The sequence below is a fragment of the Hippoglossus hippoglossus genome, chromosome 17 (genome assembly GCF_009819705.1).
Source record: "Hippoglossus hippoglossus isolate fHipHip1 chromosome 17, fHipHip1.pri, whole genome shotgun sequence".
NCBI classification, from domain to species: domain Eukaryota; kingdom Metazoa; phylum Chordata; class Actinopteri; order Pleuronectiformes; family Pleuronectidae; genus Hippoglossus; species Hippoglossus hippoglossus.
The window spans coordinates 2,624,435-2,875,793 of record NC_047167.1 but is presented as its reverse complement, the minus strand read 5'-3'; the positions used below and the strand labels follow the sequence as shown (position 1 = coordinate 2,875,793).

The 251,359-nt window shown below is 40.7% G+C and overlaps 4 protein-coding genes and 1 long non-coding RNA gene across 7 annotated transcripts; all 5 read right to left on the bottom strand.

The window, feature by feature from the left end:
- Positions 1-2,502: 2,502 nt before the first annotated feature.
- On the bottom strand, positions 2,503-6,580 carry ankrd45 (ankyrin repeat domain 45). Of its 2 annotated transcripts, XM_034613030.1 has the most exons (6): positions 6,295-6,580; positions 4,687-4,854; positions 4,504-4,589; positions 3,428-3,560; positions 3,061-3,118; positions 2,503-3,023 (listed from the first exon to the last, which is right to left on the bottom strand). In XM_034613030.1, exons 1-5 carry the CDS (start codon positions 6,527-6,529, stop codon positions 3,084-3,086), a joined length of 657 nt encoding a protein of 218 aa, XP_034468921.1. In that variant the 5' UTR covers positions 6,530-6,580; the 3' UTR covers positions 2,503-3,023; positions 3,061-3,083. The 2 variants fall into 2 exon arrangements, with proteins under 2 accessions (XP_034468921.1, XP_034468920.1); XM_034613029.1 differs by having other exon boundaries at positions 2,503-3,118; positions 6,295-6,579.
- A 985-nt stretch (positions 6,581-7,565) lies between these two features.
- tmem70 (transmembrane protein 70) lies at positions 7,566-9,452 on the bottom strand. Of its 2 annotated transcripts, XM_034613027.1 has the most exons (4): positions 9,184-9,452; positions 8,565-8,664; positions 7,768-8,227; positions 7,566-7,734 (listed from the first exon to the last, which is right to left on the bottom strand). In XM_034613027.1, exons 1-3 carry the CDS (start codon positions 9,358-9,360, stop codon positions 7,782-7,784), a joined length of 723 nt encoding a protein of 240 aa, XP_034468918.1. In that variant the 5' UTR covers positions 9,361-9,452; the 3' UTR covers positions 7,566-7,734; positions 7,768-7,781. The 2 variants fall into 2 exon arrangements, with proteins under 2 accessions (XP_034468918.1, XP_034468916.1); XM_034613025.1 differs by having other exon boundaries at positions 7,566-8,227; positions 9,184-9,451.
- A 9,501-nt stretch (positions 9,453-18,953) lies between these two features.
- LOC117777913 (cytochrome P450 7A1) lies at positions 18,954-24,461 on the bottom strand. Its single transcript, XM_034613013.1, has 8 exons — positions 24,379-24,461; positions 22,708-22,948; positions 22,406-22,615; positions 21,934-22,128; positions 21,545-21,744; positions 20,365-20,495; positions 19,982-20,160; positions 18,954-19,890 (listed from the first exon to the last, which is right to left on the bottom strand). The coding sequence occupies exons 1-8, from the start codon at positions 24,459-24,461 to the stop codon at positions 19,588-19,590; spliced, it is 1,542 nt and encodes a 513-aa protein (XP_034468904.1). The 3' UTR covers positions 18,954-19,587.
- A 48,017-nt stretch (positions 24,462-72,478) lies between these two features.
- On the bottom strand, positions 72,479-219,542 carry LOC117777906 (cadherin-18-like). The gene is made up of 12 exons (XM_034613002.1): positions 219,403-219,542; positions 190,950-192,388; positions 158,010-158,304; positions 149,603-149,722; positions 117,487-117,654; positions 114,326-114,513; positions 111,441-111,694; positions 107,967-108,103; positions 93,821-93,945; positions 90,008-90,122; positions 77,372-77,641; positions 72,479-73,524 (listed from the first exon to the last, which is right to left on the bottom strand). Exons 2-12 carry the CDS (start codon positions 191,865-191,867, stop codon positions 72,902-72,904), a joined length of 3,213 nt encoding a protein of 1,070 aa, XP_034468893.1. The 5' UTR covers positions 191,868-192,388; positions 219,403-219,542; the 3' UTR covers positions 72,479-72,901.
- Positions 219,543-233,178: 13,636 nt separating this feature from the next.
- On the bottom strand, positions 233,179-247,415 carry LOC117777934. The gene is made up of 3 exons (XR_004616701.1): positions 247,405-247,415; positions 244,340-244,349; positions 233,179-233,712 (listed from the first exon to the last, which is right to left on the bottom strand). It is a non-coding gene; the product is annotated as an uncharacterized LOC117777934 (long non-coding RNA).
- Positions 247,416-251,359: the final 3,944 nt, after the last annotated feature.

The following is a 251,359-nucleotide window of genomic DNA, read 5'->3' as shown; positions in this document are numbered from 1 at the left end:
TTCATGTCTATCATAGCAGAGGCGATGGATCCTTGTGTTGGTTTTTGTTCTTTTGTGTGTCACATTATCGTCTGCTCTTTCCTTCCACTGCTGCCTTGCTTAAGAGATGTAGGGAGCTGCTAGGCAAGAAAGACCACACAATACATATTGTGACGCCATTGTGTCACAATACTTTCAATTAAGTCAAATTTAGTTTTCCCATTACCGGTTATTGCCTTTTCAACTGAGGATGATTAAAGAAAGAAGATGACGATGGCAAAGTGTTTATTGAAGCCTTCTAGGGGTCTAATCAGTCAGAATAACTTAAAAACATCCAAGTTTTTCTTTGTTGTATTTTATCAAACCACCACCATAACATATCCTTTACAAACTGTTTGGTTCGGATGGACTCGTACATGTCTTACCTGTCCAGAGACTGGTCCTGTTCACTATGTACAATCTCAGTCAAGAAGAGACTTGTGAAATGTTCTGTTCATCATATTCCGTTGGAGTCTGGACTCTGCCCTGTGTTACAGTACATTGTGTACTTGCATGGTTGTGTTCACTTTACACAGCAGAAAAAAAGAAGTCACTGGCTTGATCAGTACTGTCTGCCCTGAGTGTGTCTGTGTTTTATACTGGCACTTGTACAGCAAATATTTCCATTGTGTTCCAAAACAAACTCAGACATAAAGTTGGTTGTGTTACTTTTGCCGTGAACCCATGTGAAATTTAAACTCGCCTCAATTTCTTGAAGATAGAAGTGACTTGTTTCATGTTCTGTTCTGTCGCAGCACCCTGTGTGTTGTTAAAAACCTTGTATAGATTCAAAACAAATGTGTCGAGGGTTAAGAGTTAAGTACTCAGAACATGTTCTGCCTGAAGATTATAATAGATGAGGAGGAGAAGAAGCTGTCAGAAAGATAAATACCTGTCTGGATGACGTGGCTCAATTCAAAGAAGCAAGCAGCTTCAGGGTCCCAGGTGGAGCTGTCGGAGTTTGTGTGCTGAGTTTCAGTTTGAAGATTTGAGTGCCTTTAATCTGCACAACACAACATTGTCGATGGAGGACGACGTTGGCCACGGCACTCAGCATGTGCTCTTTTAGATGTTGCTTTGATAACAATGAATGATAAACAATTAAACTGTTGTTACAGTGACATTTAAATAGCACGGTTATTGTTTGAATGGACATTTGAATACTTGGATTCTGCTACACATGTACTGCATGAAAGACATTTTGAAATATAAAAAGATTAAAGGGAACTTTCTGCTTATTTTAGACTTTGATGTCTGTCCACGGGTTTTTGGGGAAGGACTAAAAAAAAAAGTTGGACAAAAGCTTTCGTGGCTCCAGAGGGTAACGGCAAAGGCAAATATCTTCAAGTGATGTCATGTGACTAACAATATCATAGAAGTGCATCACAAAAGCTCACCCAGGGTTAAGGTGGGAGGCATAACTGCAGATTTTAAAAGAGAGCATGATGTGCTGTCCTCATTAAGGACATTAGGGACAATTGGGCAGATTGTTCAGCTCAGGGATTTGAATCAGCTGAAATGGAAACAAGTGGCCTCTTGGGTATGTATACATGTATACATTTATACATGTTTACACAGTTGTGTGGTTAAACTGACCCCTGTATCTGAATATACCACAGCATCATAATACTTCAAGGAGGATTTTTTCCCAGAAAACCTAAACCCAAACATTTCCATTTGTCAAAACAGCCACATTATTTAAGTACAAAAATACGGTGAGAACTAAATTTCAGCGGAACTCTTTTAATTTGCTATTGAAAATTGAGGCACTACGGGCAATGGAAGAAAACAAAAGCGAATGAATCAGCCTCATAATCAGGAGTGGTAAGATCTCAATTAAGAGATCTCCGTCTCCGATTTGAAAGAATGTATAAAACTATAAAAATATATAAAACTACGACTAAAATAAATGTCCTCGTTTATTTGAGCTGATTGTTTTTAAGAACATTAAGAATGTATTGAGCACATTAAGTTGATATTTAAGTACAAAAATATAAGCTATACCTATATATATATATATATATTTAAAAGAAATCTTGATTCAGTTTGGTATTGAGTTATAAACTGAGGCTGGTTTTACAATACTGATCCAAATGTGTGCAGAATATAAATAAAACAAAAACACATTAACTTAAAGGTGTGTGTAGAATCTAGTGGTGAAGTTGCATGTTGCAGATGAATACTCCTCACCTCACCGTCCCCTTCCTTACATGAAGGAGAACCTGTGGTAACCTTCAGTTGTATAAAAACTCAAAAGGTGTTTAGTTGGTCCAGTCTGGGCTACTGTAAAAAACATGGCGGACTCCGTAGAGAGGACAATAGATCCCTTTCACTTAAATCCTACACACTGAACCTTTAACAAACAGTTGAGTTAACGTAACAAAGGCCTGACCTTTCACACCCACACTATAACTTTCCCCCAATGAGCACTCATGTCTTCGTTTCAAGAGATGTGATAAGACAGCGCAGATTTTTTTTCTTATCATAGATTTATTTATATTTTTATGTTAAGTTTAAATTTTATGCACAAAACTTACACATTTTCGTTTCTCAACATGGTCCATCAACATTGATTCTAAACATGATGTCGATAAGTTTCAGGACTAGTGAACTATGAAGATAATGTCTAATAATGTTAATAGAGTTTAACAAATAAATTGATAGACAATATAATGACACTACACATCCCAAGGGACCATAATTTAACAATTAGTACTCAGAGAAGAGCTGTGTTAAAGTACTGATGGTGTTCTTTTGTTGAATATATACAGTTTGTGGAGTAAAACATTAGTCTCTCTGTTCCCTGAGTACTTCAACTGGTCTCATCCCTCTTCTTGAGAATAACAGCCACGAAAAAGTCAGGAGGAGAGTTCACGTCCTTTATTCATTCTATTATCATGACAAAACATGGGCCTCTTTTGGGTTGGGGACAGGTGGTTCCACATGGGGAACATGAGACAGCCATTAGGCGGATACAGGAAGTCCAAAAAAACGTTATTCAAAACACAGCGTTTATCTCCAGGTGAGATTCGGAGAAGAGGTGATGTCCTCACAACATCGCTGTTTTAAACCTTTAAAGATGGTTTATTAGGCATTTGTGCTGCGAAAAGAAATCACATGATTCTTAAGTATAATGAAATTACACACTTTAATCACACGGAGATGTAAAAAGAAAGTTAGCACAGAATTATAGTATATAGAATATAGTTTTGTGTACATATTGCAGTGGTACACATTTACAGTTATCATCATCCACCAGATAAGACAGCTGAATAAATTAACACATTCTGGTTGAGAACTTGCACAAATTCAGTTTAATCAGTTTAATAGGTGCTGCATTAGGGGAGGAAATGTGTTTGTGTGTTCAGAAACTGATTCTGTACATTACTGTACTAATACTTAAACTGACCGGACAACTTGCTGAGAACAGGTTGCAGAGTGTCCTCTATGTCTGTCCTCTGGGCGATGAAGTCTGACGCGGCTGGGTGTTGGACACTCTGAATCCAGTCGGACTTGGCAGAACATGCACGCGTACAGATGTTCTGTGCAGGAATTTAAAGAAGAGACACAATAAACTTAGAGGGGAAAAAAACAGACAATGAAACACTGACATTTCTGTTAATGTGTAAAAGTAGAAGTAAATAGTCGGAATAGGGCTTGGCTTGAATTGATGGCCACTAATGGAACTTTAGAGTACAGTTTTATCATTCACACATTCACCCAGTGCATCTACTTGCAGTAGTGTAGTGTAGTCTACACTGGGATCGAACTACTGACCCAGTTTAGTAGACAACCCGCTCTACCTCCCTACCCACTCACTAATACTGTACGTTTGCAGTGACATGACTACAGTATTTGTAATAACTGACCTCATGAATAAACAGACAGACAGACAGACAGGTTTTCTATTCAATTGTGGTTTCCCACACGATGGCAGTAATGCCACAAATATTATTGTGTTCAACACCAAAACAGAAAATTACTAGAACTAAGACATTAGTTAATACAAAATTTATGATATTTGGACTTTTGCTTAAAGAAAAAATTAAATTAACTTTGTTCTTATTTTGAGTGCCCACTCCTCTCTCACCACTGACTACTTGCATGGTGTAATGTGGAAGGACATTTAGTTTCCCTGTGTGTAGCTTTGTCAAGTGTATGATGACGATGAACCTGAGATATTTAATGAAGTCAGAAAAGAAAAGGAGCTACATTCTTCATTTATTTGGTCAGTGTGAGAAAGAGTGTTAGAGCCGACGGTTCAAGTTGAACTTGTGAGGTAGCATCACAGTGATCCTGCAGCGAGGCAGAGCTGAGCTTAGGCAGGGAGCCATTTGGATGTCAACAGGTACAAACTCAGAACTATGGCTTCGGGGGTAAACTCTAAAATGTGGATCCCATTTACAACTTATGAAATGTTAAAACGGCTAAACCAATAGATACTCTTTAATTTCAGTGTTGATCCCAATTAAAGAAATGTGTTACCTTCTCTTCCTTTGTGAGGCTCCTCTCTGAGTCTGAAATAATGTTCTTAACAAAGGCTAGATATGACATCAGGTCCTGTTTAGCTTCTGTGTGAAGATAAACATACATAGAAATGAACAGTTACATACATCTTTACAAATCAAAGGTTGCTGAAGATAACAGCAGAATGTCACCGGCCCATACCTGCCAGGGTGAGGCAGTCTACACAGTCTGTCTTGGAGTATCTCCGAGCCAGGTCTACAGGCCTCTCCCCCCTGAAGGTTGTGGCCTGCATGTCAGCTTCCTGTTCAAGCAGAGTCCTCACTGTTTCCACGTGACCCCAACAAGCCGCGAGGTGCAGGGATGAATAACCTGAGACACAAAGGCGATCGAACTAAGGCCAGTGCAGGTGGCTAAGGTAAATGGTATATATACTATATTTATATCACAGTTTTCCAGTCTTATCGACCCTCAAGGTGTTTTATACATTCACACACACTCATACTTTACATTCATAAATCTTCTTTTACACACACTGCTGGCACAGTCGCCAAGTGTTCAGTATCTTCTATCAAGGACAGTTTGGGAAGTGGACTGGAGGAGCCTGGGATTGAACCCCCAACCTTTATGCTTTTAAATAGAAAAAAAGATTTCTATCACAAAAATGTATCAAGTGCATGTAGCTGACAGGGTCACTGTCAGATCCTGTGGAGATAATGACTCTGGTTTTCCAGTGATCTGATTGGGCAGACTTCCAGGTCAGAGCAGTAACCATGATGATTAAGCCTGGTAGGAAGTGAACAAGCTTTGTAGGACTAAACAAAACAAACAGAGTTAAACGGGAAGTTTTGTTGATAACCACAAATCCTGCTCCATAGTACAGCCCCAGAATGTGGGACCATTGTTAACTGTGACATAAACTAAGTAACTGTTTGAATTGTAAAGTGAATGCATTGTAACCTGATTTACAGTCACATTTAACTCTACAGTGAGTGACATCCACCTGGTGCTGATGGATAAAATGGAAGCATGGCTGATACAGTGTGTGGAGAAGTGTATCACATCTGATCATAGCAGCTATGAGTATCCTGTACATCCTACTGAGAGAATGTTAGCGCAGAAATTAAATTGAACAGCCACTGTGACATGGGCATTGATTCTGTGTATTAATTTGTCCAGTATACACACAAATAGAGACGTATATATGAAACAGACATACACATATATTGTGTGTTCATACATACATGTGTGTTTGGATTCATTTCGAATGATCACATTAGCCAGAGATAGCTGGTGAACTTGAACTGCTATATTTAATCTCCAGTTAGCATTGCAGTTATAGTCTCACTTCCTCATTGGGGAACCAACTTTTGTCTCTTTATGTTAACAGACAGTCAACCTGATTAAGCCTGAGCAGTTATGAAGGACAAAGGAATGACACAAATCAACGTAGAAATACTTAAATGAATACATGTAGAAAACGTAAAATGAATATAGGTAGAAATATATGAACAAATGAATCGATGCATGTAAAAATTCATAAATAAATAAATAGAGGTAGAAATATATTTTTTAAATGTAATAATATACTGTATGTAGAACTGCTGAGTAAATGAATGTAGAGATACAGAAATAGATACATAGATGTAGAAATATATAAATAAATGAATGTATACATGTAGAAGAATACTGTAATAGTATTTGTCATTGTACATTTCAGATTTTATTTATAAATAAACGTTGTCCTTGATAAGCAGAAGCCTATTTCATATAATATATAATCTGATCTAAATAACTGTACCCAGGTCTCACCTCTCTCAGTCTGCTCGTTGACCTGAGCTCCTCCTCTCACCAGCTCCCGGACGATGGCGCTCTTTCCCAACATGGCGGCGGTTAACAGAGCACTTCTCCCAAACTCGTCCTTCTTACTGAAATAATCTTTTACCTGCGACTCGTCCGCGACACGCTCAGCTTGTAAATACTGCTTGATAGTGTCCAGGTCTCCGGACAGCACACATTTAAAGATTTCTTCCTGAACAGACGCCATGTTGTCACTCACTTATTTTAGCTGGGAGGCAGACAGGAAGCTGCTGTTGTCATGGTGACAGCGTCATCCACGCTCTAACCTGAGGTTTCTTTAGCTGTTTTACTTTAACATGATCCACTGGGACGGTTATTAGAGAACAAATGTCACAGCTTGGTTTTCCACAGTTTAATTGAGTTCTATAAATAAAATCTTTTACTGTAATAATCTTTCTCAGCAGTTGGAGCGTTGCATCCTCTCTGTCCCTCCTCAGTGAAACCATCAGATATGAACTTACTTCATTTATGACGGTGGTGTCTCCTCATGAACCTCTTCCCTGCAGCTTTACTGTAAAATTAGCTTTTTATTTTATAACGCTGCTGGGGCTCGTTTGTACCAGGATCTCTGCTTTGTCTCACCTGTCACAGCTGTAGTTTCTCTGTTTTTGTGCTCGACTCAGCCTCCGTATGAAATCATTGGGCTTAGTAGTAACAGGCATAAGTTATGTTATCAGAAAAAAAACGTTTTTTAAACTCAAAATGAACATGTGCTGTTTTGACAAAGTATTTACAGTAACTCAAATGACACAGTTTTCCATTATATTCATCCAGCTATCCATGATTCTAATGTAGGAACATTTCTGGATCAGATTAATTTAACATTGATTAAAAATGTATCTCAGAAAAAGTTTGAAATGATGATGTGCAGTTTGTAGAGAAAATTAAAGAAATAGCCATATGCTTCATATTCATCCTGTTTTTAATGCTAATGAAGAAAGTGAAAACTTGAGCCTGTAGAAAATAATGTTGAGATAAAATAGAATTATTGTTTGTATTATATTTATCCAGTTTAATGTTTCTTAAATGTTTCTGAGGAGGCTTTGTCGACTCAAACACTTCACCCACCCCTCCATCGGCATAGTGGTGAGGAGATAATGAGTGAACTTTCATTTTTGGGTGAACTATCCATTTAACATATGTACAAATCCTAATAAATTAGTAATAATGTTGAATTTTTATATTTTGGGTCGATAAAAGAAAACTGTGTTATCCCAAATAACAGGTCATGATAATCAAGTTATAATTTATTTTCATGAAACATCCATCAATATATTGACAAAAAATGAAATGAAATCAAGTTGAGAGATTACTTCAATTTTCCAGTCTTCAGTAGATGTTCCACCCTGGTAGAAACTGAGTGCGTGTATTGTGCAGTTCAGAGTTGGGGATGTAATTCATACGCTAACACCTCAGTCAACCTGTTTGCCTTCCGTCTCTCAGCTCTTATCGGGTCTGTCCATGTCATCTGTGTCGAAGCTGAAGGGTTTATCGTAGCCCATCAGGTGATTGTAGTTGTGTGGGATGGGGAACAGGTCTGGGTTTACCAGCATCCCCGTGTTGTTGACGTAGAAGGTGGTGAACATCTTGCTGACGTCCGGGATCTTGACCTGGCTCTGGTGAAACGTGTACTTTTTTTCTGTGAGGAAGACACTGTAGGTGATGGCAGTGTAGGTGTCTTTGTCTGGGTTGTGATAGAGACGGACCACGTAGCCCTTGGTGATGAAGTGGAGGAAGACGGGGGTGAGGAAGGTGAAGAAGCCGATCATGCCACAGAAAGCGGCCTGAAGGGCGAAGCTCTTTACGCCGAGTCCGGTCTTCAGGAGGATTTGGGGCATGACGAAGAGGCTGGCCCCGCTGGTGCTGTAGGAGAACATCTTCACCCCTGACAGAGAGAGAAGATTCAGAGAGTTGCTATAGATACACTTTATCCATCAGCACCAGGTGGATGTCACTCACTGTAGAGTTAAGTGTGACTGTAAATTAGGTTATAATGCATTAACTTTACATTTAAAACTTAATCAATCAGTCACTTAATTTATGTCCACTCTGTCTATTAAAAAACATGTACAAGTTTGTCAGGTTGTTGAGGAAACTTCTAAAACTTTAAGAAATGCGAAAAAGTTACTTTAAGACAGAGTTAAGACCTAATTACAACAATAAGCAGATAAAGGAAAAGAGAGACAACAAAGTGTTTTCTTTTTCTTTCAAATGTAACTTACCTCTCACAGCGGTGCCCAGGGTGCCAGTGTAAATGAGGTTCCCATCCCCGGAGTGTGTCTGCACAGAGAGAGAGCGGCTGGATGGACACAGAGACCGCACCTGCCACAAAGAAACAGAGGACACACATGAAAAAAAGCCGTCTTTGGCACCGACTGGCGTGTGACGTGCTGTGATGAGCAACCGCAACCGCGCCATCAATTACTGGCACTGATGAACAACTCCAAATAAATGCAGAAATATTCTTGCATGTTTACACGAGTAAATAACAGTTTCCTCAGTAAGTAACTCCTGCAGGTCATGTTGTTGTCCCACTATAACCTGCATAATGGTTAACTACAGGACGTGTATTCTTTGTGCAGAATGTCTGGTTATTTCACTGTCACATATCTGTAACGTGCACAGTCTGCAGTCACTGTTGAGGTGAGATAATCGAGCAGACGTCCCGTCAGGCATGAGCAGTCGATTCCAGTCAGACTGATCTGAGCCGCTGGTGCTAACTAAGCTAATCTAAGCAAGCGCTGTTTGCATTAGCCGTGTAAAGATGTCCGGTGACGCATTAGTTCAATGGGTGCACTGTGTGTCTGTGGAGAACCCCCGTATCCGTCCACAGTTAAATACCTGGTTGTTAAGGCTGAGGAACGACCTTCTGACAACATGTAGCTGTTTCCGGCTAACTCCTCCGATTAAAGAGCCGGGACACAGCGGCCCGTGCTGTCCGGCCGAGACCACAGTGTAACGGAGCGAGGCAGAGACGAGACCGGGTCGTAGCCTCCGCAGGACACTCGCAGAAAACATTATTCTTCAGTTCACGACCCAAACTGATCCATTGACTTTCTAAATCCACACACGCCGGAAAACACTTCTTTGTCGATATTACACACCAGCAAGAGAGGTGTGTGTCGCCACCTGCTGGACAGGAGGATCACGAAAAGGACAGAAGTGCAGGGGATGCTGCCCGTGTCAAGTTTCACGTTTTATTCGTCATGTGCAGTGAACACAGGGTCAACAGGACAATGGACGGTGTTGGACAAGCAGAAACCACTCAGCCCAGCAGTGCAGAAAACAGACGTGCAGAGGGTTGTTAGTCATGAGTTGACTGTTTAGGAAGGTTAGGAACCTGATGGTGTGATGAGAGAGTAGCAGAGCGCATCAACAAAATAACAATATTTACAACATTGATGAGAAAAGACAGATAGTACAGATAATGTATCAATGTTTAAAGTCAGTCATGTCAGCATCCATCCATTATTCACTGAGTGCAGAGAGGGCCTGTCAGGATGGTCTTGCTGTGTTACATGGGAGCAAAAAAGAAGTTAAAGTTGCATCCAATTACTGTAAATCAGGAAACATGGAGACAGTGAGTGTGATGTCAAATGTCAGATGCTGGTGTTTTTTTACAGAAACCTTATTTTCCTGAGCCCTAAGTCTTCAGACTCGCTGTTCTTATACAGTTTCTCCTCTTATACACTGAGTCACATCTACACCGTCAGGCAGGTTTATGATGGAGATCTAGAGCCTATTACTCCTCCAACAAAGAACAGGAGTGTGTGTCTTGGCTCGGTGACAAAGTGTACAACTTCATTTGCAGCTGATTGGATGTTTATTGTCTTAGTTTGATCCACAGCTCTGGGATCAGACTGACAGCTGCTTGAGTAAACTTTCAGTGTAATATAATAACATGTAAAAGGCCTCCTCAAGTGAGGGTGTTTAGTGGTAATAGCAGAAACATCCTATGATCCTGGGGTCCACTACAGCGACAACAGGGTCCTCAAATTTAGAGAAAGATAAACCTAAATCCAGAAAACTCTTTATCAAGAAAATGTACAGTGCAAAAAAAAAAAGTAAATACACACAAAGGCAGATTCAAAATCAAATGAGATCAAAAAGCTCCATAGCTAACTCTGACAGATAAACAACTGACACCTCAACATCTGCTGCTGGTCGGCCATTTATCATCAATACAGTGGAGGACCTTCCAACTTATGGGATATTCAACATCTTGTCCTAATTTCTTAAAGAAATAATACTCAAATAAAGTGATTCAATGTTAATTGATCATAAGATGACATGACAAGAATGAATGAATTATGAATATCTAAAGCTGCTGGTTGGGACCACAGCACAAGTGGGGATACAATTTATACTGTGTCTGTATCATTGCAGCTGACTTTAAACGTTATCACGTCAGTTATGGCAGTGGCTGTGACAGGTCCTTCTGTTAAATAAAAAGATCTTGGTTTGGCTACATCAGTGCTGGAACTGGGAGATAATGGGGCTGCAAAACCAAGTATTGACGACATACTGTGCTGCTACTTCAAGTTGTTCCATATCCACACAAGTGCAGCATCTCCACTCATCCAGCAGATGACAGCATGTTACTAAGATTTCTCTCAGAGTGGGTACTGACTCCGAAGTCTCATCAGGCTGCAAACCTTCAGATGCATAACAATCTATAGAAGTAGTCACTGCACTGTATATACTGTATGCTGCACGAGTGTGGTCTGCTGTTATGCCACAAACAACATGTAGTCATTTCAACCACCACTTTTCTTTGACATTTCAAACAGTCCATTTATCACCAGAGCTATACACAGTAACAGTCACTTTAACTGGTGAAGGACATTGAGACATTGAGACATCTATGTCGCCTATGTGCTGAGACTATATGATAAATGATAAGATATAATTGTGTGTTTTATGGGTGGCATTTGTCTGTTCATTTTTTTTTTATTGTCATCGGGTCTCTCAATCTCCTTTTACAGTGGCTTTATCAATGTATTATTCATTTGTGTGTCTCATATTAAAGACGTTGGGATAACTTCATAATTTTGTCAATCAATAAAATTCATCTGTGCTTAGCCATCAAAACGTAAACATTTGACTGTTCTAGCGCATATTGAATATGTAAGACTGCCTGCATCTGCCTGAGTGCATTTCTAGTTGATTGATTAAACAGTCTAATAAAAGTTTAATGGGTTGTAGCTCAACTTCAGATATATATAAAGTGAACAACAAATTTATATATTTATGTCTGATCATTTAACAGCAATGATCTGTATTGTCATTACTGTTAAATGATGAATTTTTCTCCAATAAAAGAAAATACCATAAAATAATAGAGTAACATCTCCTTTAGGGTGGTCCCTCCTCACTGCACCCCTATTAGTTCACAATATGAACAATGAACAATGAACAATGAAATTTCCATTCAGCTAGAGTACCGGGAGAAAACCCACACAGACATGCAAACTTCACACAGAAAGACCACAGCCAAATTGGGATTCAAACCAGGAACCTTCTTGCAAACTTAGATAGTCTAATTAAATTGATCAGAGTCATATAAGATTATGTGTCTTTATAGTCAATGGATCTCTGTTATCAACTTCAGAAGAACACACACACACGTTTCCATTGGAACTTTGGTGAGACCTTGAGAACCAGAAAATAAGCCACAATTCCTGAACCTGGTTCAACTGGTAAAACTGCAAACACTTGTCTGGTTGGTCTGCGTAACACCAATGACTCAAACGTTCTGTACTCAAACCCCAGCTTGTTTACAGTGCTCAGAGCATTGAAAGAGTCATTTGAACACTAGTAATGCAACGCTTCTGTGTCCGGTTTTGTATTCAGTTTCGATAAATGCTGCACGTGCTGTCAAACTGACGAAGCCTCTCTCTCACTATACACACCAATCATTCTTTTAGAGTGTGTACACTGCCTTACAGATATTTATAATCCTGTGTTTACATTTTGTTTAGGTCTAGACTTTTAAGACTCCCATAGCTCCAGGAAGCAGCTAAGTAGAGTTGGACCGGACGTCAACTGCAAAACCAACCAGTTAGTCCTCGGCCCTAGTTATTTACCCTGTAAAACAAAAAAATGTTTGCCTGTGTAATGTTGCTGCTCCATCTGTTTGTTGCCAAAAAACTAAAGAAACTGTGATGTACCTGTGGACCTATGGCCTTAGGAGGCAGTAATGAGCTAATTCAATTCAATTCAGCTCAATTGTATTTGTATAGTGGCAAATCAGCATCAGGAGGTAGAGAGGGTCGTCCACGAGAAGGTACTTAGTTCAATCGCCGGCTCCTCCATTCTGCATTCCTTGGTCAAGATACTGAACCCAGAGTTTCTGTGCCAGCAGTGTATGAATGGTGTGAGATAGAAAAGAAAGATATAAACTATAGAAGCTCTGTATGAATGCGAGTGAGAATATGCGAATTTGACTTGTACTGTAAAATGCTTTTAGTGGTCGATAAGACTGGAAAAACTATATAAATACAGACATTTAACATATAAATCACGTTTTCAAAAATATTTTATCGTTAAAATTTTAAGTTTATAATATAAAAGAAAATGTTTTAGGAATGAGGAGTAACAGGTTCATTATGCAACAGAAGGTTTCGATTTCTGTTGCCGGTAGACGTAGTGGGTTCTCTGGTGCAGTGGTATGCCCGTTTGGAAGAAGGTTCCCAGTTCAATGTCACTTATATTATATCATAAAAATGGGGAATAACTTTCTGATAAACATAAGCTTTAGATTGTCTCTCTATAATCAATGGTTGCATCTTGGAGAATGTGATTTTGGACCTTATTGTGTTGACCTCGACCTCTGATTAGCTCCTTAAGCTATTCACGTGTAGGTACAAGTAATACAAGTGTGCAATTCATTCACTGTACATATTCTCACACTGCACACATTTTCCTGTTTTTACACTGTATATATGAGTTTAATTCAAATCATATTTTCTAAATTTTCATATTCCTTACACTTAAGTATTGCATGGTACATATGACTTACTGATGCCTATTTTGACTTGCTGCTGTAATACTGCAAATTTCTCCATTGTGGAACTAATTAAGGATTATCTTATCTTATGCGATATTCCCACCAGGTTTGATGAAAGTACACACACACCCACACATCAGGCTGATGCTTATCTACACTTCACATCGTTTTTGGAGATATTGTGTGAACACCCACAATGCAGTTTAATATCAAGGGTAGCGTGGAAGTGGTCCAGAGTGTATTTGACCAGTAGGAACCTCTCAGCCAATGAAGCTGCAGAGGCTTTTCCAGTTCAGACAGATATTTCTCAATAACATGTTTGCTCCCACAATGTTTATACAGAGGTGATGTCAAAGGCATTTACATCAGCATGTCCAGCTGTCTGTCTTGCATGCTCACACACACACACACACACACACACACACACACACACTCACACACACACACACACACACACACACACACACACACACACACACACACACACACACACACACACACTCACACACACACACACACACACACACACAGCGGCACGAGTCAAAGGTTATACTTCATGTGTACACCTGTTGATATGGGAAAGTGCTTTATTAACCACTCCCATTCCACTGACACGTGACCTTGATGACGCAATAACATGTTTTGAATACACCGTTTATCAAGGTAACGCTCTTCCACGTGCACTACACGCCTGCTAGAATGACGCCTTTCCTTACCATTGTAGGACTCAACACACAGGCCACTGTGAGATAGTTGTGGAGCGCATCAAAGCCTCACCATGTATGTGCTTTAAGAAAAGTAAGTGAGCAAAGAAGCCACGTTCTGTGTCTCATAATACAAATAGACAGCAGGTGTCATGACAGTAGCTTAATATTATCAAACAGATACGATTAAAGAATTGTAATGGTTAATTCCACTGATCAATGTCTTACTGCTGTTTTGACTGTTTTCTGTGCACTTAGCGGATGCAACCTCAAAGTTCAGGCCCTTACTTGGTAATTTCACCTCCTGTTGACCTTTATCTGTGCAACTGGGTGCTAGGGTTGATTCCTCTTTCTGTAGAAGTGTTTATATGCTTGCGCAATTACAGGAAAGTACTTTTTTCTTTAAACAAAAATAGCAGCGGTTATCTATTGTGACCTCATCGCCGCATTGTTTGTTCTATCACGTTTGAAGGGCCCCGGGGCTGTGGTTTTTGTTAGCAGCACAAATATTTATGTTCAGATTTAACACACAAAGTGGACGTAATTATCGTATTATCAAGTTGTGGTGACCAACAATCCTAAGGCATGGCCACTGACAGGGATTTTGGGTCCCACAAACACAGGCCATGTCATTCCAAAAAAGCATAACACTGCATAACATAAAAAATGTGACTATGACCATCTGTAACAGTTAGGGTTAATTCATGGGAAATTCATTTGGCTTCTTCGGTTTCAATGTCCTGGTGTTGTTGACTCACACTGTTATGTCACGGTGACACACTTGAACTGAATAGACCATTGTTACTGTTATCAGTCAAATGTCTGCTGTAGAAATTGAAACCATCATTTTTGCATTAAACAAAAAATGAGGAACAACATTAGTGTCTCCGCAGTGGAATGAATGCAGTACATAGACATGTCTGTGCAGCTGGCCTTGGCTTGAAAACTGAGTTTGTTAGAACAGATAGCACCTTTGTTGCTTTCATAATTCAGTTTTGTGCCTTACTCTGCATGGTTCCTATTACTGTGGACTCAGCTGCACTGCAGAGGTTACTGCAGGGTAATGGGGTTATTTAGGGGTAAAGAGGCTGAACTGAGTTCACCTCTAATGGCCTAATACTTAATATTAATTTATGAATTCATTAATATTCTTATATTATATTTCATATCAATTATAAAAACAATCATAATTTGGTAAATACTTAAAAACAACGAATGCTGAGAAAACACATTTAATCCTCTATGCTGAGGCACAATTACCTCTTTAGTAGACACATGAAGTTTTAGGGATCATTTATCATTTAACCTCAAACAAAGGACTTTTGGAGGCAGCATTAAACAAACTGTGAATACGCACTAATTGACATTGATCAGCTACTACAAAAAAAATGTGTATATCCATGGCCTGATTATTTCCTTTATCAATGGGTCGTCACCCCTAAGTAATGTCACTCTACCTCAGACGTCACCCCGTGGTCTTCAATACTGTATCCTCCTTAAAAAATTTTTAGATGCCGTATCGAACTATCTTCATTCCAAGATCTCACAAGCAGCCTCTTCTCACCCTGGGAGTCGATTACGACTTGCCCTCAGGAGAGATAGACTTCAGGTTCTTGGGCAATTTAGAATCCCCTCACCGACTGCGCGCAGATTTATACTTGGTCTTGAAAGTGGTTTGAAGCGTGAATGAGTTAGGCATCCCGGACGAGCCCCCAAATTGTCGTGGCAATTTCTGCAATCACCACCTTAACAACGAGGAACGAGACACAATTCTCTTACAGTATTGTCACACTTTAATGCTCAGAGCATGGTGCATACGACAAAGGTTAGTTTGTAATATGCACACCGATGGGAAACAGTTTTTTGTCTTTATACATTTGGCTCATCCCTCCCACTGATGACATCAAGGCAACAATGCCTTAGTTAAAGCTTCATTCAGTTGTACAGGATACAGCATGATCAAGGTTACATTGTATGAGATTCAATCATGATCAATCAAAGGGGAAATGAACATGAACATATTGTGGTCAAAATGTTACATTTCCCTTACAAGTTGCATCCAAGCTAACTTAAACTATAAACAGGCAAATAAAGTTAAAGTAAACACATGAGCGTAACTTCAGAATTGTAGGAGTGGGGAAATGGTGTTTAATATGGCTTAAAACTGCACTACAGCCCCTGAATATGACCCCTGGGGGAGCTTCTAATGACAGAATCCTTATGCAGTTAATGGACTGGAGGTAATGTAGAGTTTCCATTTTTAGAAATGCGAGGGGGTTTTCTTTAAAGAACTTCCATAAAACACAACCTGAAAATAATCAATAACCACAGTTAGTTGTTGTCTTTGAACAAACTTCTAGAGAATACAGGTCTCGCCTATTTACTCAACAGTTCACACCACATTACACAGTGAAAATGATCTTTCACCACAGTGTTTGTTTGTTGAATATGTCAGAAACATAAATGTTTGCAACAGTTCCTGTACACATTTCAAAGTAAAGCACACCAGTGTTCCTGTTGACTGAATCCATTCTTTTTTTTTAACAAGGTTTTTATTGTTATCTGAAAACTGCAACATGCACGGCTTCATACCATAAGCTAGTGTCCTGGCATCAGTTGAGTACATAAGCCAACTTGTACAAATACAGTTGTCATACCAGATACCTCACGAAGCAGCCCATCAGACATGCTGCCAATGTGAACACAGACACACACAACTGTGACACAGAGCAGAACGGCAGTGCAGCCGTTCTGCATTGAGGCCGCAGCCAGTGTGGTTTGGGCACATCACCACAAATCCTTGTCGGTGTCTTCTACGGGTATGGCTCCCTTTTTTCACCGGAGACGCATTCTCTCTTTTAAAAATAACTTTTGCATCTATCGAGTGTTAGAAGCGTCATCAACCCCCCCCCACTTGTTTGCGGTGAATCCAGCGAACAGCGAACCCCTAAACCCTCAACTGTCTAACACGGACATTTGCATTCACACAAACTGCGGAGGATCTCCGGAGTCCGGTGCATGTCTGAGAGCAGCTTAATATAGTGTTTTGAGTTTTTGCTTGCTGTTGAAAATCAAGGCTGCAGTGAGAGTGCAGGGACATCTGTGGATCAGGAGCGTTCTGTTTCACCTGTAAGCACACAATCAGCTCAGTGAACTGCAGCATTGCAAAATCCATTGAAGGGTGAACATTGCACTGAACAGTGTGTGACAAGAGCATGCGACACGGGTTTCTCTCTATGTTATTATTGGTGTGTAAGCAGTGGCTTCCAGACTGCAGACTGTGCTTGACTGTGCATATGTGGACTTGTAACCCATTTGCCCCAACAGACTTTTTCAGGTCCCCAGGTGTTTGATACAGATTCTTGTGTAGCTGTAGAGTGGTTTACGATTTTCCCACTCCTTCCACTCCTTGGTTGAGTCCTTTCTACCCTTTCTGGGTTGTAGTCTTCCCAAGTGGCACTAGTATCTCAGAACATAAAATATTTGTTATCCCTCTTTAGCTTTGTAAAAGTTTACCAGTTTTATTTTGAGGTCTACTAATTGCCTTTTCCCCATTGTGTTAGTTCCTCTCAGCAAACTGGTGTAGACTGCTCCTGGAGAACCACTCTCAAACATAAACTTAAAGTGTAATTTAACATATATGGTGTCACTCATGAATTAAGAATAGATTTTACGTAAGCCCCCCCCATCACTCACTCGCTCACTTTGGGAACTGTTGGGTTTCTCTATGATATTGTAAGGTGACCTTACTATGTGCCTTGAGGTAATTTATGTTGTGATTTGGTGCAAAATACGTGAAACTGAATTGAATCGAATTGACTTTAATTGAATTTAACTCAATATGCGAATACATTATCTGTAAATAGAAGTCCTTGTCCTAATAGTCAGTTCCTGGAAGTCCTTGAAAGAGAAAACGTTTCTGTTTTACTTGCACTGGGTTGAATGGGTTGAAACATTGTCACATGGCAGCCGTGCAAATGTATTGATTTATCATCTATTTGTTCAACATAAACATGTCAAAACACACACACATGCACCAGCACATGTCGGTTAAACATGATCTCAGTAAAACACCTTCAGATTGTTATTGTCGTAGAACAGCTGATCATGGTTATAGTGGGGATCGGATCTCGCTTCCAGGTCCATCACAGCTACTCGATGGTAAACTGAATCAGTAGTTTTCATTTGAAAAACAGTAGTATTAATAAGCAAATAACCGTCTATGTCATTGAAGTTACATTATACCCTGTTTTAGCTGTTTGACTGGAAATTTGATGTTTTTCAAAGTGTGAAAGCTAAAGGCTTGGGTGACCACTCACAAATAGCTTGGTCAGAGTCAGCTGTGCATCATAAATGTCACATGGACGTGTTTTTCTGATGCACATGAATTAACTGTATCTAAATTCACAGTTTTGTGCTCCATGTCCTGGTACAGTGAACCAACAGAAATACACTATGCAAACGTATTTTGCACTTATTGAACAAACTAACATTATTTAGCTGCCATAGTGATACTGAGAGAGTGGATAAGATAAAACACTGGCAAACAATCAGACATGTTTTCAGTGTCTGTGAGTGTTACAGCAAGAGAGAGCAAAGTTCAAGGCTGATGGAAGCTCTTATCATCAACTTAAAGGTGAAGGTCAAGTATGATGACAGTCATGAACTCATAGAATAAAAAAGAACCAAACAATTGGTGATAGAACAGCATGGATGTATCATAGTGATTTGTATGTATTAAATACATTTTGACTGGGATGGTCAATGCTAGAATTGACACACTTTTATATGGAAGGGAGATTACATTCATTAGTAAAAAGGTACCCATGGCAATATGGAGAGGACATTTAGATTTTCCTCTTATTGTAAAACAGGTAAATGAATACATCATAACACCATTTTCCTTCAATGTTTTATTTTTATACTTTCAAGCATTCTGTGGCTCTCTTTGTGAAGTTCTCATGATTGTGGATTGATTTACAGTCTTTACTATATTACCATTAAAACAGTAATGTGGCTTGGTGATATCTGTTGAATCAAACGGCTGCCTGCCAGGTAGAAAAGCTACCTGTTGGCAGTAATGTAACAAAAGCAGATCTCCCTTTTATCAAACCACCACTGAAGTATGCACAACTCAACATGCCAGTAGCACATTCTACTACCTCAATACATCTGTACAGAAAGACAAAACATAAAAAAAAAAAAACACAATCAAATGATTCATATCACAGATACTGGGCCCCATTTACAAGCCTGTCTACCCATGTAACACAAACTATTACACATACAGGGCCACTTGCATATGTACAGGGACACATCCTTACCTAGATAATGCATTTCAGTCATTGGTGTGCGAGAGAAACAAAGCTCAATTGAAAGATAAAAAATGAATTCATGTTCTTCAGCAGCAAATTAAAACAACAGAAATGTATAATTCAATCTATTTACATATGCAGCAAAGCATCTTCATTAACACTGATAAATATATACTATGTACAATATGCACTTCAGCACTCTGACAAAAGACAGAGCCTAGTGTTTCGATTTCAGCTTGTACCTGAAGTCCACATCATAGGTAGGCTGAAGGATTCCCAGTCCAGCACGGGACTGGTCCAGAAGTGGGACTTTGACAGCGGGGTCCAACAGTTCCACATCAAAGTAGGCCAGCACGAGACTGAGGAACTGCTTGATCTCATACACAGCAAAAAACCTGCCTGGGCATTTGGTGACCCCGGAGCCGAAGGGCATGCAGTAGTAACGCAGCCGCCGTCCGTTGCGGAAAAATGAGGTTTTCTCCTGACCATTCCCATCCAGGAAACGGTCAAACTTGTATTCCTGTAGTGTGAAGAGGAGAGAGTGAGATGAGTTTTCAGTGGGGCATAACAAATTATAGTGAGTTCTTGAAAAAGGCAGTTTTCAGTCTTACATAGGGATCCTCGTAGATTTCTGGATCGTAGTGCAGCATGGGCGGATATAAAGCAAGGACATCATCCTTCCTTATACGGTAAGCTTCTTGGTTGTCAAGGTGAAGCAGAAAGTCTTCCTTGGCCATACGCACATTCATAGAAGCACTAGAAAGACGCATGGCTTCATTGATAATGCTGTCTACAGACAGAAGGGAATACAAATAATTTAGGTTAATAACATTACTTAACTGCCTTTAAAAGTACAAAACATGCCCATCTATTCTGTATGAAGACCCCCGCAGTGTGTCACGTATGCCATGTTAACAACACAGGATTTCAATTTAGCAATGGTGGTCGTGATACAAGTTACTTCTATATTCTAGTGATCCATTGGAAATCTTACCCAGAACAGGCATGTTGTCCAGCTGCTCCCTGGTAAGGCTCAGAGAGGGGTTACTTGGGTCAACTGTGAGACTGTAATCGTCCACAATTTTCTGCACCTCCTCACGAGCTGCTCTCAGAGCATCAGGGCTCCTGGACACAGGCACAGAAGCCTGTTAGGCACATCCACTGTCACTGTTGTTAGGGATGCACTATTGTAATACATACACACCCCATAGCTTATTAGAGAGTTTATTTTTTATTTTTGTATATACAACTCATCAAAAGACAACAGTTACTGTAGGTAAACTGTTGGGCAAAAGGGCAATTTCAGCAATTTAAATCAAATCTACAAAAGATTAAGGTGTGCATAAAGTAAAGGGGTCTGAATACTTTCTGAGACTACTGTTCATCAGATCAACGGTGCAGGAACTGTTGCCTTTATCATACAGACGACAGCCCCACAGTTTTATGGGAGAGAAAGTATTTGTTGCATAATGTTTTGCAGTTAATCACCGTCTTAACATACAGATATCCTCATGGTTCTATTTCCAATCCAATGTGCTGGACTACACAGAGAGTACCATGAAAAGCACATCAGTGACCTCAATGTTAATTGGCTATATAAATCATGCATTTTAGCCTGGCGATGCTGATAGGTCTGGTGCCCTACACACTTAGATTCTCACACTATTCTAACACTAATTATCTCTAGAGAGGAGATTGCCTCACACTCACAATGACAAATATATATCTATGAAAAAGACAAATGAGGTTTATCACGTATACTCCTTTCCTCAGCTCTTGGTCCAAGTGACAGTGAGGGCGGTGAGTCATTCTGTGTGGCGTGGCAGCACTGTTAGCTCGGTATCAAATTGAACATCTAAATTAGGCAATCAGCTCCTTACACGTAGCTACGTGTCAAAGCAAGCTGCTTTATCTTCTGTTAGATACCTGGTATCGAAATAATTTGGTTGGGTAGCCACTGTGTCCACAGGCTGTAACAGCACAGTGTTTTCATAGTAACAGTTAATAACACCTGAACTGACAACTGACTTAACTGACAGGATTAATTCTAGCATAGAAATTCTTTTTATTTTTATAGACAGAGCAGAATACCCCCACATTGATGAGTTGAGTCATTCGTTCTGGCTGCCGTCTGTTTTATTAACGATATGAAAAAGAAAATTTGTTCAGCATACCTGATCATATAAAAGAGACACCAGAAGGTAGCAGGCAGGGTGTTAGCCTGTGAGGCCCAGAGCAGAGCGACGTGAGTCCGTGCCTTGCTCAAGTCATTAAAGGTCGATAAGGCATCATTTAGGATTATCCTCATGGAGATCAGATCAGACACGTTCTCCCTCTTGGAAAGGTTTTCAGGATTCATGGTCTTTGCCAGGTTCTACAAATTTGAAAGGATGAGTACAAAAATAAATGTAAATATATGGGTTTCTTTTATGCAAGGTTTATACTGCTAAAATAATTAGAATAGTTAGAAATGGCAGCAAAGAAACATGAGATGTGATTTTAGAGCAAAATAGTTTATGTTTTCATTTTCTCCTTTGATAGTCTTAGGGGAAAGCCCACTCACCTCTCTGGCACTGTAGGCACTCTTGAAGACATGGATGGGCAGACCAGCCACCAAGGCAGGAAAGATCTTGTCAAATTCTTTGAAATTCTCCAGAGCGTTGAGCACCAAGGCTTTCTGGGCTGCCTGCCTAGCTTGACACTTATCTTCACCAAGCTCTTTACCAAACAGTGTCAAATAGCCAGCCTCAAACATCACCTGGGGATCAGCAGGCCAAAAAGGAAATGTGTTAGGATTGTTGGAACATGATACAGGCCATGGCTAATATGGAAATGTAAACTGAATATACAGGGGGTATTGTTAAAGAACTTTACATGACGCTTTGGAAGATAAAATTATAAAATGAATGTTGTCATCAATCTTATTCAGACTGTCCACTATGAATCGCAGACCCTTAGGACCTGAGGCAAACGACCTATTCCAGTATCTTTAATTTTCTAATTTTCTATAATTTTTCTATAGCCCAGTTACTGACCTTGTAACAGAAAGCAAAGATGCCGTCCACCTCCCAGTCCTCCTTCCTGGGACTCAGTGTGTCTGACTTCAGCATGACATCCTGCAGGTGACCCATCATAGTCTGTATCAGGGAGGGTAGAGCCTCACCCTGTAGGGTCTTCAGAAAGGTTTGGTGGAGGTTCTCTGTGGTGTGGCCATGGCGAGGGTCGAAGCTGTCATGGCCAAAGGCCTGGTGAGGGAAGGAAGAAGAGGTATAGGATGAAGAAATAATATTCTGACATAAGTAGAATAATGATAAAAGGAGACATCAAATAAATTTACCTTGACAGATGTATCAAAGTGGAACTTCCTCCAATCCAAGTGCCTCCCCTGTCTGATGACTGAGTGGTACGAGAAGGGGTCACACAGAAAATGGATGTACTGGCCTGCAATCTTGCAGGTGAAAATGTGGCCGTACTTCTTCTGGCGGCTGCGGAGGAATTGGAGAGGGTTGGCCCCGAACTGCAAAGCACAGCCCAGGTAAGGGATGAAGCCATTTTCAACTATAGGCTCCCCAGGTTGCCTATTTTGAGAAAGAGATTTCAGAGAATATTCAGTACACAACCAACACTAACCACCACTGATCAAACGTAAAATCCTTGTCTGTATTGTGGCTCAGTAGTTTATGGGGGATACAGAGGATTGTATTCATTGAAACTAATAATCACTGAGAGGAGTAAACGCTCATTTTGCTTCTCATTATGGCTGATAATAGGATTCAACTGTGTGAAAACCATGTACCCTCGAAATGTCATTTCTTTAAATGAAATCAGAAACAAAGTCTTGTTTTATGCTTTGTGAGTGCAAAACGAACAATAACATTTTGGATCATTCTAAGACAAAAGACAAAGGCATAACATCAATCATCAAATATAGCTATACATGGTTTGAACTGAACTACAGCCCCACAGACCAAATTATGTACAATGACTAAATTGTATTAATTAGGATTGGGTAAACCTGGTGGGATTCTATTTGTAATCTAAGGTAGTGACAATAGAGAGAGAGAGAGAGAGAGAGAGAGAGAGAGAGATATTGAAAGTAAATTAGAGAAAAATGGGTGATCCAACAAAGGTCTCCACCAGATGCAAACACCACCAGGGCACCCTGTGACCTAGAGTTTTAGGGTGCTGCCTATGCAGTTGCAACATCACTGGTCAATTCCAGACAATACCTTCTTGCCTTAACTTGCCCCCCTCCTTGTTCCTTCTCTTTTGTGTTACCACTCTACCTTTGATTCAAAAGGATAAAATACCTCCCAAAACAGTTAAAAAATGAATACTGCTACCACTTCATGCTGCTAGATACACCTTTTTTCCACTGACGATAGCTGATTATGCTTGTATTTGTTCAAATTAACATCATGGTCCTCCCAACGACTACACTTCAACAAAAACATTTCCAAAACATTACAAAGCAGTGTTGTTGTAGGTTCATACCAGCCTTCATGGCATTATGACACTCCTGCAAATAAGCTAAACATTTATATCATAAACTTAATTTGAAACCTTTCTCTGTTCAGTCTAACCACAGAGTCTTATAATTACTACAGGGAAAAACACTAGATCTGCGTCCTCTTCAATGTGAATACACATGACCAGTCATTACACAACCCTGACAACAGCAGCCAAACACTGACAGCACACTGGTGACAATGTGAAGCCTGCCAAACAAATTCCATCATCCCTACAAAAGCCTTTGTGTTAGTCCTGCTCATTTCATGCATACCCACAGTTTGTCACTCACACGATGGATAGCCAACATGAATCATGCACATGTGTTGTTGTTTGGCAGGACCTGTCACTTTTGATATGGGTGCAGTCCACTCAAAGTTAGTCTAGTTCAACAGAGTTCTACAATGTAGCATTGCAATTCTAGATGCATTGGCTGAATAAATACAGTACAGAATAACCAACAGGAATGCCTAATACATTGCACTATGTCCAGTCTTACCTGTGTCGTATCCCCACAGCGAGCCATAACAGGCAGCACAATGCCACAACTATTGCCCAGATCAGAGCAATGCTTAATATCATGATGATGATGATAACGATGATGATGAAGTTAGGAAGATCCAATACAGCAGGAGGCTCAGTAACAGCGACTAATGCTCACACAGATGGCAATGAGAGGAACGGTGCAATTCTAATTATGGAAGCAACCTGTGTGCATGTCTCAGTGAGCAGTGTCAGCTCAACTAAGTGTGATGACAGGCAGCATGTGGGAGGTTTTTATACCTGCTCTGTCTCAGGGTGGGACCTTGTTTTTTGTCTTCATCTTGTTGTGCAACAGAATGAGCATTATTACCCTATCTGCAGTGATGTTCTTACAGATAACCCTGTGTGTATTTCTGGATTGGGAAGGGTTTATAATTCTTTTCGGAATTTGTTGGTTTAAAAGAATCTTTGCATGTTCTGGCAGTGATTATTGTTCAAAACCTGAAGATTTGATGACTTTTTTAAAACAATCCTCAATATAAAAAATCTGATAATTTCACATCAGAAATCAGTTTGAAGTAGCCTGAGCTACATAGTTATCTGTAAATGCAACCGAAAGATTTATCTTGATTTCAGATCTTAAGATACGACGAGTGTAGCATATACTCCCTTTATCATCTAGTCTGTTATGTCACAGGGATTTCTCTAGGAAATTGGGTTCCATGTTGTTCTCTCTCTCTCTCTTTGTGTGTGTGTGTGTGTGTGTGTGTGTGTGTGTGTGTGTGTGTGTGTGTGTGTGTGTGTGTGTGTGTGTGTGTGTGTGTGTGTGTGTGAAAGAGAGAGATGGCCTTGACTGGAGTCCATGGACAGTGTTACCTGAGGGGGGAATTCAGGTTGGTAAACCGATTCAAGGTCTCTGCTGTACTCCCGTTGTGTGGTGGTAGCTGAACTAAATATTACCTTCGTGCCATATGTGACGTAAGTATGACCTGTTGAGACTTGCCATAACCAACAAGTGTGCAGACGAGGTAAAAATCTAGTTCACCAAGAAAGATACAATTGAAAGGATTAATTAATAAGGAAACAGCCAAACAGATTTTAGCGCATATAACCCATTTTCTCAACTTGCTATAATAATGGTAGATTGGCCAAGATAACTGATTTGTGTTCAAAGCCATTTTCTCTGCAGGTGTTTGATCTGACTGCAGTGCCAGATTAAAAGTTTGGGGAAATCAGAGGCAGTGTGTTCAAATGCAATGCAACCAATATGTAAGATAAATATTTTGATAAAGCAAATTGGTAGCCTGATGACATATCAAGACCCAGGCTGCATGGGAAAATGGCAAAAAGCTGAAATGCTGGCAAAGCACCAACCAATCACATTAACTTCATCTGGCTGTTTCTCTTGATTGACAGATAAAGACATCAAGTCTACATTAAACCCTTCTGCATAAGACATCAGCTGCTGTCTGAGTTCTCCTTTCACCAGCTTCCAGGAAACTTCCATAACAGCACCATACCTCTGTGATGAAAGAAGCTGCACTACATTACTACCAATGTTTTTGCATTAGACATAAAAAAGCTGTTCTCATGGTCTGTCTTTTTGTGTATAAACTATTGGCTCGGGCAGAGTTTAAGCACCTGAACGTTTTGAAAGGGTTAGGGTTGGTATCGCTTTAACACCGGTATTGGAAAACCCCCAAACAATACCCATCCCTACTCCTGTCATGCTTTGCGTCTTCTGTCCAGATGATGGGCAAAAGCGAATTTTGTGTGTGTTGATGCAGCATTTTCAAGATTTGTGCTGTGGAACCTGAGGTGCTGGGAGTTTTGCCCACACTAAGACATGACTTGTGTCTAATGCCACTTTAGTAGCCCCAGTCATAGTCTGCTCTGGCAAACAGACATTATTTAGATAGCTGGCTGGAACTCTAACATGGTGGCCAGGTAAGACAAGTTACATCATTTAAAGTATGTTCAAACAAAAACCGTTGCAAACATTTGTCTTTTCCAAAACTCAATAGCCAGTGGTATTAATGAGGTGCTGTCATGGTATTCAGAGCTTGTGTATCAACCTATAACAGACCTCTCCTTTGTTGTGCTTTAAATGTCTCTCCATCTATTACACTGTTCATGACACATTGATCAAGTCGGGTGTTATACTACAAGCATGATGCTTCAGTTGCCAGAGATCCTGCATCCAGCTCAGAAACATATATCTTGATTGCACCTTCTCTTGATTGGCTTACTGGTTTACAGCTGCTCTGAATGCACAGGGTGGCCATAAATGTGTAGACCTCCCATCCCATATGCCTCCCTACTCGCCAAATATGTCAGCCTATGAAAGTATTCTTATTTTCTACTCTTCCTTCTATTCTTTGTATATATATCTTTGGATGCATTTGCGGAATGATCATCAGCCGAGGGCCTCAACCTTCATGTGGTCCACCAGTGTGCTTCATGGGTAAAAAAAAAAGGCAGATGTTGGAGGGTTATGTACTGTAAATTTGACACTAATAAGAATAAATATAAAAATAAGTTGGTTCTATCATACAATATGCAGTTTAATCAAGGTCACTCCCTCAACGTTGTATTCAAATAGTCACCATGGATGTGTGAATTTGATGTAATACTTGCAGAGTCCTCCCATCAATTGCTGATAAAGATTGATATTTATTAACCTGTACAAATGCACAAAAAGCAAGGTCAAGGTTGAGCCGTGGTATTAGTTAGTATTCAGTTTCTTATCGGTTAATCATAGAGTGATCTTACCTTTGCACTCTGAGAGAACAGCTGCGTGTCAACCTTGAAGAAAGGCTTTGCATGCATAATTAGGGTTGAAAGGACAAGTGGTTATACCGAGAAAATAAAATCACAAAACCAAACTCTTTTGGGTATGTTAGAGCAGACAGACTAATGAATTGACAACTTTGATTTATATTTTGTCTCATGTTAGTCTGTTTAGTGACAGTGAGTGTAGGTTTCAGTCCTTGGCTTTGGTCATAGGCAGCTATGTTTTGCTACCCAGGTGTGGAAGATATCTTCACTTCCTTAATGTCAAGTAACAATAGTAATACTATGATGTAAAAGTTCTTCATATCCTTTTACAGAAAAATGTAAGTATTAGCAGCACAATATACTTTAACTATTGAAAATATAAGGACTTATGAATGCGCTAATTTTACTACTTTATTACCTGTTGGGTATTTACTGTATAAAAATGTAATATGTTATTTTTGACTTTTTGTTATGACAACTCAGTGTTCATAATGTAGATGTTTCCTAATGCAAAAACAGGAGTTCCAATGAAATGAATGAACTGGATATTTTGCCCTGCACCACTCAGTTCATATTAGTTCATACTACAGTAACCTGCAGCTTCCCCGCCCCTTTCAGGTCACTACTGGCTAAATAACATTGGATATCTCTCTCAGACACACACACACACACACACACACACACACACACACACACACACACACACACACACACCCCTTGTATGTAAGTGGGATTTCATGCATATTGATTTCTGCATACCCCAATATGTTTGCATAACTGTGCATCACGTGGCACACAAGCACATTTAGAAAACATGGTGGTGATTTCATTATGGGAACTATTGGGTCTTCATGAGATGAGACAATGTCTGTGGTTGTGACATGTCACACAATCTACTCATCCACACTGATGCTCTCAACCCCCACACATTATTGTGTTGTAACAAGCTGGAAATAAACTGGTGGTGACATTTCATCATCAGAAATTAGCCAGTATTAACTGCACCACTCAGTTCATATTAGTTCATGCTACAGTAACCTGCAGCTCGCACCCCAACCCCCCCCCCCCCTTCAGGTCACTACTGGGCAAATAACATCTCGTCACACACACACACACACGCACACGCACACACACACACACACACACACACAGGCTGTGACTTGAGCAGATCAATCCCGGACGCATGCCAAAGTGTCCATGGGTAGGATTCCTGATGACTGTGCGATAGAGAAAAGTGCTGCACATAGATGCACTATATAAATGTGGGTGTTGTCGTGGCAATTTCTGCAATCCCACTTTGACAACGAGGAACGAGACACAATTCTCTTACAGTATTGTCACACTTTAATGCTCAGAGCATGGTGCATAAGAGAAAGGTTAGTTTGTAATATGCACCCCGATGGGAGGCAGTTCTTTGTCTTTATACATTTGGTTCATCCCTCCCACTGATGACATCAAGGCAACAATGCCTTAGTTAAAGCTTCATTCAGTTGTACAGGATACAGCATGATCAAGGTTACATTGTATGAGATTCAACCATGATCAATCAAAGGGGAAATGAACATGAACATATTGTGGTCAAAATGTTACATTTCCCTTACAGTGTGAAAGGATGTTCTCTCTGGAGAGCTCATTCTTTTCCTCTCTCTGCTTCCTGGCCTTCTCTTAAGTAGAGACAACAAGACATCGGCTTCCTCGTCTCTCGAGGTTTTCTGCGATCCTTTGTCGATCTGTCTTCCTCAGGCAACATTGGTGGGTTTTGTTGACTCCTTCCTGTCCCACAGGAAGAGTAGGTTGGATGCCTGGGTGTCTGAAAGTGGCATCTGGGTGGACTCACTCTTATCTCAGACTCAGATCGATGGAAAGCTGCATGTTTCTGCAAGATATTTCCAGAAATCACTGAAGCACGTCTCACTCTCTCATGAGACAGAAGTGAATTAATACTTTTAACAGACACTGTCATTAAGTATGTTCAGTCCCTTTGAAGTCAATTGTTCAAAGAGGTTGTCATGGTGATGAAGCCAGCAGGTTACAATGCATGTAGCTTTATATTGATCCTAAGATAAATAAAGATACATTACATTTAATAGGACAATTTTTTTCTGTTATTAATCAATTCATTTTTCCTTTTCCTTTTTTTATTAGTTTTATCTATTTAATCTTTTATGAACAATTTGACACCAATCAACTTGTGGTACAAATTCAATTTAACAGTACATCAAACAGAACAAGCATTTTCTCTTTAGTTAACAAACAAATTGTTTATAATGAACTCAGCTATTTTAAGAAATGTTTGACAAATGATTAGTTACATGCTATAACATAGCTGTCACCATATCAAGTGATATACGATTACACATGAACAAATCCATTAAGTGGGATACAATTATTACCTGCTGATTCACATTGGCACATCATTTTCAGAGAGGTGAAAGATAATTTAAAACTTAAGAATGTCTGAGTTAAAGTTAACTTTTTACCTTCAAAGATTGTAAAGATTCTCCAAAACTCTCAGCCAAAGCTTATGGACTTCAAAAACAAACCAATCTGCTCTGTTGTTATTGCAGTGTTCATAAATAAATTCGACACAATAAAATGTAATATTTAACATTCATACGATACATACAAATCTATCTTATATGATTAGAACTGCGTAAACTTATATTGTCAGTTATTTACTTTGACTGGGAAGATGGGTCACGGGTGAAGAATAACCCCTTTAAATTTTGATGCAGAATCAGACAAAGGGCGGATGCAGGACACAGAGTTTTCTTTGTTGTTGACATTTTTACCAATTTTCGAGGTAATGATTCATGGATCTTAATGAAAAAAATCTGGCATTTTTAGGGGACTGATATCTATGAGTGTGTGGAATTTGGTGTGGCCTGACTGGATTCAGGGAGAATGTTGGGCCTGGGAGGAGGTAAGCACTTTATTGAGTGCAAAATGACATTTCAATCAGAGAACTCGGTGTTGTGTTATGCACATGGTTCGTGTGAACACACAAAGACTATGTAGCTGCGGCTACTAGCGTCGAACAGATGCAGGTGGTTTGGTTGCATTTCTATTCATCAGTAGAATCACTCTCTGATAGAGATGTGATCACAGAGTTTACAGTTTCAGAGACTTTCACATAGTCTTCTGACCCATTGTCAATTAGAGAAGAGTCTACTGCCATGCTTGTGAGGCTCTAAGCTACAGTAGTGTCAGTGATAACATCCCAATGCTAGACAAGTTCAATGTTTACCATCAAATGTTAGCAAGCTAACTTACCATTGCTGCCATCCCCACAGCCATGTCATAAATAAATGTAAATAATGTCTACAGTAGGTTTTAGGTTTTTAGGGAAATTAAATGGTTGTGGTTGAAACCAAACTTTTGGAGATACACACCAAAGAGCCTCATCTGTGTCTAATGTCGCTCGCTGCTGTACAGTTAAAAGCAATTTCTGCCACATCATGTTAAGTGACCTACACTTATTATTCAGCAGTTACACGTCCTGAGATACTGATATCAAATACAGGCTGTATGCCATGTGGGGATTGCTGATCCCAGTTCGATCCACTCCTGCGTTGGCATGGAACACTGGGCTGATATGGCTTTAACCTTGAGTTAACTTTAAGAGGTTGTAGATGAAGGCCAGCTGAACAGAAAGACAGCGAGACAGACAGAGGAAGAGAGATAAAAAGTTCAAGAGAGCAAAGAAACCGAATGATAATCACTAAGCTACACTAAACAAACACTTCCCAATAATTGATTGTTCAGCTTGCAGGACCTTGGAACTCCTGATAAACTGTAGCAACTCTAGGAATACAGTTACCACTGCAGTCACATGGAGTTCTGTTTGAAATTCTGAGAAAAGGTAAACACTAAGTGTCCATTTGGAAAAGGATTTATGCTCTTTCTGATACTTTTTGGTTGCTGCTGCACCTCCCGAAGAAGACAGAACTTGCCGAACGTTAATCTATAGAAATCAATATGTGGAGACTACGAGTTAGAAGTGTGCAGTGCACAATCTTCAACTTTAAACATTTGATTCTTACGTCAAATATACACTTTGAGGATTTTAAAGTACTACACAAGCCTTTTGTGTTACAACTGTAAAAGTCAACCAAAAATGGGCTCAGACATAAGCATTGAATGGTGCATTATCCTCATCGACAATTTAAATAATGTCTACTCAAACACTCACACAATGTTGACAAGAGACGAGAGTGGCAGAGATACTTGCACAATTTTTTAGAGAAATAGACAAGAAAAAGGTTCAAGATTCAATCCTTTATTACTGTATCAACAAAGTTGGTTGGAATTTGTCTTAGCAAGCTCACCAAAACACACACAAGACAAAATACCCACTCAAAACACATCACCAAGTATGAAAGACATAAATAAATGTGAATAAATACTTTTTTAGTTCTATATGAGTAGTTGAGCAACTTGTATGCTTCAGCTGAAAGCTCGCTGTCATGAGCCCTGCTTGTGCCTCTTGTGTTTTTTTCCTTCTTCCCTGTTGAGGAGGATGTCAGAGTGGCAGGGGAGTGAGGAGTGGAGGAGGCACACCTACCACGAATAGAAAGGTCCCCTGGAGAGATCAGTTATCCCTCTCTCTCTTCTCTCAGCCATCAGGGTTTGGTGTTTGACTTCTCATATAACATTTGTTGTTCGATAAATAAAGTTATTATTCTTAAAAACCCTCAAGATCTGTGTGGTCTCCCTCAATGTTTTGGCTTTTCCAAGTGTTGTTTGATTTGGCTGTGTAACACTATCAGATACATGATAAACGTAAATGATACAAAAGCTGTGAAATGTGTTGCAAAGCGCTAACTTCCTTGTGTGGGCCGACAACAGCCTCATTCTGAACTACACAAGATACATATTTCTGACCTTGACCTTATGTAACTTCTACTGCTCTTCCTCCTTATCTTATCCTGATACTGTTCAGTTCAGCACTGTGCACTGTTCTATGTTATGTGAATCCAGAATGATGTTCTGCAGTGGAACAACAAAATAAAAATCAGCTGATGCAACCATTTTTAAAACTCTGTAAATTAAGGAAGTAGGCCTTTTCGGGAAGGTTGAGAGGTATTGGGAAGTATTAAAAGTTGAATAGGTTCAATGTTTTTTTTTAATAGAACTAGGATGATCAGTGCAACGAAATAGGTGAGTTTCATTTGCATGTCGTTCTAAAGTGTGCAAACAATATTAACTTGTATCCTCTCTGAGTCTTTTAGCTTCAGTTTATATCTTATATGATTGTGAACAGCTGTTGTTTAAAGTGTGTGTGTGTGTGTGAAACAAATGATTTGGGTATGTTTCCTTCTTCATAAATCATTTGAAAGCCAAATCTAAAGTATTTAAAAGTATTTAAAGTATGTTATTATCTTTCAGAGTTCTTCTTCCTTGTACCATGCATGATACCTACAGTGTGTGGGTGATGTGCTATAGAGAAAGTGCTGTTCACAGATGCACTGTTTGAATGTGTGCGTGTGAATGATTAGATTTGTTGGCACATTTTAGCATCTAGGTGACTTACTGCCACCTGCAGGTCAGCAGAATATTGCAAGACCATTGGTAGGACAGTGCTTGGGTTGACATGCATTTACATGTAAAAAAACAAAAGATCTTCTGGGAAAACCTTAAACTGAAGCCTCACATTAACAGTCTCTGGTGCGTGTAGGTTCATGTGCTAAAAATGCAGGAGGAAGAAACTTTAATGAATGAACCCATCAATCTATCTAACCCTCTTTGTCTTCTCTCCTCTCGGTCCCATTTTCATCCTCTCATCTCAACCGGTCAAGGCAGATGTCCGCTAACACTGAGCCTGAGTGAGTGCTTGTTGTGGGAGCTGTTGAGTTTCTCCCGAATCTTGTGAGGTCCGTACTATGTACTGAGATAAAGTATGTTGTGAATTGGAGCCATACAAATAAAACTGAATTGGACTGAACTTCATCTGTGCAACTCTGAGACATTTGTAATTTGTAACATCTTGCACAGCTGGTATTTAAAAGGCCTTTTGATGTCTTGAATCTGCTTTCATAATAGTCACATTATAATGTCCTGGAGGTGCAGTGAAACACGTCAGGGTGGCATATTATGACGTGTTGTGGTTTTAGGTGTGTACACATACTAAATGTTACTTGCACGAAGGAGGTTGTTTGTTTGTTTATTCGTCTCTCAGGAGCGTGACTCAAAAACGACTAAACCGATTTCCATGACATTTTGTGAGGAGTGGGGCATGACCGAACGTTTTGGAGAGGATCTGGATAAGTGACATGATAAACCTATATATCTTAGTTCACATAAGTGACGCTGAGCATCCCTCCGCATACACTCACATGAAAACGTATTTTGGGCCTTGTTTTTCTCTTAGCATATGTGTTCCAGATCACATCTCATGAAACCCAGGAACTTAAAAATTTGGAGTACCCATCCATTGAAACACCCATCCTTTGTCATCTACAACACTAAAGTACTCAACTACAGGTTCCACAGAATGACAATCTTCTCCACCTTGAAATGGACTAACACATCCACAGCTATTCTCAAGAAAGTATACCAGAGACATCTTTTAAAGACAACAGAAGAAATGCGGCGTATCCAGGAGTGGTATGGCGTTGTCACATAAGGCAGCAGTGAGAGCACCCTTACCAATATAAAAATTGTGTGTCAACCAAAAATACTGTCTCCTGCCCCAAGTGGAAATCTATTAAGCTAGATTACAAAAGATGGCCGTAAAATATTAAGATTCTTCACACACAGCTAAAACTTTTTTAATTTTCTGTCTTTCTAGACTAAGAATCATTGTGACCATAATATCTAGGTTCCAGAATAGTACATATCCTAAAGCAGTCTGTCTTATTAACTTAAAAAAGCACAGCAGGCCACTCTATAGCTTTAAGAAAGCAATAAAGCAGATGTTTGTAATGCACTTGAAGCAGTTGATCAAGACGGTCGTTTGTTGATGCTGCATTTCCCCCTACACGTGGAAGGGTTTTGTCTATTGGGTTCATTTTATGTGTTTTATGCTTTTATGATTATTTTAAGGGTTAGGATGTTTTATACTTGTTTATTTATGAAGTATTTTATGAGTAACTGGTCTTAAAATGTATGGCTTTAATTGCATTTTCATTTTGCGCTGTCACAGCAAAATGTGTCTGTGCTCACAAATTTTGGCTGTATAGTGCCATCACTAAAGTGTTTGCACCTGGGCCAGTGCACAGGAAGTACGATGTTGCCGCTGACTGAGAGCCAATACAGTTAGAGCCAGTTTGGCAAGTTTGTGCGTGAATGAGTGAAGGTGACCTGTAATGTAAAACACTTTGGGTGGTTGTCAGGAATTGAAAAGCCATAAATGAATGTAATCTATTTACTTTTTACTTTTTACTATACTGTCCCATCACATTGTAATCTGAAGGGTTGAGAGAACACGAGCAGAAAAACAGGAGTGTTAAAAAAAAAACAAAAAAACTAGGTTACATATCACTTGATCAGCCAATCAGAGCACAATACAAAGATTTACAGAGTGATGTCAGAAGGAACACGTCTCTCTGGAGGGCTGTTGTGTGTGTGGTCTGATTTGATTGAAGGTCAACACACTATTAGGGATTACAGTGTGCTGAGCAGTCCATTTCAGTTGCAGTAGGTTTTGACATTGACAACGTAGACACTTTGGCAAGCAAGACTTCTATGTCCACGTGGGTTGTTGAGAAGTTACCTTTTCACTTTTACTCCTTCAAGCATTTTAGTCTGTTCATGAATAGTTGTGCAGGTGTGTTGGCAGGCTATGACAGTTTTAATTACATGTAAACTCAAAGTGCTTTATTTAAAAAAAAAAAAAAAAATCTAAAAATGTAGGCACAACAATTCAAAATAGGAAACATAGGTAGCATAAAGGTAACATAAATATAAGAAAATATTAGAACATGTAAAGTTACGTAAGTTAAGGTTACGTAATGCATGATTGGCATGCTTTACATAACCTAATAAGTATATATGTAATAAAAAGAGATAATGTCCAAAATAGCACCTTGATGTTTCAGTAAGTAAGAGGCAGATACAGAGATATCAGCTGTTGTGTTGACCTTGAACGTGAGGTCTAAGTGTAAGACACGCAATTACAAACCTTATCTCCTGCAGTCTGCCCAATAAAGAAGTCAGAAACTGAGTATTACACGTTTACCCCCTTATCAGCCACCTTACTCTGTTCATGAATGGACATCTGCCTTCATATTCCAGAAGTGAAGTGTCTGCAGGTTATCATCTGCTCCGTTGACCTTGAACATTAAGTCATTAAATGTTTGAGACACAATTATAAACCTTATCTGCCGCAGTCTACAGAGTGAAGTGAACACAGTCACTTTCTGGGGAGTTGTCTTCCTGCTTTAAGGTCAGGAGGTTACGTTTTAGTGAAGGTTAATGTATGGTTAGGGAGCTGGTGAGATTACAGCATCGTGGAGGGAAGTTTATATAAGTGGAGAAAAATATTTTGTGCGTGTTCTGGAATGGGGAAATCCCTTTTATATTTGTATTTAGTTCTGATGATAATATCTAGTTCTAAAGATGATGAGTTAACCAGGGGGATGAGACAATGGATTTGTCTTTAAAAAGGGGTGGGTAATTGGCAAGTCAATAAATGCTAGGCTATTTCTTAATGTCCTTCAGATTGTTAGCTGTAACCAGCTAGCCTACTTAATAACATTAGCAACATACTTTGACATTGATTTACATGCAGAATATGTTTTGCTATATGACAGTTTGCATTATTTTAATCAAATACGGGCAAATGAACTTTACATTGCTATTTAGTTCACGTTTACAGTGTCGAGCCTACGTCTCCATGAGCACCACTACTGTTGTGTGACATCAGACAACTGCTTCTCCGTTAGGTCCGGGTAGATGGTTTTGCTCCGAGTGCACAAGTCGGGACTTCAACTTTGAGTGGCGTTGCAATTTATGCTTTCCTCATAAGGCTGTACATTATACTAATCTTTTTGAGATGTTACATAAATCGAGTAAATACGGTTTATATTGAATTTTGAATAATTATAACCTTACTGTAGCTCCCTCATTCAACTTACATGAGAGTATAACGTCATTAACGTTAGAGCATATTCTTGTGCATTATGTGATGCCACACTATATGTGTTGTGTTCTGGCCTTGCACCTGTTGTGACACAAGGCTCAATGTGTGCATGTTTATCAATTAATGATAAAGTTTTTAACTTGTATGTAACCAAACTGTAATACAAGCAGTTATGGCATACTACTACTATATTATACACTGAGCTGAAATGTGTCAGAATTTGCTATATATGTATGCAGATTTTTCTTTATTTTAGTAAGTTACAATTTCTTACATTTACATGCTTATACTATGGAATGAAACTGAATTGTTACAAACTTAAACTGTTGACTACCATAGTGCTTTACAGTACAGTTTTACTTCCACCCTTCCCCAAACATTAATATGTAAATGTTTTTATGAGGGGTTCAGCCCAAGCAAACTTCGGAAGACTGGGATTTAAACCGCTGACCTTCTGGTTGGAGGACAATTGCTCTACCCCTGAGCCACAGCCGCCCTATAATCTCTCTGTTTCAAGATTCTCCGCGACAATCCCAAAATTCCAAATGCGAAAAAACCACGTTCCGGGCGCCACGGCTCACGAAAAGAGGTTCATGTTTTTAGTGGCAAATTATCGCAAACGTTTCCACCACAGTGTGTCCTCAGAGTCAGTGCAGACAGTGTGTGTCAAACTAAAGGTCAATATAGAGGCGACATCGTGTGATTAAGTGAAACGTTTCATCTATCATCCAAGAGGCTTCTTCACTTCGGTTCGACAGGTCTTGTGAGTAAAGAACGGATTCATATCTTGTTCCCAGATGTTATTATGTCGTGGTCCCGATATTTTTTTAATCAAATGTCACCAGGGGGCTCCCTAATTTACACATACACACAATTGGAGAGTTTTTACCAGTTGTTCTTCCTGCATTTAGCAGCTGTAACTGTGTTTCTTTTAGTCCGGACAATGTGTTTGTTCTCCTAGTAATTTTCTCATTTAAAAGTTTGATCCTCGCGGCTCTGCTCTCAGTTCACTTGTCCATGTCTGGGATTTGTCATATGCAGTAAACCCTTTCATTTGCACACGCTCAAATCTTGATGGGGAAAACCTGGCTTGACCTACCGAGTTGATAACCTGCTTCATGTGACCGCTTGGCCTAAATTGAGATTGTTAAGTTTACCAAGATATTGGAAAGATATCCTGGGTATGTTGAACCAGGTTTGTAGTACAGGTCCCTGGAGAATGTGATATGTGTACATTCATTACAGTTCGTTACATGAAGTAATATTTTTAAAATTCACTGTCAAATATTATTACAAATTGATAAATGTCCAATGCAAGAAGCCTTAAGTGCTTTGGCTGATGTTGTGGAGACTTCTCGCGTTGTTTCTTAGGATGCTCTGAAGTCAGAAAAGGTTCTCTTGAAAAACTCTGGTGGCTTACCGACATGGCATTGATGTTTTGTGCTGAGATGTTGTTGGAGGTGCGCTGGCTTCATGCAACTGCTAACTTTTCCCCCCGCAAAAAATGCACAATGCTTTGGCCGGATTGCAGCTCGTCGAAGTAAATCCCATTAAAGCATATTCTTCCTGATACTGGCAATATTTTGTTGGCCCTGTTTTCACTTTCTTTTTCACTTCTCTTTTCTTGTTTTCAGGTGAATCGCTGCTACTTTTTAACCACAAATCTTTTTTTGTTGATTTTGTTATTCAGAATTAAAACTGGCTTCCCATTCACAGTCAACAAACGTCATCATGAACGTGACTTGAGAAACGATAACATTGGAAATAGGAATATTGACTATAAAATGTGGTTTATTGAACTTACGTTTACATTTTTTACTGCAGTTCTGCAAAGTACCCATGTGTACTCTTGAGAATGACTGCTGCAGACCATAGAATCGGACAACTGACATAAATAAATGCAGTCAGTGCCACCAGCCCCAGAATCTAGAAAATGGCCACAGTCAATATTATGAATATGTTTATACTGTCCTTTAAATGCTGATCTGCCACTTGACCAGTTGATGGAAGAGATGCAGAGGAGAAGGGCAGAAAAAAAGTTGATTGAGTGTAAATAGTGTAAATGAGTGTAAATGAGTGTAAATAAGTATTCTTGGTGTATACAACAAGAAGCTACTGTGATCACCAGTCTTTCCATGGTGATGACTAACAATAATTCTCTTGTGGCCACTTCCATCACACATTAGCAAAGCATGACAATGACTTGTTATCTTGTTCTTATGGATTATGAATTTGTGGCCACAAATATCATGGGACAGGATCTTTATATTTCTTCTGACATAAAGAAAAATACTTTCCCCCCTTCCTCAAATAGTTCTTTATTGTATCTATCTTTTGGGATACAACTTCCTACCTGAGGAAAATTGCAATTCGTTGACCCAGATTTCGAATTGGATGCAGCCATCTGCTCCATGATTTGTTAAATTATATCGGACATTTGGTTGATAATTGCCAGATGCGCAGGTGGAATTACTCTTGGGCTTTTCCTTACTATTCTGAGATGGCATTACAACCGCAGTGCGATTGATATTTCTCAGAATATTTAATGATTTGTCATTTCAAAGCACACTGTCTGTCTCCCTGGTCTGAGGGCAGATACATGAAGTGGGAGAGAAACTCTTACAGCTGCCCTAAAGACCTCCCTTCATCTCTATTTGAGACAGAATAAAAGACAATGCACTCAGTCCAGTGTATTAACACAACATAAATTCAAATAAATAAATGCATTCCATTTTCATACACACATATTGCACATGGTCACCAAAAAGTCTCTGAAAGTACCCCAAACGTCTTAAGTGTCTTAAACTCATCTCGTCTCGTCTTTTAACATCAGTAAATACTTGAACCGGGTCAGGAGTTACTGCCAAATAAAAAAAAAAATGCAATCAGTCGACGGACTTTTTCCTCTGTTCCAAGAAATTTATCCTTGAAACAGCTTGATTAAAAATTCCTGATTCTCTGATGTAGCAATGTTTGAGGCCCCTCCCTCACTCTTCTCTCAGAACAAGCCAGCCGGTACCAGTCCAGCCTCCGAACACACAGATGTGCATGTTTAGTGTGTGTGTGGTAGTTTAAAAGTGTATGTAGGTAGCATCATAAAGGATACAGCAACTGTGGCTCTCATTTATCTTGCAAGAGATAAACTTATCAAGTCGTTCATAGTGGTTGTTAGAATAACAATAATCCCCCCCCCCCCGCTACAATAATCCTGTTCACAGATGTGTTAGACAGTAAAGCACATACAAGGCTGCTGTGTCTTTGTTTTGACTTTACAGTTTATAATGCGAAGTCCTTACCTGGTCCCATACATTTCTTTTTATCTGCAGGGGACATCACATCTGATCTCTTGTGAACCACCTCCAAGATGTCCACACACATGAAGAACATCCACTGAAACCAACAGTGGTTGTAGCCAGGTGTGTACTATATATGTTGCACAGTGCTCCAACTATATTTGTGTTCTATCAGTGTATTTTCAGGGATTGCAACTGTGTAACGTAGTGTTTACACACAGTAATGTGTGTCATCGGTTCTCTGTAACAGGCTAATAATACATAGAAAATAATTTTCTGTTCTTTTTTTTGTCTGAAAAAATCAGGTTCCAAATTACTTCAAAGGATCCTGAAGGATGTGAAGAAGTTGAGCCTGCACCACCAGACTTTGGATTCATTTCACAATGTTCGAGGGTGCTTGGGTTTGCCTCAAATAATGCCATCTTCCCTTTCATTGGAATGTTATGCAGGAAAGACATTTATAATGTATAGGATAGTTAATGTAATATTTACTAGACATATTTGTAAATCTATATTTTATGGGGGACATTCACAATGTAAGAAACATGTGACCACATTTATAAAGAATTTAATTCGGTAATAAATTAATTAATTGAAATCAATGGCTACCGAACACAGCTATTTACATGATGGGTGGTTTCAGCAGTGAACATTGAAAGTTCACATGTAATCATCAGGACCCCACAAGGTGCAAGATCCTTTTCTGTTTGTCATGAGTTGATTTGCTCTGCAAGGGCCCTTTGTTTGGTTGACCTGCTGTTTAAAGTCTCAGTTCGGTAATTTACACAGATTTCTTTGTTTTTCAGGTTGTACCTGTCTGCAATGCACATCAATGAAAATGCTGATCACCCTAAAGCAACCAGCTCTTCAGGGAAGCCGATCTATAAAATATCTGAAGGCAAAGAAGGGGCACTGCACAGCAAAGCCAGTGAGAACAGGCCCAACATACCGTAAGATACACTGAATGTTTTGATTACAAAAATGTATTTTTATTACAAAGTAAATACAATTTACATGAATAAAATATTTTACAAACATCACTCTACAAATGTTTTCCAGGTTACATCCAGGAACTGATGGAGGTCCTGTTTGACCAAGTCTCTAATGACTCTGCAGCGTACGTTGAGGAGGTCCTCTCAGTACGAGAGACTACCAAAAGAAGAGGTCATCGCTGGCTGTGTCAGTCGTTTCAGTCGAGGGGCGGTCCAAAGCCAACGCAACTGCTGCCATGTGAAGGACTTCACACGAGGGAATTACAAACCTCACCTTTCTCCCAAGATTGCCCCAGTTCAATGAACACGTTCATGCACAACACTGCAGGTGGACGAATTACTGTTGGCCACAACTGTTCGTATGCGGGCACACACACACACACACACACACACACACACACACACACACACACACACACACACACACACTGTATATGTAGAATGGCTTTAATTATGTGCCTTGTTCAGTCTCTTACGAGTTACAGGGACATCTGCTCATTGACAATGTAATCACCTTCAGCGGCATCTGAAAATCAAGGTATTAATATCAGATGAAAAGGATAACATCAACCTGCAATCTGTAAACTGAAGCATGTTAAACAGAGGACACAAATAACAATTTTAGACTTACCTCAGACAGGGTTATTTTAAATTATCCTTTTAAATCCACCTTTCCTTCCTGGCTGGTGTAGCTTCCCTCTGAACACTTGATGGCAGCATTCCCTCAAACATCATATCATGGTTGAGCTGCTTTTCAGATTGAAGGCAGCTGGATGTTTCATCAGTAAACTACGAATCAAACATTGCATTACCATCTGATTGGAGGTGTCAGCACACAGCACCATGCCTACCATGTATGCAGTTACACCATCACTAATTTGTAAATATCTTGCAACAACTCATTTTCTCCACCAAATCACACGCTGCACACGGCCTGCCCAGCATCAAACAGTACACAAAGGTACACTATGGAACCTTATCTTTAACCTGCTCCAGAGCAGGTTAAATGAAGATAAGAGATCAACCCGTACAAAACCACCGCCCACTGACCAATAACTTCCTTTGAAACATGACATCAGTGCTCTTAGAGGATCCAGTGGTACGCGGATTGTTGGGTCTCTGAGGAGGACAAGGGTCTGCAGAGACCAGCAAAATCATTTTGCCTACTCCGCCGAGTCTGTTTATGAAACATATAGATTGTGATTGGAGGGAATGATCAGCTGCTGGAGCCATATATGTGGACTATAGTGGCATCCGATCTTGATGGTGGATCATGATCTTGCTGGCTGCTGACCATAGACTTTGATTGCAGCAGGACTGCTCGATACATAGTATTTCTCCTCAGATCCTCGACCATTACTGACAATAATCCATCAATTCATTGACCTCCAGTTATGCTTCAAAATGTTTACCCTTATCAATGCTGCTAAAACCCTTATCTTTCTGATGTTCTCCATTACACTTGACATCTATTGCACTTCTGTCCGTCCTGGGAGAGGGATCCCTCACATGTGGCTCTCTCTGAGGTTTCTACCTTCTTTTTACCCTGTTAAAAGGGTTTTTAAGTAGTTTTTCCTTACTCTTGTTGAGGGTTAAGGGCAGAGGATGTCACACCTTGTTAAAGCCCTATGAGACAAACTGTGATTTGTGAATATGGGCTATACAAATAAAATTTGATTGATTGATTGATTGATTGATATCCAACCAGACATGAAGGAGCAATATGCTGACAGTACCACAGACTGTCTGCATCGCTCTACGTCCCTTGTTACCTGTACACTGTGGGTGATGCAGAGAATCTCAGCAGATACACTGAACACGATGACCATTTTACATTTTACTCATTAATTAATATCTTTTGTTTCAATATATATTGTTCTTTTTGTTCTCTACTTACTTTAATTTAGAATCAGACTTGTTTTACAAATCTCCTTGCACATTTGTATACTGATATCAATATACAGTAGAAATTAAACTAAAGTGCTGTACCTGTTGTATTCCAAAGATATGAAAACCAGCCCTCTTCCTTCCTGACAGTATATTTTTTTGTTTATTTTGTATTTACTCCCAGGTGAGCTTGAAACCACCAGGGTTGCAGTGAAAGAATAAGGCAAAAACTGGCATACACACAATGAAAATACATGTAAATAATGCATTACTGTTCATACTCAGATATTTTATGGAGGCCCCCAAACTTGTTTTTAAGGCCTGAGCACCAACCATTGCCAGGATCCTATTGTAATTTGTATTTGTATTTTTCTCCCATATAAAGCACATTTTTAGACTAAATATGCCTGAAAACCCACAACACCCACGGCACGTGTTTCAGTTGTGGTGGTGATTAATGTCTTGCGCATGGGCCGGGTTAAATGGCTTGACCACATCATTTAAAACACCAGCCACTGTGACACATTTTACCTTGATGCACGGACATATGGTACATGAGTCATACACAGAACAGAAAACGAAAACTTCTGGAGTCATAACCTCAACCCACAGTTGACCATTTTGAGGCATTTATTTAGTGATTACGTTAGTGGACGCTAACAAACAAAGTTGTTAAAATATAATACCATTCGAGAAGCAAACGAGACAAAGAGCTTGGACCATTGGCCATCTTTCCTGCTACTTTACACTGTGATTGCATGTTGTAGTATTAGCTTGTTGTAATACCTTGAGACATGCATGTTTTGTACTTTATTTTGGTAGCCTGTATTTTGGATTTTGGAGTACACGTGCATCAGCCCCCACTGATTTATACTCTCGTGTCCCCTTGCTTCCCCTCACTCATGTGAAGTGTTTTTCCTCAAGAACTTCTATCTCCCTCTCCTCCTCCTTTCTGCCGTAGCAGCCTGTAAGTGTGCTATTACACACAGCTCCCCTGCTGCGCTCCTTATAGCACCACTTATAACAAGCCCCCCCCCCCCCCACACCCCTGCCTCATCTCTCTTTTCCCCTTAGAATAACTTTAGAACCATACTGTAGATACTCATAACCATACATACAACAAAACAGTGTGCTGTGATAAATGTTTCATAAATATACGTTTATTACCAAACTAATTTATTAATTAGCAAAGCAAATAATTCAATAAGATTCAAAATGAAAATAGCTGCAGGCCAACACAGCCTCTCACATCCCTCTCTATTAGTTCCTAAGCTACAATTGATTTTACACCATTCAAAGATGTTCACAAAATAATTTACCTGTCACAACAAAACAAAAATGTATTAACACATTTCATTTTATTTACTCATCATACTGGCTTTAATTGTTTTATATATATATAGATAACCTTTGTTTTGCTTTAGATTCTTTGGTTTCTTTGTTGAGATTGATCCATAAATTGATCCCTTTCACTGTAATGCAATGTTCTATTAATTTGGTGCTAAATCTCATTTCTTTAAAGATCTCTGTTCCTTTAAGTTATAATTGCCTTATATGAAACCACCAGCCATAATGGGTTTCATGGATTCTCTATACTGATGATTCTGATCGCACTTTTTTGTACAATGAAACTGAATGAGTATGTTTTGCAAGCACTTGCCCAAACTTCACACCGTAGGTCAGATATGGAACATTATGTCAAATGCACAATGCTTTATTATCAATGAATCCTTTACTTTGTGTAACAGAGCTATATAGAGAGATATTTTCCCCTTTGTGTAATTCTTATGTGATTTCCAGTTCAAATTCTCACCTATATGAAACCTAAAAATGCAACGTGTCCCTCTTTTTTACTGGCAATGCATAATTCACTAGTCTGGATGGGATGGTACCTCTTAACCAGATCTTGTTATACAGCTTCCAGTGACATTTGTAATGTAGGTTTACTCCCTGCTGGCTGCCTGCAGAGAAAAGCAGCAAGGGAGAATTGCCAGTGTGCCATTCTAGTAAAGGTAAAAATGGGGATGGAGGGGGGGGTAATTGAAGTGATGCACATCTCAAGATCAAATTATTTGGACTGGTCTTGAATTCAACCCCCCACTGAGTGTTAGATATCATGCCTCCTGATTATTGTCGGATCGCTTCATACATGAAAGCGGTGTCCTAGTTCCATACACAATAGTTATTCTGGGTAAGACGTATTAGAAACTCAGTTTTGACAGGCTTCGACGTTTCCCAACTGGGTCATTCTTTTGCTAATGTTGTTTCTTCTCCATTTTTCAGAAGTTGTCTTAAGTCGTCTGACAAACTGAAGTAAGCTGCTGAACATGATTTTTGCTTCTGGAATGCTTTCATTCACATGCAGACATGGTTTTGATGGTGATACACAGTAATATAATGTGGTCTCCTTCCCTCGGACTGCTTTAGCAGGGCCTTGGATACCAAGTACATTTGAAGCACTGCTAAATGAAAAAAAGACAAACAGTGATTGATGTTATTAAAGTTGATTAGAGAGCCACTGACTGAGCTCAGGAGGTAGAGCCACAGATAGAGTGGGTTGTCCACTAACCAGAGGGTTGGCGGTTCAATCCCATTCCACGTGTCGAAGTATCCTTGTGCAATCCATCAAACACCAAAGTGCCCCTGACAGCTGTGCTGACGGTGTGTGATAGATAAAGTGCTGCACATTGACGCACTGTATGAATGTGTGTGGTGTGAAATAGGCTAATGGCAAAACTGTCATCACAACCTTGTCATGTGTTTCCGACTGGAATGGCTCTCACCAGATCTGGATTATTATGTGGATGGACATTGATTTGCACAAACAAAGAGGCCCCATTTAGACCTGGTATTAACTTGCATCTCAAGTGAGGCAATTACAAGGAGGACAGCTCTAAGTACATCAGATGTCCACGTGTCTCAAATGAACTTGGTCATATCATCATCAGTGCTGTTGCAGTACATCTACTTGTGAACAGCGAGGTGAGAGTTATAGGATCAGATGTAAATGAGTAGTTTAATAACAATATTTTTCTACATGAGTCACGCTCATCCTGCTCCACCTTCATCTGTTTTCAGGAATAAGAACATGAAGTAATTGTTCATTACCACACTCGACCCTAATTGCCCCGATCTGTTCATTATACAAATCATTCAATTGATTCAGTCATTCACTCTGGGAAGGTATAAATCAGTATCTGGTGACAAGGCTTGTGAAATTAATGATCAATTCCCATTCAAGTTTAGAAATGAATAACAAAGAGCGGGGCGCGACCTGATCCTTGCTTTTAATAAAGAAGGGGTAAAAGAAGTTGAGGTAAAATGGGCTAAAAACTGAGGACATATTAAGAGGAGGGAACTGTTCAATAGCAACAGGCTATTGGAAAATAAACATCCCACTTTCAATTGTACAGTAACCTCCTGAAAACCACAATTCAGTATCTTTATATTGCTACACTACAATGCTAAGTGTTATGGAAGTTTCCTGGAAGCTGGTGAGAGGAGAACTCAGGGCAGCAGCTGATGCAGAAGATTTTAATGTAGACTTGATGCATCAAGGAGACCAGAAGGTGAAACAATATACAAACGCTAACAGAGTAACATGAGCAATTGTCCCCCCCCAAGTCTGAAGATGTCTCCCACAGCATCCCAGTATATCTTCCTCTACTTGTGTCACCCATTCTAACAGCACATCCATGAATGGCTAGAATTGATGTCACTCTCTATGTTACATGTAGGTGTTTTCATCTTATTAGATAGTTAAGCCTAAAGTATGCCATTCAGAAATCACATTGTGTCCTTACGTCTTACCACTGGTGAAATACGCAAAAGAGTTGAAGTTGGTGCCTCTCTGTCTGGAGCATCTGAGTTAGATATGAAAGTCCTCGATGTAGACACTACAATGTTCTGTTGGTTGGTCCTTATCTATAACCTGACCTTGGGTACTGCTTAGTGAGAGAAGGGAGTATGTTTGGAACGAGGCAGGCCCCACTCTCTCAATGGTTGTACATATATAAAGTGTAATATACATTATATATATTATATATAGTGGCATATACAGTAATGTGTGAGGATGGTTAAAAAAATCCTCAACATTAGCAGGTGCCAGTATTTTTAGCGTTACAGATATGACTTATTATAGATCAAGCATGTGCATTTCAAGATGTTGCTTAAAAAAAAAGAAAAGGACATGACCAGATTTCAAAAGACTGTAATAGCAGTAAACAAGAGGACTGATTAAACCAGTTACATTTTGAAGACGTTAAAAGGGGACCGCTCAATTGTTTGTTTTTTCAGAGTTGTATTTGAATGGCTTAAAAACAAAAATATTAATCTTTCACAGTGAAAACAATTAAATCAGTGTTGTACTTGAGGGTGGTTGATGGTTTGAGTGGGAGGAATGGACCAGCATGCAGCTGTAAATTTTTTATGATTAAAAAGTTTTATTTGGATAATCCCCAAAAAGGAGCAAATATATTCATCATTTATAGGATCGTCTGCAGACAAATAGTGGGAAAACCTACACAGTAAACAGAACCCTGGCCCTCATTATCCTGGAGGTTGAAAGACTGATGGCGGAGGAGGCATAAACATGGGTAGTGAGGTTGATAAACAGATGAACATCTTACTTTGGAACAGATTTCATTACATAAGTGTGTGTATACATGTTGCAGATCAAAGTTGAACATCATGCAAGAGACGCACTGTATGTGTGAGAATTCCCTTATGGTGCGTTCACACCAAATAGAAAGCAAATTATTTTCACAATGAGATTACATACAAAGTTAATGCAACTTCTTTAGGCATAAAATAAAATATTATGTGATACCTTGAAACCTAGTGAGCATTGACAATGAAAGTCTCGGGAGACAGATCCTGTCCCCGACTTGAGCTAGCAGGTCAGGACACTGACCAGCCTCAGGTAGTGCTGGTAATTATTTAAGACAAAAATTTAAAAAAAAGTCTATCTAGTCTTTTAGCAATGAAAATGAGACTAAAAGAACAGTACAAGTAACCTGTGAAACAAATATATAAAGGATAATAAGAAGTCTTATTCAACAACCTGCATCTGTGGAATCATACTGTTGCTCCTGATCCATACTGTCAGGATAAGGAAAGCAGGACGACCCAAGTGCAAGAGCCTGGTTTAGGTAGAAAAAGCTACTTGCAGCAAAACAGGATTAAAAAAAACAAAGTCCAAAATTGCACATCCAGAAAAAGACTGCAAAAAGCTCAACTGAAAGGATCACGAGGAACAAGATGTCAAGACGAACTGACAAAGACAAAAGGAAGCACAGAGACTTATGTACACAAGGGGGCAGGGATGATCGATCACAGATGACACACATTAGGAACAGGTGCAGACGATCACAAGAGCAGGAAAACAGGACAAACGCAGGAAATAAAGGCACGGACACACAAGATTTCAAAATCAAAAAGGAACCAGAACCCAGGATTGAACTTTTAAACACAAGCCAAATCCAGACCAAGGGAAATGTCCATCATCAAAAGTGTCAAATCCAAAAGCTCTTCAGATACACAAGGCTCAGAGTCATGACACATAAACTGCTCATAATATCCTGTTAAGAATATGATCCATCTGCACTGCTGCTTGTGAGATTCACCTTTTAAAGATATGTGACCATCAGTGATGTAATCTGAGGTCATCTGTGAGTAAATTAATCCCAAATCCACTGAGAATTAAACAGAGGTAGAAAAAACAGACAGAAAACAGACACTTTGGAAAGAGCAGAGTGACATGGACACTTTGTGAGAGAAACCTGTAACCATGGTAACTGTTCATAAAGATGGCAACAGCGGTAGCCTCAAAATGTCATACAAATTATAATCATAGAATGAAAAGTTGACTAATTTGTCACGGACAAATAGAGAAAGGGCTGAACTCAAGTCACAAAGGAAGGGATGAACATGAGGAATGATAAAGCTTGAAATGGAAGTAGATGAATGAACCAGTCATCAGGGAAGTTGGACATACTAATAAGGCTTCCATTGAAAATCCCCCACTATGAGCAAGACTTAATAGTCTACAATCACTGTTACATTTACATCGAGTGAATTCAGCTGTATGTTGTTATAGTTTACATTTTGAGAATTAGACACGACTAATTGGCATTATCCTGAAAAAGCTGCTGTACTCCCATTTAAAAAGCAGACCTGCAACCGAGTCTGTTATCCATATTAAAACAGCTGCACGCACAAGAAGAAACATTACATGATAGGTGTAGATATAGATGTGATGCATGGGAAGCAATATTGGCAAGTTTATTCATGAGCTAGAGATAACGAGAGAAAAGCTTCAAAGATAGAAAGACATTTGCCCTTATTTGACAGTACAATAAATTGGATAATCATCTCGCAGAACCCAAACAACCTCAACATGTCAGTCACTTAGCTGATCACGAGATCATTTTAAAGTATTAAAAGACTCTGGAACATAGCATACGCACAACAGTGGCAGCTCTGGGAGCACTGCTGCTTGGAAGCAGTGTAGAGAAACATTACCTAGGACTCCAGACTTAGATTTATTAGGAAAATGGGAATGCTCAGGGTCTTTAGGGTCGGAAGCAGATATTGAGGCTAGCTGCCTGGAGTGTAGGCTGGAAAACTAGCTGGTGTAGCGAGGTGGGAAAGCGGGGATAGTGATAGGTTGCCACAACGCCACCTGGGGAATTTCACCTCCAGGAAATAACTCAACTATGTAAGTGCAGCAGCACAGGTTCGTTTTAAATCACGGGGCAAGAGACGTGTTTAACTAATAAACAAAGAACTTTAATATAACCAAATAAATGCATAAATCAACAAACAAAATGAAAACAACAGAACACCAATCAACAGGCAATACAACGCTTGACATGAGCAACACAGGGACAGGGCTGGACTTACCGCGGCGACGACAACCAAAGAAAAAGGGGAAGGATTAATAAACTCGCCACCCGTGACACAGCAAACCAACAAAACGGGTTGTGAAGAAAACCCCGCCACCAGGAATTGGGTCGCCGCCTCAGGCCCACAGCACCTGACCAACAATAAAAGAATAATTAAAACATGTCCGCGTGGAAACAACAAAACAAACAACAAAACAACGAAATACCAACCATATAAACAGTATTTAAAAGGTTGCTAAAAAACTAGGCCGTCCCTTTGTGGGTGATCACTCCACGCGCCGTGAAGGTGTAGCGTGGAGAGCCACAGTGCACGAGACAATACTCCAAGAACACACAGAATTGGTCCTGAGCCCGGGCAGTCTCCACTGTGGAGCCGTGCTCCTATCAGCTGCCACAGTTCATTAAAAGTGTGAGCTAGGATAGTGCAATTTCCGGTAAAGCCAAAACAGCAGGTCCGTCTGAGACGTGGTGGCCAATGACGGCCGACGAAGGAGCAGGGCCTCTAGGAGGGCGAAATAAACAAATTTAATAATTAATATGACAACAACTGAATTGGTGTGAATAATGGGCCATACGCACCACCCTGCAAGCCAAGGCACCGTCACAGCAACCCGGAGGGTGGGAGTCTCCCCCAGCCGTAGATGAGTCAGCTGTTGCATGACATAAACAGTCAGCTTGGGTAAGAGAAGCAAGAAAACGGCAGACAACGTTACTTACAAGCAGACCCGCAACTGCACCCCGAAGGTCCCCCGGCGGAGCGATCCCCGCCAGCAGTCAGTCACGCTGCGTACGAGGGGGGAAAATTAGAGGAGGCGCTGGCTGTTGCACAACCACGCCGCGGCTACAGAGGTAGCTCTTCCGCGCTATCCACGACCCACCGGAGAGGAGCGGAAAACGGAAGGAGTGCGAGCCAAACACGGCCGCCTCCTTAAATACGGGACGCCTGACGTCGCCTAATGACTGGTGCGCATTAGAACAGGTAGAGCGCCCCGCAGCGGCAGGGAGGGAGCGCCGCATCTGGCTACATTCTATCCCCCCCTTTTGCATCGTCGGCCCCGACGATGGACAGAAGGTCTGACTAACACCAAGGTCTAAAAATGGCCAACTGGGAGTTAGACACCGGGCCTGGAGGTCTATTGGCTAGCATGGGTCCTGGTGATCTGCGGGCCGAAGGAAGACGATGGACATTCGGATGGTGGCCTGCCGTGGAACGAGCAGATCTACACAGAGCCAGCTGCCTGGGACTTGGTTGTTCCGTTGGGGACCATGAAGGAGCTGGCGGCGAGGAACCTCTAAAAGCAGGAGGTGTTGCCAGAATGGGCCTGGTCTGCAATGGGATCATGACAGGAGGGATGTCAAGACACATGGTACTTGGAACCACTGCAGACTGTGGGAAAAAGGTTTCAGGAACCAAGACCCATAAGTCTCCGGCACTAGAGGAATCATCATCCCGTGCCACCAAAGACGGCGGGGAGGGCATCTTAGGTGGGGGATTGGTAGCCTCCTGCTGGACCACGGCCTTTAACATGTCCCGATGAACATTTCTGACCTTCTGCAGGTCGTTCACAGGGGCAACCGTGTAAACTGCTCCATCACTGCAGGGGGGCTTCACAACTTGGTAGACCACGGAATTCCAAAGGTCTTGGATTTTATGACGACCTCTAACACCGTGGTCCCTCAGGTACACTAATTTGCCTACTGTGAAAGGTAGATCTCGGACCCGCTGATCATACCGCTCTTTCCTTTTGTTAGCAGCAGCCAACAACCGTTCACGAGCACCCTCAAAAGCAACTCTGAGTCGAGCTTGATGTTCCACCACCCAGTCCTGCACCTCGCCAGGTACTGGATCCTGAACTCGACCCAGGAGGAAGTCCACAGGAAGCCGAGGTTCCTGTCCAAACATTAGAAAGAAGGGCGACTCACCAGTGCCCTGATGAGGTGTGGTGTTGTAACAAAACAGCACCTGGGACAGACAAGAGGCCCAATCCCGTTTCTGTGATACTGGCAGGGTACGAAGGAGGTTATGAAGAGTTCTATTAAACCGCTCGCATTGGCCATTACCCGCAGGGTGGTATGGGGTAGTACGGGATTTTGTGACACCGTACAACGAGCAGAGCTGGTGAATCAAAGAACTCTCGAAGTTCCTTCCTTGGTCCGAGTGAAGGCGGCCGGAACACCAAACTTATAAAACCACTCATGAACCAAGACCTGAGCCACAGTGGAGGCTCGTTGATCCCGTGTAGGGACAGCTACGGTAAACTTACTAAACACATCTGTCATTACCAGAACATTTTCAAACCCGTTCCGGGAAGGTTCCAACAGCGTGAAATCGATGGCCACGATCTCATTGGGTCGAGAGGCAAGCAGGTGGCCCATAAAACTGTGGCACGTGGCCCGAGTCCTTAGCGACCTGGCAGCGCTCACACTCTTGGACCCAAGTCTTTATGTCTGAAGACATTCCTGGCCAATAGCAGCGCTGTCGGACCAATTCTGTAGTCCGCTCGATGCCCTGGTGGCCGTGCTCTTGGTGAAGCTGGTTCAAGGTCTCCTGCTTGAGCACTGCAGGCAAGATTAACTGGAGAGACTCCTCTCCCCCGTCGGAGCGGAAGACTCGGCGGAGAAGAACCCCATCTTTCTCCACTAGGCGGTCCCATTGGCGCAAAATCGCCATGACTGGCTTGGACAATTGTTGCCTTTCAGCCAAGGTAGGCGGCGCTTTCCGTCGCCAAAACACAAACACATCTTTTAGAAAGGGATCATCCTGCTGCAAGGAATGAAGCTCAGATGTAGAGTGGGATGGAAGAGCTGAGACAAGGGACTGAGTTGCAGACATCACCGGATCTGGGTGTGGCCCTTGCTGAAAGCCTAGGGGGACTGAAGTGCCAGGCAAGACATGAGCAACTAAATGGGAGCCAGAAACATACTGCCGTGAGAGCGCATCAGCGTTCCTGTTGCTACGACCTGAACGATACTTGATGGCAAAGTCAAAGTCGGCCAACTGAGCAGCCCATCGTTGCTCTGTGGCCCCCAATTTAGCTGATTGGAGATAGCTCAACGGGTTGTTGTCGGTATAGACAAGGCACTTATGCCCCAACAAATACTCCCGGAACTTCTCCGTCATGGCCCACTTGAGTGCCAGGAATTCCAGCTTCATGGAACTATAGTTTGACATGTTGCGCTCGGTGGGCCGAAGGCCTCTGCTTGCATAGGCCACAGGTTTCACGCCATTGTCAGTCTGCTGTGAGAGGACAGCCCCAAGCCCACTATAGCTGGCGTCAATTTCTAAAATGAAAGGCCGCGAAAAGTCGGCATATATTAGCACTGGGGACGAGACCAACTTTGATTTCAAGGCCTCAAAGCTCGCCTCACACTGAGGTGTCCATGCAGCACCCAACGTTTGGCCTGGCCCCTTCTTGGACTTGGTAACTGCCAGCTCGGCCACTAGTTTATGCAGCGGGCCAGCCAGCTTTGCAAAACCCTCTACAAAGCGACGGTAGTAGCTGGCGAAACCCAAAAAGGAGCGCAGTTCCGATAGGTGACGGGGGCGCTGCCAATTAGCCACAGCCTCGATTTTCTTGGGGTCTGTGGAGACTCCCTGGCTTGTGATGACATGCCCCAAGTAACCAACCTCCCGTCGAAAAATGCACACTTTTCGAGCTTTGCTTTTAGGCCTTCCTTTTGGAGCCGACCAAGCACTATTTCCAGCCTCTGCAGATGTTGTTCAACAGAGGAGGAAAAGACAATAATATCATCCAGATAAAGTAGCAAGGACTGACCCTGCTCGTTACCAAACATCCTCTGCATCAGACGCTGGAAAGTGCTTGGGGCATTACACAAGCCAAAAGGCATGCGATTGAACTCGAAAAGGCCAAATGGTGTACAGAATGCAGTTTTGGGTCGGTCCTGTTCTGCCATAGGGACCTGGTTGTAACCACTGGCCAGATCGAGGGTGGAAAACCAGCAAGCCCCAGAGAGTGCATCCAAGCTCTCCTCGATGCGAGGCAGAGGAAATGCATCCTTTCTGGTCTTACTGTTAAGGAGGCGATAATCCACGCACAAGCGCAGGTTCCCATCCTTTTTCCTTACCAATACTATGGGTGATGCATATGGACTACTGCTCTCCCTAATGACCCGGGACTCCAGCAGCTGATTAATGTGAACCTTCACTGCTTCGTACTCTGAGGGAGGGATACGCCGGTACCTCTGCCGGACAGGGACATCATCGAGCAGAGGTATGTCATGGGAGAGGAGGTTGGTGCAGCCCAAGTCGCCTTCATGGGTTGAAAAGACGGATTGATACTTGCGTATTAGAGAGTTTACACTGGCTTGCTCATTCTCAGTCAATTCAGACAGATCTAGTGACTCTAACCTATCTGACACCGAGGGGGCAACTGTATGGGAGGAGACAGTTGCCAAGGTTGACCTCTCCTCAGTTACACCTGCAGGCAGGCTGACAACCTGGGCAGCATTCAAGACGCCCAGAGTAGTCCGTGGGTAAAGGAGAACCTCGGTGGTCCCAACATTGACCACTGGGACGTACACTGTACCCCGGACAACCTGTATAAGGCATGGTGAAACTAGCAACCCAGCTGGTAAACCTGACTCAGGGGGCTCAAACAGAGCACTTTGTCTAGTGAACTGTTCTGGACAGGTACTAGCAACCAGTTTCATCACCCCTCCAGGTATGCGCACCGCTCGCTTGCCTCGGACTCTCACAATGCCAGTGTGGCCCCCTGGAGCCTGGGCGGCAGACTGATGGCACTGCTGCAAGGCCGCAATAACGGGACCAGGCGCCTGCGACACCGAAGGTGAATCAAAAAGAGAGGGCCCGAATGCGCCGAAGAGCTCTCGATAGCATTTGCGTATCACGTTCATCCCCAAGATGCCAGGGACAGAAGACACAAAACCAGGGGGGTTTTTGACAACAAGAATCCCACAACGGGGCATCACCTTGCCACATAGTTCCACATCAAGCTCCAAGTAGCCTATATATGGAATTGCTAGACCATTCGCTGCTCGCAGCTGTAGCCAATGACAAGACCGAAGGCGATCGTGGCCCCAAGGTTCAAACTGCTCCAGAAAGAAGCTTTCAGTAACTGTGGACACCATGGAACCAGTGTCCACCAAGCATAAAGCAGTGACTCCTCCAATCAAGTCAGTAATGTTTGGACAAGCAGCAATTAAGTCAGCTGTTACACCTTCCTGTGAGCCTGTAGACTCCCCAACTGTGCTGTGACTCTGCAGCTCAGTGGGCTTCAGTTTTCCGATTGGCGGGAGGAATGGGACGGTACGGTGGTGCGTGGGTTCGACCCAGCTACTGAATTAGCAAGGCGTCGAAACGAAGCCCGCTCACCATCACACTCCCGAGCAAAATGTCCAGGCTGCTGGCACCTTCTACAGATTAAAGGACCACCACGAAAAGTCTGACCTTGGGAGCGAGGGGCCTGCAGAGAGGCTACTGTCTGGGTGAGCTGGTTAAGCTGCTCCTGTTGACACTTCATAAGGTCCATCAACTCACTCAAACCTGGCCCCGGTGGAGTAACATGAGGGGTGGGTTGAAAGCGACCCTGCACTCCATATTGGAGACCATAAGCTGATGGCAAGGAGGAGCTACGCCCCCTATCACCCCCTGGAAGACCTTCCCTCTCCCACCTAATTGCCTCACCACGAAGCTCCAACAAGGTGACAGTAGGCTGGCGTCTGACTAGTTGCTTGAGTTCCCGGCGAAGGGAGCTGTCAAGAACATGCTCAGTGAACTGATCCCTGAGGAGGACATCTGAATTAGGCATCCCATCAGGTGCACACTGCTTAACCCGTGCCATTGAAGCCATGAGAGCTAAGGAAAACTCTTGCAACGTCTCTCCTTCGAGTTGGCGCCGAGAAAAGAAAGCCTGCTGTAAGGTCACATACGACTGAGCACAACCATATAGCTCCTTTAAGATGGCAAGAACCTGGACTGGGTCTCGCCGCTCCGCACTAGGGCGAAACTTAATCTCCTCCTTTGCCTCTCCCTCCAAATGATCAAACATAAAAAGGGCCTGGTCCACAGCAAAAAGATGACGAGCACGCACACATGCCTGTATCTCCTCTATCCACTCAGCTATTCCTATGCCTGCCTTGCCATTAAACATGGGACACTTACGGTCTCTAGGAACCACAACCAGTCGCTCTGTGACAGCGGCGGCTACGCTTGCAGTCGGCGCCTGACTAGCTGCAGCAGAGGGAAAGAAAACAGCCCCACCGGGGTCCAACGGAGATGCAGCACGCGCCTGCCGAAGTTGTTCGTTATCTGCCTTAAGCTGTAACACAAGCTCTCTGAGCTGCTGAATCTCCTCCTCCATACTGACAAGGTGAAACGGCACCAAAGCCTGACAAAATGGTACGTGGGATTAAATCAGACTAAACACTGCTGTTCTGGCTTTATATATACACACACACACACACACACAACACTCAGACCACAGAGAAGACGCCCATCAATAAATAGTTCAACAAAATAACAGGATGAAAAAATAACTAAAACACGTCTCTGCCCCTTTAACTGTGATACCCTGCCAACAACGCCAGAATGTAGCGAGGTGGGAAAGCGGGGATAGTGATAGGTTGCCACAACGCCACCTGGGGAATTTCACCTCCAGGAAATAACTCAACTATTGTAAGTGCAGCAGCACAGGTTCGTTTAAATCACGGGGCAAGAGACGTGTTTAACTAATAAACAAAGAACTTTAATATAACCAAATAAATGCATAAATCAACAAACAAAATGAAAACAACAGAACACCAATCAACAGGCAATACAACGCTTGACATGAGCAACACAGGGACAGGGCTGGGACTTACCGCGGCGACGACAACCAAAGAAAAAGGGGAAGGATTAATAAACTCGCCACCCGTGACACAGCAAACCAACAAAACGGGTTGTGAAGAAAACCCCGCCACCAGGAATTGGGTCGCCGCCTCAGGCCCACAGCACCTGACCAACAATAAAAGAATAATTAAAACATGTCCGCGTGGAAACAACAAAACAAAACAACAAAACAACGAAATACCAACCAATATAAACAGTATTTAAAAGGTTGCTAAAAAACTAGGCGTCCCTTTGTGGTGATCACTCCACGCGCCGTGAAGGTGTAGCGTGGAGAGCCACAGTGCACGAGACAATACTCCAAGAACACACAGAATTGGTCCTGAGCCCGGGCAGTCTCCAACTGTGGAGCCGTGCTCCTATCAGCTGCCACAGTTCATTAAAAGTGTGAGCTAGGATAGTGCAATTTCCGGTAAAGCCAAAACAGCAGGTCCGTCTGAGACGTGGTGGCCAATGACGGCCGACGAAGGAGCAGGGCCTCTAGGAGGGCGAAATAAACAAATTTAATAATTAATATGACAACAACTGAATTGGGTGAATAATGGGGCCATACGCACCACCCTGCAAGCCAAGGCACCGTCACAGCAACCCGGAGGGTGGGAGTCTCCCCCAGCCGTAGATGAGTCCAGCTGTTGCATGACATAAACAGTCAGCTTGGGTAAGAGAAGCAAGAAACGGCAGACAACGTTACTTACAAAGCAGACCCGCAACTGCACCCCGAAGGTCCCCCGGCGGAGCGATCCCCCGCCAGCAGTCAGTCACGCTGCGTACGAGGGGGGAAAATTAGAGGAGGCGCTGGCTGTTGCACAACCACGCCGCGGCTACAGAGGTAGCTCTTCCGCGCTATCCACGACCCACCGGAGAGGAGCGGAAACGGAAGGAGTGCGAGCCAAACACGGCCGCCTCCTTAAATACGGGACGCCTGACGTCGCCTAATGACTGGTGCGCCATTAGAACAGGTAGAGCGCCCCGCAGCGGCAGGGAGGGAGCGCGCATCTGGCTACACTGGCTTGAGCCTCGTCAACTAGGTTTCAGGCTTGTGGCTAGAGGGCCAAGCTAGCTTTAATGTCTGAGAAGCAGAAGACTGGAGCTAGCTCTTGGCTATCACTGGCTGATGGGTAGCAGACTGGAAGTTAGGTGACTCAGGAGCAGACAGCAAGTTAGCAGACACTGGAATAAGCTGGAAGACTAGGCTAAAAATCTGTGGTTTTGACAAAGCCACTCTGGCAACAAACTCCTCTTAGGGTGCTTTCACGCCTTCCCTTTGCTCTGTAGATTTAGATTTTTTATATGAGTCCAAACCAAAATTAAAGGTGTGAAAGGTGCCTCGGACCAGTTCTGCTAAACAGACCAAAACTTAGTGCGTCCAAAAGAGGTTACCTATCTATCTATCTATCTATCTATCTATCTATCTATCTATCTATCTATCTATCTATCTATCTTGCTAACTAAACAATGGTTGGCTTTGTTTGCATTGTGAACACACTTTTTTGGATAGTTTGGACTTTCTGACCACTTGCAGGAAGTTTAAACAATAGAATAAGTTAAAGTGGAGTTGCCCAGGCTAACGGAATTGCTTGCAGTCTTCGCCTCTGATGATATCACCTACGACAATATGATGTTTGAATGATGAGGATGTTCATTTGGTGCATCCGAACTAGTGTCAAGTAGTGTGCCTGAAAATGGTGATGGTGGTAGTAATTCCATACTTATCTTACAGTGTTAACAAAAGTAACTAAATGAACTGGATTCATTCATCTTCTCCAGTCAAATGTACAGAGTATAATATTTTGCCAAGTTGCTGCCCAGAAATGGTTGGACTGACAATGTTGTGTTGTGAGACCTGCCACTCTTACAATAGTCATGATGAAACTCCATTTCCAAACCTCCCACTCTCCCCAGTCTCTCCTCAAATGGGTTTTTAGATTTACCAGTGAGCCAAACAATTGTTTTCCAAAAGGTTAGGCTCTTCGTCTGAGTCTGTTATGCTGCTCTGCTCGGGCCTTTCTCATGTTCCCCTTAGAGACATGTTCTTCTCTCTCTCTCTCTCTCTCTCTCTCTCTCTCTCTCTCTCTCTCTCTCTCTCTGTGTTGTCACTGTCTGTCTGTGGTGCACATGTGATCAAATGTACTTAGTTCCTTATGGAAGTTTATAATTGTTACCCCTGAGAGGGAGGATATTTATGTTGTTCACAGCATTTCAGATGTTGATGTAAGCAATCAGACTATTTTGGAATTGATATCTATACGTCCAATTGGGTGCAAATAAGAGCAAGACAGACACGTGGGATTGTTTTTGCCTTGGCGGAGGAATGCGCTCTACTGATTGCCATCTCTTTCATTTGTTTACCTGAAAAAAGAACTTTACCCAAGTTGTGCAGAAAACACAACCTGTTCTGCTGATCTTTCATGTCCTGTTTGTGTCTTTCTCAGAGTACACGCTGTCCAAATACCTGAGGACGTTAGTTAGATGTAAATCGTTTTCTGTAAATGCAGATAGTTTGATGTAGTTTGCTGTGTTCTGTTATATATATATATATATATATATATTATCAGATGTTCCACCAAACCTCTTGTTTTGACTCTTTATGAGCCCAAGGTTTACTTTTAAGAAGGTGAAAAGGACACTACAATGTCTGTATATGTCATGTAAGTGTCATCTTCAATTAGATCTAAGAGGTTATGTATGTTCAAGTCTTTGAGACGAGCAGATAAGTGTGTGACCTTGGATCCTTTTGGAGTCTCTAAATGGTCTATTTTGTAAAACACCAATGTTGACTTCAAGCTGTGGTCCTACTGTGTTATCCAGTGAATGAAAGTCCAGCAACAATTATCTACATGGATCTGTTTACAAAAAAAAGAAGAAAAGAAAACCTGCTATTTCAGTGTTTTCAAACTCTTATTGCTCAATGAGAAGAGTATTGAGTCTTTCATTGGGTCTTTTCTGGGATGACATTGAATACAGTCATACCAGTGCTGATAATGACTCTGAACTTAATAGGACACTGTGTCTGCTTTACTTTGCATATTCCACAGTAATGATATCACAACAGCTAACAACCCTCGTGCTGTTAAGAGACCTGGTGTTCCTTCCTTAATGTTAGAATCTGGGATATCAAAACGAATCACAGTATTTCCTCTCTTAGGCTCATCCATCATCCACCATCTTGCTTTGTTTGACTCGTTAATTACACAGCTTTTCTGCAATTATTGTGAGGACTTTAGGATTAAACCAATAGACAGGTGTCTAACACTACGTTCACAAAGCTGGCCCAAGTGGCCTGAATCAGATTCCCCCCCCACTATGTGACCCAGATCTGATTGTTTAATGACAAATGCCACTTTCACATGTGGTTTTAAATCAGATACAGATGTGATTTTTTCAAATGTAACCTCTGTCTGAACAGCCATGTGACCCGTATCCGAATTCAATGTGACTTTTACCTCACTCTACATCAACATTCCTCATAAACCTGTCCAGGCGAAGGGGCGGGCGGGAGTAGCCCAGTGAAAACAAACATGGAAGACAGCTGCAACAGAGGTAGTCAGTCAGGTTTTAGACTTCACTTGGGGTGAAATGTCTGTTCAAGCAAAACATGAGCGGTCGTATCGTAACCGGTCTGTGTTTGAACGCATATCAAGAGAAAAATGTAACCTTAAACGCCCACATCTATGGCCTCCTTGTCTACTTTCTTACACAGTGTGCTGCGTGTGAAGTCTTGTTCTTCTGCGCATGCAGGTCACATCAGGGCCATCACCAGTTCACACTGGAGTCTGATTCAGGTCACATTTTAAAGGATAATGTGAACAGCTACATAAAATCAAGGAAAAAATAAATAAATCAGAATTTAGCGCTAAGGCTTGCAGTGAGAGCGTAGTGTAATTTCAATTTTTTAAAACAATCTGGGGTGTGTTCAGCTGGAGCCGGATCTAAAGAGAATAGAGATGTAAAACTGGGGGCATAAAACATAATATCTGTGGATAGGATGTAGCATCAATGACTGGAAAGAAAACATGAACCAGAATTGAGGCAGTTGTTTTACAATATCCCTGAAGGGGCTGCAGCTCTGAGGTGAAAGTCAGCAAAGTCAACACTGACTTTGGCTGTCACAATCCCCAACAGGAAAGAAAGCAGCTCTGAATTCCTATACTTGGCCTATATATTGCTGCTGCAAGAAAATGAATTAGCATTTGAAATAACAACTGTACTGCAGTTGCTCTGTTGGAATAGCAGCCCTGATTTTTCCTGTGAGTGAAAATTTCTTAAAGGCTTGAAATAAAATGGCTTAACAAGCAAACACATATTACATGACTGATGATATCTGGATGAAATGGTCTCTACAAGTTGTGGGCTACTGGTATGTGTCAGTAAAAAGTGAGAATTATTTTTCAGAAAAAAATAAATGAGCTTAATGTGATTAAGCATGTTCTTAGTCTAAAATGAGTAAACAAAACTAGACATTTAAATTATCATGAGATAATACCGTGTGAACACGGAAATGTGCCACAGTCACAGATTTAAATATGTTTTACCTGTTAACCTGTTTGGCCACTCGGATTCTGCAAATAAAAGTTGTGAACAAAAAGTAAAATATCTGTATATCTAACAATGTCAAAGGGCCTATATTGTGTAAAATACATTTTCTGGGCTTTTACTATCTGTAATTACTTGAAGGGGGTCAGTAGGGACCCTCAAAGTATGAAAACAGTCACTCTGCAGACTTTTTCACTCAGTCCATTCGAAGAAATATGTTATCGAAAGGTCTTGTTTCGTACTTCCTCCCCCGGCTAACCACAGGGTAACCACAACAAACAACACTGAAGAAACACTGAAGCGTGGAGGGACACAAGTAAGATAATGTGTCCGTGCACATTCCTCCTAAGAACGTTATTGTCCGAGACCAGCGGTCACGCTTTATTTCTTCTGACGTGCCGCGTCGGTGTGCTCAGATTGAAACTCCGTTGTGAAACTCCGTTGTGAAACTCCATTGTGAAACTCCATTGTGAAACTCCGTACTGGTAACTCGGGACGATTACTCCTACATTGGCCGACTGTCCTGCTAAACTTGAACAAACATGAGGACGGTGTAACTTACCGTTCAACTTTTTGCTGAGCACTTTGAACCATTGATAAGAAAAGTGCTATTTGAATAAAGTTTATTATTATTTATATTATCATTGTTATTATTTTTTTATAAAATCATCACGTTGTTGTCTCATCTATATTGAGTAAACAAATTAACATCATCAATAAATACTGTTCTGTGTTCATATAGCACTTTTCTAGTCTTGATGACCACTCAAAGTACTCTACAGTACAGGTTTGCCATTCACACACACATTCATGCAGTTCCATCTATGAGCGGCACTTATCTTGCCCAAGGGACACTGCAGCAAGGACACTCTGGAATGAGACGGGTATCGAACGCCAAAGTTCTGGTAAATGGACCTGCTCTAACTCCTGAGACAAAGCCACCCGACCTTATACCACCTGGTATTCCCTGGCAGTCTCCTATCCAAGTACTAACAGGCCCAGCCCTGCTTAGCTTCCAAGAGCGGACGACTGATCGGGCGAGTTCAGGTTGGAATGCCTTAATCCCAAACCAATGTATCAATTATAAAGTCATGTTTCTGTCCACCCCAACGAAACTTAACCATGGTTCACTCTTTTTGTAGCTCTCCATTTGGTCTCAACCAACTCCTGAGGGAAAATATCTGGCTTTTTAGCTCAATCCTGAGATTTGAAAAGGGCACTCGCTGCTCAGGGTAACGTGTCCATGTGGTTTCCTCCTCAACCATTTGGCTATCAGGGCCGCCCCCACAGCAGATTTATGATCTTTGTCCACAGAAAACAGCCTCTTTGCTGTGGCAGGAAAAGACTTGACAAGACTGGAGAGGTGAGGTAGCAGTCTTAACCAGATTGTCCTTGTATCTATCTCTGTATACATTCTTCCATCCAGGGAAGGGTGGAGACCGTCTCGTTTAAAGAGCTGAGGCCTGTTAAATTGTCAACAAATGGACATCTCTGTTCAAGCAGAAAAAACCTTTCAGCCAGACCTGACGTTGGCATAAATGACAGAAATTCACATAACAAAACGAAGCGGGGGGAGCGAAGCAGAGATGATTACCTGCTTCCCAGTGTCCAGCAGGCTGTCTGTCAGGCGTATTAGAATCCTATTTGAGAAGCGTGTCTGCCTGCTGCCAACGACTACAGAGCCAGATATATGTTGTTCAGACAGTAACAGAGCAGTTGGTGCCATGTCCTCCACACAAGCACCTGGATAACAGAAAGTCTGGCCATCACATACCACCACTTGCCAGACCATAGAAGTGCCGACCACAAGCACCGAGGGCGGGCAGTGGGCCCGAGAAAGAACATCTGAGGACACAGGTTAGTTGGAGGCAGCTGCAGGGGGCGGGGGGGGGGGGACGGGCGGACGGACGGACCTCCTGCAGCTCAGGATGTTAAATGTGTTGGCCAGCTGCATGTCCAGGGCAGGAGGAGGGGTTGATGGGTGCTTTCCGCCATGTTTATCCTTGCAGGCATCAGACCACTGAGCTCACCGAAGTCTCCCTCTACTTCCACCGCTGAGTGAAACAAAGTTTAAAATGTGGAAAAAAACAGTGTCCGGAAAACTGAATAGGCAGTTCTGGAGGGAGGGAACTGAAGAGCCCGAAGAGGGAATTGTGACAGTCTGATACTGGGCAGCTTATCAGAATTTTTCACTGAGACCAGCAGGAGGTTGATGAGCACAATGAGACTTGGCCAACCAAAACAATGAACTGAAAAGACGCTAAAAAAACTGCTCAACTCCCTGGTAATTGTAATATAAAGGACATTGAATAGTAGAAATGTAATGACGCACTGTGATAAAAATGATTTCATTTTTTGTAAACTTTCCTTCTCAGATGTCCTCTCCTCTGTTTAGGGTATCTGCAGTCTCTGGGCCAATCCCAGGCACCGCTATCAGGAATATTGTTTCATCAGAGGAGGCTATAATAGTCTCTGATCACATCTCGCTCCCACCACCACAGCCGGGCCAGCCTTATCCTATCCCACGTTTCCCTCTGTAGATTGTAGGTAATTACCTTCCTGTCTGCTGTAGAGTGGCAGGGCTCCATCCTCTGCCCAGGTATAATCACAAGCCATGGTGCAGTTCATTATTTATAGCACATCTTGTTCTGGTATGAGCGCAGGAAAAGAGGGAGCCTTTACTCTGACACTTTCCGATCATGGGTTGAAGTGGTCTGACCTCCACCCAAATGGATACTCCACATAATGGAGCAGATGGAAGCAATGCATGCTGTCAAGTGGCCTTTCCACACATTTCAGGCTTAAACACAGTCACATGGTGTAAACTGTGCTGTGAGTACAGAAAAAGTAGCTCTGAATTTTAAATTGGATAAAAGATTCTTGCATGGGTGGCAAGGATTTAAAATGTCTATTTATTTTTAATTTTATTTTTTTTTTTCAGTGACACCTCATGGCAGCACAAATGTTGGACAAATAGCAGACAGTGTTACAGCTGAACAGATTTTCTTTCAAACTTTTCTCGGTAAATAAAGTATGAAGGCAAGAACAATTCTCTTTAGTCCTCCTACACGAACTGAGCAGAGACATTGAAACCAACAAAATATAAAAGCACAGCAAGGTTGAAAGAAACTAAACTATGACCAAATTGTCACGTATAAATTCCTCCTACTTTTTCACAAATGGATTAGGAGAGAGGCCCAATGAGAGAAGAAAGTTTCACGAGACACATTTAACACATCAGAGAATTATTTCAGAATAAATTGAAACGACATTAAGAATTGCATTATAGTTCTTGTGTTTCCATTTTAAAATAATGACCCACAGTCAAGTAGCCTACCTGTGTTAGAGGAAGTATGTCAAGTTTACAGTCAAAAGAAATAATAATAAAATGTAATTGTACTTGAACAGATCACCACCCTATCTCACCATGTTAAAAGAAACCACCTTTTTACCTCTACTCCAAAATTATAATAAGTTTTTTGGGTCAAGCCCCACCCCTCGTTAAACTTTCATGGAATCAATTGAGTAGTTTTTTAGAAATCCTGCACTCAGACCTAAAACAGGAATGAAACATACCTCCTTTGCAAAGGCAATGGAGCAAAGTACAGTACTTCCAACCCCAGATGACTTTGTAGTGTAACTGTGCTCTAAAGGGTGGCTTAGGGAAGGTAAAGTGGGTCGTCCATTAACTAGATGGCCGTGGTTCGATCCCTGGGTCCTCCATTGCGCGTGACAAATTGTCCTTGGGCAAGACACTAAACCCTAAGTTGCTTCTGACGGCTGTGCCAGCAGTGCAGGACTGGCGTATGATAGAGAAAGTGAGGCATAGATGTGAGGCTAGAAAAGTGCAGCATGAAAACAAATCATTTACCATTTAACTCAAAATACAAAAGGAATGTGAAGCCAGCGATGTTTTGTTTGTCATTCACAGCATCTTTGTTTAAAATATTTAACAACATCTCACTGATAAATATGTATCTGTGATGATATATGTGATGAAGTATAATCAACCTCAAATTCTTTGTTGGTGGGGTTAATATCAAAGAATGAATTCAGCAATGTCATGATTACATAATGCAGAGCTACATCATTGCAACATGCAAACATACTTCAAACTGTATAGAGAAACGTTTTTGTAAATGTTTGAATGAACCAGCGCCCTGTCAGTGCAGAACCCTGTAAGTGTAGGACCCCAATTGTTTATTTGTGGTGTCAGAAACGTGGATTATAGAAGTAGAGGCTTGAATCAAAATGTAATCTTACAAACACTTTTAAACCCACACAGGTTAATAAAGTCACATCTATGGTGTGAGGTGCCAAACGTAATTCTCTGATTCATTGAAGAAAGGCACCGTCCTGCCATTCTTAAATACATCTTTCACAAATGCATCAAATATATGTTTATATAATATAATAATACATATGAAATATAATGAAATTGCTCAAATTGAATGCAGGTCTACACCACACAGTACGTTTCATAAGTAGAGAGAGAGAGAGAAAATGTTGCTATTTGTTTGTTTTGAATATGTGATTCCTTTGATATTCATCATGTGCGGCCCACAGGGAGTGTATTATGTCAGTAATTGGGGGCATATTTAAATACCACAGCTCTCAGACAAACATGTTTACCTACCTCTATTAGCCTAAGTCTCTCCACTCCAGATCTGTGCCCTTCTAGCACCAGACACTGTGCTATGATCTGCCTTGGAGACTCTCAAGTTACCTTGAGCCCAGTGCGATGTAGGAGGCACTCAGATCCACTTCAATCACCTTTTGAATCACCTGCAAACATCCTAGAGGCTGCTGCTTCAGTCTTTTAATTCATTTGAATTGATTAGCATCAATATATGCCCACATATATTTTATTCAGTTGCTATTAGTCAGCTGCTTTTTATAACCAGTCCTTCCCTGAGAGACAGGTCTGGATTTAGTTTAAGTACGTGAAGCCTTGCTACACGTTTGACACATCTGATTGATTTTGAAGCAACGTCACATTTTTTAAACCACTTTTACTGGGAAAATAGATGCATTAAATAAAAGTGTGAGGGGATGGTATGTTCAGATCCAACAGGGTGCGATTTGGACATCAGTAGTCAGAGCTCACCTCCTCACAACCATACGTTAATGTCTGTTTATGCAAAAGAAGCGTGCAAGACAGTATGCGGTTTGTAAGCTTGTTGTTTTCTACGGATCACCCGTTTACCATTACATTAGCCTCACTGTGGTTCAAATCAGCTGTTCCTTTTAGCAGGACTAACTTTGTAAACCAGCAGCAATTCTCTGTGAAGCTCAACTCATCAATCTTTGATTTTCTTGAGTCTTCACAACACGGATAAAACGGAGGGAACTCTAACGCAATTTGTCCTCCTCTCTGTCGGAGTCACTTCTAATCCAGTTAGACAACAGGGACTAGAGGAGACAATAAAGCCTCACTAATGTATTTGGGACACTGACACTGCACGCAGTCACTGGAAGGAACAGTGAGAGGGAAAGAGGAAGATAAAATAACTGTGGAAGTCAGAAAGTGGGGACTGAGTAAATAAGAGGGATATCCACACAGCATACACGATTATAACATTAATATTTAAACTGCTTTGTTTCAACTTTATAAAGCATATAGACTTTATAAGGGATAGATCAATACATCCATAACTAATCGGCTGAAAATACGGACTTAATTTACCAGCTTGTACTGGGTGATGACAAATGAAGGAGAAGATCTTGCTCTAATGATGAGATGTGGTGATTCAAAGTGACTGTACTGTACAGCATTGTAATAGCAGATACAAGTCGTAATGATTCACTGATTCTAATTCATCAAACAGGCCCATGTGATAAATAACAGCTTAAAATCAGGGCTTTGTCTTATACAGTACTAAATTACAATATATTGATGCAATTACTTTGCATTATGTTCACACGTTTTGGTGGCAAAACATTAATTTACCTTGTTCATTGATGATTTTTCGCGACAGCAAAGGAGTTGGAGCAAAGAAAGCACCCAAAATGGTATAAGGGAGCATCATACATTAAACTATTTCAGGTTGGGGTTTTAGAACTGGCTGAATAATGTGGGACATAATGGCTAGTGGAAGCAATGAGATAAGTCATAATCAGACAATGCTCTGTAACATGTAAACAGAATATGAATGGAGTATTCTATCAGCAACTAATGCAAACTCCATAATCGAAATAATGTCTGATTCTTAATAAGGTCAATCGTCAAATTATTGGTGTCTATGTAAACATAGTCAGTGTCGCTGTCCCACCAGAGAGTCAAACTAGAACAGGCGTCCCATGGTCCCACCTGAGGGCCCACGATCCTTGTAGAATCCCATCCCTCATCCCTGTCCCTCTGCAAAGGTCAAAGTTCCAGCCCCCGTCTGGCCAGTCGGTTAACCAGCTGTCTTTGGAATTAACTTCTGTCAACAGTCTACTTGATGACCAGATCACAGAAAAATCCTGGAGTCGTTCATTGTTGCTCAGGATGTAGAGAGGGTTGCTCAGAAGGGTTGCTCAGAAGGTCGGTGGTGCGACCATCTTGGGTTCAATAATAAGCATGTGGTTAGGGTTGTGGAGCAGAGAATCAACATTCACTTCCAGGTTTCCCATGGGAAATTAACAGACGTGCCCCCTGTCAAAGTTCTCTGTTTTGTTGGACCAGCTCTGTTGACTCATCCTGCCGTAATTATTTAGGCCTTTATAGGTCGCCTTACTAATGAACATAACTATGGGTCATATAGTACAGCAGCCTGTACGGACACAGAAGACCTGGGGCTTTGTGTTGAAACAACCACAGTGTCCCAATATTATCATCTCCCGAAGATATTCAAATTTGAGTGTGATGTACTGCATCTTTTTCGAGGATCAATATCCTTACTGAAAGTGGTTTTTTTCACATAGTTAGACTGTCAGCAGTTTATCTTTGGTTATAGGGTACTGTATTGTTATTTATTATAGTAGTATTCCATACAGATACAGAAAAACCACAGCTGTGAAAAGCACAGCCTTACTAAAGAAGACCAATATGAGACTTTACATTTAATATTTGTACCTTTAACTTAAAAAAAAAAACTGTGAATTAGAAATATCTTCTTTTTTCCCCCCATTCCACTCTATCCAACATTGTTCTTGCCAACACAAGACTTTATACAACTTTTCTTTACACATAGTCATTCCCAAGACCTGTGTTAAATCAGCAGTTCTCCCTTAATATTTACAAATTTCTAATACTCTTTCTGTACCTTCCTATTCTCCTTTGTGCACTCATACTATATACACTAGAAATTAATATTTCTTTACAGCCTGACATTATTTCCCCAGGGGTTTCACCTTCTCTCATAATAAATGCTCTTGCTCTCTTGTGTGAAAGTGCTCACTGCTGAATAGGAAAATCCAGAGTTAATAGAGCCAGAACCAGAGACACATCCCAATTCCCTTAACTGCATTCGCACCCTTCTGACTTGTGTCGTTGTAATTTGATCTTGGTCCCTGCCACTAAAGGAGCGTGAAAAGACACAGGTAAAGATTAGAGGAAAGACAACAATATTATCCCAAAATAAAAGGAAATGACAGAATGAGACAGCTATGGCTCTGTTATGAATCTTAAATGAGAGACTTGAAACGGCGTTCTTGATTGACCCAAAACGACTTGTGGGTCAAGCGAGGATCGAGGAGCGATCACGAGTGGGATCTCTGGTGGCCCGGAGAGACTGGGACTAAGTTGAGTTTTGTGAAACAGGCTTAAACTAGAATGAACACACTGCGGTTGTATGCCTTCGCCAACCAGTGCAGTTTCTACATGCTTTTCTTTCCAGATTCATATAAGCTCAATTTGACCTTTGACCTTTGACCTTTGAACACTGAATTGTAACGACTTTATCTTTGAGTCCAATGGAATATTTGTACCACGTTAACCCGATCTTAAGATATCATGTTCAAGAAAAACATAAACATACTTTGTAAGGCCTCCATGACCTTGACCTTAGGCTACAAAAATGAGATTCAAATTCAAGTGAATGTTTGTGCCACATGTAATAGAATTGCCTCAAGGAGTTCCACAGATATCGCATTCACAAGCCAACACATTTGCTTTGTGAGGTCACAGTGACCTTTGACCTTTGGCCACAAAATGTGTCCATTTTTGCCTTTAGCAGGAGGTAGCTAGCTATGTCTCAGGCACACAGCAACTTTCTGATGCAGCGGCTGCTCGATTCTGATTGGCTTGAGCGGTGTGTGGTTTTTTTTTATTAAAAGATTGGCATTAGAAGAAAAAAAAGATTGGCATCCAGGGACACTTTCGATATGCAGTGATTAATAACATCTAGAAAACATATTTAATTTAATAATTTTATTTTTATTGTCACATTGTCCCCCCTTTTCCCTTACAGTTTCCCCACCCCCCCGGGAGCCCCCTGGTGACCCCCACTTTGAAAAGCAGTGGTCTAAGTGAATGTTTGTGCCACATGTAATGAAATTCCCTTCGGGCATTCCTGATATATTCTGTTCAATATAATGCAAGGTCATGTGAACTTGACCTTTTGGCCTTTGACCACCAAAATCTAATCAGGTTATCCTTGAGTCCAAGTGAATATTTGTACCAGATTTGAAGAAATTCCCTCAAGGCGAGAATGAGACAGACGGATGGACGGACAACCCCGAAAACATAAAGTCTCCGGCCACTGGCTGCTGCTGGTGCAGAGGCATTCAAAAACAGAAGAGCACAGAAACAAATGAATTCATGACTTCCATACAAACACACACTCACAAACTCACACTGGTAATTTGTAAGTTCAGGAAGTAATGGTGGGTGTTGTTTGTGCCTCTGGTAACAGAGTAAAATCTTAACTATATGAGATGCTCATGCTTATGGAAACTGTTGTTGAGAACATTAATGGCTTTGTTAAGTGTGCATCTGGCAGAGGAACAGTGGCATTGGAAATCCCATTAATCAGAGTGCTGGTTACAGTGCTGGAATTTGCAAGTTACCCTGTGCAGCCCTTTAAATGCTGTCTACACCCAGAAGCCCAATTACATTTCTCATGAATAATTCATACATTCAGCCCCGCTATTATACCAGCCACACTGACTGTGTGTCTGTGTGTGTTAAGGTCACTGTTGTTTTCAAAGACAAGTAAGTAAACCCCCAAATTACCACAAATAAGCAGCACAAGCAAGGGAAGGTGCTTAAACATTTAGTTGTGTGACGCCAGAGCTTTTTTTAGAATGATCTTTTGTTGAGAAACCTTTCCTTCTCATTTGCCTTTATCCAAGAAATTAGCAAACCTTTTAAAAATAGCAAACCTAAGCATCCTCTTCTGAAAATGAAATAAAAGCAGATGCGGCGTGAAGCTGAATTAAGAATCATAATTTTTTTATGCACCGCAATATAATGATTATCAGCATGTTAAAAAACTGCTGATTCTAAGTAACAAACCCATAATAGAGGCTGGTAATTATTGGGACAGCTTTACAAAAGACTTTAAGGGTGATTAATTGATGCCACTCATTGGGCCTCCAGGGAGGAGGCATGAAGGTTCACCAGTAGACAAGCTGTTACCTGCATATTTACAAATCCCCTGATAACTGTGAGAGCTGCACTCAGACCCATTTGAAGCCAGTGATTACATGTAGAATAATGCTGAGGCTCCAATTAAAAACTTTTCATGCCGTCTCTGTGAGGTGTTTATTTCTGTTAATCACTGGAAAATAAAGAAAGAGAAGCAAGAAGAGTGTTTTTTTTTTGGTTTTTTTACAGAAAGTGCAGTGTCAGTTGGCGCGTCGAGAAAAGACATATTCATCCCAGCACGTAATGAGAATCCCAGACCTATTCATAGAAAAATAAGTAAAAAAAATTGGCACTTTCAAAGTTTTGCACATACAGTGTGGATCAAAAACAAATTCATGCACATAATCAAACGGCTTTTTCTGAAACCACTGGTCTTTTTTATTCATCGATAAAAAATATACACCAGGGAAAATAGGCTTAATTTCTTCCATCTTCCTCATCATATTCCTCTGTTGCCGTATTTATTTATTTCCACTCAGAAAAGATACAGTCCTCTCACCGCCTTCAGTCCAGTGGAAAAAAAATGCATACTGAAATATAAATTTCCATATTTACAGATATCAGCAGGATTAGAGTGAGAAACAATTGAGGGGTGGGGAGTTAGTTCTAATCATGAACGTGTCACTCATCAGTGTTACCAAGGACTCCTCTTCAGTGTCACTCTCAATGTCCTTGTACCTACTTTCCACTTCTGTCTTGGTTACAGCTCAGAAGAATTTCTTGCAGCCCTTATCCACTGCAGCAACTTTAATAAAATGTCATGTGTAGCCATTATCATGAGCTCTGCTTCCTGTTCTCTGCCTGATTAGAGGCCGAGTGATGTGGGACAAAACAACATGAAACTGACTTCCAATGACTGTGGTTAGTTGGGCAGGTTTACTGTCAAGAGTGATGACAACAGAAACAACCATTATGGCAACTGTATCGACCCGGGAATAGAATTGTCCAGATCTGAAATTGATGCAAGAAAGCAAAGTGAAAACTGAACAAAATTTTGTACAATTTTCTTAAAAAAGAAAAAAGTGTGTAAAATACAAAGAAATGCTAGTAGCAAAGCTTCAATGCTGCCAGAAATATTTTGTCTGTAGTTTTGAATTAAAGTTGGAGACTGTCAATAGAATGTTTCGGAAAAGACAATTACAAAGTACAACAGTCTTGTCTAAACAATTCCTGCAATCAGATTAAACACATTGTTGACACATTGACAAACATGTTACCAAGAGATGGGAGACAATCTGTCACACTTGATCATGAGGTCAATTAAAAATATCCTATGTTTTTTGCTATCATTAAAATCAGTAACAGGTGGTAATTGAGAGCAAACCCAATGGGCTCATCAGGTTCTACTGACACCTTGTCAAGTATTTATAGCAAAGCTGTGATAATTGTTGTTATGTTGCCTGGTGATAATCGGCCAGTGGATGAATTGAAGGATTAAAACCAGTTAAAAACAGAAAGGTTTTAGAACGTGGGTAATTCAGAGATTGATGCCTTCAAAGTCCTCTTGACATATTGTGCTTTGTCAATATTTATTTCCTGTGTGTTATATATAGGTTTTTGTGCATGTAAAAGGTCGGCAGAGACAATATGAGTAAAGTGATGTGTTTTATGAACATGAGAACATGTAAAGTATTTCAAAATACAACCCAAATTTGAATTATGAACCTGAATATAAGCATAACATGTCTCCTTAAAATTGGGGGAAAACAATTAACATTTAGCATTTATGATAGCTTCGGATGAGTTAAGTTTGTGCAGTGGCTAGAGTTGGTTCTAGGTTTTGACTCAGATCATGATCATGAAACTGAAATGTGGATTAGCTAATTAGCATTACCCAGGAAGCTGATGCTTCAGGGTCCTATTCACACTATGTGCAGGTAAACATATTGGAGGAACTGAAATTCTAATTAAGTTTGACTTTAAAGAATTAGTTAATAATAATAATAATAATATAATAATAAAAAAACAATTATTAGGGGTAGGGCCTGTAACTTACTTTGAGTGCACCTGTCAGTAAGACCATCAGCTTTCTCTTTGTTTATAGACATCACATATATCCCAGCCAGCCTCATGATTGTTTTAATAATTTGCAAAACAAATCAATAAAACTTAATTTTCCCAATAAATCAACCAAGTGCAGACTCACACCCTGGGTCATCGTGCTCCAAACCAGTTTGCTGTGGCCAGTCGAGATGTGCAAGGTTTCTAAATGACTGGAGTGTCAGCCACAGCTAAGATAAAGAGCAGGATCCTTTGGGTTTAGGACTAGCTGTACTTTTCACACTCACCTAACAAGCAGAGCAGAGGGAGAAAAGTGTATGCAAATTGACTTTTCATTTTAAAACACTTGTCTTCTGTCGTTTAGCATTCTGTCCCTCATCGCAGCACTCAAGCAAGAGTATTATCCCGGTTTCCCCTCAGCCAGTGTGTGCTCTTCTCTGCTGTTGGATCGAAATGGCTTATCCACAGATTAAACACAATACCACAGTTCCTGATGGCCAGCCTTTTGCAGCAGTAATTTTGCGTCCTCGCACTTTAAATGGCACAAGTAAAAGTAATTTACTCCAAACAGTTAAAAAAAGAACTTTTGGATGATTTCTTCAGGATTCTGGGTTAGCTTGGCCTGCAGCCAGCTATTCTCCCGCTACTTGTTCCAGCGTTTCCCTCTCTGGGTTCCAGTCCTCAAAGTCGGCATAGTTTAGTTCGGGCACTCCCGCTGTCAGGCCCAAAGAGCTGACTGACCCGGCCAAGGAGCCAAGGCCTTCATAGGCGTATGTCTGAAGTGAATCATACGGTGGGCCCCGCGTGTTAGAGTCCGCTTCAGCCACCTTTTGCTGGAGGATCTGCTGAATTATGTCGTGACCATCCAGTAGAAGCGAAGGTGCTGATTGGCTGAGCTCTCGAGGAATGCAGTCAATGATAAACCAGGCATGTTCGGACTCTGGGCTGTAGTTCCCATAATCTACCTGCTGAGCTCTCCTCCTCCTCACCACCACAGACCCCTCCTCGTCATCCTCGACCTCGTCGTCCTCTCTGCATAGGCTTGGTCTTTGGCCGAGGTAGGCGTGGAACTTCCGGTGGGACTCAGAGACTTTGGGGTTTCGAAGGGCAGCAATGTCAAACGCCTCAGTGTCCTCCTCCCCGCCTCCTTCGTCGTCGTAGGTCACCACGTTTTCTCTGATGTCCTCTTCAGACAGAATCAAGGGTTCTTTGCTCGCCTTTTTATTTCGTAGCTGTGTGAACAGTATCACTATGGCTGGGGAAAAGGAAAAGGGAAAGGGAAAAAGAAAGGATAAAAGGAAAAAGTTGACATACAGAGAATATTAGAGAAAACCAGGGACATTCAATAACAGTATAATACAAATTAATGCAAAAATATTAGAGGATTAAGACGCACTTCATAATACTTGTGAATGAACCATGTGCTTCATTCCTTTTAAGGAGATTATTTAAGAGAATGTATCATAGTCTACCAAGTGTTCAGTCTAGGCCAGGCTGTGTAGAGAGCGAGAATAAGCTTTCATGTTTAGTGACAAAAATGTAGAAGAGAACAAGAACAGCTCCACTTTTAACATGAAAAGATTGATGACTACAAAATAGAACAATGAAGGTGGCTAGAAGGTAAAATGAAGTATTTTAACAAAAGCACTGAGTCAGATTTTTTGCTCTGTTTAGTAAAATATTAAATAATAATACCTCTTTGGGTCTTAAACAAAAATGACATGAAGCCACGTAAGAGGTTTATTCGATCTCTCTTCAGCCGTCATTTCAGCACCGTGAATATTCTACCACCTTCACCTCTGCACCATCTCAATTTCTCAACTGAATTCCAAAGTCTGGGGGCCACATCCTTCTCAGGTCGGAGGTCGAACTGAAATGAGATGGCCTGTTCTATGGAGGATTCCCTCTATGTGTCCCCAGCTGCCCTCTCAAACGCCAGAAGAAATGTAAAGTACTTCAAGCTCATGGATACAGCATCAACATCCCTGGATCGCAGATTTAGTCCTTCTGCAGTCAAACACATGTGTTGAGGCTTTTGTTTCCGGAATGAAGTCTGGTTGACCCTCCATCATGCTATGTGCACGGATGTAGCGAAACAATGAGGAGTCTGCCTTTGCGCCTTTTCAGGATGTAGTGGATTTTCTTAAAGACAACCAGGGAGAGCACTTGAGAACCATGTTGCCAGAGATCACCCAACAAACGAAACCCTCACTGTCCCTGTAACATCCTGCAGCTCTAAATGGTCATTTTCATTTTTTTTAAATAAAAAGGGAACCTGGATCCGATGGCAGATGAATTCATTAAGTGCACGGCTGAGTAACACTTTCCTGCTGAATGAAAAATTCTGTTTACTATTTAGCAGCTGTGTGTTGATGGTTAAATGGTAAATGATCTTTATTTATATAGAGCTTTTCTAGTCTTGAGAACCACTCAAAGTACTTGACAGTTCCATTCACCCATTCGTAAAGTGTATCTATGCACTTTTTTCTATGAGGGGCCATTCAGGGTTCAGCATCTTGCATGTAAATGGGGAAGAGTGGGATTAAACCACTGACCTTCTGGTTGGAGGACTAACGCTCTACCGCTCAACCAAGGTTAATTGACAATTTGACTGTCTACTTGTATGCTTTCGTTGCGTGTGTAATAACATAACTTGTTTGGCTTGTAGAATATAGCTAACTGTTATGTTGTTATTGTTGTTTGGCCTGTGGCCCACACTATTGTACTGTGTTTTTTTTTAAGTGTATTATAAGAGCGGAGAGCCACAGTGGTGTCAGATTGGTTTCCATCACTTGACCTATGATTTATGTTCATGTGAGCCTTTTTACTTGGCGGCATTGGTTATTTCCGTGTATTTCATGGTGTGTATCATTAGTTAAAGTCTAAACTTCAATAACTTCTGTTAGGTTTGGTAGTGATCAAATAATGAGTGGAGCTGTCCATTGTGCTGAAAGTTACATCATGATTTAGTGACTTCCAACACCTTCAGTTTCGATCTGTGGCGACTGTGGTGTCGTATTTGTGGTGCGCAGGTGGCCCATGATATATCTTCATGTGAATCTATTTTGGCAGCATTGCTTGTTACTTTGGGGGAGGCTGTGGCTCAGGGGTTAGAGTGGTCGTCCTCCAGTCTTGACTTGTCCGCATGCTGAAGTGTCCTTGGATACTGAACCCCAAATTGCCCCTTCTCATAGAGAAAGTGCTGCACATACAGTCGATGCACTGAATGAATGTGTGTGTGTGAATGGGTGAATGTAAAACTGTACTGTGAAGCACATTGAGTGGTTATCAAGACTGGAAAAGCTCTATATAAATACAGATTACTCATTCATTTCATTTACTTTAGTTAAACCTTGTTTAAACCCCGTAAACATTTTGTGTGTGTGTTCGTCGGCCCCCCTGTAATGTACTATTGTGCTGAAATGCGTAAGTTTGATAACTTTTTCAAAGACGAATAGCATCGAATTTTGTAGGCTATGGTTTTTGCAGAAGGGTTAAATCCTTGGGGCATTCAACTGTTTTGAGCATCCACCGGCAGAAACATATATCGGCGCCTATGGTTGCATTCTTCTTTAAGCTGCTTCACTTGCTGCAGCTTGGCTCTTTATCAGAAGCTCGCAACCCTGGGATATAGGTTGGCTGGAGAAGCATCCGCCCATAGGATCACTGATGATTCAGCAACGGAAGGAGGCATTTCTTTGCCGCATATGAAGGAGCCTCCTATCACACCCTCAGATCAGAAGCCTCTCATGAGAAGCCCCCATCTCATGCTCCGTTTCTTATCACTATCACCAGTGTCTGGGGTTGTTTCCTTACTATTCCAAGCAACTAATTCATAGTTCTACTTTCCACAGTGTTCTACTTCCTGTTGAGCTGTAAGGGCCAAGTAAGCATGGTACCTGAGGTAATATGTTTTTAAGCATGAAATGGAGAGTGGAAAATACAGTTTCCACCAGTACTTTTGGAAGTGTTTCATTGTATACATTGTGTATAACAAAAAAATATAATTTTTCAAAAAGTCACTTCACTGTCAAGTGGTTGTATATGTTGGAAGATGAAGGAAACCCTCCAGACAGGGACTATAATTGAATAATAATAATATAATTGAAGCCTTAACTATAAACATTTAACTTATGACTTTAAAAGAAAAGTGGTGAGAATTTCAAAATCTTCTCAAAGAGAGGAGGAGGGTAGCACAGCATATCTGTGGCACATTCCAAGCCAACTGGGGAATGAATGATGAGAATATCACACCAGTTTAAGACTTGAAAAGATGCAGGTAAAGCAAAACCAAACAACTGAATCATCCGAGTGGGGTTCCCTTTGGTAGATGGACTGAACATCTGACAAATCCTCAACTAACAAGGAGCCTGCACTTTCCAAGAACCATTCAACACATCAAGATCTCTCACACCCTCAAGACAGGAACCCCACTGAGATGCGTGAAGTCATCCTCATCATCACACATGAAACCTATAAGGGACATCAGTGAAAGAGCGAGGACCCTGGACCAGAAACTGGATCAACATTAGAAACAGACAACATGAATCTATGACCACCTAACCCAAACCACTCACAGCAGCCATTGATCAGGGGTCGAGCCATCAAACGGAAATCAGTGTTTTTTTGGAGAAAGGCCATTTATATCCAATGCAGTGGACTACAGAGACAGCAGGTACAAACTGCTGCCCCAAAACCTGTCCATCTGTTACATCACGGCTGAAGTTACATACATACACAGATCACACTATGAACCAACTCCTTGACCACAGATCAAAACACAATTGTGTTCATGCAGCTGAAAGACTTTTTTGTTACATACCTAATGAGGTGTTTAGTTTATATAGAAATGAAAGCTTCACTCTGTAGCTGGTTTATTGATCTTATCATCTATCATTTTTCCAGAACTTTTCTTTATAGTCAGTTATTGGACAAATTGTATTTACCCTCAGAACAGTGCTGCAAAGCTGGATACAAATAGATGGAACCACCAATACTTCCAGTTGTGGTAATGGACTAATGTTGTACTATTGGAACTGGAATCCATTGGCCATGTTGTGGGTGAGGCATGTGGTACATGACATATGCAACCACTAACTTACCTAATAATATGACGATACACAGCAGTATGGCAACAAAGGCCCCGGTGCTGAGACCAGCTGAGGACAGGAAGGCCTGGGCCTGACAGATGTTGTGGCTGTTGCGACCCCTGGTGTTCCCCTGACAAACACACACCCTGAGGGAGAGTGTAGTGGTGCTGCTTAGAGGAGGCTCGCCGCCATCGGCCACCACCACCAACAGGCTGAAGAACTCCGGGTCTCTGTCCTGGCTGAAACCTTCACGCCGACGAGACACTATACTGGCAGTGTTGTCTGTAGCAGGCAGGCGGGCAAGGAAAGAAGGTGTATGAAAGATGATGGTGAGATGGATGAAGGAAGAAAGATAAGAGAATGATAGAAGAGAGGTTGAATGATGTGAGAGAGAAGGGAGAAAGGTGGATTAAAAAAGAAACTTAGGCAAGTACATTAGTTGAATCAGAAAGCTGAGTAAAAATAGAAACCATAATCACGGACCACTCCACATGATTTTGTAGAGCACAGTAGGAGCAGGGCACATAATTGACTTTAATGACTAAAATGGGGTATTTCAGACATACAATTGAAGAAATGCAGCATACATCAAAATTCCTAAGTACAAAGGTGCTTATTATCAGTAACCATTTCAAATTATGAGCATTTAATACAATTGTAGTTATTTTTAGCCAAAGAAGATGAAAATGGTTAACTTAAAAATTTGACTAATAACAATATTAATAATTGATTATCTCTATCAAAGAATCAAGAGTAATTCGATACAATCTCTGACGACAGATGCAGTCGTCCTGGGAACAAATGCTAATCTTTGGAGAGATGTTCTGCCATCAGGGGTGTTTCTTTAATGCTGCTCTTTGCTGGAGGGCTTTTGTTGCTCTATACTGGGAAATTCCTCTCCTTTAACATCTCTTGTCACTGAAGGTCCTCTTCTCATTTTGTATCAGGGTAAACAAACCTGTTGTTGCTAGGTTTGGCCAGGTTTGCACCAGACATGCTCAATTATTTTGGCTGCATCTGAACCTAGTGTCCTAAGTGAAGTTTAATCTTACAGTTTGGTGCAGTTTTGTCCTCCTGGTGTCAGAATCACCTGAATGTCTGTTTTACGATGCAAAGTTGAATAAATGATGAATTACGTGGGATGTGCCTATGCCTCCTAACCACGGCTTCATGTGTGTTTCGGCTCATGTTCAGTTGCGTACTGATGCTCGTGTACTTCAATCTCTTTGAAGTTGCTCGGGCAGTTCCTCAATATGTGGAGTCATGGTGCATTAGACGCAGCCCAGGCCAAAGATGAAGTAACTGGCGTTATTTAAAAGTGGCTTGCCACAAATCCAGAACTGTGACCTAGCCTGGAATGAGCCCTTTGTGATGCCGTATAAATATATATAGGGCTAGAACTCATTGAAATCACTCATGTTCTATGTATGCAGATGATGTAAACAGAGGATACACAGCTTGAACAATGGTAGAGATGCAATTTATTTCAACCAGCAAATTTGTCAGCGCTGAAAAGGAACTGTAGCAACAGAGAACGCTATAGAAACAAGGAGTGTGTCAGAGCATCTGACGGAAAACCAAGGAAGTGTCCAAGATTTATACAGTATCTGACCAGACACCATTCGTCCAATGCCATTTAAATATCTAATTATATTTTTTGTAAATGTTGATCCCCCTACATCCCATTTATCTAAACTTTGGAGTCAGGATTTATTGAGAATTTTGATCAATGAGTCATATACAACCGGACATGTAAAGTATATATATATCTATATATCTATATCTATGTCTGTTCATGTCATTCTAAATGTCTTCAGGCCTGTTCCACTTGACATTCAATGCAGTGATGCTGGTCATCATGACAATGAATAAATTGAGGCAGTGGTTGAGAGAAGATACACACAACTGTAGAATATGTATTAAGAGTGTATCTTTACAAAGCATTGTACAGCCCAACTGCCCTGGGGAGCTCCCAGCTATGATCAAGCACGCCAGCTAGCAGACAGAGGCATGTGTATATATGTGTTTGCATTTGTGTGGGGAATTTGTAATGTATTCCGGCAGTGCCCGCTGGACTCTGCACATCTTTATATATTCATTTACATAGTGTGTCCTGTTGACTTGCATGGCGCCTCTGGGTGAACACACACACACACACACACACACACACACACACACACACACACACACACACACACACACACACACACACACACACACACACACACACACACACACACACACACACACACACGTAGGCATCTTAATTTATCAAAGGACTTAACTTTTGTCCTCAATTGGATAAGCTGTCCCCAATTCACTGGATTTTAGTCGGAAACAGAAGGATGGAAACACACGTTAAACTTTGATGACTTATGTTTATAACCCTACCCCAGCTGTTGTTTCTGCAGAACGCTGGTCACCTGTTTATTTGAAAGGTTCATTAATATTGAACGTATCCTATGTCTAAATCTCACAGAAATTCAACACTGCACTTCCTTAGGGCCTAACAAGCCCGAATCATAGCCAATAAAATGAACTGTTCTTGAGATATATGAGCCACACACAAACAGACATTTCTGGAAGATATATATTCATTAATGGGGCTTCAGTGTCATAACCAGGATTGTGTTTTTAAATAAAGTTTACGTCAACATTTTAAAGGTAGTCCAGTTACACCGGTAAAGCTCCACGCTATAACAGTCGGCTATGTTATCAATACTTTTCAGAGCAGCAGTCCAAGGATTCTGTGCTAACTTGCAGTTATGTATTTACTCAAACATTTGAACCGTGTTACCTATCAACAATGCAATTATTAAAACCTTAAAACTGCCTGTCATCTTGTTAGATTATCAAACAATTGCATTTGATGTCCCATACTGCAATATTCCACAGTCACATGAAAATAACTGAATTAAAGAAACTGTTGCTTGTATTTATATATCGCTGAAAAAACAACAGTTCAACAATCCTGCCTAAAACCAGTAGGTGTGATGTGGGTCTCTAGTTGTTTATTAATGAGGTAGATGAGACTTTTCATGAGGTGTCATAACTGGGGTCTTCAGGGCCCTGTACAACACTTGATGCTCTCACATGGCTTCTCTCTCTTGAATTCACACTTATTTTCAAACATTTTCTTTGTAATCATCCATATACTGTTCCAAAAAGATCTTTGTTCCTTTTACTATAAATTGCTCAGATAATAGTCCCCCCCGTGTCTCTGAAGTAAATGGTAGAAAAGCTCTGGTATAATTTAATCCGAAAAATGTTCTTCTAATGTAAAAGAAATGTTTTCAGAAAGGTAATTGCTGATCAGAGATGATGCTGAAGCTCCATATCCATTTTGAACCTTTATTGTTGTGATAATTCGTCGACATATGATCAGAACATAGAACAAGATGCAAGCTGTATCCCTCTGTGTCGGCCATGCTGTGAGTGTACAATGCAACAAGGGGTGTGGGAGGTCGGAGACGAGGACGCGCTGACACTCAGGAGAAGATTAAAGGACAAAAACTGAATTAGTAAACCACATATAATTGGCAGAAAGTGGAGCAGAGGTGCACTCTCTCAACAGCAGCATCGATCCTCTCCCGACTGAGAGGTGGTGGGAAGGGGAAGAGAAAGTGGTGATACACGAAGCACAAGTGTGATGACGGGAAACAACTGCAACAGCCCTGGAGAGAGGGGGAGGAGGAAATATGTTCAAATGACAGATGGAGGGAGAGTCAAGAGAGGGAGAAACTGAGGGAGGAGTAAGGGGGAGAGTAGTGTGTGTGTGTGTGTGAAAGAGAAGAATTAAAAAAATGAGTGAAAGGAGGGAAAGAGGAAAGGAGTGAGGCCATTTTAGAAAATGAGATTTGGAGCTAAAAAGCAGGAGAAAGTCGCTGGAGGTAAAATGAGGTTATAAAGCGACAGGATAATAGCAGTGCCCAGTAAACCCACAAAATGATCCATATGGCTTATTAACACGAGCCCTATAATTCGATTCAATTTGATTTATACTCCAGTCTCTGCACAAGAAAAACAGCAGGCGACAGACTGTAATATGTGTGTGTGTAATGGAGGTACAAGCAAAGCTGGTGTAAGCCCACATCACACCATAACAACTAGATAAGAGCTGCTTGTCTCCGTTTTTCATCCAGCGTCAGCTGTTGAGCTTGAAGTCCAGAACATTACAAACCTCATTCAACCGGGACCCTACAGCTTTCCTAAATACCATCAATTCTCAAGTAATGGCTGGCCGAGGATCCTGCCTGCTTCAAATAGCCCATAGCTGCAGATTTTATCAGCAGCCAGCTTGCAATTACCTCTGTTGAGACACATTTCTATAGATCTTTTCTATCCGCTCTGATGTCTGCCATTCGCGAGAGAAGAACATGTAAGTGAGATCAACTAGATCTTTAATTTGGCTTCATTAAGTTCCAGAGGTGACTGTGAAGAGGGCAGGGGTGGAAGGAGGGAAAGAATCGACTGGGACTCCATACATTATAGTTCGATAAATTAACAGCACACGTGTGCACACAGAGATAATGTGAAAAAAGAAGAATGGGACAAGGAGGATGGTGTAACTCATCTTTTGCTTGAACAGAGAATTAGCTTCTTGTCTTTTTACAGTTTTTAGATGTACTAAGCCACTCGTCATACAGTAACAATTATTGCGTTGTTTGCCCCTGGGTAAATGAAATACCATATAGACCTAAGTTAGCACCTTTGTTCGGTAATGCACCTTACTCGCATGTGCTTTAAATAAAACAGCAGATTGTGGCTGTTCACATTTTGGAATTTTAAAATGATCAGTTCAATATTGCAGCGTGTGATCCACAAGGAATCTTAGGGGGGATTGAACAACCATTAGGATTTCTAATGGTGCAATGATGAGAAATGTTTTATTATTAATAAATCAAACTTCACTGTCCAATCTTCAGTCGTATACATTTTGTGCGAGCCGCTCAGGCCTGGTCAGTGCATCTGATCTCCTGCAACGAGCAATTTGTGAAACGTCACTGATCTTGATTTGTGCAGAGGGCTTTTAATCACTTAGTTCACAAGCTCCTTCTTGTCAGAGGTTTCTGTTCTGCAACCTCTCTAATCCATCCAGTAGTTTTAGTGTATTCTTGCTTACAAACAAAATGTAATGTAAACCAAAATGAGGAGTGAAAACATAACCTCCCTGAGGGAAAAAATGCTGCTTGCTAAATGATTCAAAGTATTTCGAGTAAGTAAGTAAGTAAGTCAATAAAGTAGAGTTTAATCATAACAACTGTACTATTTGATCGCAGAACACCTCACAGAGGAACCATAACCTGTATCCTTCCAGCTAACGCTCTGATCTTCCCTGCAGCAGCAACTAACATGTTCAAATCAAAAGAGCCTCAAGGAGTGATAACTGTTGTTACTGTGTATGTTTTTCATCATGAATAAACTATCTTGATTATTTCCGTGACTTCTAAATCCGCTTGTGGGACAACAGAAACAGCTAATAGGACATCGTGACCACATACTAATCTGAGGAATACATCAGCTCTGTAATATTATAGACAGTAAAATGGTAAAATGAGTCAAATGTTCACTGATGACGTACTAAAATAACTGGTTAAGGTAAAGGTAAGATCATTATCTGGTCTATACAGAAATACAGTGACTTGACAAACCCCTGAGTGCCGACCACAAAAGGTAAATGGAATTTGACTCAATCATTCATTTATACATTACATTCTTTTTACACATAATTCAGCAACTGATTACCTTTGCCATCATAATGTAAAACAGCATAACAGGCTATGAAGTTAAGATTTAAGAGTTGTTTCACAGTGGCTATCAAACTCTGCAACAACAAGAGGCACAGGTCTGTCCTCCCCTCAGGTTGCTTTACTTTAAGGGATATATTTTATGGGTTGGTGATGCAAAAGCTTGAAACCGTGATAAACCGAGATCACAGGGCTTTTTCTCATTTTCAGAATTTTTTTTTTGTATGTACCATCACAGTACCGTGAGGAAACCCATGCATGCACAAGGAGAACTTGCAAACTCCTGACCAAACTATGGTTCAAACCCATATTGCTGTAAGGCAATAGTGCTGACCACTGCACCACCGTCCTCCTCACTGTCACATCTGTGACTGTTAAAACATCTGCCAAGAAATAAGGGCGAAGATTCTAATCATCAGTTGTCGATTGCCCAGTCAACTAAGATTCGAGGCGAACCTTTTGGGGTAAAATCCTTCCCCTACATTGCAGTCCTGCCCACTTGGTGAAGAACCGACACACACAGGCAGCTGTGGATGTGAGTATGAGTGAGAAGCAGGATACTGTCTATGAAATCTAGTGTCAGGGGAAAAAAAGGTTTCATTAACATAGTTAGCTTGCATTAGCTCAGAGCGTTAACTTGGCTTGTTTACTCTATTATTGTCTAATATTTTATATGTCTCACCAAACCCTCTTTGAAAATCTGGGAATTCTACATAGCGTTGATTTAATATCGATATAGAAAAAATATTTGCCATCCTCATCCACTTAGTTCTTAGTTTGGTATAGACCTAAGTATATAACTATACACAGCTTAATGGTTTGTATTTATATAGAACTTTTCTAGTCTTGATGACCACTCAAAGCACTTTACAGTAAAGTTTTGCCATTCACCCATTCACACACACATTCATACAGTGCATCTGTTAGCAGCACTTTCTATGAGGGGCAATTCGGGGGTTCAGCATCTTGCCCAGAGACACTTCGGCATGCAGATGGCGAAGACTGGGATCAAACTGCCGACCTTCTGGACGACCGCTCTACCCCTCAGCCACAGCCCAGCTGTGACCTGTGGGTGTCGCTGCACATTGGTACCAGACATATGTTTTTCCAAGTTGTGTCTTTTCAACAGTCTGTAGAGACACAGCAGCTGGACTGCTGTGTTGATTCACACAATGATTCAGGGTGTGTTCTACAAACAGTCTCTTAATTTGGAGACTTTTCCTTTTTTTCCCACTTAAGTTTAATTCTCACCGGTTTGCTGTTGGGCTCTTTCTGCTCCCCACATTAATGACATGCTACTCTGGCTGTACATATATAGTTTTCACACAGAGAAACCAAGAGAGCAAGTACCAGTGACAGTTCCAGTGATGGAAGAAACTAAGATTACTGAAGCTCTGAATTTTGATGTTTCGTTTGGATTGAAAAAAGGCTTGTGTGGATCTGCAGATTTTTTGGGCAACCTCTCTTATTCAAAGAAAAACTCCCCTACAGTGCCAACAGGCTCAACTGAGGTGTAATAAAAGCAGAAGCACAAGATTTAAGGTGTCTGCTGTTTCTCAATTCCTCCTTTGAAGGACATGGTCTACGTCAGAGAACAAAAAGTCTGAACCAAAATAACAGTTTGGTCCAGTTTAACCTTGGCCACTGTTTGAGTCTGCTATATCCTCTTTTCAAAGTGATCAGGATACACGGAATCGAAGGACAGCTTCGGCCTAGAAGGACCCAGCTGTTGGATCCTCTTATAACTGGGAGTTGAAGGATGGATTCTTCTGCAGTATATTGAAGAAACCTGCATTATCGGACAACCTTGTCACACCACAGTGATGCAATCGTCTTCAAATGAACAGTCGAAGGATGTGGCCCCCTGACATGTTTAACTTAACCATGGACATTTTATATTATGTTGGTGTCAGTATCCTCATTGGCAAGTAATCAGCCGCCATGTTGCCTTGGCAGTTCCTTAGGATAACAGACTCACATCTAAATTAATACAGAAAGCCACAAAAATACTCGGAATATTCATACGAACGATATGTATAAATCGTAAAAAGTAAAATCTGATTTTAAAAAACACTTAACATTTGGTGGCTTTCACTTAAACTTAAATATATGAAAGGTTATGAATCACATTGCATAAGAAAATTGGCTCTTTTGGAGGGGGTATACACGTCATTTCTTTCAGTGGTTTTTCTCCCTTATTACATATCTGTCAGTACTGGAATTTTGCAGGAGGCCCACACTAAATGATCTTTTAATACTTGCTGGCTTCCTCCCACAGCAGACAAATGATTACCTGCAAGGTAGCCATCGTGACGGTAGTGTGTATTCTATGAGCACAAGTAAACAACAACAACAACAAATTGCCCACAGTGGTGGCCTCACAGAGTGCTGTCCAACTTCCCTGTCCGAAACTTGTCACCGCGTCTCATTACTGAGATTGTTGTCAACTCTCCCCATTTCTGTGTCTGTTTCAAGTCAAATGCAGAAAGCAACTGCAACAACAACAAACGCAGGCAACTTCCAAAAAGACTGGAGAGAAAAAAAGACGAGGAAGAGAAAGTGAGACATGGATAAAGGGATACAGGGACACTGGGTCAGGGTAAAGACCAAAAGACAGAAGACCAAAGGCCAAAGAACATCATACAACCTGATACACATCCCTGTAAACTAAAGGCCGACCTCTTTATTCAAGACAGATAGAGTGCAAAGCTAAATGGGGAGAGGAAATAAACAGACAACTTCACTTGCTTGGTAACCAAGGCAACGGTGCAGCAGGTTTTCTCCTGGACATTAAAGCAGATCTCAGTAGGCGGGGGGGGGGGGGGGGGGGGGGGGGGGGGGGGGGGGGGGGGGGGGGGGGGGGGGGGGGGGGGGGGTTGCCTGGTACCTGTTCCACCAAAAGCAAAGAGACGAGACTCGGTGGTAATGATGCCAGGAGACTGTGTTTGTACAGGTGGAAGCCACACACAGCCCACACTGCAGGTTTTCTTTTTTGGCAGCAGTAACACTGAGCCATGCTTCATTATGCGGCAATCTCATGCTCCATATGTAAATTACCTGGAGCTGGTGTACTACACAGCATATGCTGTACAGCCACGTGGGAAACACCAGAGCTGCAATAACTATAGTTGCTTTCAGACATGCACTAAACTCTGGGTAATCTCTTGACGTTCTGGGGGCTAAATGTGAGAAAGCCAATGTACAAGTGAGCAGAGGCGGAGCTAGGGGTGGCCTCTGCGGCTGCTGCCCCTAATGTCTTCTCAACAGCCCAGAATCTATTTTTACAGTGTCATAAAGTGGGACTGGTGCTGACAGTGTGTCCAGAGGGAAGAACACTCACTCCAATGTGTTCCTCTGAATGACGAGGATTATCCAGCTGAGCTAGCTGCTCAGCTGGGTTGATGATTCACATGAATTGTACATTTTAGTTAATTTCAGTAATTCATAGAGCAGAACTAGTCAGGATGTCGTGATGTGATATGAATGTACTGTCAGAAATGTTAATGTTAGTGCGAACGCAGCCTAGAAACCAAACTAAGCCTGAAGCAGCAACTATCGCTCAATAGAGCACAAAAGGTGATTTGTGTTCAGTTAACTAAATAAGAAATTTAACTAAATTTCAAGTTCAAAGGAATTCGAACTGATACCGATTGTGTGGTCTGGAGATGTAGAGTGCGACCGCCAATCTCCATTAAAAACAAATGAATCCAAGGTTATATGTAACAAATTAAGGTCCTGTGTCCAAAATATGTGCTCTATTTAACACTAAGTTGTGTGCTTTTTAAAAATAAGTTCCAACTTTGTGTCATTTCTCTCTGACTGGACTGGCGTCTTGTGTGTGCAGAACCAAATGTGTGTATGTCGTTATGCAGTACTACTCCTTACAGTGAATCTTATTAAGTTTATAATACTAGTGATTAAGAGTGAAACTTCAACCGTGATAGTGAGCAAAGATTAAAGATAAAATCTCAAATTGAATGTCATGTTTGCAGTAGTTATACAATTCAGTAAAATTGTATTCTGTGCAAATGAACTATCCCCCAAAAATTGGCTTTAGGTCTCAGTGCTCTGGGCTTAGCCACGGAACTTGTCATCTCCTAGATCCGCCCCTGCACGTGAGAGGTTTCTCCTGCCAAGTAAAATCTCTGGAGAATGGAAAATGAAAGGAAAGGCAAACTCCGGAGAAAGTCCAGACCCAATTGTGCGGACATTCTCCATAGTTCAGAGTAAACCGGGTTTAGGGTAGAGCACTCCACCAGATTGGATTTAGGCTCCTGCAACATTGTCAGACACATATTAAGGATACAAGTCGATGCAGCAGAATGACAGAGATCATACATTTTATTCAAAGTAATCTTTGTCACAACATTACTTACAATTACCCAGAATGCATCATTTAGCAGATTGATCTCTAATTGGTGTGTTAAACCATTAATAGCATAACACCGATCTGCAGTCAGGAAATGCTATCTGACTGTGTGGTCATTAGAGTGATGAAGATCAATCAAGGTAATTTTGTCCATGACAACACTGTCCTGAGACTCAATCAATCATCAATCAAATTTGATTTGTATAGCCCATATTCACAAATCACAATTTGTCTCATAGGGCTTTAACAGGGTGTGACATCCTCTGCCCTTAACCCTCAACAAGAGTAAGGAAAAACTACTAAAAAAACCCTTTCAACAGGGTAAAAAGAAGGTAGAAACCTCAGAGAGAGCCACATGTGAGGGATCCCTCTCCCAGGACGGACAGAAGTGCAATAGATGTCAAGTGTAAAGGAGAACATCAGAAAGATAAAGGTTTTAGCAGCATTGATTAGGGTAAACATTTTGAAGCATAACTGAAGGTCAGACCTTTGTAGGTGTTCTATGGGTCACATGAGGGCAGAAGAGCAAACTCCAAAACACAACCTGTTTTCACCAGAGAAAGTTGCTCTGGCAAACTTCTTAATGTGTCCTATTAACATATCCAACAAACACACAACAGTGCATTAATTTGCATTCAAATCATGTGTCAACCTGATGAATCTATTGTGTGCTTAAGAAAATATTAAGATTCACATTGGTTTATTTTGCAGTCTTGTTCCAAATCCATTGAAATGCATTTCCTAAACACGGTCTCACAGCTGACAATCGGTATCAGAGCAAAAACAAAGCCTCAGTGGCCTCCGTAATTCTTATTAGAATATAGAGCTGGCTGCTTTGCCAAAACAGTGGAGAAGGGGTTTGGTAAGTGAGGGGAATAAGAACCCGACAATGGGCCGCATGGCAGAGTGGCCAGATGGACGCCTCTCCTCCGTGACAGTTTGCAAACAAGCTGAAGGACTGCGAGACAGTGAGAGTCTCTGTATGATGAAACCAAGAGTAAACCGTTCGGCCTTAATCCTATGCATCGTATCCAGAGGGAAATGATGCTTAGAACTGGTTGATCTTCTGTAAGTTCTCCACACAGGTTCTCTGGAGTTCTGTTTTAGCTTTGACATCATAGGTATCGAGTGAAAAATTGTTCCTCTATGTTCACCAGCTAGTTGCTAGCTTTGTGTGTCAGGCATACAATTCAAATTCCCTCCCCCCTAGCCCCACACACAGACATTGTAAACACACACACATAAGACATACCAATTGCCATGCTAAAGCTAAGTTGTCTAGGTTGTCTAACTATGAGCGACAGCTCTGGTAGCAGCACACACACAACCTTTTACGACAATAGTAGAGACTTCTCCCCTCTGGAGTTTCCCGACCGCCAAGACCACGGTCACAGCAAACTGTTTGAACCACCAGCACAGGCGGCTGTCTTAGTCAATGGTTTAAATGGTGTGAGCGTGTAAGAGAGACAATCAAGGAGCAGGAGAGGAGGGGCAATGTCTCTAAATCGTAGACAATGTGGTGGTTTATGAGTTTTAGCATAGAATCGAAAAATAACACAGCTTTCCAGATTCCCACCCACAAGTGGTCACCAGTGGCAGGGGGGATACCAGCCTTTGACCTGGCCCTGCAAAGTCCAAGATAGTTTCAAACACTAAGTGGCATTATGAAGTGTTTTGAACCCATAAATCTAGTTTTTTATTAACAAATGTGGTGATAAAAGTGATATCAAAACCAGTATTATTGTGTTTTGGCAAAGCACAGTCATGTAATTTAGTTAACAGATCAAAAGTTACATTTTAGAGTGCAGTTACACTTTTCTGATAAGTCACAAGATGTTGAGACTGAATGTGAAACTAATATGTTCAGAGTCATTATATTCAATGTGCGTTCCATCAACTGTTTCCTATAAAATCCAATCTCATTAACTGAAGCAGCATCAAATTTGTCATGCTTCTGTCCAGACAGAATCATTCCAGAGAGATCATGTTCTTGGTTTTATACAGAAAAGTTTTCAGCTACTTGAAGACATATAGTGTAGACTTCATTAACCTTTAACTGAAAGTGCAATCTTTCTCCATCCATTACATTCACATTCACACACACACGCACGCACGCACACACACACACAAACGCACGCACGCACGCACGCACGCACGCACGCACACACACACACACACACACACACACACATTCATACAGTGCATCAATGTGCAGCACTTTATCTATGAGAAGGGCAATTTGGGGTTCAAGGACACTTCGGCATGCAACTATATGCACTATGTTTGTGTTTATTACATAAGATTACACTATATTTAAGAGTTATGCAGATTACAACAATTAGTGCTTTATACTGGCTAGTAAAGACCCAGTATGCTCCTAATTAGCAACTAGTTAATGGTGAATAAGTGTACCTTAATATAAAGTGTTACTTAGTACTGACTGTATTACTGTACTGTAGCTATAACGTGTTATTACTCATAACTGACTGTATATTGTATGTTAAATCACCTGCCTGTTTACTAAAGTCTTACCTCCATTGTCCTTCACGGTAAAATTCCCATCAACTGGCTGCTCAGCAGGCACATAGAAGGAGAACTTTCCATTCGCAAAGTCGTCCAGATCTGTTGCTCGGATGGTTTGAATCACCTGATGAGAGTTGGTAAGAAAAAGAGAGGGAAAGAATCAGTTTTAATTCTTTCCAGTCTGAGTGGACCCAGTTTGACCTCTTGTCATTTCTGGAGTCTATTAAACAAAAAAAAAGACGTTAATTAGTTTTACTTTTGAAGCTTTTCTGAAAATGCAAAGTAAACTATTAGATGGCATCTCAATTTTGAGCATTATGTGGATCTGCTGTTGGGTTTGTCTGTGGTAATTGTGAATTAGCAGTGAGTCTGTATTTGGGGTGATGGCTGCAATGTACTTCACTGGGTTACAAACAAGGGTTTTTCACCATTTTTAAGCTCGACTCTCAGAACTTGGATAAATCAACCAGCTTGATTCACAGTAGTAATTGTTTTTTTTCTACCAATATACTGTAATGACCCCCCCAAGCCTTGTAATCACCTGTCCTGGACTGACACCCCCGCACCACGCTCACAAATGCAAACAGGTCTGTTACAGTCTCAATATATCCCATGCTCATTTTCATTCTGCCCATGTCTTGTGTCTCTTCTTTCATTTCACTCTAGTGTCGCCTGCCTCAAGGCTGCTTTATATTTAAGCAAATGGAACACAATATTTCCCCACATCTAATTACCATATAACTATCATCTGCTCTATCATTTCATCTCCTTATTGCCCTGCCTCTTAGTCAAAGATCACGTTTCGTTGTAAAGAGACCATGGATGCAAGAAGCATTTAAAGCCTTATTTCCAGACGGCTCAAGACAAGCAAAACCCATCAGCCTCTGACGGTTTAATAAGAAGGTTTTACCCACAGATCGAAATCAGCACCAGCCTGAATGCAGATAACTTGTCCTAGTTGTGTTCTGACCTAACTTTTCAACTGACGCTTCGAATTTAAATCCCCAAATCTGAGTACAGCTCATTGGGTTTTGCCTCTACGTGATGTCAGCACGAGTGGAAGACGGAGAGGAACTTAGTGGGAGGGTGCTTGCTTACAGATTGACATATTTATGTTAATCTATTTATTGGATGATCCTTTCAGAGGAGTTTTAATCCAAATTTCTTCGGCAGAATTTAATGGCTTCTAGTCGTGAAGCCTGATCGCTTGCAGTGAATCCTCCAGAGGTTCTCCTGCTGTATTCTAAACATACGCTCATTCTGACATTCTCCAGAGTCTAGTGGGCTGGATGGTGAAACTCCGGAGAATGTCCGCAGGCTCTAACTCAAATGTGTTCTCACGTTCTGCCCCTTCGGAGGATGTCAGCAGAATATCTGGAGATTACTGCATGTCTAAAGGCAGCTAACATTAGCCTTCAGATAACATAAGAACGTGAAAGGCCCCCTTTAGAACCAGTGTTTGATTTGTCCACTCCAGGCTACTGTATAAACATGGTGCAACGCGGCAGACTCCATGGGAGGGGTCCCACTCACAGTGTCGATATAAAGCACTCATACTATGGTAATAAAACCCCATAATTCTTAGTTTCAGCAGATTATCTACTAATAAATATAATATTATAAATATTATTAACGTGAAATTAATCTTTTCTACTTCAGTCACATTCCTCTACATGACATTTCTCATGTACATGTGTTGAAAAAAGAAGGTGGAAATCTCAAATGACGCTTTGCATTCTGAGCCCTTGGACTCGTGTGCTTGTACTTACAGCACACAAGAGATGCATATTAAATGTACTGTATGCCCCACAACCTAAACAGCCAGTCTCATCACTTTGAAACCAATTATGCAAATGTAGTAGACAAGTGAATCCCCAAATGCAGCAGCAGAAATTTGTCACACCAGATTGATGTGCCAAGCATGAGCATTTCCTTGTGTCAATTTATTGCAATACCAGCAGTGTAACGAAAAGAGCCGTCCCTTGACACTGACTGTGCTAAGCATGTGCCTGTGGCCAAGCTAAATGATTATATAGTGCATGCGCTGGAAACAAGCAGACTGGAGCTTGGATTTGCTCGAAAAGCAGAGAAGGCGGCAGACAGAAGGGGCGACACACATAAGACAGTGGGAACGTGTGTGATGCGTCACCTTTGTGTGTACACATGTGAGTGCAGGAGTTGCCGTGATGCAGATGTGTGCTGTTGTGATTTGCACACAAAAAAAAAGGTGTTTTATCATTGCTGGTTCAGAGTGGGCCTGCTCTGGAGCAGAGAGGCTGGCGGGGGGGGGGTGGCGGGGATGAGGGGGTGTCAGGGAGGCAGGCTCGCGTTTAGGTTTTAATATGAACGTCTCTGCTGCTATCTGGCCCAGCAGCGGAAGCATCAGCACGCTCCACAGTCTGAATAATTTATGGGTCCAAGAAGCTGCAAAGTCTGCAGCTCAGCTGATAAATCCCCCACTGATGGTGTCAGACACACAACAAAAAGGCTACAGATCAACATTAGTGAGTGTTTGCCAGTGTGTGTGTGTGTGTGTGTGTGTGTGTGAGAGAGAGAGAGAAGAGAGAGAGAGCAGCGGAATGTGGTTTTATTATTGTGTTATGTGCTCTACTTTGTATGTTTGTGTGTTTGAGGGATGAACATAACTGAGTTCTGTGGAGACGTTTCCTTTTCTGCAGAGTCAACTTGACCTGGTACTATATGTTTCAATTCCTTCATGCTGCACATCAACTCAGAGAGGAAGACAGGACCAGGAGATAACCCTGAATTTGAGAGCTTGTTCCCTCAGATCATGCTGTAAGGCTGTACCTTCATCTTCATGGTCATGGCGTTTCTTCAGTGTACCTATGCCTGAAGATAAGTCTGGGTGTGCATCCAAAGCTAATTATGTGTTGTTCCGTCTCTCAGTGTCTGTTTGTGGCTCTCAGTCTAAAGACGATAGTTCCTACTGAAGATATTTCAAACAGGTCACAATCTAAATACATTTTTTGGGGAAAAGGATCAGTCATTGTTCCTCAGCAGGGAATAATTTGCTTTTCTGAGGAACAATTTTAATACACACACATATATATATACAGTACATACAAAAATAATCTTATCTAGCTAATGACCCCTGCATTGTGAAATCCCATGACATGACATCATATAGTCACAATACAACAAGCTGAGCTGCTGTAGCTCTGTGTGGAAAATATTTCAGCACGGTGACTTGTCTGATGGAGACGTGGCTGTGCCTGCCCTCTTATTTATCACACCCAGGCTACAGCATGACTTCGGCTATTTGGTGTCTTCTTCTCAGAATCTTTAAGGTATAACCATACATCTGGACCCATACAAGCCACAGTCTCAGCATCATGAAGATGAGAGTGAAAGACATGTCACCTGGGGAGCAAGATGGACAGATTGGCCCTTAAAGTGAAACAGAAAAAAAAATTCCTGCCACACAACTCACAGGACTTTTAAATCCAGGTTCACACCATACATTCTCTTATGTAACACGTGTTCTGCTTTTATCTAAGCTGTGAGGTGCTATTGAAGCGAAACATCGTGGGAGAGATGATGTGCACTACAGATGTCCCCTGGGACTTTGCCTCCAGTGAGTTTGCGAATTTTCAGGTCAGATTTTTCCTACTCACCCCATAATCGATGTAACAATTAAAATAAACATGATGTGAATTCCTTTTCCCCCTCACATAAGCAGGTTCTCAAAGCGTTACAAATAATAAATAATGTTTTCTTTTTGCTAATGATCAGATTTGAATAAATTGACATCATCAGTGTAAACCAAACACGTGTTTTGTTCTCCTTAAATCAGCACCGTACCTGTCCATTCTTGGTGCTCGTACACACTATGACGGCACTGTTGCCCCCAGAGATGGACGGAACGTTGTCATTGACGTCCAGGACCTGGATTGTGACGGGGACGTGACTCACCATACGTGGGTTATCTGAAAATGAACACAAGAAACAGGCATTAGCTGCTGAATCCCTTCTGTATTGCCAAAGAAGAGACATGATGGTCTCCTATTGACAATGGGAGGAAGGGTGCAGCTTTTCTATTTGAGCTGTCCATGATAAAGATAGTGTTCTGAACTTGTTGTTTTACAGGGTACATTTTCCCTGATGTGTTTTAAAGAAGCTCTTTCTTGTTCTGCAGATTCACTCACTGTATATTAATGGGATATGATCTGAGGAAAATGCTGCCATTCAGAAGAAACCAGCTGTATTTAACAGTATACATACAAACCAAGGTCAATGAGATCATTAACATAAACCAGACTAACATGACCCTCACCAACAGAAGTATATCTTTGATTCCTCTCTGCATAAATTTACATGAAGAAATCTCTATCTTTATATCTTTATCTATTTCTCTATTACGATACACTTTAAAGTGAGTTTTCATGACCAAATGTGTATTAAGAATTATTATAACCTATATGATAGACTCATAGTATCCCACAATGAAAAGTAGTTTACAACCGATGGCCACGCAGCAAGCAATATGTACCATCATGCATTGTTTCAATTGAGAGAAAAATGACTGACAGATGTAAGGAAAGAGACGTTTGTAACCTGTCATACCAATGTAAGAAAATGTTTGTTTATTTTAACTAAAACATAAAAAAGCTTTACAAATAAATAATTGGAAATTCCTACACAATTAAAAATCATTATGATTTCAGAGAGCACAAAAAATTCCTACAATAGAAAAAGACCGAAAAAATATGAGAATAAAGTCTTCACTGCACGAAATGAAGACTAAAAAGGCAGCAACAAACAGAAAAGGTATTGATTTAAAAAAGAGAGGAAGATGGAGAAACAAAACATTTTGTACTTTTGAAAAAATAAATACACTCTGTATGTATAAATATCGATTGATGTTGATGTGGCACATTTCATTTGTGCGGCCGTTATGATGTAATTGACTGTACAAAGATCACCTGGGTAATGTCTGAAGGCTTTCATTGAGTCAATGAGCTCATTATATAATCCTCTACATGGAGCTCGTCTGGTGCTCAAAGGCCATTTCATTACCATAATGTACAGTCGATTATAATCACATGTATAATTTAACAAAGACCACAGTTTTTCAGAGCACACGCAGTTTGGAGGAGATCCAGATGTGGACGAGGTGATACATAATTACTGAAAAGGGTCTCACCAATAAAAACATGAAACACCATAAAACGGGGAAAAATGAGAAAGAACAGATGGCACATACTCTATGTTGGTGACTCATTAATCATAAGGCCCTGTGGTTACAGTGTTTAAAATGTGTGTATCTAACATTTATGTCTCCTAACAAAGGTGGACAAATTAATCAGGAGCTGGATGGGGGCTTGGTCGTAGGGTGGAAAATACACAGAACCTTTTGGATAAAAGGTTTCGGATTCCCACACAACAACAGTACCTCCTCATCCATTTCAAACACATTAGAACGTGTATTTGTATATAATGGCAACAGTTGTTTCATTATCACTTCAAATAATATAAAAAATGCTACCTCTTGAAGCCTGGACTGTTGTTATTACATGGATCAACAACCTACAGATGATAATATTCTGTCAAGCCGTACCTCACATGTAGTCTTCAAGGCTCCAACACCACAGTTTTCTGTCCTGACCAATAATAGATTGTTTCCACACAAAGGACCAGTGCCTAAAACCAGGTAGAGAACCCCATGAGACATGATGTCGACCATCAGTCAAGATGAAAAGCAAAAAACGCTGCAGAAGAGAACCCTGGAGGAACATGAACTTACATCTGGCCCAATGTGGTGCGGAGGGCGATGCAAGTGTCTTTGCTGGTTTCAGACTGACACAGTCATCCATTTCCTGTTCAGCACAGAATACACTTGTACTCGAGGACCAAGGGGGATGTTTGTTTTAAAATGAGGTGTGGTCAGGTGCACTGTCGATGCGTTGTTCTCTTGAGGCAGTGAACAGTGTTTGCACGTTACACCAACAAAAACCTGCTGTGAAGTCACCAACACGGTATTTCTCTGTTATTATGAGACACAGCACAAATGACGATTGAAACTAGCCAGTTGTTTGACCAATTGTGCCAATACACAGGTATTTAAGCAGACCTGTGTCCTCAGCAGAGACGCCTCCTCTCTTACCACCTGTCAAACCCAAGCCTACCTAGCTTTTAAAAGGAACGGTAGATGGATTGGTTTATTGCACGTAACACCCAGAACACACCCATGAGTAATTAAGAGATATTAAATACAGACACTTGGATATCTTTAGACCATGAAGATAGATTTTATAAATAGAGCCTTGAACATCTCAGTTTATCATCACACTATGGCGGAGAGTTTAATAATGAACCAAAAACATTCTCACACTTCTCACAGCATTGATCCACTCAACACCTCCATACCCCACAATGTCTCTCTTTTAATCAATTAATGTCCTCTACGAAAACAAGTTGCATGTGCGGTCTTTCTGCAGGGCTGACTTGACATAGTTACTGAGGATATGCTATAATACTTATAGAAATTATTCTGAACCTAAATGTGTTGTCTAAACCTAACTACAGACTGTGGATGCTAACCCCAGGCGCTGATGTAACAAGGCTCTTCTCATTCAGTGGTCAGTGTATTGTAGATGGTAAATGGTCTGTAATTAAATGACGCTTTTCAAGTCTTCATAACTACTCAAAGCTCTTTACAGTACAGTTTTGCCATACACCCATTACCACACACAATCATACAAGGCATCTATGTGCAGCACCTATCACAAATCACTCATACACTGTCATCACAGACATTGGGGCAATTTGGGGTTCAGTATCTTGCATAAGGACACTTCGGCATTCAGAATGGGGGATACGAGCATCGAACTGCCAACCTCAGGTTAACTGACGACCCAGTGTACCTCCAGAGCCACAGCTGGTCTAGCCAGCATTGTATGGCCGCAATACAACCCAATTCCCTATTGGGATATTGTATGGAAATAGAAAATATATATACTAGTAGTCTGGTCATAAATAAAGCAAACATACTTCCATTAAAAATAAATGTAAGAAGAGGTTGGGGAGAAGCCACAGTTGAAACAGTATACAAGTGTTTAGTAGCGTAAAATCATTGATAAGTCCATTGTATAGACTGTGGGCAAAACAACTGCTAACACTTTCTCACCTGGTTCTTGCTCTCAGTCCATCCTGCTCTTTCTCTTTGTCTGTCTCTCTATCCTCCTCTCTCCCTCTTTGTGCTGTCAACCAGATGGTCTGCAGGGTCGTATAAATAGGTTTATTTTTAAAGGCTTTTTACCACAGCTAACATCTTTACTGCCTTAGCAAGTTCATGTTGCATCTCAGACAAAACAGACAGATTTGCAGAGTTCTAATGCCTCAGTTTACTGGCCATAAATGTTCTAAAAATAAATCGTAGAAATTCTATCCTAATGAGACACATCGTGATTACTTCAACTAAAATAATTAGGTGCATCACTTACATACGCTGTCCATTGTTAAATGCAGTTGTAGTTTCACAGCATGCAACAATAACCATACTTTATAGGTTTCTAACTTTCCCACTATCTGATTGTACGTGCACTCGTTTCATTACCTTGCGTCATTTAGATCCAGGTAGCCTCTCACTCTGTCATTCTCTCTCTTTCTCCACCAAGAGTGGATGTGGTGCTTACACACACACACACACACACACACACAGCAGAACAGTAGAGAGACAGGTGAAGATGACGATTTCTACTCGTCAAGTAAAATTGAAGCATCCCAACAAGAGCAATTTATTAATTCAATATATTTAAAACCCAAAGATGGACTGACTTGAGCACCCCTAAAAGAGGCTACACTTGCCTATAGTCGCAGCTATAAGCAACTTCCGGTTTGTGTATAGCTGAATGAATGTTTGTGTATGAATGTTTGTGTGAATGGGTGAATGGCAATAAACTGTAATGTAAAAAGCTTTGAGTGTTCAGCAAGACTAGAAAAACGCTTTATAAATACGGTTTTCTGTCAGAGCCGATTATCATCAATTTAAACATGTTTGATATTTTGACATTTATTTTGGCAGATAATCTGCACCAGCGGACCTTTGGTTGGGAACACACCCCATTGTCAGAAGGAGTACATCAGGTCCTAAAACTGCTCGATTATCCTCTAGTGTGCAGCAGCCTTAAGAAAAGTGATAACTAGATTTCATTCCTTATGGTAGGTTTAACGCATAGAAAAGTGTGAAACTTTTTTACATCCATGCCAACTAGTCTCCTTTGCCACCGTTTTGACTTCTGCAGTTCCTGGAGTGTTCCTTAAAACTGTTAAATCATGGTCAAACATTGGCATGAATGTGTATGGCCACTCACACCAAACAACCTTCTGTGGACTAAATTAATTGTATATACTAATGCAGTACTAGTATTATAAATTGATCAGAGTGGTTAGTCATGATATCTTAACATTGATGGAATAGTTATTTGAGTTAAATGACATGACAAACTTTTAAACTGTCTCCTTCTACAGTACGATGCAACTTAATGAGTTAATAAAGTTCCACCTCAATTAGATCAGTTCATGCTTATTTAAATGTATTGTTTGTTATTATTCATTTACTCTTCACTCATGTTTTATTCACTCATATGCAGTTAACATAGCGAGTGTAAATTAAAAAAATAAGTAATAATGTTTTATATTCCGAGTCAATGAAAAATGTGTCAGAGTGCAAGGCTTCTAAAGGAAATTAACCTTCATCAGCAAATATGAATCATCACTGGGTCAAAATAGAATATAGGACATTATTAAAATAGTCCAGGCTGTGCACAGTGCTTTTTTACGTGCTTTGTTGAAGACTGACATTTCTTAAAGTTGCTCAAGTTTAAATGCACACAAAGCAATATAGAAATTGCATTTAAAATGACAATGTTTACCACTATGATACTGTGACAGACGAAGGCTTATTCCTCAGGTTTCTTTGATTGACACCACTAAGCAGTGATTGGAGACCTGTAGGGAACACAAAGATCAGCACTGCAGGTAAAGCTGAAAATGGCAGTTATCCAGAGGCAGCTCCTACAGAAGACTGGGCAGTTCCTCAAGCTGTGTGCACCTGGATGGTCTCATGGACCCACAACTGACCAGCATTTCCACAACAGGTACAACGCAGCAACTGCAGTGACTTCAGCCGGTCCTCCACTTCTCTGAAGGAGAACCGGTGAACATTTGCGGGGTTGTGTTCACTCGCGTTGCTTGCATGAGCACCACAAGTTTCTCACCAGCAATTTCACTGTCACGTCATCAAGATCTCATCTGTCAATTTTCTCTTTCATTTCGATTGTGATGTTTCATATCTCCTTTGCAATGGGTTAGGGTCTGTAACTTCCATTTGTTTGTTCAGTCATCTGTCACAATCAATATCTCACACGCCGCTGACCAGAAGGAGACGACACACAGTGATAATACGTTTGATAATAATACGCTGCCACCACGACTATAATATCAAATGAAGGGGACATTTTATAGTTTGATTTTCTTTACCCTAATCGAATCCTCCAGAGATTTAATTCCTTCATTATCTCTTGAGAGTGTAGGCATAACATACTTAGGAAGGAATGCATTGGAAATGCAGCCTGGATAGCAAACCTAAATAGAATTACTGGGTGACATCAGAATTCATGTATTTAGTTTTTCTTAGTGGTCAGGCCGACATTTGGTTTGATCAACATGGCTAAATTACCCTGTTTTTTGGGCCCTGGGTACAATGACAGACATTCCAGTTTTTTCTATGTGATTAACGCTGTTCAAGCTGGATGTCTTGAGTCCTGACAAATATCTGTAAAACACTACAATGTATGCAACACAATGAAATTGTTGTGCCATTTTTCACCATACTTACAAAGAGGCACTATGCCACTAATTATTACCTAGCCCAATATAAAAACATAAGCAGTGCTCTATGACTTATCATTGAGTGAAGTCCAGTTACCCCATCCAGTTGATTTATTAATCTCTTTTCAAGCGGCGAAATTACACAAAAAGCTTGACAAGTATATTGATAAACAATGGTATGTTTACTAGTGGGTGTAGATTTATGATAAAAGTTACATTCAGCCATATCTATCTCTAACACCAACCCCCAGTGTTTTCAACATAGCCACACAATCTTCTCAACCCCGTCTCCTATAATCACCTTCATATACTCAAAACTAATTTGGTATTCCCACCTCCATGGGAGTCCAGTGGAAGTGGTTGGGGTAGATGGTGGGTGTAAACATGTTGAGTACTGTGAAAACGCAGAGTGGGTTTTATATCCACAGTCACATCTGTGGTTTAGGGTTAAATAATAAAAACACGGTGGGAAGGTTAATGGAAAGAGTGTGGCTTTTCTGAAGACATGTTGGCCTTTTGGTAAACCAACACCGCGACCTTTCCCAACCCCATAAGGAAATTGAGTATGTTACTGATGCAAGCAGTATCATGAATTCTCAGATACTTTGACAACATTTTCACATTAAGATGAATTAATTCTGCCAACATTCCATTTCCTTCAAAAAGTGTATGAAGGGTTAGGGTTGAAAAGTGGTGATGTTGAACATGATCTAGAATGTGTTCTTTATATGGACACTTATTCTCCGATTCTTTAATGTGCCTTAAAACTGCTGTATATGATTTATTAATACTAAAAGGATTAATTTAGGGTTGATAAAGGGCAGATTCACAGTGCAAGAATCAAAACTATTATGCTCCTTTCAGACATGCACTGGCCTCCTTCCATATTTTCTCCAGAAGATGTGCATCTGTGAACGCAAATATCCGAAGTGAGATGCTTCACATTTTCTACGGAGTTTATCCGCCTGGACTCCTCGTATAAAGTCCATAGACATCCAGGAGAAGTCGATGTGGGAACACTGCAGGGGATCTACGCAGCAGAGTTTATATGTCACTTCCTGCCTCTGTCAGCTGAATAATGTGGAGAATTTTTTGCTGCTGTGAACGCATCTGTGCAGAAAACATCCCGCCACGTTGTGCATATGTGTGAATGCAAACTCTGGGTAAACTCTGTCGGCAATTGTCCGGTTTTACCCGGAGGTCATGTCTGAAAACGGCTTCACTGTAAACAAATTATACGTAGAGAGTTTTCTCTACTCTCATACTCCCTTTAGACACTAAGGGGTTAAACATACAGTTCTTGGAAAGCAAACTTCAAAGTGCAAACCTGACATCTTGTTTCATACTCTGTCCGTATCTCCTCATCTCTTCCCTCGCTGTGATCTCTCCTCGTCTAAATCCTCTCAACCTCTGTGCTTTACTTTTCTGGGTGCCTCTCAGCTCATCCCATTAGAGAGGGCTTATGTAGTTTTATCTTGGGAGCAGCTCGCCAGTGCAAGAGCGGCACTTTCTGATCAGGCCCGAGGTAATAGGCAGGGGTGAAGGTCAGATACTGCATCTAGAAAAATCTCTCGCTCCTCTCTGCTTAATTCACAAGGGAGCTGAACTTTTTTTATCCGGTCTCAACTACAAACACAGTGAAGTTGACCTTTACTCCTTCTCCCTGCTATAAACCACTGCAAAGCACATATGTAAGCCTGTGCTGATGTTAATGGTGAGAGCAGGGGAGATCCATAGGTGTAAAGAAAAAAATTACACATACCTGTTATGCCTATTTAAGTCTCTACTTCCTGTTATCAATCCATGTGTCTTCAGTGTGCATGGAGTGGAGAAGCTATTAACAGATATTTCTACAATGAAGTAAGACTTCAATTCTTTAATATAATCAGGGAGGACTGGGAAATGGGTCAGGGACAGTTAACCCCATGAGCAAGTATTTTTTTCTTATTATGTTATCGGAGTATTTTATTTACTTGCACCTGTTCTATCTTATTTTGTATTTATACATCTTCTCTCTCTTCTTGTAAACATTTTATACCAATAATACTAATAAAATACTAATATTATTACTACATCTTTGTCTTATTTTGTCATTGTGGGACATTGTTAAACTTATGTGTTGTGGTTACGTAGTAATAGATGCTTGTGCTTTTTTATATATCTTATAAATCAGTTAGAATTTGAATTTGTACAGGTTATTGTTCATCCTGTGGTCTCCAGGCCTTTAACACCTCCTCTGGTGCTTGCTTTGTCAGCTGCAGGGTCATTGGCTGGGGACCAACACACTTAGAAGTTTTGGGCCCTTGTCCTTGTTGCAGGGAACAGGGACATCTCCCTCACAGCCTATGCTGCTAACCTACTTCAAGAGTTACTTGCTCTCTATGCCTTGTCCCATCTTCTCGGCCAGAGCCAGTAGCTCTCCACAGTTGCATTGTGCTGTTTGTCTTCCCAAAGCCCCAGGTCCTTGGAGAGATGCAAATCATATAGCACCCACCTTTTTTGTCAGTTCCCATACACATTGTTCACTTGTTAACAAATTATTAAAAATGTACAAGAATAGCCCTGTTGATGTCCTTGGTCCACATTGCAAGAAAAGAAATACATGTTCATCAACACGTTTTTCTCATTTAGTTATTTATTTAGTCACTCCTTCAGGGACTTCACTTCTCCTCCAACCAAGATTCCCTTAATTGGGTTCTGGTAGCTGAGGAGTGTTTGATGGAAGGACAGTCTCTTCTCTTTTCAGGTACAAAGTTCCTGCTCTTACCCAAATTAACACGATCCCTCCTACGAACAACCCCAAACCAAAATAAAGAAATCTGAAAAAAATGTTTTTGCCTCACCTGTCTTTCCTGACCTGTCTAATTTCCACTATTAACCGACAAAGACAAAAATGGTCTAGAAACAAAACTAAAAGAAAGAATCAGACAAAAGATCAGCACAATGTTCTAATCACTCGAAAAATGTGTTTATCAAGCAACATTCTTGATCTATCAGAGATCTTTGTCAGGTATTGTCAAATCACCATCACAAAGCAGAACAAGGCACAGCAATACAGACACAAACACATTCATCACTCAGGCTGGACCAATCAGAGCAGAGTGGGACACCACTGTTTGATGCTACCATTGAAATAGAGTATGCCACTATGAGAAGGTCAAAAACACTTTTAAGACCCTGAGATCAATATATACATCATTCAAATATAAGTCCTAAATCACACAGATTATTAAAAAAATAGTCACCATTGTAAACTCTAACACCAACAACAAGCTATATAGTGTGTTCACTGACAACATGCAGTGCACTATTAAGTAACATGATGGTTCTCTCAGAACGGTCATAAAGTTGAGTGAAATGCTGCCGATTCTCATCCTCAACAGTGGCCATCTTGGATAACAGAAGAGAAGGGCCAACCATTGTATTTTCAATGTGATTTCAAATTTGTGAAAATGGCAGCACAAATGGAGGAAAAGGATTCAGTGGCGCTGATGATGGCATTAGATTCATGTCATTTGAAAGAGGGCCACACACAAGAAATGAAAACGTTCATTTTTATGTCAAGTGAGAAAAGCAGCCAGACGATGTTCTGGCGAAAGATAATTAATTTCACGCGTTGTGATAATGAACAGCCAGGTTTGATTTGTGACAGCAGCATAATGACAGAATTTAGGCACAACTCCAGTGTACACAATGTGCACTCACTGAGGTAGCCACATTGACACACGATGTTTGTCCATTGTTCCCTGCTGCTGTCTATCAAACACAGATGACCCTGCAGTTACCGTCAATCAAACAGAGACACTGATATACCCCTCACAGCTGCTGTCAGTCAAACACTGGATTTAGAAATTTGGCGGAAATTTTTTTTTTAGTCCTTTAAATAATAAGGCCCAATCCCATTTCACCCCATCTCCCTACCCTTACAACCTTGTTTTCGAGGGTTATCTTGCACCTTGAAACGGAGTCACAAGGGGGAGTGGTGGAAATCTGCCCCTACACTTCAAGTAGCCGTTACATCATTATTAATCGTCACTAAAACCCGACACATCATCAGTAGTCATTAACGTAAACAGACGAGACAGTTTTGCCGGGGATGTCATTGTAATAACATTGTTGAGATCTTAAATAAACCAGACCTATTGTTTGCAGTTAGTAAAGTGACCAACCTATAATATCCAATAACATCTGTGCTAATGCAGGTGAATCAATGACATTTGAAATTGAAAAGCTTGGCTGCTGTGCATTATTTCACGTATGAATCAAAAGCACACAGGCTGTTAGCAGTGGTCTGTATAACACCCTGCCAGTAACATCGCTGATACACGCGGGTTCAATCAAGTGAATTGTGTGTCTTCAGAGGGGGGGGGGCGTACGACATGAAATTATGTGAAAATACTCATGCAAAAAAAAAAACGCTATCACACTAGCTATCTTTTTTTAAAGGTTTTTGTGATAACAATTGTCAGAATTCATTGAAACAATATTAAACTAAGATATTGCAATCATTATCATAATTTTTAAATTCGTATGAATGGAGAAATTGCTGCATTTGTGGGTCTCTCTCTCAGCTTGATGGTGATTCACAAGGCATTTTGGGAAATTTCCACAGCCCTGGGTTTGAAGTGAGGGTCTGAAGGGCCAAGTTAGGGCTTTCCCCTCCATCCCAACAGGTATAGGGACAGCCTACCCCTACACGTGAACGCGCAAAACAAAGGGTAAGGGCTAAGGGGTGAAATGGGATTGGGCCTAAAACTATTTGAATAAATCATCACAACACAACTGTCTGTGCTTGTTTCAGACCTACACAATCTTCTTTTCCCGTCCATTGACCACATTGTTTAAATTACTAAGGAATAGGCACCTGCACCCATCTGAGGGCCTATTTGTGATCTGATCTTTAAATGAGGTGTGGTCAGAGCACGTCCAGCAGAGTACTGCACTGAGGCAGTGAAAAGTGCTTACATGACTGACCAACAATAACCTGGTCAGAAGTCACTGTTATTTTAAGGTGTCATTATCAAGATGGTAATATGCACCTAGGGTGCACAACATAGGTCCACCACACTGTATTTGTTACACACACAGGTATTCTGCTCATAATTGTTTTTACTCTTATAGTAGTCGTCATGGTGCCAATGATGTTTAAGGGAGAATGGGAGATGACACTTAAATTGGATTGTTGCAAGTTTCGCTCAAATCTTGAGCAAGTTCTCTTCAGGGTATAAAGAGATTACCAGTTATAATAATAATTAATTCAAACGTACATATAAGCCATACATGTGAGGAGTAATAAAGCAGATTCACTTTTCTTTTATGAAAGATAAATTCAATTTTCATAGCAGATAAACCAGGTTGGATCAAAACAGTGTTGTGACTTCACTCTGGACCACAGACTGTTTATGTTTATGCACACAACATGCTACACACAAGCAGTAAAAGAGTGACAGTAATTTGTAGACCTGTTTAAAGAGGGCTTACTGATGACAAGGAATAATTCTGAAGAAGCTCCAGAGCGTTAACACAGGCCAAGCAAACAGTCCATTACAAACAGGCAGGTTTAGAAAGAGGGCTGTAGTAGACTTTAAAATAAAAACATAGCAAGGACGTTTTTCTTACCTTTTTTTGCCCATGAGCCAGCACCCAACTAGATTACATGTTCTCCCTTTCTATCTTTAACACCAACATGTCGTATGAGAGAAAAAAGATGTTTTAATTCACCACTGTCTAACCTCTATTCCCATTGAGATAGATTTTAAACTAAGATTGAATTCCCATTAGTTCACATGAGGATAGACATGGAGTACATCTCAAATTCTTAAATTATACGTGAGGTGTCCTTCCTGCATGGGAGGCTTGGTCCTTAGATTAATCCCCAGAGACTCAGCATCAGGGTGACTGAGCCACCTGGCATTTATGCATGCCCCCGCTCACTTCATTACTCACACTATTGTGCACTAAAGGGTAGGAGAGAGGGTAATTGGCAAGAGGAGAGGGGAGGATCAAAAAGAAAGAACTATTCCTCAGATGCATTCAGCACAGACACAATCTATGTGGTGTTTCGCACAGAGGCCCTGTCACATCTCTAAATGTCAATTCCACAGAATTCCACAAATTAAAACGCAATATGAGAATGTTCTTTATCAAGCGAACCAACAGAGGGAAATGTCAAATCTACATAACGATCCACTAAAGCAGCATCTACTCTCTCCCATATAACATCACCGGGGGTATCTGATACAATTTCGGATGACAAAATATGTTTCACCCTTGTCCTTGAGGATTCCATCCCCATTTCAACATATATGCCTTGAGTGCCTTATTATCATATCATAAAAGTGCCGGTCTCGCAGCATGACTCACTTGGCCCAGCACTGAAATCCTGGTTAATGTTTAGGTCACGTCTCGACTGTAATGCCATCTTGTCTGGCATCCCTAAAAAACTCACACAGGACTGCAGCTTGAATCATTACTGGCTTTAAATCCATTCACAAACATTCCTTCTCAGGCTCCCTGTGACCTATAGACAGACTTTCAAATTCTCCTCCTCACATTCAAACCCCTTCATGGTCTCGCTGCCCCATATCTTGCAGATCTCCCCAGACATCCTCTTCCCCCCCCAATCCGCTTTAGCAGATCTGCTTTCTGTCCCAGATTTTAAACTTGTGAGCACGGTAACAGAGATTTCTCCAGTCTGACTTTGATTTTCTCCACCATTTCACAGCAGCTTGTAAAACTATCAAATGTGTGTTGTGAGAATTGTATTTAACGTTTTTCTGACTCTCACATTTTCCCCATACAAAGTTCTTGGAATGAAGCTGGGAAGGAAATATTAATAACTCAAAAATGAAGAAGAAAAACATGGACTTGAGAGAGTTGATTTTCTGAATGGTAAAGAAAAGGGGCCAAAAGATATTTTAGAAGAATTTCTACAAATTAAACAAATAACACCATACATTTACTGTCAAAGATATTAATCGTAATTAGATTCCTGCATTTTTACAGTGTTTAAAAGTTTGACATTTAACTAATTGTGTATTAACTTTTCCCGAAAATAACTTAACTTTAAGGCCTAGAAATCAGACAGAGAATACAAAACACACTTAAAAGGTATTTTAAGGACTAATGCCCAGCCCAAAATGTTAAGCTTGTTTTACGAGCCACAATTACAATGTGCAATTTTCAACCAATCCAAAACTGAGATGTAAATTGTATTGGGTTGATAATCCAAAATAATGCCCATTGACACACATTCATCAGACACAGAGCAACATCAGTGGCTAAAGGTTCATCTGCGTTCACCAGCGAGAAGCTAACTTTGTCTGCAGCAGGTACTGGTTAGGTAGTTATAGTGCGAATATACACAGTTTTCTTCATAATCCAAAAAACATGCATTTGTGGAAAATGACACAGCTGTTAGGAAGCATATTATACAGTCCCTATACACTTCCATGGAGAAGGTCCCTCTGACGTGTAGAGCTGAGGGGAAATGCAGAGTTGTTGATAATTAAACAACTGTCACACACAGCAGTTGTCACTTTAAGCAAGTGGTTTTTACATTACACAGCCATTTGATCTGTTGCTGATATAAAAATGTTGATGTTAGGCTTCACAGCTTTAGAAGTAGAAGAAAGAAATTGACAGGTATTTTGTGAAATATCAGTTTTACCCTGGTTTTTACTTTGTTCTTTTTTCCAGTCAACGCTAAAAGCCTTCCACTTGTCTTTTCTGCAGGGAGCAGGCATAAATAGAACATTGCAAGTGTTTAAAAGTGAAAGTAGAACGACTAAAGGCTGGAACTGGCCTTTTTTTGGTTTTGTTTTTCATTACACTCAACAGAAACTCCTGCAAAAACAAGATAAAATAAATAAATTTAACCTCGATAGTAGAAAAAAGTTAGATGTCGTGAAAAAAGTGCAACACACTCAAACAAACAACTCGGGGCATGTTGGGATCACTTTAAGGACACATGCAGTGAAGAAAGGATGAATAGCTTGATGGAGGGATCACTGTTTGAAAGCTGGAGGGAGAAATAAATGGGTGTCCTGCTGGTGGATGGCTATACAGAGAAAACAGTGTGACAGTTTGATGCTGTGTGCTGTTGCTGTGAACTTACCAACTTCTGCAGCCATCACCGTGATGTTATGCCACGCCCTGTCTTCCCGGTCCAGAACCCCAGTAGTCCTGATGATGCCGCTGTTCACCCCAATGGTGAAAAACAAAGGTCTATCCTCTTCATTGTCTATGAAGTACCTGTGATAGAGAAGATCAAATGTAGCTGTTTTTAAATGCACAATTTTTGAGATCATAAGATAACACAGGAGCCATTGCCACATGATCCTTGTGCGACACAGAGGTCCACAGAAAGTCGTCAACACCAATACATTGATGGAGGTTATGAATTTTGAAGCCCTGTCTTTTTGACGTAACATGTTAAAGCTTTACATCACTGGTTCTTGTTTTTTGAGCCTCTGAAACACCTGAGGGTCAACATGTAATATACCCATACCACTGGCATGGGTATATTACATGCGCCACACAGCCAGCAGTGTGGAAGACTTCCGCAGTGTTCAGCACTACTGTAACACTGGCACACACACACAGAGCCCCCCCACTCGTTACGCCGGGTTTACACCGGACGCGGAAGCGCCGCTGCGAGGCAGCGCAGCGCCGTTCTCAAGCGCGCAGCCGCCTGGCTGTTCACACGGGACGAGCATTTCTCCGCTGGTCAGCCCCATAGACTGTATATATAAGGTCAGCCCGCGATTCTGCTTTCTCCGCTTGTTGTTGTACCCGTTGAATGTCGGGGTTCGGGGGTAAATGATGGTCTTCATAGCCCCCCCCCCCCACCCCCACCTCTCTTTCTCTCTCTGTCTGTCTGCTTGTGTGCTTGTAGTGGATGGGCAGAGGGGGACATTTAATTATGTGATTGGGAAAATTAAAACTCCAGGACAACAGAAGGGGAATACAAAGTATGGGATGCATATTTGATAATTTATATCATATAAAATATGTAATTTATATCGTTTAAAATCATGGGGGGAGAGGGGGGAGCTGGCTCATTAGCATTTAAAGGAACAGGCACTCAAAACAGGTCACTCTGTGGAGGGCTGTTTTATACAGGGTAAAAAGGGTGCTGTTTTATATGATCCTTGTGGTATTTTGACCAAAGTATGTTACAGACATTTCATTAAGACCCCAAGGAACCATATCAACTTGTGGTAAAATATGCATGCTATGTCCCCTTTAAGCTGTAGTGACAGCAGCATTTTTTTTAGACTTTTGAATGTTGAAGATCAAACCTGGGATCTGTGATGGGTTACTGGTAATTGCTAGCATGTCAAGCTGCCCTTGACTCAGTGTGCACCATTTTGAAATCAATTATATTGCACATCATTAGAGACAAGTATATGGGCAGTAGGTAAAAAAGCAAATTATACGGATTCATCATCTGTGTAAAGTGCAGTAAGTGTAAAGGTTTGACACTGAATATTCTTACACAGTGCAGCTGCTTTAAGGATTAGTTCAGAATGGAAGTTGTGTGGTAGGTGGGTGAGAGTTACAAGTTAGTAGTATAGTTTTGAACAAGTAGTGGAAATGTATGCACAGTTTATGCTATTTGTCAGTAAATAAATGCTACGACTCTTCAAGACCCAAACCAAGTTCCTGTACCCTCCGTCAGACGCCCTGCTCTGTCTCATTGCTTTCTTGTATCATGGATAGATCAAGTCTAGCCATAAAAAAATGGATGATGAGTTACAGTTTAATTCACTTGCTTACTACTGCTACTTATTAAACCATGAAAAGGCTTTCGCACTTATTATGTTAGGCCACTGCAGTTTTCAAACACCCTTGGAAATGGAGGGATGGAGTGAGGGGTTTCAGTTGGTGTCAATATGCAACTTCACTGCAAGACGTCACTAAATGCTACACCCTGGACCCTTAAGTCCAACGAATTTACAAGAATATTTATATCAGAAATTTATTTGAATTTAGGTAGACCACCTGGGTGAAATTTAAGAAGAAAACTGTTATAAATATAGGTATATATTATATACATAGTCATGGTACTTCTGCAGGAAGGTTGTTTGTGTCTATGCTGTGATGTGACCCAGAGGAGCTGCTCCTGATGTAGTGCCTATAAAGATCCTCCTTCCTCCTAACACTGTTGCACTTTATATTTCCCTACCTGACTTCCTCCCTTGTTCCCACCATAATTACTACAGCCGCTAGAGGTAGCCTGATCATAAAATGCAACTATGGGTTGTGATAAGCTGCTTGCTGAGAATGATCATTACAGTGGATGTGCGTAATCTACTTTATTGAAGTTACAAGTACTGCCAGTGCACAGCTGTGTGGAAGAACCTGCATTTGATGACTGCGTTTCAGGTAGAGCATCTCCTTTGTTTTTCTTCCGCAAATCTTAAATTTTTGTAAAATTTACGTTTCAAGTCTCGCTGTATTTTGAAGGGAAAAATAAAAGATTGAAATCATGAATCCCAAACTGGGAAAAAAGTGTTTTGAACAAGTATTAAACTTTTTGGCCATATCTTCCAGCCCTATTTCCAATGATTATAAAGCTGATGATACAGTAGGATTTTCATCATGAATTCCCTTTAACATCTTGGATGCAGTGAGCCTTCGTGGTGACATGTTTTTCAGTGTGAATGTGAGAATCACTGGGAATGTGATTTGTAATAGTAAGTGAGTGGTTGCTGAGCTGTTAAATGTGTATATATATATATAATAACATTATTAAAATTGACATATCCCTGGTTAAGAGATATTTCAACAACAGTTTGGTAAACACATATATTCCGAATGGCTACAGTAAGGCAACTTGAAAGCCTGTTCAAGGTTATGAAAAGATCGGTTATAGTTATAAAACTCAGGAGTGCTACATGCCCATCAGTCACCTTTATCTCCACACCTTTACAGTCCGCATTGCTACATGTCTCCTGTACACAGGGAACACTACATCCTGTAATGGCGCTGAGCACTAGGATGGACTGTAAATATGTTTTTTAAGGATAGTGGACAAGTCAATCTTCAAAGACAGCACAATAGTCCTGTCGTGGGACCTTGCGAACAAAGTCTCTCTGATGTCAACAACTCCAATGTGATGGCCCTGGAATAAAACTGTGTTTACAAGCGCAGCTCCTGCCCAGGACAACTCCCAAGTGCCAAAACACTAGGCTACAAATCCAGATAAGATCAGGCCCAATGCACACCAGTATCAGTTAGCTACAAAAAGAGAAAGAGAGCATCAAACTACAGGGGGATTTTTGGGCTTGGCCCGTGGCCATTGTTCACCTGCGAGTTAGCACAGACTGAGCCACAGTAATTATCATAACACACTGTTCCTTCTACTTGCCGATACTGAGGGGACGGGGGATGAGAGAAAGCCCCACTGGGCACTTGGTCCTGTGCCAAAACAGACACAAGAAATGGAGTATTTACAGAGTGGTGGAATACTTCAGTGAACCTGAAGCCTCTTTTCTTGTTGGGACCCCTGGACTCCAAATTATTCAAGACATACACACGAGAAAACACTTGCACACGCTTCACGTCTCCTCCTGTTTCCTTTTACCTGACAGCGCTGTTGGTGCTGTCTGGGTCCACGGCAGTCACAGTGCCGACCTGGGTGCCGGCAGGTGAGTTTTCATACACATCCATAATGTAGTAATCCATGGAGAAGACAGGAGGCTCATCCACATCCCCCACAATGACCCGCAGCGATGTGGAATCCTTAAATGGTCCCAAGTGGGAGAAGCGGGAGTCTGGGTGTGTGTTGGAGCCTTCAATATTGAGCGTGTGCACTTTTCTCTTCTCATAGTTCAGGGTCTGCAGGGGAAACCGAAAACATATTAATCACACTGAGGACACATTTCACAGGATAGATAAAGTAGAAATTACACAAACCAGTCTGGTTTCAAAGCCTACACCGGCCATGGAAAGACTGGTTTAGTTTGGTTTGCAATAGTACTGATGGATGGGTTAATGAAATGTTTATTTTTACTTCACACTTTCAATCGAAACCCTGCGCTCTGACTCAAAAAGCCCCTGCCTGTGCTTAGACGTTTTGTTGCTTGAAAGATTCCCTGGGTTCCAGCTTCAGCAGGACAACATCATTTGTGCTTGAATTTTTTTATTTTATTTTGTTTATCACTTCAGCAAATCACCGGTTTCCAGTAAGTGTACTTCAAGGTAAAAAAAAAAACAACACCTTCATGGAGCACGAGATTGAGAGTCGGACAATTTCACTCTACCTGGCATTCTTGGTTGGACAATTTTGACAGAATTGTTGCACAAAAAAATCCAAGATTGAATTTGCTTTGATGATGAATAAACTTCACAATGCTTTCCTGTGAACAAACTTTATTCTGTAGACTTTCTTTGCAGCAATGGTCCCCACAAAAAAAATCTATACATAATTTTTCACAAAAAAGTTTGATGTCCCCAGGTTACAAAGTATTACTTCATGCTGACAAAAGCAAACGTTAAACTGTGGCGAGAGAGAGAAAACAATTATGGACTCTTCCTTTTTTCTTCCTCTGTTCTAAAGTTTGAACAGCTGGAAAACAAGTACAAAGAAAATAAAAAACACTTTTTACCTGTGGCTGTGAAAATCCACAGGACAGGTTCCCCTCTTGTTATAGTTCAAAAGCTACCGAGGTTAATCCGACACATTCAAAGAACTGTCTCTGCAAATCCACACATGCCAGGCTCTCAAATTTCCTTTCCTGCCCAGTCAGTATTTATTGAAAAGAAGTAAAGTGTAAAGTGAATAAAAAATACAAATTTGAGGACACTTGCACTTAAATGAAATGTTGGCGTCTCCAATATGAGTAGCTCACTCATTGCCCAGCCCATGTGACTCAGAATGTCAAATCATCAACTCTCTTTCTATTTCTGACAAGGAGGTTATGTCTTTGTTTCAGTTTTGTTGTAAGTTAGCAGAATTATACAAAAACTGGATGGATTATTATGAAACTTGGTGGGAGGATGGGGTATAGGTTGGGAAAGAACCCATAAAACATTGTTGCAGATCAGATCCAGGATGAAATGATCTTGAAAAATATCAGGCATGTTTAGTGGACTGATATTTATGCGTGTGTGTGGAATATGGTGCAGATCTAAATAAAAATGCAGATCTTGTGAATTAAATATGGTTTCATAAGGGGACTGTTGGGCCTTGTAGGAGTTATGCAATCTACTGAGTGCAGTTCTAGTTGGTGTTTTGTACAGTAACTTACTAAAGTTTTGTTTCGTGCCAAAAAAATGAAAAGATGCACATTGAGAGAAGATTAGATTTTCCCATTTAGTTTTATGTCTTTATGTTTAGGAAGATGCGTCATAAAACTGCAGTGGCGCTGTGATTCAGGACCACGCAGAGAGTCATCTCTACACTAAATCGAACAACAGTAGTGGTGCATGTATCACGTTGGTTTTCTCAAGCTGATTGCTAATGCAAAGGAAAAAGGATATAGAATTACCGCACTGCAGTTGTATGCCTCCGCCAACCACTGCAGTTTCTGTGTTCATATTTCTATGAGAGTTAGCTGTGACCTTAACGTTTCAACACTAGGCAACAAAATCAGTTTATCTTTGAGTTCAAGTGAAAGTTTGTACCAATTCCTCAAGCTGATCTTAAGATAAAAAACATACACAGACTTTGTGAGGCCAGCGGGACCTTTGACCATCAAAATCGGATCCGTTTATCCTTGAGTACAAGTAAATATTTCTACCAAATTTAAAGAAATTCTGTCAATGACCTTGTGTTGGTCACTCACCAACACATCCTGGAATAATGAAGCAAAGTAAGTAATAAATTCAAGAATAATCCCCCTAACCACATCATTAACTAGATCCACTGTACTTTACAAAAGTGGTGCAATATACACACAATCACGTACCTAGTATAATTTACATTACTACAGATCTTATAATAAGAGATATATTATAATGTGAATGGTGTGTCATGGTTACACACACACACTCTCAGCATTTCCTGTTTCATGTTTTGTGTCACTTCCGGTTTTACTTTGATACTTAATGATTTTGTCTTTAAACACACAGCTGCTTAATGTGCACTGCTGCCCACATCTGGAAAATAGAACCATGCCCAACTTCACTTTTCTGTGTTAAATATCGTGCACTGCAATTACAGGACAAGCCAATCACAGTATTTTAGCCACAACTGTAGGACTGTTGAATCCATGTGGAGAATTACACATGCCTGAGTTTAAAAAGGATGAATCCATGTGGAGAATTACACATGCCTGGGTTTTAAAAGGATGAAGAATCACAGTGCTGGTCAAACTGGGCTGCCAGGTCAGTTGTGAAAGAGATGGAAGCACAAGCTAAAGAAGAAAGTGTCAGTCTGTTCTTTCCTGCTCCATCTTAAACAGTCATGTTCTAAACTTACATACTTCTCTAGGCATCAGTGTGTGGGTCGTGATCTCTGATTCCTACCTGCTTGAGTTGAATGATTCCCTCCCTGCCGTCAGCATCAGTGGTGATGGTGAAGATGGAGGCTGCGTCTGCATTAGTGATGCTGTAGGTCATCTCCGCATTCTGCCCCTCGTCCTCATCGTTGGCTCTGATCCGGCCCACTGTCTTCCCTAATGGAGCCAGCTCTGGTACATACATCTGGTAACTCTCTGCAACAGCAACAGCAACACAACAGTCCAATATTTGAATTTGATGGTTATCTTCATTATTTATGATTGATGATGATTATCTGCTTAAAGTGGCCGGATCTCAAACACACCAAACGTATCCAATACTCAGGCAACCTGATGGTGGCATTAAAATGGTGATGTTTTAGCCGATAATTTCAGTAACACACAGGTTTGAAACTTAAATTTTTGTGGTTAAAGTCAATGTCACATGCAAGATAAGAAATCTAATTTGGTTAAAGATAGCCAAACATAATTTGGTGCACATGAACAGAGGCTGGCTTTAAGCTTTGCTCTGCAGTATTGTTCCATTGAGCCAGTAGGAGTCTGACCAATATGGACAAGGGGTTAATGGCAAACTATCACAACAAGCAAACATTTAGCAACACAGCAAAGTTTGACATAAGTCATTTGGTTACTCCTCCATTTTCACTTCTCAGGAAGCTCAGTGTTTTCCATCCTGTTGCTATTTTACCATAAAAACCTTTCCCCCTGCTGTTTGCTCTGATTTTGAATGTGGCAATGAAAGATGAATAATGTCGCTGGACTTCGCGAACACACAAAACGGAGGGGTAGGGCTAAGGGGTGAAATGGGATTGTGTGTGTGTGTGTGTGTGTGTGTGTGTGATATTGCTCATGTTGTGGGGACCTAAATCTGTTTTAGGTCAAATCACAGTAACTTGTCTTCCTTAGGTGACAAGAGCAACGTAAATAATCAAATCTAATGGTGAGGTTAAGGTTACAGTATGTTTCCCACGAAGATAATGTAAGACGGTGTAATGTTCACTTCAGTCACTGAGACACGACTCTGTGTGTGTGTGTGTGTGTGGACTGTTAATCTATTTTTTATTTGTTTGGAAGTGCTCAAATTAAATCTGGACTATGCTGATAAAAGCTGCCTTATAGCAAGTGACAAACTCTCAGCCATTTTTTTTGTATGATACATTCAAATCAACAGCATCAACATTTATAGTTTTTTAAAGACTATTTAGTATTTAGTAACATTATAATATTTTGCAACAGCTGAACATGGCGAGCGGGGCAAAGTAACTGAACTCCCATTTAGCTCGAGTGATGTGGCACAAATGGGTGAATCTAACTTAAAGTGTAAAATGCTTTAAGTGGTGTATAAGACTGGGAAAGTACAATAGAAAAACAATCGAATTGAGGCAGCAAAAAAGTCTGGCTAAACAACATCATTTGGTCTTCAAGCGTGGAAAATGATATCAAATCACAAACCACAGGGTCTCCGGAGACACATGTAGGACACATCCTAATGCCAGGTGTGAACAATGAATGAAAGTAACAGAACGGTGCTCCTCTCTAGCCAAAAGAACATTTTTAATCCGTGTTAAAAAAAAATAGCACCTAATGTGGAACATCAGCACATCAGTCTGCATTTATCTTTAACATTATAGTATTTGTTACCTACGACTGCTCTGTACTGCAAGTTTCTTCTTCATTAAATCCCTGCAACCATCGGCAGGCAGCAGGGCAGATACTGTGTGTTGTTAACTCTACACACACAGTACAGTGAGATGAGGCACTGCCGTCCACTGTGTTTAACATGCAAACAGCACTAAACCACTGCCACAGAATAACCACACATGTCTCTGCACATCACACTCATGGGCTGCTGCTGCGTATTCAGGAAACAAGATTGCAGGTGCGCTCAGAGACCCCCACTGAGGCTGTGCTCCCAACACCTACTGCTTTAAAAGCAAAACGGGGCCCAAGGTAAACAATGTAGCTTATCCTAAAAACGTGCCTAGGTGTGGAGAGGTTTTCATACTGTGACCTGTCATGTTTAGTTATATATCTTTGAATATTCTGTGGATTTGACCTGCGTCCACATGTGGAATAGAAGCTGTCTGTGTTTTCCAACTTTACAATGGAAGCACAGTCGATTTTTGTGGAACTACATCTGTGGGACATTATCAGGTGTTGGTCACTTTGTTGTAGAAACAGCTCTCATTTTGCAGGTTGACGAAAAACAAGCTTAAAGGGATAATTCACCTTAAAATGTAAATTCACTCATTATCTACTCACTATTTTGCCGAGTGTTTGAGTCCACAAAACAGTGTTGCAGCCAAAGTGACCCCTTCTTCAGACGTAGTAAAAGATGCTCGTGTGGTGTCATCCAAGTGTCCGCAAGCCCCGACATTCAAATTCAACTTTAAACGGCCTCATTTACACCGTGTTTTAAGCTTAAGCGATGCTAGCGTACGTAGCCATGCAAATGCACACCGTGCACGTGCCCTTGGGCGAGAGTGTGTGCGGTTTTCCGGTGTGTCCTTGAGAACGTGAACGCGGCTCAGAGGAGGATATCAGAGCACATTTAGGCTAAACACATGGTGTAAATTATTCTGTTTCGAGCCAAGTATTTTTCGGGCTTGTGGACACTTGGATGACACCACAGGAGCAGTATGGAAGTTATGTTTATATTCTGTTGTTTTTTTACGTCTGAAGAAGAGGTCCAATTAACTTCAATTGGATTGGATGTGGCTGCAACGCTGTTTACCCCCTGAGACTTTGCGGAATCAAACACTTCACCCACTCCTCCCTCGGCATAGTGGTGAGTACTGTATAATGAGTGAATTTTCATTTTGCTGTGAACTATCCCTTTCAGGTTTGTTTCCCCAGTTGCAGCATTGGACACTGTGATAAACAACCATCAATAGCTCCACACCTTCTTCAAATGATTCCTCTTCCTGCTGAATTTCCTGTGCATGCAGTAGAATGCTGCTGAGGCTACACTTTTCCAAGGTTAATGGAGAGACACTCTCTCAATGTATGTATATCAAGATCAAATCTTTAATCATGCATCTACTTCTCTGAGTTACTGAACCACAACAACAAAACATTTGGTGCATAAACACAGGAGAAAGATTAGGCGGCCCTTGTTGCTGTCAGAGATAAACTGTGTATCGTGAAGGAGCAAGGTTGGAAACTTACTCTGTGGAAACTTTGGGGGGTTGTCGTTGACATCAGTGAGGGTGATGTTGACCGTAGTGGATCCGGACAGTCCTCCAACAGAGCCCGCCATGTCTTTGGCCTGGATCACCAGAGCGTAGTGATCCCTTCTCTCTCGGTCCATGTTGGACATTGCTGTTCGGATGATACCTGTTATAAAGATGAGAGGGCAAAGTAGAAAAAGGTTAACACAATGTTTAATCTGGTAATATGTTATAAAAGTACATCATTATAACTGTTTATCAATGCTGATTAAATTGACTCAAGGATTAATTCACCAAATAAGAGTACTAAAAAAAGTTGGCTTTTTAGCAAGGTTTTAAAGATAAATGACAAAAATAACACATGTAATTTCTTCTGTACTCTTTTGAAACTTATTCATAAAATGTAGAAATATTACAGAAGAAATTACACTGAAAAATGTTCCGTCATCTCTCGACGGATTTGAATGTTGGAGCAAGCGGACACTTGGATGACACTACAGGAGCAGTATAGAGGAGTTTTCTGTTTTTTCCTGGTTTTTTTTTAAGTTTGAAAAATCGGTTACCATTTACTTCAAATGAATTGGATTTGGCTGCAACGCTGTTTACCCCTGAAACTCCTAAAGTGTTTTGTTAAATCAAACACTTCACCAAGCCCTGCATCTGTATAGTGGTGAGGAGATAATGAGTGACTTTTCATTTTTTGGTGAACCATCCCTTTAAGGGAGCTGAGAGAAAATGGAGGAGCTACCCTGTACTAGTATGGTGTTCCTAATAAAGTGTGATGTTCTGAAGGGCAACATGTTAAAAATTAATTGAATGTGTTTCTGTGAGGTCTCTGGATTATTGAGTCAATTGCACATTGATGTTGGAAAGACAAACACTCCCAGTTGGATGGCAATGCTAACATGCTGATGCTTACCAGGTAAAAATAGCTGACTTCAAAAATGGGGTTGTTTTTACAATGTTCAAAAGAAGAGCCCATTTTTTAAATCACATGCTTTAATGTTAAAAGGGTGTTTTTTCCCCCCATTATTTTTGATAAATGAAAACTTACATATTGAGGGAACTGATATCCATGAGTGTGTCTGTGATCCAATTACAAATTTGGATATAGTGGATTTAAATGGGATTTTTTAAGGGGACTGTTGCACTCAACGGAGTGCCATTCTATTGAAGTGTCGATAATACCAACAGTCTCACCTTTGCTTTTTATGTCTTTTCATTTCTTGCATTATGTTACAAACTAAATTGTTAGCCCCTGTGGCTTCTAGATGCAGGCAGTCACTAAGTGTGGCATTTATGTTGCTGGTGCATTATGGTGCCTCTCCAGTGGCAGCCTGTTACGGCAGCTCTCGCTCACGTATAGCTTTTTTTTCTTTCTAACTACGTCTAACTTGGTTCTTTTTTTATTGTTTTTTTTCATCGGCCATCTTCTTTGGAGTAGTTTACTGGGGCAGCAGCATTTCCACTGCTGACAGGAAGAGACCGGATAGTCCGATTAGGAGGGCCAGCTCCATCCACCTTTAACCCAGTGGAGGTGGTTTAACAGAGGAGGATGATGGTGAAGCTGTCCTCTCTGATGGACAACCAGTCCCACCCCCTGCAGGACACCATCACAGCACTGGGCAGCTCCTTCAGCCACGGACTGATCCACCCTAAGTGTCTGAGGGAGAGGTATCGCAGGTCGTTCCTTCCTGCAGCAGTAAGACTGTACAACCAGCCGTGCTCCCAGTAGACCACACACACCTTTAATGGACTTCTGCACTTTAACTCAAGTTCCACTTGTTAACTGGGCAATATTCATATCTGTCTGTGAAATTCAATGGCTAATGTGCAATCTATTTCACTGAGCATATGTTCACACTGCACATATTCTGTTACCCGGTATATGAGTTTTATATTCAATTTATATATTTTATATCTCCTTACATTTTAAGTATTGCATGCTACTTATTATTACTTTTACTATTACTGGTGTCTATTTTGAACTGTAACATTGTCAATTTCCTGGGCTCATTCTAAATTCACTACACAGACCAGATACATTTTACTAGTTAATAATATATTTCACTTTTCATGTTTTACATTGCCTCATGAAATATAGTTGGCATTATCAATATTAAAGGCAATTTAATTAAAATACCTTTGTCTTATTTAATGTGATCTAATCACCCATTGTATTATTAAATTGTTTGAGGAAATATTTTTTATATCTGGAGAACTTGAAAACTAAAAATAGATTTGACACAGCTTGTGTTCCTGTTTGCTTATTGTTTGCTCAGTCCTATTTGGTACAACACTTTTTATATACATGTAAAATCAAAATCGTACCGGTCACTATACAATGAGTCTGGTCAAGTCAAAATATTACTTCTCAAAATGAAATGTTTTTTCATCATCTATGCATGTTAATATTTGATAAACAACTGCATAGTCTCAGATCTCAAATCTCAATTACTGATAAAAATAAATCAAAAATTAAATGAAATTTTTACATAGTGGATGAGCAAAATTGACTACAAAGATATTTTAGAGGGCTGCTCAGTCAGCACCATAAAACAATCAATTTTAGATGTATTCATTTTAAATAATTTTGCAGTCAAGACGTGCAGCCAAGAAACAATGTGTTTCCTCCTGTAGCAGGTAAGTTTGAAATGAATTATGTTTCATATTTGAACACATATATGTAGCATAACTGTGTATATCAGATCACACCACAACACGTAAATGATGGAAACATTTACATGAATTCAAATTCTTGGAGACAGGTATGTTATTTTCAAGATTACCTCTGTGGCCAAGTGACTATCTGACTCTAAATGGATCACAAGACTATTCAGAGCAGCTGCTTTCTCCTAGAGAAGTCACAGAGTAATATTATTAAAGATGAAACCACAAAAGAAACAGTATAACATAAGTAACAGAAAAAAACATTAAAAAGACCAAACCCCATAAGTGAGTTGAAGGCCAGTTTGAATAAATGGGTCTCTAGCTTCTTAAAGGCCTCTTCAACAGAGACTGCAGACTATATGTCTAAAAAGCATTCCACAGTGTTGAACTGATAAAAACGTATAAGAGTCGTGTGAGCAATCAATCATCCCTCACTCATTTAGCTGTTTGAAGTTGTTAACCAACTGGTCTTTTATGAAAGAGAGTATGTCAGTTTCATCAGGCTTAAAAGAGACATACAGTTGAAAACCAGCATTACACTGGTAAGAGATACTTTACCTGTATTTGCTAAAATGATATGACTGAAAGGACACATATACAAGTGAAATTGTATAGGACCCAAGACAGAACCCTTGGGCTCACCACACGACACAGAAGAACAACAAAGACAAACTACCACCAAAGAGAACCAGTCCAGGCCGCTCACAAAATCACCCGACCAATGTCCAAGCCTTTCAATCAGGATTCTGTATCAAAAACTACAGTTATATACAAGCCTACATTGTACTAACAGGTTTTATGTCTAGGATCAATGGTGGGAGAAGATCACTTGCCTAAGTAAAAGTGTAAAAATACTCCACCATGAGTTAAGGCCTGCAGTAAAATTATACTCAAATACTTAAACTTAGTTTAAAAAGTAGTGGCTGTGAGGCAAATTTTTACCTGCGACAGATTATCTTTAAGTTATCTAGGTATTTTGCCATTTTAGGGCTCCATTATAGAATTTTAGTTTGATGTCTCTCCATACATGTTGTACAAGCACAATCTGTGCTTCAACAGAAAACAATACCTCATGAGAGATTTAAAGAAGCAGAATCAGAATCAGAAGTATTTATTGCCAAGTAGGTTTACACCTACCTGGAATTTGCCTTGGTATATAGGTGCATACAAGGAACATAAAACATAAAAACACAATAAGTACTACACACATGAAAAAAACAAATATAAAATAAAAAGATATAAAAGATATATATAGAAAAAAAATAAAGTAAATGCAAAATGCAAAACAGGAGTGCAATGAGAATGTGCAATGTGCAATGTAATGTGTGTAAACAAAAGTCACTAGTGTCATGTGTGTTGGTACACAGTGCAGCGCCCTGTTCAAATTCAATATGACCTGTGGTCTGAGCCAAGGTGATTTATTACTGTGGCTGTACATCCTTTTGAGAGCATCTTTTTTAATGGGAGTCTATGAGAGGAAGGATTCAACATGGTGTCACTCCTGAATTTGTTTAAACTTTAAAATGATCTCGAGATGTTGGACTTCTAATGTTGTACTCTGTGTTACCAAAGTGTTTTAAAGCAACTGAAAGCTAAAGTGACAGCCATATTGAGACTTCAGATCAGAGGGTTGTTCCCAACCACTTTTTACACTAATCTCAGTCCTGCAGGTTATACTCTTCAAATACATATATCTTAAAATGTAGCTACCAGCCTCCTCCCCCTCAGAACATACACATCTAACCTGCAGGAGATATTGCTCTTGAGATCCAAGCATTAATTCACAGGCAGAGAGCGGTTCAGCCTGCATTGAATGCCATATAAACTACAAGGTGATGTCCTTTCTTCCTTTCTCCTTTCCTACAGCAGGAAGTGGAGCTTCCTGGTTACTACTTTACAGACTCTGTATCTGAGATAAATTGGTTCAATTATTTTGCACAGTGGGGTACTTATATACATTATATACTACTGGGCCGTTTTGTGGCGGTGAAATGCCAGGTGTTATACAACTGTTTACTATTTTCTGACCTTAAAATTCATTTTGCCTGTCTGTGTGTTATTTTGGTGCCTATGTGCAGAGCACAGGCGGGCTGGCCGGGAACAAACAGGTGGGACGTTCATTCAGTTGTTGCCAGTTGTTGGTATTTTGGTAGAAGTGCTGGAAACAAATGTCTCAGAATCATGTCTGGAATGCAGAGTCAATCTGCAACTAATTTGATGATTTTGCCCTCAAGAAGAAACAAAATACTTCGAGCATATGCAGAGCAACACCAGAATGATGCAGAAAATGTTAATAAACTAATTTAATTAGACAATCCCCACTCAGCAGATGCATTTAAAATCTGCATACAGTTAATGAGGTCTCACAGGAACATCTGCAAATTAGTCTGCAATGATCTATAAAGGGATGTAAGTGATTATTGCTGTATCTGTTATCCACAGCTGCTTTATGTTCTATGAAATGCTTTTCAGTTCATGCTGCATGATCAACAACCCAGTCTGCCTTCATTAGAGGGGATCTATTATGCTTTTCCCTAAATTCTGTCACGTACCTGTTCATATTACAGCGTTTCCTGCTAAATTAATTCAATCGATGGTGGTAACGCGGGTGCAAGTCCTCGCGCATCTAGGTCACTCGCACGTGCAACAGATTCCGAGTGACAGTTACACATACTAAATAGTGGAAGATAAGTTAAGAGAAAGAACTGTATTGCATGCCACAACTGCAGCCTAAACGATGAGGTCGGATTTTTTGCCTGGATGGTGAACACATAATGGATCATAGTGCAAGCATGCAGTAGCTCAACAGCACCACAGAGAGCATGGCTGCAAATAGTGCTGTACACACCAAGTTAGAGATCTCTCATGTTATTATGATAAGTAGAAAAATGACTTTGTTCATTGTGAAATTGGGGCAGTGAAAACTTGAGCCATAACGGTCTAGATAATAAATGGGAAACACTGTATTGAACATGGCTAAAGTTTTTAAATAATGTGGTAAAATAATCCCAGTAGGACAAAAACTCATGCTCCACACTTCGCAGAAGGCAACGTTTGTTCTACTTCAGCTCGTCATGGATTTCTCTATACGGTAATCCTCTCCAGGCACGGCTCCTCCTGAGCTTCAGTTACTACTAGTTACTTTGTTTTACAGTTTTACAGAGGAAGAAGCGGTGCTCTTGAGTGCTCAGTGTAATGCCCCTCGGCAAGCCTCCAGATGTTTGGCCAATTAGAACATAGTAGGCTTTTAAAGAGTCCTCTAAAGGGAGCAGTAGCTAATATTGCCTGTTACACTCCTCAGACGCCTCAACTGAGCGTCTGCATAACAGGTCGTCTAAGATAAATAAGGACCTATTTTGAAAAGTGAACTACGCAAAGCTGCATTTAAATCACATATATACATATCACTAGCTGGCTAAAACTTGGTACTGTCCCTGTTTATGCTATTTATGCCAACAGTTGATAAAACTTGTATGATTTGCTGGAGAAGTCATGGTAATTTTTTTTTTTTTAGCTGCTGTTTCAGACATCCCAAATCCCCCTGGCCTTAGAATGTGATGTGGGTGATTGGATTACAATTGGATAGCACTTGACCACTTAAAGGTGCAGGTGTTAATATACCCAAGATGCACTGAAAATAGATTGTGATCCGTTTGGCCAAACTACCAGAGGTGGGACGCGAAGCGATCAATACGGGCAGTAATACATAATAGCATGTGACGATGGTTCGACACAGCTTGGCAGCCATTAGCCAGTAAACAAAGGAAGCAGACACGTGTGGACGGAGTGAAGACGAGACCAATTGAAAGGCAGACAAACACAAAAACACAGCTTCATGAATGACTATCAATTCCCAATTCTTTAATTTTTTTTTGGGACCTGTGCAAACGAGAGGAGGTGGTCCTGTGACCTGGACCGAGCAATAAAATCTCACTGTGGACACATATTAACACCGGGTGTATATATAACCAGGTTATATCACGTGTAGAGAGGGAGCATCTGTACATGTAGTCAGAGTACAGAGACAGGCAGAGAGTGTTTATTAATCACCACCCCCTCTGACCTAGTATATTCACCTTCACTCAGCCCTTTTGCACTTTGTGCTGCAGCACATACATGAACCAAAATAGCATGTGTGTGCTCATGTGTGTGCTTGGACACAACCCACACAGTCTGTGCTCCCACTCGCACAAATCCCTTAAGGATCATGTCATAACAACTATATGTGCATTTGTTCTCATTTTTAAAACTGGATACTGTTTATCATTCTAAAAACGTTCAGAGCTCATGCATATTCATGGTATCATTGTAAAGAGAATACTCTTGAGTTTTCCTTCTGCTCATTATTCCTAGACCTTTTGCAGTTAAGACACATATTTACACATATCAGTGGACTTTTGTTCTGAAAAATTAGCCTCCAGTTGTCCATGCATGTTTGTTTTTTGACCCACAGACTACATGTTACTATGGTGGAACAAGACAGCTGCTAGATAACAGTAAGATGTTGAATGCTTTCTGCTGCAACAACAAAAAAGTACTTAAGAGGACCTCCAGAGCTTTCAAACAAGGTATTACAAAAAAGTATTCACATATGAAACTAGAATGGCATTCAGAGTTCATAACAAACAAACAGGCAGGGGAGACATTACCCCTCCTGAACATAAATTAATCTCTAAGCATGTGCATCCTCTGAATTTTATAATAAACCCCTCTATTGTGTTATTTACTTTGAGTGTATATTATTGAAAATAACTTTGTGACTAATTTGGGGTTTAAATTTTCATGTCCTGTTTTATATTTAATTTAAGTTAATTATTTATGTGCGGCAACTATTAAATAGAATGCCAAAGTCTCACTCTCTTATTTCACACACAGTAAAACTAATGGACTAACAACTGTATTTATAGTTGACACCTATGATGCCATAAACATGTGTTTTCTCTTATGTTCTACTTTCAGACGAGTTCCGTTGACTGACTGTTGCTGTGTTACTGTCCCTCTTCAGGTGTACTTCACACCAAAAGAGCAACTGAGTCACAGTGGCATGAGCCAGTGGATGAGCTCATTATTTGAGTGTGTTCTGAAAATGCACTTGCAGTCCACTTGTCTTCTGAGGCCAATTACTGGAAATGCAGTAAGTCACACATGTACTATATTCAAAAGGAATATTTTCTGTGCGCCGTACGGTTTATTTTCGAGGTGGGTGATTTTAAGAGATCGAGTTTCAAGCATGCAAAACAAAGGTAATGGCAAAAGTAGCAGCCTGAAGGAGTGAAATCTAGTCAAAATGACCTCATTCTGAAATACATTCACACTAAGAAGGTCTGAACTGGTTCTAACGAGGACAGAACCACACACACACACACACACAAACACACACACACCCTTTCTACCCTTACCCTACACACACTTCTCCCACATGAGATGAAGGCAGTGTTGAGCCTGGAGGCTCTGCTCCACTGCATTACTCGCTTCACAGGCTTACAAAGCAGAGAGCCATCTGGCCTTATCAGCCCCTTTAGACTGAGCACAGAGATACAGTGCAGCCTGGTCAGGACAGGCAGCACACATTATGCACCTGTACTACACAGAGGGACCGGGGGAGGGACATATCCGGAGCGACAGACAGGGACTGAGTAAGTGAGTGCATGAGTGAGTGAGTGAGTGAGTGAGTGAGTGAGCGAGCAAGACAGAGGACAAAAGGAAGTAGAGAGCGTCTGAAAATGAGAGTAGGGGACTGGTAAGAGAGAGAGAGAGAGAGAGAGAGAGAGAGAGAGAGAGAAAAAAAAGTAGCCATGGACTGGCGGAATCTTGTGTTAGCAGGGGTATAGATCAACTCTGCTAAATCAGACAGGGAGTAAGATCAGCACTGAGACTGGTGGAATTAGTTTTCACTAGGTTTTATTTTGATGTGTTTATGTTTTTTGTGCCAATCTTGAATTTGATTGGAAGGGACATCTTTTCCCAGACGGCTGTATAATCCATGCTTCAGTACTTTTGACAGAATGACATAAAACTGGCCTCCACCAGCAGAAAACCAAAAAAAGACCTTGAGCCGTGCACATCCTGCCGCCCGCTCCGCTCTGAAATGAGAGCAGCCCAAAGAATACAAGGATTGTATGCAAGGGAAATGCATTTGATTGCAAATTCTACTCAGTAAAGAGCACTTGACATTATGAATGCAGCTTTCTAATGCTTGCCCCAGTCCCATTTTTTACTGTAATCTGTCGCACGCAGACAGAGAGTGAGGAAGAGCGGAGGAACAGATGAGGGGAGGATATTTTTCACTTCTTTAGAGACAGACACAGATCAGAAAGCTAGGGGGAAGGGAAGCTACGAATAGGAATAGTGTCTGCTTTCATGTTCTTAGGGGATTGTCGGCACAGGTATTTAACATCTTAAATGTATTATTTAGTTATTAATCTTTCAACATTTCTCGAATGATTAAATTAAATTCTTTGGCAACTAGGCTGCCACTACTGCTACAGGATTTTTAGAACTAGAAAAATGGAAATACAAGCATATTGTAGAAAGTAGGCAAAGGTAGAGTGTGTGTGATGCAATTAACATTAAAGCAGAGAAAGGAGCAGCATATTAACCACTGTAGTTGCAAAGAAACACCTGATGTTATTGTGTTCAAATCAAGAAAGAGACAGTTCACTGATTATTGTCACTCTCAAGAAGCAAGCAATGCTTTTGTTTTATCTTACGAGTGTTTCTGTGACATGGACAATTGTGCTGCAGCAAGAGTCCATTAGAAGATGGTGAACTGGGACCATGAAGGGATGAACATGGTCACCAACAGTACGCAGATACACTGTTACATTCGAACCGTGATAAATGATATTAGGGGATATAAGTGTGTCAAGAAATCCTCCTCTACACCATCACACCTCCAGCAGCAGCCTGCACTGTTCACAAGAGGCAGGTTGGCTCCTTGGATTCATGCTGTTGACTCCAGATTGTGACTCTACCATGTGCAGCCTCAGCAGAAAGATTTTCCTCATCATTCTGAGAAAAACCCCCCCGGAGACTGTTGTGAGTGAAAATCCCAGGAGATCAGCAGTTTGTACGTTAAAAAGACTTCTGACGTGACTTTTCTGTCACAGACATCTTAGGTATTATAGCGTCTAATTTATTTCACCGCTGTATCAGCTGTTTTAGCTCTCAGTCCACTCCATGTTTCATGTTGTGTCACACCACAATTGCCTTGAGGGAAAGTTGTAAAGTATTGACCAATGTGCCTATTTGTACCTTCATCGGTGTCAGGTCTTTCACCCTGTGCCCACTATTAACAATCCTGCCTTTAGCAACAAGTCCTTCAAATGAAACAACATGTCATTTGTCCACGACCACAGCTGTTTGATGATGCTCTTGTCAAGCAGGACAGCATCATTTGTCTGTGCCTCCCTGAACTGTTACACATGAGAGAATACACAACAGTTAACAGCATCAGGCCTCCTGTACAAGAACTGCTGAAATAACCAGAGTTGTTGGCAGTGATTCAGGAATCACGCTGATAGAGTCTGACATTAATCAAAACAGTTTAGTTTAGGAGCCTCCATTACAAAGCTAAGATCTGCCTCATAATCAGTAATAAATGTCAACCTCACACTGGAGGCAGATCACTTAAATCTCAATATAACCATTGTTTGAGAGGCAGGGGAAAGACTGCGCTGGTCAGTTACATAGGAGTGAACAGTCAGATACTCCAGTTTGTATCTCTACATGTTGCACCTGGGCCCACTGAACCATATGCTCTCCATATGGAGAGGACTGCAGTGCTGAACTGTAAAGAAAGGAGATTCAGGTTCTCCACATGATTACACAGGTTCACACTGTTCCATACAGTATAGACCTGATTAGATAACAGTCACATGCTAGTAACGCACATATAAATGTCCTGTCGTAATATCAATGTTTGGCAGTTTGTACATTTACTGATCTAAATAAATTCAGTGCGTTATTAAGAGGAGTATAGTTATTTATAAAACAGTCAGGTACACACCAAGTTCAAGTCCACTTTAAATCATGTAATTTTAAAACTGCATGAAAAAAAGTTTTGTTACCAAAAACTGAAACATCATATAGATGAAACTTCAGCTTTCCTGCAGCAATGGAAGTAAAAAAAAGAATGCAAACACTGACTACAGGTGAGGTAAGTCATCAAGCCTTACCCACTCTCCATCTCTACAAAGTACAGTGTTGGATAAAACTAGATTTATTATTATTATTATATAATGTTATATACATTATTATTATGACAATACTGGATGTAGTTCTGTATGTGGAGGTTGTTGTGTTTGTTTCTATCAGAGTGGTGAGAAAAAAAAAGGGAAACACAGTAAAATCAGACTGGTTGGTCAGGTCCTACGGCAACATAATGACCCAAAACAGAGGCAGACGGAGGCTCCACATGATGAAGAGCAGCACAGTCTACAGACTTAAAGGAGAATTAATGGGTTTTGTTCTCAGTTTGTCCTTTTTCTCTAATGTGTTCTATGTTTTGTTCTTTTGTGAAGATCTCCATCGCCCAAAGTCTGTGGTAAAGAGAGCTCCTCGCTGGAAACTGTTGACCAATCACAATAAAGTGGGCTAGCTGGCCAATCAGACCAGACTGGCCTTTACCGCTTTATCTGGCCTTAAAAAGACAGGACCCCAAATCAAGCTATTTTAGACAGGTGTTGAAAAGAGGAGCAGCAGCAATGGACAGTACGAGGAAGGTGATGTGTTTTCTGAACATGAGAACACGTTGAGCTAAAGAGAGCTGCAGCACATTGATGTGAACGCCACACGGAATAAATTTTGTGACACACGTCATCTTGTGTGTGTGTCAGTGTTTTGTGCGCTGCAGGAACTGCGCACAGGAAAAACGTGTCCATGTGCCACAGGCTAACATTTGCCACATCAACCAGAACACAGACATATTTAACCCTAACCCTCCACCAACAACAGTATCTGACCCTTTATGTCCATGCGGTGCTCAGCCAAACCTGGAAAAGAGCAGTAAAACTGCAATCAAGCAGCAGAGTTAGAGATAATTGTGTTTGGGCTGATCACTACAAGTATCCAACTCCTTAACAGAAACATCCCCTGCAGCAGCTGATGTAAGACACTGAACCTTGGTTATTTTAACCAAGGTAAATTAATACTTTGTGAGCAGAGGAAAATACAAAATGACAGCTTTCTTGTGCAAACTAAGTGCTGCAGGCAGGTTGCTCACGTCACCATTACCTGGTTTGGTCCGTATCCATAAATATCGTCAATGCTCTCTATTAAAGTATGTTTTTTATAATCTGTGACTTTGATTATTTATTTTTTATAATTACAAAAAAAAATTATAATAAAAATAAATTGTACTGTCTATAAAATCGATCACTTTGACCTGGAATCAGCCTTTGACATCAGCAAAATAGAAATTTAATGACATGATATAATAGATAGTGATTAAAGTGGTGTTATAAATGTGTGTATATCCAAGGCCAGATATATCAGAGCTCCATTTTTGTCCAAAAATATGAGGAAATCTATTAATAACACATCACTGAGAGACACTGAGTGACATGTTCCTTCATCACCATCAAGACACACATTAGTTCATTTTGACTCAGTCCCACAGACACCGTTCTGCTGCCCCGAATATTCACCAGAGCAACCCAATTTGGATTAATCCTCTGCTGAAAATAGTTCACAACATGTTTTCTATTTCCTCCCTATTGAGTAATTATTGTCAGGAACTGCCGTGTCCATTCTTCAGGTGAGGAAATTACAAAGTCAATTTCAAAAATAAGACCATAGTTTCCTGTCTTTGTGAGCCAGAATTTAAGATCTCCAGTATGAACTAATCGCACAGACGAGAAATGTATTAAAGAAAGTCTACAATAGATCATCCATCAGGAAATGATGCAGCCACAAACCAGTATTAAACAAGTAATTATATCACATTACTATTATGCATATGATCATGTTGTGTAAACAGTCGAGTGCCTCTTAAATAATGACATGTATTTCCGTCATAATAGGGCAACTCCATGGTTCACACTCCAACATAGCAGGTACTAGTTATATATTCTCTTTCTCAGACACTGATGTGTTTTGTCTGTGACCTCTTCCACTCTGTTTCTGAACCATCCAGGCGCCTACACACACGAATGGTGCAGTCCGAGTGGTGTCTGCGTGTGGTAGTATGTGGGAGATGCAGACTCTCTGGCACGGCAAATAAAATTGTATTTAATACTCCAACTATGAATGATAATCTATTAATGGGAACATTGGTGTTAACACACCACACTATAGCAGGAGAACAATAATTCAGGTTGGGAATTTGACTTCTTTCCAGCCACCCTTGTCACGCAAACCACCAGAACTCTAATTTTTTAGGGTAACCATATTTGTTGATGATGCCAGACTAGCAAAGAAGTAGGCGGCGCAGTAACTCATTATTGTCAAGTGTACCTCACTATTACCATTGACGACTCCGTGTTAGCCCCCACCCAGACTGCTAGGAACCTGGGTGTGACACTCGACAGTCAACTCTCCCTTACTGCCAACATTACTGCAACAACACATTCCTGTAGATACATGCTGCACAACATCAGGAGAATACACCCCCTTCTCACTCAGAAGGCGGCGCAGGTTCTGGTCCAGGCTCTGGTCATCTCACGCCTAGACTATTGCAACTCCCTCCTGGCAGGTCTACCTGCTAGTGCCATCAGACCTCTGCAGCTCATCCAGAATGCAGCAGCTCGACTGGTCTTCAACCTACCTAAGTTCACTCACACTACTCCGCTCCTCTGCTCCCTTCACTGGTTACCAGTGGCTGCCCGCATCCTTTTCAAAACACTAGTACTTGAGTACCGTGCTGTTAACGGATTGGGTCCAGTCTACATTCAGGACATGGTCAAACCTTGCACCCCAGCCTGTCCACTCCGCTCTGCATCTGCCAATCGGCTTGCTGCTCCCTCACTGCGAGCTAACCACTCAACAAAATCACGACTGCTTGCGAGCTCCCCATTGACAGCAGAAAGTCTACACATCTTCCACCGCAGACTAAAGACACATCTCTTCTGACTACACCTTCGTTAAGAAGATGATGTCTAATAAACCACAGTATTATATATTATTGCTGTTCTGGATTTGTACCCTCATGGTTGTATGCATTTATGAAAGTCACTTTGGATAAAAGCGTCAGCTAAATGAAAGGTAAAAGTGCCATCAGAATCTACTTCTTTATTGCCACAACCAAAACAGTGAAGATATATTATAAGTTATTTTATTTTGAAATTGTACATCAGATTGTCATGATATATATGATAATCTGAGGTGGTGAACTGTCATTGTGAAGTGAAATTACTCTGTGGAAAGAGGTAATCTGTTATTTTGTTGCTTGAATTTAAGTTCTTCACTATGAAGTTTGACAAATTATTCACACAGTGGTAATGAGAAATCATAAGTTTAAATTTTCTCTGAAATAGTTTCACATGCAGTCATAATTGTTTGTCATATATTTTTTATCATTTATCAACACTTCTATCAGTTGAAATCATTTTGTGTATTTTAATTAATTTGTTACCTTATTGATTCATCCATGCATTCAAGGACGGAACAAATTTACACTTGAAAACATACTTGTAACTTAATGCTTAGAAACAATGCGACCTGTGAAATGAGTGGAGGCCGGTTTGACTGCAGTCCAGTGGGGCTGTACAGTGTCACTTAACTGAGCTGGTCCCTTCCTGGTGAACATGTCACTTATTTTGCAGTATTTCTCTGCATCTGAGGCAAAAGCTTTTCTTTTCTTATTTCTCTCCCTCTGTTCTCCGCCTTTCCTTTTCTTCTGACCCGACCTTCCATTTCGCCAGTGACTTGTTATAATACTATCAGAGGTGTGTACACGGCTGCTTTAGCGATTTCAGATAGCGGAGATGAGATATCACTGGGCTGCTATGTGTGTCGCAGAGAGACGTCCAGCGTCATTACATCGGTTGCAAGATAAGTGGATTTGAAAGGTCCAGCAACTCATTCCTGCTTGCTGTATTATTGCTGGTCATGTTACCAGTTCAAGGCCCAAAGGATTTTTAGGCCACTGGGAAATGTCCCGGTGCTCCCTATGTGTTGTCTGCCACTGGTCCCTACTATTTTGTAAAGCGAATGATTACAAAAACTGACATAAAACACGATCAAAAAATCTGAAAATGAGGTAACATTGTTGTTATTATAATTATTTAAAATGTTCTATTAATATCATGATGTTATCATTAATTCTTTTAATCACGATAATCACAGTAAAACCTGATATTGTGACAGATTAGCTCCACGTAAAAAGTATAATGCTACTGCATTAAAAGGATCATCCTAGGCACTGGTGGCGAGTCAACAGAGGAGGGCAGCATGTTGTGCCCCACTGGGCACAAAGGTGAATTCAGAATTAACAAGCTTAATACATTATTATAAAATATTAGAATTTTGTATATGTATTAGTTTTAACCTTTTAAGCATGAAACACACACTAATTCAACACTGGTATCCCATGTTCTATTTTTGTGTCCAGTAAAGACCAGAATAAAAAGAAAGCAAGAGTGAGACACGGGGAGTGACAAGAAAGAGAGGGAGTTCAGACTGCAAGGATCCCCCCTACACACACACACACACACACACATGCCCATTTAGCCCTTTTGTCAGCCTGAATGTTTTGCTTTCATGTTGAGATTCTCTCCACTTGAGGATGTCCAAGGTTAGCCATCCTTTTCTCTCCTGATAATTCACATGCTCACACAAGCATGAAGGCGCAGAGCAAGCACCTCCATTCCAAGGCCACTGGAGAGCTGCACAGAAAGGAAATGACTCTATAGCATCAGCATAATGCTGATAAGAGCAAGAAAGAATGGATGTTTGCTGCATCCCATGACAACAATTTTCCTGGTTTGTTTTGTTTTGTTCATACAAACACTGAGGATACGCACCTGCTAGCAGCTGCTATCTTTTGGCATCACCTTATTAAATAAGCGGAGCGAAAATGAGAAATGACAAAGAAACACGATGAACGCCAAGATAATGTAGACGGAAAGGAAGAGGAGGGGGAAGAAAGGGACTGTAGGAATAATATTAGAAGGCATGGAGGCAAGGTATTGTGTCTTTTCTTATTTTTCTTATTCTTCTACTTTTTTGAAAATGCATGATATAATATAATATTATAATAAATAAAATAATAAAGTGGCAGGTCATAACTTACAACTAATCTACAGGAAATCAGGAGAAATATAGGAATAGAATATAATCATTTTATTTTCATTGCACAGTGTATGGAACTTAGCAGCAATCCTTAAGGTGCATGGTATAAATAGAAAAAAATATATAGTGCAATATAGTCTATGTAAAAGAAAAATTAAGCAGAGATCAGTTCAGTTCAGTTAAAGCAAACCTATGTGAATTGATTTGAACTTTAACTTGATTTATTTAATTTGATTTCCAAACATATCATTTAAAGGTTTATAACAGTTCTGAACCCTCGTTTTTTTGTACCATCTCTGGGCTCTTGGTCTGGGACAAGGTAGATATGAGCGACAGCTGCTGGGCTCTGATGAGAAACTTGGCTGCCAGTGCTCCCAGTTTGGGACCACAGACTTTGGTTTTCTGTATACTTGGTGTGATGGCACCTTTTCAAACGTATGAAAAGGTTTTTTGTTTTCTCAACACCTTTGTACGTGCAGGTGTCCTGTATATATTGCAAAGGATATCGCTTTGCTGTTTATCCAGCTTTGGAAATTCAAAGCTCTCTTCATCACGCAGCTTTTATGTTTCCAACAATGAGCGGTGTGGGCCTATTATTGGAGCCTAATGTACTGGAAACTCCATCAAAAGTCCATATATACCACTTATCCTCTCGAAGGTTGTGGGGGCATTTCAATAAGGTATACAAGCACATTCCAAATTATGTCAGCATGGCAAGATGACAGCACTTACCTCTGCTCTTTCCATTAAATGCACATAACATCTACCCGCCATTTTGGATGGCCAGTATCCCAGACTATCCCACTATCACTGGAAAGCACAGGATGTTCTTTTTACAACACAGCAAGGATCAACAGAATACTTAAAAGAGTAAAATGAGATGCATGTGAAAAAAGAACAGAGAACACAAGTCAATGGGTTGAGTCTCTGGAGGATATGGGATTTTACTCCTCCTTTACTGATATCAGTGGGATCAACAAAACGATAGGAACAATGTGTTGCTGTTCAATTTAGCACCTCTAAAACTATGGCAGCCAACATGGTCTATAAATTGAATCACCTTTCAAAACAGTCTCAACACAAGCTGAATATTACAAACTTGATGTGTGTAGGATTTAGTGCAGGGCTGTTGTATTAGACATGCCTAATAACACAGGGTTTGTGATGTGCTTGTTTCACTCATTCAGCATCAGTGGTACTAATTGTTAATATGTAGCTTATAAAAAATGGAAATATTTACATACAAAAAGAAACGAGAAGTTCGGCCACCCTTCCTACTAAATGAGTTTCTCCAGGCCACTCTTCCACTCTTCTTCATTCCCTGTCTCTTCGATTTCATTCCTTCTCCTCTCACAGCTTCCCGGCCTCATTTTAGTTTATACTTTTTTTTTCTCCGTGTCTTCCTCTTCCTCTCTCTTCCTTCCTCTCTTGCCTCCCCTCTTCTCCAACTGATGTCAACTAAATTCCAACAAACATGTTGTGCTTGGCTCCCACCTGCCTGCACCGCTAAGTTCATCCGTCAGCTGACTGAGATGCCGTTGCAACCTGTTTAACAAGCCTTTAGCATTCAGCTGCCAGCCTCAGAGACACGCTGGCTGAGTGTGTGGCCAGAGCCTCAAATTCATTTCCTGTCTCTCTTTGTATAGCATATAAAGGGGGAATCACGTTGATCGAGCAGGGTAGGTGGGAGTCCTGAGGGGGGTTTTAATGTTTCCATGGGCAGCAAAATAAAGTTTAATATAAAAATCCACCCGTCCTCTCACAAAATGTTGCTGCTAGGGAGATGAGTATGCCATCTTTTATAATTAGCTCACCACAGATTCCCTCTGTTTATAGGAATTACATCCTAATGCCCAGATGGTTGCTGTATTCCACAAAAGATGACTCAAAATTATTGTTTTCCTACATTTTAACCAGCAGGAAGCTGCTATTCCCCAAAGACGTTAAAAAAGTAATAAAATATTATTTTCATTCTGTAGATTAAAAAAAAAGAAGAAATATGAGTACAATTTTATTACAATATTATGTCTGTTTCAGCTGGTTCATAGTAAGGTTCAAGTTCGTATACTGAGCTCCTGGACTGGTCTGTGTGACAGATGGATGATTTGGATGGATGTGCCACTGCATGTCATTGACTTTGTGTTCTCTCTCTCTCTCTCTCTCTCTCTCTCTCTCTCTCTCTACTCCAGAGCTGCAGGATCCAGACACTACCACTCAACTGTTATTAGTATTAGCCGATGATTTATTGCCAGTATTATTATTATTGATAATGCAATTAATAACAATATTACATCTATAAGTATCCCTATTAATATTATCATCATCACCACAACCACTCTGACAGTGCTTAGTTACAGTTACACAACTGTTCTCCACCCCCCCTCCCCCCTCTCTCTTCCGCTTTCACACCAACTCTCGTCTCTCCATCTTTTCTCCTCTTTCAACCCCACCATGAGTCTGCTGTAAGAAGTTTCCTCTGGTTTTTTCTCATCACAGTTGCCAAGTATTTGCTCAACTGTTTTACTAAGATTTTTTACTAAGATTGTCGACTGAGCTGAATCACCTTTGGTTAAATGCAAACGTCGGCATTTACTCATCAACACAAAAGGCAGTACAGTCTGATTGGAATTAAGGTCATTTGTTCTTTAGGTATTTGATTGTTACTTTGGGCCAAGAGAAAGATTGAATAGTCACATTAGTTCCTTTGGTGAGCTCAGAACTCGGATTTTATTGACAACATGATTGCATATGAAGTCAATAGACACCCTCAGAGTGGATTAATGGATCTACTTTATACATGTACAGAAAGGGAAGTGGAGAGAGCACAGAGACATGAAAGTGAGTTCTGAGATCAGTCGGAGGCTGAGATGAACACAAACAAGAAACTCCCACATACACAGTTGGTGCAGATATATCCAGCTAAATTGCAGCTGCTATTTGCTCCATTTGTAGGTGACTGTCTGGGTTGAATAAATACAGTAGAACAGTGAGCAAATTTGTCAAAGATGTGAGGTGAGTCAACATGTTTAAGTGAATACACCAGGGAGAGATTTCATAAAACGGAGCACTTGTGTGTTTAACATTCAGTGGTCTCTTGAATACAAATGTTTCACTCTCACTTCACTGAGAATACACAGTGCCTCTACATTAAATGGGCATTTAAATAAGGCCTGATGAATCCAGTATTCACAAACACAAAAAGTGCTCTATTCAAAAGTTTTGATATATATTCAATTTTAACTGGGAGAATGGAGGCTGTTCACCTGTAAAAATGACTATATAGGCCGTCTGAGCAAGCAGCATAGGTTTCATTGTTGGGTGGGAGGAGGTTGGGGGGGTAAATCATAAGAAATAGGAAATCACTGTTGATTTCTGAACCAAGAGTTATCATCCCAAACTATATCTTGAGGACAAAGGTCTGGTACAACGGTTACCATGGGTGTGTTTTTTCAGAAGGCGCACCATGGGTCACATTAGAGGGCAGAGGCCAATCATTGAAATGGTTGTTTAGGTTGGAGGACTTGTTGGCACAGTGCCACACATTGCAATTACCTATAGAGTTGTTGTTGGGACTACAAAATAAGTCAATCCAGCTGTTTGATGATTCAGCATTTCTTTGACTTCATAAACAGTCTTTGACTGAGTACAGAGACTGGATACAGGGAGAACAATCTTCTACTGATGAAGGTCTGCCAACTGCGTCATTTGTTATTTTAAATCAGTGAAATCAATACTGCCAGATAAGAAGTAGAGTTTTACTCCTAGGACAAGGAGGGACAACAGCTTCATTACTGTGGGAGCGCAGTGAATCCATGTATTTCAACAACAGAGTCAATTACCTCTAATTTTCACTCTCATATAGAGTGAAATGGTCGCACTGTAGAAAGTGGCTTTCATTAAAGAGAGCCACGCTACGACATCAACTGGCTGAGGTGGACAAAGTAGTCTCATAAGAAGAGATCAATACAGAGTGCATGAGCACATTCATTGATATTGACAACTGAGTAGGACTTTGGCAATTACACCTTGTTGTGTAAACCTTCAATGTGCACAGGCCATTAAAGAGACAGGACCAGAAGAATCCCCTGGGGCCTAGAGGCTGGTTGTCGTGGCCTAATGCCAGAAGATGAGAGATGGAACTATAGGTCTGACACACCTGAATCGTTGTGTGGGGTAAGATGTTGATTGGGGAGGTGGGTTGAACAATTGACATTTAAGATGACCCTTGCTGCAGACTGATTGGTACAGGGCATCTGGGGTTAATGTTCATTGGCCAGGTAGATCTATGTCAGTGAATAAAAGGGAAGTGAGACAGTGTAGCAAAGAGGAAGTGATGGAGTAGATGGATATGTAAAACCAGGACAAGAGAATACAAAGGAACAGGGAACAGATATGATTGAACCTTTGCCAGAGCTTCATTTTAATAAGGGCATATCAACAGAGCATGTATAAGAACGTTATATTGAGGCTGCAACAAAGCAGGACTTAGAAGATTAGACCATGTGAGAAGTGTGCGTCTTCAACATGCGTAGGCTAGTGAAGATGGGAGATAGGAAGAATCTTCCCGTCACAGTTCATTTATTTATTCATTCGTTCTCCGGCTGCCCTGCCAAGAATCTCTCTTGTCATTTCAGACTGTCACCCCCCCGCACTGCAGTGAACCAAGCCTTTCCCTCCTCCCAGCCACCTGACTCCTTGCCGCCCACCTTTTAACCTGTTTCTTGTTCCACATTTACTTCTTAGTGAATACCGTTTCACAGCTACACTCAGCCAGATGGTTTAATGTGCCACCACAGCCATAGTTTACCAGCCTCATTTACCTGTTCCTGTTCGCCTGTTTTCTGTTTTGACCTCCTGCTTGTTCCCAGACTTTTGTCTGTTCCTTGTTTGTTTTTTGGGGGTTCTACTTGGCTGTTACCACTGCCAGCTCCCCTACTCTGCCTCCTGTGTATCCTTTGCCTGCTTTTTCCTGCCAAGCTTAAATAAAGGTGAACTATTTAGAAACATTGTATTCATGGCCTGATTCAAGTGTTTGATTCCCTCCAATTCTGAGCAGTACCACCCCCCAAAATAATCAAAACATTGTCAACATGGGGTAGGCGATTTAGTTCCAGTAGGAAATAATAGCACATCTGTCATTGCTCTAAATATATTGCAATAAAAGAGGAGAAAACACAAATACCTGTAAATCAAACATAGGGACAAAAGGCCCACTGTAAGCCAGGTGAATGGGGTTTCAATGGGTTTTAACATAAAGTAAGAATAAGGCCATTGATGGCCAGAGGAATGCTTTTATTTAACTTGGCGATAAAGGCAAATGGCCACTGTTGGCCAGAAGAATAGACATTTAACCTGCAATAGGGCTGAGGCTATTCGATGCCAGAGGAATGTGGGTTTTGCTTGGTATAAAAGCTAAGGGCCATTAGAGGTTGGGGGAATGGATTTTAAACTCTGATAATTTCCAAAGAAATGTATAAAGCCAAAGGGATGGGGTTTAGTCTGCAGGGGAGGTGTTTGGGGCAGTCAATCAATCAATCAATCAAATTTTATGTTTTTATTTGTTAAATTATATTTGTCTCATAGGGCTCGTAGGACAACAAGGTGTGACATCCTCTGCCCTTAACCCTCAACAAGAGTAAGGAAAAAAGTGAAGTAACAGTGGAAAGAAATGGGTTGGATGAATCAACCCCCAGCAGCAGTATCCAGCACTCACTGGATGGGTGTCATGACTGCAGAGACAGACAGGCATCACAGTCAGGCCAAAGGCAAAGGTCCACTGCAACCCACCTACCCTGAATGAGTGGGATGAGTACTTCTGAGTGGAGGGATCACATTTAAGGGGCACTTGCCTGAGTTAATAATTCAATATGCACACAGACACAGGATGATGTTCAGGTGTTAAGACGGAGGGGCAGCTGCTTTTCAGAGCCTTTGTAATTTCAATTTGGAATGTGGACAGAGATTAGAGTCAGTGCAAGTGATAGTGCTGGAGCACGCCCTATTGAGCGGAGAGCATCTTGTGAAGCATGCAAAGGTTAATAGGCCATCCACTGTGTGAAACAAGGGGTAAGAGCTTAGCTATGCCTCACAAATTTACAGAACTTGAAAACAGACAAGAGAAACTGGGATCACGGCATCCGGCACTGAACTGAATTCCAGCTGCCACCACTGTGAATATATGGGAGCTTTAATTTTCTTCCAGCTTTGCAACAGCATATGAAAGCAAAACACAGACGAGATGAGAATGGGATGAGCAGCATGCTGACTGAGACCAAGTGTGAGGCAAACATCCTCCAGGCAAAGTCATATGAATTTAGGATAGAAGGAGCCAGATTCTTTCTCGTATGATATTTTGCCGACTCTAGGAGATTAACTATAGGAGTGTGGTTTAGGACAGGATTATGTCTGAAAACGGGAACTTTTGGAGCTAGGCTGGCATATCTGCTATAACATTCATGTGACCTGGAATGTGCTAAGCAGTGATAAGTTGTGGGTAATAGATAACCATGTATGTCTTAGGATCAGGATCAAATCAAGGTAGGAGGTGTGACCTTAGTTTACCATCTGCAAACCAGATATTACGCCCTGAAACACATGGCTCACACTGTATCCCAATGAATTTGAAAGTCACAGGAATGGACAATATCCAGACAGAACAGTGATACAACCAGGATCATAAATCTTTGCATCTAGTCAGACAGTGTTGGGCATTGAAGTGGCAAACTTGAGCAGACAGGAGATGAAGAAGCGCCCTTGGGAAATTACAAAGTTTAAATGACCGAGCAAGGACAAAAGCTGCCTTTTGTGATGTTTACACTCCAGAGATGTGCATGATGCGCTGCAACTTCTCTAAAGGGAGAATAGCTCTCATCTCGACACTGACAAGAGTTATTCCGAGAGACTCCACGCTAGTTGAGGGACCAGCAGTTTGTTTCATTTGTCAGGGGAATGACCCTATGTCTACATGTAGATTTACCTTTGCAGCATGCAAGGTGCAGCCGGGGGTTTTCAGCTCTTATAAAATATCATTCTCTTAATTGATGATAAAATAGACTTCAGATAAATGGATGGCCTGCTCTATCTAGCCACAACCATCCTCAAAATGTTATCAATCACATATTTTGGAATTGTTACAGACAAATCGAACCTAGTTAATCATTAAATTTAGAATACATTTATAATAATTCTAAAATAATGTGTATTTATGTAATGGGGTTAATCCTTAATAAAAGCTTTAGCTAAAACAGGATCATTTTAGCAGTGTTACTTTCCCAGTTATGTTTATATGTCATCGTAGATATAAGATCACAGCTCTAATTCACCTGACAGAACGGCGATGCCTATAGGACGTGGGGAGTCTGCAAAATGTATTTAGGGACACCGTAGTAGCTCTCTCCCTCTCGCTCTCTCTCCACTGCCGGTCCTGTGAGGAAGTGCAGTGTGGACGCCAAATGTTTGTTGCGGTAAGTTTTATTAACTGAAAGTCACTTTAAAGTAAATGGAGATCTAGCAGAAAACATTGCGTAAACATGAAGCGCATTTCTGTTCACAGAGTACAGCTGTGTGTGTTTGTGTGTGTGAGACGGTATCAGCGTCAAACTAGTGGTAACGATAATTGTAAGTGACGCACCGGACATGTATCCAGAGTCTACACGATTATATGTCTGTGACATTAAGTGTAATTCTCTTTTCCTGTTTTAGTACTTGTCGCCAAGACAATAAGGACGGCGTGGGTCTCTGCTTTATTGTAATGAATTGAAGGTATGGCATAATTATGTGTTTTATGTTTGATAATGTTTTGAAACATTTTGATAACCTTGTTTAATAATTGTGTGACCTAATACGACATGTCTGTTTCATAGGGCTGCCTTCAGGCAGGATATTCACGGTCACTGTTTTTTCCCACATCAATATTTCATTGAGATTATTTGGCCTTGTTTATAATTAGTTTTCTTTCTGATTAATTTGTTTGATTTCTGGTTTCTTTGTTTTATTTAGTTTTGTTCTTGGTTCTATGGGCAACGTGCAATATGGTTGACGGGTACTGTGCAATCCTGGTTTAATGGCTTGAATATTGGTGAGTTATTGGCTCTGTAAACTAGAGACCCTCTTCTGTTATTTCATTGTAACAAAATTCATGGTGGTCCCAGTATGGTGGATTCTGTATCGTGCTGGCTGACCGTGATAATAATGGCGGATCCTGTATCGTGTTGACATCTGATAATGGTGGTGGACCACGACCAAGGTGGCAGCTGATGGTGGATCCTGATGGCGGCAGTGGACAATGACTGTGGACTATAGTGGCATCCGATCCTGATGGTGGATCATGATCGTGGTGGCTGCTGACCATAGACTATGATTGCAGCAGGACTGCTTGATATATAATATTTCTCCTCAGACACTCGACCATTACTGACAATAATCCATCAATTCATTGACCTTCCATTATGCTACAAAGTGTTTATTCTAATCAATGCTGCTAAAACCCTTATCTTTCTGATGTTCTCCTTTACACTTGACATCTGTTGCACTTCTGTCCGTCCTGGGAGAGGGATCCCTCACATGTGGCTCTCTCTGAGGTTTCTACGTTCTTTTTACCCTGTTAAAAGGGTTTTTAGTAGTTTTTCCTTACTCTTGTTGAGGGTTAAGGGCAGAGGATGTCACACCTTGTTAAAGCCCTATGAGACAAATTGTGATTTGTGAATATGTGCAATACAAATAAAATTTGATTGATTGATTGATGGTATAATATTGCTTGCAGTGATAATCCACTGGTGCAATCCAACCAGTGTTAGGATACTTAAAGTGTGCTGTGCTCGTTTTACGCATGATTATTTAGCTTTGTTAAATTGGGTCTTGAGCCTTTAACTTCTCTTTTTTTAATCTGTTTATATCAAGTACATGTCAGTACTTCATACTTTGCACATGATCTTGTGCTGTTTGATCAGTATTTTTAAATTATTAATTACAGAATTAAATAAATTGTCTATTTCTGGAATCGTCAGCCTCCCGTCCCGTTTATTCTGGATATATGTGGTGAACCCAATTGGCATTCAACTGTCACCCCAAACTTTTGACCACTACATTTATAACATTGAAAAAACAATACCCAATGCTATTCAATATACACAAATTTGAAGGGTATATATGATCCATTTGGACATGTGTTGTGTCTCCAGTGGTAAAAAGTAACAGCCATTTCTATCTATGTTAGAAGAGACCCAAAAGCAGTGGTCGCTCGCTTTCAACTGGTTGATCTCGACAGTTTTCACTGTCAATCCCCGCTCTGGACTTGCTGGCTGCGGTTGCGCCACAGATCCGCTGTGTGTCAGTTTGTCTGTTGTTCACACTGGCAGCGTGTGCACTACTGGCGGCGGAGCTGCTGGTTTATCTACTGCATTTTCCTTGCGATAACACTTAAAGTCCCGTTAAAACAGATGAATGGATTCAGAAACATTGAAACACTGAGTGCTTTTACTTTGAAACTGGTTTCGGGAAGTGTTGGAAATACGTTTGTGACATAGACAGTTAAACATTGTGTTTCACAGCAGAATAAACTGAGAAAATGATCTTTCACCTGAGTTGTAATGTTTATCTGATGAATTTATGTAACAAACATAAATGGTTGCAACACTTACTGTATGTGTTTCAAAATAAATCCATTCATTTGTGTAAAATAAAGGGGGTTTTATGGTGAACAATTTGCATACTGTATAAATACAAGTGTATTTATTTGAGTACACGCTACTACTACTTTTATACATATATTCAAGTCAAAGCCTTTGTAAAAACATTGTGCTGCAGTAGCAGAACTCTGCAGAACATATTGTTAAACTGTAAAGCTAAATATTGTGCATTGAATATATAAGTAGCATAACTGCCTTTCTTTGTGTATATTTATGCATGTACATTGAGCCTTTAAAAAAATTGCAAAAAAAGAAATATGACCCTCCTAAGGTTTTTTTTTGGAAGATGTCAGGGTGGTAGATCTCGGTTTACGTTTAGTATTAAAAAAGTGATCTTGGGCGAAAGGTTTGTGACCACTGCCCTAAAGCCTGGACACTACAAGATTGCAAAGTGGTATTACAGACATTATAGGCTAGTTAGGATACTTACTTCAGTAGAAGTTAGCATGCTATTGAGCTTGCCATGTCCCTACAACTTGAGCAGAAGCAAGGGAATTATAGAAATGGCAGCAAAACAAGAGTAAACATTGGTGTTGCTCCCACCACGGGAGACAGATGGTGATGCTGAAGCAGCAAAAAAACCTACTTAGAACCTTTAACTGTAATGTGCCCATTGAAAGACTGTAGAGATGTGCAGTCATTTCTTAGTTGCCTGTGTTCAGCAACTATCTGAAGTCCGCTGTCTAGACATTAAAGTTCTGTGTTGACGTTTCATTAATCCAGCCACCTGCCTTAATCTGCTGCCAGTCTGAGCACCCTGCACCATGTTAAACAGTCTCTTAGCATTCAGCAGGAACACACACACACACACACACACACACACACCCTGAGAAATACATACAAGAAGAGCAAAAATAAGGTTTAGAAAAAGATGAAAGGCAGATAGAAATGAAACAGCGACTAATATCTGCAGTGTAGAGGCATATAGGGCTGACTGTATTCAAACAGAAAAAGATAACTCACAATAAATTGAAAAGCCAGTGGCAAACACCCCTCTTCACAAATGTGCCTGTGCATGCGAGGAAGGTTATCAGGCTTCCTGAATGCCTCTGTGTGTGTGCTCTTGTGGCTGACCTTGCCTAGTGGGAGTCTCTGTAGACCACCTAGATGAGGGCATTAACTGTGTCAGACTTTGCACTGGACTGCGAGTGGATCCTCTCACGAAATCACACATTTTCTTTTTAGGTGGCTCGACTTCTTCAAAAACAGAGCAAATCACATAATCCCTCCGGGTGGTATGCCATCCTCTGCTGGCAAGGAGACAGGACAGCAGACGAGAATAATGGGAGGAGGGCGAGGGGAGAGCAGAAAGAGATTGAAGAAATGGCATGTTAGAAAACAAGGTAGAGAAGGGAGCATATGCTTGTGGTGGGGACGGCAGCGGTTGCTGTGCCCATTCAGTCCGCAGTTTTTATTAGCCAACCTCCCACCAGGAGAAATTGCAGTTTAACGCAGTTAATGATGCCGATGAACCTTGGATTCCTGAGTGCATTGTATTGTCTCGGGCTGTATTTTTTCTTATTTCTGCGGATGACTCATGAAAGATAGATGAGACATTTCCAGCAGAGCTGAAGCGCCGAATTCAGAAAACGCTTCAGGTATCTAAAACAAACCAGAATACAAAGCTTCAGTCTTTATAGTCCTCATTAAGTGATTTGCTCTCAAAGAGGCTTGATAGATCCAGGTATATCAACAGCATTGACACTGGTGCTGCCAGTGACCAGTTTGCTACCTCTGTCACATCACTACTGATAACAAATGTTTGTTACTGTGATATTAATATTACTACAATTAGAATACAGTTGAAAAATAGATACTTGAAACATAAATATTGTTTTTTTTGTGATCATACATATGCATGGTCGATTCCTCACATTTTCCTGGGAGCCATTTTGTGACCTGCTCAATTCAGTGGAGTGCTGTCATCGACTGTATTTGAAGATGGACATTGCGACAGTCCCCGAAAGCGGAGCCAAATAATCTGGACCTCCACCTGTTGGCTGGCTGCAGTATAGGTCCTAAACCCCACATGCTCCATGTTAGCGAATGGAACATGGGCCAAACTGAAATGTCATAGTACACAGACAATTATTCCCCCCCCCCCAGATGGTTACTGTTTATTTAGGAGTTCTTATCACATTGATGTATGTTTGTTGGGTTCATAAATCCATTGTTAATTCATTATATTATGCTTTAAAAATATGTATAAGACATAAATACATAAATATAAGGATCTGATATCCTCCTCTGGAGATGGGTTCACGTGTGGATCACAGCGGATATTTAAGCCTAAAACACGGTGTAAATGACCTTGTTTTAAGTCAAATTTGAATGCTGTCGCTTACGGACACTTGGATGTCACCACAGGAGCAGTATGCAGGCAATTCATGTTTTTTTCCGTTGTTTATTTTACGTTTGAAGACGTTTTCACCAGTAACTTTGATTGTATTGGATTTGGCGGTAAACACTGTTTACCTCTGTAACTTCAAAGGTGTTTTGTGGATTCAAACACTTCACCCGCCCCCCATCGGCATAGTGGTGAGTAGATAATGAGTGAATATTTCAGTGAACTATCCCTTTAAGGTTTAGTTAACATGATCAAGCTGGGGTGAAGGATACACTCATTCTAAAAGCTCAAGACAGAGCCTATGTACCATTTGTTAACCAGTGTTTCCTCTGGTTTTATGACCTGAGATCTGTAGGAGCTGAGTGGTTTGTGGTAAGTGCTGACTCCTTTGGACTTGTAGATTCAGCCTAGATGTTCTGACAGTGCATCCACATAATGCAGTCCCACTGGGGCCCTCATCGAGTCTGTCCTTGACTTGGGAAGAACTGTGAAGGTTTGCAGGAACAGTGTGTGCATAAAAGTGCTGATACCAACACAAGAACAGAGCACAGCCTACAGTGCACAGAGCAAAGACTGCTGCTAAAAAACCTGCGTTGTGTTCTGGGTCTGTGCGACACCCAGATCAGGAACTAATTGACAAAATGAACAATAGAATGTGGGCGCCCTGTCATGTAGCTACAAATCAACATACACACACACACACACGGTTTGTGTGGGACGATCAATACGAAAACTGAGAAAAATACGAGTGTTCTGAAAATGCTGACAGTGGAGACATGGATTAGTCTGCAGAGCTGCTTTGAGAAGTTTCTCTATATATTTTATACTTTTTCTTCCCCCATAAAAAATGCTTAAACTTTAGCAGTCAGGAAAAGTGCAGTGAATCCACCCTGACTACATCTGCCATCTAGCATCAATGAGAGAGAAACAAACTTTTCAGAGCCACCCTAATATCGACAGGGGGTAAGTATTTCATACTCCAAAGGCTTGGGGCTGAGTTTCACTTAATGACACATTCAGGGAAATTGATATGAATGTAAATCTTTCCTTTATGCCTCTCTGCAACTATACTGTAGCTGCCAAAATATTTCCCCATCAGTTTGTACAATCAGGATGCTATTTATTATATCCTCTAACACAATGCAAGAAATACATTTATACAAATGGCAGTTCCATTATTATCCTTATACAGACTTCTTAAGTTTACCAAATTCGAATAGCATCACTTTAGACAGGAGTACATATCACAATATCTGCTATAGTAGCTATGTGAAAAACTACATTTGTAATAGCCAGTGTGGGCGGCCATCTGCCTTTGATATAAGATTGATTCATATATATTATCAGTTTGATTTACTTTTCTGCATTTATTATGAAAAATAAATGGACAGAAAGAAGTTATTACAAACTAAGTTGCACTTCTTCGGATAGTGTTTTAGAGATAGGAGCACATGCCATTGTTAGTTGAGAAGGAATCTACCACAATATCTATCATATTCTGTCCCGCCAGAGGCAGTAAACAGACATGCAGTATTTTCTATTGTACTCAATAGGGAACACAATAAGTGATACTTAACATAAATGAAATGGTGCCACACTAAAATAGCTAGATCCACATAAAGTCTATCTCATTGTGAAGCTGTCACACATGAGCGAACACACACACACACACACACACACACACACACGCACACACACACACATGCACAACATGTAGATATGGTGCCTGCAACATTTTCTGGCTCCAGTTAATTCCAGTCACATTGAATGGAATATGCTTTGAAAAGCACACTGAGGACACTTCAATATTCTCTGTACACCGTCTCTACAAGGCCTGTTCCCTTGTGTCTTTTATGGACATAGTATCATGCCTGGGAAAGCTTTTGTTTGGGAAAGACAGAGCTAGACAGAAAGCTTATTTCATGTCTGCTCTGCATGTTAACCGCAACAGTCACTTGATTTACAATGCACATAGTTCCCTGAAGCTTTGTTGCAAATCATTTTAATAAGTACAATTTTAAAGCTATGACTAGTACGAGTAGAAAAACTGTTTCATTTTAAATTAAAAGATGCACAAGCTTTCTTTCACCTGACACATCCCATTGTACGAGAATTAAGATCAGTTGTGTGACTTCCGAGGCTGTACAGTGTTTGAATAGATGTGAGGTGAGTGGAAGTTCGGATGTGAACAAATATAGGCTGGTTGCTGAGTTAAATGGATTGAGGAGGTGACATGGCCTGTAGCCTCTTATAAGAGCATACGAACATTCAGTATTGTGATTATTTCCATAGCAGTAATTAAATCAGTACAACAACATCTGTGTCACAGTCAAGAATATATTCCTATTCAAACTGTAATTAGCTTTTATATCTTCATTAGCCTACGAATAAAGGAATGGCTACAAAGCTGTTCATGTAAAGAATGTGTTTTTTATTCATCGTCGCTTATCATCGATCCGGGAAGAAGACATAGTGGAGTCTGCATGGATTCAATTAGAGCTGTGCAAATGAACAAATATATTGTCGGTAAAACTGGTAAATGTCTGCAACATTTTGAGTCAGCATTAAATAAGGAACAAGGGAAGTCACAGAGTGAAAATATAGTCCTGCACTGTCTCTGATTAATTGCATCAATTTTGAATGGATGAATTTTTGTCCCAATTTCTATTGGTTTTCAGGATTTCCCACCAGTCATTTTAGGCATACATCTGTCACTGACATGTCCAAGCTCCAGGATCCTAACTTGAGCCACTCTTGTCATGGGTATACTTTGTAGACAGCATTAACTTCCAGACATTGTCATTAAGTTTAATGTAATAATTGTTTTCTAGCATGGGGATGTGACTGAAAAAAACCTTGGTGATCAATGCAACCAAAGGTTAGCAACAATACTTCAACCACTTAAACCATTCATCACTAAAAGAGGGAAATTACATTAAAACCTATCAAGCACAGATGATTAGCGGTATGTAGGAACTTGGATACCATCTTGAGCGTAGGTGGACCAAAAGGTGTTTTAGCAAAGAATACATGGAGGGAGGGGAAATACATGTAAGTGCTTTGGATGGGTGGAGAGAGCCAAAGTGATGCCCACATTTGGATTAGCTTCTGTTTCTTTAGCGCTCCATTCTTGGGTCACTTCCATTAATGTTTTTTTTATATGTAAACTTGTTTGTTTCAGTGTTTCCACTGATGCTGACTTTTTTTCTAACACATGTGCAAACATCTGTGAATAAGAGTAATTCTAAAACTGGATGCACTGCATGTTTACTGCTGAATCCCTGAATAACAACATCACATATGCAAGTCAAAGTAGCAGCTGTGCAAAAGTGTCACTAAAGGAACACAGAATTCCAGCACTTTTGAACATACAGAAATCTGACATTGACAGTAAAGCGATGAGAGAAAATAAGGTGTGACAGGGAAACTGAAAGAGATCCAATAAAAGGTGCCGCATGGGACAGAAGCCATTGACATTGTGGTTCATGCAGCACCATGACCCCGCTGCCACTGAACCTTTGATGGCATAAATTCATAGAGACAATACACTCTCAGATGTAGTCAAACCGAAACTTGCAACACTGGGAAAATCCCAGATATTACATGGGACATGGGGGCTATTAAGCAGCTCAATGGACCTCTGCACTGTGATGTGCGATGATTGAGGCCAAGTTTATTCTCACAGATGGTTGCTTTCATCTGTGAGAATAAACATAATGCATTTACGTACAATTTAAAAATTTACAGTCACATTAAGTCATAAAATCAGTCATGTTCTTTCCTGAGGAATAATTGTTACGAGTAAACAAAAATTCAGCGGGGATTCCTGAACATGTGTGAGCTATACAAAGAAAGTAACCTGCAATGCACCTGCTCTTTTACCATGCAAAAAAAGAAAAAACCCTGAGCAGGTGGAGGCTGTCTACTGATAGGCCACCTGTGCTACTCGCCAACAGATTTGGCTCCAGTGCTAAAAGCAGTTCACTGGAACTTTTTCCCAAACATTTAATGGACTCGGACAACAAAGTCAAAATCACAGTTCTTTCCCGGCTTTCGGGCAACAGTAGCTTGTTAATAGCACCGCTTGTGCTAAGTGCTCCCTAGCTACTGTGCCTTTCTGTTTGAGCCTTCTCTAGGCAGCAGGTAAGATCTCTTTCAAGTAAACAGAGAGGCACTTTTACCTGTCTTGGGGTCAACAGAAAAGTAGGGTTGTCCCTCCAGGATGCTATAAACTATCTTGGCGCTGTTCCCGTAGGTGGGGTCGTCTGCGTCCAAGGCTTTCACCTGAAAGATGGATGTTCCTGCACATAGAAGGAACAAATAGGAACGATTAGATGTTGATTGGTACTGACCACAAAATAATAGGTTTTGATCATGACAAATCACTGGCATACATAAATAATGTAGGTGTAGGGTGACTTCTTTACCTAATATTACAGACTATAGTATATTTCAACCAGGGTCTCAATCTCATATGTGTGGCCACCTTGATCTGCAGATCATATTAAAGTGTTTCAAATGTCTTTATCTGTCCAAGTTCATAAGGGTTTAAACCGACACCTGTGTTCGGCACATCCCAAAATGTGTGACCATGCAGACTGTCCACAACACGATAGTACCAACTACTCATGCAAGGCAAAAGGACCTCCATTCCTCACACTGTTTTTATTACGTGTTCCACATCCTTTGTCTGTTCTTGCCAAGCCGCGGCACACGTTCAGCCAAATACAACAAAGAAGCTCATCATCGTGTTAAGTAGTTTTCATGTGTCTGAAATGTTGGTGTACACACACCACTGATGAAGCACATGCTGGTCTACAACTCTGCTTGCCTCCATGCTGTAATATGATTAAGGCTAAAAGATGCCATCACTGGAGACCAACCCCAGGTTAACTTAATGAACCTTGCAGCAATGTTCCGATGTACTCCCGGACCCTGTGACATCCTTGTTATTGGTACAACAGAACACCACACCCAAACATTTAAACTTTTATACAAAGCATCAATTTTACATGAACTATTTTCACTGCTTGTCAAAACTTAAGTAAACACAGTAGCAGCCCCTTAAATGAGCCAGTGTAGTTAACTGCATATAGCCCCAGAGCTGCACTACCAATTTAACATGAGTATATGCTGGAGTAGTAAGATGGACCCAGAGAAGATTTATTCACATTATTTTCTTCTAACGGCATTTAAAAAAACCCAAAGTGCAACGGCTGGTTATGCAGTGGAACATTAGAAGGAGTCTACAGATGAGGAGCTATATCAAATTGAAAATGTCGCTGGTGGTGTTTCTGTGTTCTCCACAGCCGACTGAGAAGAAAAGAAAAATATTGCTGCAGAGAGAGAGAGGCAACAGTTGATGACAGACATGTCAACATGTCCACAGTGAGAGTGATTCTAACTGCAAATACAACAAATGGCTGAGATATGTGCTTAAGACTGTTACACCACCCAAAACCATCTGGAAGAAAAGGACAGATGGCCACTCTGAACCCAATGGTCAGCTCTCTGTGAGATTGTTAGTTTACCTCTGATGAATAGATGTTGGCTGGCAGCCCAGTCGAAATTTGTTATTTTATATATAATTATTGTGGAAAACCCCTCAAAATAATGAGAGCTTTGGTGTAGTTAATGTTGAGGGGAGCAGGTGGTGATGACTTGCCAAGAGATTCAGCCATAGTTGTGTAAAGAAAAGAGGTTGTGCTCCCCGAGCAAAAACTATTTTTCAGAGCACAGTGACTCACCGTAAGAAAGTGATGAGAGGGTCCAGCCTTAGTGTTTAACATGCGACTTCAATTGAAGCAAAGATATAGCTATGACTAGTACGAGTAGAAAAACTGTTTCATTTTAAATTAAAAGATGCACAAGCTTTCTTTCACCTGACACATCCCATTGTACGAGAATTAAAATCAGTTGTGTGACTTCCGAGGCTGTACAGTGTTTGAATAGAATATAGAAGTAGAATAATTAACATTGGCATTGGTTTCGACAGTGAATGAATGAACTTCAATAGCAAAAACATACAGCACCATATAACTGCAGAAACGCGCTGTTAACTTGTGGTTGCACAGCGTCTATCTGTGGTTAATCTCTCATCTTTGACAGGTACTGACAGTGGTGTGCAAAGAGCTCACATACCTACAACAGCCGAGTTTAATTTAGGCCTGTTATCAGGACCAGGGCATATAGGAAAACCATTGGTATGCAGCCCCTTCATGCCATTGCACATCAAAACGCTTCAGTATATACGTCATCATATGCCAATTCATTGTCCTCCTCCACCCCTACACTCCGCTCAGAAGGCGTCCTAAGCACAGGTTTGCTCTCCATCCCCAACACCAAACTGCAAAACCTTTGGAGAGAGAGCCTTCTGTGCCACAACCCCCACCCTCTGGAACTCTCCCCACCGAAATCTGCAACGCTACATCTCTGGACAGCTTCTAAAAACTCCTCAAACACCACCTGTTCACTATGAGGCCTTTGCCCTCAGTTAATGATCCACCCTGCCATTAGTGCTGTTTATTTATATGCTGTTTTGTGCTAAGTATTTTATTTTATTTTCTCTTTTGTCCCCACGGACACATTTAAAGACTCCTTGGCTTTCTTGAAAGGCGCTATATAAATTCAAGCTATTATTATTGTTCTCTTACAAGCCATGTCAAAGAAATGTACCAATACCATTAACTGAATAACATCTGTGGTCAAAAAATGTCAAGTTGACCTTCAATCTTTCGTCTTGTGTACTCCAGCAATTCCTGGAGAGGACACCAAAGGGGACCACAGAATGTACTGTGTATAAATATATATTTTTATATGTATATATAATAATGTACTTACATATTTGTTTTAGGTATGTTAATCTTAAAGGGGTAGTTCACCGAAAAATGAAAATTCACTCATTATCTACTCACCACTATGCAGATGGAGGGGTGGGTGAAGTGGAGTTTCAGGGGTAAACAGTGTTTTTACTTAATTCAGTACTTCTTAATTAAAGTAGCTTGTGATCAATTTTTCAAATGTGATACAGAAAATAAAACACAAAATGCCTCCATACTGCTTGTATACTGCATCCATGTGTCCGGATGCCCCAACATTCAAATTCGAGCTAAAACGGTGTCATTTACACAGTGTTTTTAGCCTAATTGTCCTCTGATATCCTCCTCGCCCAAAGGCAGGCGAGGGGCGTGTGTTAGCATCGCTAGGTCCGCTTGCATTGCTACCTCTGGTTGCAGACTTTTAGGCTAAAAACACGGTGTAAATGACGCTGTTTTGAGTCGAATTTGAATGTCGGGGCTTGAGGACACTTGGATGACACCACACGAGCAGTATGGAGGCATGTTATGGTTTTTTTCTGTTGTTTTATTACGTCTGAAGAAGAGGTCTCCTTGGCTGTTTACCTTGGAAACTCCTTAAGTGTTTTCTGGACTCAAACACTTCATCCACCTCTCCATCGGCATAGTGAACTTTTTCAGTGAACAATCCCTTTACATATTTATAGAAATATTATTGTATTTTCTTCAAGAAAAGTTGAGAGACTTTTGTATGAAAACCTTCATTTATAATGGAACCAAGCATTCTGTGAAAAATACACATATCTGACATTTTTAACAAAGAGAACGGCCCAAAAATCGGTTGAAAATTCATAGTTATGAACATTTGCTGCACGAACCAAGGTGGCCAAGGTTAGATTCAAGATTCAATTGTGAGGTAAAACAGACAATATGCCGTCTGATTAAATATAAAAGTGTTTTATTCTATTTAGTGATAGAAATAAAGTAACATGTCTGACACATTCTTTGCTTTTAGTTAACTGTTGTAAAGCTGCGACTTTCAGGAAATCAGTCAACACTGAGATGACATGACTCTAAGTGAGAGAGAAAAAGAGAGAGAGAGAAAGAGTGAAAGAGAGAGTGTGTATGTGTGTGACACGGAGAGGTGGAGCAGTGCCCAGTGGACTAAACCACTGTGAGGCAAGGAGAGGGTATAAGAATGCATTGTTTTGCATTCATAATTAGTGAACATGCGTTATGAAAATATTGTATCACTATTTAACATTATCATTGCTTATGTTTGCAATGATATTGAGGGGGACAACTCTCTGGATGGGGGGTCCGGACGGCCCTGTCCCCCCCTGGAAATCCGCCCCTGTGTGTACTTCACTTATATCTCTATGATCTCTACTTAAAATAAGATGATAGCTTTTATCAAATTGGCTGTGATTTTAAGAGCAACTCTGGTCCTTGTACCCATTTTCTAGCTTAGAAAACAAACCTCCCAAACACATTAGATCACAAGCATGCCTGAACACTAAACATAATGTTGCTGTCACTACTGATGCACTAGCATCTGATTAAAATCTGAAATGAAAACTCAAGCCACAATCTATTTTCTTTAACGGTATGAAAATATCTTGTTTCTATGTAAATGTGACATACTGAACTTCCCCCTGAATGCGAAGTACAAGCTGCAGTAAAATGCAGTGTGTGCTGTCAGCAGTGCTCTTGTAAAGAGCCACAGCCCATTAGCCTGACCATGTAGCAGCAGACAGGTGAAGCCAAAGCTTTTATCCATCTCATTCATCATGGCAAACCTGCTGTGCATAAAATGTTAAGTTCATTTAAAATTAGGGTTCCTGAGGTGTTTACAATTTTTCACTACCCAATATGTTTTTGTCACCAACAATTTTCCTATTACCTCCACCAAGTAGGTTATGCTTTGGTTGGTTTGGTTATTTGTTTGTCAGCAGGATAACACAAAAACTACAAAACATATTTTCATGAAACTTAGTGGTAGAAAGGGACATTCGTCCGCAGATCCAGGCCTGCGGCTGCGGCCACATCGTGAATTATGATCTGTGGATCGCGTATCAGAGATCGTGATCGTAATGGTGGTCCCAGTATGGCGGATTCTGTATCGTGCTGGCTGATCGTGATAATAATGGCGGATCCTGTATCGTGTTGACATCTGATAATGGTGGTGGATCATGATCGTGGTGGCTGCTGACCATAGACTATGATTACAACAAGACTGCTTGATATATAATATTTCTCCTCAGATACTCGACCATTACTGACAATAATCCATCAATTCATTGACCTTCCATTATGCTACAAAGTGTTTACCCTTATCAATGCTGCAAATACCCTTATCTTGATGATGTTCTCCATTACACGTGGCATCTATTGCACTTCTGTCCGTCCTGGGAGAGGGATCCCTCACATGTGGCTCTCTCTGAGGTTTCTACCTTCTTTTTACCCTGTTAAAAGGTTTTTTAGTAGTTTTTCCTTACTCTTGTTGAGGGTTAAGGGCAGAGGATGTCACACCTTGTTAAAGCCCTATGAGACAAACTGTGATTTGTGAATATGGGCTATACAAATACAATTTGATTGATTGATTGATTGATTGACATGGGCCAAGAAAGAACCCATTCAATTTTGGCTCTAACCTAGACAAGGGTCAAATCCAGTTTTTTTTTTACTTCGATCTCCACTTTGATGAACATGGTAAGATATTTATCATTTCACTGGGGTTGGGAATTCATTGTTTTTGGGAGGGATGGCCCACTGGGATGCTGTTACATTCCTGTTAGAGTCCCCCTTCACTTCCATAAGTGTTTTGGTCTATTTGGTGTTATCTTCAATGCACAGTGTTATATAATTCTTTGTGCAACATCAATAAGGTGGAGGTCGTCGTGGTTGGAGCTGTGTGTTATCATGGGCAAATTAACAGACAACTTTTTTTGGTTTTGAATGAGCTAAAAACGATTTCACATTCTTGTTCTCATGGCCAATATTTTACCCTTTTTTTTTCTTCAAAGGCTGAATTTGGTGCTTCATGCTTTCTTTCAATCAATTTACATTCATGTCTGGACCAATCATTGTATACTTACATCAATCAAACTTTTTCTTGTGGTGGGCGAGAACTTACTCTGAAGTAGGAGCTAAAACAATGTTCTTAGAACTGCGATCAGTCCCTGTGCTTGCAACTGTTAAAAGGTTCCTCTGGTCCAAAAACACCAATTGATTTATTCTGTCTCACCGAAACTGGGTTGTGTCATGATGAATGTGTCCAGAAGGCGTTGCAGCCATTTTAAATTCAAGCTTATTAATCAAGCTATTAATAAACCTAACATCAATCATCTCTTTCTAAAGCTTGCTCTTAATCTGCTATTAACCATGTTTGTTGTTCTGTTCTGTATCAAGGTCCTGGACCACTCCACACACATGGTTTAGTCCATAGCATAGATACAAGTCAAAAAACCAGGGAGAACAGTCTAAACAGGTAAACACATTCAGAGGGGGGCAGGCAGTAATCCCAAATCCAGTTTTTCACACATGCAACATTGTACAGAACCATGCACATTATGCACACAGAAAAAAACTTAATAGCCCATGTGTTTGTGACTTCTAGGCTGAATTGTTGCAATTAATTATCATCAGGCCTCCCTAGCAAGTCCCCAAAGACTCTACAGTGGATATGAAATGCCGCAGCACAAGTACTGACGAGAACTAGGAAGAGATATCTAATTCCTCTCATATGAGCTTCCCTGTACTGGCTCCCTTTAAAATCCAGAATAGAATTTTAAATCATTCTCCTCACCTTCAAGGCCCTTAATGGTCTGGCACTAAAGAGCTCAGGAGAGACCTGAAGCGTCCCTTCGTAATGCCGCAGTGGGCCTAGACTGCTGGGGGTCTCCTCATGATGCCCTAAGCTCCTCTCTCCTTCTCTCCCTCTCCATCTGTACACATTCACATCCCATTAATGCATGTTACTAACGCTGCGTCTTTTTACTCTTGTAGTTTTGTGCTGTCCCGTCTCTTGTCACTTTCTGCAGGTACTTCTGCCTTCAGAAATTGAGTGGAGGTTACCTCTGTGACTACAGGCCACCTGTTTAACACCGACTACTACAAGTATTATTATTAGTCTTAATATTAGACCTACAACTATTATGATTATTATCATTATTATTATTATTATTATCCATCTCAAAATGGAAATTGGAGGGTGTTGTCCTATCGATGAATGCCCGTATGATTTGGGGCTAAATAAAATAAATTGGCTTGGCTTGACAAAGACAGGAACTGAAGGCAGAGACTGAAATGAGTAAAATGTTGCAACGAGTTCAGCTGGTCGTCATGCTCTGTCTCTTTTTACAAAGTCATGTTGCTTGATTTATGATGGGGATTAGTGGGGGGGGGGGGCTTTCTACTAATCTCCATAGCAGGGGAAGTGCTGTGAATAATTCTTAAATCAAAAAATCAGGTGAGATGTTTTGTGTCCCTGAACACACACATGATGAAAATCTCTAAACAAGAAAAATATGGTTCAATTTCAATAATGCTCCAAACACTAAACAACCACCCAGTAGCAGCCTGGAGCAATTTTGTTTTCATTTCCTCCAATCATTTGTTTTTACATTTGTTTTTGTAAAGTAATTTAAGTTCCTCTTATGTCAGAAGTAAAAACACGAGTATATTCTCATGTGTTGATGTGTTTTTTTGCTGGCATATTAGAGAAACATTTCTTGATTCAAATAAACATATATAAACCCACTTATACAGGCACTTAAATAAATAGCTTTTTTCAGTTTTCACTACCAAAATAAATATCTAAAATTGTACTGTGCAACAAACATCAGCATAAAACAGCTGCTATCCAACTGCGGCTGATATCCAACATGTCCAAGATCAAAAGTTGCTGAACAAAATACAGTGAAAACCACATATGGATACAGTGATCAACTGTTTATATGGATCGAAAAGCTTGGGACAGAATCGTTCCTATACAAATGCTGTTTAAGTAATTTGGTTATGGTGATCAGGTAATACGCTTACAGGTTTCATTTGGTGTCTTTTCATACATGTTTGAACAGTAAAAATGTGTGTGTGTGTGTGTTGCGCAGTGTTACCTTTAACTCGAGTTCCGGGACTATCACACAGAAGCTACACAATTTGTTTATCGTACTAAACCACTTATAGTGATCATGTTGGTCCGGGACCAACATGATCACTATAAGCGGCTTCCACTGTAGTTACTGTTTTAACTCGGTGACTTGGTGGTGGCCTCATATTGACGCAGCTGATACAGTGGTACATATTTGTTCAGCTTAGAGTAGGGACAGAACAGTTCAGTGTCATGTTTCAGCTTTTCAGCAAATCCGATGTAAGAAACCTAGACATGTTTTCTGAAGAGAGAAATATAGGCTTCTGATGTGTCAGTATCAAGTTATGGCAAACTTGTGTTTGGGATTGTTTTGAAACTAAACAATTATGTTTGTTCTCTGTAAAGGCAGAAGAAAAGATTATTTTCTATTTCTCACAATGACTTGCAAGTTGTACTGCAGAGCTTAAAGCAACATTTAATTACCTAAATAATGCTATTTATTTTTGCAGTGTAGATTTTTTTCAGGTAAACAGCTCTCATGGCCTTTAGACATGATAATTAGTCATACCATAAAAAGTACTGATTACATTAATAATGACAATTCTAAATTAGGTTAGTCATTTTCAGCACTGATACTGTTCATTATTCGTTACACTTGTTTGTCCTGACTAAGTCAGAGTCTGAGTAAGGCACCTGTCTTACCAACGTCAGACATCTCGGGCACAGTGGCTGAGAACGGTCCATCAGGGAATCTTGGAGCATTGTCATTGACATCCTGGACCTTGATGATGAACTCTGACTCTGCCTCCAGTGAGCGGTTTGTCTGCCGATCGATGGCCCTTGCATGTAGGACATACTGGGACTTCCTCTCGCGGTCCAGGCTCTTGGCAGCCTGGATGTCACCCGTTGTTTCATCAATGATAAAGACGGACCCGGCCCCCTCACCGGACAAGATGTATCGCACAGAGCCATCGCCCTTGTCAGAGTTGGAGTGGAGCTGGAGATGTAAGGAGAAAATGAGTGAGGGAGGGGGAGCGGTAAAGTGTGTGTGACAAGTATGTAATACAGAGTAATAGCCAAGTGTCAGGATGAGTGGTCAGTTAATGGTGAGGAGCAGGCAACGAGAGGCACGACCATCCAATCAGGGAAGGAGAAGCCGCAGCGCTGGAGGATTGGAGTGTGACAGGCTGTACAAAAGGTTCAGTATCTGAAACAAGTTACTGTCTCAGTAAATGGAAAAAAAGAAGAGTGTGACAGAACGCATTCTACAACATGCAGTCCATCCTGAGCCGAATGAGCAAATTAAGGATGAACAGACAGAGTCAGATAAGTATCAGAGAAAGTGAAAAACCCTGATAAATAGTATTTCAGTATGATCGCAGCTCTACTGTTGAGTGTGGCAGCAGACTTTGAAGCTATATACTCAGTGCTTGATGAAATGTAACACTACCTTAATGGCATAATCTTATCTTAAATTATCCATGATACTACAGCTGCTGATTAACATGCCCCGTTAATACTGGAACCCAGACGTTTTCTTCTACCATGTGGGGACTGTTTGCTGCTGCACTTCCTCACTTGGTACATTGATCATATGTTACTAAGGACAAAACAGGCTGAGAAGAGAAACAAATGAAACAACCTTGTCGTTCTATATGTGGCTGAGAGGTCTGAGAAATTCATGAGAATCAAAAACTCCTACAAATTCTTAGTAGTTCTGTCACTGACAAACAGACTGAGCTCGTCCACCTCCTCCCATGTATTTTTGGCTCAGGAAGTTGAGCGGTAAGAAAAAGGTTCAACGGTTTCATCCCAGTCTCCCCATTCCGCATGCCGAAGTACCCTTGGGCAAGATACTAGTAAGACCCAAACTGCCCCTGATGGCTGGGCCAACAGTGTCTGAGTGATGTGTAATAGAGAAAGTGCTGCACATAGATGCCTTGTATGAATGTGTGTGTGTATGGGTGAAAAAAAACAAATTGTAAAAAACTGTACTGTAAAGCGCTTTGAGTGGTGACTAGGAAAGCGCTATATATTCATATAGCGCTGTATTCACAGACCATTTATTTACATTCCAGTCTGGTATCCTACTTACAAAGTGATACAAGCAAAACAAACAATATACAAAACTGACAAAGTGTACACATAACAATATATACCGAGCAAACTATATAAACATAAGGAACAGTTTACCATAAAGAGACATCATTTTGTGAAGGTTAGGCGATAGAAATTCGTTTTTTAAAGTTTTTGGAAGGAATCCACAAACTCTGCCGAGCTGAGTGCGGAGGGCAAACTGTTCCAGAGGGATGGAGCTCTAACAGCGAAGGCACAGTCGGATCTGAGGGGTCTGGAGGTTGAGTATAGCTGTAGGAGATGTACGAAGGCACGGCATTATGTTTTGCATAATTGAATTGTGCATAGAAACTTAATTTTAAAAAGACAGGGTTGCAGTGAAACAAACTGTGAAACTACATCATGTATATTTGTCAGATTGTTTTTGTGTGTTACTGACTAATGGCTCCGGATCTGTTGTCTGCAATAAGATCCTGTGTGAGCATTTCCATATCGCATGCACTTAATAGCTGGATGGCCTAGTTTATCAGTACAGGCTGCCTTCCAAGTCTGTCACACATGATTTTACAAAAACGATTTTTTTCTTTTGTGCCAATTACTGAGCTTAAGATTTGGCCTCAAAAAAGACTTTGTGGTCAACTGTTGGTGGTAAATGTGAGCTGTTTACATTTATGATAACACTTTAGAAATAAAATTGGGATATCAGCGTGATTTTAAACAAACTTTCCAGAAAAACTTACAAGCCATTCACTTTTAATTGCAGCAGGTTTTCAACCAGGGTTTAAGATAAAAGGCGTTGGCTTTACTCACTCAGTCCAAATGGTCAAACACAAGGAGTCAGTACTCAAACTCAGCAACCAAAACTGGCAAGAGGCGAGCAAACACCCAGAAAGTCCGGAAACACAAGCAAGGATCATAGACAGGGAAGCTACACAAGGACAAACACTGGAATACAAAGGAAACACGCAAATCAGGCAGAACAGAAGAAGATGGAAAGGTGTTTTTAAAGGGGTTTCCTGGCTGGGAAGTGCAGGGACAGGAAACTAATCAAGTGACGGTGTGTGATGGTAAATTGACAGGTAAGTAGGAACTTCGACGACAGGAAATGTTATATTAATGCAAAATTAAACAGGAAGTGGATTTTGCAAAAAAGTGATTCTTATGGTCCAGCAGAACGACCCTGGTTTAAAAATAGACTCTGATAATCACAACATTATCTTGTAATTACTCCTTATCTTTAATTGCCATACAGTTATGACTGCAATAAAAAGGAAGGTGTAACTGCTGCGGACAAAATGTCAACGCAGACATTTTCCCCTACAGACTCTTCCTATGTACACACACAGACACACACACTTTTATATATCAACAATTGATCAATGGAGCCGACTGTAATGTAAAGTGTGCGACGCATAGTGCTGAGCCCACAAAGTTATCATTCCCTCTGTACTGTAGCCTCGTTCGGCTCATTATTTCAGTTTCCCGTTCCTCAAACCCTGCGTCCATCAGCCTTGATGAGTGGAGCATTCAGCAGTTGAGGAGACCAAAGCGGAGCTAAAAATACAATGAATGTATGAATGACCCTCTCCAAGTGGACTGAGATATGACTCAATAAATGCTGATGTAGCTCTGTGTCTCCTGGATGTGTTAACATGAAACTGTGATAACCCGTTAACCAACAACAAGCCCATTGTTCACTAATACCTCCCTTATAACTTGGTTTACGTGAAACCAATGCTCATGATGTTTCCCACAATATGGGAGTGCAGGCATAAACCTACAAGCCTTTTCAGGTTAGCCTCCAAACTTTTATCTTATTTGAGGCTCTTGTGTTAAAACCACCCCCGATGTCTATGAATTTCTTTGTCCAAGCAATATATTCTGATCTCTCACCTTGTTGTACTCTGTAGATTTATAACTTTTGATATTGGGCATAAGTGACAATTGCTTGACTTGACCTGATGATTATCAACTGTAGATTAATCTCAGTTGTGGGTGAATGTAAAAACACTTCATTACTTTAGTAGCATAAAGGTTAGGAGATGTTTTTCATATTTCAGGAAAGGTTTTACGAAGAAGACGGGCTTTTACCTCCAGAAAACAAAGTGGATTCAAGGAGCTGAGGGGCTTATCTGCGAGTCCAAACTATTTCATGTCGAAGCCTGAATTTATGAACTGCACTACATTCACCCCACAATTCTACATCATTGGTATACTCTTCAAAATGCCTGATCCTTAAAAAAGCCTTTAAGACCTCCAGTACCTATGGTAATGTTCAAAAGAGGAAGGAACACAGGGGACAGAGCTGTCAGAGCATGTCAACCTTGTAAAGTCTCTCAAACTGAACTCATGACCGAACTTCCTCAAGGCAACTCTCAGTGTGGAGTGTTTGTGAGACTTTCCATTCCCTTAAAGAGCGTATTACAGAAAATAGAGGCTCCATTAAGAGGACTCATATAACTCCTGTTGAAAGCTTTTGCAATGAAATACAAGATCACATTTCATTTTTCAGAGCCATGCGGGTGATTACATGTAGAGGCAATGTTGGTATTCCCAGGAACATAAGAGTTCAGCATTTTGAATTATTTATATCGGATTTTTTTCCCCAGGCGTCGTTTATAATGATTTTTCAATAAATGAGTTTTTCAAGTTGTTCAATTCAGAAGGCTGTGGTGTATGTGGCAAATCTATATCTATACCTCACAGATCAGGTTACTCACACCTCTCAAAAATGTTCACACTTCAATTTCACTCCAAAATCACTCAGTGTTTCAAGGTGCACATCCACTTTTCCAGTGTGGAGAGTTGCAAAGGTGGAGAATTTAATTTAGGCACTAAGGAGCATGATGCATATACTAACAACCCGCATGCCTCCTCGCATTCTGCTTTCCAAAACATTATTGGAGAAAAAACAGATTCAAAGGAGGCAAATCTGACAACGTCTGCACCATAAAGTGAAATAGAAACAGACGACACAGCACGATGGGCTGCAGAGAGAGCAGAACAGAAATGCGCTGGCTGAACAGCTCGAACAGCGCTGCAGTGTAAAGAGAGACAAAGGAAATCCATCTCCCTGGCACAAAATAAAACATTTAAAATAAAAAGAGGAGACAGAAGAAGACAAAGACAAGAGGGGAGGAGGATAAAAATACAGCAGCATGAAACAACAGTGTTTCTAAGCAGCAGCTGGTGAGGAAAGTGCAGCGACTGACATTTTGAGGCTAAAATATTTCCCCCTTGTGCACGTCTCTCCACAGTTTGAAGAACAAAGGCTCAAGAGGGTGTGAAATATGAATCAAAAAGCTTGTGGGCGGGCGGGAAGTGATGGTTATTAATTTAAACAGGTTAATTCCCTTCTGTTGGGATTTACAGGACATGCTACACTAAGCTCCATCACTAACAGTGTGAGCTGAGACATGATAAGGTGGTTTCACTCTGATTAGATATACTTTATCCAGTTTATATAACAGTATAACATCAGTGCATCACTGTCAATAATAGATTAAACTGTGTAATGGGGCCTTTATGTGTGGTGGTTCAGTTTGTGTGGATTTTCTCAGCAAGTAGTATCCTCAAAACTTGACTTCCTCGGGCAAAGTGCTGTGGCTGAACCCAGATCCTTCAAAGTTGTGCTGAGTCAATTGCAGGGGAATGATATGGAAAATGGAAAGAGAGATCGGTACAGGGAAGTGTTGTGACTAGCTGTTCTAATCAATTAGTTGAAGGAGTCTATATGAGATTTATATTTAAACCACCGTCAGTATAGGTCTCCTTCTATATGATTATTTAACTGTGGTAACCACAAAGACACAAGATGCTCTCAAAACATGACATTTCCTCATTGTTGTAAGCTCATTTAAGAGGCAGCATGGAGAATGCTGCCTCTTAAATGAGAAGATATTTTTGCAGGCTCTAAAAACGTTGAGGAATACTCTGCAAATGGTTTGTAATAGGTCTTTTCTCCTCGTGCCATCATCAGCTCGGTGCCATGTGTCTAATACGATGGTTTGTGACCGAATAACCAATGACATTCCCAGCAGCATCAATTGTGCATAGTGCTAATTAGCAAATGTTCCCATGCTAGGGCACTGAACTAATGCTGTGTTCCGGACTCTTAACAGCAATAAAATGGTCCAAGTCGAGATGACAAAACAACATGTAAACTTGATTTGGTGGAGCGTTGTAAGCAATACTGACTAATAGACATATTTTCACAGGGACTCTATGGATTGATATAGGACTTGACATATTTCTAAATTAGAAACTGTGCAAGAAATTGCTCACCTTCCTCTTGGCATTTTAGCACATTGGACACAAGCAGAATTATTCAAAACTGCTACTCTTTTAAGTTATAAGGCAGTTTGAATATTTTCTGTTTTCTTTTGCAGAAGGACCTTGACAGGAATTGCAAGACATATCTTTTAGGTTGTGTTTTTTTTCTCACAGAAATAAATGTTAGAGGCATAAACCAGATTTTAGGTTTGAGAAGAGTCCCCTGCAGTGGTTCATGTTGATTTGTAAAAAAAAGCCACTTCCCGAATCCAAAAGTGGAACAGTATGCAGATGCAGCTTTAATGGAATTAATTTATGTCTGGTTTGTATTTCACATGATTTCTACTTTTCTTCAATATACCATTAACAGGTGTGTGTTGTATCCTTTCTGGAAAAATTCAAATGTGGATTGGCCTTACTATTTTTCAGAAGCAAAGAAGTTGGAGTCGATGAAGAATGAAAAATATCATCAGTGATTTCCCGAATCTAGCCAGACCTATCTTTCCAAGCACTTCAAAGCCTACAGTGCATGGCTATATAAGGACATGCATATATATATACATGACACTGGAACGGCAATCATTTCAAAATGTGAGTAGGATTTAATTATGTTATTTGTCATATTATGCATATTTTGAGTGAACATTACCTTTATAACCTTTGAGTCACAACCAGACGATGCATGGATTTGATCACAGTGACTGAAAGGAGGTTGAGGAGCTAAGTAAGTGAGTTCAGGTGAGGAGACATTTCATTTCATCCCAGAGTATAGTCTGGCCCACACTGCCCATTCTGCTGTCTCCACATTGCTACTGTAAAGCAAGGCCTTTCCCTCACTGAAGGTTCTGGAGGTGAGTGTGTAGCAGTTACAGCTGCAGCATGTCCCAGCCTCCTCTGCACTCTTGTTCGGACAGAAAGATGAGGGATCCACACCTGATGTATCAAATGTTACACTTCATTACCACACTGGTCATCATCTCATATGGTCGGGTTAGCTATTACCTATTTTTGCTTACTATTGTTACTATTGTGGTTAGCGTTAGCAAAAAGAATCAGCGACATCCCTGCAAAGAAATCCACTGGAGCAGGGAAACCTGAATGCTCATGTGTACATGGAAATTATTTTTACCAATGTTAGCAATTAACAATAATTAACTTGGTACATACAATGTTAAGTTTACTAATATGTTATCAATATATAAGGAAATAAGACCAAAGGGCCGGTGGCCTGACTGTTTACTACATGTCCTTCCCTTACTCTCACACCCAGTTTCTTATCTGTCTTTCACTGTCTCTACCTAATAAAGGCAAACATAGCAAAATAAAATATGTACTTGTGCCATGTAAGCAGTACTGGACATATGAGCAAATGTCTGTTTAAAAAATGAAGTAGATGCCACTGTATAGTTGTGTCCAACCCAACATCCTGTCTCAAGTGGATGCTGAGAAACCAGTCCATTTGTTACCTGTAGACTATAACTCATCATGATGTCCAAATAAGTCTGTAAAAAGCAACCAGTTGGGAACTGTTGGGTTTTTCCCTGTACCATTGTAAGGTCTCAACCTTACTATGTTAAGTGCCTCATGACAATGTGTGTTGTGACTAGGTGATGAACATAAAATATTGAATTCAATGTAAAATACTGTTTGTATGCCACTGAGTCGCTGACCTAGCTGAATAGCTGTCAGGTGAGTGGTGTAGGCAGGCATGCAACGAAAGAATGAGCGGAGTGCAGGTGGCTTAAGTACACTGCCATTATTAAACAGGTATGAGAATGAGTGTGAGTTGCAGTGACAAGTTAATGTGGGAACTGGGCGGCATTATGACAATATTTTCCTGCCACGTTTACCGATCCCTGAAACTATGCATTTTTATTCGACTGCTACAGCACCAAAGCAAACTAAACGAGAGTGATAAAGATCATTTTTTGCCTGAGAGGGGAAGGAACTCAGCTTGGGGATCCCAGTGCTTAGAAGGTTGCAACACTAATTGGATGCACTGTTGGATCATTGTGGAAACGAGGGAAACTAAATAACAGAAACAAGGATTTTATCTGACATTTCTCAGTGGGGCTACAGTGGGGCTATTGTTAACATTGGTGGAGTAGCCATAATGTACCCCACCCTAGACTACCCTATAGGAATTACAAGTATTTGTAAAAATCAATTTTTACTGGATCACAAAGGAGAAAAGAAACTACATAAACCCTTCATTCCACCATGACCAGAAAATTGATTTTCATGCCACTGATGATAGGATAATACACAAGTAACTGAAAGTGCCAGCTTACTATCAAGAACATGTTTTTCTGCTCTTATCGTGAACATGTATCACAGAGTATAGCTCCTGTCCGTTCCTCTTTACCACCTACGAGATACTATCAGAAGACTGCTGCCGTGTTCCTGAGAGAGAGAGGGAAGGAGAAAGAGAGGAGGTTTTCCCAGATGTGAATATATATCACATTTATGTGAGTATGAAGACTGAATGAATCATAAATGAATGAATCATAAATGAATCACACATCAAACAGATATCAGCCTTCACCAGCTTGTCAGAGAGAGAGAGTGTCAGCCATGTTTAGCTGTGGTGCAGCGCTAACCAAAATATCAGAATCACTCCGGGATCACAGAACCGTGCACACACACAAACACGCACACGCACACACACACGCACACACACACACACACTTGCCTGGCAAGACATTAGGCATGCACACTCACTGCAGCACTCCTTAATTCTTGGCAGCAAGTGTATTCCCTGGACAGGGTGCGATTAGTTAACTGATCTCTGCAACACACACTGAGAGAGAGAGAGAGAGAGAGAGAGAGAGAGAGAGAGAGACTGGGCTCATACGAAGAGTGAATGTGGACAGGGTCCAGGGGAGAGAGCCCATCATGTTGGCTACAGCTCTTATTTTGATGTTTGGGAATGCACACTGTCTCTCTCACAGAGAATTATGGCATCAAGCCAGTGCTGAATTGACAGCCCATACACACACACAGTCATGTTTCATTACATAGACTTACATTCAGCTTCTGGAGATTTACCCTGCACCTTACCGGGCTGCTACTTTCCAAAACCCGAATCCTAACCTTGACCTAAGCCTATACTGTGCCCGAGCCTTACACCAACTCTGCACCTGTATTTACAAAGAAGTAAAAGGTTTTTTTGCAGAAAGGCTCTTGCTGCTTCACCCAGCTATACATATAGGGAAGGAACCCAGTGAATTGAGATCCTCAAGTGAAGCACATAGTTTACTTATAGGCAGAAGAGAGCACGTAAAGGAGGGGTATGGGTTCATATATTAGCATATCTTTCAGACAGTTGCAAACTGATATGATATGATATGCCTTGTGGTTTAGTAACTGCTCCATTTGTATGTCTCTAACTCCACCTGACCTTGGCAGAGAGGCAGGGAATACAATGTTTAGCCACATCCTCTTAACAGCCTTTCTTCAGCTACTGTGACTGCTAGGAACCTGGGTGTGACACTCGACAGTCAACTCTCCCTTACTGCCAACATTACTGCAACAACACGCTCCTGTAGATACGAGCTGCACAACATCAGGAGAATACGTCTCCTTCTCACTCAGGAGGCGGCGCAGGTTCAAGGAAAGAAATATCTCTACAAATGTACACATTAAATGTCTCTATACCACTCACATACTGTATGTGAGTGAAATGTGACGTAAGTAGTCACATAAGAGGGGTAAGCTGTGGCCCAGGAGGTACAGCAGGTCAAGTCCACATTCCGCAGTGTCCTTGGGCAAGACACTTGTCATTTGATGTGCCGTCAAAGTGTGAAAGTTGTGTAATAGAACAGCGCTGCACAAAGATGTGGTCTGTGAAAGTGTGTTTGAGTGAAAAAGGCTTTGAGTGGTCACTTAGACTAGAACACCATAATAGTGCAGTTCATTTACCATGTCACATAAAAGAAGAGAGCCGACATTGTGTAATACAAGGTCCAACAAATAAATCATTATATTTGGCTTAAATGCATTTAAGCTCTCTACTTGGTTAATTTGTCGTATATTTAAGCAGCAGTGATGTTGAAGATGATGATGAAGGAATCTCCGCGGACACCGTTCTTGCTTGTATAATAAGGTTTATTACACAGAAGTTACAGGTCAGGACGGGTACCGGCACACCCGGAGACGTTCTCGGCCAATTCAGAAGTCTGAGTCGCCGGTGCCGGACAAGCATTCATATAGGGAACTTGTTTACGCCCAAAACTTGAGATAAAATGACATCATACATAGGGGCATCTAATTCGAAACATGCTTCCTACTTGAAGATGGGAACCTCTCCATCTAACAGGTCAAAGAGCATTCTCAGGAGGAGATAACTAACAAGTAACATATTGTAATAACACTTAGGGAGTCTGAGAGTCCAGAAATCAGGCGCCGCTAGCTGTAAACATGTCATTATGTTTTACACACGTGTCAAAATGATCCATGTTAACTAAATACACCACAGATTCTATACATATTTAAACAATAACATTTACGTTTTGTCAAAACCTGAACATGTGTTGTGGAATGGCAATGCTACTAGTAGTGACACTTTGTTTAACTCTGTTTCCCAGGGGAGCCAGTTTTAAAAGCAGTGAGGTTTTTACCTGACTTTGTAGTTGGTCTACGTTTGAATGATGATTTACCAATGATGGACAAATGAACAGCAAACCCAGAAAATACAAACTGAACAAAAAGCAGACAAAGAGTAAAAACTGCCTTCCAGTTTTCTCAAAACTTTGGCTTCCTGCAAAGCAATCGTTTATAACAGGTAAGCATTTTTTAACTGCAGCCAATCGTGTGTTCACTGCCAGTAGGAGGATGAGGTAAAAGACCTGGATCAGGGAAAATATTGTTATGTTTGCACAAAGATACTGAAGATACTAATTAGGAAGATAGCAAAAGTTTAACTCGGATTAATCAACCAAAAGTGATTTTTTTGTATTTTTTTTAGAATTATGTGATTAAAAACATTTTGGTATCACAAAGAAACAAAATGGGGAGAGAAGATTCAGTCATAAAAACAATAGGAATTAACAATTGAGTTCAGAAAGACTGGACTGGACACCCAACCATCTGTTATTGGATACTGCGCCTCCCTAAATAAAAAAGCTCTTTAGTGATTTTGCAGAACAAAATATCAATTACTAAAATATTGTCACTCATGGATGAATTTTCTCACTAAATTGCAACAGGTCCTTTCAAATGCTTCTCTTGAAATCGTGTTGATCTTGTTTATGAATGAATAAATTACAGTTTATTCAGGCATTTTAGACGAGGAAAAAACAACAACACTTCAGTTGCACATTTTATGTCTGAAACGATTCAGAATGAAGCATGAACTTATCAAGTCCGACCCCTTCTTTAGATTCTGTCTTCAAAATGTGTTCGACACACACCTCCAAGCTTATTGCTTCAGTCACCATACACCACTCAAAACAATTCAGTCGAATCAAGCAACAAATACAGAAACAAATTGAGCATTCAAAGGCAAAAAAAAGAAAAAAGAATGAAGAAAACAACTGGAAAACCTTCACAATCCATGAATCATATGATAGAAGGTATATTAATGTTTTTTGACTTGAAATATTTTATAAAATATTTGATTTTTGTACATGTTTTTATGCTTTAGGAACCGTATTGACATAGTGGATGTGTTAAATGTTGTATTGTATATAGCGCTGTTCTATTACATGTCTTTCACACTCTGACGACACATATGTTTGTTGCCCTGCCAGATATAGAATCAGAATCAGAAGTATTTATTATGTCAATATGGTAACATGTCATACTGTTGCCCTTTAAAAAACTGTAAGACCAACTTTATTCTGTTCAGATTTGCAAAGAAGGACAACTGATCCGAAGATGTTTTAATTATTTAATTTAAAAATGTATCGATTTTTGGAAGTGGGTATTTGACTTACTCTAAGCCATCACATCAGGTAACATCCTCCCCTCCCCCTTAGAAGGCATGTTTGGGGTTCTGCCCACTGCCCATTCACTGCCATCCTACTTTGTTGAACATGTGGCTTTTCTCACATTTTTTGCGAGACGTGTCATTGATGCAGGGAAGGAGCCTTGTCCCCCCCCCCCTCCCTTATCCAATAGATAAGGGATGTTTTATCCTTTATGGAATTAAGAAAATCAAACAATCCCTCAATGCCTTCAAAGTTAAATTACATTTTAAAAACGAGTCCTTTACCCTATGCCAGTAGCACACAGTGTGCTTTGTATGTTATTGTCTTCAAAGTGTCTTGTATTTATGTTGTTTCTTTTATTATTATTAATAATAATTAATTGTATTATTATTATTATTTGTGTGTATGGTTGATATTACCCTCTTGTCTTAGTGCCAATTGTACCTCCACCAGCGCTTTTCTCATTTCAAAAAATGGTCTTGTATATCTTATATATGTTTGTACGTATATATGTTTGAGATGTGTTTCTTCTAAATAAATGATATATAAAATAATGTATTCTATATAGCTGCTTTTATTATGTATTGTTATAAAAGTGCAGACAATATCAACACTTTGTCAGCCAATGTTGTTAAAAATGCATATGATGATGATCATTATTTTTATTATTATCATTATTATTAAATTCCATGTTGAAGGCAATGGCACCAACACAACATTTTCAGGTGATGAGATTGGGCAATTTCCAGTGTGAATCAATAGAATCAGAGATGGACAGATTATCATTCATACAGGGTTCTCTGAAAAATACATTACATCTGAAACAAGATGGTTTTACTTGACATTTTGCAGATTTTGCAGGGCGCAGTTTTTGGAGGTCTACAATATAATAAATGTTTTACCCGACACCATTTGGCTTTGAGTTTATTTCTGAAACAACGACAGTCAACTGTATTTACTATCTGTCTTTTCCAACAGTTGGTTAATATGTATGAAAAGTAATTTCAAGTGCATATCATTGTTTGTACAGATTGTCTGTCATTTAAACAGCTCAGAGCAGAAACTGTTGAAAACAGTGTTTATTTTGATCAATGAAAAACAGCTCTATAATTATCTAATATTAAATGTCACCAGCTGCACAACAATCTACTGCACACTATCTTTTTTAATCAACTGGGTTTTGACCAACAAACCTCAAACTCACATTTGTCAAAACTAAATTCCACTATTGGTATGATCACTTATGGGAGTTTTACGAATTGCCAAAGGGAAGTTGAGAATAGAAAATGTAGGCATTTTATAATGTCATCCTCATGTCACCTCTTCCAGTGCCAAAGCTACGCCAATGAGCTGAAAAATCCACTTACATTCAGAAAGAATTCTACTACTTTCTACCAGTAGAACTCATTTTTCAGACCAGGTAGTGTTCCACACTTTGGTGAAGTCCTGCTTTGGTGTAGAACCAAAGACATTTTTATTGACATTTCGAGTGCAGTTGTGAATGTAAGCACTGACAGCAGAGCAGAGTAAGAACAGCGACAGACACGCAGAAAACACCAACAAGATGGAACATCAAAATGGTTGACATTTCAAATCCACACTGACACTTATGAAGTGGGTGAGAGTGCTGTGGAGAAAGAAAGAGAGCAGGAGGAGAACGCCACGTATTCAGTGCTGGATGTGGCTCTTTTGAATCTTTGACAGCCTAATGGCCAAGGAGAGCTCCCGTCTGATGTCTGCCACAGGGCAACACGTGCACACAGCCATGATTACACCGATGAAAGGGAGGCAGAGCAGTGACGAGAAGACTGCTCGGTTTGCTTGACATACATAAAGCCAAAGAGGTAAATCAGTATGAAAGAGTGGATGGAAGAAGGGATGCTAATTAGACATATGAATGAACAAAAAGTGAACGACAGAGGGATGAATACATGTAGAAAAAGCATTAGTGAATGGTAATTCATACAGTGGCTTCAGTATTCCAAATCTTTAACTCAATATTAGAGTACATATACATCTGCAATCGGAAATGTTCCACCCCCTCACTTCAAAAGACATTCTAGAGATGTGAATTGGGCTAAATGATAGCATGTGACAAAAAGCCTCATTACACAACAGGAAATGTGTAGTGATACATATTTAAGTAATTTTGAAAACATAAATTGACCTAACTTTGATTGTATCTCTATTTTACAAATGTGCATGTCCACTATTATTCAACCCCCAGCTGAAGTACTTTGTGGAGCATCCTTTTGCCTTTAAAACTTCTAAAAAGTGCTCACAAGCTTCTTACACCTCTCTATTGGAATCTTTGCACATTTTTTACAAAAGCCCCAAGCTCAGTGATGTTTGATGGCTTCTGCACTGCAACTGCTTTCTTTAAATCCCAGCAAAGATTTTCAATGGGATTTAAATCCAGCGACTGAAAGGCCTCTCGAGGACATTCCAGGATCTATTTCTCAACCAAGCTTTGGTTGAATTGGAGATGTGGAGGGTGGAGTGCATCTTGGAGTCTGGCCATTAAGTCCTTGTTTATTCAGTGCTTGTCCTGTAGTTACCACCGAAGCACTTGTCCCGGCCTTCATCAGGGCATCCTGTAGGTGTTGTGCAGTGACATAGGGTTTTTTCTTAACTGTCATGATTAAATTGTTAAAAGCTCTCGATGAAATGTTGGTCTTCCTCCCACGGCAACGCAGGTCTGCAGCTCTGCCACAAGTTTTAAACGTCCTTATGTGAGTTCTTATACCCCATGCCCTCAAGGTGCAATGAAATAATTTCCTCTGTCAGCTCTTGTGAAAGGTCCTTAGTCTTTACCATGATTGCAACTCACCTTGAACATCTTTGTGGGTGGGGTTTATAGCAAATTAAGGATGGTTATAGAGTTCCCAAATGCTTAATCATGTTTTAACTCAACTTTAGGCCATACAACTAGCAGAAGGCTTCAAAAACAGCAGAATAATTGTGACATGACTATATCAACAAAATGTCCTGTTACTCATGAATACTACATCTTTCATTTTCTTTGTTCATTTCATGAATCACTCAACCGATTATGAGTCATCCAAAACCAAATCTTGCTCTTTGAAAAAAGTTCAAGTTACAATCACTGGACTGAACATTACCGATTGCAACTGTAATTAATAGTTTAAAAAATGTAATTTTCGTCAATCGATCTGCACTCGATCTCAAAGTGAAAACATGTTTTTAGAACAAAGCATGTAGTATTTTGTAGAAGCCCCTCTACCAACACCCACAGCCTCTATTCGTCTTGGTTAAATCTCAGCAGGCTTTGCACATTTGATTTGGGCAGTTTTATCCTCTCAGGCTCTGTCAGATCAGATGGGAAGTGTCTGAACTTTAATCTCTAGATCTGTCCACACATGTTCTATGTGGTTATTGTTTTATCAAGGCCACTCAAGGAAAGTCAGAGACTTGCACTGAAGCCACTCCAGCATTGTCTTGGCTGTTTGCTCCGCATCATTGTTGTGTTGAAAGATGAGCCCTTGCCCCCGTGTCATTCTGACCGGTCTCCCTGTCCCACTGCTGAGAAGCCACAATAGCATGATACTGCCACCCCCATGGTTCACCATAGGGATTGTATTAGCCAGGTGGTGAGCAAGGCCTGGTGTTTTTAAGATCAAGGGTTCTGTTTTTACAATCCAAGCTCATGTTCTAAGAAGTACTAATGCATTCAAATCCATGTTTGCTAGTTCAAGGGCTGAAAGTCTGCACATCTCCCGCCGCAGACTAAAGACACATCTCTTCCCACTACACCTTGGATAAAAAAAAATATATATACTATATTTAGTAGCACTTATATGGCACTTACATATAGCACTTTGTGGTCTGGCTTTCTTGAAGAAAATTGTACTTGCTTGATTCCTGTTGTTCTGGGTTTGTACCCTCATGGTTTAATGCACTTATCGTAAGTCGCTTTGGATAAAAGCGTCAGCTAAATGTAATGTAATATAATGAAATAATATATGTATGTTAGTGATTTCATAATGGATGGTGATTTCATTAGGAAGGGTTGTTCAAAGTCAATTTATCAAGGGTGTGTTTGAACCAGAGTGTCATGCTTGCGCCATGAGATTGTGATACTATAACCATCATCATCAAGAGTGACCCACTGAGTTTGGTCTCCACAGCCACTGTATTTTAAGTCAATGTTTTATGCAAAAACTGAAACAATTTGGAGGGCTAACAATTGTTTGTTTGCTGACTTGCAACAGTTTGTACAACTGCATCCAACTCACCAATGCTTTTGCCAACTTTATTCTTCATGTCTATGGAGGCAGATGTGATGCTAATCCTACCCACGAAACCCTGACTGCTTCATTGCTTTTCCAACCTGCAATCAACGAGCTTTAAATGTGCTGCTAGACATGTTTTATAACATTTCACCAAACCAAGCTTCTTGCTGGTTCTATGCTCAGCTAAGAACCCTCTGACTTCAGTCAATTCTACCTAGTCATTCATTTGTGAGTTCCTGACTTCCCTACTGTTGTACTGTACAATAAAGCTGCTTTCAAACATGCACTGAACTTCGCAGTTCTTCTGACTTTTATAAAGTCCATAGAAATCCAGGAGAAGTCGATGTGAGAACACTGCAGGGGATCCCCGCTGGATTCACCGTGAGAGGACAGAGTGGGGACACGCTTGGAAGACAGTGACTAAGATGTCTAGAGAGTTTGTGGTGATAAGAGCTGACATCGGTGTCTGTGTGTTGTCAAGGACATCACATGGTCTCCGCAGCAGAGTTAATACGTTGTTTCCTGCCTGCATGTGTGTAAGGCAAACTGTGGGTAAACACCGTCGGTCAGGTCGGAAAACGGCTTAACAGACATTGCTGTGCATGAAAAAGTATCACAGTGGGAGTTTGGAAGGAGTTGCAGTATGAGTTGTTAAAAATGTAGACCTTAAAAGTTAACATATCCAAAATACTCTATATGCACACTATCAATGTGTTTTTAGATGAATAAACAACGGAAAATATAAATCAAATTGATACGTAGGCCATAAATTAAATCAAGTTATGAATGACCTATCCTTAAGCCAGGTAGGTTCCCAAACCAGCCTTTAACAAGCCTTAGATATGAAAGGCCTGTGACCTGTTAAATGGTTTGTATTTATACAGCACTTTTCTAGTCTTGATAACCACTCAAAGCACACTTCGGGATGCAGATGGGGAAGACTGGGGATCAAACTGCCGACCTTCTGGTTGGAGGACGACCGCTCTACCCCTCAGCCCAGCTGTCTGTTGGCGTCCCTTTTTTCAGTTGAAATGTTTTTCAGGGTATGTTGAATGAGCTGAAAAGCAAAGCTTGAAACAAAGACCATTTGCCAAACTGATCCCCCTCCGTAACACTTCACTGTGCATGAGTGTCATTCCGTGTGTAGTCAAACTCGTAGCTCCGGAGGGCACTAAGTATTCAGGCAGAGGGAATAAAACAACAAATAAACTATGAGACACGCTTTCCACCATAGGTTGCCGTCACCATGGATACTAATAGATACCTTAACTCAGCGCAGCTGTCAAGATGTGTTATATACCGCAACAACAACAAAATGGGTCGCCATAAAAAGATGGCCACAACCAGCTGGACCCTTGCTTTCCTTACAGGAACAGCATGAAGGTCGCACTTTTCGAACCTTTTTTGGCTACTCACAGTATACTCAGTGCTTTACAGTACAAGTTACACTCACCCAGAACATTTCTATGAGCAGTGCGTTTTCTATCACTCACCATTCACATGGTGCAGCGGTCAGGAGCAATTTGGGATGAGTGTTTTGCCCAAGGATGACCTGCTCTTCCTCCTGAGCCAGAGTTGCCCACAAGACTTAGAATATAGTTGCCTGCACAATTCTACCTTCGATGCCTCTGCATCAATTTTTCAGTGCCTCATTAACATTTAGAGAACAATCTATTGTTGGAACATGGCAGCACTCAAGTTCAGCTGTGCTATAAGAGCGAGTGTGACTGTGCACATTGCTCCACAGGTACATTTTATATACAGTGAGTTAGAATTAATTAGGCTCATATATAGAATGAATCTAATAGGTCTGCAGTACATCGTGCCTTCCTGAAGCACGGTGTGTACAAGTTTCCTGAACAATTGACAAAATGCTAATTATTGCTTGTTTCCAGTACGTGGGATAATCGAGAGACAGTTGGTGCTAATTCTCCAGTCGGGCGCTATGAGATGACTTAATTAGCATAATGTCAGTCAAACATCGAATGATGGAAAATGGGGTAAAATATGACACTATTGTTTGTTTTGTATGTATTAATTTGGGGAACATCTTGTGGCTGAAGAGTGCAAGTTTGTTAATAAAAGAGTTAATCGCACATTCAAGAAATAGCTTGATCTGAAGCTTCTATGGTTTACTTTGTGTTTGGTTTCGGCACAGAATTTTATGGGCGATTGACACTCGTCCACCATCAGGATGTGGAACACAAGCATTTGACAGAAGGAGCGATGTGGCAGCATTGGTTATAAACAGTGTGCGAAATACCCAGTGGCAATCGGGGGTCCCCCCTATAACTAGTCCCCCAGTGTTATGCTAAATAAATAGATACAATTATGGCATCAATAGTGATGATTATATTTTGATTATATTGACGCTCTACATATGAATGCACTAGAACTCTGATTATAGCAGTGCACAAAATGTTGGACTTTTTTTTCAATGTGTCTCCCAAACTGTAGAGCGAATCAAACAAACACTGACCAGCGCAGGTCAGTGGGGGAGTGAGGAGGGAGGACATGTGGAGCCCAGGTTGTTGTTATACAGTCAGGAGGGGGGGGCAGTAAGGGTTGTTATACTGACAACGCAAACACTGAGGATTTTTCTTAAAGCATGACCAAGATTGTATGTGAACCTGAGCCACTTGGTTATTACTGTAAACATGATGATGTTTTATGACTTAAACAAAGTTGTGTTTGTGACCTAAAGCACAATCTTAACCTGGTACACTCTATAAGTCCCTTATATTAAGTCAAACAATGATTGTTTCATCCTGATCACAAGGGTGTCACTTTACATACAGTAACTCTTCTTTACGTCATTATAGAGGACAAATTATGTAATTACTTTTTTTTAATTTGGAGACAAAATTCTACTTTTTAATACAGAGGACTGTTCTAATGTAATTCATTTCTTTCTTATTATTTATCTTAAACGGTATAGGGTCTTCTCCTCTGACACAGTATTCTTTACAATCTTTGCATGACACACTTATGTAAGTGCCAGCACTTCACTGCATGTCCAAGGACAGGACAAGATTAGATGTCCTGAAGGGCTTGCCACCACAAAATAAATCACTCGGACAAACATGAACTCCCTTTTTATTTAGAAAGTGCTTTAAAAAGTAGTATAGACTGTTACGGTTATTACAAGTGGGCTGTAATTTACAAAGTAAGGTTTTCAATTCAAATATCAGACTACAACAGTTAGTGTATGACAGTGGTAAGTGTCTCAATAACTTGTGATCAGTGATGGTGTTTATTGTTAAACTGTAAAGCGAGCGCAGATCAGACGAGGAGTGAGGAGGAGTCAGACTCCGACAGACACTCTGACAAAGGATGACCGGACCTTTAATGAGCGTCTGTCCTGATTCTGGAGCAGTGCTGGTTATAATTATGCAGCGGCAGGACATCGCTAAAAACAAGACTAGGGGAGAGACTAGTCTAATCTCCCGACCTGTTATTTTGATTATTTATTCAATCAATATATTTGTTGGCAGGGAAGCTGTGTACAAACAGGAGTATAATATTCATATGCGTCATTACCCTGCCGCTTGCCCTCCCTCCTCACTAAGTGATTCGGAAAGAGCAGAGGAGCAGAGTCTCTCGTTGACCAGCGCCGAATGATGCGCCTCATGGGAGGAGGGTTAAAGCTTGAAATAATTGTGATATTGATTTGGAGTCATATCGACAGCCTATGTGAGTCCATTTGCCGGTGCTGATTTACATTTCAGAATGATCAGCATTGACAAGCGGTCAATGCGGCAAGTTGTGTGTCCGTTAGGATATGCAAAGTGGGAAACACAATTGTGGATGCAACTTTTTAATTTGAGGCTCTCTATCAAAGAAAGTCACCTACTGGAAGTAGCGATGCTAGCGAATGTTGGGGCTTCGGGACACTTCCCCAACCCCTCCATCGACTTAGTGATGAGCAGATAACTATCTGTTTAAGTTGCCTTAACATACCAATAGCATACCCCTAGTTTTTTGCCAGGACTTTCCTTCACTTCTATTTCTATCACTTATTTTCTTCTACTGAAGTCAGCAGCTAACCAGCGAACCCCTGCTATTGTCATTACTTTCCCAGGAGGTCACTGTAGCTATAGTCTGTCCTAAAAAGGTTGCTCAGCTCAGGGGAGATATAATATCTCTTGTCTAGTATACACAATGAAGGCTGAAGAGCTTGGTCAACAACCATCAGTTCCCAGCAAGGAACCATGTTTAGCAACAAATAATTTTGCAGAAACATCTGATATCAACAATCTTTGATAGTGATGTTTGATATAGTTTAATTTAAAAGGCACCACAACAGCGTCTACAACTTTACATGCTGCCACTGGGTGACATCATCAGAGCACAGTGTTTGTTTCCATAATTACGCAGATCATACACAACTGTACGTTGCTGCTGAGCAAAATGATGATAACGCTCTGCACTCCATCACTAAATCAATAATATTAAAAGCAATAATTTGCTAAAGCTTAATGAGGACAAAACAGAAGTCCTTTAACTCAGCCTAAAATATAAAAAGAGAAATGCTAGAAATGTATCTGGGTCAACTAACTCCTTGGATTACATCAGAAGTGTCAAGTCTAGGTGTTATCTTAGACTCGGAACTGAGTTTCAAGGCCCACATTAACAAGTTGACCAAAACCACATTCTTCCACCTTAGAAACAGAGCAAAGGTTCAGCCATTTATAAATCAGACAGATGCCGAGAAGCTGATTCGTGCCTTATTTTGTAGTCGACTGGATTACTGTCATGCACTTTTTACAGGCCTCCCAAAGAAAATAATAGAGAGACTCCAGCTCATTCAGAACTCTGCAGCTCGGCTGTTAACCAGAACCAAGAGGAGAGAACACATTAGACCAGTTCTAGCTGCTCTGCACTGGTTGCCTGTTACACACAGGACTGACTTTAAGGTTCTCCTTCTTACAGACAAGGCTGTGAATGGGTTCCGGACCCAGTTACATAGCTGACTCTCTAGTTAACTATGTTCCCTCTAGAACACTGAGATCACCTGCAGCAAATCTATCAGAGGTTCCCGAAGCAGCCGAAAGAAAATCAGAGATGCAGCTTTTGTAAATTACTATTCAATTTTGTATCACTTTCTTTCCTTTCAGTTTTTTAAATTATTTTAATTTCTTTTTCTTTTGTTTTCAATGTCATTATAACACGTTCTGGTGTTTCTTAAAATCTGTTCTTATTTAAATTTCTTTTTTTTATATGTTTTTATTATAATCTATATTGTATGTAAAGCATTTTGAGCTGCATTTCTTGTATGAGAGATGCTATACAAATGAAGATTATTATTAATATTATTATTATAGTTATTATTACAACAAAATGGCCTGTAACTCTTCCTCCTTCTCAACCAGTCACTGCAAACATGTACAAATTTGAGCTGCAAATTTGGATTAGAACAAAACCCCAATGTGTCTTCAGCTGTACTAACCCCCAACTATTGCTCACTGCTTGATGGAAAGGTCAAGGTGTGTGTTTGTGTGTGTGTGTGTGTTTGTGTGTGTGCGTGTGCGTGTGTGTGTGTGTGTGCGTGCGTGTGTGTTACAGATGCAGTGTTGTGTTGTGGCAATGTGTGTGTTATGGCAATGGCAGATTTTGTGCAACTATTAATGCAGTTTGTGTTACTAGGATATAGGATTATTGTTTCTCACAAGGACAAACCCTTACATTCCTACAGTGTTTCTTAAGTTAATAAGTTGACAAGAACCTTTTGAAATTTAACTTAATTTGACCATTAGACCGGTTTCATGAATAAATAACTGCCTTCCTCTTCAATGGGGACAAAATAATGAACTCCATTGTGAACACTGCTACAGTATTTAGACTCAAAAATGATCTGCAAAGGGAGAGCAAGCCTGGAAACCCAATCAAGGAACTTCAGCAACCTCCCCATCCCCAGGCACCTGATGTGGATCCAGTCATTGGGAAAAGGTAGACAAGGAGACGGGCAACATAAATATGCAGAAATATCTTGATACAGTCATGTCAACATAGAGCAGAACATCAGAGAAAAGTTTCCAGCATCTTGTGGCATCAACAAGAGGAAGAACTAAGGCTGTTTGGGAACAAAGGAAGGAACTACCCAATATTAGTGTTGTGTTTCTAATTAAGTGCTGGGTGAATGTCTATGTTAATTAGAATTGTATATGATTTTGCACAAAATTTGGCACTATACAAATTTTATGAAATTTAACTTTTAAATGTACTGTGTGCATTTGTGAGGGCTTATAAGTCTCTGACCACATAACTATACAATAACATACAAATATATATTTAATATTTAATATATAATATACATATTTGTTACCGTCAAACAAATACACAATGTGTAAAAAGCTGAAGGAAGCAAACCCCTTTGCATGTGGTCATCTGATTTACTGTAATATTCTGTATTAGTTATTTATTATACTGATTCCTGTTTATTAGACTACCACTACTTGTGGTAACTGTTGTGTTAATGCTACTGATTTACATCTCAAATCTGCATCTTATGGCCAAAAATAATGTTTATTGTTTTTTTGTAATGTCATTTTTGAGAGACCTAAACTAGAGCTCCTATTCGAACAGTTGTATATCCAAATGAGACAGAGAGGAGAACATAGTATGTGTGAATGCAGCTAACATCCTTGGGCATTCCAATGTAAAGGTCAGCATTTATCAGCCCGTTTAAATCTGCTGCTCCGGCTGCCTGCTGCTGGCATCTCCTCTCAGTGGGAGAGGATCTGGTCAGACAGTCGAACACAAAGTGTAGCATCTGTTTTATTGCCTCTTATTGGCCCTCAAAGCCTAAACAATGCTGGCTTTACCTCAGGTTCTGTGGAGATCGTAATGGAATCAAGGAAACGCAATTGAACGACGGTGGGAACAGGGTTATAAAGGAGACCTGCCTGGATGTGAAGGTGCTGTAATGCAGTGATAGTGCTATACCCCAGTTGCCGAAAGAAATCAGAGCAGCTGAAGACTTTCTGAATAAATCTCTTTAGGGGGCAAACCAGGCTTAATCATGCACAGGGAGAAATGTGAAATTTGATTGACAGAACATGGGGTTATAAAGGTAATATCAATAAAGGATAGGTTCACAGCTGCCTGGCGAATTTCTCTTGATATGTTTTGCTTCATCGCTTGGTCACTGTTATGCTGGCTTCTCTGAGTTTGGAATAAGAGTAAAAAAGAGACAGAGCTGAAATAGAAAAGTCAGTCCAGGAGATGGAGTCTGAAAGAGAGGACCAAGAGTGCTGAGGCTGTACGTCAGGTTTCAGAAGCCAACTGTGTCCCATTCAGCGCCCTGGAGGCATCTTTAGACGCGTCTTTCCTCCAAGTGTTTTTTTTTCTTCTTCTCATTTTCATCTCGAATTTCCTCCTCTCCTTTCACCTGTTGCCACACTTCATCTCCTCTCCTTTCATCATCCCTTCTCCCCTCTCCTCTCTTTACCTCACTTCACCTTTACACTTCGCTCCTTGCATTGCCTTTCATCTTCCGTTCCTAACTACCATGCCTCCTGCTTTTCACCTGGCCTGTCTCTCATCATGAGCCCAACACTCCTCTTCTATCCTTGTCTTCTTTCACTTCTCTCCCCTCAATTTCTCACCTCTCATTCCTTTGCTTGGCCTTTGTACGCCCACTAACTGGTGTTCAGGAACAGCACCTTGTTAAAAAAGAATAGGAATTTGACAGGTAAAAACTAAATATATAACTTATTAGAACTTATTATTAGATGTCAATTTTTGTTACTTAACTGTGTGAAGGAAAAGGGGAAAGAGTCTTATGAAATTTCTGAAGACTTATATATATAAATGTTTGTGTTTTGCCTAATATCTGTTAGATATGAACATTTTGATTATCTTCTGTATCTCCTGGAAGGATTTAATAAGATGAGATGTTTTTGTTTATGTGGCTGTGTTTATGTAGTGTGTATGATGGTGTGTGTGTGTGTGTGGTGGACCCCAGGAAGAATAGCTAATGCTTATGCTGGTTTAAATGGGGATCCGAATAAAAGAAAGAAAAAAAGAAATATTTTTTTGACATATTTTTTGTTTTGGGGGGGGCAAGAAGTAAAGATCATATAATAAAATACATTCTAGCATATGAGCTAGTGTTTTTGACTGGTATGCAGGATAAAAGAAACCATCGGATCGTTGTCAACAATGTTTCAGCTTTTAAGTCCTACAAATTAAAATATTTTATATATTTCCAATGGTTTTTCATTCTAAGGTTTGTTTTAGCAGCTAAATGTGAAAATGTTTATGTTGTCATGTTCTTGACTTTTTCACCTTGTATCAAGTTTAAGCCCATATTTTCACCAAGAAAAACCAAACAAAAGAAATCCACAGCTTTTGAAAAGTCTCCGGAGGGGATACATCTTAAAACACCAGCCTCACATTGCAATGTGGATGAGGGAAACAGAGCTTCCGGAAAACAATCACATAAGCCTGCTCAGACACAGTCATTGTTGGGTGCCAGTGAATTTAAGAAGTGAACTTTCTGTCACCTCAAACTCTCTGTAATCTCGCGTTTTAAGCAGCATATCTGGTGATATTCTAACATTTTCACTGTCAACAAATCCCATGAAAAGTCAAAAATCAACAATGAATGTATCCGACTAACAAGTATTTTCTGTGTGTCCAAACTATGATCTATCTTATGTCTCTGTGCCATAGAGCTCCATCTTTGTCCAGAGCGTTCTCCTGTTAACACTCACCAGAAGACTGAATGATCAAATATTAATCCTCAACTGAAAATAGTCCCCAGACTATGCACGTTTTCTTCTTGTTTGAGGACGGTTTGGTAAAACCTACGACGCCAGCTGTTTAAGGACACTGAAAGAATGAACCCATATATTTGGTCTCTTATTGGATTTCCATGGTTGTTGTTGACAAAAGAAAAAAGTGAAGAATGAATCCAACGTTCCTTAAGTAAAAGTGAAGTCTACATATTTGTGACTTAAATATGCCTCAGCCTGAAGATTATAGCTCAGGCAGCTGATTACAGGAGAGTGGCTGTACTTCATTTTTTTGCTCCGTGATCATACTTGTTTGATCAATGTCTGCTCCGGCAATGCACGGATTACGGTTGATTACATAACAGGTAATGCTATTTAAAAGTAGTGTTCACATAGCTATTTTATACTCACTTGTCTGACAACAGGGAGAGAAAGGCAGACATGTAAGAACAACTCATTGGTGAGTTGAGCTGTATTCAAGCACACCCGACTGTTTCTCCCACTCCTCAGCAGATGCTATAGCTTTGTAGGACACTTGGCAACCAGAAGAGGATGGAGAAGACATTTAGACTTTTTTTTCCTCTAAGTGTTTTTTTTTTTTTTTATATCTGAAAACGCTAATGTTCATACTTGTTCTTCTCATGCATTTTTATATTTCTCCAGCTTAGTGTGGATGCAGTTTCGTTCTCAAAGCGCTGCGTTGTTTTCCTGTCATTTCTTTGATCTACATTTTTATCCTTTCTGCTGCAGCTTTCCTCTCTTCTTCACTATCCATCACTGACCTTACTCCACCTGTGCTATTCTACTGCTTTCCCCTGAGCAGAATAGCTCTCTCCATCAGTCAACGTCAAGCCGCACTATGTGAGTTTCTGCACCTGTGTGTGTGCGTGCATGCGTGTGTTGTCGAACTGGGTGCCGGGGCCTGCACCTCAGCCTCCCCGTTATGCTCAGAGCAATCAATAGAAAGCGAGGCATCATCTGAGTGAGAAAAACCGTAGCTCAGCTGTCACAGCACCCTACGAAACAATGAGTCAGAGCACCCCGGGGAGCTCCGAGTGTGTCAGTGCGTGTGTATCAGTCCTCTTTATGCGTGCATTTTGCACCTTAAGCGCATCTGTTTCCACCTTCAGTGAGTCGGCCACATAACATAACCTTCATGCACACACACACACACACACACGCACTGAAAGACTCTGAAACTCCCCAGGGTCTCACTCTCAGCTCAAGCCCTCACCTTCATGAAGAGTTCAGCATCACTGTCAGTGCACATTAGATCTGCCTCACTGCATTCACGCATGGTGACCTGTCCAGTGGCCATGTCAGGCATTTACGATGAATTATTTAATTTCTATTTACATGAGGCTTTGAGTTGTATAAATTGAAAATGACTGGCGGGGTTTTTGGTTTACTAAACTAAATAAAAAAACATAAACATGCAGACAGGGAGCTGAGGGTGTCAGCAGCAGCATGGTAATAATTCTCTTGCTCTTGGCCTGACCTTCTGTCTAGACACGGTCTAAATGTAACTTCCTGGGAGGGCTGTATTGTCTTCTGCATGCCCAAAGGTGCTGCACCTCCATGACCTCCTGTTTCTAATAGCCTGTAGGATGCTTCTTGTTGAACATGCATGTGATAGGGTCCTTTAGAGGGAAGCCTTTTGTTCCCCACTGCAGTTAAAGTGAAACTGATATTTTTATGTATTCAGATATGCATTAAGGAAAGAGTCAAGTCAAGTCTTTGGTGCCACCTTTTTAAATGGGAGCAGCACATTTTAACTTCAGCAGAAGAAGAATTATTCATTGTCTGGGTACTTTTTTTTTACGCCAACACTATTGGGTTGCAGTGCACAAACTCCTCATCACAAAGATGAATGTACATCTCAGGGTTCAGTGGTGCTCGACAGGGATGTGGAAATGATTCATCCTTCACAACAATCTCCACCAGTGGGTGAGTGCAAGTGTGCATGGCGCACACCAAGAGGATGCTACAGGCCTGAATGCTGGACCCATACACATACCCCTCGTTTGGGTCATCTTCTTCCCTTAAATAGAAGGACTAGGAATGGGTAAATATCAAAACTCCTGCTGGTATTAAACAACCAGTACTAGTTTTGTTGTATTCTGATGTCAACACTCAAACGATAAACAAAGAATAATGCCCAAAAAGTTGACTTCATGTATTTCAGTTACATTTCATAATATGTAAGTTTAAAGGGTCATTTTTAAGTTTTTTATATCATGTTGACGATGTGTGAATAAATCAAATAACTTGAGGGTGATCTTAATAAATGAAGGTAAATGAATACATAAACACATACATTAAACATTAAAGTTTTTTGTATAAGTTAAACTTAAATATAGTTTATGTAATCAAATCACTATTTGACCCTTTACATTGAACTTATATAATGAAGTTGCATTTAAATTGAATATGTAATTTAAATTAAAAAAAATTGTAGTGAACTTTGCATTGCTTTGATGTGAATTTGCTGTTGTTAGGCACCACTCACTCCCCAAATGAATCTCTCCCAGATTGAAGGTTATTCATCCTGATCCCTGTCTTCTTGGACGCCCAGCACACTCGTACTTTCAAAGCTGTGGTTTTCATATTCATATGAATGTACATTCTTTTCCTCTTGAATGTCAAATAAAATGAAAAAATATAAAATCTGTTCCCTGCATCATTTTCCTGCACACTGATTCACTGAGGTGGCCAACCTGTGAGTAGCTCTTTAAATAGTAAAATGTTTTGCAGGCAGATATTCATTATTTATACCGTCTCCTCTATTTTAATATATTAATGATTTTATTCAAGAGATGGCCTTCTTACTCTCCTTGGTGTCATATTTCTTTGTTTAGTTTATTTGTTATTTGTATTGATTGTTCTTTTCACTTTGTAGTTTAATCAATCTTGACCCAATTTAGTTTGTCCTTATTTTCATCATATAATTTTGTCTTGTTACCATTTTTGCTAAATACTGTTTTCTAAATACAAAATGTATCAATTTGATTTCATTTGAATCTCAGTAATTTATTGTTTTCATCTGTTTCCTTAGATCCTTGCAAATGTGTGGTAACTCCTTATGTCCATGTTTACTTAGAAAGCACATTTGGACAATCCCCCCTTCTGTTTTTACAATATGTTATGTATATAAACTCAACCTGACACACTATAATGAAGAAACTTTCTTGTGTATTTTAACAGTGACCTTTAATAACACGGAAATGTGAGGAAAATGCACTTAACCTTAGAAAGTGTTGCAGTGAGCTCTTTGCTTTAAAATGACTTTGGACATTGAGCTCAGATTTTTACACTGCAATATCAAAGTTGAATATATGGAATTATTTCAAACCTTTTTCCTTCAAGCAATATTGAAGTCCTTTGTATATTGATTGATTTGTCTGCTCGTTAGGCAACTACCTTGGTTTCTAGCAGCACGTTACTGAGTTTGTCCTCAGAGCCTTGCCTCCTTTTTATCCAATCATTTGTCGCATTAGTGTCAATAGTGAACTTCTGAACAAGCAGTGGAGCCCGGCCTGCTCAGAGGCCTCGCTCTCTGCGGCCGTCATATCCTCATGTTGCACAGGAAGATGCACAAACTATGTCTCAAGTCATAAATTCTAGTTTGGATCAATCAACAATGTCATCTGGACTCTTCATTGCCTCTGCAGTCACTTTCTACATTCAAAGTATGTATAAGTGACATTTACAGTAAATGTTTATCTGGGCTTTGCTCAATTATTTGAATCTATGTTTACCAGCTTGTTGCCTGGATGCAAACCTGTCAGTCTTCACCATGACGTCTCACTGCAGATCTATAGATCAACCCATGGAAATCTTCCTCTCGTGTTCATTTATGTTTACAGCCATTTTTAGCCATGTTGCACAGTGTGACACATGAGTACTGTGTACACAACCTTTATGTGTTAACATCTTTTGGGGGTATTTTGATGCAACAGTGTCATCCTGACTTTTCAGTGCCACAGCCTCCCCTCAGCTTCAGACACAAAGCCTGATTTGGAGTGAGAGGATGATTACCGTGTGTGTGTGTGTGTTTGTGTGTGTGTGTCTACACATACGTATGTGGATTGAATAACAACAGCCTGTTGCCTGGATGCAAGCTTGAGGTGATAATATCTCCTCTACCTATTTCATCAATTTCATCACCTATATCTATATTTCATCATTCGTCTACAGTGTGTCTGCTTTTGAACACCCTGAGCAAATGCACCCAACTCCAGCCACGTTGCAAAGTAGATTATAATTGTTTACCCTCTACACGCACTTGTTCCCATTTGTTTACCATGTTATTTTATTCAATAAGGTATTTTATTGAACTAGGTTAATCATTCATCCATCCAATCATTCACTATCCAGTGCCTCAGCAGTCAGATATTCAGGTTCAGTCAGAAACTAATGATGTCTTACTCTTGCAATTTCAATATCTTCATTGTATAAATGATAGCTACTTTATATTTTCCTATTTCCTTATGTGTATATTGCATGTTTACTATTTTATTACCATACTTGTTCTACTGATGCTTTCCATTTTTTACAATCCCTGTTGCTGCTGTAACACTGCAAATTCCTCCATAGTGGTGGGACTAATAAAGGATTAGTTTCCATCCATCCATTCATTATCTTTACGATTTATCATGTAAGGGTCTCAGCGGGAAAGGGGGCTGTAACCAAAATATGATCTTATCCTCTCTCATCTTATCTTCTCTTTTCTGATGTATAACAACTTTTTTAAAGGTTCAGTGTGTAGAATGTAGTGACATCTAGTGGTAAAGTTGCATTTTGCAGCTGAATAACCCTGACCTCACCCTCCCCTTCCAATTAGAAAGAGAACCTGTGGTAACCTTCAGTTTTCATTGAAACTCAAGGTGTTTAGTTTGTCCTGTTTGGGCTGCTGTAAAAAGCATGTCAGTCTCTGTAGAGAGGACCCGCTCCCAATGTAAATATAAAGTATTTCAATATAAAGGGCCCATTCTAGGGTAGAGAAAACAACCATTCGTACAATTTAGATGAAGCAAACTCATGAAAAGATCACTAGGATTATTTTGTATTCAATTTCTGCCAATAGATCCATTTCACCTAAATCTTACACACCGGACCTTTAAGTGTATCCATACATTTCTCACCATGCGATCTAAATACTGACCTATTGCACAGAAGTCTGCCCCGAGAAACCTGTTTGGAATCCAAACACCTTCTCTCTAGCTCTGTATCTTCAGCCATATTTTCACAATTAAAAAGAAGTGATTCCCACATTCACCCTGAGGATTTAAAATGTTTGGTTCACTGTTGTGCAATGCCTGAATGTGTCCACATTTAGGAAGTTATGGCCCTCTAACCTACTTTTCTATTTGTCCACAAATTCTCATGCACCTAATTAAAAAAAAAGTCTTCTCCCCATCTGGCACTTAAAAGAGTCTGTTTTTCAAAAACACTTTTCTTTGCTTCAATTGTACCTCACTTCAAAGCTGTGAATGAACATGTCTGCCAATTACTATGTAAATGTGCTGGACAAAATGTTCCTTTTCCTATCTTCTGGGTTCTGTTCAAGGTTTCTTTGTGTGTTTGTTTACCGTATTGATCTGCTGTTTAGTAACATTTTCCTCTCTAACAATTGGTTGTGTTACTCTAAAAAAATTCCTCAGCAATATCTTCTTGGTATATTTGCCTTGTATATAACACAATTTTAAAGTTTCACAAGTTTGTGAACTGCTGGTCTGAGAGTCTTTTGATTTTAACCTTGGTTAAGGTAACCATGGGTCTGAATAATCCACCAGTGTCACACGGGGTAAGGTTACAGTGACATGTCAGTGAAACATAGGACTTTGTGTTATTTTGGCCATTAGGCAGTATTTGTGAGCCACAAATCAAATGTCAGTTTTTTGGTCATTTAGTGTCTGACAAGAGAAACAGGATCATGTTTAACTACAACACACTCATTTGAGATTTTATTTCTATTAAAGCATAGATTCCTAGCCAGAGGTATTTGTCTCTGTGCAGCTTAAACTGCTGCTGACAGGATTTTCCTGAAGTGATGAATGACACTCTTAAACAAACAAACCAGTTGGAGACGTTTTGGCTAATTTGTCCTGTTTAAAATGCCGTGATGAAATCATATCCACAAATAATTCAACTACAGATCCACTTGGGAAAAGGGAAGAGTGTGTTAATTCAGTTAATCCTATAATCTGACCCTGACCCTAGGAAACATTGAGCTCAACACAACAGGGAGTTAGGAGCAACCACATTAACTCTCCAGCAGTGGAAGCTGAGGTGGAGCATTTTGAAATGCTTTGAGCAGAAGCAGTGGCTGTCAGCAGCGACATAACTTTCAGTGGCTGTTCACAAAAACCTTTATTCCTCAGCCTGTGCCGCAGATAGACACATGACTAAACAAACCATTTGAAAGTTTAAATGTGTCTAAATTTGGTTTAATCCTTTGTCTGTAACAGCAGGACAAGCTGGTGACGCAATAGCTGGCATCGTCTGCGTGGACCGGGTCCCCCGCAGGAAGCGGACGCTGTATTTAAACACATATTTTGTCGTCTGTCTATCCTTTAAGTCCTAAAGAATTTATTTGGCTTCCATTTAAAGCTGTAATGTTTAAAAATCTCTGCGGCAACCTTGGTGTTTAGAAAAACAGTCTGAGTAGAATTACACAAAAACAACCTGCAATTAACAACCAGTTTTCAATGCAATACACAGTATGTGTGAATCCAAAAGGTACCCATGTCTCAGTCCCTCCCACCCACTGAGCAGCAGTGGGTAGACAGAAGGCAGTAGCATCAGATTGATTGTAAATCCTTAAACCGAAAATCCATGCTGAGTTGGCATCTTATTACCAGAAAAGGTTTGACTTGTAAAAATGTCTCTGTATTGTCTGTGTATGAAATTTGTATTGGAATGATTCAGACCAGTAATTTGGATGAAAGTCACAATCTTTGCGTCCTGGTTTTTGATTGGGATTTTAAACATCTGACAGCAAAAGCCTCTGTTTCTCTGGTGAAATGTTTTAGTTATATGATAAGAGATGGTTCTCCAGTATGTAGCATTTGTGTCTAACTGGATTACCAACCCTTTGATGCCTTGTAATACTCAAGAGGGTACAGCTTTATATATCTACAATGGAACATTGTGGACAATCTACACTTGGTGCAAGAGAGTTTTGTGTGTTGCCGGCGTATGCAGTAAAAATGCAAAGATGAGCCATTCTATCTGTGTACCACACATGCTTCAAGGTTATTTTTACATTCACATTCAGAGAGTCCTGTAGAAAACACTGAAAAAAACAGAATCTCTACCTCAGAGAGATTTCCCCCAGGTTGGCTGCACTGGATAATGGGCTCAAGTATTTATTCATTTATATATTGATTGTACCTGTGAGCTTTCTAACAGTTTTTCCTCCTAAATATTCAGCATTTCCCACCCTATTCACCAGCTGTGCAGTTATTGGAATTCTCTTCAGAAAATATGTTGTGACCTTTTCAAAATATGGGCTGAAATAACAACAATTAAACTTCTGAAGGCTTGAGGCTACGAGTGTCTCTATGTTTGAAATGATGCCAACAGTATGACTTTGTTTTGGAATACAGTTACAGTATGTTATGAATAATACATTGAAAATACACAGCAATAAAGAAATAGGCAATTGAAACATTTTAAGTACCTCCAATTTTTACAGATTCGCCACTTAGCCATAAGAAATTCTATGTGGCCTCATGCCCAATGTCAGTAGGGATCAGCGTCAGTCCCCCTGCAACCCTCTAAGGATAAGTGGTATAGATAATAGAGGAGCTGTAAGATATTTTAAATCGAACTCCGGAATGATCTGCCCTTTGCTTGTGGTCTCCTCCCATGGCAAATTTCATTTCGGCTGCAGTATACAATGTCATTTCCCACTCCATGCCCATTCTTTTTTAATTCACAGCTCTTTTTATTTTGATCACTGACTGCCTTTCTGTCACCAAACTCTTTGAGCAACATTTTAAAAGTACCTTCTATTCCTACCATTATCTGTGACTGCTACTTTTGTGACTCATTACAAAAATAACTGGGGGCATTAACGTTGTGTACTACTATATTTTGCATGTAATACTGAGTTTAAAAATGGGCCTCAGTATGGAAACACTTAAGATTCTGCTGAAAAATAAAAGATAATGATGCTCAATTGGATAGAGAAATCACTGCATGTATCCAGAATACACTCTGACATGAGAAATGGTTTTAACAAGGGATAAACAAGAAAGCTTAAGAAATGTAAAAAAAGTACTTGATTAATGATCAAGACATGTTCTAAAAAGAAAAAAGGGAAAATAGATCTACTGGTTGCAAAGTAGAAAAATTAAGATATCTTACCTTTCCGACATACTGAGGCTCAGGTCCAATATGTTCCTCTAGAACAAAGAACTGGTTCCAGATCCAGCCCCTCTTGGGCCTATGGTGAGAATCCTTGTCTGTGTCCAACAACTTGGTCTGGTTCCTTTGTGCTCTGGTGGCTGTTCTGGAGATTGAGGGGGTGATCTTTGCGTCCGATTTTGCATTTGTATTTGTTTGTGAAGAAGGTCTGACTTTGGAATTAGACTTGGGATTGGATAGCGAAGCTGGGCTGGCATTGTAGGAGGTGCTTGGGCTCATCCTATCAGATGTGTTGGACCTTTGATTAGGACTGAAAATTGAAGATAATTTAGTGCTGGGGACTGACTCAGGATTAGTCTTAGGCCCAGTCACTACCTTGGAGTTGGGACCTGCCTTAGGCTTAGGCTGAAACAAAGATCCAAGCCTTGGTTTTGGTACGGTTTTGGAGTTGATGCTTGAAGCTTGCTTGGGATTGTTCAAGGTGTGTCTTGCCACCTGCTGAGATGTTGATTTGTATGGCAACCCTTGCTTTGAATCAGAACCGTGTTTGAGTCTAGTGTTTGAGCTTGATGCAGCCTGAGAGATTGCTGACGGAAGGTTGGGCTGGTTAGGCATGTGGGTGTCTGTGAGATAGAACATAGTATCAAGTCTTGGCTTTAACTGAAACTTGCTCCAGACATATTTGGCAGAGCTCAAGGGTTGGCTGGGCATCAGAGCAGTCTTATGTTTGTCAGGACTTTTGCTTGGGATTGGGGTTGGTTCAGGTACTGATATCAGTCTCTGGTTTGGGTACAGGTTGGGGTTTGTGTGAGGGCTCAGATTGACCCGGGTCCCATAACAACTCTGGGAGACAACACATAGGAAGACCACCAGAGGACAAAGACAGGAAACTGCAGCCGCACTGGCTGGAACTCTCATTGTAAAGAAAAATGGTCTGGAAATGTGTTCCCCTCTCACCTCCACTGTGTCAGACCACCTTGGGCATACACAAACACGCCCACAAATACACTCAAACCCTCAGGTTTGCAGTCCTTTTTCCAGTGCAGCGTATCCAGGAATGCCCACATGGTGCAGTCCAAAGAATCATTTCATACAGTTCCCTCAGAAAAATAAAAACAAACTCCATAATCTGGTTCACAACTAAAAAATATGTGTGGACATTAGATGTTACTTGGAATTTGAGGTTTCATTTTCTTCCTCCTAACGTTGTTCATACCCATGAAGTCCATTTGGATTTTAATGAGAAGTTCAGACTAGAAACAGCCTTTGTCCAAAAGTAAAATTAGGATCCAAGTAGGTACAACTTAAGTCCATAGCGTACTTGTGCTTCAACACAGCAATATGTCTTCTGGCCAAAATCTGCCAGAAGTGTATTTTGATGTTGAAAACAAAAGTCAGGTGCAGATGGTTGGGTCTGGGCTCATCAAATGTCTTCTTTCCTGAATGAAAGAAAGAAGGAAAGAAAAGAAAATCAATCAATCAGAGTTAATCCTAACCCCTGAAATCTGACAAATAAAAATAAAATCAATATAGTAAAATTTCTGCTTGAATACAACAAGTTACAGCATCAGCTAAATGAAATGTAATGTAATGTAATGTTATATAGTTGCTTTGTCTTTGAAAATCTCGGTGATAGTCGATTATCTATAGAAGACTAATTTCAAGAAATTCTATCACTCAGCAATGTTGCTTAAAATAAACAAATAAATAATCATGCAACTGTCATTCAGAGTGGAAACTTGTTTTTCTAAAGCAGACCAAGCATCAAAGCCAACACAGAGGCGGCTGTGGCTGAGGGGCAGAGCGGTCGTTCAATCCTCAGTCTTCCCCATCTGCATGCCGGAGTGTCCTTGGGCAAGACACTGAACCCCTAAATGGCCCTTCATAGATGATGAATGCACTTAATGTAAGTCGCTTTGGATAAAAGCGTTTGCCAAATGACATGTAATGTAATGTATTGAACACTTATTAAAGAAGATAATGTCGATTTATGGAAGGTCATATTTAAATGCAAGGAAAAAAATGAATAAAAGATTCTGCAAAACAAGACAGACACAGCATACCTAACATTGTCAAGTCCAACATTCATTTTTTTTGCTTTATATCAGTCCTCTGTTCAACTTTCTTAACTGGCTGGTCACTGATTTCAATGTTTATTGCAGAGTTCTTAAAGTTGTTTTTCGGAAACATTGTTTGTGTGAGTGCTGTGACTGAACCAAAACGTTAATGTAAAACCGACGGGTTTAGCTAAACAAGCAATGCTAAATTGGTTGGAGCCACACATGAATGTAGGAAGTGTCTTCATGAGCCCTGCCAGCTGCCGTTCCCATCCTATCTTAATCCTAACAACACAATTTGATTATCCTCCAGTCCCATGAGAATTCAGTGGGACCCATCACCTTTATAGATGATTGAAGTAATTTAAAGAGTGAAAACTGTGCGAGTGAGCTGAAACATTATATTCATAAACAGGAGAGATGATTTCGTATAAACCACAATTCTCTGTGAGGCTGTACTGATAGATTCTACATTGAATTACCTTGACTTTCTGTACCAAATTTCCAGAGTATCCATGCAATAGCTGTCAAAAAAAGGCAATGGCTATCCGTCAAATGTTGAAGTGTGAAGTCTTAGACTGACAGGTAGTGTTGTTAAAAATGATCTCATCAAATGTTCACATATTAACAATGTCGTGTATTATTGATTATAAATAAATTTACCTTAATTAGATTCAAGCCTAATTGTAACCTTGTCCACAGCCATTCACAGACTCATTATTTCAAATCAATTCACAAAATATCCTATAATAATACACGTCAGTTTCTCTAGATAAAGAAAAGTTCAGATACACACTATAAATATGTAATTTTTAGATGAACCTGTCCTTTCTGCTATCAAGCTGAGCCTATTTGAATCATACGTAAGTAATGCACACTGGCTGCATGAGCTGCGCTGCTCTTCTAGAGAATCTAGGCTGTTTTCTCCGCGTACTGCTCATGGTTCACAGCAGAATGGACAGTGACCACTATCTGTTGAATATGTCGCAACATAAATATTTGCAACACTTCCTGTTCCTGCTACAAAGTAAAGCACTCTTGCATTTCTGACTACATTCATTTGTGTTAACAAGGTTTTTATTGTTATGTATGGGACCGGGAGATGAACGGCTTTGTACCGTAGAGTCCGCCCTCTACATACCTTTATTTGAGGAAATACAGTAATCATACCAGAAACCTCACATTGCAGCTCTGCACATTGCCAGTGTGAACAACAGACAACCGACAACCATTCAGCAGATCCAGGGCTTAGCGGTTACACAACGCTCAAGTTTGTTTCTTGGTTAGAGGAAACAGGATTGGATTTTTCTGGGTTTACTGAACATTTTCTGCAAAAAGATCAACACACTGTTGTTTTGTTTGCTTAGAAAGGCTCTTAAGGTATATGATGAGGACGCTATTGTGAAGTTGGAGGAAGTTACCTGAGATCCTGTCCTTTACATCTATCTTACAGTCCTACAGCCATACAAAGTTTACAAAAAAGTCAAAATATATATGCATAACAGCAGTAAGAAAGTCACTAAAATCAGGAAATTACGTGAGTACATGGTAGCATGTGCAAGGAGAAAAGAATAGGACCAAATATTGAGCCATGGGCTACACCCCATTTCAGCCAAGCATGTGAAGAGACATAATAAGCAGTGGCCACAGAAAAACTCCTGTCCAACTAATAGACGGCAAACCAGTCACGGGACGTCCCTGGTATACCTCCAAGTATACTAAGAAGAATTGAGTGGTCAAGAGTGTCAATGGCTGCCCTTGCATTGGCACACATTATATTATATTATCATTTGAAACCACGAGCAAAGCAGTTTTCTTTATTTTACCCTGAAAACTAGACTGGATTTCAATGTGGTCCAGGGCCTGTAAAAGTTATATATTGCTTTTTCAAAGATTGTACAAATTAAAAGAAGTTTGGATGTAGATTGACAGTGACTGTTTTTTTAAGAGTGGTTGAAAACTGGCATGCTTTAAATACTACTACATAAAGAACTAAAAACATCTTTAAAAAGAGAGGTTGTAATATGTCAAGAGTGCTAGATGGGGAAGCATTTGGTAGACAATGACTGAATTCTTGAAACGATGTGCTAAACTTGCACAATAAAAAAACATGGGCTAGGCAGTCAACCCCAGGAGTACATGAAGGCAATAGTTGAACCTACATCCTGACCACCAAAACAGGGTGTAAAACAGGGAGAAGCAAGGTTCACCATCTTATCACTTCAGTGTTTTTCCACCTTTCTTCACTCTCTTTTAAGACAGTGTATCTTATTGTTCATCCATTTTTCAGTTGGGCAATGACATACGATGACAAACATTGTAGCATAGGAACACACAAAGTCAGTGATGTGGTAAGGGGAAGCCATATTCTTACTCCTGGCAAAGACATCTGCAAATTTGTCTGCACAACTGTTGCTGTTGGGAGTGTGACAATGGGCCATGCATTGAATTGGGTCCTGGCGTTGCAAACAGTGTAAAAAACGTGTGATCAGACACTAATAAGTTATCAATACTTATTAGCTTATTAACCCTAACCCTAACCCTAACCCCCACAAATCAAGAGTATTGCCATTATTGTGAGTTAGCCCTGATGGAGACTAGAGTCTCTTGGTGAGTAACAAACTGAAGTTTGACCCTGAAATTACATGTATACATCTGCCAATTCAAATTAACAATGCTAAAGTTTGTATCAAATAGCGCCTTTAAAGAACTGTGATTTACATATACCGTTGTCTGTCACTGAGTTTTTCCACTCTCCTGCAAACTAACTTACCCACTTGTTCAATCCAGATTTTTGTCTTCTCTTCTAACAATGAGCACATTTGCATACTTCAAGCAGAGAAGAAAGTTGATAACAGCATCTGACAAAAGCTTCAAATCCACCTGTCAAAATGCTCTGTCTGTGTTTTTACAGGACTTTCAGTTGAAATCACTTCACCTATCAGCTGTACCATCCTCATGTGCAAGCATGTAGATGTAGAAACAGGGCACAGACAATATGCAAGCAATAACTGTTTCATCAGTGATGGAGCCTGGCTGCGGAAGCCTCTGCTGAAATGATTCCCCTTTTTATTTCTTCCTCTGTCTCTGTTTTGTGAGACCTGTAATTGATTTATAATGAAATGAGCACGGGAAAGAGTGAGAATACATTAACTTGCGCTAAGGAGCTATTTGTGCCAGAAACCATGTGGATATGTAATACATGATATTAATGGAGGGCCTCCTTGTACTGGAGGAGATTATTTTTGAAACTATCACATATAAGCTGTTTACTCGGTCCTTTCAATATTAATACACTGCCATATTAAAATGGATTTGGTTGGTGGATTTTGAAATTAATTGGTCGATTTATTTGATTGTGACTAATGATTTACTAATGATACCTCAAGGCTCAGAAAACCAGTGTCCTTGGTAGAATTTAAACAACATCTCCATCAACAGAAATGCTGGAATTTCTCTTTTATTGATGCAAAACAGCAGATACACTGTATACAATAAATTTGTAACCGAAAAACGGTTTCAATTTGAGCACATTAATAAATTACAGCTCTTCAAATATTAAAAACAAGCATTGCTCTCTCTCTGGGTAAACACATTATCAATCAATCAATAAATCATTTATCTCTGGAGGATAATACAACGTTCCACCTGCTTTTCTCAAGTCCCTTTGATGCCAGCCATTCGGTCTGAGCTCATTATACATGTTCCTACGAATGCACAGAGCTGCCATACTACTGCAATTACATGAATCCTTTGACAGCTCAGGAGTCAGGCAGCATTATATGTACAGAAAGATCACGCTGAAGCTTCATAGATCTAATAGGCTGTAATAAGAGAGAAAACCCTGGTTACTTAGTGCCCATGGATTATTAATTTGAAAGGAGAATGGACAATAGAAAAAATCAGCTGGGTTACATCGTGTAACTCCAGACTGAGTAGACTTAGCCCTGTTATGCTCCACCTTTTGCATAACATGCTCCCAGTGAACTGCACTTCAGCTCCAAATCTTAGTTCTTTTAAATCAATGCCGAAGTCTTTCCGTGTTTGCCACAGCTTTTTATTAAATCAAATAATTACTCTTTTATTTCTTATTCTATTCATATTGTATTTAACTATTAATTTCTTTTTTAAATGCTTTTTTGTATTGTCTTATGTTGCTTTAAAAAATTGTCATGATGCCTTTTGTATTTTATGTAAAGCACTTTGAATTGCCCTGTTGTGCTAGTCAAATAAATGTACCTATCCTTGCCTTGCCTCTTAAGAGGATCTACAGGATTTCAACCCTGTAAATTGTCAATATTAGACAATTCAGCTCCTCAAGATTTACGTCCAATGGCAGCTTTCACTGCCAGTGTGCCTCAACCCTTCCTTAACCTTAGCCTTATCATAACCTCCCGTGGAGTTAGTAAGTCGAAAGTAAAAAGTTTCTGTTCATTTTAAACACATTTTTTCACTTGAAAAAACCTGCAGCCTCAGGTTCTTCATACAGGTCACTGTTCAGTCTGATCGTCTGTTATAAAACCCGACAGTGACCACTTTCCTTTTGGGAGCCGTTTTTGTAGCACCTAAATTCATGCGATCTCCCTGTTTATAGCTGTCACAGTAGAAGTTGCTCCGACGACACATCACTGACAGATGAACTATAAACACATACAACTGCTGGCTCTGCTAAACATGTTTAATGAGGACTATTGTGTGTGTGGTTAGATCCATGTTTTATTGTGTTGCAGTAGCATTTTTTAAAACACAATTGATCATATTACGAATGTGATTGATTGCAGTGTGACAAGTCAGTCTCTTTAGTTAAAGGCAGCAGCAATATATTACCAATACTTAACTGGGAAAATAAAACAATATACAGCAACGGTAAAGTCAGCATGAGCTAAATTATTTAGTTTTATTAGTTGTAATCGTTCATTTTTAACCTTTTTATTTCACCAACTCTTCTTCTGTGTATATTGCATCAAATCTAAATTAAATAATTCAGTAAGAGAACTGAAAACAAAACAGTTGTTGTTTGTATCACTAATGTCCTTAAATACAGCATTTGAAGATGGTTTGAATTTAAACATGTTAACACAGTAAGCCAAACTAGAAAGACACCTCAGGCTCTTGCAAAAGAAGAATTTGATCCTGTAGTGTTTGAAAAGTTCATTTTAGAACACACATAAAGAGTAGCCAGTTAGAACAACTTTCAATTCGACAAACCGTTGAAAAGACACTCATGACAGTTCGAAGTGCAGCTCAATGGTCCTTTCATAAGCATAGTCCATTAAACTATGATCTTCTAAATAAATCTATACAAAACAACAGGCAGCATGAATAGTGTGAGCGCACAATGTTTCATGGGGTACAAAGTAAAAAGAGACAAGCTGTTAGGTCAGCAGCCGTTTGTAATTATCTAACTAGCAAATGTGATGGACTGGTTGGTAAATTTTAGAATCAATGTTTAAGAGTTTGAACAGTTTAGAAGGGTGTTCCAGACTGAGGACACATGTCAGGCTGGGGAGAGTCCAATGAGAATGCAGCATGCGCTCCCCACATTATCAAGACCAGCCAGCCCTGAGGGTCCCTCGATGATGTTGCTCATGGAGGACTCCAGCCCCTGTGCATTGTTCTTCTGGCTGTTGCCGACACCACAGATAGAACACAATCTATATGTGGTCTATGTGCAGTCACACTGTCAAAGGAAACAGATATCTAAGGTAGGAGTGATAGAATTTAGACTTTATTCCTGCAGTCTTTCTTAATTATATATAATTAAAAATGCTAGAGACTGAAAAGGGCACATACCGACAGCACGCCTCATTTAGGAGCCTGTTTAATTTGAAATCCTTTGGTGAACAAGAAATGAATATTTGCAACAACAATTAACTAATTAATCTTCTTCTTATTATGACCCTGTTAGTACCTTTTCATCTCACAGGAATGTGTTCCATTAAAACAGTAGTTATACTGATCCACTGCTCCACCTCTGCATCTTCAGAGGTTTTAGTAATCTGAAAGATACTAACTTGTTGTTTTGGGATACCAAATAATCAGGTACTAACACTTTGTAACAGAGGACCCCCTACTTGAGGCCAGTATGAGCTTCAGTTCATTGTTGTGGCTCTAGTCTGTATGGGAAAGTCAAACTTGACTTATTTTGATAACGTTACATTGTAAAATTCACCTTAAAAACTTCAGAAAGATATGTGAACCAGGGACGCAAAATATCTCCACTTTCAATGGGCACTGACCAAAAAGGCTCAGGGGTAGAGACCAACAAGGATTCCAGCCCCGGTGGCCCCAAGATCCAAATGCCAGCAAAATCATTTTCACTCCATCGTCTTCAGTGGCGGTTTTCAGTTTTCTTTGCAGACACAATTAGTGGCCATGTGCTGAGCATAAAACAGGACTGCTTGTGCTTCAAGCAGCCTCAAGTCAATGAAAAAGCTGTTCAACATTGGGACCAACTATTTCTGTAAAGTGGCCCTGGATACCTTGAAAAGTGCTTTATAAATGACAGTTATTATATTATTGATTGAATTATTGACTAAAAGAAGGAAGAAAACTCGACCTGGATATCTAATAATCTATTTGTCTTCTGACAATGACATCAATAGAGGATAGCAGAAAAAGAAAATGTAGATAAAAGATAAGAGTCAGGCAGGTGTCCACGAAAAGAATATTAAGATCTCACCTGTGGACATTATCCAAACTCAACGTTTCCCACAGAATTAATTCTATTTATGGCGGTAACGGGATGCACATGCAGGTTCACGAAGGTCACTTCCACATGCAATAGATTCTGAGTGACAGGTACACAATTGTAAGAGTGAAATACAAGTTCTTGTGTGAGAGAAAGAATTTCATTGCATGCCACAACTGCAGCTGAAACTATGAGGTCTGACTGACTATGTCGATGGTAACAATGTTATGGACCATAGTGTGAGCAAGTCATAGCTTGCGGTAGTGAGAGAGAGCATGCACTAAATAGCGCTGGTTAGATAATGAAAACACTGCAAACTGGGATAACTTGGCTTCTCTGACTGGCCCTCTCATTACCTGCTGAGAAGAGGAAGAGGTCAGTCTCAGCAATCCACCATCCTGTATTCAAACCAGGAAAGGAGAGCTTAGCATCAGGGTTTTCAGCTTTGAGCCTGTTTCATATCACCTGTATAACAGTGACATGACCTGAAGATTACTGATGCATATAATGCCAAGCGGCTAGTCATCTTGGCTACAGTGGAATGGAACTGCTTCTGCAGATAATGGGGCCTGGTTTGATGGGTTGTGATGACGGTTGAACAGAATCATATATAAATTATGAGTTAATTAGATTTATACATTTTTACCACGTTTAGATAATAATGCTATGTGTTGCACAGACGGTAGTTTTCCATAGCATACACATCCCCTGCTGCCAATGATACCCACCACATGCTGGCCTGTATATTTGTGCACAAAAACAAACAAAACATTGCTGGAATACACTACATGTGGTCAAAGATGTTGGACGATACTTTTAATTACATTGTAGTTGCCATGTGAAGGTACTGCAGAGAGTGAAGCTTGGAAAAACATTGGCTTCGGACAAAGAAAACATACCCTCAAATGTAATGCGTGTTCTTGTCTGGCAACAGATTTGGAATTTCAACACGAGTCATATTCTTTACTGTTGACGTACTTCTACTGCTGTAAACTACTTGGCAAATTAAGGAGTGATTGTCGATGTAAATCATGTTTTCTGGTTTAAAATTCATAAACATTGGGTTCCAAACCATCCACTTGAACATTCATTGCAGCAATTAAAAAACAACAACAAGCAAACAAAATCCACAGAATGTAATTTTGCTAATGATTGCAGTTTAATCTTTTGCTGACCACACATATTGACTTGCAGCCCAGGGGTCTTGGGCTGTTAAGTGACTAAAGTAAGCCTCTAAGATTAAGATTATATAAGGGGGAGTCAAGTAGATGTGAAATGTATCAAACACAAAAATGCCTAGTTCCCACAAAAATGTATTTCTAACCACCCAGGACGCTGGAAACATACCACAGGGTATTGTCAACTTACAGTTTCATGCTAAAACATGTGTGTTACATAGAACAGCATGATGAGGGGAGAGATGCATGTCTGCTGGAGCAAATATCAGCACAGGTTCTGTCTGGTATGACCAGTGGGACCAAGAGAGCTGAAATGTCATGGTTTTGTTTTTGATATCAGAGCCCTGAAATGTTTGGCATTGGTTTTAATTGACATCAGCATTGGGTTTACTTGGAAAGATGTCCAGGTACATACTGAAACAACAAACAAACATAGGGAAATCTTCATTGTGGTTATTTTAGTGATTCCAAGAAACATGCTGGATTAACTGAATTTCATCCGGACAAAAGGTATCTGCTTCACCACCCGTCACCCTGGATAGTGCACTGTAACTTATCATTTTTCTGTGAGGGAAGTTCAGAAAAGTTGGCTTTGCAATGGCAAAAACATCCACTTTCAGGAACTGCTGCTGTATCACGTTCCCCTGGATGAGACTATTCTACAGCCTTCTGGAGCAGAAACAATTCACAGCCAAAGAGCGTGAAAAAAACAGGACCCAAAGTACTGTCTTGAGACATAGAGGCCTAGCAAGGGTAATCTGTGTGTGTGTGTGTGTTACAGAATGAGAGAACAGAGGATTCTTCCAGCTATACGAATTAAATCAATCACGTTCACATTTAAAGTACAATTACTCACAAAGAAGAAAAGCAAGTTGTACATATGCAGATTCCAGCAATCCTGAACGGGTTAACACATTAAGATGGAAACAAATTGGCTGAGATAAAGCTGTTGGAGTCTAATGTATTTACAATAATGAACTGTAGTTGAAGTGATGCATCCCATGAACAGCAAGATAGAAAACAGTAGACAAAACCGCCCTTCTGCTGCAATCCAAGGGCAGAGGCTGTGACACAATTTCTTTTGGTTTCTAGAGGTCTATCAAAACCAATTAGCCATGGATTAGCATCCAATGTTGCTAATTATGATGCTAATTGGAGGGGAATACACAGCGGACCTCAGAAGGAAGGCTGGGGCTGTGACTTGAATAACAACAAGGTTTCTATCAACATACATAATAGTTATGCTCATCAATTTTTTCTAATCCTTCTCCTTTCACACACTCCTTTACTCGAGGTGATAAGTCACACACTTTCAGGGTTGTGGTTTTCATTCCTGTGGTGAAGGTTAATTCACACAATCAGACTTACTTGTGTAATCCACTTAAAAATATGTTAGAACCAGCAATGCATGATGCAGGACTGTAGTAACTGTGAAACAGCGGCGTTGCCAGACTTATCCTTATTCTCCCACCACCTCACTAAATGATTCATTCAGCAGTTTCCGACTGATGTATACTGTAAAATTACAATACAGACCCCAGAACCACAAGACACCTGGAATGGTTTGCCTGTGGGAGCTTTCAGAGCCTGCTGTGCAGCTCAACGCTGGTACTGGCAGTGCAACTTCAGATACATGAAAGGAGATAAAGAAAGTGTGTGAAATGCACTGAAACCTAAAAGGTAAATACTGTATCTTCATAACGCGGCAGCAGAGGGGGCGAAGACAGCCATAACTGCAGAAAAGGCTTCAGGTAGACGGAAAGGCAGTGGAAATATTTACACATTGTATTGACTATTGAAAGGATTTGTAAAGGACGGCGCAGCAAATACTTTCATTCAATGAGAGCGTGAGTTTGAAATTATATTTAAACATGAAACTTGGCTCGCAGGTTTCTTGCAGACAGTTGCTAATGTCCTTTGTGCTCGGCAGTTAATTCAAGTGTAAAATGTAAATATGATTGAATGAGGCTCATTACATGGCACATTGTTTAATTCGCAGCTTTGAGTCACATTTATATTTAATGTTTGCCTGTCGGTGTGCTGAAACCATTCATTATTCCGAGTGGATAACCAGCTACATTTAAAAAAAAAAAAAATTCTCACTGACAGCCAACACTCGTTAATCAACCATTTACCATTCACCAGCAAGTTGAAAATGTCCTATTTAGTATGGACAACTGTTTATGATATTAAAATAAATACCAGAACAACTTAAAAAAGAAAAAAAGTATATTTTTGCATGTACAAAAGGCAGCACAAACAATAGAACATGACGATTCACAAAGTCATGACACATCTGCAGCTGATGTGAACAGATACAACTGAATAAAACTTACCAACGGGCCAGTGAGTGTCTCACATTAACAGCCACTATGGCAATTAACTGCAATAGCTCCATTTGTCCCAACACAGTTTTATAATGATCAAAACATTTTTATACTTCCCATAACAACATAACACATTTATAACTTAGTGTTTTGTGCCAATGTTTAATTGCCCGACTGTGTATAGTATTCACTGTGCAGCTGTTGCTCTGTCCCTGCTCTCTCTCACAAACACATTGGTTTCCCGTCTGTCACAGTCGGACTAACCATAGGCAGCAGTGGGAGGAATCCTGCCATGCTAGTGAACTGTCAAAACATCCGTAAAGTTTTTTAATTTTTCCGGCTGTCAGAACCTGGCAACAATCAGCTTTTACTGTGCTTGTTCCTGCGACGGGGATGGGGGGGGGGGGGGTCACGCTGGAGTGCATAAGAGCACACAGCATGCACGTTCAGCAGACAATCACTGTAATCAACCGCCCTTGTAAACAGGCCGGGCCTTCCTCAGTCCTCAGCACAGCAGACAGCTTGTCTACTGGTTTTTTATTCAGACATAGCAACATGTCCACATGCTGGGGAGTCTGTTGACAGTCTGTTAACAGTGAGACCCTCTCAGATGGTACCATTAATACTTGTTGTCAGTTCACAGTTTAGCAGTTAATGATGATCATCCCTAAGCTGAATTCAGTGTCATTTGAAACACGAAAGCCATATGACTTCATAATGTCATAATTTGCCGCATGCAAAATACATTGTCCGTTCTATGCTGGTAGCCGCTTAGCAACCCAAAATGTAACTTTTAAAATGTAATCTCACCGATATCATCATTCAAACCAATATAATCACCACCAGTGACCTGTGAGTATATAACTCATATAGAATGTCTCTTGTCTTCACGTCCCTATGTAACAGCTAGCCATTGTCTAAATAAAGCTCCAGCATCAAAATGGAGGAGAGATGGGCTATCTAGTATTAGAGATGCCTCTACCATCTCTCAGAGGTAGTACAGACTATTCTACTCAGATCTTTGTTCTAGGCTGCACGTTGTTTTAAAAGGGTAAGATTTTGAGACAAAATGGTTATTTAGTCATATTCATGTTGGTAAAATTACTGGTATTTTGTTCTATTCCCTATCCTTCAGGCAGAAAATGGACATATAAGGCTTATTCCCATCTTATACCTTTATTCTGAGACTCCACTAGATAGCGTTGTACGATTTGCGATTTAAAAACAATCCTCATTGACCTCGAACCTCCTGTTACTCTGCCCCTCAGTTGAGTCTCTGACTGAGAGGGGCAATATTGGCTCAGGATTCTTTAAAAACCCGTCTTTGTTGTGATGGCTGAATGTTGGTAGGTCTGCTGAGGGAGAGCACATCCAGCACTTGTGAGCGCCGCTGAATTGTCCAACTGCTAACCAAAACTAGGAAACAGAACATAAGTGATTGAAAATGACACCCTCTGAAGTCCATCCTTCATGTTTGATCCCCAATCCAATCCTGAGCACAAACATCCAAACCAACAAAGATTACCGCAGATCATCTGTTTGCTAAATATGATGCCCATTACCTCTTTATTATGTAACACAACAGTGGATTTATACTTTCGATAACAAAGACATCACTGTAAATAGTGTGGAAAAGACACTAAAATATCAAATGAAGGTTAAAAAAAAACAATTGATAGTAGGTCGTTGTTCTGCTGTCACCACATGACTTTATAGTAAATCAACACAGTTGGTTAATTATATGCCGGAGTACATTAAATGCATGTTACTTCTATTTTGAGAATAAGCTGCACTCAGAGCAGATTTAAGAAAATGTTTTGCATCAATGGCCTCAGAACCAAAACAGGCTCTACACAATAATTTCCCATTAAAATCCCTTTAATTTCCCAAGATTTTCTTGTGTCAGTTGCTTCAGAGACTTATTGTGTGAGAGTGTATATATGATTTTTTTCTTTTAAGTTACTCGTTCTTGCTCTAAATGCAAATGTGTGGTCTGTTGCAGTGTTGGGCATAACAAATGTGAAGCGGGTGGACGGTGAGTTGATGTTTTACGCCCTGTCTGCAGTCAGTCTTTTGCACTTACACCGCCAGGTTCTCTGGATACGTTTGATTATAGGACAGCAATTACCAAGTGCAAGCCGTGTTAATGCTTGATACGCTGTATGGGAACACTTTGTTGCAAGTAAATGTGGCAGGATGCTGCACATTTCCATCCATTTTAAGGATGCATGTCATTTGGATGGATGAATGGGCTGAATGTATGGTACAGTGCTGCTCTATCAGCATGCAGGGCCGTCCACGAAGAGGCACTGATTGATGAGGATGCGTGGTTGGATAGGTGGATGGATGAATGGTGAGGGGATAGTAAACCGAAGCACATTCCAGCAGGACTCTTGTAGATGTAGATTGCTTCAATTTGTTGAAGTTTCGAAAAAGCTCGCCGAGATCACAGTATCCCTGTTCTTTCCAAAAAACTGCATCTATTGCAGGGTTTGTGGTTTGATGACTGTGACAGAGAAACAGATGGTGGCTTTGACAGGACATCCACAGTATAAAGACTTAAAATTCTGATGCAAAACAACAAGTAGAACATGGTGAACGCCATCAACACCGAGTGATGGTACGAGTGCGGGAAAGCATTTACTGAAGCCGACACACAGGGTGGAGCTTATCAAGGCAGAGAGGCTCATGATCACCCGGTCAGACGGTGATGTTTGAAAACTCCCGTTGCAGAAGGTCTTCTCATTCCCCTTATCAAGCTGATCATTCTCCACTTCAGACTCTTCTGGAAGACAACTACATCGCTATATGGTGTCATCCACAGATTACCCTACAGATGTCACTATGTTTGGAAACCTTTGAAACATTTGAAATTATAACATAAAAAATATAAAATAAAAAACAGGTCTGGTTGTTTTTAGACATGTTAATTTGGAAAAGTTACAAATGCTAAAAACTTGGCTGTAACATTTCAATATTTCTCCCTCATATTAAATATTTATGACAACATTTGCAACACTTAAGGTTACAAAGATTTTTGGGGTACTATTAAATAGTTAGAGATTTATAGTTTGCCGCCCAGTAACTCCAAGGAAGCTGCTCCAGTACATCGGGACTTTGACTTGGTCTAATCTGATTAAAAATGATCAGACAACCCACAAAAGATTCTAGTCTGATGCATTCGATTCCAGTTTGATTGCAGCTGTGAGTGACAGAGCTTCAGTGTTTGACACGAGCCTCTTTCTAACAGAGCTCCTCCCACTGCGAACCAGTGAGGAGAGAACAGAGAAAAAGAAGAGAAGCAGGAGTCTCCCATGTGAAATAACTCACTCTTATAAACAGAAAGAAAACAGGGTTTTCAGTGCTTTGAAAGCCACTGAGGATACAATTAGCATGTACCACGTATCATCACTTTATCCTGATGGTGCTCATTTGCTGTAAAATGTGACAATTGGTGCCGTCTGTGTTTTGCTGTGCCCCCATTCAGCTCAGTGTTTCTGTGATGTGGTTACAGTGCATGCTGCTAGAGCACAAAACAAAAACACTGGGACCTGCTTGTAGCCAGCAGCATATTATAAAAATATGTTGCATTGAAGTGCACACAGACACAAACACCTACTCATGTCTTTCTTTTTTAGATATATTGACAGCTCATTACTCTTAATACACTCATTCAGATGTGCTCTCTTCTCTCGTGACTGTGTTTACGTATACCCACTGCTCACGAACAACTCTGGGGTTATAATGGAATTTATGAAAATGTCCTAGAAAAGCAAAGATGCATCCCATCCTGCTCCTTTTTCCCTACACGGATGAGATCTGAGTGAATGCATGTTCAGTGACGAGTCAGTGACCTGTGACAAATCACTGTATGACAATGGGTTGTCACAACAGTAATATATTAGAGTCAGGTCTGGGCTGCTGTGTGTAATGTGATAAATACAAGATAAAGAGCTGATAAACACAATATGTTAGCCACCTAACCCTAACCCATATAAATACTTGTGTACTTTGTATGTACTAGTTTTTTAAATTATAATCGACCACATGAAATGAAATGTTATATATTATAGAATATTTTGCCTTATGTTTATATTTTTCATATCTCTAGACCTTTAAAACCACAACATAAAAGGTATAACAAAATATAATTAGAATAGAATAACATTTGAATAGAAAGCCTTTATTGGTATTTTATGGTGATACAATTAAATGTATAGTGCCACTCCATAAGGTGCTGAGGAACATATGCAAATATAGAAAAAGTCACAGTCATACACATTCCAAACACATTTCACCATACACAGAGACATACAGACATAACAGGTAGGTGTATAAAGTGCTTGGATCACATATGATTACTGCACAGTCCACAGTAGTTATTGTGCAGTTCCCGTAGTTAAGAAGGTTGGGGTGTAGTAGGCAGTTTTCATTTCAACATTCGTTTGTGTGTTGATTTAGGGTTTGAATTGCTTTAGGATAGAAACTGTTCATGAGTCTGGAGGTCTGAGTTTTATTGACCTGTAACATCTTCCTGAGGGCAGGGTGAGAGCAATTACATCTTATTGTTAATTATATATATTTTTTTATAACTTATTTTACACTTTATAATTTCTGGTTTCTGGTCGATAGGCTCTTGCAACTTCTCCATCCAACATTTCATTGTACTTGCGCAGTGACAGTAAAGATAACTTTAATCTTGATTTCTGAACCGCTCTCTGAGAAAAAATTATATAATCATATCATCATTCATTCAGAATCATTAATGTCAGATGTTTAGATGGAGAATAATTAGTTGTGTCTGAAACAAGGGAGGAATGGTGATGTTGGATGGATCGATGAATGTGGTACTTTCACAGGAGACTGCTGTTTGTCTCTCATTTCCAGTTGACAGTCAACATAGGCCGGCACAGGCACTGCCTGACCCTAACCACAGACTCGTTACTGTAATCATGATGAAGAGGAAGTCTTTATTTGAACCCAAACCGTGATCTTTCTCTGATGCTAATAAAGCCGACTGTACAGTGTTTCTTGCACCTCAGCCTAACATTGATTTATATCATCCTGTCCTTACAGATGAAAGCTCACATGGCATTTCACTGTTTGCTTTGATCTAATGTACAGATTAACTGCATTGCATTTGACATAATATGGCCAAAAAAATCAATTGATGTTAAATAATGTCACAAGATTTTTTTTTAATCATAATATTGGATCTATTTCAAGTTACTGAAATAACAGTATACAAAAGTTACTGTTTGTATACTGTATTTATATATACTGTTTATGCAATTAGCGAAATTTTTGTTTGTGGCCTAAAGGGCAAACTGAAGGCACTTTATACAGTAAGGTCAAGACTTTACCATATAAATATATATATATATATATATATTTATTTATTTAGGCTATAGAACTGTCAAACCAAATTAGCTGCAGATATTGTGAAAGAGAAAGAAGAAAGTATCCCATCTACTGTCAAGAGTTTCACCATCTCAAGCATTAATCTGTCCATCCCATTAATTATCCAATACAAAGACTCTGATCCATGCATTTGTCTCATCAAAGCTTGATCAGTGCTAACTTTCTTCGTCTGTTTGGCATGTTCTGCTGCAGGAATCTATAACTATAACCAGAGGATTTGATTACATGTATATCACTCCCAACCAGAGCTCTCTCCATTGGCTGCCTAGTCACAGTAGAGCTCATAGTGCTGTATATACAATCTCATTCAACCATATACGCAACACTTCTTTCAACCTTCGTCCAAGAAAAATCACTCCTAGAAAAGCTCTAATAATGTCCTTTTAATAAACTGACTTGACCTGTAAAAGCAATCATCAGCTAAAGGTTCCCCCTGTAAGATTCACCATGCAATTCAAACTGCTTCTCCTTCTGTACAAAACCTTTAACAATCAAGCCCCAGCTCATATTATCCCAGTAGATCACTTTGTTCCCTAGACACAGGCTCACTTGTGGTTCCTAAGAGTGGGATGGGAGGCAGAGCCTTCAGCTACCAGGCTCCTCTCCTGTGGAACCAGCTCCCACTCTGGAGGCAGATACCATCACTACATTTAGGGTTAAGCTTAAAAGGTTCCTCTTTGATAAAGCTGATAGTCAGGTCTCTCTCTCTCTCTCTCTCTCGTGAGCTGCAGGATCCAGATATGGGACTATACTCAATCAATTATTATTAATATTGTTAATATATATTTAATATTAATAATAATTTGTGCCACTATCGTTTATAATTACATTGCATGTATAATTGTCACTCATTAAAATGTCACTTTCTGTGAAATAACCAGTCTGACAGAGCTTAAATGTGATGGTTACACAGCTGTTCCTGGTCTCCCTCCCTCTCTCTCTCTCTTCTCTCCCTTCTTTTCTCACCTTCTCTCCTCGCTTCCCCATTTTTATCCACTCACCCCGACCGGTCAAGGCAAATGGCCACCCACATTAAGTCTAGTTAAAAGGGAGTTTGTTCTCTCCACAGTCACCAAAGGGTTTGCTAATGGTAAGAACTGTTGGGTTTCTCTATATGACTGTGAGGTCTCGACCTTACTCTGTGAAATGCTTTGAGATAATGTATATTGTGATTTGGTGCAATACACATCAAACTGAATTGAATCAGATCTGAAGCTCTTACACTCTCTAATATTCTTATGATTATCATGACTCTACCATGGCTGCTACTGTTATTGGTAACATGACCTACCCTGACTCTGTTTCTTTCTGAGATTTCTATCTTCTAAGAGGCTCGTTTTATCGTTCCACTGTCATCGAGTGTTTGCTTATAGTGGGAATTGTGGGTTTCCCTCTATAACACTATAAGTTCTAAAGCTTACTCTGTAAAGTGCCTTGAGATAATGTATGTTGTGATTTGGTGCAGTGATGCTAAATAGAGAAGTAAAGAAACCGTATGCGCCATCACAAACCTCACGAGCAGAGACTTTAATGTGTCTGGGCTGACACGATCGTTCCCTGTTGCCGTGTCCACCGGGCAGAGTGTGATCCACATGGGAGCCACGTGACAGCTTTTGTCACTGCACTCTTTTTGCATTTGTTAGTCAGCTGATGTAAACAGACAAGTCCGTCAGCTAGATCTTGGTCTGCTCTTAGGAATATGTGGTATTGAGTTTCATGCTTTTTCGCTTTATTGTTAAAAATAGCAGCAGCAGTGGAGTTTTTGTCTCCACATCTTGTAGGAATCTCAACAAAGAGAGCTCTTAGACATTATCCCATTTAAATGCTTGTTGCTGTGTTTCTCAGGCTTTCTGTTGCAATAGTGTAATATCTGTATTTGATGTTTCGCTCTCTCTGGAGTCCCGTTTCATTTGGTTATTTTTTGTCTTAAAAAAAACTTGTTGTCCGACCTCATGTGTCTTTTTATAGCTTCACAGACAGGGGCCACACTTGAAGGCAGAGCAAGAAGCCTGCTGTACCAGAGAGAGAAGGGCGATGCACATGGGCATAACGACGCACACTTTCACACAGTCTCTCCTGGAACACATCCATGGTGTTGCACTCGGCCGTACATGTGAGAAGTGACAGAAACAGAAGTGTAAAAACTGGAGAGAAGAAAAAGTCCGGGCTCAGAGAGAGAAAGTCAAACCGCGGCTGTTCTCTCGCCTCCGCACCGCTGCCCGACAAAGTCACAGAAATCTTCAGACACATTTGACACACAAAAGGTGTGAAGAAGGAAGGTTTAAGAAGGGATTTGACTGTCGCACCCGCGGTTCTGACCTCACATCCAGAGTCCCCTGAGGGTAGGTGAAACATCTCCATATCTCAAAGATGAACTGGCTCTTTGTTACAGAGATTCAAACTTTAAAATATCTGACCTTAGATTTTAAAATCAAATACATATGTGTCATGAACTTAAGATATTCCACGAGATAGTTGTCCAAAAAGAGTATTCAGAACATTTCAAATGCAGTAACAATATAAGCTGCTTATTGTACAGATTCCACAATGTATGTATAATAATTGTGCGTGTGTGTGTGTGTGTGTGTGTGTGATCAGATCAGTTTTAGAAAGTCTGAACAGCAAAAATCCACATGAGATGTCTCCACAGTCCAAAGCTTTTAAATTTCATTTTAATCAGATCTCTACAGATGCATCTCAGTTCAGACACTGGCTGCTCAAATATCTGAGGTCTCTCACTGTGCAACACACAACAACGGCACCAAACCCAGAGTGGCAGTAGCTACGAAGTTGCTGACGCCTATGTCGCTAATACAGTAACACATGCAGACAGGCTGGTGATGCCTAAAGAAAAATCTGATGTGATCACTTGCAAATAGCAGTGTGGACAGTCTGTCCCTAAAGATCTGATTTGAGAAACCTGCTGTCTTAACAAAGCCTTGGACCTTTGGAGTGAGGACAAGAGGGAAAGAGAGGACATTTGGGGAATGTGAGGATCCTCACAGCTGTGAACAGCTGTTTGAGCTGCCATCAGATTAGAATGGTTTTATGAGGCACGTTTACCATTTACTTCTAACCTGAATCCTAAAACTCTCAACCCTCAAAGTGCCTCAGCTATGTCTTATTCACCCATTCTTACACAGATCCACACTCAAAGGAGACAGCATCAGGAGCAGTTAGGCGTTCACTCCCTTGCTCAAGGAGACATGCTCAGCACAGGAATGTCTGGAAAGCTATGGTTCAGGAGGTAGAGCAGGTCGCCCACGGTCGGTGGTTCAATCCCAGGCAGCTCCATTCCTGGGCTGGTTACTGAACCCAAAGCTGCCTCTAATATACATAGCATATACATGTACTATAGCAATGTGTGTGTGAATGTGTGAATGGCAAAAACTGGCTTTTAATCCATTGGAAGTGAACGGGAGGAGAAGGTTCTCCACCGATACATTCACGGAACCTTTTGATCTTTAGCATCCGGACTCCTGAGGCATGTGAACATGTTAGACCTTTTTAATGATTAAAGTTTATTTTATATGTGATGACACAAAACTGTTATTTTTTAACTAATTGTGGCTAATAAATATGTACGTATGTGTGTATACAGAAATCACTGTATCTCAAAATCTTCATTGGTATCAATGGATTTAGGAAAACTTATATTTCATTAATATGGGCTTTCATACAGTGTGTATTGGATATGTCATATTTTTTTAATGTAAATTCTACTTAAGCGATGAAAGCATGATGTGAAATCAAAACATTTGATTTAGCTATGTGTAGACACAAGAGTTGACAGTGTTCACGGCAAATGTGTTAAAAATTCTATCGGGCTTTTGGTAAACATTCCTAATGCTGTGCTTTAGTCATTAATGCGTACAGGCTTTGACTCTATTGTGAGGCAGTAGCATGCTGGTGCTGGACCTGGACAATGACACACAAACACACACATACGCACGCGCAAGCACTCACAAAAACAAACACTACGGAGCCGGGGTAGAGCGGCTGCCCACCTCTTGGGAATATATATTTGAGTTTGCGTTGTTGAAGAAGCTGGACTTTAAGCCCTCCAGAGGGAGCGGAGGAGTGGAAGAGCCAGTGGAGTGTGTTAAAGAAGCATGTGCGTGTGAGTAACAGCAAAAGACAACCTAAGTGAATTGAACTGTGTGGGACTGGTCCGTGCTGAGTTGAAACACAGTAACACTGATGCTGGTCAGAATGATCTTTTGGTGATCCCTTGACTTTCCATGTAGTGCCACCCACCGGGTCAAAATCTGTCCATCACTTTGGTTTATGACCAAATATATACAAAACTACTAGAACAGCCAATCAGTGTCATCTGTCTCTGGAACATGGTGACATTAATGAGTAGTTTGTGTAAACTAGTTTAGTACAAAACTGTGTGTCTTAATGCTCTAAAGGCATTTTTAGAATTTCCATGGAGGGACACTTCAGCCAAAACTTGAGTCTGAATTTACACTTTTAACAGTTTTTTTATTTAAATTTTTTTCACTGCAACATTCTGGTGTGCATGCAAGCTTATACAGCACTGCAGATTTATCTTTTTTTTTAACCCACTCCATGCTTTGGTAAAATAAAGAGGGTAAAAACCACCTCATATGGTGCTAATTCTATTTTAAGAGGACAAGTTTGGCATGCAACAAAATGAAAACACTATTTACACCTGGAATTACAATGTGTCTCAGATCCAGCTTTGACTTTAGTCCGATTAATCTGTGTCTGCGTGTTCACAAAGAGATCCAACTGTCGAATCATCACATCCTCCTCTTAAATGTGCAAGTCAAAAAAACTAACAACAACAAAAGAAAAGAGGAAGTTGCAAGCTATGTGTTATTGTGTTTCCATGCTTTTTAAAAGCTGAGGTCGAAGCCATCTTTGACAATGATCTTGTCTTCACCATGACCATAACAAAGGTCGGAGAACTGGTTCAGGTTACACGCTAACGACTGCTAGCTGCCTAGCACCTATTTGAAACCTTATTTATTCCCATCCATTAAAATGCTGTACGTGGATTGACATTGCCATCGTTCTCTTTGTGTTCCATTTGGTCACAGAGCATCACTGACCACATCCAGAGCCGATCAGGGCTGTCTTCGTTGTACCTTGGGAATGCTCTTACACCCGTTCTTTCATGTTGGCAAGCTCAATGTGACTGCAATCTGATAACTCAAGACACATTTTAATACAAGGTGTGAATGGAGTTCTTTGGAACTGTAAATTCACAGTTATTTTTGTCTTGCTGACTAGTTGTTACTCTGACATGAGTAACAACCAAGCTGTGCAAAATAACATGGGCCTTCATTCATCAGACTGACTCAATAGTATGCCTTACAAATTACATTAAAGGGCAAGCATTCTGTAATATGTTGTAAACATGATGTCTTGATTGGAAGACTAAACCATGCTTACTTTAGTGTACCATCAAACTGATGATTGAATAATATCATTCTGTGTGACTATCTGGGCTCTTGACTTTGAGGTGAAGACCCAGAATATTTTCAGACAACTTATTTAATTCTAACATGTGTTGTTGAATTCACAAGTAGGGCAAATTAGAACGCTGAGTTTTTTTTATTATCATTCTGTGAAATAATGTGGAAAGAAATGAACGTGAGCCTTCCTCCGCATTCTGATGGGGCCATAACAGAAAATGAGTATGAGTAACCCATATCGGATTGCACAATAAACTCTATAAAGATAAGAGGGAGGCAGAAGGGGAATTCCTAAAATGTGAGGACCCATTGACCAGAGGGTAATTAAGGGAGAAATTAAAGCAAACTCAATTCATTTCTAACAAGTGTTTATGGCTCCATAGACGGCACTTCCACGGGAGTGCAATTATTAAAGCTGGATCCATTACAAAGTCACAACCCACAATAATTCTGTAACAATATAAATAAACTGAGTTCTAAGACATGAAAGAAAATCCCTGTCTGAATTGCATTGGATTATGGCATTACTGAAAATAAGAGGCAAAACCTGGTAAAAAAAAAAAAGGATTTATTTTCTAAACCTCACATTCCTCCTGATTATCGTGGCACCTTTAATGAACTTTGTGTGACTAAATGAATTAAAGACTGTGACAACTTTACCAGGCTATAGCACAAATAAAGGTTTGAAAGACAATATAAATATAGGAGGAATTGAAGGGGGCTGTCGACAAAGCAAAAATGATAAAGGAATTTGGAACTAGAGACTTTAAATGTCACAATTTTTTAAAGGTCTGTCTCTTTAAACCCTTTTTCCAAAACATGACCTCCAGGCAATGTCCACATAATTGAGTCAAGACTTTCTCAGAGAAGTTCCTTTCACACATGAACAATGCAGCAGGAGATTCTCCGGTCAAACACATTCACAAATGCACACAATATACAAATCTCTGGAATGTTCAGGTGAGGTGTGGAGAAACAGGAGGCAGGATGCAATGTATTTAATACGCTGCAGTCATCACGTTTTTGTTTACAGCGCATTGACATCTGCTTCAGCCCTTATACCAAGAGCTCCATTGACATTTGTGTTGGTGTCTTCTACATGTACCGCACTTTTTCATCTTGACATATTTGATAGATATTAGTGAGATATTAGCATTTTCTGGGGTAAATGGTTTTGTATTTATATAGCGCTTTTCTAGTCTTGTTGACCACTCAAAGCTCTTTACAGTACAGTTTTTACATTCACCCATTCACACACACATTCATACAGTGCATCTATATACAGCACTTTGTTGTTCTATGAGGGGCAATTCAGGGTTCAGCATCTTGCCCAAGGACACTTCAGCATGCAGATGGGGAAGACTGGGGACCGAACTGCTGACCTTCAGGTTGGAGGACGACCGCTCTACCCCTCAGCCACAGCCGCCCATAGAAACTCTGGAAAAAGTCTGGTACCTCTCACCTGGACATTTGCATTCCCACAAGTATGTCCAGAGATTATCCAGATTTCAGTACATGTCTAAAAGAAGTTTAAGACATTCTTTGGCGTAATTTCATTAGCATGGCACACATCCAATATTTACCATACTCTAAAGAGCATGACTTGGAAAGAAAAGACACTATTGTACTGATCATATACAAATGATATCAACTACCATTAGAAGTAGATCTGACAGAGGTAAATCCACATTTAAATGCTTTCACAAACAAACAGGACATCAGAAGTAACGGGACATTCCCTGGTGGCCTTGGGGTCAGTTTGTGCCAATTCTCATAAATACCTGGATTTTTCTCTGATGAATATATGACTTATGATGGTGTTATGGGCTATTATTGCCCTAGCTGACAGAGATTAAAGATATGAAAAGATTGTAGATATTAAAAATATAATCAACTGTATAGTGCTTGCCTCTCACCAGTAATGAATTATGCTTCAGGGGTATGGGCATTGAAATAATACATAATTGTAGACTCTATACTAGAGGTCACCAACCCGTCTATCTCGAAAACCTTCACTTTCAATTTGGACTTCTATTTTGAAAAAAGCGGTTTTATTGTGAAATTTACAGGAGCGGAAGATGCACGGCTTCATACTGTATAGTGCTGGTATTTATTTGAGTACACAGGACTACGTTTATACAAGGAAATAGTCATATTTATGGCCATTTTCAAGGCAAACCCAATTTGAAAACACTTTGCTGCAGTAGCAGCTCCTCTGCAGAACATATTGTTGAACTAAGAAGCTAAATATTGTGCATTGAACAGATGCTGAAAAATATGAATTCATATTATTTTATTGAATAGATATAGTTGCATAACTCCATGTCTTTGCGTTTATTTAAATGCTCGTACATTCAGCCTTTAACAGGAATTGTAAAAATAATAAATATGACCCTCTTAAGTGGGCTTTTTGGACGATATCAGGGTGGTAGATCTGGGCTTATGTTTGGAATTAAGTGATCTTGGGCTTGAAGAGGTTGGTGACCACTGCTCTATAATACAACTACACAATGTGTCACAAATGTACTTATTTAGGCAATCCTGGGAGATGGGCTGGGAATATGAAATGATCAGTCTGACTGACTGGATTCATGTAGATTAAATCACACAGGTCTTCTAAAGTAAACTTTGAATGAAGTTAGATGAAATATGATTTGAAAATAATATGACTCATGTGTTACATCTTGTTTATGTAACTAAATGAGGCATTAAGTCATTTATCCAACTCAATACCTGTGGAGACCAAGATCACAGTCAGAAAATAACTTTCTAATACATACATTCAATCCTCACAAATGAAGCAATTATAAACGATGAGGCTCTGTGAAGCTGTAAATTGAAATAGCAGTGCTTTAAACTAAATGCAAATTCTAGGTTGATAACATCATAGTTTAGCATGTTAGTGACTTTCATGTTGCAGGTACTTGGCATTGGAGAAATGGATTGTATTTGATTATCAAAGTTACTACCAATAATCCAGAGGGAGACACAAGCATGTGCCAAGTTTCAAGACAAACCATTAAATAGCTGAAACACCTCACAAAACTACAAATGGCGGTGCTGAAGGAACAGTCAGAAGAACATTGGAGTAATTGGGATTCATCCCCCTGGGCCCATAAATGTAGTATCAGGGTTATTATTTTCAGATCCATCCAGTAGATGTTCAGATATTTCATAAATGAAAACCTCGACCTGCTGCTTGGAGAGGTCTGGATCTCTGTAACTTCACAGGCACCCATCCAATATTTGTCAAAACAAATTGAGCCAAAAAATGTCAACCAGCAAGTAAGACGTAAAGCCAGAATACTTTATTTTTTTTACTAATTCAAAGTCAATACAGGGAATATTTAATATTTACTTTGTAGAAGTAAATTGGGGCAAATTAACACTAATTACGGTTTGAATGTGGTGGAGAAATAAGACGAGTATGGATATATAGACAGATGTATTTAACACATATAACTGTGTTGTTATGAAGAATAACTGTTAGGACAACCAACAAAATATTTCACATGGGGCAAAAACTGTAATATTAATGTTGCATGTAATATAAAAAGAACTATTACTCTTTATTTTATTGTTTTGACATTTTTTGCTCCTGTGTTTCTCTGTCTTCCGTTGGGCTGTGTTGTTCTAACATTGCTTTGTTTATATCTTTTTATACCTATGTTCTTTGTAACGAAATAAATATTGTTGTTTTTTCAAGCAGCAAAAAATCAATGCCACCTAGAGAAACTCAAACTATCCCAACTGCTACAAAACACATACAGTGATAATAATGATAATATTAACTCAATTTATATAGCACTTATCTAAACAAGGTTACAAAGTGCTTCACAAAATACATGGTAAAATAATAAAATAAATAATGCTGAGGCTGAAGGTAAATCTGACTGGCTTGTATGGCAGTAGTCTTGTGGCTTACCTATATAGATCATTACCTATATGCCTTTTTAAACTAAAGTTAAAAGCTGTACCATTTAAGAAACTACATAAAATATAGTTGCAAGTGAAAGTAAGATGAAAAGGAAAGGAAAGAAAAATGTTTTCCCTCTAAAAATATGTTTTGAGCAGTGATTTAAAGACAGGTAGTGAGTGGGCGAGCCTGATCTCGTCAGGCAGGGAGTTCCAGAGCCTCGGGGCCCTGACAGAGAAAGCCTGGTCCCCCTGAGTAGCCAGCCTTGACCCAGGGACAGCTAACAAGGACAGGCTGGCCGATCTCAGGTAGCGACTAGGATTGTAGGGAGTCAAGGGCTGCAAAATTGAAGTAGGGACCAGCCCATGTTGAGCTTTGAAAGTTATTAAAAGAATCTTAAAATCAATTGCAATAGTCCAGACGGGAAAAGACAAAGGCATGTAAGAGCTTTTCTAAGTCAGGGAGAGATAAAACTGATTTAATTTGAGATATGTTTTGTAGGTGGAAGTAGCAGGATTTAATCTCATTGACGTGTGTTTTAAAATTCAGTTGGGAATCAAATGTGACACAGAGATAATAGTAATAATATTAGTAAAAGTAGAGATAACACACATGCTGTATCTTTTATCTCTATTAAAATGACAAAAAAATCACCAGTCATGAGCTAAAGATGGACCCAAAAATGAAAGAGCAAACAGAGATCAGCACATTAACCAGAGCATTCCTGCTCTACTCATTGAAAACTTTTCACTGGCTGCATTAACATAAGAGCCGAAGCTTGATCCACCGAGGGATTTACATGTTTCGCTCATTTGCGTGACTGAGAAAAGTCTCAGCTTTTTGTCAGCACAGCTTAAAAATATCACAGTCTCATTGGCTTCGACAAATCCACAGATAAGGTTGGGTGCTTTCAAAAATCTACGGTGCCCCAGCTGCCTGGTCTGCAAGCAGGACTGCAAGACATCGATCACAGTCGGCTGTGCAAATGATTTCCTTTAAGCTCTGCACTGCCCAGTGTACAACACTACCGATAACACTGGCTGACGGGGCTACAGGAAAGTGTGTGTGCATGTGTGTAAACAGCGAGCGCAAGTGCACAAGACAAAGATTATTCTCCATGGCAAAAACCAGCACCTCCTCAGATGCAGTGTCTTTTATTCACCAACACACGTACAAATGTTCCTAAATAATACACACACAATGGACGAGCTGTCTCTCTCTCTCTCTGACACACACACAAGTAGGGAGCTCTTCCAACACTTTTTCATTCACACACACAACAACATCTGCAGCAGTTTCCACAACATTTCTCTGCAGTGAAGCAGGATTCAAAGGAAGATAGAGATGTGGAGGAAGAAAGAAAGAAACGAGAGGAGAGAAAGAGAGGTATGTGTTGAATGGAGTGATGCTCTTTACCTTGTGCAGACAGATGTGTTCAGGCTCCCACTCGCCCTGCTGCTTCACTCTCATCTGTCTCTCGGTGCTGCTTGCTCTCTCTACATCTGCCCAACACTGAGGACGAGGAAGTGTGTATCCCCCACTCCCACTGGCTCTCTCCCTCTCTCTCTTTTTCTCGCTGTGTGTGGCTGTAGCACTGAGGAGAATAAAAGACCGCCTCTGCCCCACCTCTCTCTCTCTCTCTCTCTCTCTCTCTCTCTCTCTCTCTCTCTCTCTCTCTCTCGTGTGCTCAGCTCTTTGGTTGAATCTCCTCTCTCTTCTACATACAGTACACACACACACACACACACACACACATATATATATATATATATATATACTGTATATATATATCGAAAGAAAAAAAGAGAGAGACACATTCAAGGAAAAAACCTGGATTGAGGCTGAATTGAATTGAATCTAAAGAAGGCCCTGTCGATCGTTATATTGAGGTTCTAGTGGTCACAGAATGTTTTAGTAGCAGATGTAAGTGCGAGAGTCTTAAGGTCACTTAGAGGGTTTAAATGCTCAGTGGAAATCTAAGGTTTCAGAGGTCCTTTAGGGGGTTATGGTGTTCTTTGTTGTGGTCGTAGTAGATTGGAGTCACGGAGAAGGATTTAGAGGTAGGGAGTTGGTAGGGGTTCTTTAGAGGCTCTAATGGCCATAGACAAGGTTCTACATGTAGTTTTGGACATATTAGTGTCAAAGCTGTAGGGGTCCTCTAGGTTTTTTAGAAGGCTTAAGTGATCATTGGACGATTTCAGTAGAGGGTCTTTCAAGAAGATGTAGTGTTCTTTAAGGAGATTCTAGAGGTCTTAAGAGTCTAGCCGAAACATTTTTTGCCTCATTTTGTTGTTTAAATGACTGTGGCAACTTTAATGCCGTTTGGATTTTTCAGGGATATGTTATAGGTCTCGCACCCCCGTGGTTGTCCATAGAACCTCCCTGCCAATACTTTGAAACAGCAAACAGGGGAAGCAATAAAAGGCATTACCTGCACCACATCCAGTTAGCCTCAGTTTCTCATAACAAGAGCGGGAGAAGCCCCGGGTGTAAGCCTTCCTCATCACTTGCCGGCTGCTGAATCTGTAAATCGATTAAGCTCCTATATCCTCTTTTTTTCTTGTTGGGGTGTTTTTGTAAAGAAATTACCGGATTTTCCCGCAGTTCCAAGTGAAGTCACCATATCTTTGCCAGTCAGCTTTCAGCCGAAGTAACTCAGCGTAAAAAATGTAAATCAATGCCTATTGCCTAAGTGTCTGAGAGCTGTGTCCCATGGAAAATCTGCAACAACCAATTAAAGAGCAGCCTCAGGTCCCATGGTTGTAAAAAGTTTAAGCACTTACATTCACTCTCGTTTGGCCGGTGCCACATAAAACAGACAGAAATTAACTGAATACAATTTGAAAACATTATTTATTGAATACTCACATAGACGCTTACGGTCTTCCAGGTGCATTGTAAGCCGCCCCTTTTCAGGGGGATGTTGCAATGCTGTTTCCATTGAGGAGGTTCCATGGGTCCTCTAGGAGATTCTGGGGGGTTTGGGAGGTTTTAGTGGTCCTTTAAAAGATCCTAGTGGACCTTTAGAAAAATTCTAGTGGGCTCTTGTATGTATTCTATGAGATATTTTTGCAGTTATCTCTAGAGGCTAGTTTAGATAAATTAGAACATTGTACAACATTTGTAGTGGTGTTAACTGGTACATCCGAGTTGGACTCTGGCTGGCAGTTGGTGTCTCAGTTTGTCTAGTTTTAAATGGAGGGCAGATGAGAATCACCTCAATTTGTTTGACCAAGCCTTCAATTGTACTCACAAGATCAACAATCAAACTGCCCTGTGTCACACTGGCTAACACCTGAGACGTTTTTATTCTTCTGTCTGTCCGATGAAGTAGCCTCATGGTAGCAAATTCAGATGGCTGCTAGATGTAACAAAGGATAGGTTGTTAATTGCTAAAGTCAACGTTACCCTGACCTGTACCAAAAACACAACACACATTAACATCATATAACAACTAGGTTTCAACATTCAGTTAATGAACACAACAAAGTCAACCACACTGATCAGAAAGCTAAACCCAAACATATACATTTTCAAGCTCCATACATTTGGAGCTTTAACCAAGTGGAAAAGAAAAATGTTCAGTGCAACTTAAATCTGTCTTGTTGTGGGTTTGACACCTTTCCTGTGCTGCTATTGATAACTCATGTAAGCATCCTGCGTCTTTATCCCACCATGGTAGGTTGATTTATTGAACATGCAGAGTAATGTCAGTCTCTCCTTATTTTGCGAGTTTGTGCTATTTTCTTCATATTGTTGATGTCAAATAATATATATTAATGCGGAAAAAAAAAACATGAACACTTTGGTGGAGGTAATAAGGAAATCCATTCATGTAGCACAAAGTTCAAAGTTCTGGGATAAATTGCAATAATCCATAATCGGGTGCAGGGTTTCATAACCACCATGCAGGAATCTGTGGCGCTCATGTCCAATATGGATGACAAGATATGAGTTTATTTTAAGTCCTGTATCACAAATGCATGTATAAACAAATAATCCAGCTGCTATTGGACTGCAGCAACAGTTGACCTGAAATATTTGCGAGTTTTTGTTTACATTTCATCACAAAAAGTATTAAATATATAACCTTCTTTTTAATATAAAAAAGCCATGGCGTGGCATGCCATGTAGAGTGGCAGGGCACTGTGGTGCAGCTGTAGCCAAAGTGTGGTGATCAGTGCCGGCCCTGGCAATGTTGGAGCCCTAGGCGAGATTTCTGATTGGCCGATTGATTAACATGGGCGCGGAAAGGAGGCGCACAGCTTTTCGAGGCGCTTTGTGGCGCTTCTGCCTCCGGTGTGTCCCCGTGGTTAGAGGACGATGGTGTGACGTTACTGCATTGGTTAACATTGCACGTATCACGTCATGATAAATCAGCCTCTTGTGCCGCCCTCTCGGCATTTTGCGCCCTAGGCAACCGCCTATGTCACCTATGCCAGGAGCCGCCCCTGGTGGTGATAGACGTAGAACAGGAAGCAGGTATTCGGGCAGAGTGAATGCACCCATGTCTGAAGTGACAGGCAGACGTGGTCCAGGCAGGAAAACAGGCAGGGAGGGTGGGTAGGCAGGTTAATCACCTGAGGCAGTGCAGAGATACGGGAACTCAGCAGCTGAGAGTACACAGCTGCTGAGGTAACAGAATTGAGCCCATACAGAAGATAGTACCGCATTGTCTTACTTTATAATCTGGCGACGAGTGGAGTTACGACCAGGGTTCTTATACTGCGATAGATGATTTGTGGAGATGAGCTGGAGGTGTGCCATGGACGTGCAGGAAGAAACCACGCCCATGCCCAAAACTGCCATACCAATCACACACATACATCCCACGCATGCTGCACCAATCAGAATTCATACAAATATACATTCATACAAAGACACACACACACACACACAGGAGGTAGGGGCGGCCACGACACTGGGAACCTTAACGCATCTGTCTAAAGGCAGTTCTGGGTGAGCCTCCCCATGCACCTCACAAAGAAAGGTGCACAAGGCACAGCTCGCCACGACTAACGTGTCCACACTCAGGTGGCAGGTGCACGCTCGTGAGGAAGAGGCAGCGTTGACATAACACGTTGACATGATGCAAATGTTTTCTCCATTTCCAAGAGTCTGTAGTTATGACTAATTACCTTTAATAAGCAAATGTTGAACATTATATCATTTAATTATTTGTTTCATAATTACAATCATCTTGATTTCATTCAGCTGTCACCATCCCTACCTGCAACGGCGTGCCAAGCTGTTCTTGTGTTAGACCTGTATTTGCGAATGGTTTGAGGAGGTTTTACTTCAAAGGGAAGGCCTCGCCTGAAACCACTGCACAAAGAGCGAGTTGCTCTGTGTCTGGAAGGGACAGTCACCCTTACTGTCGTTGGGTGCTGCCTAAGCCAGAGGTGTCAACAAATAAATGATAAGCAGCGTACTGCAAAAATGTAGAGCACAGGTTCAGGAGGATTTAAAATGGAAAAAATATGCTAAGAGTTGCAGCACCGATTGGAAGATGCTTTCTATCATGTGAGAACAAGCCATCCAGAACACCACCCCATGTTTCTCTGCATCCCTCCCTCCTTCCCTCCCCAGCTTATTCTCACTTCCATCCTCCAATACTGAACCTATTACAAACATTTCTGACATTTAACTTATATGTTATTGTGTTTGCTTGTTCCTAATTTCACCATGAAATAAACATGTCAATCAACTGAAAATATAATTTTTTCTTAGTTCAATTTGAATATGATATATGTATTAATTATAGGCAGAAAATAATTACAACATTTTCTAAGGAAAATAATCCACAAGTAGCCTATGGACATGGAGAAGGGCTCACATTCAAATAGCCATCTCAGAACATGGTAAATAGCCCTGTGGGTCTACAGAGCAACTCCAACTCTGAAGGGGTGGGTCAGGCTTTTGTATCCGTCACCTGGGGAAGAGAGAGGGTAATGCATTCCTAACAGAGGATCCAAGATATTTCTGACATCACTCCTTAATATTGTAGAAGAAAATTTTGATTTAGTGTGAAGACTTCCACATTTTTTTTCATATAAGATTATTTCAAGTTCTTTAGGCTCTAATACCAATGCCATAATGTTAAACCCTTGCTTATCTTTATAGGAATGAATACATTTACATAGATACATATACATACATAAATTTACTCTATAAGGACATCGCCCTTGCAGTCTGTCGCTGTGATGCTATGTGAAGGATAAAACAAAGGCCGTCGATAAATGTATTTTACGGTTATGATGGCGCCGACGAGGAATGGGTGGAATTAACCAATAATTTGGGTAATTTCACTTTTTCACACATTATGTTAATTGTAATTGTTCCTGATACAGTCATGAAATAATGTTCTAAATGACTCATGGAAAGCCTACGTTAAGAGTCATCATGAAACTTGAGCAAGACAATAGCCTCAGTCTTCCCACCCCTGGGGAATGGGATACATCATAAAGAATAGTGATATGTAGTGTATGTTTTTCTCAGTGTCTATGGGCTGTATAGCTTAACTGTCACCAAGAAGCCCAGTGTTATCATCAGCTGTTCCCCTGGTGGGAATGTTGTCTCTATAGCTGCTGTTTTCTCTGCCTATTAGAGGTGACACCAGCTCCTCTGAATGACAAAATTGCTCCGGGGATAGACGGGAGAAACTAACAAATGAGGGGAGATGTCCCGTCTAGAGTTCATGTTATAACTCTGAATGAGCCTGCTGGGTTTTCTGTTTAGGCATCCATGAAAGGATTTTTTTCTTGCCATTTCATCAATAAACTGCAAATTACTTAACTCAATATCACTATTCATATTTTAATACATGGCAATACATTATTCAGCTACAGAAAAGCATGAGAAGATGTGAAGTACGGAGATATGCTGCAATGAACCCCTCTACTGTTTATTCGTCTAGTAAAGTATTACTTTGAAGTATGCATGTTGCCATTTTCTGACTTTTTGAATTCTTTATGACATCACTTATCATATGACATCATAAGAATACAGATTATTTCCTGTTCAATTTAAACTTTCTAAAATTTGTTTTTTGGACCTTAATTATCTTTGCCTTGACCTTGATATATGACTGTTTGGCTCCAAAAGTTCATCATCTGGAGATACCCTCTAAAATAATATTCAAGTAAGTGAAATCTGCAAATGTTCAGTTATTTCGTTCACACACACACACACACACACACCAAGAAATGATCTGGTTATAATAATAATAATCATATTTCAAACTCATCTGTTAACACCTGCCATCCCTTTAAGTGGCCCAGAAATCTCACAGACCCAATCCATATATTGTAACTCATCCTAGGTCATAGGCCTGATCACCGGCAACGATGAGATGGCCTACAGAGAGGAGGTCAGAGCCCTGACATCTTGGTGCCAGGACAACAACCTCCTTCTCAACGTCAGCAAAATGAAGGAGCTGATCGTGGACTACAGGAATGAGTAGAACACGCCCCCCCTCCCTCTCCATCAATTGGACTACGGTGGAGCGAGTCAGCAGCTTCAGGTTCCCCAAGGTTCACATCAGTGATGACCTGACCTGGACTCACCACACAGACTCCATCAGGAAGATGGCCAGACAGCGGATCTTCTTCCGCCGCAGGCTGCGGAGGCTCAACGCCACCTGGTACGGCAGCTGCACCGCCCTGAACCGTAAGGCTCTACAAAGGGTGGTGAAGTCTGCTCAGCACATCACCAGGTGGAGCTGCCATCCATGGAGGACCTCTAGACCCAGCGGTGTAGGAAGAAGGCCAACCGGATCATTAAAGACCCCTATCACCCCAGCCATAAACTGTTCTGCTTGCTGCCATCTGGCCGACGGTACCACAGCATCCGGGCCCGCACCACCAGGCTCAGAGACAGTTTCATCCCCCAGGCCATAAGACTTTTAAACTCCTCCAATCTGCCATAATTTCTCTAAACTCTGCACCTTACCATTTTTGCACTACTTTTTTTAGGTGTATATTGTTTTATATATTTTATAAAATTTTTTGCTTGTGTAATATTTTGAGCATTGTTAGAAGAAAGCCTGTGACGCAAGCATTTCATTGCCAGCGACTGCTAAATGTAATTGTTGTGCACATGACAATAAAGTATTGAATCGTGAATCATCCCACATGATGCTACTCAGCCAATCATTTGGACTTCGGTTAGTGTTTGAGACACACACACAGAGAGAGAGAGAGAGAGAGAGAGAGAGAGAGAGAGAGAGCAGGGAGATGAGAGTCAAGAGACAAATGATGAAGGAAATAAACTAGGAATGAAGGAGAAAACAATGTGTTTAAGCTTTCAAATGTCAAATGATTTACATGCTTCATATTTTTCTTTGGATTGATTTATGAAAAGGTCCAAACCTCCCCTCTGGAACCAGTTAAAGCGTTTTGGTCCTGTTTATGGTGACTGAGCAACAATATGGATTGTTTTTGTTCTGTTTGGTCTTCGGCTCCATGTAACATACCTAATGTTTCTTACACCCGTCATTTGTTCTGATGAATGAAAATAAACAGTGCTTACAAAAATACAATGAAAAAGAGAGAAAGCTGTGTGGGGACTTTGAGATGGCTGTGCACAGGAGATGCCCTCACAGTTTGATGGATCTGGAAGAGTGGGCAAATAAAAAAGGCTGAGAGCTGTGATCAAATCAAAAACAGCATCAACAAAGTCAGGGTTTACAGGTGTAAACACTTTTGCAAACATGTTATTGTAAGTTTTTTATTTCCAGTTTTAGTATATTTTTCACTTGAATTTCATAGGTTACATAAAAAGTTCTGAAATGACTTATCTTGGTTTCAGTCTTTTTACATCTCAAAAACCTGCAGTTTAACAAATCTTTTTTATGGATACTATATATTCTGTATATGGTCCTTTCCTGCTCTGCCTGCCTGCAGCCTCTGAGTCTGCCAAGTTACACCAAGAATTGCTGCTCACACACACACACACACACACACGTAAGATTATTATTGGCCTCACACACTTTCATATTATATTTCTGCTGCTTGCTCATACACTTCTCTGCCAGCTTCTCTTCATCTCTCACTACAGTATGTCTCGGAGGGGCAAAAGGTAAGGTAAAGGTGGACTGATTTTTTTCAACATAACATACCATAATCAAATTTAAAGTAGATTTTAAATAATTTTGTTACAATGCCATGAGATCTTATTTTTGTAGTGAAGCATGAACCATGGTTCATGGTTGAATCTGACCAGGTAGTTTTTATTGTATCTCTCTCACCTATTAACTACTCACAACATTAAAATATAACACGATCAGGTTGGAAACTATGGAGCCCCTCTGATGACATTTGGGGGGGGGAAAGGATATTGCATTGAGATGTGTGCACTGACACTTGAGCAGAAAACAGTGTTCATGAGAGCTTCTGGTGGGAGCAGCATGGCAGGGATTTGTGCTGTAAACTGCACAAACTGCAGAACGTGTCAGACTTTCAACTCCGCAGCTTCCAGCACAGAGTATATAATTACATGCATGGTGATTTATGAGCACACAAGCTCTCTTTAGCATAAAGGAATATACATCCTCCTGAAATAATCACTGAGTCACATCCATAAATGTTTCTGAGTTATTCTCTTTGTTATTTCATGTTGTCAGTACAAATGCAAAAAATTCAATTCAGTTCTGATGCAAGAAAGACGTGCCACTTGGTTCGACTGCATGAGTGCCAATATCCCCATCACATGCTAACACTGAAGATAGACAACAGACTTGGGAACGTGTTCGAATTTCTTATCATTTCAGTCGATGCATGAAGTTTAACTGTGTGCACATGATGTAATATCACTCTAAGGGGTGTTGCCTAATTTCATTGTCCTTGTGATAATGTGACACACAAAAACAATGTGCCACATTTTTTTGTTGTTTATTTTTTAGAGACTTTTACTCAGTATTTGTGGACTTTTTAATTATTGAGCAATACCCCAAAATGTCCTTATGTGGCAGCAGGGAGTTTGGCAGCCGACAGGAACTCTGCTTTGCCACTTGTTGTCTTGTCATTCCACTACGGGGAGACAACGCACCAACAGCCTAATGTTGCCCTGTCTGCTCATTTGACTTTTATTCATAAGATTATTTAGTTTGTGTCTCTGAACTGTAACATCTGTGGGCCGTGTTAGCTTGAGTATATCTGCTCCTTAATCAGTCGGGCTGAAAACTCAAGAGCTCCAGTAACAACAATTACATTGCACATAAGTGAACCAATTGAGTTCACTTACATATGCATGGGGAATTATTATATTTGTTAAAAATCTGAAATTGCATTTGGGAACATGCTAATGGACTTTCATGTTCTTATTGTTATAAAGAGACGTCTGCCCACATTCAGTCTGTTTTTTCTAGAGGTTTCTTCTTCCACAGTCACCAAAGTGTTTGCTCATTGTGGAGACTTCTCTGTAATTTTGCATGTCATGACCTTACTATGTAAAGTGAGATGATGTTTGTTATGACTTGGCGCTACACAAATTTTTTTTATTGAATTGAATGTCTTTGTCTTTCTCATCATTCTGCTACAGGGAGTCAACACAGCAACAGCCTGACATTGTCCTGTCTGCTCATTTGACCTTTTTGTCAGAATAACTAATTGCATGATTTAATGCCTGGGACCTGCAGCACTTATGCAAATGTGTGTTGATGCATGCAAGCTCACTTCTTGATTTCTGGTCCTGTTTTAAGCCTGTGTCGTTCCTCTGTGTACAAACATTTACTTTAAAACTCATACAGGATCCTCTTTAGGAGTGTGGACAGCTGATGTTCCAATAATCAGAAAGAGCACCTTCACACTCAATCCATTTCATTTCAGTTGGTAAAAGGTATGTAGTCGCTAAACCTATGTCACTAATGCATTGTGGTCCCAGTTGTAGTTTTTGCCTTTTTCCAGATGCACACTAAGTAACTCAGGAAGTTACAAATCTGTGATAAATGTCTCATGTTGTTTTGCACTAAACATGTGAAGAGTTTCCGTTAATATGTGTAACCCATTCTTAAAGATTCTTCGTTGCATCTTTGTAAATTTGTTATTTAGCGGTCAATAATTTAGCAGTTCTCCTGTTAAATGTCACAGTATTTCTAAAAACAAGACACAGTGTGAGTAGCAGAGAATCAGGGAAGAAGCAGCTCTATTGCTCTGTCTGTGTCTGTATACACTTTGGTTATGCTAGTAAAACTCAGGAGTGGGAGTGGCCTGTGTAGACATCTGGAATGATTAGAATACAAATGTCTGTTTTTCATCAGACGTTTGTGAAATGGATGAGTGAAAAAAGAGAACTTGCTGTGACAGAACACATGATCCACACAACTGGATGCGTTATAGCTGCGATGCTACTTGCTGCTAATCAACTCTACTCATTCTGACAATTACTGACAGTATAGACCTAATTGTCCTTAACGTCTGCGCACTGTTGGGAAATTATGTAGTTAAATTAATGAGGGTAATAATAAACGCCACTGAGGGTCATCCACAGGGGACACTAGAGTTTACATAACTCATTTGAGTAACTAATGCAATAATCATAATAATACAGGATCTCAGTAAGAGTGAACAAACAAGTTTTTGAAACCATCTTTTCAGTTATTACTTTAACACACAAAGAACAGTCAATCAAGTCATTGCCAGCACAGCATAGATATTTTGTTCTGTCAGTATCGAGACATATAAACGCAGGGAGAGAGAGGGTGATTACATACAGCAAGGGTGCCCCTGCAATCTGATTATGAAATTGCATATCAGCCAATTCTTTTTTTGAATTACATATGAGAAAAACAATTGATCATTAGACAATTGGACAAAAAAGTGGATTAAGTGTCACAACTTCAGTCAGCTCTTAACATTTTCACTGTCTGTTATCTTATTTTTTGCATGTACTAATTCTCATGTCATTTCAGAATTCAGCCACTCCCCCCTGCTCTGCATCACCTCGTCCCACAGATCCCATTACCTGCCCCACCCCCAGACTCACCTGCTTTCCATCAGTCATTAGTCACCCAGTATATATACCGGCTCATTTCCTCTGTTCTCTGCCAGATCGTCTAGTGTGTTTTTCCTAGCTTTCCAGCGTTATCCCCTGATTCATTGTTCTGCCTGATCTCCGCTCTGACCTGCCTTCTGGACCCTGGATTCCCATTTTGCCTGCTCCCTATTGGATTTGTTTGCTTTCTCTGACTATCTGCCTGGCCTTTGACCCCAGATTATCCATTAAACAAGAACTCTTGCTATTCCTAAGACTGCTCTAGTGTCGTGCTTTTGGGTTCACGTTTGCCATTTTGCGCACCCTGACATTAAGTCACACTTTCGAAAGCAAGGAACTTGCACATTTGGTAATGAGACATTTTAAAGTTGAAAAATAAACTGCCCTTTTAATTTTTCTAGTATGATAACTGGTAACTTATTGGCCAACATTCATGTCAATATCAGCATTAAACTTCTATGATAAACCAATTTTAACTTTGTCAATAATATAGTTACTAATCTTTTTTAATCATGATAAATAAGAACTTACTGCACATTTCAAAACTCAGTTACAAATTGCTCTACGTTTTTAAAACAGGATTAAGACTGACAAATATGATAGCAATACAAAAAACTACATTAAAATACAGCATTAAAAACACAGCATGAGGCAAGTTGTTAAGTAAATGATCACAGTACAGCTTTGCCATTAACCCATTCACACACACATTCATACAGTGCATCTATGTGCAGCACCTTATCACTCGCACACTAGATACTGACAAATGCATGCATGTGAAAGGGGGAAGCAAAAGTGAATTGAACTTACCTTCTGGTTAGTGGGCAACCCGCTCTACCTCCTGAGCCACAGCGGTCCCATGTTATGTTTTAGGAAGTGATTTAAACGATGTCAGCTGCAGCTGCAGATCCTCGGGCAGGTTCCACAGCTGAGAGGCCCAGGCTAGGCTGGTCCCCTGTAGGAACAGCCAGCAGAGCCTTGTCCCCTGTAGGAACAGCCAGCAGAGCCTTGTCCCCTGTAGGAACAGCCCGCAGAGCCTTGTCCCCTGTAGGAACAGCCAGCAGAGCCCCACAGGAGGATTCACAGCTGCACTCTAGCTGGCTCACCGAGGAGCTGGGAGCTGAACCAAGGGCAGCTTTTTAGGTGATCAGTAAAATCTTACTTCTTAAAGTAACCAGTGTCTAGTGAAGAGAGGCTTGGATTGGGATGATGATGTGATCTTGTCTTATCATGTGCTAAAAGCAGAGAAATTGTGTTTTCAACTAGTTGAAAGCATGAGGTACTTTTATGGCTTAACTCTGAACAAATTGAAGTCATGTAGTGAAGATGAAATAAAAGCATGGAAAAGCAATGACACAAAAATATGTCAAGGCCCCTTGGAGACAGGGAAATCAAGTTGTAAGGAAGTCGTTGAACAAAGTCCATATGATGGACTTGCAGAGAAGGATGTTGGATATCTGTCTACCTGACTCTGGATAGGAAGTTAAAGGTTGTAAAATGAGTATTGTAACCTTTGGACATGGATGTGCTTTTAGATTTAGATGACCACAGTCAATAAAGCAAGAGAGCCATTCATGAAGTTACATCAGATTCACCAAGCACCTTATATCAACTGTTGCAGGAGAGACCAAATACAGTGAAGATGGAGCAAATCTTCTCAAGTTCGGAAATATCCTCTCTATGACAGTGGAAACAAAGTGATTCCCACAAGAACTCCAGTGCAGAAAAACAAACACACACACACACCTCAAGGATGCAGGGGTATTCGTCTCCATCTAAACATAGACCAGCTGTGTGTGTTTGTGGGACCAAGGTTTTATTGTATAAAAATGCAACAAAGATGTCACCTGGTAAATTACAGTGTATCTACATTTAACTAGTTTGCATTTTCTAGTATCACGGTTGCAATAATTAGCAGATTAACACTCACTCGAAACTCGACCAGCCGGCTACTACAAGATAACCTCAAAGAATTGAAAAAATAAGCTAATGTAATACATTCATGTGTAAGTCTAATTTTAATACAGTATATTTTACATTATATATGAAGTTTATGGTTAAGGCTATGTTGCATGATGCCACAATTGCTGTAAAAAATGGACAATACAGCTATAACTCTTCCCATTGTGAAAAAATGAAGCCAAAACATGTGCTGGTGATGTCAAAATTGTTCTTTGACATTAGTGAGTCCTCCTCAAACAGTTCTACATTATTCTATCCCTTTGTGCTGGATGGTGTGTGCAGAGCTTTTAATACTGTAATGTAGAGTGAGGTTGCATTCATCCTATCTGATTTATGTGCAATGCCAATTTTATACTCAATGTTTTCCTTTAAAGGAAACAGAAGTTGCTTTATTACTGCTCACATGTGTGGTTTATGCATGTCAGGTATTTTAGAGCTCTGTAAAACAATGACACTATCGTCAGACCCAAGTTCACAACTTTTCCCAAATAAAAGCTCCGTAATTCAGCAGGATATCAAGCATTGCAGCATTAATATCTAAGTTAGTCCGATATCAAACTAAATAATCAAAATGATCCTGCACCGATGTTTGCCACAGTTGCCTATTGCTGCTGTAGTTAATTTGACAAACACACATACTGCCACAGAGTGCCGGTTGCCTGTTTATTCAATTTGTATTGAAGGTATCGCAAGTCCAAATTGCAAGACAAGGGTGAAGCCAAGTAGATGAACAAAATACATGCAAGCAAGTCTAGGGCGAGGAAGGAAAGTGAATTTGTGCTTATGAATAAAATAATTTTGATTTGATTTGCTATGGAATCAAACCACATTGAGATCAAATGGCTGATGAAAAAAAAATCAATGGCTGATGATGTCAAGAAAGCAGACTGGCTGTGAAAAGCTCTATTCATTGTGTTAGTGGGAATGTTCTGTACATTGTTCACTGATAGTGACAGCTACTCATTATTAAATCAAACAGTCAGTTTCCAGCACAGAATAAAGCTAATGAACAGTTTTTTCTAATGAGTTCAATAAATATATAATTGAATTAAAAACATGGTTTGAATACGTCCTCGCGAACGGTGAACTTAACGAATCAATTTTCATAGGATGAATGTGAGTGAACGTCACGTTCACGTACATTTTTTAAATCCTCATCGTATCAGGCCATCATGAAATACCAGGAGCGGGCGAGTGTGCGTGTGCTCCCAGACAGCGCACACACACACAGGCCCCCATTCACTCACTCAGAGACACACACACAGTGAGATCAGAGCTCGTTCACGTGAAGCAGCCGGTAAGTCACTTACTTGCTTCTTAACAGTGACAACACCGAGTTTCTCTCGTCACAGTTGCTCAGAGATCAGCGCCGCAGCTTCTTGATCAGAGCAGAAGCTGCAGTTGGTTTGTACCGAGTTTCAGTTTCTCACTTTTTGTATTAATATTTCGCCAACTAAAATACGCGTCACATCCTATTACGTCTATGGCCCTTTTCCCTGCAGGTGGCTAATCTTGAGTTTCCGACCCCTGGCCTCGGTAAGCTAACCATGGATAAATCCCCAAAAAGAAAAGTCTCGGGAGAAGATAGAGTTTAATTCTGCGTGGACAGATTCATTTGCTTTCACTGCCAACGATGCTGGCTTACCTGTATGCTTGATATGTGGCGAGAAACTAGCAAACAACAAAAAATTTAATGTTGAAAGACATTTCCAGAACAAGCACACAGCATTTGCTGAAAAGTACCGATCAGGAGATGAGCGAAAAAGCATAGTTCTGCTTACACATGCCAATGTATTTTGTTCTCCTCTTCATAAGATAGCAATAAAATGTCAACAGTTTTTTTTTATTGTCATTCTATAATTCCATGAATGCAACAAACTATAGTTTTTATATATATAGTATAACTATACATAAAACTGTATAAGCTGTGTTATCAAATATTTTTGCGGCTCCAGACAAATTTTATTTTGGGGCAAAATGGCTCTTTTGATAGTAAAGGTTGCCTAGCCGAACGCAACGAATCCCTCACAGACTAGGCTGACCATCTCATCGCCCAGCTACAAGATCACAGCATCATGCCAGCTACAGGCCTGCCTCCTTCTCAGCTTCGCGAGCTAGCAAACTGCACTTCTCTCCAACAAGGGTCGCAGTTCCCACCCCGAGCACGATCCAACTACCCCAGCCGATTTCCCCGCCTTGCCTTTTCGTGGCCACCAAGGCCCCCGCAACAAAGATAAGTAACTGTGGTAGTGGGGCATGATCAGCGCCGGCTGCAGGAGGGAGGGGGTGGGGTTCTGGGATCGGTGCCAGGGAGAGAGTCTGATTGTGCACAGGTGTTCCAGGTCAACTAATGACTCTCTCCTCTTTATCAGCAGTAGCGTGCTGGGACGCGTGGCCCCCGGGAACCAGAAGGCAACGCCTGGAGAGCTTGCCCATTGATTATATATATGTATGTGAATAAACTAAGAATAAAGAAAAGCATTGAGGAAATCATACCTGTGGTCCCTTGTGTTCATGACGAGAAACCCATGGTAACAGAGAGGTTTGTTACACTGGCGCCCAACTGCTGACTCGTCATGGACCAAGAGCAGAACCAGCATCCGACACAGCCGGTGATGGCACTTGGACAGATGGTGGGGGAAGTCGCGGCCATGCAAATGGAGCAGGCGGACTTCAATAGACAGTTCCTGGGGATGCTCCGGACCCAGATGGAGCATCTCCTCATCCAGCCGATGGTAGCGCCGTCCCCCGCGGCCCACTCCCCGTTGGCAGGCATAACCCTCCACAAAATGTTGGAGGCGGACAACCCTGAGTCCTTCCTTGATATGTTTGCGGCTACGGCGGAGGCGTGTGGATGGCCGGCGGAGGAGTGGGCAGTGCGTCTTCTCCCCCTGCTGTCAGGGGAGGCACAGACGCTGCGCTGGGGCTGCCGTCGATGGCGAGAGGAGACTACCGGCATGTGAGGAGGGCGGTCCTGGACAGGCTGGGGTTGACGCCGTAGGACCATCGCCGGAGGTTCCGGGACGCCAGGCTGGGGATCCAGGACCATCCGTTCGTGTACGCCCAACAGCTGCGTGACGCAGTGACACAGTGGCTGCAGCCAGGGGGCTCCACCCCGGAGGACAAGATCCTGGGGAAGGTGGTGTTGGAACAGTTTATAGAGGGGCTCCTGGACCGGACATCAGCGTGGGTGCAGTACCATTGACCCGCGACGCTGGAAGCGGCCGTCACCCAGGCAGAGGACCACCTCGCAGTTCATCCTGGCGGCCAGGGCGGAGGCAGCCGTTCACCCCCACACCGAACCGGCCGACCCCAGCCCCTCACCGAAGGGCCCCTCTTCAACACCATAGCCCGGCGCAACCACCACCAGCTCCCCGCGAGTGCATGTGGGTATCGCTTTGTGTTAGTCCTGGTGGATTACGCAACGCGATATCCAGAGGCGGTGCCGCTCGGACCATCTCTGCAAAGAGTGTTGCGCAGGCACTGTTTCAGGTCATCTCCCGAGTCAGGATCCCAAAAGAGATCCTGACTGACCAAGGCACCTTGTTTATGTCACGAACACTAAGGGAACTGTATGGATTACTGGGAGCTAAATCTATTCGGACCAGCATGTACCACCCAAAGACTGATGGTCTGGGCGAGCGGCTGAATAAGACGTTAAAATCCATGATCCGTAAGTTCATTCACGAAGACTAGCGCAATTGGGCTAAATGGCTTGATCCTGTTGTTCGCAGTGCGGGAGGTGCGCCAGGCCTCCACAGGATTCTCTCCCTTTGAACTATTATTTGGCAGAAAACCACGGGGCATACTGGACCTACTTAGAGAAAACTGGGAGGAAGGTCCAAGCCCCAATAAGAATGAAATTCAGTACGTCCTGGACCTTAGAGCAAAACTCCACACACTTGGGCAGTTATCACGTGAGAATTTGCTCCAGGCCCTGGTACATCAACAGCGCCTGTACAACAGAGGAGCCAGGCTGAGACAATTCACACCGGGAGAAAAAGTACTTGTATTGCTCCCCTCTTCTAGCTCTAAATTACTCACCAAGTGACAAGGGCCCTTCGTGGTCACACGGCGGGTGGGGGACGTCGATTATGAGGTTGTGCGACAGGGGTGGAGCCACACAAATATACCTCCTAAAAACATGGAGAGAGGCAGAGCCTGTGTCGCTGGTGAGCGAAAGAGATGAGTTGGGTCCTGAGGTACCAAATTCCGTCAATCCGACCTCGCTCCCTTGCGATGACCATCTCTCCCTGGCCCAAAGAGCAGAGATCGCCATGTTGCAGCAGCATTTGCTGACGTGTTTTCCCCCTTGCCAGGACGCACAAAACTCATACAACATCACTCTCACGACCCTATCAGCTTCCTGAACATAAAAATAAAGTTGTTCAGAAAGAATTGGCAGCTATACTCGAGATGGGAATAGAAGAGTCCAACAGCGCCTGGTGCAGCCCCATGCTTCTTGTGGCCAAGAAGGATGGGTCTATACGCTTCTGTGTGGACTACCGCAAGGTGAACGATGGTTCACCTTGCGGTAGTCTCACGGTCTGACGCATATCCAATCCATAGGCCAGGGACGCAGATGGCTGTGGCCGACTTCAGAGGGGGGAGGGGGGGGTTCCCCGGCCTAAGTCGGGCGGTGGAGGTATGTGGTAGTGGGGCGTGATCAGCGTCGGCTGCAGGAGGGAGGGAGTAGGGATGGGGTTCTGGGATCGGTGCCAGAGAGAGACTCTGATTGTGCACAGGTGTTCCAGGTCAACTAATAACTCTCTCCTCTTTATCAGCAGTAGCACGCTGGAACGGGTTAGAAGGCAACGCCTGGAGAGCTTGCCCATGTGTGTGTGTATATATATATATATATATATATATATACACACATATATTGTGACGACCCCTTCCACCCTTGCCTGGACACTAGGTGTCCCTGTTCTCTTTCCCCTGAGCTGTAGGTGGAGGTGACGTCAGTGTGAATCAGTGCACACCTCGGCCAGGTGTGCTGGGCCCTTTTAAGAAGCCTTGCCACATTCATCTCAAGGTCTTGCGCTCTTGGCGGGACGAGGTTGGATCTCCCGGACTCAAGCATCCTGTTCTGTTTTTGTTCGTGGACACACGTTGTGTTGTTGAGTATAATTTAATTTGTTAATAAAAACCTGAAAGAGCAACAGTCCACTCGTGTCATCTCCCTCCTTGTCACAATCCTTGAGCCGGGCTGTGACAATATATATATATATATGTGAATAGACTAAGAATAAAGAAAAGCATTGAGGAAATCATACCTGTGGTCCCTTGTGTTCATGACAAGAAACCCACGGTAACAGAGGTTTGTTACAGTAACATATCTACCCAATCTTGCGCTCCTGCACCCTCTTCAGCTCCAGTTAACATCCTGACAACCACCTTGCAGTCCCTGGCCGCCACCTTGCAGAACATTGATACCCGGCTGGAGACTGTTGAAAATGCCGCAAACTTCGCTTCATGCTCAGCGAACATCAGCGCCCCACAAGTCTCCTTAGTGCAACTAGCCACGCACACATCCACTCTGCCCAGCGAAACCATCCAACACACTTTGGCCTCAGCCTTCCCGGCACCGGCTGTAGGTAAGCCATACATACCTGAGTCAGCAAATATTTCCGTACGTCTCAGATCAAAAATATTACAATGAAAAAACATCAACCTAGTCAGCCTCATTCTGCCATCCCCGGAGTGCGATAAAACCATTGCCATGGGGGGAAAACATCACTGCCGTGCTCAGAACCACGGATCCGCGTTTAAACAGAGACTTATCAATCGGACAATTCCTCATTGCCTTTAGCATCTACCGCGATACAATCTGCTCAAGAACTAGACGCTTACCTGATGTTAATCGGTGACTTAAATTTAAGATATGGAAGAAACATATTTCACCATTACCACAAAGCTTTCTCAAGCAAAGCCGCGCTGTATATAACACAATGCAATACATGTCTTAACTGGTCCGAATTAGACACAGAACTACTCATTATGGTCTCTAGAGGCGCTCAAGCGATTTCATGTAATTCCTGCGGCAATGCGGGTCACACATACCTCTTCTGTTGTTCAGTGCCATTCCAAAACAAGATCCCCTTTCCATCCTCTTCTCAGCACACCGACAGTCTAGGCCACCAGGTGCATCAATTCAACAAACCACCAATTTGCCATCAATTCAACATGAGTTTGTGTATATACCCCAACTGCCCATTTCTCCACATTTGCAGCATCTGCCAAGACGCTCATCCCAGGTCCGTCTGTCCCACATGCCCGAACCCATTCCAGAACCAACCTCAGGCACAGAAACGTTGTGGTTCAAAGCTCTTCTGAACACTCATCCCTCCACACCAATAAACGTCCAATATCTAACAGCAGAATTGTCTTCCCACCCCGACTCTGTATTCGTAAACTATTTAATCACAGGACTTTCTCAGGGCTTCCGAGTGGGGGTCCTCTCCTCTTCCACAGTTACATACGTGGCAAAAAATCTCCAGTCCGCCGTAAATGAACCAGAAAATAAATAGGAAGAGATCATAGAAAATATTCAGGAAGAGATCAATTTTTGATCTCTCAGCTCCCCGCTCCGGCCCCATCGCAAGCGTAAATAGTCTCATTCCACCAGAGCCCTTTTCTCTCAATTACGCCACGGTCGACAATGCAATAAAATTAATAAAGCTTGCAGGTCAAGGAGGCTGGCTTTCCAAAGCAGACATTACCGACGCTTTCAAAATCATCCCCATACATCCCTCGCAGTGGAATCTGCTTGGCATCCGATGGAAATCCAAATTTTACTTTGCGGTACACATAACTTTTGGTTGTAGGAGTAGCCCGAGCATTTTTAACCAACTGTCCGAGGTGTATGGATTCTGCTTAACAGAGTCAGCGTTCCAACTGTTCTCCATCTACTGGATGATTTCCTTCTCATAGATCCTCCTCAAGACAGCTCAGGCGCGTCCCTCTCCAAACTTAAATGCTTCTTTCAATCCCTCTGCGTTCCTCTGTCAGATGAAAAAACAATAGGCCCCGATACACGTCTGGAATTCCTTGGCATCACGCTAAATACCATCGAAATGAAAGCGTCACTCCCATTAGAAAAATTACAGCGCATTCGCGACATCGCAAAAACATAGCGCGCTGTCAAAAACAGCACCAAGCTGCAGCTGCGCTCCCTCCTCGGTCACCTCAACTTCGCAATGCGCGTCATTCCTCAAGGACGCTCCTTTATCTCCTGTCTTTTAGACACGGCATCCTCCGTGCCAAATTTACACGACAAAATATCGCTCGATGAAGGGTGCCGATCCGACCTGTGTTTCTGGTCTCATCTGCTCGATCACTGGAATGGCATCACTTTCTTCTACGAAGACCTGGTTCATTCCTCTGATTCCTTGCAGTTCTTCACGGATGCTGCCCAATCCGTGGGTTTTGGGGATTTCTTTCAAGGACAGTGGTTCGCAAGCCACTGGCCTCCCTCCTTCCCAAGACACAACTTGTCGTCCGCTCTATTTGAAATTTACCCCATTGCCGTAGCATGTCATATCTGGGGACAGCATTGGGAACGCAAACGCATCTCTGTCCTTTGCGACAACAAAACAGTAGTTAATATAATCAACAAAGGGCGTTCCTCTTGTAAGATCATCATGTCGTTTGTGATGGCCGCACCATCACAAACACTGAAACTCATTAACATGGTGGTAACCTTTCTTAATTTGCTTAGTTTGTTCCTCTTTGCACACACACCCACATCACAGATAAATAACTGGACACAGATTTTGGTTTCATACAACATACTTAATTTATTTATATCTTTCTTTTCTCTGATAATTAATCAAGTTTTCTTTGAGTTACCAGTTCCTGGGGGTTGCTGCTGGAGTCATCTGGCCATTCATCAAAAGGAGGCCCAGCTGCAGCAGACAACCTTAAATGGCTTTGAGCATTAATTGGACTGCACCATGTCACTTGTAATCATGGGGAGGGATATTGTTTCCTTATTTAGGTTTTTAGTTGTTAATGTCTTTGACTACTTATGTTTAATTATTGTTCCTAAGTTAATATTATACGGCCTTATACCGGGGTGTTAAGTTGTGGCTGTAGTTTGTTTTCAATATTATTATGTCTAATTCTACCCCCCTTTTGTGTTTTGAGTGGCTTGATCCGCCACAATATATGTTCCCCTGTAAGTTGAAAGGCAGTTTTTTGGTGGTGATGTTAACTTGGCCTCACTGGGTACCGGAAGCTAGTTTGGTTGGTTGACCTTTTGCTGGCCCAGATTGGTGAAGTTTGACCCTTAGCATTTTTGTTAATGAAAACCAAATTAAAATACTAAAGAAAGCTATCTGTGGCTCTCTGGTCTTCCTGCTCGGTCCCTGACACCGTTCATGAGAAGTATCACGTGGTCTGCCATCACACAACTTCATAATCACAGCACGTCTACCTTCTTGCTCTCTATTAAACAATGAACCCCTGTCTAAATACCTAGAATCAGCCAGGGTCTACATTAGGAAAGAACTAGCAACGTCTACCCTAAAAATGTAAGATTTTGCCTGGAGCACTTTTGCTTTGTTCTGTATCTCCGTTCATGTACCGCCTAAACCTGTTCACATAAACATAATTTGTGCATTCATCTGTTATTGTATGGACGTCCGGCACTTTAAACCAACTTACATTCGAGGACTAGTAGCAGGAATATAGTTCAACGCCAGATGTCACAACCCTTCTTTCCCCAGTTTATTTTCAAATCTGGCTGTTAAACTACTACTTAAAGGCATCTCAAAAGTTTATCCTCCCCTTCCAGACCGTAGACAGCCCATCACACTCTGTGTTCTGCACAGGATGCTGTCAGTGCTTAGAAACGGCATGTTTTCCCCTTACGCAGATTCTCTACTCGATGCTGTATGTCTATTAGCTTTTTACGGATTTTTAAGAATTGGGGAGTTTATCACATTTAATCCCGATGTTGACATTTTTTTCTCCGACCTAAATTTTCACTCTGCTCACTACATTCTCCAGCTTAAACATTCTAAATGCAACGGTGTTTGTTCAATCATAGTGGCTAGCATCGATTCACTTTTCTGCCCATTAGTCCATGATTAATTTTCTAAAAATCAGACCTTCTACTAGCCCCCGTTGTCCCCTATTCCTCATTCCTGGGAAACTTCCTTTATCCAGAACCTGGTTCAATCATCATCTTAAACAAATCCTCATTAAAAGCAACCTATCGCCCGAGCCCCATTCAGCTCATTCTTTCAGGATAGGAGCTGCTACTTCTGCAGCCAACCAAGCTATTTCCTCTTCTTCACTACAAGGAAGATGGTCTTCTTCTGCTTTAACCTCCTATATCCACCTTTCGAATCAAAGATCTCTAAAACCCTGATGTCGGTAAGTCATGCATATAACTGGTGGTGGTTTTGTATTATCTGTTCAGTCTTCTGAGTCGTGCTAGCTATACAGGTAACTTCTCGTTTAAACACACACCTGGGCGCCCTCCTCACTCATTGCATACTCGGTCTTGGTGACCTTGCATGGTCTGAAGGACCCCATACGTGCTTCGCGACATGTGTGTTGCACACTGTACTTTACTTTCGGTCCAGCGGACCTTCATTTTTGTTTATCATGCGACTTGGTTGCTGTACCATTTTTAATTTCTGTTGGCCTTTTATTTGGTCTTGGAACTTAATTTCAGTTTGGTCAAATGACCTTTTATTTAAGTTCGGTCCTTGCAGACCTTTTATTAAGTTCTACATTTAGATCCTGCATTCACCACAGCATTCTACTTTCGGTCCAGCGGACCTTTATTTTTGGTGTCAAGCGACTTAATTTCTGTTGTTAATGCTGTACCGATTTATAATTCTGTTGGCATTTTTTATATTTGGTCTTGGACCTTAACTTTATTTATGTCTTGCTAACCTTTTGTTATGTTCTACATTTTAGATCCCATATCACTCCTGCACATATGTTTCATTTGTGCATTTGTCAAAATAAACATTGTTAAATTGTGAATCAAGTCTCTCCTGATTGAACTACTCAAGTTACCTCCTCTGCAAGGACTGTTTTCCTGGTCCCTGTCACTCCCTCCTTTCCTATTAAATTTTTTGGTTTCTCGGCCCCTGTCATCCCTCTAACTGCTTTAATGTGCGCACATGTCAGTCGCATTACAAATTGAGACCCAGCGTCTTACACAAACTTGACGTCCCTTCTCCACATTTTATTTTCATTTCCAGCTTTTGTGCTACTTGAATATTATGCTCTATTCAAAATGTTCCCCAAGCTTTTATTTGTTGTTAGAATGTATGACACGTCAGCCTACATGCATAATTTCCTGTAGGAATAAACATGATTGGCATGGCTATTTTTAGAAGGAGAGGAGGCCCCAGGTAGATAGATTTAAATCTACCTTCCACAAAAACAATGCGTGACATCTCCCCTTTAGGGTGGCAGCACCGTGGAAATATGACAGCCTTCCTCTCAGCACTCTGGTTTTACTTTCATCCTTATAAAATGTAGTCAGATGCATTAGGGGATGATGGATGGAATGTTCCACAGACCTGATAGTCACCCTTTTCTCTCCTTACATCTGTCATTCCAAATTCAGCATTTTAGTTGTCTGATAACAGCAGTGATGCAGTATCACTCAATATGCTGGGACAGTGCTGCTGTAAATATGTAAAATATACATAAGCACTATGTAAAAAACATTTACTGTCAGAATCCTTCATCGGGATCATAGGGCTGATCCATGTTGAAGACTCAAATCATCAGTCAGGGACCACTCAGTAACGGACACCCAATATTGTCTCCTGGATTTGTTTGACATCCAATGTTGCATATCTATGATTCGTCATTAGCGTTTAATATATAACTTAAATGTTCTTTTCTGTTGGAGATAGTCCTGCTTAATCATATTTTAAAATCAGTCAGCTTAATAACACGTTCCTTGATAGTCTATATTGAAAGGGAGCTGCAGATTATTGACAATCAGGTCATAAGTGGACCTGTGATATTGTGTGTTCACATGATGCTTTTCTGCAACTATTAAGATCAATGTTCACAAAAGGACTGGACACATAACACAGGAGGGTTTGGTCGTTTGACAATATGCAGGTAAATGGTGGAGTAGGAGACCTATGCTAGTGAACGGTTGAGCAAAGGGAATCTTCAGACAGGTAGGCTATAGGTCAGAGTTGGTGTGGCCCGAGCAGGGTCTCCCAAAGCGGGTCCTGGAAGGTGAGAGCCAAAGCTTGGCAGGTTTCGGAAGCAGCACCAGGAGCTTGTGAGTGCAGGAACGGCAGGAGAGATGGAAGACAATCCTGGACACAGCTGGGCGGCACAGGTGAGAGTTGCAGGTCTGAGGCACACAAGTAAGTCGGTTGAGGCAAAATCCAATAACTAACAAAAAACAACGAAAAGCAAGGCAGGAGTTTGGCAGAGATGTTTTCTCTCTGTGGGTTCAACAACGAGCTGGCAAGAGACAGTTGGCAATCAGAGATGAAGAGAAGCAGTGGATTAAGTGGGAGAATGGAAAGTAGGTTCAGCCTCGCCCAGCTCGAGACACAAGGTGCTTCCAACTGCACAGCGCTGACATAAAGTGATGCATGCTGGTCCTAACACAATGCATGCTGGTTAGAAATTTTGTCTGACTTTAACCCATCGCCATCTGCAGTCAGACCACACAGTTGCTCTCCTCCAGCTGCAGCACCTTGGGTCAGCCTCCGTGACGACATCACTTTGCTCAGATTAGCTAAATTATTAGCTAAATTATTATTATTAATTTTTCCATTCAGTGCCTTCAGTTATTTAAATAGTAAAAACACTTGCATCCATCTGATTGCCCATGGGCATGATTGTCTTAATGTGAGCTGTGGTCAGATGCGTTGTTCGGCACATTGCTATCATCAGTGCTGTAGTGGTAAAAAACAAGAATGTTTTACTCACTCTTATTATTTTGCATCTTGCTATAGTTGCTAGTTACTTTATAAGTTTAGAATTCTGCACACAAAAAATATTAAGACACTGTGTATGTTATTATTAAGTGTAATAATAACATACACAGTGCATTCTTTGTGAAAATGGCCAAGTTTATGTCCAGACAGCATCATATGAAATTAAGTTTAAATTGTGATTGCTAGCCTAAATAAATGTGGCTAAGAAAAATGTCTTACAAATCAAGCCTTCACACAGGCATGTTGTTAATCTTACTAACTGCTAAAACAAGAAACTACCATTTGCTAGATGTTTGAAAAAGTGACAGATCTTCATCCCTGTTGCTGTGCGTTTAAATGCCTCTGCACTAAATCTTTAATGACATCACTGGCACTAAAAACACCGTCCTATGCATTGATCATTGCAGTATTCTCTGAACCTCCAGGGGACACACACGCCCACACACCGAACTAGCCACCTGTGTTTACCTGACCGTTCACCTGTGCCGCGTTCAATTAAACCTTGGAGGTCGGAATTTTCAACCCTAGAATCGTAAGTTGCAACCTTTAGTCAGAATTTCAACTCAAAGGTTCGGAGGCACCTCGCCACCCCTCATATCAACTGTCGTGACTCTCTTGACTTTAACTCTTAGATGAGTTAGACTCTTTGTTTATAGACTTTTCCTGTGTTTCCTTGTGTTCATATGTTAATTTATGAGTTCTGTGTTTCCTGCTTTATTTTGAAGTTTTGGCCCTCTTGTGTTTCTAACTTGACTTCCTGTCTTTGTCCTGTTTCCCCCCTGTGATTGTCTGTACCTGTTCCTCATGTGTTTCACCTGTGTCCAATTATCCCTGCCTCCCGTGTGTCTTCGTGCTTCCCTTTGTCGTTGTCAGTCCGTCGTCTTATGTTATTACCTTTCACGTCATTCACCTTCAGATCCTTCACTTGTGAGTTGCTCTAGTTCCCTAGTGTTTTCCATGTTTTTTTCAGTTTAGCCTCTGAGTCATTTTCTAGTTTCCAGTGTTTCTTCTTTTTGTGGATTTTTGTTTGAACCTTAGCCTTAATTAAAGGTCACTTTTTGTTATCTGGCTTGCTTCTACATTTTTGGGTCCTCCCGCATATGCACTGCAAAATAGCCATCAGCCTCAACCAATTTCCTCTTCGGCCTGCTAACAGGCAGCCACCTCAAGTCCTGGCAACGGGGGTCCCGGCAGGCGCCACCCTAGTTCCTCCTCCATGCTCGAGGGTGTGGCTGACGCCCCTTCCAGTCTCCCCTGTGCAGCTGCTCCAGGGCCCTGTGCCTCAGCATCAGCTGCCGTCATCTAAGCTCTGAGGTGTAATGGAACTCGGCATACCATCATGTCACAAACCAACATGACTATACACACAGCCCTCTGTTGCCCTAGGTTACAGCTCATCTGTGTTTGGCTGTTAAAAGGGAAAAGTCCACCTTATGTCTGTGTCCTGTTATAATAATATAACACTCAGTAAACAATGGTGTTGAATTTGACTCAAACTTTTAAAAATCAGACAATAATAAGTGAGTAAACCACCATATAAAAGTGCGTGAAAACTCTTGACCAACAAAAATATATATCGCTTTTCATACAACTTTAGCAATATTTATCTTCTAATATACATTTAATGAAAGATATGAGTGAACAGGACTCTGGACTGAGTTGCCCATATACAACTATGTACAATGCATGGAGTTTACAGGCTAGACGTTTTAAGTAACTTGGAATTGGCAGGTAATTTCCAAATAATTTCAAATCACACATTTGAATTAAATAAACAGCATAAATGTAACATTAAATGTCCTGTTTCAAAGAATAGTCAAGTGTGTATTTGAAAACATCCATCACTCTCCTTAAGCTAGATATCAGAGAATCCTCAAACTGGGGGACTTCATTGATCACAGTTGGGTATTCAATTAAAATATCAATGATATGTCATAAGTGACGAATGAAATGTTGAGAAGAATCAATTGTGAGACCATTTTATTCAGACCCCTGTATTAAGAGCCAACATTTGAACTATTGAGTGCAAATGATGAATGACAAATCTGCAGGTTGTGATTCTTGAGGCAGTGTGAGAACAGCCGGTCATCAAGAAACGCACACATCTTATTGGTCAGCACAGAGCCACAACACTATTCTCTGACTGAAATGTATTGTGGTTTTCACAAAGCCGCAATAGAAGAATGGAATACGCAGGGGTCCTAATGATAACAGGAGGATGGACTAAGAGTAACAGCACAGAATGAACACCTCATATATGGTGCACGAGCTAGAGACCACTTTAAGGCCCCATAAATTCCCCTTACACACTGTGCAAAATATATAATAGTAATGGCACACAAGTTGCAAGTGAAAACTTCAGAGTTACAAACTTTAGTCACAGGAGCTATTAAATGAGAGAACAGGCAACAGACACTACCTTTCTAATTAGGAATATGTTGTTGGTGTAGGCTGGGGGCTTTGCTGCTGGTGCCTGACTGGAGATAATTGCGAGGGGAACTTGGGCTCTGGAGTTCTTCCCAAAACTTAAGAAAATGTAGGAGTAAGCAGGCACCAAGGGAGTTGTGAGGGCTGTAACAAGGTGAATGTTGGAACACACAAGATATGTTATGTATTTCTCTGCATGCAGGAAATATATTGGTCTTACAAATGTACATTCAAGTACAAGTCCAGATTTTGTCAGTTGAGTTTGAGGACTGTGTGCGGCTGATACTAACAACATGCTAATATTATTAAGTCACTCTTAGAAACTGGGAATAAGAAGATAATACATTCAAATCACATGACATTCATACATGTACAAAGTGGACCCAGAGGCAAAGATGTGGAGTATTTTCAGTTGCTGAGTATTAGGTTTCATGTTGATCGGACCTATATTTCGGGAGTTTGACCCTTCGTTGTGGCAGCTGTAAAGAATTCTTTTATACGTGAAATCCTCTTCATGCCTTTTCTTTATAAATATGTGAGGCTGTCAGGTCTACCCATGTGCTTGTGGAAGGATTGAGAGAATTAAGGAATTATTTTTTCATATACATGTATACTTTTGTGAAACCATCGATTTTTTGGCGTATCTATTTTCAGATACCACATCCACATACTTTGTTCGTCTCCTCTGGTGGACATGGGTTTCGGTCATCGCTGATAAATGATTTAAATGGTTCATTGCAGAGTAGCTGTTTCGCAGATGTGCGTGTCTCCAGGTGTGTGTCGATGACCAACTGGGCCCAGTGAGATACATCCTGCAGCAGTGTAGGGTCACACACCAGGCAGCTGTTTCAGCCAGCTGACAGCTGTGTGAGACATCTGTCCCTCAAGCCCTGACACCACCTAAAACACATTAGTAACACAATTAACTCTGATAACATGTTGTAATATGAAACCTTAAAGTACTAATTACCGGCGTTTTAGCATGTTCATGCGCTGTATGCTCCAAAAATGTTTTCACATCACACTTCCTGGGCTCCTTCATGAAGCATTTTTCCTCCTCATATCTGGTCCCTGTCCTTTACATAAATCCCTACACTTTATTTAAAATATGCGGTTTGTGAATATGGGCTCTACAAGTAAAATTTGATTAATTGACTTGATGGCCACCTTTGTCTGTTGTAATAGCCCATTACCGTGGCAACTTGGGTCTGTTGCAGCATGATTTCTGAAAGCCACACCAAGAAAGAGAGAAAACTGATTTGTAAATGGCCACAGCAGCTGGGAGAGCACCCTCACCTGCACCATGGAGGGTCAATCAGCACAGGTGAGAGCTGTTAGCTGATTGGTCCTCACGCTTAAAAGGCAGCGTCTGAGATGACTCTGGAACTCCGAACCAGAGGACTCAGAGACACTAGGCTGCAAAGCTAGTTGCTTTATGTTTGATTTAAGTTTATGTTTGTTGATTTAATAAACATGTTGAAAAGTGAATGGTTTGTCTCTGGTTGTTGTGGTGAGAGCCCCGTGGCAAGGTCCACTGCCACACTAAACTTATGTAGTTCTTGTCAATAAAATGTCTTCTTACCTGCATGGATGTCCTGAGGTAAAAGAACCGCAAGGAGCCAGTAACTGTAGTCAGTCTTTACATAGTTCAATGTGTGTAAATAAAGACTGGGCAACTAAGACTAAGAAGTCCTTCATTAGTCCTGCAATGGGGAAATTTGCAATGTTGCAGCAGCATGCAGTACTTGTTGGTGAAGGAATATAAAGAAATAGAAATATAGAAAAACGATAAATATAATTAAACCCGTATATACACAGTGTAAAGACTTCCTCAGACCAATGCGTACGCACAAATGATGCAATCTGGGGGAGGAACTCGTCTGTCTGTGTCCCTCTTCACACACAAACTGATAATCACATTGTGGCTCTCACCACAAGAACCAGAGACGAACCATTCTGCTTTTAACATGTTTATTGAATCCAAACTTAATCTCCCTGAGCTTTCCAGCTCAGTGTCTCTCTGTCGGGGAGTCTCCAGTGTCCGAGTCCCACCGTGAGGCAGCGCAGATGCTGCCTTTTAAGCACGAGGACCAATCAGCTCTCACCTGCGCTGATTGATCCTCTGGTGCAGGTGAGGGGGCTCTCCCAGCCCCCTCACCTCCACACACATATATTAAGTTATTAAATCGATAATGTAGGATCATGACTCCGGATTGTTCCGCTCTCTTTAACCCTGATGTCCTGACTGTGCGCGTCATGTTACATCTTGTGTTGTGTCACAGGTTTAAACTTGTCTCAAACTCTAGAGCGACTCAAACAAACACAAAGTAAACATCAGCACTGTACGTGTCCTAACAACTTGTGATCAATGATGGTGTTTATTGTTAAAGTGTAAAGTGAGCGCAGGTCAGAGGATTGAGGAGGAAGCAGACTCCGACAGAGACTGACACATGGCGACTGGACCTTTTAATGTGCGTCTGTGCTGACCCTGGAGCAGCGGTGGTTATAATTATTCAGTGGAGTCCACGTCCACTTCGCGATGCATCTAAGAGAAATGTTCACCTCAGTTATTGCAGCCCAGGTTTTATTTGTTTTTAAACAGTCACTCCGGAGGGCACGCTACAGAAAAGTGTATTTTGTGTCTTCCACCTCTGACAACTTCAATTTCTGCTGTTGTGAGATTCTTGTGTTTGTTTACCTTTTGGGGCCGTCTCTCATAACTTCAACTGTTCAGCACACCGCTCTCGTCATGATGTCCTTATATGGAGATAGAGGCGTGGCAGTATGCTAATTGCAGAGAGCAGAAACGCGCCTGTGGATTTAGAATGATTCTGATTCACAAACATACACATTGGGGGTGAAAACAAAATCGGCGGTTGCGTCGGTGTCATGAATCCGGCGGCGATTTTGCGCACGCACTTATTTTCTGCGCACATGTTAGTAAATGAGGCCCACTGGGAGCAGAGCTGGTTGTCCAGTCTTACTGCTGCAGGAAGGAATGACCTGCGATACCTCTCCTTCAGAGACACAGGGTGAATCGGTCTTGTGCTGCAGAGGGTGGGACTGGTTGTGGTGAGGTACAGTAATCAAAATGTTGCAATATTTTGCCATCTCATCTGTAATGCATTTTATTATTATTCAGTAATCAGGAGGAGGATGTAAGAATTATGAGTTTTAATGCTAGGTTTAGTCAACCATACATCCCACCGGCCCTCATTAAAGCTACGCCCCCAAAACACATAATCGGACACGACCTGATGACTGCTAGAAGCCGACCCCTCTTGCCAACTTCAGGCCATTGTCTCTGCTTCAGTGGCATATGACTCCCCAGTAGACACGTGAGAGGATGGGCAGGCAGGTTGGTCAGAGACAGGAACACAGACCGATCATATCATTCTCCTTCGAGGGCCACAGACACCATGTTTTTTTATTTTAGACAACTTTATTAAGTGATGGCTATCGGTACGTGAAGAATCGGAAACATAACCCTACCTTTAACCGAAGAGATGTGACTACTCCTGGTCCTGGTCATCCCTGGGCTTTTATTAAATATCCAGGTTTTTTTATCTGCCTATTCAATGTTAAGAAGTGTCTTCTCTGAATTGCATTGTGGCCCATGTGTCTAGATATGTATTAGATCATCTCAGAAGAGAGAGATGCACGACTGTAGGAATCTTAGTAAAACATATTGGAGTAATTAGTGCGGATTACCAGTTTAGTATACAGTTTGAAAAAGACCACCTTAAAGACAAGAAGTACTTTAATAAGATATCACTTATGTACAATTTGAACTTTAAAAAGGTCAAAATATTATGTTTTCTCATTCCATTTTCAAGTTTTTAACATTAAAACACCTTTGATCACATGTCTCTAAACATCTAGCAAAAAATTATTTATTTGGAGATGCCTATGAAACATTCCTTTAAATTGACACCAAGGTAGAGTAGGAACATAATCAACTTGTTAATGAGCTGTAATTTGTAACAGAACACTATGTAACACATCTGTGAGTAAACACTTTATTAGGGTGGATCTACAACTATAAAATTAGGGTAATGTATTCTAACAAATATTTGAATAATATAGGTGTTGCAACAGTGACATTACTATAACTGCCTTTACTAACGACTGGAAAGGTTTCACAAAGCATTGTTCTCTTTCACATTGTACTTTACCATGAGACTATTATAATAACCCAACCTAAAATTCCATTGTAAGCATCACTCAGCTAAATCCACAGGAGCGATTCAAATCAAATCTATTTTTTTGCATGAACTATCAGTCAGAGGAGAAGACACAGGCGTTTGAATGGTATTGAAGGTAATTAAAGGTCAGGACAGGTGCATAAATAACTCAAAGGATAGGTAAGCATTTGCAAATGACATCTCATGTTGTACCACCACACCTTCAGTCACAGTGCTGCTCACTCTCTGAAGCCATGATGCAGTGCTTAATTCCTGTCTCAGCCTCCTCCTTTCAAACTAATTGAAGACAACAAAAAAGAAAGGGCATTGAGAAGGAAAACTTAATGATCTGTAAATTACAATATACAACTTTGGCAGCTCTCTTTGACTAGTTTGCCCATAGGTGCTCTGGTCCTGGCGATCTCTGCAGCTCTGCCTCTGGAAGTGTTCCCTATAACTATGCTTATTAACAATAACATTAATATGAAACACAGAAATGCATTTGTACCCGAGATTGCGGAGCAGTGGCATACATTTCCTTTGTGTCTTTTGAAACCAGGAATATGATATGAAAGGGTTGAAACCACTGGTGACAAATTATCATGACAAGGGCTGTGGATCTCTACGGATTAGTATGGTACTCCTGATTCAAGACAAGCCTCAGTCCCATTAGCAGGGTGCAAGCCTTTGCACATATACACACACAGCAAAAAAAAAATAAGGGAACACTTAAATCTCAATCAGATCTTGATGAACAAATTATTCAAGTTGAAAATCTTTACCGATGTACATTGTATAATTTGTTGAGAACAAAATTACGTAAAAATGGTCAGTGGAAACCAACATATTCTACCCATCAAAGGCTGG

Bases quoted from the DNA above. Each gene is read 5' to 3' on its own strand.
- ankrd45 (XM_034613030.1), bottom strand. From the start codon at position 6,529: ATGGCGTCTGTTCAGGAAGAAATCTTTAAATGTGTGCTGTCCGGAGAC. The intron at 4,855-6,294 runs GTGAGACCTGGG...TTTGTGTCTCAG, and splicing joins CAACGAGCAGACTGAGAGAG to GTTATTCATCCCTGCACCTC. The intron at 4,590-4,686 runs GTATGGGCCGGT...ATCTTCACACAG, and splicing joins AGACTGCCTCACCCTGGCAG to AAGCTAAACAGGACCTGATG.
- tmem70 (XM_034613027.1), bottom strand. From the start codon at position 9,360: ATGTTTTCTGCGAGTGTCCTGCGGAGGCTACGACCCGGTCTCGTCTCT. The intron at 8,665-9,183 runs GTATTTAACTGT...TCTTTGTGGCAG, and splicing joins TCCTCAGCCTTAACAACCAG to GTGCGGTCTCTGTGTCCATC. The intron at 8,228-8,564 runs GTAAGTTACATT...TCTCTCTGTCAG, and splicing joins CCTGGGCACCGCTGTGAGAG to GGGTGAAGATGTTCTCCTAC.
- LOC117777913 (XM_034613013.1), bottom strand. From the start codon at position 24,461: ATGATATTAAGCATTGCTCTGATCTGGGCAATAGTTGTGGCATTGTGC. The intron at 21,745-21,933 runs GTGAGTGGGCTT...TCAAATTTGTAG, and splicing joins GTGCCTACAGTGCCAGAGAG to AACCTGGCAAAGACCATGAA. The intron at 20,161-20,364 runs GTAAGATTTCCA...TTCTGTCTGTAG, and splicing joins GGACAACATGCCTGTTCTGG to ACAGCATTATCAATGAAGCC.
- LOC117777906 (XM_034613002.1), bottom strand. From the start codon at position 191,867: ATGAGAGTTCCAGCCAGTGCGGCTGCAGTTTCCTGTCTTTGTCCTCTG. The intron at 149,723-158,009 runs GTAAGACAGGTG...TTCTATGTGCAG, and splicing joins GCCCGAGATGTCTGACGTTG to GAACATCCATCTTTCAGGTG. The intron at 90,123-93,820 runs GTACGGTGCTGA...AACTCTCATCAG, and splicing joins CGAGCACCAAGAATGGACAG to GTGATTCAAACCATCCGAGC.